Source organism: Chaetodon trifascialis, chromosome 4 (genome assembly GCF_039877785.1).
Source record: "Chaetodon trifascialis isolate fChaTrf1 chromosome 4, fChaTrf1.hap1, whole genome shotgun sequence".
Taxonomy (NCBI): domain Eukaryota; kingdom Metazoa; phylum Chordata; class Actinopteri; order Chaetodontiformes; family Chaetodontidae; genus Chaetodon; species Chaetodon trifascialis.
Genome location: NC_092059.1, coordinates 8,598,622 through 8,806,146, shown reverse-complemented (window position 1 = coordinate 8,806,146; position 207,525 = coordinate 8,598,622). Strand labels below are relative to the sequence as shown.

Genomic DNA, 207,525 nt, shown 5'->3' with positions numbered 1-207,525 from the left:
ATAAAATCTTATTCCAAAAAGTTCTAATATTTTCTAATATTTCTTAAACGACTTTTGGTATTTGAGCGCAGTTACTTTTAAGACTCCACACTGAAGCCTTTTATGAGGCCCAGAGCATTTTGTTTTTTATCTTTAAGCACTGCTGTCGTTTGCTGATCAGCTAATCAATGCTGAACCCGCAGCTTCGCTCGATCCATTTCTGAAGGGTCGATGGGGCCAAAAATGCATTCTGTGCTGTTATGTGTGTGACCTGTCTCAACAGGCAGTTTCATTACAGGAAATGACCGCACAGCACTCAGCTGAGAAGTTTGAGCTGAGCTTTTCATTTGGCTGAGTGCTGCACACATTACACCCAATCCCCTGTATTTTAACAATATTCTAAATTATTATTCTAAATTACTATTATTATTAGTGGAAAATGTGTGTATTTTTTCAGGCAATAATATAAATATCTTATTTTACGCACGGGCATATTTTTACGCAGCAGGCGCCCACAGTCAGACTTTCTCTCCTCTTCAAACTTCCTCTTTATTTCAGTGTATTTATAGGAAACAGCGTGTCAGTGAGAGGTGTTTCCATGGGCCAACTCTCCCGCACGGGCTTGTCTATTTTCCCAGGAATCACTCGATAGAGACAGACTAATCTTTTCATGACTTCTTGAATGACTCCGTGGCTGATGCATCACGCTTAATGTATTCTAAAGTATATTTACTTGAATCTGGCTATTGGCAAAAGTTAAGTAGCAGTGTTTAGTAATGTCGCATTGATCAGGCCTGTGAGCAAGTCAGCGGGACGGGGCGGCGCTGCTGCTCTCATCCCGACACACACACACACACACACACACACGCACACACACACACACACACACACACACACACACACACACACACACACACACACACACACACGCACACACACTGGTATGGCCTTGTTGGGGGAAAAACCCTCAACATCTGCCTTGTTTGCCTATGGCTTTACTTTAAGTAACCGTGTGTGTGTGTGTGTGTGTGTGTGTGTGTGTGTGTGTGTGTGTGTGTGTGTGTGTGCGTGTGTGTGTGTGTGTGTGTGAGGACGAGAGATAATTACTATTATTCTTAACATCCCAGCTGTCCAATCAGCTGCAGAATATGTTCATAACTCTCATAGAAATTGCAACTAACACTTGAATTATTTTGCTCTGCAGGGAGCTTCACGTGCTGTTTTTGGTGAGTTAAATATTTTATTCTCTATTTTTTCCTAACTGTGATTTCACCTTTAACTCATCGCTTTGTCTTCAAACATTTTTTATAAAGTTTTTCACAGGCCACAGGCCAAATCAATGTCACCCTGCATTTTGAATGTTACCTGTTTGTCCTGTTAAATCTTTAAACGGCAGCCCACTGTTAAAGCTGCCTGTTTCACAGTCAGAGCTCTGCGGCCACATTTAAAAGGCCTAAATGTTCAAAAAAGAAAAAGGAAAAAAAATCAAAAAGAATCACTTGCTCATTGAATCGCTGTGTTTGTTAAGCGTTTGCCTGCAGTTTGTTAAGGAATTAGTGTGTTGCCACAGATTATTATTTAGGTACATTTGCATTTGAAAGCGCCCGGCAATAGAGGACTGTAGTGATCAATAGCCCTGGTGCCATATCGATCTATCCGCAGTCTGATCGATTGGCAGAAAGAATTGGGCGCACATCTCTTCTCTGCTCTTGGTTTCACTCAAAATAAAAGTCAACTTATGTAGAAATAGACGCTGTTTAATGCAGAAGGCCTCTAAAAATATTTAGGACAACAGGTGCCAAACACGCCTGAAATGCCCTCCAAGAACAGCATCCTAATCAATAATCAACACGGTAAGATGTTTCTTCATGTATTTCTGTCACACATAATTATTTGATACACTTGGACATATATTACAAAGGATACAGTTTAGGGGAGCAGAGGGAGTGTTTTTAAAAGAAAAAGACGTTGAGTGCCAGCTTTTATTTTCTTATTTTACACTTATTTCCTGGAGCTTTTGCTCCACTATTATTAATAAAAAATGTGTCCAAATAAAGTGTGTCATCTAATTAACGGAAAAGAAACGCAGTTTGAAACAACAACAATTAGAAAATACATCCGCTGTGTGTATTATTTTATTTATCTCGTCATAAAGACTCCACATTTATTTAGATTGTGACAAGCTGTTAGCGAAATAACCATCACTCAGGTGTGTTCACATGATGTCACTGCAATCAATAGAGCTACTAATCACAAACACATTCAATAGGCTATCGATCCGATTGGGCTGGATTACTAAATGTTATGCGGATTATCTCACTTTCTTTTGGACACCTCCAACTTCAGCTGGCCGGGCCTCAAAGCGCTAATGAGGCGTTTGGATATTTATTGTGTTGACAGCCAAAAAAAAAAAAAAAAAAAAAAAAAAAAAGATAAATAAGACTTATCACGGCCTGGAAAGATGGAGGTTCTGTAGCCCTCCTGAAATAAAATACACAAGATAAAATAAGAACCACCTATTATTGTGTGTTATTTTATTCTATTTATTAGTTTTTATTAAGAAGCATTTAAACACTTTTTTTAACTTGCAAAAAATAAGAGAGAAGAGGAATAAAAAAAATGAAACACTATTAATCTACCAGCAGAGAAAATAGGTTGAGATGACTTTAAATTACAATTGTGTGTGTGTGTGTGTGTGTGTGTGTGTGTGTGTGTGTGTGTGTGTGTGTGTGTGTGTGTGTGTGTGTTTTATGTGACTCTGGACTGTAAGGTGTGTTATAGCGTGGTGTGTATTATTCCCAATTTTAAACCATAGTTACTGTAGAGCTGTTTGCAGTACAGATTCAGGTACACTGTATGTAGAGAGTTGTTTTAAAATCCCTTCAAACTGTATGTTTCAATAAGATGGATGGATGGATGGATGGATGGATGGATGGATGGATGGATGGATGGATGGATGGATGGATAATGCACATCTTTGACAGAACATCTCTTTTTAAATTGACCGGAAAGCCAATCGACACAGGCTGAAACACTGAACAGATGTAAATGAACCAAACAGCTCCGGACTCATTTTTAATGTTTTATCTCGTGTTTACAATCCATCAACTCGCCGTTTGACTGACGATGTCAATGCAGGATAACTGTGGTGAGCTAAAGGCGTTCAGGTAAAGGATGTGTGTGTGCGTGTGTGAGTGAGTGTGTGTCTGCAGGGTTGTGTGTGTGAGTGCATTTAAGTTGTTCAAACATGAAAATAAGTCACAGCACATGTGGGGCCAGAGTGTAATGACATCTTGTAAATTTTGGATTTCACACACACACACACACACACACACACACACACACACACACACACACACACACACACACACACACACACACGCACACACACGCACACGCACACACACGCACACACACACACACACACACTGTTCTTCTGTGCGTTTACACCCTGGATTAGTGATCATAGATTGCAATGTGGACGTATATGATTCCGGCTCTGAGCCGAGGCCCTCATATCTATACATTTATTCTGCTTCATAGATTGTAGATTAGAATGATCATAGATTGTAATGTGTGTGAATTATCTCACAAGCTAGGTAAGAGCATTATTCATTGTTCTTCTCCCCCTGCCCTCCTGCTTTTAAACCACACAGCTTTTTCCCTTCTTAAGCACTGCTAACGCTGGATTTATTAGGCTTAAAGAATAGCCTACACATCTTCCTCAAAGGGGATCAGACATTAAGTGTAGATCAAAAGGATAAGGTCTTAAAAACAGAACAATGCCTCTTGCACAACGCTTATTCTTATTCCCCTATGCATGTTAATCCGGGGATTGTGCATAGACCACATTAAACAGCTTTTTGCTGCACATTATATCCATGCATTAGTGCACATGGGTTTTTTTTACAGTCCCTCACATTTTACTGTATTCATTCTGCACCAAAATAACAGTTAATTTGGTGTGACACAAAAAAAGTGTTTATTATAATTCTGCATCTTTTCAAACTTGTAATTAGCAGTTGTGGATTATCAAAAAAAATAGTGCAAATACTGAGTTTATGAGCCAAAGTTTTTTTTCTCTCTCCCTCCTGTTTCTCACTGTCCATGTTGAGGAGACAGAAAAAAGGAGGCGTAGATAAATTTAAAGTGCAGGCTCACAGCGCTTTTATACTCTCACAGAGACGGCTCGCTGTATGAAACAGTGACACAGCTTCAGGGAGAGTGATGGACCGCTCAGCCGCATTTGTAACATCCAGATGCACCAAACAGAACCAGTGACCTACTACTAGTCATCCTGGCTCCGATATCAAACATTTTTCAACGTGCTACAACTGCTGCACATGCTTCTCTCTTTTTTTTTAGATGGAATAAACTGAAAAATCCCTCTGCCAGGATCGTTTTGTTATCCTGTAAATCTTTTTATATTCATCAGCCAGGCAGTAAAACCTCACACACTCAGTATGAAAGGGAAACATGTATCAGTCAGAATAAATGTGGAATCAAGTACAATTGGCTTTTGCTTAACCCCCCCACCACCCACACACCCGTACACCCCCCCCCCCAGCCTACCCCTCTTCCTCCCACCCACCCACCCCTCCCCTATGAAACTCCCACCCTCCACACCCGATAGAGCACCCGTTGCTAAGCGACAGAGGGAGAGATGGATTGAGGAGACATAGTCGATCAATTCTACAGAGAGAGAGAGAGGAAGGGAGGCAAGGGGGGAGAGCGGGAGGGAGAGGGTAAAATAAAGAGGGAGAGAAGAAGAAGAGGAGAAAGCGAGAGGAGAGGAGAGGAGGGGAGGACAGAATGCAGAGTGATTGCAGTCGTATTGAGGCTCCGGTTCGGACTGAAGACATTCTTTTGAAACATCTATCTTTGTTAACTGTATCGTGCCTCCGAAAATAAATCCATCTCTGCGGCTGTCCACCCTTCCATCTTTGTCCAAGTGCTCTGCTTTAATACTTTTATCGCTACAAATTACAGTCTGCACAAGCAGCCTGTGTTTAATATTCCTTCACTCAAAAGAGAGTTAATTGTATATTGCATGCACCCTTTCTCTCCGGGCTCCCTCTCTTTCTCCATTAGTCACTGCTGCACACACACACACTCACACACACACACACACACACATACACACAAACATGCAGATGCCCGGCAATACTACATGCCCCTCCGTGTGTGTGTGTGTGTGTGTGTGTGTGTGTGTGTGTGTGCAGAGCTGGGTGTTGAGCGCATCGACTGAGTATCGATCCCACCACTCACCTCCCTGCAGTCAGCTCTTGTCCTACATAGCATGCCCTGTCTGATTTCTCCCTTAATGGCTTTTATCCAGCTCCAATCTTTATTTAAACTGAAAAGTAGGAATTAGCACCCACTTCTATCCAAGTCTCTCCTACCTTTTCTTTTTGCCGTCATCTCGGAGCGAGTATCGGCAAATATCGGTCCATTCACCCTTCTCCCTTCCTCTCCTGGCTGTGATTGCTTTCCCACTCAAATGTGCAGTACAGTGCTGTATGTTGCTTGCATTCCTCGCCGCTTCTTTATGCGCGTCATGTGTTTAAGATGCCGTTCTGTTTTGGAGGAATCCTTCAAACACACTGCTGATTAATCGATGAAGAGTTTGGTCCGTAAAATGTGAGAAAATCGTCAAGAATGGCGATCACGAGCACGAGGTGACATCTTAAAATGTCTTGTTTTGTCCCACCAATAGTCCAAAACTCAGTGATTTTCAATTGACAGTTATCTGAGACAAAGAAAAGCAGGAAACCTTCATTTTTGAACGGCTGGGAGCTGCCACTTTGGGCGTCTTTGCTTGAAAAGTGATTAAATTGTTGCAGCAATCAATTGTAGGATAGGTTCACCTTCTTCAAACTTATCTTCAAACAATAATCACATGCCTGTATGTATGCCGAGAGAGTTGACATCCCTTCCTAATGAAGTTGTAATGTATGTGATGAGGGGAAAAAATCTACAGCCCTCATTTTGTGCAGAAATGCATCCTCAAGTTTAGCCAAAGCTGACATGAGGCTTCAGCTCTCTGAGTTATCTCTGACACAACACGCACACTGAGTCCTGTCATACGGGCGTGCGAGTACATAAGAAACACTTGAACCTATCTATTCGTTGCAGCTCTGGCTGTATGCGCACTGTGTGTCTGTGTTATCCAAATTAAATGCCATCGATCAACTGTAAATGGGATCATGAGACAACTCGAGTTATGTTTATATCCTCACCCTGGATTGTCCTGGCAACAGGGCAGACATCTCGGCCCACAAATGAGCGGCATTTATTCTGCGCAGGCTACTTTTCATATTGATGGCGTTTCCTTATTGTGATCAGCCAGCCACAGCCTTGGGAGGGACCCTCTGCGTGCCGTCATCCCTTTCGATTTGATTTGATTTGTTGCTCATAGAGGGAAGTGATGGGAGAGACTCTTATCTTGGCCGAGCAGAAACAAGCCATACCAAATAAGACACATCGGACTATCTGTGCTGGCACACACAATGGGGATTAATTGATCCCCTAATACCACAGATAAATCAATTCCTTCCTTCCCCCCCGAGCTCTCCGGCCAATTGCACGGCCCCGCCATTTGATCAACAGCGCATCTCTAGCCAATAGGAGGAGGGTTGGAGGTTGACTGACAGCGGCGCAGAGGTGAGCCCGAAGAGAGGTTAGAGAGAGGGAGTCCATCAGAAAGCCATTGGCAGCAGGAGAGAAAGTGAAGGCTGTGGTGTAGTCAGACTACACGGCAATGAAACATGCACAGAGGTGGAGCAAAGCTGCATAAGAAGGTATTAATAGCATCGCTGTGTTGTTGCGCAGGAAGTGTGATTTAGTGCTCGTTTGCAGACGTGCGAAGCAGACAAAGACCGATAAACCTCGTAAATTAAACGTTGGACATCAAAGCGGGAGTTTAGACAACACAAATCTGCTCATGACTTTACACCTCAAACATCCTCATCATCAGCACGTCTTCTTCTTCCACAGAGCTCCATCCCTGGTCAAGACATCAGCCATTTTCTCACAGTTACCCCATCTTATCTCCACCTTAGTTTGATCCATCTCCATTAGACTCTCCCTTACACAGCCCACCAGCATCATTCTCACTCCTTCACTTCTTTTGTATCTCTCCCACCCAATCTCTCTGTTATCGCCACCTTGGCATTTCTGTCTTTCCCACAAACACTGTTTTCCTCATACAGCTCATATAATAACAGACTAAAAATATGCCTTCTTTTTTTCTTTCCAGTATTGATTTTGCCCGTAGCATTGTCTATGGAGAGAGAGAGAGAGAGAGAGAGAGAGAGAGAGAGAGAGAGAGAGGGAGAGAGAGAGGAGAAAGAGAGAGGGCGGGGGAGAGAAATGAAGTAGAAACAACTGGAAAAAGAATGACTTTCTACGTATGTGGTAATGCTCTCACCTTTCCTATTTTACTTAAGTGGAGAACCATACTCTACTTCTCTGCAATACCTTTCAATTAAAAGGTAACTGCATTTACGGAGGCCCTTTCTCAGCCGCTCTCACCACTCAGCCTCGCAGAGCACTCGCACGCTGCACTCATTTAATAATAACCCGCTGAAATTAGAGAAACCTTACCATTGCAAATATGTTCCAGATCAGCTTTTCAGGGAAAATGGTTGGCTCTTTTGGCACTGGTGTGTAATGGGAATGGAGAGAGTTGATCAATAGGCTATTGATCGTAGCTGGCCAGAGTCTAGGGAATTGAGAGTGAGAATAGAGGGGAGTTAGGGTGGGGGTTGGCTCCAGGTTGAATTTTTAAAATGCTCTATTTCAGAGATGACAAATAGTCTATTTGAAAAGAGATAGACAAAGACAGAGGGAGAGAGAGAGGGCGTCACAAAGAGACGGAGGAAGAGTCTCTGCTTGTTGTGCTCTCTGAGCAGAGAGCTGAGACCTCCCTGTTTCCCAGAAGTTACAGTATTTTGGACGAGAGCTGCTGAACTACAAAGACAAAGGGAGCAGGGACTTCTCAGGCTACAGTAGCTCGTGTGTATTCTGGCTGGAAGAGGAGGAGGGGGGCTTATTATAAAAAAATCCTTCAGATCCAGAAGACAGTGCTTTAAAAGCAGCGCGGAGACAAATAATTTACACCATGGAATCCTGCAACTGACATTACATTTAACCTCATCAAATCTACGCTCGAGCTACATTCAGACACATCATATATTCTGAATTTTACAACGAAGGTCCTCAGTTCTGAATTCTTGCCAATATCTGATTTCTCTGGCCAGGTCTTTGCACTAATTTTAAAAAGCGAGACACATCCAAATGAGTTTACACTCACAGTCACCCACATAAACCTCAGACGTAAAACTAGGCTGCAGGCACAGCCAAATCATCATCTGAGCATAAATGAGATATAATAAACCTGGAACACGAATAAACCCTCAAGCTGGCTGGTCAGCTGCACAGTGGCAGGGCCACGCAACCCACAACAGGGCACTTCCAGCGCTTTATCACTATTTAGACACACACGAGGGTAAAAAGAGTGCAATGTACTGGACCTTTTCTGCTCATGCGTTCATAAACACGTGTTATTTAAGTTACGTGTGATTTAAAATGCAGAGTTCGTAGACATATCAGAGCTCCACACAGGCATCCATCCTTTGCATTTCCACGAGTTAAGCAGCAGCCTGGATATGGCCTGGGAAAGGAGTTTGTGTGGATATTATGAGGTTGATTGTTGACTCTGCTGGAAAGTCTCTTGAATCTATTAGTTTAAAGAGACCAGAATCGTGTGGCAGGTCAGTTCAGTTTTAAGCTTGTGTGTAAAACAAGAGTCCTTTCAGTACATGTATCTGGAAAACAACAACAACAAAAAAGCACAGATCATCTGTCTTTTGCCCTATTTTCCACATCTCATGAGAACGTCCGACAGCACTATTTAAATGTCTCCCAGCTTCATGTTAAACACACATATACGGGCTCGTAAAGAGGAGGAAACAAGCTGGAAGCATGACTACTTCTGAAGGTTGCTCAACTCAACTGCAGGCAATGGAAAGCAGTTAGAGCACTAGTCTGTAAACACCCCTGAGAGGAACCTATACCTCAGTAAAAATTCAGCTGTAAATAATGTATTGAATGCAAACTTCAGGTCCACGGGGAGATATGGATAGGCTCATTACTCTTTTAGTTTGCTGGCCTTTTACGTAGTCCGCACTGCTCTCACCAGTCAACTCCAGATGCTCCCTCTCTCTGTTTTGATTTAAAGATGCTTTTACCTGCGGATATTGTTATGGATATAGGTATTGTTTTTTATTTTCTGCACACTGCCCTGAGGTTTGAAGGCTGTTAACTCGTGCACCCACCCACATGCTCTGTGCCCTGTTAAGGTTGGTGTGTGTGTGTGTGTGTGTGTTATCTGTGCCGGTAGTCGAGGTGTACATGCGGCCTGCGTCTGTGTGTCCTGTCCGGGACGCATTGATCTCGAAGCAGGATGTCAAACATTTTAACGCTGATCTTGTCCTTGTTATTGCCCCGCGCTGCCGGGTTGTTAATGCATTAAAAATCGTTTGTCCCTATCTTTCCAAACTTATCTCACCCTACTGCCCTGAGCAACACAAGAATACCCCTCCGTTGTAACATACACACCACTCCTGCCCCTCCTCCCTCCACTCTCTGTTTCTAACCACGTCCCTCCATCCTCCGTCTCAATCAATCTTTACGACACCCGGTTGCATCTCTCTAATGTTTCCGGACTTGACCGTATCCCCGTTCAAAAATTCTTAATTAAGCCCGTTCTGTATGTTTACCATTGGGCGAATTACAATCTGACAGGGCTAATAAAACAACATTGGCGAGAGAAGGCCAAGAGGAGCATGTGCTATGACCCTAACCTCTGTCACCTGCCTCTATCTCCACCTGAGCTTATCTCCCCCCATCCCCACCTATTCATATCTGCCCATTTTCTACCTCACAGGTTTTGAGGAGGAAAGGGAGGGGATGGGAGGGAGAGGTGGTGGTTTGGCACCAGTTGGTCAGGGTCTTATATCCATCGCTGTCAGCGTGAATATTTGTATTAAATGCTCACATGTCATTACGCTGACATATCTTGGTAATACCATTCAACCTACTTGCTTCTCATCTCTGATTATTAAGATTCATGAACCGACCTGCCTGCATGTCAACTCTTACAGATATGAGTCATATATCTATGTTCACATCAGCATCTTTCTTCATTTAGGTATTGACTCATGCAGTGTTCTCACATTCTGCAATCCATAGCCCACACAGTGTGTGTATTATATCTCTATTTCTGTACAGTTTTGTCTGGGCACTTGAGAACTGCCATTTGTTTTATGCTAAAGCATGATGGAGAGGGGAGGCCATGTCACAAGGATCTCTTCAGCTGCTTGGCTTAATGTTGAACACTGAGAAGCAGAAAAAGGACTGAGCCCACCTGCAGCAAAGAGAAATGACCTCAGTCTTTGTAACAAGCACAGACAGGATGCAGAACCACAGGAGTGATGCGAGGAAATCAAACCTCTGTGTCCCAAAGCCACACTTCTCACTATTTCTACACAGGTTATGAGTATGTGGTGTGTTAACACTGGAAAAGTGGACGAGAACGTACAGTAAGCTGAAACTAGACAGTGTGCATGTTAAACAGTATGTTGATTTTTGTTTGTTGAAGAAAGGATGATGTTTTCCCACAATGAAATGCACAAAAAAAAAAAGCTGCTCTCACCTGGAAAGTTGCAGTTGAATTTACATATTGCATAATTTCCTGTTTAAAATAGTAAAATATGTAGATTTTTTTAGTATGCTAAATGCAGAAACTGTATACTATGACACTTAGTGTGTAGTGCAAAGTGTATAGAGTTAGTGTAGTCAGGATTTGAAATGCATTTCGCCTAAATAATTAAACACCACCAAACTCACCTTACAAAGTCAAACCAAGTAAAGCCAAAAGCAACTGAACTCAACAGTGATTCACTTAAAAACTGTACATGATGCACATTCAGTGTAGTACACGAAAAGGCCTGTAAGGCTTTCATATACAATGAGAAATGTAAATAAATGTTATTCCATATATTTTGTCTATTGGTAGAATATTGTGCTACAAGCTATTAAAGTACAAAACAGCATGTTTTCTCACTAAACTTTGGCGGTACTGTTTGTGTATCGATGATCTGTAGATGCCGTTCAAAGAGCCGCACATGCAAAACCAAGAATTATCTGCCATTAATTTAAGGTTTGGTGGTTTTTGTCCCAGCTCCTCGGAGGCACATCTCAAAGCATCTAAAAATGTCCATGAGCAACAGATTTCTCCCCAAATGTGAGTCGCTTTGGATAAAAGAGGCTGCCAAATGAATATAATGAAACATTGATTTTTTCATCTAGATTTTTCTAAATTGTAATTTTCCAGTGCTGTGAGCATCGCAGTCTTAATTCCATCCACCTTCATTGTACTGGGGTGACAGCTGAAATCTCAAAAGCAGATATTTTAAAACCTAAACAAATAAAGCCGAAGCCGCTTCACACGGCTTCATGCAGGTGGAGCTGAGTGGGAAATTGCTTTTTTGAATATGGGTGAAGCAACCCTAAACCAACTGAACGCACCTACAAAACCAAACCAAGTCAAATAAAGTCCCCAAAAAACAAACTCAACAACAGCTCACATTCCTTAACCTGAATTAAATCAAGTTTTCTGCAGAGAAAAGTAAACTGCAGCACACCAAGCTGTATATGTGTCACAGAGCCAGTGAGAAAATACATATTTTGAACCAGTGGAGTCCATGTGTCCATCTTCTGTTGCTGTATGACAGAACTACAGAGAACAGATCTGCCTTTGACGATTACATTCATTACAATGTGTGCTTCCTGTCCTCTCAGGCCCAGAGTCAATGAAAAAGATATTAAGGGGGTCCAGGGCAGGGAAGCGGGGGTGACGAGACGAGGGCCTGGAGACGGCGACCGTGGACAGAGCGGATGGGACTGCGGGGAAACAGGAGACAAGGTTAGACAAGAGAAAAACAGACAACAGCAACAGGGGCAGCAGGTTAGAGAGACACTCGCCGTGTCCCATTACCCGTATTAACATACTATTTAGTGTGCCAGAAAAAGATTTAGTATGTCCCATTGCACAGTGTGTTAAACGCCAAAAACATCAGGTTGCAACCCAGCGTGCTTCTGTGGCTCATTCTGACCCACAATCCTTTGCTGGGTGGACGATTGATCACATCAGACAGATGACAGGAGCTGCAGTGACAGATGACGGCGCATTCAAGTGTGAGTATTACATATTTTTTTTTGCAACTTGTGTGTATTATTAATACATTAATATACTACTGCTGCACAAAGCTTGATGGATGTATGAGCAAGAGGGTTCAATGTTCTGAGCAAGCAGCATGTCCCAAATACATGCAGTACTTTGTAAGGGCAGATGCAGTATGTGCTAATAGTAAAAATGTTAAAGTATACAATTTGGAATACTGGATAATGATGTGTGCCGCTCTAACAAAGAACACAACTAGCAATTAGAAGAAATGGCAAAACCGTTCACAATATATACATTAGCAGTGTGTCCAGGCTGATGGTCACACAGACAGAGAACGCCTCACCCAAGCAGTGTTTTAGTGTGTGTGCATGTGAGTGACATTGTACGTCGGTGTGTGTTCTGCCGTTTGTATGTTGCACTACACCACCTGACAGGTGCAAAGCCCAGTGGGATGACACTGTTGTATCTTACACTTGGCTGAACATATACAGCACATCAGAGGTGTAACAAATCCATTCCTGGCTGCCAGAACCTTTCAGAGAGTTTCTGTGCCTGTGAACAACACATCTTCAGGTTTCCACACCTCAGAGCTGATGTGTGTCTGACACACGGACACACACAGATGAAATGCAGCCGCACACAGAAGAGTGTGTGACTTGGAGGGAGAGAGAGAGCGGGATTCGTAAAGACTGTGCAGACGAATCAGCGCAGCGTGTGTGTGTGTGTGTGTGTCTGCATTTATGTTTCTGTGTGAAGCATCCGTGTCTCAGTGGCGTCTTTAGAGTGGTTAATCAGAGGAGAGGTTGAGGAGAGTGTCAGAGTGTCAGGCTGGCTCCGGTGAAGAGTCCTCGAGCCCTCTCTCTTTCTGTGTTGACACCTCTTAACCTCAGTCTATCATCTCTCACACTCACACACTCCACTTCTATTGACACTCGCTACCCCGCAGCTCTCCAAAGACCCGAGGAGAATCCACTACAGTGATTGTCCGCGTGAGGGGAGCCTCGCAGCCTGCAGAGAAGAAAGGATTATATAATGCGCCGACATACAGAACAAGATAGATCTGAGCGGATTTAGTCGTTGTTTGGATTCCTTCCCTGACGTTTCTGGATGGATGAAAGCGTGAAAAAAATACAGAGAGAATGATAGATCAACAAACTGAATAAATCTGTCAGCGCCTGACAGGAAATGCTGAATCCTCACATGCATCAGTTTGTAAATGAATCTCTCCCTCTTTGTCTTCTCACGCCAGGAGGTGTATGGGATCCGTGTCCACCACTGTCACTGGCTAGTGTAAGTGGGGTCAGGAGCTGTGGGTCAACTGAGAAGAGGTCAAAGGTCATAGAGCAGTGGGTCTTGTTAAAATACCTTTTAGCCTCCTTCAGGGATATTATGTAATGGCTCTGGGAATAGGTTAGGCTCCAGGTTGACTGTTTTGTGGTGGAGACCGGATGATATATGTGCTGTGCTTTATGTATATTCATTACCCTTTTTAAAAAATCAGGATGCAAAGGAAGTGCTGGGAGGTCAAGAGGGGTCACATGTAAGAGGTCACATATGTGTGTTTTTCTGGAGTATCTTTGTTTTGGGAGATGCATCTTCCAGGAAATGATCATTTTATATAACGCCTCTGACCATTCTTGCTCGCACGCTAAGACAAAAGTGTCTTTCGTTGTGTTGCTAAATAAAATTGTCAGAAGCTCCGCTTGTAAAACATGTTTTCTCCTCATGGATTGTCGCAGAGGCTCACCCCGAAGAAAAACTGGGCTGTGCTGGTCAATATATTGGAGACATTTGAATATCAATGCAACGGGTGTGCTGTCTTCAATCTTAATTTTTAATATGGTGATAATAAGTGTATTAATTTTCATAACTTTCTTTCAATAGCCTTGGAATATGAGCGATGGTGGCCCATTTTTGCACGGCGAATATGCATCTCTCTCCTCTGTGTTGCCATTGATCATTCCTGCGCCGTTTTTCCCCCTCGCTTTGTCCTCCAGTCTCTCCCTCTTTCCTCCCCTCACACCACTGCACTGTAAAATTCATCCTTATTCCCCATTTCAGCAGGCTAACTGTGCGCACTACCTTTTATCAGTCCAGAACTGTTGAATTAATAAATTGATATTGACGAGCTATCAGCCGGGGGGATAAATTATTTGGGAGCAGAAGGCTAGGGTCACATGACTTTTAGTACCCACGATTCTGTAATTATTCCCCATGAGAAGAATCACGATGTGGTGCATTGCCCCCCCAAGAAATGAACAAACATGCACACACACATACTTAACATGAAGAACTATAAATATCCTCACATACAGTGGATTGCAGGGGCCATGGGAATACTGATGATCATTACTGCTATCATAACCATCATGATACAGGATGTTGGTCAGCTGGAGATTGCATTTTATCATCACCAAACTGAAGCAGCATTGCATGTAAATGATGAAATATTGAGCCTTGCATCGCTGTGAGCATGGCTACCTGCTGAGGTGCGATGCAAAACAGCGGGACGAGTCTCCTGCAGCTGATGGTCTTCGCTCAAATGCAAATGAGAGGTGCAAACTGGGAGGGAGGTGAGCGCTGCAGATGAAGGGGGCAGCGAGCACGTCCGAGTGCCAATCATGAAAGTGCTCTTGTTGCCCTCCGGCCATTGCTGACCTTTTGACCCTGGCCGTGGCCTAAATGTCAGAGGTCACAAACCAGGGTCAGTGCGGATCACTGCAAGACCCTGGCCAGGGATGCATTGCCATGGCAACGCTCTGCTCACTATAGGAGGAGAGATGGGGGTGTTTTGCATTCTGTATGCTGAAATCATGCCCACAGAAACACACACGCACACACCGGGTTGAGCATCACAACTGTGTTCTTCTTTTCCACTGGGATTCAGGCTACCCCCAACTGGTTTCCAGTGAGCTAACACACATCTGGGCAAAATGCACAGAAGCCTGGCATGAACGCGGGTTTGCCACATCCACATGAATTATTTGGCCTGCCACAGAGGCCATATTTCATCTGCAAAGATGGCTGCACAACCCCGCCATTCTGCTCCATTATAGGGGTCAAAGTGTCACCAGAGAGGGGAAAAAGAATAATACTTTCTTCTAAAGTCTTCGTGTTAATGAAGAATAATTCTGGGGAACATGGTCATTTCAAATGTAGACTAACCCACATTAAGGATAAATAATGCAGTGCTTAATTAGCGCGCTGCAATGTGCTACACGTCTTATTTTCAAAAGGAATAGCTGAAAATGAGGATGTGTTGAATAAAAAAAGGGGAGAAAAAACCTTTGGCACATCCACTTATGTTAGATGGTCGAAACAGTGCTGGAAATATTCGCTTGCACCTTGCGTCATCTAGTGGTCAGACCGGACCTCTTCCTCGGCGCTGCTGCTCGGCTCCTCGGCTCCTCGGCTCCTCGGCGCGGTGAAAGAGGGGGGAAAAAAACCCCACTAGTCTGCTTTTGTCTCCGGGGAGCTGCGGTCGATGCCTCGTCCCACCATATGTCTGATCGCAGCTGCCAATCAACAGGTCAACGCGACCCCGGGGAGGCAGGCACTGGTGGGGAGAGATCAAACAGTGGACCTCGGGGATGACAGATGCAGATGAAAAAAAAAAAAAAAAAAAAAGGCAATAAAACATTGCTTCAAAGATGGCAACGGTGCACTAGGAGGCAAATTATTGTTAACAGTAATCTGCAGAATAGCGCCTCGCATTCTGATCGATTGACTATTATGGAGCCTTTGAAGCCGAGGTAACGCCGGGCTATTGTTCATGGTGGGACACAACCAGAAAATAGCAGCTGGTTTTGGTTCAACTATAGCGCTTCCTAAGCCTTAAATACTACTTACTTCTATGCAATCACGCTTTCTAATAGACTTGCAATTTCGACTCCTCCAGGCTTTGGGCCTATTGAGAGTTATTCTATTCATGCGTTCAGTTGTGGCACCATGATGAGCATTTCTGTGGAAAAAAGGGCAAATAATTCAGTGAAAGAAGTCAAGTGAACAGGAGGTGTTTTATTCAAATATTAAGATTTTTAAGCATTAATTACATTTGACTGCTAATTTTAGGATGTTCTTTTTTATTCATCTGGATCCATATGTTTTTTTTATTATTATTATTATCAAGCTTGTTGTTATTTTTTAATAATAGCTTACAGACAGGACGTAATGCTTTTCTTCCTCTTTTTTACAACCTATTGCTAAAATATAGTGCAGCATCAAACTAAATAAAAATTAAAGAACAGAATACACACAAATTCGTGCTGCGCCACAAACCAAAAATCAATCAGGGTTTGAGCTGAAGACTTGAATTGTTGCAGTTTCTACGTCTAAAAACAGTCGAACAGCAGTAAGACCCTAAAAACTGACAATACTCAAAGATCGTTTATTAGTTTAGAGTTTAAAGTGTGTTTGGAGACATGTCTTCTTAATATTAGACCATGCAAAAAAAAAATCCATATATCAAATCTGACATGGTTGGCTAATTTTAGGGAATAAAAGCTGCAATTTAAACTTTATTTTATTTGGCCTTCATCAAGAGATTTGTGTAACAAGCTGTACCCAGAGTGATTGAATGAATGAATGAATGAATGAATGTCTTATGAATCTAATGAAAGTCTTGAAGACAACAATTACTGTAAACTATTCACTTAATTCAATTAAAGAAAAAAAAAACCTGTGGGTTAAATTTGTTCAAGCTTCATCCTACATTGTGTGAACTGTGTGTGTTGAGTCTCCAGTCTAATCAATCAACGGGATACATGTCAGCTCAGGGGATCCAGCTTTGGAATGCTGCTGTATTAAAGCACGGCCATAATGTTTCATCGCCATCTCGGCGGGACTGATCTTCTTACCTCACTCTCTGCTAATCAGGAACAAATCTTTGTGCTTTAATCTACGGCCCCCCCGCACCCCTCCGCCCATCTCATTAGATTAACAAAATGCACATATGAACACACACACACACACACACACACACACACACAGCTCATGACCTCAATCTCATTATCCTAGAAAGGTAGTTAATTATAATTTTGTTTCTTGGACATTAGTGATATTTTTTACAGTTTTTGCTTATGTCTGACATGAAAAACATGATTAAAAATCGCTCAATTTCAGGATCCAATGTATTTATTTCAGATTTATAGAAAAAAGCAACAAGCTTCACACTAATTTTGTTATTTGAACAATTACGTGAATAGAAACAATGTGTTTCTGCAAGTGTTTTAGGAGCTGAATGTGTGTGAAATGTAAACTCTTGCACGTCGGTGTGTTTGTCTGCCTCTGTGTGTGTGGGTGTGTGTGTGTGTGTGTGTGTGTGTGTGTGTGTACAGCAAACATATGCAACCAAATTAAAGCCTTAAAGCTGGTGAATTGAAGAGGATTTGATGCAGAGAGCAATTCATGGGAATTAAGCAAATTAGGTCTCCAATTAGCTGCTGACATTGAATAGGAAGATTTGGTGAACAAAAATTAATTAGATGGATTTGTCATTGTTCTAATGAGCATCATCAGAAAATAACCGCTGTGAATAACATGCGCGCTCTCTCTCAAGCTTTATCCCTCTGACATATTATAGTCTGTTCAGAATCTAATTTCATGTCAAATATTGCCTCATTCAAATATTCAATAATTTGCAAATAAGAAGCCCACATGAGCTGAGACAAACAAACTTCAGAAAAGTCAATGTATGACCTAATCCTCTTAGGCTGGAGCACTGTGGATGTAAATGCCAACCTTTGCAAGTCAGAGAGGAATTTCACTATTGATGCGAGAGCCGGACAGGTGAAAATTGACTTGATCCTTATTATGGCAATATTTTGGAGTCATCTCATCACCGAAGTGTTCCTGCTTTAGAGATCATTTTTAGGGAGTCCCTTCATGTTGTGTGGCTTTTGATATTTGGAAAACAATCACACACACTGACAATAAGATATGGACTGTGCTCAAAGTAAACTTCTGTTTCTTTCATTATTTCAGCTGCTGTGTGTTTCTGCCCTGACCGATGCTTCAGAGTCCCTAAAAAAGCCCACCCACCTCTCCAATAAATCAGCGCTCCCTCCCTCCCTCCCTCCCTCCCTCCCTCCCTCTCTCCCCTCCCTCTCTCCCTGCCTCCTTCCCTTTCCTCTGCCTCCTTCATCCCTGACCTCCCGTGGTCCCTCTCTTTCTGCAGCAGCGGTTACGGATTACACTGTGTGATAAGCTTCCCATTTCTTGAAACTATTTGGGATTGCTCAGATTATCCGGCCTCATATCCTTGGGAGTCGGCTTTGGAAAGCCCGATTTTAGTCTCTTAAGGCAGAAGATTTTGCATCCCGACTGCTTTGACTAATTAGCATCTAACACCGGGTGGTATTTTAGCATTGGGCTCACTTTTAGTACAATGCACGCACAGACAAGTGCGCACACACACACACACACACACACACACACACACACACACACACACACACACACACACACACACACAACTGAGGCAGCTGATTACAAACATCACAAGGTGTCGAATTCATAATGATTTAATGAGATTACAACAAAGCATTATGTTTTTGGTTTTCTAAAAACATTCAGAACACAGATGAAAGAAGTGCAGCTTCATATGATTCATACATTTCATTTGATCATTGAACAACCCTAAAATCACGTCGCCTTCAGTTTGCAGAGTACAATGTAAGAATGTCCGCTTCCATTTTAAAATCACCTAATGACGTATTCATTAATAAATAAGACGGAATACTTCAAAAATACAAATGATTCGCTCTCAGGGTGCAGAGGCACGCAGGCCCGGGTGGAACCCCACCTGAGGCTGCACACTGGACCAGGGCCAGTAGAGTCTTGGTGCCAAGGCAGGCAGAGGGAGCGTTTGGACTTGAGGACAGCACCAACAGGTCGTCCTGTGGGGCCGGGCGAAGGCAGGGTGGTAGGGGGAGCTCAGGGAGGAAAGGGGGAGCTGTCCTGCCACCCTGCGTACCCTGCGGCGCGCCCTGCGGCAGTGGTAGTCCCCGTTAGAAAAGTCCTGGTAGTTTGAGGGGTGAATCGCCCAGAAGTGGCCTTTACCGTTGTCGCTGCGGCCTGCTTTGATGAAGCAATCGTTCAGGGACAAGTTGTGACGCACGCTGTTCCGCCAGTTTTTATCCTGTTGGAACAAGTCAAGAAATGTGGTCAAAACCTGGAAACTTAAGCAGGAGTTAAACAATGGTCCCTGATTGAAAATGAACATAGGTGGCTGCTAAGTATCACTGATCCTCCTCAGGATGTCACCTTGTCCTGTTGTTGGCAGGATGCGCGATAGCGTGTCAAGACTTTATATGATCGCTGTAAGACACAACACCCTGAGTTACCTTTCTAGCACGTCAAACCAGTGATCAACTTTAATCCACTAGCCTACGTCCAATCTGTTGTTGCACCTGGTAAAGGCAGAGGCGGTTTGCAACCTAGCAACAGGATTACTTTATTTGTGAATTCGCCAACAAGAAGATCATCTAGTGTCCCCGCGAGCACCTAATTGCCTAACCACTCAGACAGATTACCTGAGCCAAGTAGGTCGCCTCACTCGTAAAAATGGCTACCACATTATTTTTCAGCGACTGAGCGAAACACGGCGAAGATCGTCTCGTGATCGTCTCACCAGTAGCTGTGACGAGTTCACAAAGTAATACAGCACGATTCACTTGGAAGTAGTCCCACAGAGTGAGATCCTCCGCATGGGAGCTTTTACTTCACATCATATGACGTTCCTCCATAACTACAGCTACTGCCTTCCTACAATGCCACGTGTGATGCTGCCAGGCAAATAGAATAACACCAGGAACCCAACGTGAACGTACCTTGCTCTTGAAGTAGGGGTAGTGGTCCATGATCCACTGGTAGATGTCACATAGCAGCAGCTTCTTCTGCTCTGACGCCAGGATTGCCTTGGAGATGAGCGCGATGTACGACTGGTTGGGTTTTTCCGCAGACTTCCCTGGACTGCTGCTGGTAGACGTGGTGGTGGTCACTTCCTCCTCCCCCTCCTCTTGTTGCTCTGCATCCCCCTCCTCTTCTTTGACTTTCCTTTCTTCAGTCTCTGCCTCTGACCTCTGTAGCCGCGTCTCCTGTATCTCAGAGCGAATCCCCACCTCTTGGGGGGAAGGATTCTGATGATTTAGCATGTTGTTCGCTGTCTGCTCTGCTGTACGACTTCCTGTCGCTTCTTCTTTAGAACCTTTGACTCCTTTATTGAACAGAAGGTAGTCAATAGTGAAGCTGAGTCCAAGCCTTTCTCTGCTGCCGGTGCGACTGCTTCTGTCGTCCATTGTCATCTCTGAGTTCAGATATCTCAGACTCATTACAGAAGTTTAATTGGTTCCAAACTGGAGGTTGAATAAGTACAAGGTGATAAATAAAAAGTGTCTCTTCCAAGAGTCTTCTCAGAGTTGTGTGTCTGAATTTCACAGCATGGCTATTTTCTGCAGGACCCTTCATAAACTGAACGCCTTCCTTCTTTCGCCGAAGTCTTACTGTTGACAAGATCAGAGGCAAAGATGAGCCTCTCAACTGTCGTTAACCTTGATGCGCTCACGAGCGACACAATCTCAACCTGTGGAAATGACGTCAGTCGTTAAGACTAAATACGGCTCCTTTGTTTAACAGCTAATTGTAATTAAATGTTTCTGCCTGTCTGATAAACCTGACAAAACAAGGTACTTTCTCAGTATCCAACAGCCTTTTGCTCCTGAATCGAAGGGTTGTGCTTCAGGTTTGTGAAGGTGACTCTATTTATGTGACTGTGAATTTATCCCTCACAGAAAGGGGCAAAGAAGGCACAGGGGAGGTCCAGGTAGGGGGTCTCAATTGAGGCGGATTATTTTTATTAACCTCAGCAAATCTTTGTAATTACGGGAGATTAAACACTCAAGATTTAGTCGGACGTGGTGTTCAGAGGATGGATGCTGTAGAATCAAAGGCCTTTCAGAAGCCAGTGTTATCCTGTTGTCCATGCTAAGAATTACTTCAGTTACCAAAGAGCAGTAATTAATAGATCAAATTCAGTGTTTTGAAGTCAAAACACATTCAGCGGAGTCTCTTTTTTCAGAAATGTACTGTGTAGACATTGATAATCTCAAGGTAGCCACACAGTGAAGCACATGACTGAAAAATTCAAAGGAATTCACTGCCTGTTGTCGACATGAGCTGTGAAATTCTTCACAACTATTATAACAAAAGCACTTATTTGTTATTAGCCATTGGAAATGCTTAAATATTTTCCATATATAAAACCCTATACTAATACAAGGGTTGCAGTTTTTCCAGCTTGTGAGTCCAGCAATTGTTTAAGATCCGTCTCAGAGATTAAATCTGAAATACTTCTGCTCTGCTACGCTGTACTGCATTATATTGTTCTTTTTAAGTGTGTAATGAACATTTTGCTGGCTAATTTATTTATTTATTTTAACAAATTTCCCTCCATTTCGGCAAATGGTTATTGTATAGTGCTCTCCTCTAATACTGAGTCTGTCTGTGTGTTTAATTAAACTGTACTAGATTTTATAATTCATGCTTTTATTGTGATGATGTTTTAGTGTCAACAATAATTTGATGTTGCAGATATATTTCTATGGTTTTAGCTAAAAAACAGAGGACTTGTTTATGTTATACACAGGTCAAATATCTACACATCACACTCTTGTGAATTTCACTTCTGAATATTGACATGAATTGTGGATTTTATCTTTGAATTTCAATAATTAAGATTTGTACTGTGAACTGAGTTTTTACATTGAAAACAAAGCTAAGGTTGTTCAGTGTTTTATTTTTTTCTTTTTGCCAATTTTGAGGTTTACTGAAGCACTCCATCTTTAAAAACTAAAGGTTATTTAATGACTCAAATTCCCATGTGCCAAACATTTGCAGATCAAAGTCACATAAAACATTTGCACACCACATTGCACATGTGTTCTGTATCTGCTCCTTCCTGCGCTTCAGTGAATCTGTCACACTTTCAGAGTGAAAAGTATTTAAATCCAAGATGCCATTTACACGGTTGCAGTGATACAGCAAATGGAAAATGATCACTATCCATCATTTCCATGTTTCTAACCTTAAAATATCTGAAACAAATAAAGATCTAGTTTAAACAGTGTCTGTGTGCATGAGTTTATGCCGATGAACATGCCCCGCTCCCACCATATGAGATAAATATTGGCCTATGCCATTTTACCTCAGCCGTCATCACATTAGTCCAGTAACAGTGTGGTATCTGGGGCAATCTGCTTTGTTCTGTCAGTTTTAGTGAGGGGGTGAATTAAATGAGAGTCAGGTCAAATCATGGACCATGTTGCCCTCTTCTGTTTAAATAATAGAACATGTCATGCATACACAAGAGAGCACTATACTGCATTTTATAGCAGCAAGCTTTTGTATTGTCACTAGCTATACTGAATTTATATGCAGGCTGTTGTTCTATTAAATAAAACAATATTAGAACTGCAAAAACAGTGGGCTGAACTGCATTGTAGAACACATAGATGCTATATTTTGGTTCTGCATTTGTCAACTACAGTTAGACAAATGCATGAAAATATCTGAATCATATGTTTCCCATGTATTTTATTATTAGATTAGAATCACAGACATCATTTTAAATTGAGCAGCATAGTGGCAAAGCCAGCTGCCCCTTTCAATGCACAGCATTGTTTTATTGACGTTTTACATCCAAGTGAAGCCAAAACAAAATACACCATGTTATTACATGATACTGTTATTCCTTCATTGATTTTTGTGTTTCCATGAGGCTCTCTTCTTTGCCACATATGAGGAGCTTTTGGAAAAGCAGGGCTGGATCACCACAGGGAGTGGAAATGTGTCCTTTGCATACTTATTTCCAATTTGCTACGATAAATGAGACACAACGTGGTATTTGTGTTTTGGACAGTGTCTCAGTGATACTTTGACGTGTACGCGTATTTCGTTAATTAGTCATTTTAATTGAATTATGAGCATACCTCAGACAAAGCATTAACTCCACATCTCACGGTTGGACGCAGAACCTGACACGGATTATTTTGCTCGGACGGGAAAAGAACGGACCATGCGACCCGGTCCAATTGACACCCCATGCTTTACGTCCACGTTGAATTTAAACCATTTCTAAGACACACGTTCACAATATCTCAATACTATAAAACCGAAACATCATGGGTATCAAAATACTTTCACACGTGGCATCATTTGTGGATACTGAGGCCTATTTTGGAAATGCGACCTGTGTCTTAGTGTTTTTAAAAAGTTGCACTGTAACTTTAAATCAAGGTGGTCTCGCCTATTTCACAAGTAGCGCTTTGGGCTTTGGTTAAAAGTGGGCTGTGATTGGCTGCGGGTAAACGTCTATCAAAGCAGGCTCTGTGTTTCATTGGTGAAAGACTAGCCGTCGTCTCCGACTCTCGCGGTACTGCTGCACGAAGATGGCGGCCGAACTGGTGGAAGCGATGGCAAGTAGAGCTTGGCTACCTTTGGTTTGATAGGAGATGGCCGCGGGAGTATGATTTCAAACTCAGCCCGGTCGTGGGGAAACTGGGGGCTTTGTATCAATATGTGAAGAGTTTGTACTCTTTCAAACGTGCCGTATTACATTCACGACGAAACGAACTAGCCTGTGCAGCTAACGTAGCTAGCCTGCTAGGTAATGTTAACCTAACCAGGCAAGTGCGTTGGTTTAGCTAGCATCACGCTGGCTCTAAAGGAAGACACAGAAAATGAATGATGAGACCATAAAAACACTTGAGGTTTGCTCTTAGCATGCTTCCCGGCGCTTTGCTATTTAACGTTATTTGGCTTATAAAGACCTTTGTTTGTAGTTGGCCGGTTAACGTTAGTTTATGGAGCTGTGCACCTGTCAAAATATCTAGTTGCCATGATTGAGTACCGACAGCCCAGTCTGTGGAGAAGCTAGCCAGCCGATTAGCGCAGGCTAACTTACATTTCTAACGTTGAAGTTTGGCTGAAGCAGCTGCATCGTTCTGATTTAATAGCTGCATTTTTGCACAGCACGTCCACCAGAAACCCAATGGACATTATGTGTGTTGGACACAAAACAGTTGTGCGACTGATGTCCAAACTCCACCATGTCAGACAAAGCTAAAGCATGCTAGTCGGTACAGGTTTTTCCAACATTATTTCGTGCTTTCCCCCACAGTCAAACTCGCATAACCTTACTCTCTATGTTGCTGCGGCATGTTAAGTAAACATCCTCATGCAGGGAGTATGTTTTGTCTTATGTCTTATGTCGTGCGAGGACCGATTCCAGCGACAGTATTTTTCTTGTGTTGTGTACAAGATTACTCCAGCTAATCGGAAAGTGGACTTATTATGTAGTACGTTTGACCCATGGACATTAAATACTAACTTAGCATTCGATTGCACTGACCACAGTTGAATTCAGTGTATTCAAAGAGTAAACAAATGTGGTTGTTATGGTTTGTCTTCCGCTCAGAATTTGAATGTCAATATCAATAAAGAGTGAAATCTCGGGAGCTGATTTATGGACGTGCTGCCCATCGGTAAAGGGACATTTAGGTGTTTTTAACCTCATGGGACTCTAAACAGACCTTGGTATACATATAAACACGACACAAGGCAACTATACCGGACACTTTTTGAATAAAGATTCAAAATTGTACTGTAGCTTTTACCACATATTAGTTTAGTTTTGTGTTAAAAAAAGAAAAGAAAAGAAAAGAAAAGAAAAAAGAAAAAAAATCATTAAATCAAACAAACAACACTCTGACAGCTTGGACTGTGTTTAGTTTGTGTACCTTACATGGCCCTGTAGTGTGCACATAACAAATTAGGTTTGTAAAGTTTGTTTAATGGTACCACAGTTTGTTTAAAAATGGAATGAGGAAAACGATTAGATCAGAATGCAAGCGGTCAGAATGAAGAGCAGTTTGACTTCTCACCATACCCGGCTAATTACGAGGCAGGTTCACGCCTCTGTGGGATTAAAGTGACTGAGGATAGAAGCTAATTTTAGCAGGAATCAAACAGTTTAAGGCACTGCAATCTGCAATGTCATGTTAAATGCTGCATGTAAATTGTAGATAATTGAGTGTATCCTGTTACAGGCAAACTTAGGAGGTGTGTTTAGACAAGGAACTGAATTGTTGGATTCATTTAGGCAGTTTTTGTTTTTTCTTTCCAAACAGCTTTTTTAGGATTTAAACGTATACTGGAATGTGTTTTCCTCCTTGGGTCACACGGGTGTTTTTCCTCACAGTCGGTGATGCCTTAGAAAATCAGAATGTGAATACTTTTCTTTAAAAAAAGCTTCAACGGTTGAGGAATGAATGAAATATTCTAAATTCTGAAATAAATCCAAAGCCATTGGCACTGTGGTAGTCAATGGCTTTGCATTTCAATCAAGTATCAATACGCCTTGGATTGGGACTTGGCCCTTCGACACGCAAACCTCCCCTGTTTAAAGACTCCATCGTCCCTGTGTTGTGTTTTAATTTTTTTGTCTTGTCGTCCCTCTAGAACATGGTCAAAAGTTTCCGGGTCTCAGACCTGCAAACGCTGCTGGCCTCAATGGGTCGCAGCAAAAGTGGGCTGAAACAGGACCTGGTGGGGCGTGCGTTGAGGCTAGTGCAGACTGAATACAGCCCAGAGCTTCTGAAGAACGTCAGACAGCTCTATGAATCGCGCTTCCCCAAAACATCTGGCTGGCTTGCGGCACGGCGTCCAGAGGGCATCTCAGTTGCCTACTCATCCCTCAGCTCCTCCCCCACTGCCACCTCTCAGGGCGCAGACTACCTCAACGGCATTTCCAAACCAATCCCCACACCTGCACCAGAGGTCAAGCTGGTGCCTCTGCCCTTCTACCAAACTTTGGAGACACTGTTGCCACCAACAGAGCTAAGTGAGTGCTTATAGTTTAAGGTTTCTGTATCCCATTTAAATCATTTGTTTCATAGAAAGTTTTTGTCCTGATCTAACAATTCAACTGCATCCTGTGCTGTTTTTGTGATGGGTTTTATCTACAGTTGCCCACAACAATGAGAAACTGCAGGACAGTCAATGCATATTTGAGTTAACACCGAACCAAGCAGATCAGATCAGAAATGCAAGGTAATGAAATCCCAAATTTCCCCTCAGATCTGTACAGTTAACATTAGTATGATTTATACTCTCTGTATCTAATGTACATTTTAATTGTGACCTTTTACTTTTTTAGTGAGCTTCGTCCAGGAATGAGATCAATCCAGGTGGTTCTTAGGTAAGTTTCCTCTAATACCTGTTGAAATTTCATACATATGTCACAGTCTTTTTCCACTGCTGTTGATTTTGAAGGGAAAATGGGAAATAATTTTCCCATGCATGTGCAAATAGTATTTTAATTTCCCCCATAATCTGCTTTTAAAATGGAGTATCTGATTCATTTATCTGAACAGTCAGATCGAAGTAGACATGACAGATACACATTGAGTCATACAGATTGCTGAACTCCCCACTTTCTGTTGCAGAATCTGTTACTCAGACTCCATTGGTGTCCAGGAGGACCAGTATCCTCCCAACATTGCTGTCAAAGTCAACCAGTCCTACTGTCATGTGCCGGTGAGTTGCTTCCCTTGTTTGAGACAAGCCACACTTTCAGAATTCAAACATGCCTAAAGCTGAGCTGCTCTTCCCTTCTGGACAAATAGTTTCCTCAGTCGTATCAATTGTAAGCCCTTTGTTTTCAAGTACAATCAGTGACTTGGTGGTTTGAGTTTGGGGAGTCTTACTGACTGGTCACAGCCAAACTACTGTCGTAGTATATGTTAGTGATGGATTATCCAATCTAATGCAGGTGGGTGTTAAATGAGGCAAGACTAAATCATATCCAGGTACAGATACAGTGTTGTTAGCCAGCCTCAAGGCATCAACTCACTGGCAAGACTTCAGTAGGAAACCCTCCAGCTGGCAGTCTCTGAGTGGCTCACAAACTGATGTCGTGTCATGCGTTCATGTGCTGGTGGGAAACTTAGACATTTGGGATGTTTTCTCTGCTGCATTGTTGCATTCACGAGGTGCATAGTCACAAAGTCAAACTGGAAAGACAGCAGTCAAAAATCTGTGTTGCTAAACCAAGGTGGGAATTTGGTAGCTTTTGCTTTTGCAAAGGTTTCTGTGACGACCTGACTCAAGTCTTGGATGTTTGAGCTTCAAAACAAATGTAGTAACAGTGAGAGGCAACAAAACTGTCTGATCTTTTTCATTTATTTTTAAAAAGTTCTGCTGTTCAGACATATCACTTAGTAAAAGATAATATTGAAACACAGTGTTTTTGTAATATACCACCAAAACTGGCCAATGCCAGATGTATTAATTGGAAACTACAAAGACCACCTTAGTGGCATCACCTGGGTCCCCCCTTTTCATCAGTCAGCCAGATTATGTAATATACTGGGTAATTTCTGTAATTCTTTGCCATTTGTCTCTGTCTGTGTGTTTTACAGGGTTATTACCCCTCGAATAAACCTGGTGTTGAACCCCGTCGTCCTTGTCGTCCTGTAAACATCACTCCCTGGTTGCATCTCTCAAACGCCACCAACAGAGTCACCGTCACCTGGGGAAACTTTGGCAAGGTCAGAGTCTGATGCTGAAGCTCATATTTTGTCTCAAGGCTGTGGTGACAACAGGGCAAGCGTGGCAGCACAGATGTCTTCTACTCAAAATCTGTCCAGCTGCTCCTGGGAGATTCCAGAGTGCATCAGTGCAAGCTGGGACATGTATATCTTTGAGTGTGTCAAGGGTCCCGCTGACTTGTGCGCGGTATAACCGAAAAAGAAAGCTCCCGAGGGCCAAGAGCTGAACTGCTTCAATTAGCTTCTTTACTGTTGTCTCCACAGTTGTGATCCAGATAAGCAGCTGGAGGGCTGATGAAAACACTCTTAGTCCTGTCGCCACCCTCTTCTTTAGAGCTCTTGTGTAAACCAATTAGGTGGGAGCACCGTGAAAGGTGAAAGGAAACATGATAAGCAACAGCTTTTTGTACACAGTTTTCCAAGTGCGTTAATAGCGTTTATCCCCAAATTTTTGGGGATGTCCTGATTGCGACAGCCTACATTAAACGCAATACTGCAGTTTTAACTTAAGTATGCTGGTGTATTACACCCAATAAATGTTGCTGATTGATGAGGACCATGGGAATAAAGAATCGATTGCTCAGCATACTGAAACACGACAAGTCCAGAGCCTTGTGGTTGGCACACAAGACGAGGTTGTGGGTCTTTCAGTCCATCCAAGTCTTAAGATTTTGTTCAGCTTAGAGCATGTTTGCACTAAAGCCTAAAACTATTTTAATGTACTCTCTGCGTTCAGGGAATTATAACAAAGACTTCATTGAAATAATTAGTTTTGTTAGGATGTGTGACTTTTGTAATCGGGCCATATAACGTAAGAGGATATCTTACATGAGTTATATAATCAGGAGGGCCTTTAATTCCTCTTCTAACATACATAAGCTGAGAATTGTGGGTCCGAGTTGATTCCTCTGGCTGTAATACATCTTGTGTGTTGAACTGTGGCTTTGAGGTTCCCTTTGTGTATATGCCCTGTTTTAGATTGGTAGCCTTTTGAAATAAGTGCTCACAACCTGTGAATGTTTGTGTTTTTCAGCGGTACTCTGTTGCAGTGTATTTAGTGAGGGTTTTCACTGCAGCAGACCTCTTCAGCCAACTCAAACTCTGCTCCGTTGAGAGTGCAGAACGCTGTCGCGAACGCAGTAAGTGTTACTGATACACACTGGCAGTTTTTTGGTTTGATACACTATCACTTCAATTTTGCCTCAAGAAGTCATTGACTTAAACCTTTGGCCAATGCTGTTTTGGTAGGACTGGATTGTGTGTTTAATGACAGATATTCCAACATATTGTCTGATTAACTGTAAACATACATCGTGATGTTTTGTAGGGCAGCAGGGAATCGTTCAGAGCTCCATTCATAATGTTAACATTCAAATCCTAAATCCACATTCAATAGATGATAAGATTGTGGTGTTTTTGCAGCTCCAGTCTGCGCTTGTGTTATTCAGTAGCCTCGAGTGTTGATAGGCTAGTACTTGTGACGTGTAACCAATCAGATAGTGCTGTGGGCCGGACATAGAGCTGACTTCAGAGAGGTGACTGCAGACAGAGAGGCTGTATCAGAGCTGTAAATACATACATGCAAGTATATTTAACTATTTTTGTTGATGAAACTGATGAGAAAGAAAGTTGATTTCAATAAAGAAAAGGCTAACTCGTTTAATCTGGTTAATCACTTCAATTCAGGATTTTCTTCAAGGATTTGACTTATTTTAGGGCGATGTAATGGAATATGACGGCGCTTCATTCGAAAACCTCAGTCGAGGTTTCAAATGTTAGAAGAAAAAACAAGATATTTGCCACAGGTCTAACACTTTGTCTATATTTGATCTAGTCCAAGACAAACTACGATTTGATCCAGAGAGTGAAATTGCGACCACAGGCCTACGGGTTTCTCTCATCTGTCCAGTGAGTACGCCTTCATGATGTAATGACACGCTTCGAGGTGGAGTGGTCATTCTTTACTGACCTGCATGCTTTCTGCTTCCGTTGTTCTTTAGCAGGTCTCTTAAATGTTTTTCCCCCAGCGAAGCTCGATCACTTTAACATGCTTCTTCCTCTCCCGCTTCGCAGTTGGTGAAGATGCGGCTCGGTGTGCCATGTCGAGTTTTAACCTGCGCCCATCTTCAGTGTTTCGACGCAGTCTTCTTCCTGCAGATGAACGAGAAGAAGCCCACATGGACTTGCCCCGTCTGTGATAAGCCCGCTCCCTTTGAGCTGCTCACCATTGATGGGTAAGGAGATGCTCTGGCTCGTCCCACCTATGCAGCACCATATTCAATAAAATCAGAAAATTTACACTTTGTGCAATTATAACTGTCTGTGCGTTGAAGCCAGCTTGGGGGAAAGTATTAAAGCTGCAGTTGTCGATACTCTTGATACAAGTTGAACCATGCACCAGCCTGCTGCCTTGAATTGGTGTAGAGGTTATGTTTTGTATTTCTACACCTGCTGTCAGGTTGTATTCCAAAATGTCTGACCCTGTAAAATTGGTCTATTTTTTGGCTCTTTGTTCTGCTTGATGTAACGCAGCTATAATTTCAAGAACCATGTAATTGTCTGTAATTTTTGCAGTACTCATTGCTGCAGGTAACTCTCAAGACACCTACAGTCAGACTCTATCAGGCCAGAGGTACAAAATATGATGACGGCTGCATTTGAACACTCTTTTCTGCCTGGTATTTCATCACCAACAGAGAAGTGAATTCTTAACGTTGAAGGATAAACGCAGACCAGCCTGCAGTCCATTTTATCAAACCAATTCATGCTAAAATATTTGCATCCTCAACCATTTGGGCATGTTGTTTCCTGCACGTTCTAACAAACGCTCCCTGGTACTCCCCTTACTTTCAAAGACTGAAAGCATTGTGTTACAGTTTGGCTTTGAGGTATATTTGCATTCCTTAAATTAAGCTTGTGTGAAAGTCCCGTCTTTACCTGATGACTCAGGGTCTCAGCTTTCAACAGCCTAATTGCTAAATGTTGTCAAATTTATGGAGTGGTGTTTTGAGGCAGTGGAATAAATGCAATTTTCAGTTGATAATAAAGAAAAGCAAAGGATTCAAGCTTATTTTGTTTATGTTCTTCATGGAGCGCAACTTGAATAATCTCTTGCTCCTTAATGGAAATGCTCAATATTATAGAGATATGGTCAAAATGGTGGCAAAGTCATTAAGAAAACCCATAAAAACACATTGAGCTGCATTTCTTTTATGAGAGCTGCCATACAAATCAAGTTTATTATTATTAAAAGGACAAAACTTAAGAAATCCAACCCATGCAGACCTCTGTGAGGCTCCTGCAGTTGAGATTTAGTTGAGCTTTCTGTTCCTTTTCTTGTGTGAACTGTGTTTTGTGTGGCGACTCTAACCATCAGTGTGTATTTCAGGCTCCTCTCTGAGATTCTGAAAGAGACGAGTGAAGACATCGAGGAGATTGAGTACTTAACCGACGGCTCTTGGCGATCCATCAGAGATGATAAGGAGAGGGACAGGGAAAGGGAACGCAGCAACACACCAGAGTATCCTGTTGTTGATATATGTAAGTGTCAGTTGAAGCTCTTGTTCTCCACGTGTGGAGTCTCCTTTCCATGCATTAGTTTGCTGATGTTATCAATCAGTCAGTTTCAAAAATGGCCTTTGTGTCTGCAGGCATTCCTGAAGCAAACGGATATTCACCCGCCCACAGCAGCACCAGCCTGACGGGCAAATCTGGAAGCGGTTCCTCGGGCATGGCAGGAGTGACGGGAGGAGCTGCTGTGGCACCGGGAGGAGGCGCAGTGGTAGATCTGACTCTTGACTCCTCCTCTGAGGAGGAAGGGGGCGGGGCAGGAGGAGACAGTGAGGACACTGAGGACAGCACTGACAGTCCTGCACCGAAGAGGGGCCGATACAATTATGACAAGGACCTGGTCACTGCCTACTGACCCCACAGCTCTGTCCCCTCATAGACTGACACACACACACCGACAGGCAGGGGGCTAAAAACTCGAGGACAGGAACACAGTAATCCACTAGATGCAACAACCCTCCCTTATGGCCGAGCGACAGAGCATTTCAGCAGCTCTGGTTTATATCCAGACGAAACAAACACACACTCAAACATGCACTGTAATGAATCTTCAATCTAGGGTGATTAGGATTCCTCTTTGTACTGTACACCACTGGAAGCAACTCTAACTCTTTTTGGCCAACTGTCACCTTGCAGTGAATATCTGTACCGTCCCGCCTCTGCTAAAGAGACTGACTGGATCGAGCACCCCACCACCACCACCACCACCACCACAACAACCACCACCACCAACACCACCATCCTTCCTCCTCTCTCTCCAGATTATTCCCTCCCTTCCACCGCATCTCTCTTTGTATTTGACTTGGAATTACAGGCTCTTTTAGCCGTGGGCGTTCAATGTTTGCGTCTCAGATTTTTTTGTGACGAACAGGCGAGTTGAAAATCCTCAGTAGTTTTTTGGTTTAAGGTCAAAAAAAAAAAAAAAAAAAGAGCGTGGATCATTCGGGGGAGGGCAAGGCAGAGATATCTGGAGTGTGATGCAAATTTAAACCTCTCTTATTGTGTTCTAATTTCTTTGTTCAGCGAATGACTTCAAAGCTTGAATGAGTTTTTTCAGGAATTTATCCTTTTATCCTTTTAATTACGAAAGGGCAGAACACAGTACTGGCCTCGATGTGTGATGCGTTCCATTTTTATTTTGTCCTTAGATAAAGAGAACCTACCTCAGTCATAAAAACTTAGCAGACTGACCAGAGACTAGCTTAGCGAGAAGCGGAGGACAGAAGGATCGAGTCTTTCTGATGCCAATTTTACACTGGAGATTTTGTTTTCCTGCATCTTTTTTTAATCCCATCGTTCCACGCAGCTCTGTTCCCTCTGCAGCAACTCTTTTTTTTGTTTTTTTGTCGAAGGGCGAGTTAGTTTGTGGGTGACCGGGCTAACTGGAGGTGGCAGCGATGCAAAAAGTTGTGGGTGGAACTGTGCCACTAAACATCACAGCAGTTATCTCGCTGTAACCGGATTTTTTTTCCCGGGGTGTTATAGCAGCATTGCATGTGGAAATAACTCAACAGAACGACTGTATGGCAGCTGTGCCAAAGCAGGTGTGTTTTATCACTGACAGGATACGATTACAAGATTTTGGTGCCTTTTACTTTTCTTTTTTTTTTTGGTTGAGTGGTGAAGATTGGAGCCTGTTGTTTTAAGGCAAGGCGAGCTGAGCTGGCCAGCAGATGAGACCCCTGTCTGAGAGAAGGTGTTTTATTTCATTTAGGACTTTTTTTTTTCTTTACCAGTAGGAGAAATGAGAAGCAGAAACAAATCTGTGGTAAAAGGACAGTTACAGAATAGAAGTCCTGTCCTATCCTTTCCCCTCACATTTTGTCTTCTTCTGGCAGTATATTTATTTAATTGCTTCACATTCTCTTAACAGTTGTTTGTAATGAGTCTCTATGATATCTGGCCGTAGTTTTGTACAGATGGGAGTTGCGGAAAGCAGGACACCTCTGCTGTGGTTTGAGCGTTGAGTTATAATTGGTCCGGGCTCGTGGCTGTGCTGTTGATGAACACTCCTTTTCTTTCCCTCTGAACGAATCCAACCTGGGTCAAAGCACCATTCGGGGTACTTTGCTGCAGTGGGTTCAACATGTCTGACACAACGAAACTTAATGAAGTGTCAATAAGTGCAACCTCACCGAGCCTTAGAGTCATTGATTGGATTACAAATGGTCCTGTCTGGAACAAGTGGAGCTGCTCCAACCAACAATCCCCCTCGGCATCCTTTCAATGTAGATAAGGTCACATCTATTTGCTGGAATAGAATTGGACTTTAATTGCTACATGCTGTAGGCTTACAACTAATATTCCTCTGCACCTGCACGAGTATTGTCAGTGTGTGATGGCTGCTCCTCAGATAAGGATCCTCAGGCTGCATTTGCAGGCTTTTAGGTTTGACTGCTGGAAGGCCGTCAGCGTTTGCTTGAAGTTGAGGAAAGGTTGTTGCTGTGTGGTTATAGCTGTTTGCACTTTCATCTGATACTTCATCCCAAGTTTGTGGCTTATTTATTTTGAAGCCGTCACGTAGTGCGTATTAATCAAGGATCCCTGACAGTCCCGTGATCCTTTCTCCTTCTTCACATGTACGGGAATCAGAAAATGTGAAACTAGGTAAGCGGCGGTCCTACTCCACTGTGAAACGCTTGGAGGGGGAGAAAAAGTAGTGACTCAGATTAGTTCTGCATTGTGTGTTTCCCTCTCTCACCATCCCTTTGTTGCAGTTTGATCAGCAGAGAATCCAGTTCGCTCAAGTGCACAGAGAAATGACATTTACTCATTGATCCGGGGACTCGCTGTTGCAAGCGTATCCTGATAAGGTTGATGATTGGAAAAAGCAGGTCGAGTCAAATCTGGTCTTCCATTTTTTTTCTCCTTTTGACACTTTTGACGTAACAAAATCGATATACTGATGAAAAATCTCTGATAATGCACACAAAATTGATTGATGGCAGTTTGCCTGTAATACATCAGAGCGTGTCCCTGAAACGGATCCTCTGTGTGAGGTGTTCTGAAGCAAAACAATGTAAAGAACTCTAATACCTGTCTTGAAATAGGCAATTTGTATTTGTATGTAACTGCTATACATATAAAAATGACTTTGTTCATTTGTCGATAGGTACAGAAGGTCATTTGAACGGATGTCGGAAACTTTTCTTTGCCTTATGGTTAAAGATGAGAGGTGGTGCAGGTTTGCGTCTGTGGAACTGAGCCAGATGAGTTTGCAGGTTGTTTGGGGGCTGGAGAGAGCTGAGGGTCTGGTCTTTTTGTAGTGGCATCTCTTCTTCTTATAATCATGCATAAGGTAGCATGGGCAGAGGCTTACAATCCATGATGTAAATGTTTTGTTTGTTGTGTTTTTTATATGTTCATATTAAAAGACAATAAAATTTAAATAATATTTTATTAAGCCTTGAATCGCCTCCAGTTGTTCCTATAGGCAAACAGACAATAAGAAGCTGTTGAGGGCAGCAGCACCGGAAACTGATGCCACAGAGGACTGGGAGGACTGGTTAAGGTGGAGATTGTTATGTCCTGTACCAAATTCAGATCTGGGGACACATTTGATGCCTGTTGAGGATAAAACTGTAAAATTTAAAATGATCATATTCTAACAGCTGTTATTGACGTGTGGAATTAATTAAAATCGGTTCTTAAAAACATGTCTGCCATCGTTTTCTTTTGAAAACTGAATGTATTCAGCCGGACGGACACTGTCAATGACACCAACCACAGGGACGATTGCATCACATCTTATTTTCAGCATTGATGTCTGCAGGTGCTCCTTAAAACATTATGATCGAGCTCAGGTGAAGCGAGCATGTGTGTAGAACTTAAGTCTTCTGTGAAATTGAGTCACTCAAGAGCCTTCTTGGGATACTTATATTTCAGTGGTTTTGGGGGATTTTTGCTGTTATCAGAGAGGAGACATGGACAGGTGCCGAAATGAGGGGAGAGACAGATGAGTGACATGCAAGAAAGATCCCTGACTACTCAATCCAGGGACACTGTGACTGCTACTTCATCAGCACCTTGGAAATAAAAATGTCTCGAATCAAAAGTGAATCTTGTTTTTTTAATGGGTAGTTAAACACAAAGATAGTTGTGCTGTCAGCCTGGATGGTGACTGCCCAAAGCTGCGTGCAGTTGATCCTCAGTGTTCATTCAAATATCTTGAATGGCGCCAACCCTTATTTTGAGTTTTGCCTGTAGACCTAAAGCATAAAGTAGTTTGAACTGGTGCAGGAGATTGTGACTTCAGGAAAGGTTTTTGCTTTCAAAACGTCTGAAATGTCCCAGAGTGTGCTCAGTTAAGGTGCTGTGCACCACAGATCCATGGATGTTCTGTGGGGCTGTGTGGTTTAAATTTGAAAATACAAGCGTTTGCAGCTGTTCTGGAGCTAGAAATTTTGGAAATGGATTAGCTTTGATTAATTTGCTGCCCTGTTGCACTGTAGGGTGAACAACACTCCCATCGACCTAACTCATCTCCAAAAAGACATAATAAAAAACCAAATCCATGACTTTTATGAGACACTAAATCAAAGCTAACACAAGACACAAAGTCAAAACACAACACAAAACCTCAGGCCGAGAGGCATCCAGACCTACAGTGCCCACTCCAGAAGCCTCTTGTGATGCTGGCACAGGAGCTTTGAAGCGTGCATCCCCAGGTCAGGTGCACCTCCTTCAGCCATCAGATGGAGCACACCTGGGCAGAGAGAGAGAGGAGGGGAGAGGAACAGGGACACACAGAACAGGGAACTCACACGCACACACACAGCCATAACATTGCACATTCACACGCTTGACAGAATTATCAAGGAGTACACAGCACGTTATGAAAAAATAACCATCTCTTGAGGCTGAAAAGCATTATTGGAGACTTTGATCATAACAAGCTCATTATTTTAGAAGGAAAACAGACCTACGACATCAAACAAGAGTTAAATAAATCCTGAAGTAGCATCCTTTTGTATGTCGCTACTACTCTGAAAATGTACTGGGATTTTTTATATATATATATGTATATATATATAATGTTAAATAATCAACTATAGTCAATAGTAACCCTTTAGTTCCCTCTTCTTACCACTGGGTGGCACTAATGTACTTCGCAGCTTGTTCGCTAACCGCCATTAAACACATAAGAAAGCAGATAGGCGTGCAATAAGATATGGTTAAACTGGACTTTCATCCCATTAAAATCAGTATACCGGGGCTGTTATTACAAACTGCAGATGCCTCGCATCTCCCATGAGATTTTTGCACCTCTCGTATGAACTTTGACAGGCGGCCTTCAGTCTCGCGCTATTTATGAGGGGCTCTCCCTGTGGGTGTCACACAGGTCTGATGCTGCAGCTGCTGCTTCCTGTATTGAGGCACCAGCAGCCGGAGCCAAAGCCCTTTTCGCTTCAGAGCCCCACACCCCGAACTGAAACGCGGAGGAATTTGTTCCTCGGACGCGACCGTCCTGCGGAGGGAAGAAGTCGGTCTGTAGCTGCCGGTAAAACTGTGGCGGCCCGTTATCTTGTGAAAGCTAAGAAGCGAGAGGCAGCACAGTCGGACTGAGAGACGCAGGGCACGATTTTTCCAGGCGCTGGTGCTAGCTAGGAGCAGCTAGGCGGCTAGTGGCTAGAAGCAGCAAGTAGATAGCCCAGAAGAAGCAGAAAAATAGAAATGTGTTCACTCCAAAAGCTATAAATGCACTGGAAAGCGACCTGAGTTTTAAAGAGCACCTCGGCATGAAACTATTTACCGAAATAGCTGACTGACATGCTACCGAAAGTGTACTAACTTTGCTAACGCTAGCTAGCCAAGTTACTAGCCATCTAGAGCTGATCCTGTTGCTTTTTCAGAGTGACTTTCGAGTAAGTTAAAGGCTAGATTAGCAGCTTCCCAGCTCACTGTAGGTTCGTGAATTATTTGAGAGAGTCGTTTAGGCTAGTTAATGAAATGGCTCCCAAAAGAAGACCCGTTCCCTTGAACATAACGCCCATTGGGGAAGGACAGACCATCTCCAACACCATTGATGCTGCATCTGAGTGAGTAGCCCCAGTATGAGTTCACATTGAATGCACCCGTGTTAATGAGTGAATGTCAATAGGTGATCTGGCTAAGTTGTCCTCATTTGCAAGCACTGTATAATAAAGTCATTTCCACTTATATGTAATTGTTAAATATTATTGTCTAATCATCTGTGTGTGTCTGTATTAATCCCTGCTGAACCACCTGTGTCCTCCTCGCAGAGCCAACCTCGAGGCCTTACAGAAGAAGCTGGGTGAGCTGGACCTGGACGAACAACAGAAGAAACGACTGGAAGCCTTTCTTACCCAGAAAGCTCAGGTTGGGGAGCTGAAGGATGAGGATTTTGACCCCATATGTGAGCTGGGTGCTGGAAACGGAGGAGTGGTCAACAAGGTCCGCCACAAACCCTCGGGTTTGGTCATGGCGCGGAAGGTGAAAATCAACATTTGAAGAATATTATTGTTGTTGTTGTTGCTGCAGGTGCAATTTGATGATTTTTAGGAACTCGAGTGAGTCTAGATTTAATCATCACACCGCAGCACTGTTTTGGTTGGTTTGGTTTTGTGCACCCTCCTCTGCTTGGAGCCACGCTGACTTGCTGTGTGTAGATAAGCACACTGGGGCATGCACCATGATTTGCATGCAACAATAACAAACACATCATTACTCAGAAGAAGTATTTGTAAATATACAAAGGCAGCTATCCTTAACATAAATAAGAAGTTTGAAGCACAGCCTTTAAGCTGGGATATATCTCATCTATATTTGGACACGAGTATGTCCTCATTATGGACCGGTGGCAGCAGCGTACAGTGTGTTGAGTTGAGTTAAGACCCTCAAATGTAAACTACATCGTGTTTGGTGAGTCTGACACCGAATGGAAAAAGAAAAACCTTTGTCATCAAGTAAGAATAAACTGTGATGAAGTATTGCCAAAGATATGGTCAAAGAGAGCACTGACAAGTTTATGTTTACACTGTTAAATGTCAAGACATATCTGGGTCAAGAACAGAATGGGTCCTTATTGCAAGTAATTCCCGTTTTTTTGCATTTATTAAAAAAAAAAAAAAATCATCAATATATTGTTTTTTGTAGAAAGTCTCAAATGTAAATATTGGGTTGACACTTGAAGATGGTTGGCCTGTTTTCTTACTATTTTGACCATAACGCAGGGTGGACAGTTGGTGAGACAGAAAGTTATCGGGACTCCACACAGACACTGCAGCAACAACCCAAACAAGCACAAGCTTGTAGGCTGTCAAGCTCCTAAGTGTGTGATTACCCGCCAGTTGAATTTCCCCTGGAAATTCTCTCTCATGACCAGAAACCGTTTGGAAATCTTTGTTACTGTCGTTATCACTATTTTAAAAAGCAGGTGAGGATTCTTAAACATTCTGCGTGTGTGTAGACTCACCTGGTTGGTGTCTGTGATGGAAACCATTGTAAATGTGAATCCTAAATGGCATGTGCTAAAATTGCTGACAGAACACAGACAGACAAAACTGGCAAGTATTATAGTTAGGCCAACCACCACCTCTGAAATGTGTTATCTTGAGATGTAAGGAGGTCAGTGTATGCTGTAACTACGTCTGTTGTTTGTCAGAACAGCAGTTTATGGTCTCATTCTTTCCCCCCTCAGTTGATCCACCTGGAAATCAAGCCTGCCATCAGAAACCAGATTATCAGAGAGCTGCAGGTGCTGCATGAATGCAACTCCCCCTACATTGTGGGCTTCTATGGGGCCTTTTACAGCGATGGGGAGATCAGCATCTGTATGGAGCACATGGTGAGAGACAAAGACTGCTGGCAGGGTGTTACTACCAATGAACACAGGATTGATGTGTTTTGATACCAGTAACTTGTTTTGAACAGTCGGGGAAATACGTTTTTAACACATCAGCATTTTTTTAATCAAACATATTTCCATTGCAGCGATTCACATGAAACTGAGACATTGATATTAAGTCAGTAGAACCACACAGATACAGAAATCATATCATTTATATCTATAAAAATGATGTAGACAAAGAGCTTTCCCAAGGCCTTCACAACAACTCAGGTAAGCAAATTAACAATGGTGCTGGTTACCAATGGATTTCTCAACTCCTGAATAGTCCTACAAGCACCACTGGGGGCATTACCTGCAAGTGGAAGGAACACGGCTCCTCGCAAGTTTTCCAACAGGGCAGTCTGAAAACTTGAGTAGCCCAATAGCTGAAGACCACTTGAAAGACCTTGAAGCAGCAGGTACAGTCATCATGAAGAACAACAGGCAATGCAGACTCATTCTAGAAGACTCCATTAGTGAAGAAAATCTGTTGCGATCCACCAGGACGATGAGGATGAGACGCCGGTGGACGGTCCAGCAGGACAACGATCCAAAACATGCTGCAAAGGAGGCTGTCTGCTGGTTCCAGAGAAAGGAAATAAAAGTGTTGCTGCAGTCAATCACCAGACTCAAACCCAAAAGAACATTTGTGGAAGGAACTGAAGGTCACGCTGGACGAGCAGGCCCCGCTGGAACCTTCTAGATTTAAAGAAAAATCCCCCCTGAACACTGTGACTTGAGTTTCTTCATACAGGAAACGTCTTGAAACTGTTAGTGCAGCAACAAAGGCTTCTCCACCAAGTATTAAATGAGCTTATGCAATATTTTTTTTTCCTTTCCACTTTATTGCACATAACTTTTTTTATGGACAAGAATGTTACGATTTCTTTATCTGTGTTGTTTTGTGGAGTTAATACCGATGTCTGGTCTCAATCCCGTGCGCACAGCTGCGTCGGAAATACCTTTAATGGGAAAAATGTTGACGTGTTGAATGCTTACTTCCCCCGCTGTGTTTTTAAAAATGAAATGCCAGATTTTAATAGTGCAACTTGTCTCTGCAGGATGGTGGATCCTTGGACCAGGTCCTGAAGGAAGCCAGAAGAATCCCAGAAGAAATCCTGGGGAAAGTTAGCATAGCTGTATGTAGTTCACCATTTCTGCTCCATTTACAAAAGTGGTTTTCTGCCTTTTTTCAGACCGGAGAAGACAGACAGCAGCTCGTCCGGTTTTAAAATTGGTTGCAGTTTGAGTCTGGCAGTGGTGTGAAGATTCTTAGAGCTTGTAACCAGAAATGTATTTGCATATGCACTGCTGATGGTGGGTGTGTGTCTCTTGTGGTGTTGCTTAATAAGGTGTCATGCATGAGTCACAAACAATAGGGCCTACTGCTTTTTTCTTTTTCTTTTTTTCTAACTTGACTTGAACTCTTGCATCAAGTCCAAATAACCAAGTTTAATAATGGAATCACCAAAATAACATGCTTATTTTTTTTTATAGATTCTACACAGGGAAAGCTTATTTTTATATGTGTCTATAGAGACTCGGCCTGTTGCATATTTGCTGTTAAATGTTTTCCTCTCTTGTTTACAGGTATTGAGGGGATTAGCGTACCTGCGGGAGAAGCACCAGATCATGCACAGAGGTAAGGGTGTTGTCTATTTGCAATAAATTGCTCTCAAAATCCCTTCTGCAACGTTTTCAAATCACCGCAGTACAAGAGATACTGTGTAGTTTACAAAATCAGATGGTTGGTGATTGACTAACAGAATTATTGGACTTATGATGATGATCAGGGTGTATGTTTGCAGAAAGGTGGAGTGTGGTGTCGTAGTAGCACTGCTAATTAATGTGCACATCATCCAATGCAGTGTTTATTACATGGTTACTTTCTGGTTATTTCCTATAAATTGCTTTCAGAATGTGTGACACAACACCAGAGTGCTGCCTTAAACCTGCACAGCAGGTATCGCATGATGAGCAAGATGAGTTCAGGAATTTTCATAGCTATACTTTGAAGTACAGATTTTCACTACAGGCTCACGATTGTTTGTAATTTTAATCAGTCCAATTCTCAAAGATGGGACTTTCCTTGCTAAAAAGTAAGCACATCAACTTCTTATAACCTTGCTGCAAAAGTTAAGCAGTACAGTACTAAGGGGCGTGAGACTAAAGCATATCTGGTAATGGCCATAATATGTATACAAATACCAAACGAGTAACACATTAGAGCAATGTGTGTCATGTTCCAGATTACAGCACAGTCATCCTCATTTAGAAATAATACAGTGTAGATGTTTTTAAATGGACGTCTGTTGTGGGTAATATAATGATTCCCATCCCTTCAGTATTAGTGGTGGCTAAATTTTGCTGATGCTTTTGAGGCAGTGAAGATTCAGAGCATGCACATGTTACAGTCTAAACATCACATAAAAAAAAACAAAGCAGGATTATCCTTGAATTTTCCACTGACATTATCCTTTCTGCTCTGAAACACTAACAGAAAGCATTTAGGTATGATTGCTATTTCCAAATGCCTATGAACTTTTTTGACAGTGAAGCCACTTTAAAGGGGTCCACATTAACAAGATCGGCTCCAGTACAAATTCAAATTGTTTATTAATTGTCTTCATGCTTTTTCCTCCATATGCACTGTATTAACATCTTAAGCCCTTAGCATGCTCACCACAAGGCAAGCTGTTATTTGGGAACATCACGAGTTCCTGATCATCAAAGTTTGTTGCATGGTGGGATGAAATTCTCAGTAAAAGCCATTATCTTTGCATTTAAACAAAATCACAACACTGTAACAGAGTTTTTCTGCAGCACACCAGTGAGGAACCATAGGCACGTTGTCGTGAAAGCTGGTGAAGGCAGCAGTCAGACCCGTACGGTGCAGTTAGGTCTCGCAGCGCTGCAGGGTCGGTGGTACTCGAGGACAGTTGTCTGAGAGCTCAGGCGGTAATTACAGCCTCTCAGATGTGATTATACAGCAGCCGCGCCTTGTTGACCCCTCCCTCTGTGTCTCCTTCCATCTTTCTCCCGCTCTTTCATGCAGCCTCTTTCTCAGTCACTCCTCGCGTGTCCTTGGTTGGTGGGAGGGGGTCACACACCACAGAGGACAGATTGCAGGGCTCAGCCATACCCCATTATTTTTGCAGGATGTTGTTCAGTGATGAGCGGGAAATGTGGAGGACTGGGATTGTTTATAACCGGGGCTCATCTTGAGCTGTAGCTATTTTCTCCCTTGCTTGATGAATGCAGCACCACACAGAAACCTGGGGGGGGGGTCTGTTAGAAAATAATTTTCACAGGCCATGGGTCGTGGACGATTTCAAGGTCCAGGACAAATGGGAGAAGTTCCAGTCAAATATTATATGTTTTATTCAGCTTAATAACAGTTGATAGGCAGGCAATTTAAAAATGACATCATGGTTTCAGAAAATGCTTAAGATTTGCTTGTTTGGCCACGTCTGATCTCTCTCTTGCTCGCCGCTGTTTGCCGTTATGGTGGTGAGGCAGACTTCGGCATTCAATCCGAGCACGCCCTTCATCAGAGTGAAACAACAGTGAAGCAAATGTCATGTTTCGTTCATCGCAGAGGCTAACCTGTAGCCTGCACAGTCGTAAGAACAAATGAAGAAGCTTTTTTAAGAGAAGGATGTGAGGAAATGAAATTTAGCTTATTTTTGTACAATTCAAAATGTTTTTAGAGGGAATTATATATTATAATTATATATACATAATATACATATAGAATTATATAGTGGTCTTATTTGCTATTTGTTTAGCCAGGATTCCCTAGCAGTCCCCTCACATCCTCATGTCTACAAAATTGTATAGCTCAATTTATGAACAGTAAGGTATTGAGTAAGAAGACGAGTTGCATTGAAGCATTGTGTATTTGTTTCTCCGTGTTGCCTCTAACACGTAGATGTCAAGCCCTCCAACATCTTGGTCAACTCTCGTGGGGAGATCAAGCTGTGCGACTTCGGTGTGAGCGGCCAGCTCATAGATTCCATGGCCAACTCCTTCGTTGGAACGCGCTCCTACATGTCGGTGAGTCAGCTCTGCACGCCTGCGCCCCCACCCCTTTTCCTCTGGCCCTATCCCCACTTTCCTTCTCCTCTTTTCTCACATTGCTCTTGTTCACTGGCCCCGCCCTCGGCCTTCCCTTCCCCTGGCCCTCCCTCACTCCCCTGCCAAGAACCGAGGGCTGTGCCCAGGAAAGGGCTCTTTGGCAAAGAGCGATGCAAATGTGCTCGCTCTCTCTCGTCCTTCTTTCCCCTCACTCTTAGACACCTGGTGAGTGCACTACTGAAATCTGCTTGTCTGTCCCCTCCTATTCCTATCCCTTACCCACAAAGCACTGGTGGTGTAAAGACACTTACCCTTTTATCATACTTCCCAACACAAACACACGCACCTGTCCTTGCTCGCCCTTCTAACTAAAACAGTCCAAAGCTGCTCTTCACCTCCTGCCAAACCCTCCCACCCATCCTCTGTCCTCTTGCCTGCACCACACCCCAACTCTCTTTGCCATAACACCCCCCTCCTCCTCTTCCTCTGCCATTATCCTCTTCTCCGCTTCCTGTGCCTTCCCCACCCAGCCCTCTGCCCAACCCTCTCTCCTGCCTGGCGTCTTGGCTCTACCTGCTCCCTCTGACGTAGATCGTGTATTTCTCAACAGCCGGAGAGACTGCAGGGCACTCACTACTCTGTTCAGTCTGACGTGTGGAGCATGGGTCTGTCCCTGGTGGAGCTGGCGATTGGCCGCTACCCCATCCCCCCACCAGATGCCAAAGAGCTGGAAGGCATCTTCGGACGGGCCGTTATGGACGGGGCCGAGGGAGAGCCTCACACCAACATGCAAAGGCCCAGACCACCGGGCAGGCCTGTGAGCGGTAAGAAACGTGAAAACATTTAAAAACACAGGCATGTATATGATTTAAATTCATTTGCTCTGGGGAAATAACCTTCAAAATGTGTCCGTGTCTCCACAGGACATGGGATGGACAGTAGACCCGCCATGGCCATCTTTGAACTTTTGGACTACATTGTGAACGAGGTCTGAGAAAGCGCAGATTTGCACAACACAAACACACTTCTGTCCCTCGACACACAAGCACACAGTGTATGTTCGTGTTAATTATTCTCCTTTTGACCTTTGATTTTTTTTTTTTTTGTTCCTCCTCAGCCGCCCCCTAAACTGCCACTCGGGGTCTTCACCAGTGACTTCCAAGACTTTGTGACAAAATGGTGAGCAGCATTTTTACAGCGATCTACCAATCTGCTTTTATGCAAAAACAGATCGTGAGAAGTAGATGATGTGGAATACAGAGCTTAAATTTCTACACTTGTTGTGCATTTAATGTCATGTGACGTGAAAACAGCGGTTGGGATTGACTGAAAGGCATACGTTGAGATATGTTTGAGGTGGTTGCAGGAACTTGTCTAGCAAGATCTGAGATTGTTTGGAAAAACCCAACGTAATCCTTCACTGACAGAAGCAGTTCGACAGATTCTCATTTCAGTAATCTTTCTGGTGTCATTTGTGTGTGCAGTTTGATCAAAAACCCAGCTGAGAGAGCAGACCTGAAGATGCTGATGGTAGGAACCGGAACCTGATGGTTTGATTACCGGGTGATTTATTTTTGTGTCAGTGATGCTAGCAGCACCAACAATGCTTTTCCCTTTGGTTTCCTTTCAGAGTCACACGTTCATCAAACGATCAGAAGTGGAGGAAGTGGACTTTGCCGGCTGGTTGTGCAAAACCATGGGCCTTAACCAGCCCAGTACCCCCACCCGCGGCACTGAGTGAACAGGCCCCTACTGCCCTGACACACCTGTGGGTCTTGCTTGCATACACATAAATTTACTGCACACACACACACACACACACACACACACACACACACACACACACACGTACACAAGCCATCACACACATTGGCACTTTTTTCATCCTGCTCTTGGGTAAAAAAAACGTTTTGGCCTCCCCCGTCATTTATTTCTTCACCAGCAGCAGGGCCCGTTGAGTCATTGTACTGTAAGGCCACAGCTTCACCATGCCAGTGTCAAGAGTAGCCACAGCTCACATTTCCACAGGTCTACAGAGGATGTAAAGCACTGAAGGGCTGCCAGTGTGTCAGCTGAATTTGCATTTATTGACAAACTTCTTTTGTATTGTTAAATATTCTCTGTTAATCTTTTCTATGGCAACGGTTAAAAGCTTGTGGTACTGTATTTTAATAATTTACCTGCTGTCTAGATTTTGACACTGAGAGAAATCCAAACCTATTATCCACTTGCAGATTCTAAATTGCTTTTATTGAAGGTGAATGCAGGTATTTTGATTTAAAATCCCCTCTTCAAACTTACCCAAACATTAACTGCAAAGACCTTGCAATTACCTCCAATATAATATTCAGATTTGTGAGTAGAGAGCGCAGGACAAATGGGCGTATATGGAGTCATTTTCACTTTTTGGTAAATGAGCGATCACTCTAAAGATCACTTTGTGAACAATGTCACAAACCAAAGAGGGTACTCATGACTAAGGTTTTTCAATGCCTAATCTTTTTTTTTTGTTTTGTTTTGTATGCACATTCAGTATATCAGTGTACTTTGAATGTTTTGATTTCTTTCATTCAGTGATCTACACTCCGATTGTATTGACGTTGTTTCCTCATCATACATCACTTTACATCCCACACGGTCTCCCTCACATGGGAGGAGGCATATGCTGTGGAGACCTGATATATGCCAGAATGTCTTTATGGACATTGAGAAAACAATGATCTAAATGTATTCATGGGATGATATAGCATGGTTTATTATCTTTCTAATACTGTATGTGTATTTTATTTCCCAAGATCATGATGGGGTTGATTAGCTGGTGTTTTTATCAGAAGCCTGAATCTCTGAAATGTCTATGAAATCTCAATCACGTTGACGAATTTGACCTTTATTTTTCTCTCTGTTGTTGGTCTGTACTTTCCCCTGAAGTGTATTTGGTTATGTTTTCACTTTACTGTTATGTGTGGCGCTCCAAGCTTTCTCTTGGGACACAACCAGCCTAGAGGTGTGCTTTTGGAAAATATTTGGGTTGAAATACAATTGAACAATTTTCCCTTTGATTTTACCCAAGTAGTTGTGGTAAAAGTACTTAGTACAAAGGGTTTGACTGAACATTTTAACCCAGGTCAGTGTTGGTCACATGGTATTACTTGGACTCGTTACATGGTGGTGTTACTTGCTAGCCTGCCGTCTTGCTAGAGCTCTTGTATTCTCTCTGCTTATGGCTGCCCTTTCTTGCACCAAGAATGTGCATTTGTCCAGAGCAAAATGAATGCATTGTCACTTGTATGTGTACAAAGCTATATACAAAAATTACAGGAGTACTATTTTGCAGTCTTAATATACAAATTTTTGATTTATGTAAAAGACAAGGGAGAAGAGTCATTTTATTATAATATAAAAAATGTGTTGGATATGGTTATAATGTATAAAAAGATTAAAATAAAACTTATTTGTGAATGTACTGTGAGTTCTTCATTTTTGACAGCCATTGATATCCACTATGTCAGTACAATGCACGTTACCAAATCTGGGAAAACACATTTACCAGTAATTGTACAACACTAGTAAATTTATGTATCACATTTTAACAAAGCAATATTAACCATACAAATAACATTTCCTCCTTTAAAAAAAAAACAAAAAACAACCTAATTCATTATGATATATTGATCTGGTTGTTGTCAGGGCCTTCGCTACCACTGAGTACATGTCCTTGGTATTTTTCCAGGGAATTTTGTTTTTTTTAGCAGCACAGTGGAGAGTACCTGGTGGGTATTTTACACAGTGATTCCAGTGATTTTTGAGTAATTTAAATTGGGTTACTTTTGTACCAATGTAATAAGAGCATTTTTCCCAACCAAAACTTTATTCTTGGGGGAAGCTTTAACAGCATTTAGACTATGTAGGCAAATCAATTTACAAAGATTGGATTTCATGGGTGACAAACTATAGTTGAAGAGGAAACAGAACAGATGAATTATGAACAGTCTAAGTAATTAGAACTTTTTGTGGACTTCGCTTTTACTTGCTCAGCATTTATCAAATCCTTGCTCCAGCCTCGCTACTAATGTGTATTTATTGTCTTGTCCGGACATTTCAATCTTGAAACTTCCTTTTATACGGCACAACCTGGACGACTTCGATTTCTTCCAACTGGCCTTCTCAACCTTTTTCCATAGGCGAGGAGATACTCGTTTCTGATTGGCTGTTAAACTCTTAACCGCTGCAGGCGTCAGTGCGAAAGTGCGGGTATGCCTCACCATAGCAACAGAACCTGTGGTTAAATTTAGCCACTAGTCAAGCTAACGTTAGCTAGCGCTAATTTTCAATGAACTGACAACGCAAAGGTTGAGAGGTGGATGACGACCTGAATGCAGACTATTTCTAACTTTAAAGTGGTAAGTTGTCTCTTTAATACTAATTTTCATCTCACGTTTAAAAAAATTATCGTTTTTTTACTTCATCTCAGTTCGGCATTGAGCAGCAATACTGGTAACTTTAGCTTTCTTGTTGTCGGTTAATGAGGAAAAAGTCTTAAAGTTAAAAAATATATATTTAACCAAAACTTGTAAGAGCACTGCAGACACCTCACCTATAAAACAAGTCAAACTTCCAGGTAACTCTGAGCTTTAAAGTCGACTTATGAAGTGAGTATTAGCTAAACTTTCTGACCTGACCCCAGTGCTTAAGTTTGGCCAGCAGCTTCAGGCACGTACATGTACAAACTTGAACTGTTGCGGCTCCTGTTGGTCCGCCAAGTGGCGATTTGTTTCCGGGGATTTTTGTGAACTCCCTCCTTTTTTGGCTAGATTTAATCAAAACCATCATTCAGACGGTAATGGCAAACACAGATCTGATGTGGGGTGTCTGGAGTTGGAGAAGACCAGTTTATATTGGACTGAAAGGCGACATAGCCATAAAAGTGCCTGACATCATCTCAGACTGCCATGGGTTGAGAACAACTAATTTTGACTGTGGATAATCAGGGCAAAACTGAATAGTAGGCAACTTGTGTAAATATTATGTATTTATATAAAAGTGTATATCCTGCTGTTTTAATTTCACTTAGGCTGCAACTTATCCACCTGCATCCTCTTCACTTAGCATTGCAAATTATAGCAAGTGATGGTACCAAACATCCAAATACTGCAATTCATGTGTGTTTCTGAAGTTGGAAAACTGTGACTCCCCTGTGCTTATGCAGAGACAGTGCTGAACAGTGCCCTCTAGACAGAGGGTGTGTCACTACCTCTCCCTCCCAAATAGCCCCTTGATTCCCCTGCATGGTTATCTGTGCAGTGCCAAGCCTGTGACAAGCCCTGCTGCACTGTGGGACACGACTCCTGTAAGACTGGAGCCAAAGGCCAACTGTTTACAGGCGGCAGCTCTGTGAAAAGTATGTCCTGTCAAGTGTGTGTATGAAATCTATGACTTAATAGTGCTTTCAGAGGTGTGTTGGGATGGTTTATGGTGCAACAGAATCATCGAATACATCTTGTGCTCCATCCCACTCCGTGGCACAATGGCTGGCTTGCAGTCACTGAGGGGGCGTGCGGGTGGGTGGTTGGAAGTGGCGCAACATCAAGTGCAATAGCTGTAAATTTACACATGGGAACTTGCCATTCCTCGCAGTGGATAAGACACTTTTTGACTTAGTAATGCCTTCTCTGATGCCTCACCTGTTAGAGCTTGGCAGGTATTATGTAGAGAGCCAGAAAGTGTATCAAGGGGGTTGCTGGCAGCCCCTACTGCATGTGCTGGAATGTGCCAAGGCTTGCTTTTGGGGTGGGACACCATGACCTCAGGCAATAGGATGGGTGGGTGCGACTCAGCTCACATAGAAAAGGAAAGCAGTATTAAGAGATGAGGCGGGTGAGAATTGACAAGAGTTACAATTCATTTACCCTTAAACCAAATATTTGAATGTCCATAGAGGGCCACGTTGGCTGACATTCAGTGCGCAACCACGGAGTGGGAAGGCATGGGTTAATGATTTGTGTCATCTCTGATTGAGTTTATGACTCTGACAACTGTCCACTTTTGAGCGCAAAGAAATTTCCACTTTACTTTTGCTTCACGGAGGGAGGAGGGCGAGGAGACGGCGGGGGAATGCTGTTTCTTTAAGAGAGAGGGAGAGAGAGTGAGTGAGAGAGAGAGAGAGAGAAAGGGAGGGACCTCTTTGCCCTCCAGAAACCAGGAAGGGAATTGAGTTGATCTGCTGCTGCTTGGTTAGCGCATACGGGGCTTTAAGCTGCACAACAGTGAGAGGGAGAGGAGGAGAGGAGAGGGCTGAGCTAACCCACAACAAGCTTCACCACGGCCATCGCAGGTGAGCTAAAGGCACCCTGCCATCCTCCCGCTTTCTGCCCTGGGCCTGTCGACCAGAGGGGAGCAGGGCAGAGGAGGAGAGGAGAGAGGGAGGAATGAGGGAGGGGGACAGAAAGGAGAGCAGGGTGGGGGGGTTGGCCGGAGAGGAGAGGTGGGTCGCAGCAGTAGTCCCTAGTCAAGGTTCCTCTTTTTTTAATCCTCCTAAAGTACTTCCTCTGTACTGCTATTTACCTCTGGGGAATCTTGAGATAAAGTTTATAGGATGTGTTCAAGGCATTAACTTTTCAGGCAGGTGGAAGCACTTAGAGAAGGAGGAGGGGGAGGGGGATGGGGGCTCTCGAGAGAGGGTGGGGGGTACTGAACGAGGGGAAGGAGGAACCAAAAATAATTCTATTGGACTAGGTATAAGCAATAGCAACAACTTTTCGGGACAGTCGCGATTGAAACGCTCAGTGTGGGGCAAGTTGGTTGCTGTGTGCGCAGGGCATGTTGTAGTGGCAGTAGACTGTTTGGAATAGGAATAAGTCATAATTTAGGTCAGGAGTTTTAAGTGTGTCTGAAATGTCACTCGAGTGTGAGCTGATGAAAGAATCCACCGCCGATGTTTGGTTACTGCTCTGACAGTTGGGGCTGAAATGATTTTTTTTTTTTTTTCATACGAAGCTCGGCCCTGTTTGATGGCTGGTCTGTACTTTAATACCTGGCAGCCTGCTAGCAACATACTGTAGTGTATAATTCAGCCCTGAGTGCTTACGTTAGAGCAGGCTTGGAGATAGTGGGGGTGGTGAGGGCAGAGGGAGCTGGGCCTCGTAGTCCACAGCAGGGGCTGTAAAGCAGGTCGAATGGGGTTTCAGAACTCTACATCCCAGAGTGCCTTGCCCTTGGCCATCCAGGAAAGGGAACAGCCGCCAGCCTATCCCGACAAGGAGGTGTGGTGAGTGAGCAGCTGTCAAGCCAATGAGAGCAGGGGATGCGGAGCCGAGTTGTGGGCTGAAAACAGAGGGGGGTGGGGTGGTGGTGGTGGTTGGGGGGGGGTAGGTGTCTGTTTGTGTGGGATCAGGCAAGGGCTTGCCTGTATGACTAGGGCCACTCGCAAGTTTCCTGTCTGGTAAAGCTCTAGCCCTGCCCAGAGACGGAGGCAGCAGAGCTGGCCAGCAGGCAGGGGAGGCAGATAGGGCCCGGGAAACATTTTCTGCCTATTTGGTAAGCACTCCAAAGACAAACGCACACTCACACACACACACACACACACACACACACACACACACACGCTGTGTCTTTAGACTGTGACTGAGAGGAGAAGAGAGGCGTGCAGAGGAAATAAATACCATAGCGTGTTGTGTGTGAAGGAGAGTGAGAGAGATGGGGCTTGATAGAGTTCAGAGTTCTTGACCCACTTGCAGATAAAGAAAGGAATGGCAAATAGGTCAGTGCTGAGTGTAAGGTGCTGCACAGAGCACTGCTGAGCGAAATCGTTTTTTCCTAAAGTTTTCATTCACATCAGGCTAACTTTTTTGCCTGCGTGCAAGCTCACTGTGCAGCAGTGTTGTTTTCATCTTGTTATGGCATAATATTCTTTAATGTTTTCATCTGCTGCTGTGATTAAATAGCACTGCTGCTATTCTTAGTAGAGTGAAAAGATGAAGTCAGTCGCGCATCCTGCACTGCTGCTTCTTTAGGTGTGTTAAAGTATTTCCACTGCATCAAATGTTTGCTAGACTGTGGCAGAGCAACCATGTTGATAGCTGACTGAGCACAGGTGGGGTGTTGAGTAATAGTTTGTGTGAGAAACCTCAGAAAGTGACATCCATTTTTGCTGAAGGGGAGAATATGTGACACATCTTGTGACAACTTGATTTTTGTGGTAGGGTAAGCTGTGTTAATGCAGTATTAAAGTAAAACCTGCAAACTTTGTGCACTGTGCTGAAAAACTTGTGTACTGTCTGATTGATTTCAGTTTCTCTCAGCTACTCACACCATGGTCAATGTCATGACATTTTTTTCTCCCAGTCCACTCACCCCCCCTTCCTCACCAGCATCTTGTTAAGAGCAGATTCTAATCTGGCTTGTCATGTCCTGCTTGCTTGTGGCTCTTGGTTTGAAGACTTCACAGGAACCCTGACTGCCGTTCTCGATACCCAGATGCATATTTTTTGGCTTTGCATACTTGTTGAACCCGTTTTTTAAATGTGTGGGCACGAGAGGGTACGAGACACACAGTAAATGAAGACGCCCAAATGCTGGGAAAGTGTTTGGAATGCTTCTAAGAAGGCGGCAGCAAGCAAGGTTGACGACATTTTTTATTTCATTCAATGCCACAGAAAAATAGTTCAAGTAAATATTGTACTGATGCAATACCTTCTATACCACTTCCTGGGTGCTACTACAGAAGAAAGGTATAGTTAGTTCAAATAAATTCCAGCAAGAGGTTAAACTAGGACGCCATATGTGTTTGTGTGTGTGCTTGTGTGCATGCGTGTGTCTGTGTTACCAACAATAGACTCCAGGGGAATTGCAGGGGACTTCAGTGGCTGTGGGCAGGTCCAAGACACCACCCATCAATTTGGCGGTGAGGCTGAATACAGTTTGATATTCCTGTATGTTTGTGCCTACACCACTATGGCCTGAAACTAGCAGGTTCAGACAGACTGAGAAGACAGGTTGCGTGATGTCGCCGTGGCAGTTTGAGGCTTTATTTTAGAGTGAAATGTTGGCTGTATACAGTGCACTACATGTAACAGTCATTATGTTTGTTAAAAGTTTTGTACATGTGGTCGAATGATGGATCATGGCCCATATGGTGGAATCAAAATCCGATTGTTATTTTGTTTGTTTCTGTGCTGCTTTTCTGTCTCTATGTATGTTTGTTTGCATTAGTTGAAACATTTGTCTACGGTTCGAATACTTTCATCTGCCTCTTCTTTTGGTCAATACAGCTTCACTTCCCCCTAATGTTTGGTTCCCCTGGTCAGCTGCTCAGTATACCACAGCTTCCAGCCTGGCTAGGCAGATAGACAGACCCCTCTCTGTTGTTTTTCTGTTGTTGTGCTGAAGTCTAGGGGGAGTAAAGGGGCTTCTTCTGTTCTCTTCTGGGACATTTATTATGGAGAGGCCAACACAACCTGATCAAATTAGAGCGGGAGAGGAAGAGGCTGGGATGTTTTTCAGGGTGGGGGTAAAGCAAGTCTTGAATTTTCACACTTTTGGAGTTAGATGATGTCCTTTGATGATATGTTAATTACAGGTTTTTACATTTTCACTAGACTGTAAAAAAAGACAGTACCAGTACAGATGCAGGAGAACCTCCTTTTAATTAAGCAGAAAGGCCAACTGATCAGGAAGGGGATATGGGACCAATCTGACACTGTCTGCATGTCGATTTAGTGAATTGGTTTGGGATGAAACAGGAGAGAAGATGGGTGGGTTGCATTTAAGGACAGTGAGATACAAGAGGGTGGGTGGGTCTGCACTGCTTTGCCTCCTCAGCAGTGGAAAGGGGAAGTGGGTGATGCGGTGGGTACTGTGCAGTGCAGAGTCTGAGACGAAGATGGAGCAATGATGAGATGAGGGCGACAGATGAGAGGAAGAGAGAGAGAGGGTCAGACAGTAGGGACAGAGAGAGCGAGCAAGCAGAGAGCTGGTCATCTGATAACAGAGCGGGTTCTGTTACACGCCTGCCACAGACTCACAGGAAGTCCTCTTTGCCTGTTGGGCTGCGCATGCACAAAGTGGCGCAGCCAGGGCACGTTGGGCCTGTGGACTGACCAACTGGCCAGCTGAGTTCAGCTGGACAACGCCGTGTTGGGGTGTAGTGTGCTTTCTGAAGCCATGTGTTAGATTTTGTTACACTTCCTGGTTGGCAGCATGGCAGTGGCAATGTTACTCAGCCTGAAAGGAACTCAGACTGTGGATGTGGTTTTATTACAATGCAGCATCTGAAAGGCAACTGTCCCAAGACATGTGTTGTGGGATCCATGGCTTCAAAATGAAAGGTCAAAATATCAAATGAAATATTAATTGGCATGAAAGTAAAGAGTGGGTTAGTTTATAGTGAATATTCATACAATAATCTTAACAAAAACAAAAAATTATTAAAAGCATGATTGAATTCGTTTGATAATGTCACCACAAAAATCGAGACGCTTGCGCAATGCTATGTAAAAACCACGCGTGACAAACTACCTCATTTTGCTGAGAATACCACTGAAGTTGTTTGTATTTTTGTCTCGGCTCTGTTGAAGCTTCTGATGCTATTCTTTTTGGTGAAGTGGCATTGAACTGAATTTTATTTTATTTTTTTTTATTCTAATTCTAATGTTTGTATTATTTTGTCTTCTTCACTCACATGTGGAGGAGCAAGCATGAGAAAGTTTCACTGTGTAATACAATCTAACACCACAAACTACAGATTCAAAAAATACCTTAGAATTTAATCACCAGCCTTCTGTTACTGTATCAAAACAATTTAAAAAATGGAAGTTTTGCAAAAGTAGTAATTCACAGCTGTCATACACGGTTGAATTACAATGTGTTTTTTTTATTCTTTTGTTGGCATTCTTTGTATTTGCTAGCCTGTGGCTATACAGTGGGTCTGATACAAACAAGCAAGAAAACAAAATATAGACAAATTTAGAACAGTGTGAGAGATTATACAAGTAGTAAGACAAAGCAGATTTTACTTTTTCAGGTCCTGGTAGCACAAACATAGACCTTTACAAGGTTATCAAAATCCCCTGCTAGATTCCTCACATTAAACTTTGCCCAACTTGTGGGTGGTTACCTTTCCTCTTGATGAAGCAGGTTACACCAGGTGACTGAAAGAGCTCTGAGTTTATCATTGACATCTGAGCCGGATTCCTAGGCCACCATACACTCAGGAGTTATGAGTGAGCTTGTGAGTTTTAACGCCCTGCCTCGCCCACTACCTTTTCACTGGCTTTGTGTCAGTGTTTTGGCAGCGCTTCCTGGTTAGTTTCTAGCAAACGCTGCCAGGCCTAGACCAGCCCTCGCAATTTCAGTTTTATCAGTCACTTGCCCTCTTCCTGCTTCGCTCCCAATATGGCCAATCAGGTTTCCTTCCACCACTGGCAGCATTGAGTCACTTGGCTGTGGCATTTGCTTAAATTCCCTTTTCCGAGGAACTGCAACCCCCTCCCCATTCCTATTATCTTGCATTATCTTGGTCCAACCTTGAATCTTCTTGACCTGAGTGAAGTGATTCCTCTGCAGCGGGGCTGGCTAGGCAGGGTTGTTGCTATAGCAGGCAGTTGAGATAGGTGAAATGAGGACAGGGGAGGAAAGAGAAATGATAAAGAAATGGTCAGGGAAGCGTAGACAAGGGCAAATGGCCAACCAAGTTCTTTTTTACAGTTGTTTTCAGTCTTGGCTGCTGTATTTCTGTTACAAAGTACATGAATTACTCTGGTAGCAAGTGAGCTATGAATGTATGAAGTCTTTACTGGAGTAAACTGGGGGTAACCTGATAGAATTGTTTTCTTGTAAAAGCAATAAGCTAATAACACTTCACAAGGTGTTTGTTATAAAATTAACAACTGCTCTGTATTTCAGTACTAAAAGGTGGCCCATCTGTGCTCCATTAACATTTATGGTTTGAGGGATCAATGATTCAGTGTTTGCTCTGATTGCTCCCTCCTAAAGTTGAGTTGCTAAGTAGTTTTCAATTGTGCATTATTTTTATGAGCCAATTGCTTTTTGCAAGTTTAAGAAACTACTAACTAAAAGTTTTGATTAAAAAAACCCCCAATTTGCTTTGATATTCAAAGTCAAACCAAAAGGTTAACTAAAATGGAAATATTAAGTTCATTGCCCACTGTAATGTGTGTAATGTGTTACTATTTGGATAGCCTGGTGCTAACTGTCTTCACAATATCCTTTTCTCGAGTTCAGTAAAACCTTAAAAATGTTGTGTATTGTTTTCAAAAAGTACCGGTGAGCTACTTTTTTCCTTGTCCATCTAAGAAACATCTGAGGTTGCACAGGGTTAACAGTTTGTTCTTTTGTATTTAGGAATGACTGGTATGTGTCAGGCAAAGACAGAGATACTTTGAGAGTGGAAATTCTGCAGTCCTTCCATAGATGATGCATATCAGGCAAAATAAAGCCACTTTTACTAACTGCAACCACAGCCTGATGTCAACGTGTTTGTCAGAGTATGACAAGCAAATTGGGTGTGACTGCTTGGCATAGATATTACACACACACACACACACACACACACACACACACACACACACACACACACACACACACACACACACACACCCAGACAAACGGCACAGTCAACTGAAGTAAAGCAAAGTGAAAACTGAGACCGTAGTTGGTTGTTTCATCCTTGAAGCGTAAGTTTGCTATCTGTCCTGGCTGTGAGTAGATATACGGGAAGCAGTGGAGAGACGTTACAGATGCGATGGAGGTGATGAGGGCGGGACGGGATGGGTGGGTCCTCTGTTAAAGCGGTTGTTTGACTTGCAAAGCAGGCCTGGATGCTCACTAACCGGGCATTGAGAGAAGGCCCTTCCCTGGAAGTGGAACACCAGGGACACGGACAATTGCTGCACTGCTTTGTGCTGGGTTGCAGGCCTTGTCACCCACAGGCATGAATTAGTGATAAGGAATGTTTCAAGCCATGAGGAGGTGTCAGGATCAGGTTTGTTGCACTGTGTTTCCTCTTTCGTAGTGCTTCTTACAGGTTATTCAGGGACAGGTGGCTCCTGCATTCAGAGTAGTCCCTCCCTCCTGTGATACTGAATTGAGTGAGCGTGTGTGTGCGTGCGTGCATGTGTGTTTGTGTGTGTGTTTTTTTATCTCCTCTCAGCTCAGCGTCTTTACCCCACAAAGCCGTGACCCAGGGTCAGCTGTGTATGTACAGGGGATAACGCGCTACGCAAGCCTGCAGCAAAGCCAGGTCCAGTGCAGGTGCTGTGTGTCTGTGAGAGAAAGGGAGGTTGTCTGGGGTCTGGATGGGCTCACAGAGATCACTTTCCACCTGTGAAGGACGTGACCGGTAGCCATGTGGTTGCCCTTTCTCTTCTTCTTTCTTCCATCTCCATCTCTCACTCTTCCTTCCTCCCTCCCTCCTGTGCCTTGTCTCTTTGTCTTCGCCCTCAGCGCCCTCCCCTCACTCAGCACATTCAGATGAGGGGTTAGATAATAAAATTTGTAGAGCTGTAACAAATGTTTTTTTTTTTTTTTAATATTCGGATCTTCTATTGCTTCCAATGCCCGAATGTCATATTTTAAAACGTCATGACCCTAAAAAAAAAAATTTTAGTCTGTTTTGTTAGTAAATTTTTTTTTAATGAATACAACTTTTTGTTATTAGTTTCATCAACATAAATACATATAAGTATACTTGTCTGTATGTATTTAGAGCTCTGACACTGCCGCTTCTCCGTCTGTAGTCCCCACTCTGTACTCTCGCTCAGTATCCCTGATTTGTTATATGTTCTGAGAAACAGCCTATCAACACTGAACGCTACAGTGCCACAGAATGCATGCACAGACTGGAGCTGCTGCTGGAGTGAGCTGAGCTGTGTTTTCAAGGCAAGGCAGCAGATACAGCTGAAGTAGCAAAAACACCACAATCTTCGACTGTTGATTTAGAATTTCAATGTCAATGTTGTGAATGGCACTTCGAAGCTTCAAACTATTGGGTACAGTCCTAAAAATTTACTCAGACCATATCTGGCGGTCCATTTTCAACAGAACTTTGCAAAAGGAATCGGCAGTGTTTGCAGAGGCTTTGTGGTCAGCTGCCTATCAAAACTGATTTGAGTTAAGTAAGGAGTGTATAGTAAGGAGCAAGAAATGATGGAACGATTAGACAATTGAATTAATCAAACAACTGATACTCTGATATATGACCTGTGTTATATGAATGTACAAACTTTTATATGAATGTTCTCTTTATCACAATGTTTTGCCGAAATGAAAACAATTATTGACCCATTTAGAGGATTGTGATAAGTCTGAGCAAACATGTGCTCTCCTCCCCGTGCCTCTCCAGGGAGGTCTTTTTTAAAGGCTTCACCTAGTTCTGACCTGTGGGCAGACTGACATGTTGCCATATCTGAAGGTGTGGAAGCAGATAGAGGTTGCTTTTTACAGGGGAGAACAGCACCTATATTGACAGTGGAGAGAAAAGGAGAGGCGAACACAGGTAGGAAAGAGGAGAGGCAGCCAGGTTAGGCAGGTTTGGTAGTGGGGTGTAGTGTACAAACATAACATGAAGGTTGATCTGAAGGAATGTCATTTGAATGCCTCACTTCTGTAGAGAGCAACACACTCAACGCATCCTCCAACCCCCCACCCCCCCCACCCCCCGGCCAAACCCCCTGCTGGGTCTCCCTGGCAGATGGAGAAGGGGGGGGGGGGTTGGAGAGGGTTGATGCCCTATATGTGTGTTTATGTGCGTGTGTGTTTTGTGCGTTATCGATGTCTCTGTGATGTTCCGGTATTTGCTTGTGTGTATGTGTGAGTGTGTTAATAGAGAAATCGAGGATGGCTTGTTCTGCTGAAACCCCCCTCCCACCACGCAGGCTTCAGTCGATCATTTTAATCTCCCCCCACACGTGAGCGAGGGGACAGCCTTTCCTGAAACTTGGCACACAGTACAGGGTGGGGTAACCAGCTCAGACCGGATTGACAACCTCCCTTTTTAATACTGTTCCCTCGCAGCTTGTTGCGTGTCCTCTTCCTCCTCCTGTGGAGTTTTTCCACAGGGTCTGCTCTGGCAGCCCCCCTCCCTCCCCCCTTTTCCTCCTCCACCTCTAGCACTCCTCCCCAGCTCTCAACTGACACAGAGTGCACGAGCTGCACAGCCCAGCTCCCAGCATGCACTCTGATCCCCACTGCCCTCTGCCTATCTGTCCTCCATGACCTCTTACGTGTGGTTTCTTGTACAAGTACGTGTACACACACCCATAGATGGAGTCATGTGTACAAGGAAACGGGCACACAACCACCTACACACACATACATAGTATATAAACATCTTCAGTTAGTCATTGTTGCACTGGTAGTGCTTTCACAGGCACAAGGCATTCAAAATGGTTGTGAGCCTCTTTTTATTCAGTACCATCGGAAACTCATTTATTGCACATTGCCACGTTGTGGTTTTTGTATTGAAGCTGTAAATACACCTGTTGTGCCAGTAGCTTTGTTTTAAAAATACCACAGTGCCACACATCATTGTGGTGTTCCTTTAGGGTCACTTTCCAGTTACTTGAGTTCAGTGAAAAGGACTTAAATATTTGGATTGGCTTGTTGCTGTATTTTTGGAGCTCTTTATATGACCTGAGAAAGAAGATTAAGTACAGCATTCAGCATATGTTGTAAACGTAAAGCATTCACAGTGAAGTTCATTTTCAGCACTCATAGAGCACTTCTAGACTTTAGTCATTTTTGGATATATTAAACATTATTGTGAAGGGTTTTTACATGGATGACTTGGGTATAAAAGCGTGCATTTACATGGAACTGTTGGTGTGTTGGTGTGAAGAATCATTGCATTGCCAAGATATTAATGAATAAAAATGAAATAGTTAACACACAGTTTGTTTAAATGAGTATCTGACAGAAAAATAATATTAATCTTTCAATTGTTGTAAGTTGGTTCATATTTGGGGCTGCACGGTGGCGCAGCAGGTAGTGCGCGTGCCTCACAGCAAGAAGGTTGCCGGTTCAATCCCCGGGTCAGGCGGGGCCTTTCTGTGTGAAGTTTGCATGTTCTTCCCGTGCATGCGTGGGTTCTCTCCGGGTACTCCGGCTTCCTCCCACAGACCAAAAACATGCTCATTAGGTTAATTGGTGACTCTAAATTGTCCGTAGGTGTGAGTGCGAGTGTGAATGTTTGTTTGTCCTTGTATGTGGCCCTGCAATCGGCTGGCGACCGGTTCAGGGTGTACCCTGCCTCTCGCCCATTGTAGCTGGGATAGGCTCCAGTCCCCCGCAACCCCGAAAGGGATAGGCGGTATAGATAATGGATGGATGGATGGTTCATATTTGGTTGCAGGCCAGTGATCAATTCCCAGTTATCATTATCAACCACCTATGTATTGTGTACAGTTCCACAGCAGTTTCCCATCTGTGTTGCAGTTTGTCTGCGTTTGCTGGATGATTTTTGAGACATGAAATCATTTTGCAGTTGTCAGAGTTGTCACCTCTTTCTTTCAAAGCTCATAAATCAAAATGGTGGTTACCAAACCTGTTTTATTGGTAGTAACAGTGCTAATTGGCACACAATCTGATATGACCCAACTGTAGATTTTGCTAAGATGCCTCCAAGTCTGTATATGTGTATTTTGACTACCCCTGTGCGTTGTGAACTGTGTACTGCTCTCTTGTATTTAAGATTTAAAATGATAAAACTGTGACCTCCAGTAACAGTTTGTGTGTACTAGTTTATATTCAGAAGCATTCTGGTGTATATTTCTTACTGTGGTGAATCAGTTGATCAATATTCCTTTCTCTTTATCCACATAATGAATGTCATGAACTGATCAATTATTTTTCTCTTTGTGATTCCCCTCCATCCCATCCTTCTATCTATTCAACCCTCAGACAGGCAGACGGACAGACGGCAGGACGGATACACGGGTGGGGGCTGTGCTAGGCGGCTCGGCGGCAGGCTGGTGGAAGATGTCGTCAGGAGCCGGTGGGAGGGGAGGAAGGCGGCTCAGGGGGACAGTGAGCAGCGGTGGTGGAGGAGGGAGAGGAGGGGCAGGAGAGGCAGAAGAAGGCCCCGTGGGGATCCCTTTCCCTGAGCACAGCGCAGACATCCTTGGCAGCCTGAACAAGCAGCGGCTCAGCGGCCTGCTGTGTGATGTGCTCCTGGTTACCCAGGACCGGGAGTTCCCAGCTCACCGCTCCGTCCTGGCGTCCTGCAGCTCCTACTTCCACAAGCTCTTCACTTCAGGGGCCGCCGCTGACCAACAGAACGTCTACAACATCGACTTTGTGGCGGCGGAGGCTCTGGGAGCATTGCTGGACTTTGCTTACACAGCCACGTTGACAGTCAGTCACAGCAGCGTGGCTGACATCCTTGCCGCTGCACGCCTCCTGGAAATCCCACCTGTCCAGGACGTCTGTACACACCTGCTGGACACCAAAGTGCTCTCCCCGCCGGTACAAGACCATTATAGAACTAGAAGTGACACGTGTTAAAGTCAAATTTAAACTTTGAAATGAGATTTGATCTGCTCTGCCTTAATGAGTTAGTAACGCCACAAGCAACCCATTGTAAGTGTTAACTGAATTTATAGCAAAGTAAAGACCACCTAAGACACAGTTCAGCTCATGCTGGGTAGATGTGTTGGGGAACTGAAATAACTCATTTAAAATCTAGTTCTCTTTGGGAATGTGATGTCCGGTCATCATTCCGTCCCCTTCAATAAATAGTCAGCATAGTCAAGCTTACATCATGGCCTTTATCAGTCTCTCTCACTATGCCAAACACACACCCACAGCCTTGGGGTTAGTTCAACACTTACTCACTCTGAGCCAATAGCGTGTGTGGAAGGACAGCATGCTCTTTCGCAGACTACAGACACAGCATATCACAGCTACACTTCAACACAATGAAGTGTAGCTGTGATATGCTGTGTCTGAATACATGATGCTCTGCATCATGTGATAATCGCAGCTACACTCCACTGTGATTACCACATCATGCGGGGCATGTCAAAGATGGGCTCCTAGGTGTTTCATTTCAAAGGGCCCTAACCTGCAACATTGCAGTTTGTAGAAAATATGAAATAAAATTTTTTTTTCTCTTTACAACCCACAAAATCCCACAACACTGACACTTTCTCAGAAATTCTGAATATACCAAAATATGTAAAATGTTTACTTTTTTTACTCACTCTCTTTGTTCGCTGTTATGTTTTACTAGGCGGGCAGTGAGCGAAGAGATGAAGATGAAGATGAGGAGGGGAAGGGCAGAGGAGGCAGGGAGCAGGGGAACCGGATGCGGGCCCGGGAGTACCTGGAGTATTTCCAGAGAGGGGCGCATTGGAGCAGCAGCTGCAGCACGCCAGAGCTCAGGGACCTGCCCACACACCTGCACTTTAACCACGGTAATGGCGGGGCCCCCAGCAATGGGGCTCCTGCTGGCCCCGGTGAGTACTACTCCCCCCTGGCCCTCGCCTTGGCCCAGGCCCCCACACAGGAGCCAGAGGAAGAGGATGATGATGAAGAGGAAGATGAGGATGGGGAGGCGGTGCAGGGGAATGGAGCAAGCCTAGGGTTGTCTTACTACCCTCCATCCCAAAATGGCCACTTCTACCCCCCCCCTGAGTCTAGGCTGGGGCAGGAGACAGAGGCGGAGGATGGAGGTAGGGAGGTGATGGCGAGGGAGAGGGGTTCTGCGAGTGCCCTCCTGCAGCAGATGATGGACTCCATCGAGAGGCAGAAGGAGCGTGCAACAACCGGTGAGGAACAGGGAGACGGGGATGACCCCGACATGGAATTTTACTTGAATTATTTTAACAGCTCGCAGCCTGAGGATACAGCTTCTGCTGCTGTGACACAGGGAGTGCCGCCGCTCTGGCTATCACGGGGCAGAACAGGCCAAGAGAGAGTAGGAGGAGGAGGAGAGAGGGGGCTTGGAGAGAGAGGCAGCGGGGGTGGAGGCGGAGGAGGTGGAGGGGAGAGGAAGATGCGCTCTAAGGCCTTTCAGAAATGCCCCATATGCTCCAAGGTCATTCAAGGAGCAGGCAAGCTACCCCGCCACATCCGAACACACACGGGAGAGAAACCCTATGAATGCGCCATCTGCAAAGTGCGCTTTACCAGGTAAGCCCAATTAATGAAGTGACTACCCCATGTCACATGTACTAATAGTCTTGGACTTGGCACTGTAGACAAACTGCCCAGCAGTGGGAAACACCACAAAGCCAAGAGCCAGAAGCATTAGCACTAACCAACTTAGCTTTGCATTAAGGAGGCAGCTCAGTTTGTGAATCTAAATGTTTACCTTGATCATGGACTGACTGAGTATCCCTAACCAGGTTTTTTTTCCAATGTCACATTGTAGCCAAATCGTAATCAAAATGGCATGTGGAGTATGTCAGCTCTGAGAGGGGGGTTCAGACGGTTGTAAAGGTCTGTTTTATTGTGACAGCCTTCATGGCAAAGTCCTGGAATTTTAACATAGGGGTCCTATAAAAGAAGGCTGCGCCATGGTCGTGTTATCTAGCAGAGGCCTGCTATAAAGTGCTGTGTTCTGATACAGAGGGGGATTACAGGCCCTGGATGGTGCTCTATGTGCTCCAATGCAGTAATTTGAACTTTTGATCTCTGGTTATGTTGATTATTGCCCACGGCAGAGTAGTTACACCACCCCCCTCCTCTCCCTGTCACTCCTTTACCTCTCTAATGAAATCTGCCATGTGCCGCTCAGATAAATGTAGCCAGTCAACAGCAAGGGACTCGAGTGCACATGGTTTCCCTGTATTTAGGAGTCCTGCCTTTTCCTTGAAATCATTCCTTTAATTAATTAATCAGTGGACTTGTGCTGGAAATAGATGCAGTAGGCTAGAAATACCCAGAACCTCTGCTGGCATGGCAGGTAGGGAAGACCAATCTGAATTTGCCTTCTAGCTAAATTCGACTGGCAGTGGGAAGGGGGTATTGTAATCTTAATCCTGTTTGATCAGGGTTAAGAGTGTGCCTCGCACGGTAATAAATCACTCTGTCCTTTAAATAATTCACCTCTGTCAGTGTGCCACTTTGTTCTAAGGCTTCGGCCTGTGTGCACGGGTGTGTGCGCATGTGTGTGTTTCTCTACACCTATGTACATGCTTCTTTACTAATTTGTATTATGTCATGTTACCGTTCATTTTTCTGTTTGGGGAAAAGTTTGTACAGACTTCTAACAGTTGCAGTGGGTTTATTTGTTTGCTCGTATGACAGCTAATCCACTTACATGCCATGTGTGTGCGTGTGTGTACGTGTTCAAATAGAGTTGTCTTAACTACGCTTGTTTGTTTAGGAGCCCTCTGCCCTCGATGCAGAAGGGTTAGACGATTAAAGAGCTCTGGAGCTGGGGAGATAGTAAGGGCCAAAGGGGGGAGGGAGGGACAAGAGTCAGATGAAGGCCAAGGCAGCCTGATAAAGTTAAGTTGGCGGTGCATTATCGCAGAGTAAAAACTGTTCCAGGATGTATTGAGATGACTTAAAAAAAGTTAAGTCATAGTTTGGTCTTGCTTTGACCGGCATCTAATTGTTTTCGCAACGGGATGAGATTAGAGATGAGTAGTGTCTCAGAAAATGTCATGGTACACAGCACTACATTATTATTATTATTATTATTATTATTATTATTATTATTATTATTATTATTATGCATTACAATGATCCTTACAGGAATGAAAACAAGGTTTTTTTTGTGGAAAAGCTTTATTATAATTTCACAAAATATTATGTTCTATATTGTTTTTTATAACACTAACATTGTATAATTAAATATTTTGTATTTAATAAGACTAATAGGATAAAATTCAGCTCTGTACATAAGCAAATGTACATGATATGGTATGATAACCATCCATTTACATGCCACGAATTACGATGAAACCGGTATGCTGCTGCAACCTTAGTCACTCTTCAATATCAGATATTTGATTTGCTTAGAAGTGACAAAACAAAATTCAATCAAATTACAGCTTGCGGGGACAGAAGTAGTCTTCAAAATAATGGTGTTTTACAGACTCATCTATAATTCACTACCATCCAACCATAAATGTCAAGTTTTCAAAAATGATTTTGGAATTGTTCAGCTGCAGGGGACGTCGAAATCTTCATTTTCTATTCATATCTCAAATCTGACTATTGTTATGGTGTCATCCTCAAATGAAAGTTTACAGTAATTGTAAAAATGCCGACTGACACAGCTGAACATTGAGCTTTCCCATCAGTCCGCAGTTGTGCTCTTGTGTGTAAGTGCACGGATAAAGATGTAAGGTTTATGGTTTCTCCTCAGTTGACCCAACTCCCCTCACAGAATAATCGCATTGGAAGACATCCAAAAGATGGCTGTTTAATAGGAAATAAAACCATCCAAAGCATATTAAGCTGACCACTGTATATGTGAGAATGAATCATATGTTCATTATGTTTCTGTACATTATACTGCATAGCCTGATTAGTAGCTGAGGCTAAAAAGAAGACCTTAAGCTAGTTGTGTGCACTTCAAATGGTTGTCAGCAGATCCTCTTGCACATTCAAACTGTTCGCCTGCGTGTTCTGATGTGATCTTGTTCATTCTTCTCCCTCACAGGCAGGACAAGCTCAAGGTTCATATGCGGAAGCATACAGGAGAGAAGCCTTACCTGTGTACACAATGTGGAGCTGCCTTTGCTCACAACTACGACCTGAAGAACCACATGCGCGTACACACCGGCCTGCGCCCCTATCAGTGCTCAAGCTGCTTTAAGACTTTTGTGCGCTCGGATCACCTGCACCGCCACCTCAAGAAGGATGGCTGCAACGGCATCCCCTCTCGTCGAGGCCGAAAGCCCCGGGTGCGAGAGCCAGGGCTCCTTGATGCCCCCCTGGGCCTGCTGAGCCCCGGCGCCGACACGGGCCCTGGGCCTCGTACCATCAGGGGACGGCGGCGCTCGGAGGCATCCTCAGCGGCAGAGGTGGATGGGGCTGTTGGAGCCCACGCACACAGTCCTCAGCTGCAGGAGTTGGCAGGGGAGGCAGGGCCCTGAGACTGCAGGGGCGACAAGGACACTGCTGGACACCATAGTCACTCTGCACCGCCTGTGAGACAGGCCAGTGAACAGAGAGGAGAAAAAACATGCAAAGGCAAACTTTAAAAAAACAAAACAACTAACTATTCCTCTATAAACCAAATCAGGGTGTCACAAAAATCTAATCTTTATATTTCTTTCTCCTTTTACTTTAGGAAATGGAGTAGACTTGCAAGCACTTGAGTCAATTTATCTGTTAAAGAGCAAAGAACGCTTCAAATCACGCACCCATGACGTCCACTTTCTGGGCCATTTCTTTCTTTATAATATTAGGGGTTTTATACATTGGCATATGTGCTTAGGCAAATGTATGATAGAAAGAAACTCTGAGCAACTATGCAGTTGATTTAGATTTTTATTGGTTTTGTCCTCACAGCCTTCAAGCTCTAAGCAAGGTGTCTGTCAAGCACCTTCTGGCTGCTGTACGGGTGAAGCGAGGACAAATCCTCCCAGTAAAAACAAGTCTTTTTCTATTCTTTTGCAGGTCTGAAATGTACAGTTACCATAGAAACAACATTGCCACAATATGGCATATGCAAGGAAAAGTCACCACAATTTTGATGCAACAGTTTTTTTTTCTCTCTAAATGTTCCAGAAAGAATCAGATAAGGGTTTGATTGAAGTGTTGCTTTCTCTATAAAATGCATTTTTAGAATTTATGGTTTGTCTTATTGAAAAACCAACTGAGGTTGAGTCAAATCCACTCTAATGGGGGCTCGTCAATTGCAGGACTAGGGAAAATGAGGGGTGGAGGGTCTGTGTTTTTAAAGCACTACCATCATCAATGTCTCTGTTGGCTTGACTACGTTGCCTCTTATCCCTCATAACCCTGCAATTTCAGCATTTCTGTTTTCCCTTTTGATTTTGTCTTAAATTTTTTTTTGTCGTTCCTTTTTGTTGACTGCTTCGGGTACTTGACACTTTATAATTGTATACATGTATATACAGCAGGTGGTGATATGACATTGGTCCCCTCTTAATGCTGAGGTGTACTTATCGGGTTTTTCCTCTTAGGCTTGATGTCATATTTCTCACAGAGTGAAGCTTGTGGGTGAACGAAACAAACTGTATGAATGTTTGACGAAAAAGAAAAAAATACATTGAGTCACCCATTTGTCCTAAACTTAACACTTGACATGTATAGTTCCTGCCCAAAGGATGCGGAGGTCGAATGAATGAATGTGCTTAACTTTGTGCAGTTTTTCGGAATCTGTCCTTGTGCGACAAGGCGCGGGTAGTATTTAACCAACCGCAGGTTAAAGGAATGGCAGGGAGCCCAAGTGAGAGAGTGACAAAGAGTACGAAGAAGAGATAGATGAGCACCTTTTTTTTCTATGTTTGCACAGCTTTACTAAAGATATCCAACAGAGTGAGAGAGAGGTGTATTTAAAGGAAGTGGGCTGGTGTTTGGAGGGGAGCGAGGGAAGGTTTATGTATCATGCTTATTCCAATCTTTTTGCCCGAGGGACCACACAACCGTGAGGCAACCTGTATGATGAAGAGAGCAATAAATACCTGTCCAAGTTGGGAGGCCAAATAGGAGTGCAGCTGCAGCTGGTTGGTGGGGGAGGGGAACAAGGGAAGGGGAGGGGGATCTCACAATGTCTGTTGCATTCCAAAAAATAATCTCCCCCAGCTCAGCCACGTTTCCAGGCAGGAGGGGATCAAATCAGGCCTTTTCTCTCCCTCTCTCTCCCTCTGTAGTCCTCTAATTCCCCTGAACCAGCCTGGAGGGGATATTATTATATTAGAGCCTGGTGTTACTGTGGGTAGGACGCTTGGTGCTGGCAGTTTAGTGTGTGAGTGTGTTTACATGTACGTGTGTTTGTGTACATGTGTGTGCGTGGCAGCCAGGGTCGCTGTGGCCACATCATCACTGTGTGAGTCAGCCACAGCCTGTTCAAACATGCACCCTGAGCTGCCAGCCCCAATGCACTTTCTCTGTCACAGACACACACACACACACAGTCTCACACACTCACTGGGTCCAGGTATCCTGAAGGGGAAAACACCAGAGCCGACATATCTGTTTGAATATTGTCAATGACTCCGTACATCTGGATTTGTTAGTCTTACAATATCCAAGTTCTGCTATTGTAGCGCAAATCCAATGTTATTTTCCAAACTAGCACATTGAGCCTTTGAGTCAAGAACAGAACATGTGTCTGATTTAGAGCCCCCCCCACTCCCCATCCCATAATTTCTGCAGTAATGCTGTAGTTCGCTATCAGTCCTTTGCACCTTAATTGGAAAGAGGCAGTTTATGAATGCACTTTGTTACTGAGGAGGGCACTTTTGTCAACGAAACGGGTACTTTGAAACAAACCAGTTGCAAATGAGATCATTCCTTTTTGTCTGTCCACGGTGGTGAAGTTGAGCTCCTTCACTGGTTTTGTTCAGGTTTTGACGACAAGCTGCCAAAAAAAAAAAAAAAAAAGAAGAAACGTGAGTTCAGATCTCTAAAAGAGATGCCGGGTGGGTTCAGATACCAACGTGTTGGGTTTTGTGACCTTAAAAAAAAGACTAAATTAATCCATGTAACTGATTGCACTTGAAGTTAGTTGTTAAAAGAAATCTAGTGAGTTGTCTTTATGTCTTAATGTAAAGGAAGGGGATAGAAGGAGGTGGCAGACGAAGAAGAAAGGGCACTGTGTGTGTATGTGTGTGTGTGTGTGAGTGCGTGTGCGTACATATTTTTGTCACGCATGTGCACAAACATGTTTTGCTGGCTGGCAGACTGGAGGGTCTCAGGACAAGCTCGGATAAATAAACTTTGCGTGTACCCCATCTGCTCACCAGCTACTCTCACTGCACGTGTTCTCTGAGGAACCACAGTCATAATCGGTCCACGGTACCACAGAAGCAAAAATACCATATTGTAAAACAACTCATTGGACAGTTGCTTGTTTACTTCACGGCTCTCTTGGTGCACATTTGCATAACTCTTCGTTTACCCTTGTTGGTCATTGTCAGGGGTTGGCTAGGTCTTGAGAGTTTTCGTTTCTATTTTTGCTTCTCTGTTATGGTAAAGATGGGATTTATCAATGCACAGATTGACTCCCACGGCAGACCAACAGAAGCTTGGTATGTCTACCTGGTTTTGATCTTTATGCAGTGGTACTTGGTACGGACTGCCTAAACCCTGTTTGTCTCCATGTGGCAGAAGTGAGCCGTCTTAAACATATGTTTCTTTGGACCTTAATATTTCCCCAAAAGTCTTATGTTGTTTGTTGATTAACCAAAGCTTTTTGCCCTCAATCGTAGTCTTCTGTAGACTAGAGATGTTCAAAGTATGTCTATAATTTATCCAGACCGGGCCTCCCTGACTAAGCCACACACAGACGCCCTCCTCTTGAATACATATGCAGAATCATACAGATATTTACTTGAGTTCTCTTTCTCTCGCTCTTTGTATTGTCGTGGACAGTAGAATCAGAGGTTTAAGGATGTTTTGTTTTTTGCTGTCCGTCTACACTCGTTTTTCTTAAAATAACGTTTTGTGCTACAGCTATTTTTTTCTAACAATTTTACATGGCTGTGCATGTGTGTGTGTATGTGTGTGTGTGTATGTGGGTTGGGGTCATGGTTTTGGGTGGCTGTGCCAGGAGGGTGGGGTAAATAGGTGCTTGGGTGGGGTTATGGATATAAAGCCTGATAGCACTGGAAATGGTGCTTTAGCTGAGAGAGCAAAAGTTTGCACTAATGTTAAATGTCCTTGTCCTGCTTATGGGAGAAGGGCAGGAGACCTCAGAAAGGCCTGCGAGTTTCCATGAGCACAGAGCAGTGTGGTTAATACTCAATGGTCTCATAAAGAGTCCATCCAACCCCTCCATAGAAATAATCATGTACAGTGTATTAAGAAATATACAGACATCCAACAACAACAAATACCAAAGGAGAAAAAATGGCTTGCATTCAGGCCGTTGGACATTTTAAGCTACCAATCTAACGTTGGATTCATAGAGGTTTATGGTTAAATCTGAAGGCTCTTGAAAAGAGATTCTGGATGTAACTGGGGGGAAACTACAAGTGGTGTGATACCAGCAAATCAAATTTGCTCTTTACATTAAGAAATATTCCAAATGCACGACATTTAGGCACTCAGTAAGCAGCAAAGACTCCGAAATCATTCGAAACGTATGAGTTTGTCCCGATCCGATGGCTGAGATGTGCTGCAGGTGCCAGAGATACTGAACCCACTTCTTAAATTTCAGAGATGGGATTTTATCAACATCTGTCTCGTGTTCGGTCAGCTGATGACATAATCAAATGATAATGGAAAACGTTTGTCGCTGATTTGCTAAATTGGATGATTTCAGTTTACTTCGTTGAATTGAATTGAAATGTTGTTATTTGAAGCAGACTGGGACTTTGTGGCCTTGTCTGAGCAGCACTAAGCTTGTTGTTTTGTTTTGTTTTTTGTAATGTTTGCAGACAGTCGTATTGTGCGGTGTGGGGCTGAGGCTCACCTCCACCAAGTGGACATTGCAAACATAAAGGGCCACAGTGTGCCTTATGTGGGCCGGGACCGACAGAACTCACAACTTCTCTCTTTCTTTTTAACCATAAACACTTTTCTTCCCACGTTTTAAAACCGAGCTGTAAAAGCTGATTGGCGTGCTGCTGAAATTGATCATTTAGTTGTTTAAGGTTTACTTGAATGAATTTATAAGACACTTCTTCAGAGCTGTCTCAGCCTCTATGGATCCATAACTGGTGTCCCGGCCTCAGCCCCAGACCAAGGTTACTCTGACACAGGCTACACTGAGACCGTCTCAGAACACTTCCAAGTGTTTTTCCAAATTGACCTTGATATGTTTTCTTGTTTCCTGTGCTGTTATCAAAGATTTTTTTTGGTGAATCTATCTGAGAAGGCCATAAAGCAAAGACGACCAACAACTCTGATAACAGTTAGAACTGTAAATAATGAAACGAAGCAGGATGGGGTGACTGTTAATACTGAGATCGTGGAGATTCGAAGGGGGGCTGTTTGCTTTGCTTCGTCATTTTCCTGCACACCTGATTTTTTTTTTTCGTGTTTTCCATCAGGCTCTTGATGCACAGCAAGCTGAGCGCAGCATATGCAGTACGGCACTATGCGCAGCGTGGCTCTGGCACTTACACAGACAGCCCTGGGTCCTTCAGAGAGGCAGGCTGCTGTCTGTTGGCTGCTCTCAGCCAAGTGGGGACAGTTTGCACTTGGAGTCTTTCTCAGTCTCTGGGGATACAAAGGTTGGCATACGGGGAGGAGGATTAAATACGGGTGGTAGGGGAAGGCTGGATGCTGTTTTCAGGGATGAGGTTAGAAATAAAGTGACAGACTTATTTGCTGAGCAATGGTTCAGTGTTGGTCCTCGAAGCTGGTAGGAACTGCATGGTCACAATATGAAATGAATCGTAACACAAAGGAGGTCACCACAGATTTCACATTGGGGAACTGCAACAAGCAGAATGTTGCCGATCTCTTTTGTCTCTATGTAAGTACTACTCAGGTGGAAAATACACTGCTATGCATCGGGTTTCCGTGTCTGCTAAGTTTATGGTATGTCTAATCACCCTCCAAGTTACTTCTCTGTCATTGCCGTTCTTGTTCACACCAAGATTTAAACATACTAGCTCCCAGACAGATAAAAGCAGGAACAGCTCCCCCATTGTAAAGTGGCTGTGACCAGCTTATTTCTCCATTTAATATTGATCCAGTGAATTGTTTGTTGGAGGGAAGGAAGCCACTGGAGATTCAGTCTCAGTAGTCAGACTGTAACATTTCTGAAAGGAGATGGGGTTGGAAAAGCATTGGGTGGGTGTATGTTCTCTGACTTTGTTCTGCCATCGCTCTCCCTCTCTCTGGACTCAGAGTCTACATCTTTGCTGCCGACTGGCCTTTGATCAAAGATCACACATCCTCAGCAGGGGAATCGACAGGAGAGAAAGGAGGGAGAGGGGATGGGCTGAGGTGTGGAGGAAGAGACAGTTTTCAGCCACCTAAACCAATTTAGGATACATTCCATAACTTCATACTGTGATTCCCACTTTAAAGTTTTTGGCAGGTGTAAAGGGTGTGAGCTGGAGACGGCTGGAGGAAGTGGTCAACGTTTTTCAGCTGGCTCTTTCAATCAGTCCGTCTAGGCTCACCATCCCTCTACTGTGTGACAGACAGACAGTTCAAAAGGCCCCCGGCGTACCGCTATCCAACTGCCTTTTTTCAGCTTCTGCGATTGTAACAAAAGCACTTTGCGAAAGGCCATCCTGAATTTTGTGTGCTTTTATTTTATGGTTATCACTATTGTTATTATTTTGTTGTTCCTGTTGATGTTTTTTTTTTTTTTTTTTGGTTTTCTCAGTGCAGATGATTATTTAAATGCAAAAAAAAAAAAACGATATGATGAAAATGGAAAAAAAAAAAGAAAAAAACTTGAATATTTGGTATCTGGATTGAAGGTGGTTGGAGCCGCCGCCTCGTCTGGACATAAACAAACACATCTCTGTTATACTACCACCATACCTGTTATATGCAGCTTATTGCATAGTCACACAAAGGTAGGAGGGGGTCATGGGACAGATCTCCCCCTACCCGCTCTCTGCTTACTGTCTCAGATCTTGTTGGGAGAAACGTCATTTGATCTCATTTTGGGAGACTCTTTTTCTTGAAAAAGAAACCTGTATAACAGTTGCAAAGCTTTCTGAGAAGGCTAGCTGTGCTGAATGTTAAACATGCAGTGTTGTATCCACTGCAGAATCTCTTTGTCTGCAATAACGCCCTGGCTGTGTAGTTAAAGGCTGGATCTGGTATCCATATAGAGCGTAAATGATTATGAGTGACAGATGAAAAGGCCAAATGACCATCACGCACTTTTGCAAATCAGTACAGGAAAATTTGTTGGCCTTAACATCTATGTCAAATCAAGACTATTGCAGTAGAGTGAAAAGAATAATATTGATCATAATAAGCATTCAATAAATCCATAGTTCAGTAAATGGTTTAACTTGGGGGAGAAAGAAATAGGCTACTATTTATAATAGATTGATTTGTAACTGTGATGATAATCCTTTACAGAGGTTTTTTTTTTTTTTCTGATGTACATTTAAAAAGGCAGAATATGTCCCTATTTTCAAACCTGGACATCAACACGCTGAGTCACACGAGGCAGAAAACTGTTGCTCCACTTCTCTCGACGCGTTTGAACTTTCATCCCTGTCGCACGTCCGACCACGCTCCACTCTGTTCATCACAACGAGCGCGTCCCACAGGCAGAATACCTGCGGGGACGTCGCTCTCTGAATGGAGCGCGGCCGGACGTCGTCAAACGTTTTTGAACCCGCACGGTGCAGCTGCCGTTTTCTTCTCCTGCGCAATTCAGTGTGGATTTACTTTTCAAAAAAACAAAAACCCTTTCTCTTCACAGAGGGTTTTTTTTTTTCTTAGCGTAGCAGTCTGTCTGTCCATATCTGTTGGAAGCTGCAGGGGAGGGGGGCGGGGGGGGGATAGGTGATTTTTTTGGAGAATTTGCACTTTTTGGCGATGAAAAGAAATTGTATTGTACATGAGACCACTAAATCCACACAGTCTAAACCATATAATTCCATTTTGTGTCATTTTTTTTTGTTCTGTTCCTCTTTTTTTTTTTTTAATATATCCAAAAATGTCTGGCATCTGGTTGTCTGGTTTAAAGAATATAAAATCTTTCTATTAAAAACAATGGTTGCAAAGTTTTGCGTGGATAATTTTGTCTCTTATTCCAATTTATCAACCATGATACATTAGCTTATTACAGTAATAAAAACATTAGACAGGTTTCTCTTGACAGCGTTATCTGTAATTAGAGATTTATGGTAATTACACAGTACTTTAGCGTGTTACTTTATCCTGTCAAATAACTTAATTTCTAGAGTACAGTGGTGGACAAAATAACACACTTGACATTACAGTTAAATTAGTATCTGTCTGATCGCTTCACAGAGGAATGTTGTCCTTTACGTCTAATAATAGCAGGGATTTGTGTGGGATACATTGTATTGACATGTTTATGTTTACATTGCTTACATTGTGTGTTGTGCTTCATGCAACCACTGAGGACAAGGCAGTTCTCCACATCAACCACAAGGTGGCAGTAAAATCACTGATTATCACTTGAGGATGCAGTGATCCTCACAGTGCAGCCTCACATCACTGCTGTCTCTCTCTCTCTCTCTCTCTCTCTCTCTCTCTTTCTCTCGCATTCATTCTCTTGCTCGCTCCCTCACACTCATTACTGACCACGACAGCACGGATCAAGTTAGTATCTACATTTCGTCCGATGCATAAACATGGACATGCATGCATCCAGCTTTGCTCAGATTACATCAAAGCGTCACCGTACGTAGTGCGTAGACGGTGGGTTTTGCCCTGACATGCATCAGGAGTACTGTACTTAACTAGTTCCAAAGGCTATTTGCTAATAGAGGCTACGGTGTTGTTTGAGGATATATCTGTCGAGGTCAGGCAACCTATAGTGATTTTAAGTCTGATTCGTCCCAGAAGTCCAACGGCAGACTGCAACCATGGGCTTGTTGTCACCATGTCTTCCTGTTTGTCTCGGTCTGTCTCCCTGAGGCGATCCTGTGGGGTGACAGAGGTCATAGAACAGCTCATTAACCCCACCCCAACAGCCCACACATTGCTGCAGTCCTCCAGCCCTGGCTAACACACATACACACACACACACACACATTTTATAATGCTCCACTAACAGCAGTTAAGTCGACTTAAGCCCACTCCGTAAGCAGTAGTTTTCAGGGATGCACTATGAGACGTGCATGTGTCTTGCATGTTGTATGTAGTATCAGTGCATCTAAATATGTTCCTGCAAGACCCCATAAATGTGGCATACTCACTTCTCCCTTATTTATATGACAAACTGCAATGCATTTTTCTTAAATTAAAACCCCTTTTCAACATTTACTGTAGTATAAATCTACACCAGTTAGCGTATGAGGGTATGCCATGTTTTATTCAGTCATGTTGAACCTGTTGGCCAGATGTCTCGAGGCTCCAAGTCATTAATTGTTATGTTTGTAAGGTATCTAAAAACACAGTGGGATATGTTGTTATTTTCCATGTTCAGACATCATTGTTGCAGTCAAAACATATTGGATAAGAGGAACAGCCGCACTTCAGGGGCTAGGAGATGCCTGGGAGCTGTTGTCTGGCGTCTCTAGTCATATTATTCCCTCACTCCATGCATATGAGCGTGCATGCATGTGCGTACGCGTGTGCCTGCAACATTTCTGTTGACATGTTTGTCTGTATGCTTATGCGCAAAGGTGTGGTTTTATAATCTTCCTTGCTTGTGTGCATGTGCACGCACACCACCGTCATTAAGGCTCACAGTAAATGAGCCTCTTACTGGCCTCACAATGAACACTTGGAGACAGGCTGTAATGTAAAGGAAAACAGCAACACACACACACACACACACACACACACACACACTAGCCTCATTTTCACCAGTGCACACCTTTCTCCAGGGATAGAAAATGCCCCTGCCTCTGCACACTGTGGGACATGAGTTTCATCCAAACTAGCTGCTGTCCTCAATAAAGCCCACGTGAGCAATCTCTGCAGTATAGATTTCCAGTTTCTCTAAGGGTATATTTTGTTCAGATCAGGTGTTTAAAAGGCTCAATATGACAATAATTAGGCAGCACTGAAGACATGTGTTCTTTCTTATGTTGATAAGGGACATTGACCTTTAACCTGTGCACCCCTGTAGCCCCCCCACCACTACCCCAACCCACCCATCCCATATGCCCCCAGCCAACCCCCCCCCCCCCCCTTCTTGGTCTGTCCAGCTCCCATCAGGAAGGATAGAGGGGGGATTGGACAGGCTTGGAGCCTTGCCTCTGGCCATCTCTCCTCCTCCCCGGAGAACAGAGGACTGAGGTGCCTTTAAACCACTGCGGCAAAAACCCTACCAAAACCCTGCAGTCATTAATATGCAAAAATGCAAATGAGTAGGTAATTAAGAGCTGGAGCTCTCTGGAGGCTCTTTGATTGCTAATGAATTCTAATCTGCAAAGAAAGGGGGGAGGGGAGGAGAAAAAGAGATGAAAGAAATAGAGAAAACAACGAAAGAGAGAAGCCTCAACCCGAAAATTTGTCATATCCATAAGTTTTCATATCGGATTTGTTTCCACCTTGAAGCTGTGATGTAAATTCTTTGCTTAGTTATTGGAGACAATTACTTGATGATATGTATACAGGGCGGGAGTGTTTGGGGGAATATAAATGTATAATGAACAGCCTTCAAAACACATTCATCTCAAATGAGGAGATGGGTTTGTTGTATTTTTACTCGTGAAAATAAGACGTCACGTATTCCGGAGCAGATCACGTTAATGACGGGTCTCAGTGGGCAGCAGTCTGTTTGTAGCGGACACAGGGTGGTCATTGTGCAGATATAGCTTATTAGAGGGGAACATGACAGGCGAGCACACACTTCTGACCAGCGGCCACCGAAGAAAATAGAAGGTCAGATATCTTAGCGCCGTGCTCTCTGCCGCAATGGCAGCTGTGTGCTGAAGTAAAGGAGATGTCATTTCATCACTTTTGTGAACCATAACACATCCCCACTTCCACTCTAACTCATTCACTATGTCACTCACACACACACACACACACGCACACACTGCTGTTATTGTTGTTGCAGTGCTCCCACGACACCAACAATCTCTGCTTCCCTCCCCCACACGGGCTCACATCTATCTCCCTTTCACTCCCTCTCTTCCCCCTCCTGTCCTGGGCAGCCCTGACATGCCTACTTCAACTGATTTAGAGTCAATTCAGCTTCTGATCTGATTGTTATCATGCGACTTTTCGCACACCTCCCCCTCGATATATGACTACTGTATTATTTTCAGATTGGGGTAGGGATTTATTTATTTATTTTTTAGCTCAGGTAGGAACACTTTCTCTGTCTGCTTGCTCTGTTTCTCTGTTTCCTCTCACCTTCCCATTCTTCATCTCTCTCAGAAAAAAAAAAACAAAACCCTGAAATTTAACCACCGCAGCCTCCTATCTGCCCTTTTCCTCATCTGTACAGTCTGGCGGTGGGTCTCTCAATTGCCCGGCTTTGTAAACAGGAAGCTGGTGTTCTGTTCACTGTACCTGAAGCGTGGGTGGCAGAACAGGGGCACCCATACAACTGCACAATAATGAGAATCCAAGATGGCAGGGAGGGGTCCCATAAAATCACCAGAGAGAACAGAGGCAGGCGGCATCCAGGAAAGTCATTGTCAAATGAGAGCAGAGAGAAGTCAAAGGGATTGTTGATTTAGCTTTCCCTTTCGTAAATAGGTTGTTGATTTGCTTTGTGTCTGTCTGTCCGCGCTGGATCTAGAACTGTAGTGTTTGGGAGGATTAATGTCATGGACAATCCCTCAAACTCATTTTCTTTCTCAATGTAGAGCTCTGTGGGAATTACAGTTTCAGGATGAGGGAGAGGCACATTTGACGATGGTCCCGTTTGTGATGAACTGGGTTCATTGTGTCCTTTTCCAGTTTGAACGCTGAATTCGAGAAGATACGCCGTCCTCGCTCCGCTCCGCTTATGTTTTCCAACTATTGCTGAAAGGGGATAGCATAACCTTGGAGATTATTGCCCTGTTTAAATCACTCACTCAGCTCTGCCCACATTTTATTGTTGTTTAACATGTTGGAAGTCGGTGCGAGTTTGGGTGTTTTCTGCCAGGCGAGCTGTAATAGGGGGAAGAAGCTTGACGGGAGTCAGTTTATCATGAGCACAGAGAGCACAACAGATAGATTCCCCCTGTCTCCTCCCCTTCAGCACAGATAGACTCAGAGCATGGGCACTCAGCCAACACTATCAATCTATCCACTCCTACCCCCAGCCTCTAACTCTTATTGGAGGACAGCTTCCAAAGGGGCAAGGAAGCATGAATCATAGCCCGGCTATGAGAAGCTGTTATGCCTCTAAATACACGTGTTGTGGCTCAAAATCACTCCGTCGCTTCAACCGTCATTGACAATCTCGCAAGTGATTGTCACACTGCTGTAACAAAGTTGTAGCATTCGGGAGGCTGTTCGGGGAGAGGGATTGTTGGTCTTGGCCTAGTTTTCTTGTCTGATCAGAAACCTGTGCACCTCTGCCCTTCCCCCACCCAAACCTAAGCCTCTACTATTACAGGCTGTGAGGGGCTCAGTATGGAACGAGGTGAGCAGCTTGCCTCACCGCCGAGCTCTGTGTGCGTTATGTGTGCTGCCTATGTTTACGGGCTTATCGTTGTGTGTGATATAACCCGGTGATGTGGCTTGGCTTGCATGACTGGTTTCCTATGAGCAGAGCAGGGTGGCAATGAGGGCTAAAGGTGTATATCGTGAGAGCGCCGAGGCAGGTAGCCAACATTAAACCCAGCTCTGAGCCTGTGGTAACAAAACAATGCCTTTTGATTGGAGGTTAAAGCAGCTAGAATCAAAGGTGGCATATGTGAGGCGTCTGTGCTGTGATGCAGGATTGCCCTCTTTATTTGCTCTCTACGAAGCCTTATTGATTTAAAAAAAAAAAAAGAAATCCATCACAAAATAATTGTTAAGCTCAATTATTTTGTGATGTGTCTTATTTTTTTTTCCTCTGAAGATCCGTGGTATTAAACGCACTGCTTCTGTCTCATCATCTTTCTGAACTGAGACGCTATCGTCATTAATTTGTGAGAGGATTAAGTGACTAGCAGACATTATTACACGCTGTTATTTCTTGTGTGAATTTATGTAATGCAAAATATGTGTTCATAGATAGATATGTCATTAATATGCACAAATATATGAACGATTAGCACCGATGTGCCAAACATATGCTAATTTTCCATGTGCATTTGTTGTTAATTACAGATATGAAGCTGGGAATGGCTCGAAGGAATCAGCGAGGGCATGCGTGACAGCATCCCTCCCCGCTCTGCCTATAACTGTCCATACCATGAATGTATTTTGAGATTATAGATGAAATGTTTGTGTTTTTGTTTGGTCCTCCAGTATAATGACGCTGTAAGCTTTTAGGTTACCATGTGGTAGATTACCCATAGTTACTGTGGATAATCAAACATAATTGTAGCATAAAAAATGAGCTTTTAGAGGTCAGCTTGTGTTATTTTATGCCTGTGTTAATTAGGAAACAAACAAAATAGTGGACAGCAGCATTACAATGTTACGTATTCCAGGCTGCGCTAATTGTTTTGTAACAGCTGAATGTAAAATTGAATTGCTCAGAATCAGGAATAACTCATTAAAGCAGCCATTGCCTTTGGCTCCAATGAGACAGTGGTGCCATTGTAATTCACTTGTAAAAATATATATAGGTATGATGGCAGTATAGTCTAAGAGAGGATAACGCTTCGGCTTCCTGTTATACAACCAATTCCTATTTAACCACATGTCACCGTTAGACGCACTCTGTGTTCATTAAGGTGAAGATCCTCACTATATATGTTTTTTTTATTCTTTTTCATCCACCCCCTCCCTCTCTTCAGCCTAGCTGCCCTTGTACATGCTCTCCATGTCAGACCCAGCTGTTACTACAAACTACTTGGAGGGCTTACAAGCCTCATTGCTAATACAGACAACAGCACTATTCTTACTCAAGGCCTAACGTCTACTGGAAAAAGCGAGAATATGAGAGATTTTCTCTGCCTCCACTAGAAATTCATTTCCCCAAACAGATGTTTCCATCTGTTCAAATCTAATCTTTTGATTAATACATTCCTCAATGAAAGGATTCCAAATAGGTGTTAGATAAATAACTCAAGATGCCCTTTCTTTGATAGCTGCGATTATTTTCTGACGCCACGGCTGTCTTGTCTTTTTTTTTTCTTTTTCTTATTTTTGTGAATGTGTGTGTGTGGATGTCTGCGTGTGTGCACGTGTGACCAAATGTGGATGTGTGCATGGTATGTTTGTGAAGGTATTTATGGCCCATATGTGCGTTTCTTCCGAGCAGTAACCCCATTACATTCCTAAGACGGTCCATGAGACTAATTAATGTTCTGTGCCGAGGCTTTTCCTTTACCCGGGGGACACCCGATGGATTATTTACCTATATGTCCTATTGACAGCAAATCCCCCTTCCCATTGGTAACCTCTGAGCAAACAGACAGTTTGAGGCATTAGGGTGCATAATAACACTAAGCAGCTATGTAGAATTTGCATTTGCCATATGTTAATCTTGTTATACATCTCACATCCAAGACATTTGCATCCCGGCCACTTAGAGACTTAAGTGACACTTAAGTCAGTGTGGCCTTTGTCGATAGTGATATCAGTGCGCTTACATGTTGATGCAATCTTTCTCTATTTGAAGGTTTCTGTGGTTTTCCGTCTTTCTTAAATGTTATATGTCTGGAATCTATGTCTGCATAAATAGCAGTTTTGGAGGTTGTAGACTGGAAACAAAGAGGGGATATCTTAACTTCCCTGTTCTTTGACAAGGTTTGCCCTCGGGGTAAAAACAACAGCTGTCCAACACCTACGTACACTTTTCAAAAGGGTGGTTATTGTGTGTGTGTTTTTTCGTGGCAGGGATGTTTTGTGCATATTGGATAAAGGCAGGAAACACATTTGCTACATATCAGGGTCATCTAATCTTATTCCATTGAAAGTAGTTCCTCCTCATCAGGGGGAGCAAATATCCATCGGCCTTGTTCTCTTGTAAAAGCAGCATTTTAACGTCAATTTTAACATTTGAACACGTTTGCGGTGATCATCCGGTTTGCCCTCCCTGCTTGAACTGTTTTCTCTGAACTATCCCCCCCCTCCCCACTACTCTGTGATCCTATACTCTCTGCTCTCCCTCCTCTCCCCTCTGCTCTGGAGCAGGCAGTTACTAGGGCTGTGTTGATCTTATGTTTAACAGCCCATTCACAAAAAGTCTGGATGTATAAAAAGTAGAGCAAAAACAATTGCCTGATTAATCTATTAGTGGATATACAGAAAATTCAGCAGTTTTTAAGAAAAAATGGCAAACATTTGATGGCTCCAGCTCCTTTATCATGAGGGTGCGAAGCTTTTTTGTCTCATATTTGATAGTAAACTGGATATTTTTTGGGTATGGTGGTTGGATAAAATGAGCGATTCTAATATATTTCCTTGGGCTCTGATAAGTTATTATGTCCCTTTTTTTTTTGGTCATTTAATTTTTTGGTCAACTAATTGCTTAATTGAAGAAATAAGCAGCAGATTTAAAAAAAAAAAAATGAAAATAAGTGTTAGTTGCAGCTTTAGTGGAAATAACATTTCATAATTACATTTTAAGACTTGTCAGTTGGACAAAATAATATTTTGGAACCAGACAATGTTTGGAAACATGTTAATGTTAACATCACATCCTGTATTCAGCAAATGGCATGCAGTTGTATTGATACAGGAAATAAAATGGTAGAAAGTGCTAGTAATCAAGCTAGGTTTACATGTAGCATCATTTAAATGAGACAGAATTTTACGGTAAAACCTGAAATTCTAATTTAGTTTACAGATGTTGTTGTTGTTGTTGTTGTTGTTGTTGCAATGAAAAAAAAAAAATTTAATGTCGTGTGTTAAATGGATTGTTTTTGTTTTTTTTAAAAAAGGAAAGGGGGGCACACCAACCAAAGTATTAAAATGATGTCAGCGGGCATGTTGGAGCCCCCCTCAGCCAGCCTCCCTGAGCACACAGGGAAAGTGAGCGTCAGGAAAAAGGCGGGCATAAATTGGATTTCCAGCCGTTCGCTTGCTGCTGTTGCTGCCAATCAAGCGTACGCGCTTTCCTATTGGCTGAGCTCTTTCGCATTTATCGTGCCATCTCGTCAAGCTGCTGCTGTGTAATCGCAGGTAACTTTCTTACGATAGCCTTCCGCTGGACGACCTAGTGCTCGCAGCGCTCCCGCATTTTGAGGATTACAGATACAGTACACAAAACTGAGCTGCGCCATTAGACATTTCCATCGTTTTGGCCATCGGAAGACGTTGAATCTGCATTTTTTCCTCCGTAAAAATACCCCGTCTCTCAAAGGCGTTTGAAATCGGACACCGCTGGCATTGAGGCCCTCACTTTTGTGCGGAGGGATACGGTGTTGCGTCTGACAATGTGGACGGAGGTGGTGAAGATGTCTACGAGAAGAATGAAATCATCTCAGTTGTAACAACAAAAAAGGAAGACGCCAGATTAGTTACTATAATAGATTTGTTTGCACACAGACTTGTAACATTGAAGCAAACACGTGGGCGCAGTGTGAAAAACAGGCTTACCGGGACAAAAGGAAGACATCTGCGGTGCTCCAATGCGTTTCATGCACTGAGGTCGAAATTCTCTTGAAGTTTTATGTTTTTCCCCTTGCGAGTCTCCGCTTTTCTTTTTACTGTTGGATATCAGACACTTGGAGAGGAGAGGTAAAAACACCTTCTTTCACTTCATGTTTCGGGGGAAGTTGCATGAATTCGATTGGTTTCACTGACACGTATTTTGACGCCTGCGATTTTCGAAAAGTTTTCGGGAATGTGTGGTTAAAGCGGGGGATGTAAGTTTTTGTCTGGTTTGAGGTGGCGAGCCAAGTGTGTGATGGTCTCCGCATCGACCACGGAGAGGAGGAAATTACTCCTTTGTTCTGCAAAAAGACTCGACTATCGTTAAATGTTAGTCCAGCCGAACGAGCCTCGTTTTGTTTTTCAGCCTTCGTCTCGGCCACCAGCTCGAGCCACTGTGCGAAAATACGAAATCTTTACGTCGTGTAACGTTGCGGAGCATTTTAGCTAACTTTGTTGGTGGGCCTGCGTGTATTTTCCACACAAGCCAGAAACAAACTTTCCATAAAACCCCCTTTGCTAGCCCTTTAAACGTCCCTTTATGGAAGTGTCTGGCCACCAGCTAGACTTTTATTTTATTGCACATTTGGCAGGAAATTCCACATGCTCCCACCCCCACCGTCTCCTCCACTGAACTCCCTCATAATGCACGACTTGAACCCTGATATGTGGAAGAAAGAGCTCCGTTATTTGTTGCATGAAGTTTGGGGCTTTGCTCGTATTCTCCAAGATTGCGGTCGCTGCACTTGGCTTTGCACATCGTTTGTTTTCCCCACGAAGGCACAGCTGAAGAGGATGGTGAGGATGGTGGGAACATAGTTCAAAATACACGGTGAATGGGTTAGTTGTCAGCAGTGGCTCGTTCCCTGGATGTGGCCTAGCGGAGATGATCAAATAATGTGCAGCCTACATCCTGTGGAGCCCGACATGTTTACTGTCATTGTTAGAAACTACTTGAGCCGAAGTGGATATTATTTAGAAAAACGTGTTTATGTCTTAAGACGTTTACATCCGTCTCTTTCGGACAGAATCAACAGTTGAATTCGCTTTTCTGCCCAGTTCGGCGGCCCTTGTTGTTCCCGTAGTGATCGCATTGACGTGAACGCATCTTCTGGTCACTTTTTTATTTTAACATTTGACAGCAAGAATAGAGGCAAAAACCTGCACGTGCCATGGGCGGAATTGTGCTTTTAAATTGCACATTTTTTTAAAAAAATGTCAACAACAGTTAAAGGAAAGTAATGACATGTTTGTTTGTGAGACAGGAGGAACTTAATTTGGCCTTTTTTATTATGATTGAAAGCCGTGGTTTGCTGTGATAGATCTCATATTAAAGAGAAGTTTTTGCTGCTTGTTTCACTGGACGTGCAGCCTCCTTTGTGGAGAATGACCTGCCTCCTCTGCCTTGTGTGGGGTGACAAAGACCCCTAATCTGCTTGCTTCAAATATTGATCCAGCAGTAGCTGAAGATGCCATTTTGTTACATTAAGCCCCTCCATGTGCTCTCCTCCATTTATCTCAGTGGTTAAATGACATTTGTGCATGTGAAGTTGATTTTTAGTGGTGCGTGTGAGCTGTTTTGTCCTTGATCGGCCACCTTATCCAAAAGTTTGGGAAAGCAATGACAGCCATGTTCCTAGCCTGTTTCCACTTGGGGCGATGTGTTGTGTGTGTGCCTTCACTTCCTTTCCTCGTCTCAAGGTTACATCAGTTCTGCTCGCCTGAGTTAACCAGACTTGGACTGCACTGTTTGTCACCCATGAAGTGACTTGTGTTATTTCCATCCACGTTGAAAATGATTTATCACATTTAATGCTTTTGTTTTGCTCTCAAGTGGTTCCTGATTTCTATTTTCCTTTTGTCATGAATTTTTCTGTTCAATGTTCCCCTTGTTTACATTTTACAACGTGCATTTCTTCTAAAACATCAATCCATTTTTATTTTTTTTTTGATTGCATCAATTTATGCTAGTGCTGTATTACAAAAGAGGCTGTAAAAGCACACCACCTGTTGGTGTCCAAGTGCCTCTATTCCTCCACTCGCTCCCCCTTACCAACTAGTTCCCTGTGAAGCTCGCAGAACCACCGCTCAGCATCAGAGAGCGGCCTCGGGCTTGCGTTGGAATGCAAAACACAGGGTAAATCCAGTGTTCATGCTCACTGTGTCATTTGACAAGGTTCTTTCTGAGTTGACATATGGTAATTTGGTAATGACGTGTTTGCATACAGTCATTAGCTCTGCCTTTCACCCCTATTTCCTTGGGCTAACAATAGTCCCAATTATGTCTGCAATTGTAAATGTATTACATTCTCTTTTATGTAGCAATGATCGACATATGGTTGTGGTGTTTGCCAGGGTTGCGTAAAATGAAAGACACTTTTTTTTTAAAGTCATTACTTGGTAGTAATTTGACTAAAGGCAGAGTATTCATCATTGCATGGCAGCGCAGTTTGGATGGGAAGGCGGCGTCTAGCTGAAATTAGCATTTTTAAGTAGACCCGGCTAAAGTGTTTAGTGTTAAGTAGCCTAATGTTGTCTGTTTCCCCCTCATCGCTCCGCGTTTCAGGCAGGCGGTAATTCGAGCTGTATGTTTGGGCCAGCTGAGACTCCATAGACAATCATTGATTTTTATACGCAACTTCTCAGATGCACCAGATTTTAACCTCTCGCCTGGACACGCATTTTAATCTGACATTGAAAAATTACATACACAAATTGGACAGGTTGACAATGAGAAAGTTGTTGGTTCCTTTTTATTTATTTATTTAATTTTTAAGGAGAAATGCTGACTTAGCCCTGCATTGGCATCTTATGGGGGACCAACAACTTGCCAATATGAACCATCTGTAGGGTTGTGATATAGCAAAGGTAGAGTAGTTTGAACCATTCATTACCATTATCCTCTTTATTTTTTAAGAGCTACATGTAACTTCTTTGTGCTTGCTAGTGCCATTAAAATCCTGTATCTGCAAATTTCTCTCATAGGGTTTATTAGAGACTGAAGGGTATGAACGAACAGCAGCAAAGAATGGCTGCAGTGGGAACTGACAAGGAACTCAGCGACCTCCTGGATTTCAGTGCGGTAAGAGAGTGGGAGAGCAGTCTGGGTGGTTCTGGGTGGCATTGGGAGGAAGAGCTAAAGAGAGTGCGATACAGGTCTGGGTGTGGGCAAAGGAGAGCTGGAGGTCTGAATGAGAGGAGTGGGCAAGGGGGCGAGGGAAGAAAACAAGTGGGAAGATCTGCAGCAGAAATTTTGCCATCTTTTTTTAACAATAGGTCACGCCAGCTCGAGATATTTTCATCCCTCATTCTTGGCATGCAGATTTAGCGATGATTACATCAAAGTAAAACACAGCTATACCTCAGGGTGACTGGTGAAAATGAGTTCAGGTCTTAAATATAGGTTATTCAATTATGTAGGTGATGCAGAGACGCAGCAATAAGGACGTGGATCCTCACTCCAGTGAACTGGTATCCACCTGAATCAGGACCGACTGCAGGAAACTAGAAATAATTTCACCCCCGTTCGTCTTGTTAACAGAATCTGAGGGGGAAATGTCGTTATATATGAGCTGCGTCGAGCCGACGGCTTCTGCATTTCTTTTTGTCAGAGATGCTTTCAGAGCTATCCTCCAGACATTGTCTACAAAGTAGATAAAGGTGTTCTGCTCAGCTTTTATTTACCTGTGTTTCATTTTGTTGTGAAGCCTTTGTTGAGCTTCACGCTAGCATGAGCATCTCATAGGCCCAATGGAGATGTGTTACTTTTTTCCTCCTGAATAGAGCGAATAGCTGGTATGGCTAAATTTGCCAGCCCTGGATATATGGGGCACAACAGGTAATTCCAAACTGTGACTCCTAATGAATATTTGTCAGCAGACTTAATGTCCCGTGAGATTTCATTTGACAAAGTACAGCTGATTAATACTGAAGTGTTTATACGATTGCAAGAGTTGTTGACGTTTTATGATGTGTAACACTGGGGAACAGCAGGACTAGCTTTATCTTTTAGTGATTTTTTTTTTTTATTTTAAGCATTGTTGTGTATGAATATTGTTGACGGAGCTCCGTTATAATGACTTGCAATTCAGTCAGCTGCTTTGTTATTGTAGTCCTATCCTCTGCCACACCATCGGTATTCAAAGGAAACCCTACCTCGTGGAAGAAAAACACTCCTTGTTGTGAAGGGGGTTTGTGGGAGGTTCTCATTAGACAGTTGGGTTTGTGTTAGAAAAGCTCAGATCGATCAGCTGCCAGTTTGTGTCGGCAGATGTTCCGTCTAAATTTGACATTGATAATTGGGTGAGAAACTGCAGAAAAATGCATGAAACAAAAATTCCTCGTCCTTGTTCATTTGCTGGCTAGTCAGAGAAATGCATCGGGCGCGCGGAGCAAAGCAAAGCTAAACATGTTTGCAATGTCTGCGAGCAAACGCAGCGACGGCGCCCGCGTCTGCTGCCGCAGTGTGTAGACTCACCCCGTTAAAAACAGAGCGATCGTACGTGGTGGTGGCAGATTGTGTTTCGGTGTCCTAGTTTCAAAAAGGTTTGGTTTGTGTAGTAGAGTTTGGCCACATAGCAGATATTGAGAGCCCACCGCAGCCTCACGGTAAAGCCCACAGCGGCCCGATGACGAAACCCTCGGCCTCATCAGAGAGCTCTGAAAGTTAAAGTTGAAAGTGAGAAGTCCCATTTCAAACTGTTGTATATCTGTTTTGATAAAACAGGATTGGATTTTTTTTTTGTATAAAATAGAGATAACTTGTTTTTTAAATGTGTTGTTTTGCCAGTAAAGACCGCAGGAGTGTTTGTCTTCATTTTTTTGTTTTACTGTTACGCTGGAAATCTGTGTTTTTAAGTAGTTTACTGTAGAGTGATCCAAACTGAAATGTCTGTAAGGAAAAAAAAAACACACAACCATTGAACGGCATGTACATGTGATGTCATTTATTAGTGGAAATAGGATGTGTGAAGTGTGCCTTCCTTTGCTTTGTTAGTTACGGTATCTTTCCTCTTTTGTAGATGTTCGCGCCTCCAGTAGCCAATGGGAAGAACAGGACAATGACACTCGCCAGCAGTCAGTTTGGTGGATCAGGTAAGCTTTTAAGCTTGATCTGGAAGCCTAAACTAAGTTCCTGCTTTGTGTGTGCTGCATGTTTTTGTGTCGTTTTGTTGATTTAAGCATACGTGTTTCCACGTGTGCTTTTTGCATGTGTTCTGGCAAAGCAGCAATGAACTCCCGTGACGTTAAATCTATCACTGTAAACGCAAACATGGAGCACAAATCAACATGTCTTCACAACCTGGAGCGTCAGAAGTCAGCTCACCCGAATCTCAACGTAGCTCTTGTGGTTTCTAGCACGCAGGCAGTTTAAGCCTGAGATCTCTGCCAAACGCCTCAGTAGGTACAATAGAAGTGAATTTTTATTTGTGGCTTTACAAAATTGCATTTTGAAAAACTCAGCCGCACAAATTTCCAGAACGGTTAATCCACAGACTTTGCTGATAACAGATTTCATTGGAATAATTTTCTACCAATGAAAACGTGTTGTGCCTGTGTTTGTTTATGCTAGCATTTCTAATAGATTGAGTAGTGTGAGTGGTTTTATTAAAAATTCTCGTTTAGTGATGTGCTGCAGCTTGCTTTGTGCTTGTTTATGAGGTTGTCCTTTATATGTTTAGGACAATTATTCATTTGGACGTGAACCCCGGCCCTTTAACTGGCTTAAATGTGGCTTTGACGCTGGTTTGAGAAAGAGAAACAACACCCACCCGTAGCCTAAATGTTAGCAGGCCTGGGATATTCTTTGTATGAAGAATTGAAACTGTGCATGTTTATTAATATGTCTGCATGAGTTTTATTTGAACAGCTGCCTTATCACTTTTCTCATTTCTTCAGATAGTCTTTAACTGTTTTGAAGTATCTGCAGTTTACCCCCTCAAGCACCTGAAGCCTTAGAGAGAGCTTCTCTCTCTTCCTGAATGTTATTAGTACGTCGTGTTACTCTGTCACCCTGCCAACCTGGCGTGTGAAATCAAGTCACACTCCCCAGTGTTCCCCAGAGTGAGAACTTGGCCACTGAGGAACAAAGGCAAAAAAAGGGGCTTATGGACTTGAAACGACTCCCCCACCCTGAAGTGTAAAACACTCCTCCCCCAACACGGCACAGGGCTCTTACCCCCACTGATCTGCAGGAAATGGCTTGAGTCCGAGACAATGTCCCTCACCCCCAGCTCGCAGCCTCTTAAACTGGCCCAGCATGCAGCGAGTGGCCAGAGTGGAAGAGGGAGCTTGTTGAATAGAGGGATCAGCCCGTGGAAGGCAGGATTCTGTTTGTTTCTATTACAGCAGGCAATTACTAAGCAGCGAGGAGTTAATTCCTTCCCCCCTCCTCACGTCCTAAAGTGTGGCCCTCGGTCATTGACACCCATTTTAATGCCATACTTCAAGCTGTCCCATTTAACTTTGGGAGGGCTGCAGGTACCCTCTGATAGCACTTGGGAGTCCAAATGCGAACATCTGTGAGTTCCAGCAGTCTGTGTGATGTTAAAACACACGTGGTTCAGAGAGTGTGTGTGCGTGTGGGGAAGAAAATGGGAAGCTTATGATGTACATTTTTATTTTATTGTATTTTTTTTTTAAATCTAATGGCTGCGTTACACGATCATCTTTTGAAACTCAGCCCAAAAAGGCTGCTTAATATTCCAAAACACAATATGGCTGCGGGCCAGGAAACCTATTTATTACAGAAATGATGACCATTAAAGAGCAATGTCCATCTATGACGTCACTTAGGCGGCTTGTGTATTCAGGGACCCAGCAGCGCGGGAACGGCAGCGAGCAGCCTAGTGGCCCACCAGACCACCTCTATTCATCAACACAAAAGTGCTCAGAGGGGTGCTAATTGCATTAGGCGTCCTTCTCCCTTCCTCAGTGGCCAGAGTGTGTGTGTGTGTGTGTGGGGTAGGGTGTGTCGGGGAGAGGAAAGAGGAGAGGATTGGCAAGAAGTGAGGGATGTTTGAGAAGTAGGGGAGGCAGAGTGTGACGGTGTGTGGTGGGAGCTGGCCAAGCCCACAAGCCTTCAGGCAGGCGTCCCCTCTGTCACCTCTGCAGCTGCTGGCAACGTCTCCAACCCCCTTCACACACACAAACACACGAGAAGCGAAAGGCTCGCTTCCCTTAGGTCACGTTGAACAACATTGTGAATTTACACATGTGGTCTCTCTCTGCGGCTAGCTTACTAGCTACGTGTTTGTCTTCAGCGCTCCCGGTCGTGTACCTGCACGCGCCTGCAGTGTTGTGTCACGTATTTCGCCGTGCACGGGCGGGTTGTAGTTGGAAAATCTAAGCCCTCAGAAAGAGGAAATCTCAAAGGAGAGTGGCTTCCCTCTTCAAATAAATTAGATGTTTTCAGAGCCTGCAGCCGTGAGAAGGCTTTGTGGCTCAGAAAATAAATATTTTTCTGGGTTCTGGTTGTGAGTCAGTATTTGTCTTGCCATGTGACTTTCACTGGAAGTACATTCACGCTAGCCATGCCAGAATCTGGAAGGATGTGATATACGTCCAGAGAACCTGTTGTTTTTGTGCCAACGTGGTACCTTTTCACATTTCCTGTGTGTTTGCTTAATGAGCGGATAATTCAGGGTATTTTCAATCTTAATCTCTTTTCCCAGTTTGATCGTCGTGTCAGTTGACTGTTCAAATGTTCATGACTTGCCTCACTTTGAGCTTTATATAGCTCCAGTCTGGCATAGATTTTGGTATTGGATTTGTTAGTTAGCATGAGCTACAGTGCTTAAGCCTGCTATGCTGTCTTCAAATTATCTTTGATGTCCTGTAAGTATGAGCTTCATACAGAAAGGGCACGTTGACATTAAGCATCTAAATTTTGCTTAGCATCCTTTTTTTTTTTTCCACAGTTGGCTTACAAAATATGAAAAAAAGTTCATCAGTATTTGTAATCCAACTTATCTGAATGGTAGGTTTCATTACACTGTATTACCAATATGGTACAATAGCCCATTTATGTTGTAGCCATTTTCTTCTATCAGTGTGTTGTAAATAGAGAAAACGCTGTAAGCTGTCAAAGCACATAAGGAGGTGTTTAGGCGCTGATGTTTAAGCACAACAGTGACTCTTATATATGCCATGATAATCAATTGCAGCTATTTTAAAGGCATCAACAGTTGCTGCAGTGAGAGAGAGAGAGAGAGCGCTTTGTTTTTTATTTATTTCTCTGAACGTGTTGGACAGCAGCACTACTAGGCAACCAGAGAAGCTCAAGAGTGAAAGAAGTGATGAAACGAGGATGAAATAAAGCCACGATTGGGCCGATCTGCGTCTGCCCTTTTTCTAATTTTCACCGAGAATGCAGACTCCTGAAGCGCTTACAGGAAATTTTTTAGGTCACAGGCAAAGAGTTGGTTTAAAACGAAGTACTAAAAATATTTTTGTTGGCCAAAAGAATTGATGTAGGGGTACATCGCTGACCTACTTTGAATGGGACATATCTTGTTTTTACAATTAGTCTTTAAAACTTGCTTACTTGTGCAAGAGCAACACAGCATCTAGATATTATCATCTCAAATGTAGTGGGTTGGTTACTGTTTTGACAGCGCGGGTGAAGCCTGCTGGGTCATTTTAAGAACTTTATTCTGCAGTGTTTTATCGTTGTGCTTGTCTCAATATTGCACATGACAAGAGATTAACAACAATAGAAAGGTCTCTCTTCTGGCGTCGTCGGGCTCTCCTAGGCTGGCTGAGCGTCAGTGTCACCTCAGCAGCTCTCCACCTTGTTTTAATTGCCTCCGAGTTAATTACTCCAGTAAGTGTGAAACAATGTTGTCAGACTTCTCCTGCGCAGCCGTGCTTTCACTCTATTCTCTGCACCCCCGCTGGCCAAATGGAGGCTTCATAGGCGGATGAGTGGTGTATTGAAAATAGCTGTGAAGATTATGAAGTTACTCTCTTAACTCTGCTTGTTGGCCTGGTCGGCCTGTTCAGTGCAGGTTGCTGTCGTCGTCGGCACCGGTGTGTAATTTTGTGGTTTACCTGTTACAGTTTTTAAGCGTGTCGTGCATGTGAAAATACTTTGTGGTCTACCAGCAATTTGGATGGCGCACGAGTGTCTTGAAGTGGGGAAGGCGTTTGAGTTAAAACACATCTCTTCACTGCAGGCCGGATGGAGATGAGCTCATTGTTAGCGTCTCTCCTGTGAAGTGCATTTTCATGTCGCTAATTTAATATCACTTTTCATGGCACCGGGCTTCAGCTGAAGCGTCTTCATACAGACTCTGTCGTCTGTATTTAGCAGCAGCAGCGTCCTCCGCCGTTGGACGTGGTTGACGGTGGTGGACAGTGCTTCATTAGCGCTGTGGCCTTTCAGTAGGGCTGATCTGACAGCGAGCGAGGCTGATCTTTTGAGTTCTCCTCTTCCTCCCCTCTCGCCTGATTCTCCATGCCACTGGCATCAGCTCCATAGATCACGGCTGTCGCAGCGTGTGTAGGTGCTTGCACCGCTCTGTTAGTCTCATCACTCATTCTCACTCATCAGCCAGGCTGCTGATCTCGCCCAGACCCCTCTCACTCTGCCTTCCCTCTTGTTCCTCCCTCTCTCCCTCCCTCCCTCCCTCTCCCTCTCGTCCCCTTGCTTTCTCCTTCCACCCGCTCGCTCTCTCTTTTGCTTTCTCACACACATTTTTTTAATTAGGCAAAAATCAAAGACGAAATATGAATATTCATAAGGAAACTGCATTAATATGCACAATTATGCAAATCAGCATGCAATTAAGGCTTGTGTCTCCAGAGAGCCTGGATAGCATTAGTGCATAAGACAGGGAGAAGGGGATGATGGGGGTATTTTGGAGTTTTCTGCTCCACCAGTCTTTTGGCTGTGTTTTCCCTTTGTGCCACACATCGGTTCTTTCTTTACCTAAAACATTGCGGTTCATGTTTGGGCTTTTTGCATATTGTTTAGTGTTATTTTATGTGTCAGAGTGACTGAGTGGAATTTAAATGTGGCTTGGATGACATTTCATCCTCTTAGATTACATTAGGGATGTGAACGGTTAATTTTCTGCTATTCAGTGACCGTAATAAACACTAATGGGGACACTGAGCAGCTTTTCCTATGCTTTTTTTTTTCCTCCTTTCCCTCCAGAACATTACATTGCATCTTGAATGCAGCAGCGGTGTCTTTGATCAATAGTGGCGCGCTCTCCTGCCTCGTGTCAGCCCATTGTGGCCACTTAAGTACACTGAATGTTTAGACTAGGACACGGTGACAGGCTCTCTTCATATGACTCGTATACGTGCGTGCTCTCATTTGGGGATTGCTAACATCGCGCACAGCTTTAGTCCAACCTGCTTTTTGTTTCTTTCATCTCCACTTCAGACAAACTTGCTGGTTTCCCTACCTGTAAATATTAACAATATGTCTTTTCACAGCAATAGACGAGCGCAGCAGCTCTGGGTCTTGGGGCTCGGCAGAACAGAACAGCCCCTCTTTCAGCCAAGGACGGGTAAGATCTAAATACACACACACTCGCGCTCTTAAGTCGCACACGATTTTAAGTTTGGGGATCTGAGCATTAACACCAGATGCCATGATATTGTCACACAGTCACACATGTTCAGTTAATCACTCTGCCATAGATGAACACACACACAGACACACCCGCTCCCCCAACCACCACAACAGCTTAGTAGTTTTTCATGCCGTGTGCCATGTTTGATTTGAAGTGGTAGTTTTACTTTCTACCTAATAACCTTGGCTCAGGATCCTGCCTTGGCAAGCTCTCTGGTAGCCCAGAACTTCTGTGGAAGCCCACCGGTAATTGCAGCTTCACATCCACTGTAACTGTCTTGGCACAACTCTGTGTAAATACAAGGAACAGGGGGTGAAATAAATGCAGCAGGCTTTGATTACCACAAGTTGATAATTAAGAAAGTCAGTTTGAATCCCCCGAGCTGATGCAGATTTGTTTGGCATGGATCCTGTTAGTTAGACAGAAAAGCAGAGGGAGGGTAACCGCTAAGCCATATAGGTGTGCTAACAAGATGATCATTTAGGCCCATGTGTGTCTGTCCATGCATGTTTTTATTTACATTTTTCTGAGCTTTTTTTCCAGGGGTACTCATCATGTTTTGTACTCCATTGTTCCAGCAGGGCTATGCCGAAGGATCCCACTACAGTGAGCATGAAGGCCTGTCCTCTCCGTTCATCAGCTCAGGCGTCGCAGGTATGCTCTTCTCGAAATCATTTTGAATCATGTGACACCAAGAACAAACGCACAGGAAGAAACAACCAGAGAGAGAAAACAGTGGTGGCAACACAAAAGAGGAAAAGGTGCATACAAGTATAATTAATCACATGAGTTACAAGTACACTGTTAACCAGATACTTTTCAGATACCTTCGCTCTACCTGGCTCAACCACCCCAAATAGCACAGTTAGAGGGGCAGGGGGAACTCCATATTAAGAGCCTTGGCAAAAAAAAAATCCATCAAATGACCCGAAAAGTTAGAGCAAGAGCCGATGAACCAGAGGTTTTTGATCTTTTGAATATTTCACACACGTGGGTGAAGCATCTTTGAGTATTTTCTGTAAACTTGTGGGAGAGAAGTGCAGTCGATTTGAATTGCATCAAAGTGAGCATTTATAGAACTGCTGTGAATATTTTCAGTACAGGTTTCCTGTAATTTCAGTACCCAATTCTTTCTGCCAACAAGTGACTCTTGTATGTAAAAAACAGCTTTGATGACATTTTTTTTTGCACTTTAGTGGAACGAGTGTATAAATTAACTGCTCGGTGCCAGAGGAGATGCTGCCTTGTCACACTCCAGTTTTAAAATAATCATGTTGATAATGGCCGATTCGACTGTTGTGCATACTGTACGGCCGATTGTTTTCTGGGTGGTGAAATGTGTATGTGTCTACATGCATGCATGTGTGTGTCTGTGTGTGTGTTTGTGTGTGTGCGCCTGTGTTCATTCGTTGAGTGTTGGGGATGTTAGGGCACTGAAGCGGAAACCTTCCCTAGGGTTTTGTCTGGCAGGCGGCTTTATGCAGCTGAGCGTACTGAAAAAGGGGAGGGCATCTCTGGACTTTTTGTACTTTAGAAAACCTACTTTTCATTTGTTTTAGCACATGCCATTGCCTCTTAAAGTGTGTGTAAATCGCATGCTTTAACTCTCATTTACGTTGAATCTTTCACTTTGTGCTTACAGGTAAAAATGAGAGGCCACCGTACCCTCCGTTTGGAGGCCAGGTATGTTACCGCTCAGCTTATTCCTTACATCTTTGCCACAAGGGTGTACGTGTGTGAGCGCTGGTGTCATGTAATGTATAAAGGAAGTCCTGTTTTCTCACTTCTCTTTTCGTGTTTAATGCTTACATTGACTGTTGGCTTTCCTAGAAGACGAGCAGTTTTATGCTATGCCCTCACACGCCCCTTTAAGTGTTATTAGCCATTATTAACCATCTTTTTCTTCTCCCCTCCCAGCCTGGGTTTCTTCCGAGCGACATAGCGATGCCCAGCCCAGATGCCATGTCCCCCTCTGGTCTAAAATCTGGCTCCCAGTTTTACCCGTCATACCCCAACAACCCCAGGAGAAGGCCGCCTGATGGAGGTATAGGTAAGATAACGTGATGGGATATCGGCCGTTTCTTCCCCCTTTTTTTGTGCTAGGACTGCAAATAATGATTGTTTTCATTTTCAGTTAATCTGCTTATTACTTTCTTGATAATTGTTTGGTCTTAAATATGTTAGAAAATACTGAATAAGAATCAAGTATTTTCATTTTTATGCCCAAGAAAAACAAAATATAGACATTTGTGAGACTGGATGGACTAAATCTGGTATTTTTGCACAAGAATTGGCTTAAATGATTGTCATAAATGTCCATTTTTAGCAGTCAGCTGACAGAATAATCACCTGTTTCAGCTATACTGTACAAATGAAATGGAAAATTAGCTTTTCTTATTTTTCTATAAACCTTTTTGAACAATTGTGCATCTCTTGGTTTGCGTCTTCGTCCACCTCAACGTGTCTTTTCGACGCACAGATGAATGCACGGCAGCGTTCACTCTCACTGACAGACATGCACACACACGCCAGCCGACACGTGCTGTGGTGTGTTCAGTGTTTTCTGTTTTCCCCGCTGCAGTTGGAATTAGAGCACACGAAGAAACTGCACCTGAACTGAAGTAACACTGGCGAATGTGTGTGTTTTTTACGCTCAGTCTTTATTTGTGTTTTTGTCTCTCACCTTTTCTCTGCGTGTCCGCCCGCCTCGATGCAGACACCCAGCCAAAGAAGATTCGGAAACCCCCTGGCCTGCCGTCCTCGGTGAGAGCTTATTTCTGCTCGCCTTCACAGCTCAGAGCCAGTCCTTGCTCGCTCGCTCGCTCTCTCTCTCTCACACACTACACACACTTGCCACACATAGACACACACACTTGGACACTTCTTTCCCCACTCTGCTTGAGCAGCTCTGTGACAGACAGGGGTAAAGACCCTCTGCTCTGTCAGACTCTGTGAGCTGACAGTCAGGCAGCTCAGGCCCCAATAAACATCATCACTGTGGTTGTCTGTACACTACACTCAAGTGGTTTCAAGTGGTGTTCAGGGTCTGGTTGTCATGTAGACAAGCAAATTTAGAAGATTTCGAGGTACTTTGTCAAGTCTAGTAACCTGCCTTCTTCAGTGGCCCGATTTGAATTATAGGTTTTATAAGACCGCAGAGGTCCTGGATTTGGGGAATGAAGGCGCACATGATTCAGGGAGTGACTGCAAGCAGGCTGGATTCTGGTGTTTGGTTCCAGTTCAAAGCTGGCGACGAGAGGATTTTTAAGCCCAGTTTTCTCATGTTTTTCAACAGCAGAGGACAATGTGGAAACCATTCAGGAAGCTGTTTGGCTAAATAGCAAATATTTAATCTGTCCAGTCAAAGTTTCACTTCTTAGAATATCAATCTTAGGCTTTTAGTTCCTGAATATGAGCTTATGTGTAACTTCTGTTCCTTAAAAATTGCTAAAAGGTAAATTGGACTTCAGCTCGTCAAGCGGATTTGATACTGAGGTGCCATCGAGCCCCAGTCCTGGATCCAAGCAGCGTGAAGTCTCATACAGTGCTTTGATTCACTGTACCAAGTGTCGCATTTTGTCAGTGGGCCCAGAATTCCCAGCAGCTGATGTGTGTGGATGATTGCAACCACACATAGCTGGAAACACAAGTCACTGTTGCATGTTGGAATATACAAGGAATGAATCTCACTGCTGCTTTAAAGACAAAGAATCGAATCACTCCGCAGTTGCCCACATCGTTCCCATTTATAGATCATCTCTATTGGCTAAATTTGAGTCCTGTGTGTTGATCGCAAGCCAGTCCTTCCATTCAGTTGCAGCTACCGTAGATCAGATGATTCAGAGGCCATTCGCTCAATTTGAATATAGCATAGTATTTTCAACACTAACTGCTATTAATATTTTCCTCTGCACATACATGGATGTTAGTCATGGCCCTGAACCAGCAGATGCATGGCTTTGCTGGATAGCAAACATGATATTTGAAGTCAGAAGGACCCTGCTGGGTAGTTGACCATGTGTTGCTGTTGTTATTAGAGCCTGGTCTTACTGCTTGAGCTGCCACTGGACCATCAATATGAAATACTGCCATTACTCAAACATTTTCTGCAACCCAGTCCTCACGCTACTGTAGTTCTCAGATGACAAGAGTGACCTAAAAGAGACTGGGTATGAAGTGTTTGCATCTCCTCGCAAATGGCATCTGTATTTCAGCACGGAGCCTTGAAGCGGTACACCGGCGACTCAGGAGAGGGTAGAAAGATTGAGACTAGTTATTTACCAGTTTTTGTAAATATTGGGCGTGCTTGTGCTTTTATGTTGTGAAAGTTAAAGAAATCCTAAGGTTTCCTGGGTCACATGCCTGCACATACGCCCCCTCATTGCCCCCTGATTTCATCATCTGCACAAATTTTGTTGACAAACGTCAAATGAAGATTGACTCATGACGGAGCTGATGTGTTTTTAAGGCACGGATGAAGTAAATACAGAGGATTTATATGGCTGAATAGGCCCAGATCACGGAGCCGTGGATGCGTAATCTGGCAGGGAATGAAGTCGAGCGTTTGTCGTGCTGTGTTCTGTCTCTGAGTTTGAGATAAAGTTGCAACAGATGCAGCCGCTGTGGACGCTGCATTGAGTGGGTGGGTCAGAGGCGAACCTGGTGAACTTCATGTCTTAATCCCTCGTTCATTAAAGAAACAAAGGAATCTGCGTGTGTCTTAAAAAGGACATCGGCGCTGTCCTCCACCTGTGGGTTTCGTCGTGTTGAAGCGGCTGCTGAAACCTCTGCGTGTAGACACACATCGCCGCGGTGGCTACATCACAGAGATTGAGTGTGAACGCTCTGTCTGGCCGAGGCCCCCTCTCTCTCACTGTCTGAACCTCAGTCATTCCCCGCAGTGTGAACGATGGCCGCGTGGTTTTAATGCGAATGATGTGTGTGTGTGAACCCCCCTCCCCCACTTCACCCAGCCCTCCGCCTACGCTTCACCACATGATGGCCTGGGTGGGCCTCCCCCTGTGAGTGACCCAGTTGTGAGGCGCGGTGCTTGCGAGGCCTCTTAGCCCCGTGTCTGAGCCCAGATTAATGACTGCCGATGATGATCCTGTGGTCTTTCCTCCCTCCTACACTCCCTCCCTTCCTGCTTCTCTTCACCACCCCTTCAACATACTCTTCTTATTTTCCTTCATCTACTTTTGTTACTTAAATCACGTTGCTCTAAATCAGCAAGTGGACAAACGATAGGCCGTGTCTCATTTCTCTCAAGCTCCCTGACTTATGTGACCCTCTGGTACCTGTACACAAGATCCTTGCCCTCGCCCCATGAACCCTTACCCGCCCTCACCTGTAACAATCAAGTCAAACTCTTCCGCCCCCTAGTTGTCCAGTGGACTCATCACAAAGCCCTCGTGGTTGAATAAAGCGGTTTGAGGTTAGTTTGATGTTAATCTTCATCTACTCCCCACCCCTTGCGACAACCCATGTTTTTTCCAGTGTAGAGACCTTTACACGGTCATAACCTGAATTACATTAAACCCCTATTAGTTGAGGATTTTACCCTAGAAATCCCCTTTCTTCATGAGAATACAATTATCCAGCAGCACCAGTCATTGTGTAGTTCTCTGTTCCCATCTAGAGCAGCAGGATTCACTCGACATTGTTCCCCGTGAAAGAACAACTCAAAGCCTATTGTTAAATGAAGCCATCTCCGTCATGTTTTCCCCTGAATTAACCGTGATCATTTTAAATCCCCTGTTTCCTTCACACTCCCCTGGCCATATCAAGCTTTGTTTAAGTCATTTAGATTACCTTCTCCTGTCCCCCCTCAACACCCCTTATCTCTCTACCCATTTCATAAATCATCAGGGCCTTCATTTTTTTCCCCTCAGTCCTCCCCCCTTGCCCCTTTACCACCCCCCTACCCACTGCAATCTCTCTCTCTTCCTCTCTCTTTCCCTCTCTCTCTGACTGGATCCCAGCCCCCATCTCTCTCCCTCTCTTCGCTCCCTCTCCTCAGCCCAGCTGCCTGTGGAGTTGGATGTGGTCCAGGAACAGGCAGATGGCTCTGTAATTAGAAGTGCATCTCTCCATTCCCTTTCCACTTCTCCCTGTTAAATCAAATTACAGAAAAAATCCCTTCTCTGGATTAGCATTCTTTGCAGCATAGCCTCCATTCTCTTTCTCTCTTCCTCTCTCTGCCATGTACTACAGAGTAGGAGTGGAAAAGACTGACTGAGTGGCGGCCGATGGTGTCGGGAAAACTGAGGGCTTCTCATGTCCGTCTTCAGTCTGTGGCTTTGGAGAGCAGAGATGTGTCACTGAAGGCCCGGCATCCATTTTTTGTCAGCAATATGTAGAAAGGATGTGTGATTGGACTCTTTAAGGTGCTAATGTAAAATGTTGAATGTCGTCAGCGCTGTCCACTTCCATGTTTTCTGTAATCCAATCCTCTGTTGATGCCATATAGAATGTGATAATGCTAGTTTGAGGGCATTGCTGGTGGAGTGTTCATGGGTGTGTGTTGGCTCACTGAATGCATGGTATGTGTGCGAGTGGATACTGAGTGTGTTACAGGGAGGGGCTGCAGGCCAGGCAGTGCGATGTCACTGGGGTCCTGGGAGCTAGAGGAAGCGCTCACTGTGCACTGGGATTCAAGCCGTCGCTGTGCCCAGCATGGCATGGCCGCTGTGTTCTCCTCCACAGGCGAGGAGCCGGCCTGCCTCCACAGCCTCCCCCTTGCCATCTTGTGGCCACTTGAAGCTAGTGTAATTAAATGGTTTTCAAAAAGCAAGGGCAGAGTGGTTTGACACTGCACTACTTTGTCTCTCATGATGCTCAGGGCTGCGCAGAACACCTTTTTAAATCCAGAATCATAAAATCTGCATATTTAAGTGCGTAATAGTTGTTCAAGAAGTCAAACTGCTCACTGTCTGCGTGTTTGTTTAGGTGTATGCCTCCACATCTGGTGATGAGTATTCCAGAGACAATGGTGGATATCCCGGCGCTAAGCCTGGAGCCGTCTACCCCGGCTCTTTCTATATGCAAGGTATCCTTCATCGTAACATCGCTGGAGTGAATTTCTTCTGTAATTTGTGGGGGTATTTTCACATTTGCAAACGTGTCTCCGCTTTTCTCAGAAGACCCCTGGTCGTCTTCTGGCTACTCTGCCATGCTGGGTAACTCTCCTCACATCGGACAGCCGGGCTCCTTCTCTGCAATTAACCCACAGGACAGGATGGTGGGTAGAAATGGCCTTAATCCTATTCTATCCATCTCTGTTTCATTTTCTTTTTGCTTTCTTTGTAATGGTTCATAGCTTCTAAATGATGTGGTGAACTTAAAGATGCCTGAGTTAAATAATGTGTTAGCATTTTAAGTACGACAAAAGGTTGAATGATTAAACCTTAAGCTTCCTCCATGAAGCTAAATGCATTTCTAAAAATGGAAAAGTCGAGTATGCACATGAGTTAAGGCTCTCATCAACATTTACGTGGTGGCATAGGAGAACATTTTATAGGAGAATGTGTGCAGACTCTATTTTTCCATTTTTTCACATTCACTCCTGTCCAGCATCTTGCGTTTATCATATTACAGTGTTGGTGCTTTTCTAATGTTTTTGCTAAATGCATTTATCACATTGTTGTATTTTCCTGTGAGGGGTATTTGTGCCTTATGGAGATACTTATATCTCTTCTCCAGAAGCGTCAACCCCTGCCTCTGTCCCCACAGAACTATCCTCTGCATGGCAGCGAAGTCAACGGCTTCCACTCAGCCCCCACCAACTACAACCACACACCCGCCATCAACGGAGAAGGCATCATGGGTAAGGAAATTTTCAGATGAACTTGTCAAATAAGTGTGTTGGTAGATTCAACTCCCGTGGTCATTTGATTGTCTTTTCCCCTCTCAAAAACAAATTTATGGGTCATCTCACTCACATTATTTGTTTTGTCTCTGCAGCCAACCGAGGCACCACAGCTGGCAGTTCAGGAGATGAAATTGGGAAGGCTCTTGCCTCGGTGGGTTTGTTGTTGGTTTTTTTTTTAAATTTAGTGTGAGGCAATAAAACAATTACAGTCATTTTCCCCAGAGTTTTATTTCCTCTGGCACAATGAAAATCTTTCGTGTTGGATGATTCATGTGAAGAAAGAATCAAGGAGAGCAAATTTGACTAAAAGTGCTGATGCTGATGAAAATGTCCAGTCAGTGGTTCAAAGTCTGATCCAAAACCTGAGTGATGAGTGTAAAATACACAGAAGAAACATCCTAATAATGAGAAAACGGTTTAATTTGAAGGACCTCATAGCTGTCGTATCCTGAAATGTCACATATTGTGTTTCATATATCTGTCAATACTTAATTTTAAGCTGCACAAACAATTCTTAAGTTGATGTTTTGGCCAAAAATAAACCCAGGTCAGACAGAAAACATGGCATTTGTCCATTAAGGTTTAATCGTCCTATTGATTAATAATTACCTGCTGCAACTCTTTTCATTCTGCTCGTGAAAGTTTTATGACATGTTATCTGACTGAACCAACATGAATATTGTGTCATGTAGAAAACATTGTAGCATGTAGAAAAATATATCGCAGTCGGGTTTGGCAGTTAAATTAAACTTAAGTTTCAAACATGATTTTGGCTTCCAACAATTATAGAAAAAAGATGATTATTGCCATTTACTAAATTTTTGCACTGATGCTCTCGTTTTGTCGTGTGCAATAAATCCAGCGCACCCCTTTCCTTTAGGGCGGTGCACTTCTGCCTAAAAGCCGTGTTACAGTACCGGTGCTTGGAGCGGTCAAAAAAGGACGAGTCTCATTTCAGCTGTCGTTTCTGACATTTTATATACCGAATAAAAACGGCATTTTAATACACATCACATGTTAAACAAGTCTTCATATTATTGTTTTTATTAGTAGTAGTAGTATTTGTTTTTCTGTTGAATTAAAGTTTAAGGAAATCCACTGATAAAATTTTTTTCAAGGTTAATTAGTCAGTAAACGAGTTATAATGTTAAACAATCATGATCGCAATATTCACCAAAATAAAAGTGATTCATATATTTGCCATAATTGAACAGCCCTGTATTGCAGAGTTTGAACCATACTGACAGAAATGTCCTGAAAGTCACTGCTGTGTGTTCTCATGTTGTGCCATCATGTTTGTGTTTTGATCATTTCTTTCAGATTTACCCGTCGGACCACAACAGTAATAACTTCTCCTCAGCTCCGTCTACTCCTGGATCTCCTCAGGCTATTGCAGGTACAGTTCAGTTCTCACGTACAGAAAATAAAAGCACCCAGTTGTCACTACTCTACATGAAAAGTCAAAATGTTATGTACGGGCAATTAAAGGCAGCAAAAGGCAATAATCTCCAATCAGCCAGTAATGTGTTACCTTAAACATCAATATGAAGAAATCTGCATGTTCATAAACACGTTATTCTTTAGAGACGTCTTTATTTTCCTCGCACCGTTTGGCACTACCTTGCTTTGATGTCAGATTCATTATCCTGTGCTTTATCCTCACTCATGCAACCTCAAATTTGGATAATATTTCAATTTCAGCCACAGAATGCCGACATCACTCCAATTTATTTAACTTGTTCAGTTTGATTGCGACCTTTTTTTTTTTTTTGGCACACAGAAAAGAATCAGTTGAAATTGTCGGAGCAAAAATGATCCTCTGCATGTTTAATGTTCTTCGGCACAGAAACGTGTCTGCAGCTCCATCTGCTGTGAAGTCAAGAATTACCACTATACACTCTTCCAATATTTCTCTCTGCAGGAGCTCAGTCTCAGTGGCAAAGACCAACCACACCCAACTATGAAGGGCAGCCACACGCACTGGTATGTTGAGACATTTCTCTGCTGCATCAAAGCTGATTCCAACCAAGATGTCATGAATTACTCCTTATATCAGTTTAAATCATTATAATTGTATCTCAAAAGCATGCAATGTGTTCATCAGCTGTTTCTTGACTTTGTCATACTGAGATCTAAGTGCATGCGTCTTTTTTTTTTTCTATAGCAGAGTAAAATGGAGGACCGTTTGGAGGAGGCCATCCACGTACTGCGTAGCCATGCTGTGGGCCAGGGCCCTGGCTTAGAGGGCGCCCACTCAGACATGCACAGCCTGCTGTCCTCAGTACACAACGGGGGCCTCGGAGGCCTCTCTCCAGCTTTCCCCAATGCTAGCCTTGCCCTCAGCAACAGACATCCTGCTATGGTGAGTCACCCACTCTGCTCAAATTGAGTTTCGTCTGCGTGTGTGCGAAAGAGCCTTGAACTTTTGGTGGTGTGTGACAGCAGCATGAAGCGAACAAATCTTCATCATATCGATCAAAACCTTCTCTGTAAGGAGTTCATCGCATCAGCCATTGTTTTAAGTTTCAAGGTTAATAAACGGCCCAGTTGTTTCTGACAAGGCTGAAAAGAACCACAACACGAAGAATACACTTCGATTCATGGAGTGTGTGATAACTTACAGCTGTCTGAATATGTGGAATTTATATTGTATTTATATGTTGCGCAATAAATGAAAAGTTAGCTTTCTGTTCTATTTAACAAGAAGTACTGAGGAGGAAAGAACAATTTGAAATTGCACTCCCTATGTTTACCCCCACGAGGAACAAAACATGTCAATCATGGCATCATGTGTGCCATCTGCTGGCCAAAAGTGAAACTGCAATCAATTAGGAGTAAATTTTATGTTTATGCATCATGTTCAGAGTTAGATAACATCAATTACACAAAAGATATTAGCAAACAACATGCGTAACATTTTAATTAGCCACAATATGAAGTAGAATATTTGTTCTCATACGGTTGCGGTCATGCAGCTCCTGTCATGTGTCTGTCCTTGTGAGATTCACATCATGGTTCTCCACCTTCACCAGCAGGGAGGGAAACACGAGGAGCCGACAGGCCTTCCTCCCAGCAGCACTCTTCTGCACGGTCATCACGCGTCCGGACCCACACCGTCAGTTGGCCAACCGGAAGGCTTCACCAGTAAGTCCGACCAACTGTAATAAGTGGCGTAAAAGCTCAGCTTGTGCTTTGTGGAATCATGGTTTAGTATCTGGGTATTGAAATCAAACATTTGTTCTTTGTTTTTTTTCTAAACTTTATTTTTATTTAATTATTTGTTTTACAATAAAACAGAACATTTAAATACCAAAAAATGCACAGATGATCAAGCAGAAACGAGCAAGGGATACATGAGTCACAATTATAGCATTACTGTCTGTAGGGACAGGAGGTAGATCCAGGGTTTTTCAGTCATTCTAGTTCCAATTGTCCATGTTTTTCTTCTCCACATCAAAACCGAGCAGAAAGCTTTTCATACAGCTGTACATTAAACAGCTAGTACAAAGGTATTTATTAATTATCTCCTTTTACAGCGCAGGGTCATCTATTCAAAATGAGCTATCCATTTCCTCCAGTATTTGGTAAATCTGTCCATACACAGGTTCAAAGAAAAAGTTAGCTTCTCCATGTCATATATTTCTTTTACAACACCAATCCACTGCTCTTTTGATGGGGATTCTTTAGTTAGCCACCGTCTTGTGACAGCTTTTTACTGGCTGCTAGCATTATTTTATACAAACATATGTCCGGAGCATTCATCATAGAAAAGATTTTACCAACATAAACTGTACAAGAATCACGTTCAAATTCGAAACCCATCATTAATTTTATTTTATCTACTACATCCCGCCAGTAAGCTTTTATAATTGGGCAATCCCAGAAAACATGGAAGTGGTCTGCCGGGGAGTTTCCACACTCTCGCCAGCATGTTCCATAACTTGTTTGGCCTGTCTGAGACTGTTTAATTTTAGGAGTGATAAAAAATCTTATCATGTTTTTCCCATGTAAATTCCCTCCAATAACCCGAACTCAAACATTTGGTTTTGCAGCAATGAAAGTGGACGTTTACACTGATATGCATTTGAGCACCTTCCATCTTTATTAGCTCTCCACCTTCATCGATGCTATTCTGTCCTTGGGGAGGTTTCAGTGCTTTGCTTGTTTGTCCCCAGGTCTCCCTGGTGGCATGGCCCGCTCCACACACTCCTCCAGCAGCTCGGACATCAAAAGAGAAGACAAAGAGGATGATGAAAACTCATCTGTTGCAGACAAGTCAGATGATGAAAAGAAGGACTCCAAGGTAGCACGCAGTCGAACAAGGTAAGGTGGTCCTTACTCTGTTTTCTAGGCTTTTCACTTTAATTTAAAAGCACTGCAAAACTAGATTTATGACGTTTTTAGTTAAATCTCAAATCCGAAATTCAAATTATTTTATCCTACAAAGGATGCTGAGAATATAACAGAAGCCATTTTGACAGGTAATCATGTGTCCCACTGATTGCCCAGACCATGTTAGGTATTTAACAATGTTGAAATCCCCCCCTTCCCTTCATCTCACGTTTTCAGAAAGGAGGCGTTGACCCTCCAGATGCTCTCTGGCCTTTCAGACCAGAAAGATGAGTAAGTTTCTCCAACAGAGGATCAATTTCTTGTGCTTTTGTGGGCTCTTGCCAGAAAGCACATGTTCGTGAAGCTGGTGTCTAAAGTCTGATTTTGTTTGGCAGTAAAATTTTATGACATCCTGAACTTTGTTATCCAACGCTGACTTTCAGTATTTCTGTACTTAGGCTGCAAATGAGTTTTGAGGTTTTGAATGGAAAGGCAAAACAACAGTAAAAGCATTTACTCGCAACTAAACAATACAATTTGAAACCACACAACAAAACAAATCAGTTTTTGTTGAGCACAAAGGTGCAGACTGAAGCTACAGCTCATTATGTTTTCCCTTTTTACAGAACATGGTTTGCCTTTAAAACGTTAAACGTGGCAGGGAACGATGCACACGGCGTAGTGAGCAAATCCAACTTCTGTGGGATAAACGTTTTGATCAAATGATCATCTGAAGTGGAAGATGCTGTTTTTCCAGCATGTAGTTTTATATAGTATTGCTTTAACGTCTCACACATCTTATTTTTAGTGCACCCATTCAGTATGAAGCTCAGCTGTGGGTGTACAGTCCCCTGAAGCTAAACTTAAAGCAGCTAAATGCTAGTCATAAGGTAGCATGAACACTACAGCTGACCAAGATTGACTTGATGGTATATTTTGAAGTTTCCTCGTGCCTGTGGCTTCATCGTGTTGTCTCCATTTGCAATTAGTCCAGAGGAAGATGACGAGGACGTTCCGCCTGAGGTGAAGATGGAGCGTGAGCGGGAACGGCGAGTGGCTAACAATGCCCGCGAGCGTCTCAGAGTACGGGACATCAACGAGGCGTTTAAGGAGCTTGGGAGGATGTGCCAGCTGCACCTCAGCCATGACAAACCTCAGACCAAACTTCTCATCCTCCACCAAGCCGTCAATGTCATCCTCAATTTAGAACAACAAGTCAGAGGTCAGTCTGAAGCAGCACGTCATGGATTGGAACCACACGTATTTTTGCCTCCCTTCAAAACACAGTTCATTGGTTTATACTGAGAAGGCCTGTTTCTGTTTTTCCTCTCCTCTGTCAGAGCGTAACCTTAACCCCAAGGCAGCATGTTTAAAACGCCGTGAGGAGGAAAAGGTGTCTGGGGTGGTGGGTGAAGCACCCATGCAGCTCTCAGGAGGCCATCCTAGTATGGGAGGAGATGGCCACAACCCAGTTGGCCACATGTAACACCAGGTAAGTAGAATTAGGCACTTAAAATAATGCAAAAAAGGGATAAAGACGAGAAGTGATAATATTACATATAAGGCACGTTGGAAATGTTTTGATGAACGTCACCTTTCCCATGACCCCTTCACATTAAAGGCCGCTCTGTTGCCGTCTCAGTTGAATGCTTTTAATGTGAAAGGTCCAGTGTGTAGGTTGCAGGTGATCATACACTAATGAAAACATAATAAATATTGTACTCCATTTCTGCCAATAGATCATCCTAAACCCTACATACTGGACCTTTTAAGCAGCGGTTGCACAGCATGTTTGGTTTGCAAGAGCCGTAATTTCCTCTGAATCCTTCATGCGAGTGAGCGCAGCTTGAATCCAGCACGCAACCACAAACAATGTAAAGTGCTGTATAGAAACAGGTCAAAGGGGACATGCTATTACTGGAAATTGGGGTTTGATTCCATGAAAATCTTGAGGATTATAAGTTGAAGTAAGGAATGTGTTAGTGTGTAGGAGTCAGCGTTGTCCTCAGTATGTTGTCAATGGCTTTGTTATATAGGAATAATATAACATAGTGTTTGTGGTCTTCCCTTTTCACAGATCTGATGGTGTTTCCTTGGCTGTCAGAGGATGTGGCCTTAACAGATTTCTTCCACCCATTATTCTCAGTGTGTGTGTGTGTGTGTGTGTATATGTGGACACGTCTGTGTATTGTCCGTTAAAGTTTCAAGATGCACATTCACACACTCGTACACACATGCATACTGCCAAAACTGACACAGCCTGTTTGTCGCACTCCCAACCATGACTACAAGCTCAAATGTGAAGAACTTTTTTTAGTTTTGCTTTGTTTTATACATGTAAGATTTTTTTTTTTTTTTTTTCTTCATGGTTTCCACAAGATGATGGAACACCGGAGTACTTTTTGTCCTGCCACAAATTGGGACTTCACACACTGCCGAGAGGTCCTCTTGTGAAAGAAAGGAGACCTAAACAAACACAAATTGAATCAAGGATTTGTGCCTAATTGTTACATGTTTTCTATTTGACATTCAAGCAAATTGCTTTACATGTGAGGAACATTTATTGTGAGGGATTGCTTATGTGTATGAGCAATTATTTTTAATGTATGTCATTCCCAGCGTGATGGTACAGTCTTACATATGTTATGTAACCAAGCCCATAGTTGAATTGTCTAAATTCAGTGACCTTTCCTCGATCTGATCAGCAAATGTTTGGGGAAGGTGACGGAGGGGTCGCAAGGGAAAGGTCAAAGTTTTGACAGTCGAGAAGCAGCTTATGAAAGATGGGAACTCTGACCCAGAGGCGAGCCCGGTCTCGTCCCACAAGGCGTCTGGACACTTGGAATAGAAGACTCCTTCCTTGAAGGTTATGAATTATCCAAGTGGTAAAATCTGTTAACTACAAAAACTGTTCTTCCTATTTGTTGACCACGAATTCTAGAGTTACTCCAGTAATCCCTTGACATAGGTTCAGGTTTTTGTACTGCTTTATGAACTAAAGCATTCGTAGACAAGACGAAGCACAGTTGTATAGGTTTAGGCTGGAAGTTAAGCGTCGACCGACCTGTTGTGCATTTCAGTCCCGGGAAGTCTTGCATAAAAAGCCATTTGAGACACTTGCTAAGTGATCAGCACCACTTAGTGCTCTTACTTACTTTAAATGGTTTACTGACAATGCCAGCAGACTTAACAGCTCAATTTTTTTGCCCCCCCAACTTTAATTGATTTTCTGTAAAAGACAAAAAAAAATCTCTTTTTCATGGAGGGATCTCAGCAGTCCGCAGTTGTTTGAAGCAGACAAGCCTTTGTGTGACGGAGGCTTTCTTTTCCTAAACGAGCATTCCCACTGAATTACAGCCCCTCACCTTCCTCCTGAGTAAGTCTGTCGTCACATTTCGTACTGAGAGAAGAGTGACGTGTAAATTCACTTCATACATTACTCTGATATGTTTCATTTTTCAAAATTAAATATATATAAAAATATATATTTTTTGTTAGTCTATACATTGTAGATTTTTTACATAAATGGCAATATTAGTTTGAAGTTTAGAGTGTATTGTAGATGAGCTGAATAAGGGGATATTTGTCATTTAAATGAAATCGTTCAAAAAAAAAAAAAAGTTAATTCAAAATTGAACCGGGATGGCAGAGGACAAGGGTCGACAGATGGAAAGAGTTGAAAGCGTTTGGTGTATCCTTTATTCCAGTTTTAGTTGTGAGGCTTATCATCAGCTACAATATTTTTTTTTCTTCTTTCCATTTTGGGGGTATGTGGACAGCGTTTGTGCCACAGTCCTGTTGAAGTGTTTTTACTTAAACAGCGAGGCACTGAGGAAAATGTGGGAAGGAATTTTTGTCTCTAACAGTAATTATGCAACTGGTTTTTGAATGTAGCTACCATACAAATGTGGATCACCTTCATTTTCAAAGTTGTGTTTCTGGGTTTTTTTTTTCATTACAGTACAGTAGTTTTTCATTTCACCTTTTTTCTAATATCTGCCCTCAACCAAGTGGCTCTCAGTGTGCAGCTCACTTTTCAGTAGCCTGCATATGAATTTTGGAGGCAGACGTCGGTATTTGGGTGTAAGGTAATGGATAATACGGAGAACAAAACAGTGTTATTGTGATGTTATTCCCATGTCATGTCATGTTGTGAATGGTTTTTACCAACATGTAATCACAAATGGGAGGTAGAACATTTTGTGTGTTTAATTTCTACAAAAAGAGATGAAGAAAAAGACCTATACAAATCAATAGTGTGGCCTTTTCATTCTCAAGACTTAAGATGACATGATGGGAGAGTGATACCTTATCAGTGCCTGAACTTGTATTTTCATTTAAGACAGTTTTATTTTGTGAACCATATCATTTCATTTATCGTGGAGATTAAAGAGGTACTTGTTCATTCCCCCACCCTCCCTTCTCCTAATGCTTTTTTCAATTTTCAGGAAGAAGTTTAAATGGTATAAAGAGATTTTCTTTCAGTGTATCTAGTTAAATAAATAAATGTTACGTAGATCTTGTTTAGTTTTTATTCCTTTTTTCCCTAATTATTCAACTGGATTATATTGTCCAAACTGCTGTTTTAGTTAAGGTCATGGGTCCAGGTCATAGGTTTTCTTTCTATCTGCCCTATATTGCTAAACCAATTGACATGACAGAGGTCAAGAGATGCTGCTTTTGGCTCTGACTGTCTGCTTTTGATGCACATTAACATGTTTCAGTGTATGTGTTGCTTCAAATTCAATGTAGGGAGTGAGTTTTATTTTCCGTAGTAGCTGGAGCTTCTAATGACTTGGAGCATTTTAAATTTCTGTATATCAGAGTGCAAGCCCTTTGCTGCAGTGACTTTCAGTATGTTTAGTCTCCAGTGACACATTTCACCTCTGACCTTTTACTCTTGCAGCTCTTTGATGGTGTTGACGGTGACTTTTTGTGAGAAGTTCTGATCACTTCTTTCAAAGAGTTGTATTTGAAGTTTTGCTTTTTATGATTACAAGATTATTAAGTGTACTGAATATTGCTGATTTGTTCTAAGGGAAAATCTGACTTGATGTCATTTAGTATTCTGTGAACATCCCATTAGCCTACAAGCTACATACTCAGACTATTTCTTTGGGGGGGAACCTTATTTCTTAACACGAGTCTTGACATCGACACAGTTTGAAATCTGCAGAAAAGCAACCCGACCGCTGCAGGAGCACATTAAGGTCAACAGAAAATTACAATATTAGGATGGAAAATGTTCAGTTGATGGGCTTGAATTTGTTTTGGTATGAGAAAGCAGTAATAAAACACTTGCTTTCAACAATTTTGTCATATCTTTGTTGAACTATAAAGGGGGGAGCCTCAGCAGGTACAGAGCCTGACATCATGGAGGGAGGACACTGTTGACTCCTGCGGGGTCCTCTGAGTGCCTCACTCAATCTCTCTTTCTCTCTCCCTCTCTTTTGCTCTCTCTCTTTTTATAAATATATATAAATATATATAGTTGAGAACTGTCCTGTATATAACAGTAATGTAGCAATAAATGTGCCATTTTTAATAACAGATTATACCTTTTCCAATGTCTGGCTTTTGAATATTGTATACACAAAAAAGGAAAATAAAGGAAAACATTGTAATAAAGGGTTTATTGTAGTTCGGAAAATGAATTTGTTCATAATTTCTATTGCCCATAGACGGTTAGGCAACAAATGCGTTTGTGACTTTTTTTTTTTTTTTTAATAATTGTACAACAAAGGCACCACATTTAATTCAATACATGACAGCAGTTACTGCTATTGATTTCATAAGGTCAACACAAACAGGTCAAAGTTATATTTGGGTGGTTGCCAAAGACAGATTATTTTTGCAGGCAGCTCTGTGGTAAACAGAGACTTTTGAAATGGTGGCCTGAAACGACCCAGAGCGGTCACTGTTTGTTATTTTTAACAGGCATCAGAAGAGGCAGCCCGGGGTCCTTCACAGCTATAAGCAAACCTACAGTGTATGAAGCGGAGAACTACAACTGAGAGAAGGTCAGAATGGTCCAGAAAATACTGAATAAAGTCGTCGGCGCCAAGTATATTTCTCTTCTAAGGGCGTGGTAAGTTAAATCAATAACCAAGGTGGATGACGGTAACGGGAATTGTTTTTGAGGTTTTTTGTCAAAATTATGCTATGTCCTCTGTCCTGCGTGACCCGTTTGCCTTACAAGCTAACATTAGCTTAGCCTGCTTGTTTATTTCTTACTGATTTAGCTAGCTGGGCTAGTTAGCTTGCTACCTAGATAACGGAGTAGCTAAGCTAGGGGCGAGTTACAGTGATTATGTTGACTGTAAAGATAAGTATTCGTGAGTATTGCCCTATTTGCTAGTTTACAATATCGACATTAGTAAAAAAAAAAAAAAAAAAAAAAAGACTTAACTGCCTTCACTATGTAAGCTCAAACTGCTCGTTTGCTAGCATATAGTTAGTGGAGTATAGCTCATTTGACCAGCTTATTAGTCTGATAAGTCTGATTATACAAAATCACGATTAATAATAGTGGGTGGCTCAGTCACAACGTTGCTATTATTACAGTAATTCAATACGCGCGTTAATGGCATGAAGATAAATGTTTTTGTTCCCTCCTTCAAATGTAATGATTTTACTTGTAGTGAAAAATGCGGTTAAGTTTAAGTCAATTTTTCTTGACGGCTGTTTGTTTTTGTGTAAACATTTTGAGTACACAGAGCTATAACTGGATTTTGGAAAGTGCATTCTGAAACTTGAAAATATTATCCTGACTAAAGCATCTCTTGCAAGATCATCATGCCAGCTGAATTAAGGCATATTATTATCCAAGTTGCTCTTGATGTGTGTGTTGCAGTTGATGGTGTGGTTAAATTACTGTTTCATTTATGAATCTCATTGGTTTCTTCCATCTAGGGTGCCAAATATGGCCGCCTGGGGAACAGTTGGCGGAGTGGCGCTCGTCCACTTCACAGACTGGCGATTAATTCTAGACTATGTGCCATACATTAAAGGGAAGTTCAAGAAGGACGAGTAAAGTCCCACACAGCTAAATTGTGAGTGTATTGTTATCACACACTTTAGTTTGCAATGATCAGCTGGGTTGCTCATTGACTTTAGCCCCACCCCGTGTACTCCTGATAAGGTGCAGACAGGTGCAGGCAATGCCAAGTGCTGGAACTGAATGTTCAAATAAACACAAAGTTTGTGTCACCTTTGCAGACTGTCTGAACTCTCATGCATCTGCACAGGCGACCCCACACTGGGGTTACTCTCAGACATCGGCAGCGCTCACTAACCAACGCCTACTGCAGGCTGTAGGAATAATGGCCACAGAGATCAAGCTGCTCTTGTGAGCTTGTTAGATGACAACTGCAGGCATAAAGGCGTTATGCTTCTGTCTAATCTAAAGCTTTGCAAAGGGGTAAGAGTAGTTTAAAAATAGAAACTGGGTCAGTTTATGACTAAATGTTTAGAAAAACAGGTTTCAGATTAATTTGAATTTCATCTCTTCAAATGTGTTTTTGCTAAACTATTTTGAGCTGAACAGTTTGGATATTTTTGCCCCTTTTCATAATTATCACAATATGATGTATTTTTGGTACCAAGCATTTGTGTTTTTATTGCAGTGATCAAGTATAATATCAGTATTTTAACACTTACATTGCAGCCTAAATCCCAGATAATATCCACGATATCCAGTCTGACATCACACTAGGGACATTATATTGATATTTTCAAATCCTATTAAAGGTCACACCCACCCCTTTCACCCCTCTGCCACTCCCACCATCTCCCCCTGAACCCCCTGTCAAAATCGTGACTCAGAGACAGGAAGAATGTGGTTTTCACACATTCAAACATATGTGTCTACGTACATTTTGCTAATGAATAGGATCTGTGTCTGCCTACAGGACCAGAGATTGGGAATGGGCTCATGGGTGGATTTCTTACACATCGCAAGCTTAAGGGGGATGCGCCGGCTCAACAATCAGTCACTGTGGGCTTGTTAGGAGTTTGGACAACAGGATGCACTCTGTATAAATGCTGCTCGTCTGCTCTGTATAAAAGCGCAGGGTCATCTATTCAAAATGAGCTATCCATTTCCTCCAGTATTTGGTAAATCTGTCCATACACAGGTTCAAAGAAAAAGTTAGCTTCTCCATGTCATATATTTCTTTTACAACACCAATCCACTGCTCTTTTGATGGGGATTCTTTAGTTAGCCACCGTCTTGTGACAGCTTTTTACTGGCTGCTAGCATTATTTTATACAAACATATGTCCGGAGCATTCATCATAGAAAAGATTTTACCAACATAAACTGTACAAGAATCACGTTCAAATTCGAAACCCATCATTAATTTTATTTTATCTACTACATCCCGCCAGTAAGCTTTTATAATTGGGCAATCCCAGAAAACATGGAAGTGGTCTGCCGGGGAGTTTCCACACTCTCGCCAGCATGTTCCATAACTTGTTTGGCCTGTCTGAGACTGTTTAATTTTAGGAGTGATAAAAAATCTTATCATGTTTTTCCCATGTAAATTCCCTCCAATAACCCGAACTCAAACATTTGGTTTTGCAGCAATGAAAGTGGACGTTTACACTGATATGCATTTGAGCACCTTCCATCTTTATTAGCTCTCCACCTTCATCGATGCTATTCTGTCCTTGGGGAGGTTTCAGTGCTTTGCTTGTTTGTCCCCAGGTCTCCCTGGTGGCATGGCCCGCTCCACACACTCCTCCAGCAGCTCGGACATCAAAAGAGAAGACAAAGAGGATGATGAAAACTCATCTGTTGCAGACAAGTCAGATGATGAAAAGAAGGACTCCAAGGTAGCACGCAGTCGAACAAGGTAAGGTGGTCCTTACTCTGTTTTCTAGGCTTTTCACTTTAATTTAAAAGCACTGCAAAACTAGATTTATGACGTTTTTAGTTAAATCTCAAATCCGAAATTCAAATTATTTTATCCTACAAAGGATGCTGAGAATATAACAGAAGCCATTTTGACAGGTAATCATGTGTCCCACTGATTGCCCAGACCATGTTAGGTATTTAACAATGTTGAAATCCCCCCCTTCCCTTCATCTCACGTTTTCAGAAAGGAGGCGTTGACCCTCCAGATGCTCTCTGGCCTTTCAGACCAGAAAGATGAGTAAGTTTCTCCAACAGAGGATCAATTTCTTGTGCTTTTGTGGGCTCTTGCCAGAAAGCACATGTTCGTGAAGCTGGTGTCTAAAGTCTGATTTTGTTTGGCAGTAAAATTTTATGACATCCTGAACTTTGTTATCCAACGCTGACTTTCAGTATTTCTGTACTTAGGCTGCAAATGAGTTTTGAGGTTTTGAATGGAAAGGCAAAACAACAGTAAAAGCATTTACTCGCAACTAAACAATACAATTTGAAACCACACAACAAAACAAATCAGTTTTTGTTGAGCACAAAGGTGCAGACTGAAGCTACAGCTCATTATGTTTTCCCTTTTTACAGAACATGGTTTGCCTTTAAAACGTTAAACGTGGCAGGGAACGATGCACACGGCGTAGTGAGCAAATCCAACTTCTGTGGGATAAACGTTTTGATCAAATGATCATCTGAAGTGGAAGATGCTGTTTTTCCAGCATGTAGTTTTATATAGTATTGCTTTAACGTCTCACACATCTTATTTTTAGTGCACCCATTCAGTATGAAGCTCAGCTGTGGGTGTACAGTCCCCTGAAGCTAAACTTAAAGCAGCTAAATGCTAGTCATAAGGTAGCATGAACACTACAGCTGACCAAGATTGACTTGATGGTATATTTTGAAGTTTCCTCGTGCCTGTGGCTTCATCGTGTTGTCTCCATTTGCAATTAGTCCAGAGGAAGATGACGAGGACGTTCCGCCTGAGGTGAAGATGGAGCGTGAGCGGGAACGGCGAGTGGCTAACAATGCCCGCGAGCGTCTCAGAGTACGGGACATCAACGAGGCGTTTAAGGAGCTTGGGAGGATGTGCCAGCTGCACCTCAGCCATGACAAACCTCAGACCAAACTTCTCATCCTCCACCAAGCCGTCAATGTCATCCTCAATTTAGAACAACAAGTCAGAGGTCAGTCTGAAGCAGCACGTCATGGATTGGAACCACACGTATTTTTGCCTCCCTTCAAAACACAGTTCATTGGTTTATACTGAGAAGGCCTGTTTCTGTTTTTCCTCTCCTCTGTCAGAGCGTAACCTTAACCCCAAGGCAGCATGTTTAAAACGCCGTGAGGAGGAAAAGGTGTCTGGGGTGGTGGGTGAAGCACCCATGCAGCTCTCAGGAGGCCATCCTAGTATGGGAGGAGATGGCCACAACCCAGTTGGCCACATGTAACACCAGGTAAGTAGAATTAGGCACTTAAAATAATGCAAAAAAGGGATAAAGACGAGAAGTGATAATATTACATATAAGGCACGTTGGAAATGTTTTGATGAACGTCACCTTTCCCATGACCCCTTCACATTAAAGGCCGCTCTGTTGCCGTCTCAGTTGAATGCTTTTAATGTGAAAGGTCCAGTGTGTAGGTTGCAGGTGATCATACACTAATGAAAACATAATAAATATTGTACTCCATTTCTGCCAATAGATCATCCTAAACCCTACATACTGGACCTTTTAAGCAGCGGTTGCACAGCATGTTTGGTTTGCAAGAGCCGTAATTTCCTCTGAATCCTTCATGCGAGTGAGCGCAGCTTGAATCCAGCACGCAACCACAAACAATGTAAAGTGCTGTATAGAAACAGGTCAAAGGGGACATGCTATTACTGGAAATTGGGGTTTGATTCCATGAAAATCTTGAGGATTATAAGTTGAAGTAAGGAATGTGTTAGTGTGTAGGAGTCAGCGTTGTCCTCAGTATGTTGTCAATGGCTTTGTTATATAGGAATAATATAACATAGTGTTTGTGGTCTTCCCTTTTCACAGATCTGATGGTGTTTCCTTGGCTGTCAGAGGATGTGGCCTTAACAGATTTCTTCCACCCATTATTCTCAGTGTGTGTGTGTGTGTGTGTGTATATGTGGACACGTCTGTGTATTGTCCGTTAAAGTTTCAAGATGCACATTCACACACTCGTACACACATGCATACTGCCAAAACTGACACAGCCTGTTTGTCGCACTCCCAACCATGACTACAAGCTCAAATGTGAAGAACTTTTTTTAGTTTTGCTTTGTTTTATACATGTAAGATTTTTTTTTTTTTTTTTTCTTCATGGTTTCCACAAGATGATGGAACACCGGAGTACTTTTTGTCCTGCCACAAATTGGGACTTCACACACTGCCGAGAGGTCCTCTTGTGAAAGAAAGGAGACCTAAACAAACACAAATTGAATCAAGGATTTGTGCCTAATTGTTACATGTTTTCTATTTGACATTCAAGCAAATTGCTTTACATGTGAGGAACATTTATTGTGAGGGATTGCTTATGTGTATGAGCAATTATTTTTAATGTATGTCATTCCCAGCGTGATGGTACAGTCTTACATATGTTATGTAACCAAGCCCATAGTTGAATTGTCTAAATTCAGTGACCTTTCCTCGATCTGATCAGCAAATGTTTGGGGAAGGTGACGGAGGGGTCGCAAGGGAAAGGTCAAAGTTTTGACAGTCGAGAAGCAGCTTATGAAAGATGGGAACTCTGACCCAGAGGCGAGCCCGGTCTCGTCCCACAAGGCGTCTGGACACTTGGAATAGAAGACTCCTTCCTTGAAGGTTATGAATTATCCAAGTGGTAAAATCTGTTAACTACAAAAACTGTTCTTCCTATTTGTTGACCACGAATTCTAGAGTTACTCCAGTAATCCCTTGACATAGGTTCAGGTTTTTGTACTGCTTTATGAACTAAAGCATTCGTAGACAAGACGAAGCACAGTTGTATAGGTTTAGGCTGGAAGTTAAGCGTCGACCGACCTGTTGTGCATTTCAGTCCCGGGAAGTCTTGCATAAAAAGCCATTTGAGACACTTGCTAAGTGATCAGCACCACTTAGTGCTCTTACTTACTTTAAATGGTTTACTGACAATGCCAGCAGACTTAACAGCTCAATTTTTTTGCCCCCCCAACTTTAATTGATTTTCTGTAAAAGACAAAAAAAAATCTCTTTTTCATGGAGGGATCTCAGCAGTCCGCAGTTGTTTGAAGCAGACAAGCCTTTGTGTGACGGAGGCTTTCTTTTCCTAAACGAGCATTCCCACTGAATTACAGCCCCTCACCTTCCTCCTGAGTAAGTCTGTCGTCACATTTCGTACTGAGAGAAGAGTGACGTGTAAATTCACTTCATACATTACTCTGATATGTTTCATTTTTCAAAATTAAATATATATAAAAATATATATTTTTTGTTAGTCTATACATTGTAGATTTTTTACATAAATGGCAATATTAGTTTGAAGTTTAGAGTGTATTGTAGATGAGCTGAATAAGGGGATATTTGTCATTTAAATGAAATCGTTCAAAAAAAAAAAAAAGTTAATTCAAAATTGAACCGGGATGGCAGAGGACAAGGGTCGACAGATGGAAAGAGTTGAAAGCGTTTGGTGTATCCTTTATTCCAGTTTTAGTTGTGAGGCTTATCATCAGCTACAATATTTTTTTTTCTTCTTTCCATTTTGGGGGTATGTGGACAGCGTTTGTGCCACAGTCCTGTTGAAGTGTTTTTACTTAAACAGCGAGGCACTGAGGAAAATGTGGGAAGGAATTTTTGTCTCTAACAGTAATTATGCAACTGGTTTTTGAATGTAGCTACCATACAAATGTGGATCACCTTCATTTTCAAAGTTGTGTTTCTGGGTTTTTTTTTTCATTACAGTACAGTAGTTTTTCATTTCACCTTTTTTCTAATATCTGCCCTCAACCAAGTGGCTCTCAGTGTGCAGCTCACTTTTCAGTAGCCTGCATATGAATTTTGGAGGCAGACGTCGGTATTTGGGTGTAAGGTAATGGATAATACGGAGAACAAAACAGTGTTATTGTGATGTTATTCCCATGTCATGTCATGTTGTGAATGGTTTTTACCAACATGTAATCACAAATGGGAGGTAGAACATTTTGTGTGTTTAATTTCTACAAAAAGAGATGAAGAAAAAGACCTATACAAATCAATAGTGTGGCCTTTTCATTCTCAAGACTTAAGATGACATGATGGGAGAGTGATACCTTATCAGTGCCTGAACTTGTATTTTCATTTAAGACAGTTTTATTTTGTGAACCATATCATTTCATTTATCGTGGAGATTAAAGAGGTACTTGTTCATTCCCCCACCCTCCCTTCTCCTAATGCTTTTTTCAATTTTCAGGAAGAAGTTTAAATGGTATAAAGAGATTTTCTTTCAGTGTATCTAGTTAAATAAATAAATGTTACGTAGATCTTGTTTAGTTTTTATTCCTTTTTTCCCTAATTATTCAACTGGATTATATTGTCCAAACTGCTGTTTTAGTTAAGGTCATGGGTCCAGGTCATAGGTTTTCTTTCTATCTGCCCTATATTGCTAAACCAATTGACATGACAGAGGTCAAGAGATGCTGCTTTTGGCTCTGACTGTCTGCTTTTGATGCACATTAACATGTTTCAGTGTATGTGTTGCTTCAAATTCAATGTAGGGAGTGAGTTTTATTTTCCGTAGTAGCTGGAGCTTCTAATGACTTGGAGCATTTTAAATTTCTGTATATCAGAGTGCAAGCCCTTTGCTGCAGTGACTTTCAGTATGTTTAGTCTCCAGTGACACATTTCACCTCTGACCTTTTACTCTTGCAGCTCTTTGATGGTGTTGACGGTGACTTTTTGTGAGAAGTTCTGATCACTTCTTTCAAAGAGTTGTATTTGAAGTTTTGCTTTTTATGATTACAAGATTATTAAGTGTACTGAATATTGCTGATTTGTTCTAAGGGAAAATCTGACTTGATGTCATTTAGTATTCTGTGAACATCCCATTAGCCTACAAGCTACATACTCAGACTATTTCTTTGGGGGGGAACCTTATTTCTTAACACGAGTCTTGACATCGACACAGTTTGAAATCTGCAGAAAAGCAACCCGACCGCTGCAGGAGCACATTAAGGTCAACAGAAAATTACAATATTAGGATGGAAAATGTTCAGTTGATGGGCTTGAATTTGTTTTGGTATGAGAAAGCAGTAATAAAACACTTGCTTTCAACAATTTTGTCATATCTTTGTTGAACTATAAAGGGGGGAGCCTCAGCAGGTACAGAGCCTGACATCATGGAGGGAGGACACTGTTGACTCCTGCGGGGTCCTCTGAGTGCCTCACTCAATCTCTCTTTCTCTCTCCCTCTCTTTTGCTCTCTCTCTTTTTATAAATATATATAAATATATATAGTTGAGAACTGTCCTGTATATAACAGTAATGTAGCAATAAATGTGCCATTTTTAATAACAGATTATACCTTTTCCAATGTCTGGCTTTTGAATATTGTATACACAAAAAAGGAAAATAAAGGAAAACATTGTAATAAAGGGTTTATTGTAGTTCGGAAAATGAATTTGTTCATAATTTCTATTGCCCATAGACGGTTAGGCAACAAATGCGTTTGTGACTTTTTTTTTTTTTTTTAATAATTGTACAACAAAGGCACCACATTTAATTCAATACATGACAGCAGTTACTGCTATTGATTTCATAAGGTCAACACAAACAGGTCAAAGTTATATTTGGGTGGTTGCCAAAGACAGATTATTTTTGCAGGCAGCTCTGTGGTAAACAGAGACTTTTGAAATGGTGGCCTGAAACGACCCAGAGCGGTCACTGTTTGTTATTTTTAACAGGCATCAGAAGAGGCAGCCCGGGGTCCTTCACAGCTATAAGCAAACCTACAGTGTATGAAGCGGAGAACTACAACTGAGAGAAGGTCAGAATGGTCCAGAAAATACTGAATAAAGTCGTCGGCGCCAAGTATATTTCTCTTCTAAGGGCGTGGTAAGTTAAATCAATAACCAAGGTGGATGACGGTAACGGGAATTGTTTTTGAGGTTTTTTGTCAAAATTATGCTATGTCCTCTGTCCTGCGTGACCCGTTTGCCTTACAAGCTAACATTAGCTTAGCCTGCTTGTTTATTTCTTACTGATTTAGCTAGCTGGGCTAGTTAGCTTGCTACCTAGATAACGGAGTAGCTAAGCTAGGGGCGAGTTACAGTGATTATGTTGACTGTAAAGATAAGTATTCGTGAGTATTGCCCTATTTGCTAGTTTACAATATCGACATTAGTAAAAAAAAAAAAAAAAAAAAAAAGACTTAACTGCCTTCACTATGTAAGCTCAAACTGCTCGTTTGCTAGCATATAGTTAGTGGAGTATAGCTCATTTGACCAGCTTATTAGTCTGATAAGTCTGATTATACAAAATCACGATTAATAATAGTGGGTGGCTCAGTCACAACGTTGCTATTATTACAGTAATTCAATACGCGCGTTAATGGCATGAAGATAAATGTTTTTGTTCCCTCCTTCAAATGTAATGATTTTACTTGTAGTGAAAAATGCGGTTAAGTTTAAGTCAATTTTTCTTGACGGCTGTTTGTTTTTGTGTAAACATTTTGAGTACACAGAGCTATAACTGGATTTTGGAAAGTGCATTCTGAAACTTGAAAATATTATCCTGACTAAAGCATCTCTTGCAAGATCATCATGCCAGCTGAATTAAGGCATATTATTATCCAAGTTGCTCTTGATGTGTGTGTTGCAGTTGATGGTGTGGTTAAATTACTGTTTCATTTATGAATCTCATTGGTTTCTTCCATCTAGGGTGCCAAATATGGCCGCCTGGGGAACAGTTGGCGGAGTGGCGCTCGTCCACTTCACAGACTGGCGATTAATTCTAGACTATGTGCCATACATTAAAGGGAAGTTCAAGAAGGACGAGTAAAGTCCCACACAGCTAAATTGTGAGTGTATTGTTATCACACACTTTAGTTTGCAATGATCAGCTGGGTTGCTCATTGACTTTAGCCCCACCCCGTGTACTCCTGATAAGGTGCAGACAGGTGCAGGCAATGCCAAGTGCTGGAACTGAATGTTCAAATAAACACAAAGTTTGTGTCACCTTTGCAGACTGTCTGAACTCTCATGCATCTGCACAGGCGACCCCACACTGGGGTTACTCTCAGACATCGGCAGCGCTCACTAACCAACGCCTACTGCAGGCTGTAGGAATAATGGCCACAGAGATCAAGCTGCTCTTGTGAGCTTGTTAGATGACAACTGCAGGCATAAAGGCGTTATGCTTCTGTCTAATCTAAAGCTTTGCAAAGGGGTAAGAGTAGTTTAAAAATAGAAACTGGGTCAGTTTATGACTAAATGTTTAGAAAAACAGGTTTCAGATTAATTTGAATTTCATCTCTTCAAATGTGTTTTTGCTAAACTATTTTGAGCTGAACAGTTTGGATATTTTTGCCCCTTTTCATAATTATCACAATATGATGTATTTTTGGTACCAAGCATTTGTGTTTTTATTGCAGTGATCAAGTATAATATCAGTATTTTAACACTTACATTGCAGCCTAAATCCCAGATAATATCCACGATATCCAGTCTGACATCACACTAGGGACATTATATTGATATTTTCAAATCCTATTAAAGGTCACACCCACCCCTTTCACCCCTCTGCCACTCCCACCATCTCCCCCTGAACCCCCTGTCAAAATCGTGACTCAGAGACAGGAAGAATGTGGTTTTCACACATTCAAACATATGTGTCTACGTACATTTTGCTAATGAATAGGATCTGTGTCTGCCTACAGGACCAGAGATTGGGAATGGGCTCATGGGTGGATTTCTTACACATCGCAAGCTTAAGGGGGATGCGCCGGCTCAACAATCAGTCACTGTGGGCTTGTTAGGAGTTTGGACAACAGGATGCACTCTGTATAAATGCTGCTCGTCGTGGAGTCTTATTTAATGTGAATAAATCTATAATTTTCCCCAAATGTGTCTATTTATTCTGCAAATTTCCAGCCACCCAGATGTTTAAAGTGCCTGCTGAGAGGTTTTAAATCTAATATGTGTTCAGTGCTTCACATGCAAGTCCAGTGTGTTTTGGGTAAAATTTCTCCACAGCTGCATTTACTTATCTAAAACTGATGTTCTTTTGCATGGAGCAGGTTTAAAAGCATGGCTTTGCAGATGTGACCGACTGGTCGTGACTATTTGTACTGTAAAAAGTAGTGTGAAATAAATGTTTTTATTGAACAGAGCACGTATGTAAAGTGTCTGATAATATAATTATTAATGCATGCAGAATCACACATGTTGAAGGTGTTACGGGCCTGGTTGCACGCTGACAATACGCCAGGTTCGGCCAGACATTATCCTCATTTTATCAGGCAGACTGCGAAATTTGCGTGGATAATGTCTTTCATTTCTCCCATCGAAGGGGGAGGGGACTGAAAGAGGAGAGGGGAGAAGGGATTTAACATAGCGAGAGGGAGAAAACGAAATAGTGTCTTCAAGATGGATAAAAACGAGTAAGTACATCATTTGGAGGGCAGTAAAACAGTCGAGATGGGCTTTAATTGCAAATGTAGCGTTGAATGCGCGATGTGTCGTTGTCATAATATAATCGGAAAGTGTTTATCATCGATTAGACAGATGCAGTCGGTGGGCTCGCGTTTGCAAATAGCGATGCTGTGCTCCTCAGCTAGGATGTCGGTCTTTTTCCTCGCACTATTGTAACACGGTTTAATCCTGCTGGTATGTGCAGCTAATGTTGAATTAAGCGTGGATTCGGTGTCACGTACTGCGTCGACACTGCGATGTCGACATAGATTTTAATCTCACAAAGCAGATCATATTTTGAATGCATCGTCGTTGGATACACAAAGCCTCCACAAATGCATGCCGTGCATTTAAAATGGTGTCTCTGTTTCAATCGATAAGATCTACTTTGTTCATTCAGAAACGCCGGCGCTCCAAGTCTGAATGACAACGGTGGGCATTGTCGTGGAGAAACGGCTCTCCAATTTCACGTAGCTAGCTTACATGAAACTTTCGTATTACTGTGCAAGCTACAAGTGAAGGGCGCTATTTTACGCCATCTTGTAGATTTAATTATCCTGCAGCGTCCATGATTGTTGTCACTACCGCTGCGTGATTACTATTTACGGTCTATTTGCAGCAGTAGCCTAATTTATGTTTGCCATAGGTTAACGTTGATGTAGTGCTGGTGACCAGCGTCAAGTGTGACAGAATAGAAATATAAGACTTCCGGTAAAACATTTCAAAACAAAAGGTTGGCGTTTGGCCCTAAATTTTAGTGTTTCACAACGGGTATTATTTTCGCGTGACCTCTCTTTGTTATTCAACGGGGTATTATGTTAAGTAACCGAAAGTTTAAAAAAAAAAAAAAAGAAAGAAAGAAAGAAAAAAAGGCCATTCAATGAATTCTTAAAATATTTGGATTCAAGATGGAGACCGCTGAAAACTCAGTGAAAAGCTAGTAAGTGAAGCTTGAATAATAGTGAGTTAATGTTATTTTGTTAAGCCACTTTTTCACATGGTCGAGAATGAACCTTCCTGTTCACATAGATTTGAAGCGTTAACGCAGAACGTCATTGGTTTCTTTTTTCCAGTATCTTCAATTTCAATCCATCCAACTAGTGTGTTTAAATGTAGTTATAAATACACATCTGCTGTCATCATTTAAAAATATCTCTAGTTGATGGCTTTATTTATTGTATAGATACAATTTCACTGAAAATTTGCTTGAAAATGAATTTTTAACCTTGAATTTCTCCTATTTATTGTACAATAGTGACATTACTTGAAGAATTTTATAAAATACACAGTTTTATACATAAGATAAGATAAGATATACCTTTATTAGTCCCACAGTGGGGAAATTTCAGGTATTACAGCAGCAAAAGTGGATAGCAAACATAACGGGCATCAGTAAAAGGACATTAAATATTAAATATCAACCAAACAATATAAACAATGAGTAATGAAATATGAGCAAACAATACTGATATTGCACATTGATATGAATATGAACCATAAGTACTGACATTTCACATTGAAATACATTAAATAGTTGCTTACCATAGAATAGTGAAATCATTTCATTATGACTTTTTTTTTTTTTTTAATTCATTTCTGAAATTTGAGCGTGCTCAATTTTAACGGGTGGGCCTAGCTGAAGCCTCTGAGACTTCAAATTGCGTAACGTGATATTACATGTTTGGAAACATTTAGCGGCTGTGAAATGTGTGCTTTTATTCTGACGTAAAAACCCTTTAAACTTCCTGTCTGGCCCGCGCTTCCTCGCGGTGCATGGACGCCGCCGCGCTGTCCTATGTTATCCTTGCGGATGTAGCCCTCGTGCCCCGGCAGGCCAGGCAGGTAGTGATGTGGCTGAGGTCCGCGGCGGAACGATCTGCGCGACGACAAAGAAACGAGATGTTGTTAGCAGGGAGATCCCATTACTGAGGACGCATGTTGTAATATGGTCGAAACAAAAGCGTAAGAAGCGATAGGCCTGCCGTCCAAAATATCGACACATTTCCTCAAATCCATTCTGATTATTAACTTTTAGTGGATTTTTAGGCAACTCGCGTGGGAAATGGAGAAGAAAAGGTGGGATTGCACAGCTCTCCCCAAGGGCTGGAAAATGGAAGAAGTGACCAGAAAGTCGGGTTTGTCAGCTGGAAAAAGCGATGTCTATTATTTTAGGTACTAAACGAACGAAGGCTTTCACAACCTCATAGGTGCACGAAACAGCGAGTTTGCGGACGGAAACGGGCAGGAGTATGACAAGGGGGACGGTGGTCGGTATAAAGTTTGGGGTGGGAAGGGAAGGGAGGGGAGGAGGGGGGGTGTTTGTACGTTAGCAGGCCAGCTCCTCTCACAAGTGAGCGGATAAGGAGACTGTCCGACCGTGCAGGATAGCACTAGCGTCAGCAGCAGCGGCAGCTGATGAATAAAACTCAGTGTCTTCTTCAGATAATACTCTTTATTCCCCATTGAAGTGAATCAACAACGCCAGATTTGTTTTCATTTAGCAGAGGAGACGAACAAGATGAGGAACAGAGGCAAGAGAGGGGGGAGGCGGGTCGGTTGTATAGTCTGTGGTAGGCTAACTGTACACTCATACCGGTGTGAACTGTGCTGTGTGATGTAAGAGACATTTGCATGAGTTTAGTGGCACGTTTCCACCCACAGGTGCTCCTTCTGTTGGTCATTGCTCAGGCTAAAGTGGAGTCACAATGTTTCCATCCAGAAACATGTTAGTGCTGCCATGTTTACGTTGTGCTCACTGGTCCTCAGAGGTCAGTGTGAGGGCTGTGTACACCATGATGTCTGTGTAGTTATGACACTAAAGTGTGTGCGGCTTGTAATGGATGACAGGGCTCAGGTTGAGGATTCATCAAAGATTGCCTCCATCTCACAAAGTGATGTGATTTCAGTGTCATCGCTCACTTGAATGTGCTCTGCTTCTGTTCTGCTGTTGACTTGTTGCATGTTGTGGTCCTCCTCTGTGTCACCTGTCCGCCGTGTCACCTGTCCGGCCTTCGTCTCCGTTCGCCTCTCAGTCTTGATGTCGTTTGTTCTGTTGTTGTTGTTGTTGTTGTTGTTGTTGTTGTTGTTGTGTGATACGAGATGATGTCAGTCTAATGGTCTCTGGTGTCTCTGCCTCCCCGTCAGTCCATCTGGGAAGAAGTTTCGGAGCAAGCCTCAGCTGGCCCGTTACCTTGGTAACCAGATGGACCTCAGCTCCTTTGATTTCCGCACAGGGAAGATGCTGATGAGCAAGCTGAACAAGAACCGCCAGAGACTGCGCTACGATAACAACAACCAGAACAAGGTGAGGCAGATGGGCTCGCGATGAGCAGCCGCTGACCGCCAAACACCACCGGTGGCGGCCTGGACGCCATGTTTTACAGGGGAACGCTCACTGATGTGGTGAAGCCACACAGTGACAGTAATTGCAGTCTAGAATCACTTGTTCAGCTTCACTGTAGGTGGGTGCATTCTCAACAAAAAAGTGTTGTAGTCTAATATCACCATGAAGTCAGCGCACAAGACTTTCAGTAACATCGCTGCTTATCCGTAAAGTATAGCTATGATGGTATACTAATATGGATGCGTGCATCTTAGGTAGAAAAGACAAAAATACTGCTCAACTTATTTAACTTTCCATGAGTTTGTAGGAGCAGGTTTATCTGTTATGATAACCGTTAGCATTAAGCTGTGTTTTTGGACCTGTGCAGTCTCAGATGAGTCCGCTCCAAAAGGTTTTGAATGAATGCTTGTATGTAACGGCTGATTGTGTTGAACTTGGGTTTATTTCATCAGCGCACCAGATGGCAGCGCGTTGATAAAAGGCGTATCTCTCCCGTCAGACTTGATTTCATTCGCTGGATCATTTCTGTCCGACTCGAGCCTCTGAAAGCTGAACGAATGACACGTCCCTGTGCGTGGTCTCATGCTCCCTCTGTGTTCGGTATCTTTCAGGGCAAACCCGACTTGAACACGTCGCTCCCAGTCAGACAGACGGCCTCCATCTTTAAGCAGCCTGTTACAAAGGTCACCAACCACCCAAACAACAAAGTGAAGACGGATCCCCAGAAAGCCGTCGATCAGCCCAGACAGGTGAGCGGCCTGCTACTGTTCGCCTTGATACACCTGAAACAGCTGTTATCCGACACTGTTTCTTCTCTGGAACTGGATGAACCAGACTTGAGTTCAGACACGTTGATGCTTCGCAGTCACTGTCACCTTTCTGGTTGAATGCGATATCTCAGGAATGCCGTGAGGGAAAATACAAGAATTCTTACGCTAATCATGATAAAATTTCGCACACATGTCTCATAGGGTGAAATGAGGGATGCCTTATCCAAAAGGTCAAAGGTCAGCTTCACTGTGATATCGTAATGTTCTGCAAAAACACCTTTCAAGCCATTATTCAATGCCATAACTCAGAACAGAAGGAGGAATTTTGACTGTATTTAACATTTGCTCAGATGAATTCATGCAAGCGTCCATGTTTTACAGTATGTAGCTACTTTGCAGCAACATCCATATTTGAGTCATTGTACTCCACCAGAAGCTGATTGGCTCTGCTGATGTTGAGCTTCAGGTGATCGTCGCTGCGCCATGCGATGAAGCTCTCCGTCAGTCCTCTTTGAACATAGTCTCTAAGTGAAGGCAGCATGTTTATCACAGGAATAATACACGTCAGTATAGTGAGAACCTCAATTTAGCCAAAATTACACTCCTAAAACCTTTGATTAAATTCCTCCTCATACATTATGAGTCTGGACAGACATGGATGTGACCTGCGACTTGATTGGATGGCCGAGGCAAACAGCCGCGAGGCGGTGCTTCTAGCTCGCTCGTTTGCTCATTTTGGGGCTTTCTTTCTGTCAGAACTGCCTGCAGCTAACATTTCTCTTAATTTGTGTCTGCAGCTCTTTTGGGAGAAGAAACTCAGTGGTCTTAATGCTTACGACATCGCGGAGGAGCTGGTGAAAACGATGGAGCTGCCTAAAGGTCTGCAAGGTAATAAACACAAGATAAAGACGCGTTCTTTAGACCAAATGAACAGGAAATACTCTGCAGTGGCGTTTTTTATCATGTGAGAACAGAACTTGTTAACTTATGCGTCGTGCTTTGCCTTTCTCCCTTTTTACTGATGCTTCTGTCCGCTTTGCTGCTGTAAACACTGCCGATGTCCCCGCTGTGGCATTAATAAAGGATTATCTTATCTTAGTGTTATCAGGGGACCTCATGTGATTTCTTAACCCCCCCCCATCATCACCACTTTTGTGTTTTGTGTGGCGCCTTCACACAGAACAAGCAAAGTCTGTATTTTACTCGAATTAAGTGGCAAGGCTCTGTGTAACATCCACCAAGAGCAACAGGCCTCCTGAAATTTCACATCAAAATGGTGTCAAACCTTTTACTGGAAGTGCTGATAGAGCCTCTGTAATTCTTGACTGGAAAAGAGGCAGAGAAAAGGCAAAAGGAAAACAAAAATTCAAATTAGAGATGCCGATTTGCACAGGATTGATCACATTAAATGTGGTCGGTTGCTTTACGATTTGCAGACATGTCAGAGGACTGAGATCAGATGATCGCTGCAGTTATTAGAATTTCCCACCATTCCTCAGGTGATATCCGTCCTCTGCGAATAGGCCTTAAGATGTAACAGTGCAGGTACAGCTTGGATGTCTCTTCAGATTGTCCTCTAACCGCCTGGTCTGTCCCTCAGGTGTCGGTCCAGGCTGCACAGATAAGACTCTCTTGTCGGCTATTGCGAGCGCTCTGCACACCAGCGCCGCTCCCATCACCGGCCAGCTGTCGGCGGCCGTGGAGAAGAACCCGGGAGTGTGGCTCAACACGGCTCAGCCGCTGTGCAAGGCCTTCATCGTCACCGATGAGGACATCAGGTGAGCAGTCACAGAGCACGGCACGCGTGGATCACCTGTTTGTTGTCGCTGTGTTGGATCCTGATTCGTCACCGGAGCCAGAATCCAGAATGCTGCTCCTCGTTTGACCCTGCCGCCCTTTTGGCTTTAAGCAAAATGCATCAGAATATGAGCCTGTGACACAGTTGCGTCAAATCTTTCTCAGATCTTCAACAGGAAATAACAACTTGGGGAGTGTAAATGGTGTCAGTTGTTATCTGTTCTAGTAGTTCACGAGCTGTTGCTGTCCATTTTATATACTAAAGCATGATAATGGCTATAAAAGGGCTGAGCGGCAAAGAAATAATGAAGAAATCTTCCAAATTAGAAACGACCTCGAAGATTTTGTCGTCGCTTTTTGTTGCCCTCGATTCACCCAGAGATAAGCGAGTGGAGCCTGCTCAGAAGTCCCACAGTCCATCAGATGTGACCCTGTAAAAACAGACCATCTGTTGTGTGCTGATTCAGTGGCTGTTCTGGGCAGCTGCAACTGCCAACTGTAACAGCTTCCTGTTGTGTTCATGTGTAGGAAGCAGGAGGAGCTGGTGTACAGCGTGAGGAAAAGGCTGGAGGAGGCGCTGATGGCTGATATGTTGGCCCACGTCGAGGAGGCTGCCAACGAAGGAGAGGCTCTGAAGGAGGAGGGCAACGGCAGTGAGGACATGGAGAGCGTATAGCACAGGTTGGTTCAGGGACAATTCAGACTGATGAGCACATTTAAGACCGTGTCATTCTGTCCTGCCTTAAAGCACATCATGAGTGGAAGATGCACTGTAGCAATCCTCAAAAAACTAGAGAATATGCTTCTTCTAACTGCACATCTCCTCCTCTCGTAGGGTTTGTGACGTCCGGACGGGTTTGTTCAACACCTGCACAGACACACACGACCATGAACAGTAGGAGCCCTGCAGCAGTCCAGCCCTGATGAACTGTCCCCTCGTATCTGCATCCAAACCTCAACCTCAACCTGACTTTAACCGCCCCCCCCCGCGTCCCGCTCGGGACCACTCTGGAGTCTCAAATGCGTCTGTTCATCTTAAACTCCACTGGATGGGACTCCTCGACCTCGACACCAATCGAATCACTCGACGTATTTCTGAGCTCAGTTGATTTTTCACTCGGACGTTTTAAAATATAAAAAAAAAAAAATGACATGAAATGAACTTGCAAATATTGAGAATAACTTATCTACAGTTTGTCAAATTCAGTGTTCAATGATAAGCGTATTTTTTACTGAAAGGTTTTGAATGGGTTTGTATTCTTTGTGACAATCATGTCAAATCCAAACATTTTACATCAGCGAAAGATGGATATGGGTGCTTTAGTTTGGGGCCGATTGGAGATGAATGTTTTGTACTTTTGACGTGTCTCTCTCTTGAATTTTACGATGCACTCCATGAGTAGTCTGACGTGAAACACACAGACCGGCTTTTCCGACGGAGCCGGAGCGGAGCTGACTTCCATCAGCCTGCAGGCGGCTGCTGCTCCCGATGCAGACGGCGTAGTTTGAGTCCTGTGGAGGGGGAAAGGAGGAGGAAAGTAATATTATCTATCGTGTCAGGTGTGTTACCTGTGAGCCAGTGTTGACCAAAGAGGAGACATGTCATTTTGAAGAGGGCGGAGGTGTAACTGAAAGTCTGTTTTGTGTTTAAACGATTTAACCGGCTCTGCTGAAAGTCGAAGGTACACCTGACGGGGCCGAGCACTACGGAGCAGAAATGACTTGAAACCTCTTTCTATTGTTACTGTTTTTAACTCATCATCATCATCATCATAATCATAGGTGCTTACTGACATGAAACATTGCTGTTTAGTGCCAAGGCTTTGTCACGGCTTCGGTCCACTTCTGTTTTATTATTATTTTTTTTTGTATGTGTCAATGTTACCACACACATGCTGCCTCCTCGTATACCCACGCACAAAATTGGTGACACAGCAAATTACACTTAAGATTTAGCTTTCATGTCTTTTCATTTATTATTGTTTCTTTTTTTTTTTGGTCAAGGTTTGATGGTGAATAATGTATCCAGCCCAAATCATGAAATTCCCTTCTTGATATCAGCAGGCTGATTGCTGAAATGAATTTGATTGTATTACTTATTAAAATGAGTCGGTATGTCATTAACTGCTGCTGCTGCTGCTGCGTCTCTTTCATTTGTTTTACATGTCCTGAAAACACTCCTTTGTAACTGTGGTTAAACCTGTATTTGGATGCATTTGACCCCCCTAAAAACAGGCTTTCTACAGGGCCGCCGTGCTCGGCAGTAACGCCTCAAACTCTCCATCCGATCAGCGCGTCCTCCCAATGATTAACAGTTAACTTGACAGTCCTGATGCGTCCGTGTGCGCCTGGACAAAGTGCACCAGACTGTCAGCAGAGCACGAAGTGGCTCTCATGCAGAAGTGTGGAGGATACAGACTGTTCCTGTACATGTTTGATTTGTTTTAAATGATGTTTTCCTGCTTCCTTTAACGTGGTTAAGATGACTTCACTGGAGCTGTACAGCAAGGTAAGACTGACTTTAATTTCTCCTTTCATTTTTTGGAAGTTATGGGCTATTTATCATTGTCTGCTGCTGTGGAGTGTAACGTTCATGAGTCCTTTAAAGAAGAGTAATGATTTCAAAATGAAAAAATATTGCTGGGGCTTTGACGTATCTGGTATGTGCTTGTCAGCCTCTTCCACTCGTTTAAATTTTCATAAAATCTGCATCTCCTGATTGTTGTGTGTTCTTGACTAGGCTACAGTCAATGTAAGGTGTGCTAAAATCTGCAAAAGACTGGCATTTCTTATCCTTATTTCTGTAAATTTATTAAATAATGTATAGAATTATCATAGTATGGATGAAAACTTACTTTGTAAAATGCACAAATTAATAAGCAAATTGGACATGTTAGAAGTATATAATGGCTAATCTGTGCAGGTGATTTAGAGTAGGATGACCAGTGTTAATTTTTAACACTGTTTAGGAGCCTTTTTATGCTGATGGGTGACAAATATCTTGTCTGGGTGAGGCCGGGCAGTGTTACAACTACCTGAAGGGACAGAAAATGCAGCGTTATGTAATGAAAATCTCCTGCATGGTGTCCAAGTGGGTGTAGATCATGCAGAGTCTGTTCAATCTGCAGTATCACTTTCCCTTTTTATCATTCAGTCAGGATTTTTGCAGTTTCACAGTCCGTTCTGTTCTTTTATCAGGGAGCGAGCGTATGGATTCCCGACCCAGATGCAGTTTGGGTGTCAGCCCTGCTCCTCCAGGACTACAGTCCTGGAGAGAAACATCTACAGCTACAGCTCTGTAATGGAAAGGTGAGACATGCAGTGTCTTGGCCCTGGTGAAACAGCGTCATGCTGAGCTCCAGTGTGCTCTCGCTATCATTTTAAATTTCCCACAAGAACTCCTAACTTCCCTCTCCTTTGTCAGGAGGTCCGCTACCCCGTGGTGACCCCCTCTGATCTCCCACCGCTGGGAAACCCCGACATCCTGGAGGGGGAAAATGATCTCACAGCTCTCAGCTTCCTCCACGAGCCCGCTGTCTTACACAACCTGCGGGTTCGATTCCTGGACTACAGCAGCATCTACACATACTGTGGTGAGCGCTGAATGGGGGACAGGGATGATGAAAGTGGGACAACACGAGTGACAGAAGGTCTTTGAGATGTGTGCCAGCAACAGACCGCTCCCGTGTGCTTCTGTCTGCATGATTACAGCTCGTAATGTCGACTATGTTACAGTAGGTCAAAGGTTGAGACAGGCAGGCAGGCAGCTCCCTCACTGCTGTGGGTTTTACGGTGTAATTACATATTTGATAAAGATGTTTTTTATTTCTTTTAATTTGTGTGGTTATGTCATTAAAATGTAGATTTATTCGTCTTAAAACCCTGTAAAATGTGATAAGTCGTGTGTTTATATTCACAAGAATTATGAGTGACATGTACTTGACTTTGCAGACATATTGGACGTTAAAAAAATTGGGTTTCTCTTTAGATTTCCACTGTGATATTTACGAAAAAGGATGTTATTAAAGATCAAAATGATGTGACGCTGTGACTTTCTTCTCCGGCCCCTCCAGGTATTGTGTTAGTAGCCATCAACCCCTACGACCAGCTCCCCATATACGGCGAGGAGGTGATCGATGCCTACAGTGGTCAGGACATGGACGACATGGAGCCTCACATCTTTTCTGTGGCCGAGGAAGCCTACCGCACCATGACCAGGTCAGAGGTCAAAGGCGAGAGGTCGTGTTGTGACAAACGTCAGTCTGTAGGATTTGATAGTCATCACTGTCTGTGTGTACAGGGAGGAGAAAAACCAGTCTATCATCATCAGCGGAGAGTCTGGCTCGGGGAAAACGGTCTCAGCCAAGTTCACCATGCGATACTTCGCCGTGGTTGGAGGAGCAGCACAGCAGACCAGCGTCGAGGAGAGGGTTCTGGCCTCCAACCCAATAATGGAGGTGATGGATGGTAGAACGTAGGGATAAGGATTTCCCTGTCAGTTATGGTTTTCCAAAGATACAAACAGCCCACGCTTTTGTCCGCAGTCTATCGGGAATGCTAAAACCACTCGAAATGACAACAGCAGTCGTTTTGGGAAGTACATCGAGATCGGCTTTGGCAGGAAAGGGGACATCATTGCGGCTAACATGAGGACGTATCTGCTGGAGAAGTCGAGGGTCGTCTTCCAAGTAAAGTCTTTAGCCACAGTGCTGTGTTTTTTTGCACATGAAATCTTTCATTAGTGAACAGGTGAAATGTTTCTCCCTCAAATGTTCTTTAATATCGTCTCTGTATGTTCATGTGTGTCAGGCAGCAGCAGAGAGGAACTATCATATCTTCTACCAGCTGTGTGCCTCCAGAGAGCTGCCTGAAATGAGATCCTTCAAGCTGGGTGAGACTTAACTCTCAGAATGTCACTATGGCTGCACCTCTGTTCCCTTCACTCAGTCCATAACACAGTCTGTGTTCATGTCCTCCAGATGCTCCTGAACGTTTCCACTACACCAGCCATGGAGGAGAGATGCTGATTCCTGGTACTGATGATTTGTCTGACCTGGAGCGCACTCGCAGTGCTTTCACCATTCTGGGTAGAGCTGCATTCACACACATACTCATGCACGCACGCAGATTCAACACTTCATATTGACATGAATTAATTTTCTATTGACTTATGCTGAAGTTTTCACCCTAGATTTAATGATTTATATTATGGGGACCCATCCCCATAAGGATGGCGTGTCCCCACAATATAACAATGCAGACAGATTTATGTCCCCACAATACGAGTAATACACGTTCACACACACAAAATGTTAATCAGTTGTTTTAGGATGCGCCTGTTCCGACTCAGGTAGGATTTTTATGTGACTGAATCGTGTCCTCGATTATGAGGATGAAACAAACTTGTCTGTTTGCAGGTGTGCAGCCTGACCAACAGATGGAGCTCTTCAGGATCCTGGCAGCTGTTCTGCATCTGGGAAATGTCAACATCCAAGCCAGTGGGAGAAGTTCTGACCGGGGTTACGTTGATGTAAGACATTTATTTCTACTATATGTCTCCTCTTCCCTGGAGCTCTTCTTCAGCTGTCATCCCGTTTCCTCTGTCAGCGCACATCCTGCAGCAGGTCCTTTGTTTTTTGTCTCAGGCAGACGACCGCTCTCTGGCCGTCTTCTCCAAACTGCTGGGAGTGGAGGGACCTCAGATGGCCCATTGGCTGTGCCATCGCAGACTGGCTGTAGGCGGAGAGATGCTGGTCAAACCCATGTCCGCTCAGCAGGCTGTAGACGCCAGAGACGCACTGGCCAAACACATCTATGGCCAGATGTTTACATGGACGGTCCAGAGGCTCAACTCTGCTCTGTGCAGCCGGAGGGGACAGACCAAATCCTTTATAGGGGTGCTAGACATCTATGGGTGAGCGATGAGCTTTTGTGCTAAAGTTTGTTTAATCTCACCAGAAATATAATTTCAAGTGTGTGATTAGAAAGTCTGACAAGTCTTCTCTCTCGGAGCAGGTTTGAGACCTTTGACCGGAACAGTTTTGAGCAGTTCTGTATAAACTATGCAAATGAAAAACTGCAACAGCAATTTAACAGGGTAAGTCATGTAACCCGTAGACATGTCTGTCTGTGTTTTGGTGTCATTGCATCTAATTATTTTTAGTCTTATCAACACTGCAGTGCATCATAGTGTCCAGCCTGTTCTCAGATTTGCAAGTTCATTTGCAAGTTAATGCACATTTAATGCATTGTGACATATAAAGGTTTGTCTTCCTCATAGTTATAAAATATAGGAGGACGGGTTGCTCGGTCCTGGCGCCTCTGCTGTGAGGGAAGCGAGCACAGGCTGTCCTCCCAGTGGGACAATCTGTAGCCAAGCTGCCCTCGCTGCGTTGGACTTGCCGAGCAGTTTTTATCCCGGCTCGTCCGCCTCTTCGAACCCTCTGTTTCGAGTCAGTTGCTTTCACTTGATCTCAGTCTCGAGGTTTTCTATTTGTATTTTGTGCTCGCCTGCAGCACGTGTTCCACTTGGAGCAGGAGGAGTACGTCCGGGAGGAGCTGGCCTGGAGCAGGATTGAGTTCAGTGACAATCAGCAGTGCATCAGTCTCATAGAGGGACAGCTGGGCCTGTTTGATCTTTTAGATGAGGAGTGCAGAGTGAGTCATGCTGGCCCTGTCCTCTTTATGCAATGCATGTGGCTTTTTTTTAACTCACTGGCTTTAATGATTGTGTTTTAAGCTCTTGTCTCTGTGATCATCAGATGCCCAAAGGTTCAGATGAGAGCTGGGTGAGGAAGCTGTACGACCAGCACCTGACCAGCAAGCCCCACCCTCACTTCCGGAAACCTCGCATGTCCAACAGCGCCTTCATCGTCCTGCACTTCGCTGACATGGCGAGTGATGAGCTGAGTGAACAATCATTCCACATTATGATCATTTGTATTAACAGCTTTTCTTTTTCTGTCAGGTGCAATATGAAGGTGATGGCTTCTTAGACAAGAATCGAGATACGGTCTTTGAGGAGCTCATTAACATCCTCAGAGCCAGTCAGGTCAGACGCGTGTTACATATTTCATAAGTTCATTTATTGTCTTAGTGACCAGAGGATGGCTGACTTGTGTCTGTGTGTGTTCATGTGTGTGTCAGTCCGAGCTGGTGGCTGAGTTGTTCCAGCAGCAGGGAGACGTGTCCTCTGTGGCCAATGGAAGCGTTCGCTCAGGGAAAAGAGCCACCAGAGAACACAGACTGACCGTCGGCTTCCAGGTGAGCTCTCATACCTGCGTCCTTGTGCTTTGTGAATAGAGAATTTGCCTTTAACACTTTTTGCCTTGTGTTCATTGTGTGCCTGGCAGTTCCGTCAGTCCTTACAGATGCTCATGGACACCCTTAACAGCACCACTCCTCACTACGTCCGCTGTATTAAACCCAACGACCTCAAAGAACCCTTTCTGTATGTCTTTGTTTGGCTCGTCTTCGCAAAATTAAAGGTTTATGTGTTTGATTTTTGTGTTTTCTCTGATGCCGGTGTACGCTCTGAGGAAAGCTAACAGCCTTGCTTTGTTAGGTTTGACCCCAGCAGGACAGTCCAGCAGCTGAGAGCCTGCGGGGTGCTGGAGACTATTCGCATCAGTGCTGCAGGATATCCATCCAGGTACTGAGTACTTCCTGGACAGCCATCTAACTCTCTGCAAAGCCGTCATGTAGTGTGAAAACGTGCAGTGTAAAGAAAGTCTCATATGTCCGAGTTTCCTTGAATGCACCGCCATAATCAAAACAATCTCTGATGAGTAACACAACAGTGTCACCAAATGATGAAAACATAAATATTTATTTACTTTATCTCCAGATGGACGTACGAGGAGTTCTTCAGCAGGTACCGCATCCTGCTCCGTGGTCCTCACAGCCAGGACCAGGCCCAGGCCTCGTGCAGACAGGCCCTGCCTCAGCTCATCCCAGGCCCAGACCAGTACTGCTTTGGGAAGACCAAAGTGTTTTTCCGGGCCGGTCAGGTGGCTGTTCTGGAGAAGCTGAGAGCTGAGAGGCTGCGTGTTGCGGCTGTGATCATCCAGACCAGAGTCAGAGGATGGCTGGTGCGGATTAGATACATCAGGATCTACTGGGCAATTGTCACCATTCAGAGATACTGCAGAGGAGCTCTGGCCAGACGGTGAGAGTAGAGTAGGTTCATGTTTGGGACAGTGTGAGCTACAATATATGTAACACTGCACAGCAATCTGTGGAAACTAGAAAAATGATGCCTGGCGTGATCACCCAAAACGTTAAATTAAATTCCCTGCACTTGAATTTCCTCTTTGTTGTTCTGGCTGCAGACTGGCTCTCATGCTGCGCCACTCCAAGGCTGCATTAGTGATCCAGAAGACCTACCGCATGGTGGTGGTCAGACAGTTGTTCCTCATGATCCGACAGGCCACCATCACCATCCAGGCGTTCACCAGGGGCACACTGGAGCGCCGCAGATACAGACTGGTCAGCATTTAATCACGGCCTTAATCACCTCGTTTCATGCTTGAGTTTTTTTTGTCATTTTTTCTTTATAATTGCAGTTCTGAAGTCAATTCTGCCTATTCTCCCTCCTCAGATGGTCGCAGAGCGTGCTGCCATGTTGCTTCAGGCCAGAGTGCGTGGGTGGTTGGCGAGGCAGGCGTACAGGCGAGTGCGAGCGGCGGTGGTGTTCATACAGTGCTGCGTGCGCCGCAGGGCTGCGAGGAGGGAGCTGCTGAAACTAAAGAAAGAGGCCCGCTCTGTGGAGAAGTACAGGGAGCTCAACAAGGGCATGGAAGTCAAACTGATGCAGCTGCAGCTGAGAGCAGACCAGGAGGTGGGTGGTGGGAGTGTGGCCCTGTGATGTGATGTGATCCTTGTAAGCTCTAAAATGTTTGTCAAGAGGTGATTTTGTTCTTTACCCTCATGATAAAGTTGTGCTTGTACGTGTTCAGGCCAGGGAGGGCGCAGCTTTGAGAGAGACCCTGCGAGCAGAGCGAGAGGCCACCAGCGTCGAGCTGGAGGCTTTGAGGGCGACGATACGGAAGCTGGAGAGCCTGAAAAAGGAGAAGCCTCAGCCCTGCTCGGTCATCAGCGAGAAGGAGGAGGAGGAAAGGAGGAGAGCTGAGGAGAAGGCCGCCCAGGAGATCCTTCAACTCACACAAGTAGGTCCAGCGACCCAAGAATAACTTGACACATTTCAAACTGTGCTGGGGATGATGTTATCAGGAGTGAGGAATATTAGTTGCCGCATGATAAACATTTTCTTTTCCTTCTGTTGGAAGCTGAGCTCATTTTGATATTTAATTGCTCACCCTCTCTCATTTTTTAAGGAGCTGCAAGCCCTGCAGAGAGAAAAGGACAGTTTTTGCAAAGAGAGAGAAGATCTGTCTGCCCGCTTGCTCGAACAAGAGAAAGCACAAGAAGGTAGCATCACACAGGCTGAATTAGCCTGGCTGAAGTCTTCAATCTGTGAGTGTTTTATTGTTCTCTGTGTGTGTGCAGAGTGTGTGCGTCAGGCTGTGTCTCAGGCGAGTGCAGCTCTGAGGGCAGAGCTGGATGAGGAGAGGAGAAAGTATCAGGGCCTCCTGAGAGAGTTCACCAGACTGGAGCAGAGATACGACAACCTCAAAGAGATGAGCCTGCTCACTGAGGTTCATTACCACACCTACAGACGCACAAAAGCACTGACAAAATGTCAGTTTGGTCTAAACCGCCATCTTGGTTTCTCCTCATAACAGCGCACCAAGGCCCACAGAAGGACGGACTCCACGCAGAGTCTGAGCTTGGAGCCCCTCTCCCCGACTCTGCTGTCACCTCAGTCCCTCACCCCACTCTCCCTGTCACCCTTCCAATCTGCCTTCCCCTCCCCGGAGGAGGTCCGCAGGGTCAGCGTGACGTCTCCCTCCTGCGAGAGGAGGGCGCCGGTGTGGAGCTTCGAAACGGCAATGGTGAGAGAGCGCAGGAGCAGGAAAAACAAAACTCAAAGAGGAACGTCACAAAGCTTCCCTCAAGCTTTCTCCTCCTGATGATTGCTGATGCTCAGTGTGTCATAGGTCAAAAAGTGTTTTCCTGTTCGCATTGACAGGACCAGCTGATGGAGATGATGGATGTGGCCAAAGACCCGGCAGTGAAGATGAAAGGAGAGGACTTGGCACATGCTTACGATGCCGTACGAGTGGCCAACAAGTCAGTCTGCTCACTCCTTCATGCCTGCTAGTGTATTAACTTGCTTCCCTTTCAGTTGTATGTTAATTTATGTCTGATGGGTGAATCACCTGTTGTCTGTGTCAGGTTTCTGGAGAGCCAGGTCCGTGGCCAGCACAGTCAGCGTGAGGAGGAGCTGGAGGCTCTGAGGAGGCAGCTCAGCCAGGCCATCTCCAGTTCTTCCTCTGCTGCACAGCAACAGGTATCGACTCATGGAGGGAGTCATCTGTGGTGCATGAAGGTTGTTTTATTGAGAGTCCAAAGTCCAAAATTCATCATGTGAGTGTGTGTGTGTGTGTGTGTGTGTGTGTGTGTGTGTGTGTGTGTGTGTGTGTGTGTGTGTGTAAATGAACTGCAGGAGCTGCTGGAGGCCAGAGAGCAGGAGTGTGTCAGACTGAGGAGAGAGCTGAAGGAGCTTAGAAGCACAGTGTCGCTCAGACGACTCCTGACACAAGGTAAGATCTCATCAGGTCGCCTTCAGCACACAGCCACTGCTGCTGTCGTGGGAAAGTCCTCTAACTCATTATTTTGGTCATTTTAACCTGAAGCTTCAATTCAGGGCTTTGGGTTTGCTGCTCTCGCTGTTTTACTTCATCCCCGAAAAGACTAGTTTTCACTTGACATGACAGCATGTAGTTATATTTGGACCACTGACTTATATTGCTCCTAAAAATGATGATTTTTGAATGTGCTTGAGAACAGACATAGTAAACATTAGAGAAATGTTACCATGAGATCAAAAGCTAGTTTCTAAATTTGAGCGTCAAATCAGCCTTTGAGTTATATGTTCTCTCATGTCTCTGTAGTTTTCTGCTGACGCAGCTGTGTCAGTCGTGTTTCTGTGCGTCTTTTCCAGTTCTCCCATCAGCTTTCGCCCCAGAGACGACTTCCTGTCCGTCCCGACCGAAGCCAGCAGCAGTCAGTGGTTTGCTGGAATGTAGGAAGAGAGATGAAACCAAGCTCATCAAGAACCTCATCACAGGTGAGATCAAGTTTAGGTACATCGAAGCATTTCAGCTTTTCTACAGAAAACCCACAGACATCGTTTGCAGCACGGCCACAGAGGAAACTGAGATACTTATAATTCTGCGTCATTATTAAAGTTGGGACTGCATTATTGTGACTCTTTAAACTTCCTGTCTTCGCTGGAATGACACATTGGCCTCCTTCAACAGTTTAATTTGATTCATTAAACGCTTCAGAGACCACAGCTTTGTGCTGTTGCCTCTGGGTACCAAAGAACAAACTTTTGCTTCCACTAACTCGTCCATACCTGACGAATCTGACCCGGCCATGTTCTCTCTGCCACTGCTGCTCTCTCAGACATCCGTGCTGACAGCGCCCTGGCTCTGCCTCCTGGTCTGCCCGCCAGCGTGCTCTTCCTGTGCGCCCGTCAGGCCGACTGCAGCGGAGACCAGACTCACGCCCGCTCGCTCTTTACGGCTGCTGTCACGGCTATGAAGGCAGCTCTGAAGGTAACCCGAGTTCTGAATCTGCTCGGTGCACCATATGGTTGAGGTTTCATGCGTGAGGGCAGATCACCTCGCGTCGGGTAGGCTGTCACTCGCAGAGAAGCATCGACGGCTGACTTTGAAACACTCTTTAATGTGATTGTTTTGTCCTGCGTGTGTGTCCAACCCCAACAACCTGGCGCCTGAGGAGAAAGTAGAGCACAACGAAGCCGGTGTACCTCTCTCTCTCTCACACACACACACATACAACATGCACACACACGTTTCACTTCATCACATCAGTGCTAATATTTTCATGTGATCTGTCCCTGCAGAAACACAGTAACGATGTGGATATGACGGCTCTGTGGCTGAAAAACGCCTGTCTGTTGCACGACCTGTTGACCCAGCACTCCCCAGCACAGGTAGGCTGAACATGCCGTTATCATTATTTACATCTGGCAGACTGAGAGCATCTTTGTCGCTAAAAAACAGTGAAAACTCAGAGTGCTATGAGTCACCTCCTCAAGATTTTTCCCCATCTTGCACACAGTCTAGTCCCTGAGTTTAGAATTGATAAAATCTTTGTAGTAGTTCATTGATTTCTGAAAGGATCTCAACACATTTCACTGAAGAAGGTATGACTGGATTGATTTCTTTTCAGACCCTCGACTCAGACAATCTGGTTCCACTGACCACTGATGTGAGCGACTTGATCCGTGCCCTGAGCGACCTCTGCATCCAGGCCTACCAGCAGCTCCTCTCCATCACCGAAAAACGTCTACAAAACATCATAGGTACCGCTACAACGACGGCTAATATGAATGCTCTCGCCTGTGCTGCTCCTCCTATCTGACCTCCTGCCCCCTCTCTCCCTCAGTCCCTGCTCTGTTGGAGAGCGAGACCATCCCAGGTCTGACCAGCTCTGCTGTGAAGTCCAGAAAGCGAGCAAACTCAGACCCCAGGAGAGTAGGAGGCGATGCTCCCACCATGGCACTGGTGCTGAGGGAGCTGGGAGCCCTCCACGCGGCTCTGTCCCGTCAGGATCTGCCCCCGGCACACTTCAGCCAGGCCTTCCACCAGCTCACCTACCTCATCTCTGCCTCCGCTCTCAACAGCCTGCTGCTGAGGAAAGACATGTGCTGCTGGAGTCGTGGCATGCAAATACGGTAGAGATTTACACACATAAATGTCCATGCATGCAACATTTTTTCACATCAGAATCTGAATCAGCTTTATTGGCCAAGTATGTCTGAACATACAAGGAATTTGACTCCAGTTTATACACTGCACTAAATGTTCTTGCATAGGGAACAAGTTAAGTAATGCAAGAAATAAAATAAATAATATATACGAAGAATGGTGAGGCAATAAACAATATATACAGTGAATTTTATAATGTGTGTTGACAGTCACAGCATGTTGTGACATGATCTGGCCCAGGGTTGGCCAATATGAAGCTAAACACCATGAGATGATCTGATCAGTCATGATTTTGATCAATAATTGACTTAAACTGTTAAATAGATTTAATGTAGTTAGATTTCATTTATTTGAGTTTATATTAATTCAGTTTATTTGAGAGAATTCAACTGAATTGATTTATTGTACTTGAATTTATTTTGAGTTAATCAGATTTTTGGTATTCTTTAACTTAATTGTTATTGTAATGTACTATAATTTGATTTTTATGTCATTTTTAATTGTACGTCATTTAAAAGGAATTAATTTAATCATCTATTTGTTTCAGCTCCACTTATTTTACATCAGGAGGAGAAAATATTAGATCCTGACTGCATAAACATACCATAATACCACCAATACCTCCCTGAAACTGCGTCAGCATTGATTAATTGTACATATGAAGTGATATTTTATTGCATAGCTGTGTGCCTGTGATGTCTTTGTCCTGTCATACAGCTACAACGTGAGCCTGCTGGAGGAGTGGCTGCGGAGCCGAGGTCTGCAGGCAGGGGGCGCTGTGGCCACACTGGAGCCCCTCATCCAGGCAGTTCAGCTGCTGCAGGCGGGGAAAAAGACCGAGGCGGACGCACAGGCCCTCGTTCAGACCTGCACTGCCCTGTCCAGCCAGCAGGTGTCTGTCTGTCTGTCTGTCTGTCTGTCTGTCTGTCTGTCTGTCTGTCTGTCTGTCTGTCTGTCTGTCTGTCTGTCTGTCTCCAGCTGGCTTGAAGAGAGAAAAAAAATGTTGTGTCTGTATCTGACCTCCTGCCGGTGTCTGCTTTGTTTAACAGATCGTGAAGATTCTGACCCTCTACACCCCCAACAGTGATGCTGATGAAAGAGTCACACTGAATTTCATCCGCACCGTCCAGGTACCGTCTCCACCTGCAGGCTTTTATTCATCACTTTTAAGTGGTGTGTCTCACGTCTTGTCTTCGCTCCTCCAGGGGCTTCTCAAAGGCCGTTCTGACGGTCAGCCTCCACAGCTCCTGATGGATGTGAGGCGAGTGTTTCCTGTCACATTTCTCTACTCGCCTCCCCCCGTCCTCCACGCAGAGCAGTTAGTCATCCCGGATTCCCTCAAGATCTCCTTTCTACGCAGAGTCTGAAAAACAGCTCCTCTTTTGAGCAAATAGAAGAGTGTTTTGGCTAATTTAACTGCCCTTTGAAATTTAACAAGCTTAATTCCTCATCTCTTGTTTAATTAAGCAGCTAGAAACATAAATCAGGCAGTTATGCAGTCAGACGCAGTGATGGTGCAGCTATATCTCAGCACAGTTTGACAAAGAAGGAATGAAATTATACTTTTTTTCCATATTTTATTGGAAGCAGAAACACAATGAGACTGCAGTCCCAGTAACCCCCAATAAGAACAACCAGAATAAAAAAACCCAAAAATTAGAAACATCTCGTGTATAAAAAAATTCTCATGCGAGTACTTTGTACCACTACACATCAGTAATACATATTTATATATTCACAAACATTTGAAAAATAGAAAACAAGAATGAAATATCAAAATAAAGGAGACGACAACTGGCATCAAACATCAAATAATTATGCGTGCTGGCACAATACGTTTTTTTTCTTTTTGTTTTATTGTTCCTATCATGCACCATTTCTGGAAGTACAGGACCGGCGCCGCTGTGCAGCTGTCTGTCTGTCTGTCTGTGAGGCCTGGTCGGCTGGACAGAGCAGATCATGCATGTCTGCCCGCTTTGTGTCTGTGTGCTTTTCGTTGTGCTTCTAACGTTCATCCTCATCCTGAACTCCCGTGTGCGATTCTGTTCCTCACACCAGTGCAAAACCCCGACGCGCAAACTGAGCCTCTGAAGGAGGAGAGTATCATTGTCAACAGCAATAAATAAAGATTTATTTCGTGGCATTTCCAGCTATGTGCCAGTTGTGTACCTGTTATTTAAACTTATTAAAAGACTGTGCAGATGTCCCCTTAAATGAAAGACCTTGTACACACCAGAGAGTGACACAACATGTTTTAGTTTAGATAAATAGGTAGTTTTGTGTATATGATGACGTATGATGCCAGTGTGAGAGTCAGACGCCAGCTGTGTCTTTGTTCGGCTCTTAATCAAGCTCACTAAATACAACGCTGATTCCAAAAACGTTAGGACGCTGTGTAAGACACAATGTGATCATGTTTCATCTCATCAGTGTCACTGATTTTTGTAAATATCTGCTTATTCTAGATATTCTGGAACTTGTTTGAAAGAGCAAACAAAGTTGGGACAGGAGCAACTAAAGACTGGGAAAGATGCCGAATGCTCCATCATTCCACAGGTGAACAGGTTGAGTGGTAACAGGTGAGAGGATCATGACTGGGTATGAAAGCATCCTGGAAAGGCTCAGTCGTTCACAAGCGAGGATGGAGCGAGGAATTAAATACTTAGCAAACAAAGTGAGCTCACCATAGACAGCGTTCCTCAGTCCATGTAGTAATAACCCTTATGACATCATGTGTTCACTAAGCGGTGAACCTTGCTCCATCCTCGCTTGTGAACGACTGAGCCTTTCCAGGGCTACATTTACACATAGCAGGGTATTTTGGAAAACGGATATTTTAGCCCCTCCGTTTTCAAAAATAACCTCGTGCACACAACATCGTTTTCAAAAATGTTGTCGTTTACATGAACCTGGATAAATAAACCGTCGAGTGCCACCATAACTATGCCAAACCTATGGGCGGCAGTGTAGGGAGAAAGATAAAGCGATGCAAGCCAATCAGAATCCTCAGAATCGACAGCAACAACAACGAATAAGACGCGCGACTTCCTGTTACTGTTACAGTAAACTTGCTGCCCTCCGTGCACTCCTTCGCCTCTGCTCCCCGACATAGTAAACCAGTTTTCTTTTCAAACGCAAACATATAACATATAAATGAGTATCACCTTAGCAGCATCCATGATCGGTAGCCAAACAAAGTGTAAACACAGGTCACTCACATGACGTTAAGTATAACCGCCGTTTTCAGAAATCTCCACTTTGGCCGGAGTTTTTTAAAATGATCGTTTTCCGTGAAAAAAACTCACTTTGTGTGTAAACGAAGGGCACAAACGAGGGGAAATGTCTCCGTTTTTCAAATAAATGTGTACGTGTAAACGGGTCCCAGGATGCCCCTTTCATACCCAATCATGATCCTCTCACCTGTTACCACTGAACCTGTTTTACCTGTGGATGATTCAAACAGGTGTTTTTGGAGCATTCAGTATCTTTCCCAGTCTTTAGTTGCTCCTGAACCAACTTGTTTGAAACATGCTGCTGGAATTAAATCTAGAATAAGCAGATATTTAGTAAAATCAGTGACGTTGATGAGATGAAACATTAAATACATTGTCTTTGTACTGTTTTCAAATGAGTGTATGTCAAAAAGGATTAGCAAGTTAGCTCATTCTGTTTATTGTTTTACGCTGCGTCCCGCCTTTTTTTGGAATCGGGGTCATAATCAGATTTGTGCAAACTGATCGTAATTCATCTCCAGTGTGTACAGGGCCTTCCTCTATCTGTCAATAAGAGCTACATATCCAGATTGGGCACCCACACACACATAACTCCCTAATACCCGGTCACCCAGAGCGAAATTCAAGTCTACAAAAGAGCAGCAAACTTCACTTCACATCGTCTGACATGTGTTTGTTACATCCGAGCTATTTACAGTGCCAATCAACAACAGTTGTTCCAGATTATTTTCCTCTGCGCAGAGAAGCTGTACAAACAAATTTCAGTCTCTAATCAGCTCTACTACAGCTGTGATATTTGGCCCATTACAATAAAGACAGCATGTACAACATATCAGACAAACACTTGTGCTGATATAATAAGAATAATCCACAATGTAAACATTATAAGACTGTTTCGAAAAAATGACTCGTCTACATAGAGTTTTCTGGATTGGATGCATAGAGTTCAGTTCATACACCTTGTTCAAAAGAGGGGGTCTGTTAAATTATTCATTTACGGTCAAGTGCCTTGTGGGTAGAGGCCCTCGCCGGTGGCAACTTAAAACACCCTGTCTTTATTCAGCTCGTTAATGAGTCTGAGGGCCGCATCGTTTCCTCACCTGGATGCTTTTTTTTTTTTTGCTCACAACAAACCTCTAATAGATAAATAAATCAATAAATCTTTAAAAAAACAAAGGGCATTCATGAAAATAGAAGTCGAAATAAGAGTCGTGCTGAAAAAGTCTATTCAATTTCACGTGAAACTGACTCTCAGAGACAAGAATCGAACTGTAGGGATGAGCTGAAGCCTTGACGTGTACTCCTGTAAACAACTACTGAAAAACAAACAAATAAAAAGATTAGAAATGAGTTATTACGGGTGCATTAAAGACGCCTGTGCTTCTAAATGTTCTTCTAAACTGTAGGCCCTCTATTGAATGTCAGCGCCAGACCTGGAGTGGTCTGGATCTGCAGCCCTTTAGCAGAGGTCTGACTTCTCGAGGATCAGGGATCAGGGTTACAGCTGGATCATTAGGGATCATGAGGGGCTTGTGCTGTCCCTCAGGTGCAGGGGGTTTTTATTTTCTTTAAGAAAAGCATGTTTTTCTTCTTCTGTGGTGCACCTCTGACACTCAGCACAGGGCCGTGGAATGTTTACAGTAACAATAAAATTTGGAAATAAGCATCATAGGATAATAAGACGCATCCTCCTCAAAGTAAGAGACACTTAGAAAATCTAATCTGAACACGAACACCCCCCCTCTGTGTGATGTTCTCTGCTTGTGATGGCTTCCTGTGATTACATTAGCAGGTAACAGGCAACACGGGCGGCTACATGAGGTCAACAATTTGAACGTCTCACAAACGCACTCACGCATCACGCGCTCGGACGCCGATTATACATTCGCACTTGGACGCGATCGTCCTCACACGCGTTGCTCTCTCCACACAGTCGCTATAGAGGACGCAGACATACCGCACGAGGGTCAACGAGACAGAAGGCATTGAGGGTGTCAGGCAGTGTGCTGTTACAGGGTAGACGGACAGAAAGACGGACAAGGACAATCTTTCAAGTACCACACGTCCATCGAAAAATCCTGTATATATCTTTACATATGTCCTTCATATATTATATATTATGATATATATTTAAATAGAAATATAATTTGGAAGAAAGCAGTAAATAAATATTAAAAATTACCATAACTAAATAGTGCTTTTTTCCCAGTATGTGTTCCCCACCCAATATCTGGAATGTTTGAGGCCTTGCAGCCGTTTTGTAGTTGCTAATCAGTTGGACAGTTGGTCCTGTTGTGCTTAGGGCTGGTCTTGGCAGATTTCAGCGATTATCTGTTGGCACTTGCGGCCGCTTCTCTGAGCGGGCCAGAGAAGGGACGGGAGGAACCGGAAAGTGGACGGGGAAAAGTAAAAGAAGGCAGAGAGCAGTGAGAGAGAAAGCCAATGTGTTGAAGGCTACGAGATATTTCTCACCCGAACCTGTCAAACCGCGTGTGTGTGTGTGTAGGCATGGCATGACTCACCTCGACGGACAGAGGAGAGTAGATATACGCTCTATGATTAAACTCTATGTATTGTTCATCAAAAGGATGGCTGATAATATCTGCAACAATAAAGACACTGGTGCTGTCTGAGGAAAACGAGTGATGTGTTTAGCACTGTGTCATTTCTTCTGAAATGAATGTATTTACAGCACTGGATGTGTGTCTTATCTGTGCTTTTACAACTCTGGACCGTCAGGGCAGTGGATAGCAGTGGCTCAGGGAGAGCTCCGGGGCAGTAGATGGCGACGTCTGATTGACGGCGCGGGTTTTTAACCGTGTCGTGTCTCTTAGCTGCGGCCCTCCTCTGCGGAGCGCTGGTCGGACTTGAGCTTGACGAACTCCTTGGCCACGTCGTCGTTGTTGCGCTGGGAGAGGATGCGCAGGACGGTGAGGCCCGTCTCGTCCATGTGGATGCGTTTGCCCAGCGGCAGCCAGCAGGCGACGCTGCCTTTGGAGGCCACGTCCTTCAGCTGGAGGACGGCCATGCCCACGGTGCGGTCCTCTCGTGCGAAGCAGTAGTCCTTCACACACACCTGCAGCTCGTAGCACTCGGGGCCCACCTCGTTACTCAGGGTGCTGCAGCGGAGAGGAGAGTTAGTTTTCTGCAACCTCAGAATAAAACAACCAATCAGCATCAGCATCCACTCACAAGGTGAAGGTTTCATTGTATTTGGGAGCCCAGCTGTTGTTCTTGGACTTGGTGGCGTACTTCCTCTTCTTGTCGCTGAGGTGAGGCCCGATGATGTAGACCTCCACAAATGGCCGGAATATTCCCTGCGTCTGCCACCTCAGGTCATTGGCAGCCACCACTGAGGCGGAGAGGGAGAGAGAGGGGAGGTGTGGGTGAGAAAAACGAGAGAGGGAGACATTCGTGTGGAGAAAATGTGTGGAAAGTGAGAGGAAAGTGTGGGTGAAGAGAAAATTCAGAACAAGAGAATGCTGGCTCTCCCTCAGGTCGCACATTCAGCTCCTTGTTCAGAAAGTGAAGGAGTCATGTTTTTCTTTGGCAGCTGAAAAGCAGTCAGGCGTTGGCTTTTATGCTTACATGTGCATCCATATGACTTTCCACACACATAAGTCTGTACCTCTGACGCTGGAAAAATGACATTTATGGCCAACTTCAAAGCTTGCATTCATTTCACTTAGTTTTTTTCCTGTTAGACCATCCCAGGTCTCCTTGGTGATCATTTATACCCCATATACTGCATACTACACCCAACTGAACTCTATTTTATGTGACTTCTAAAACCAATTGGCTATTCCAGTGATGGGCTGAATACTCCTGCACACATGTACAGAAAGCTGTCTTTTTTTGTCTTTAATTAAATTTTAAAAAACCTTAGATTTATTTTAGAATAAGAATAAGTGAATGTGCCTTCATCTGCTTTCTCCATAAAACTATTCATAAAATGATTTAAAGCTGGTGACTTTAGCTGTTATTAAAGGCTCTTGGCTCACTACAGCATTGTATTTGCTCTGTTAAAATTAGATTTAAACTGACTCATGCATGCTGGCTCGATGCTGGAATACTACTGAAAAAACGTCTGGCCAATTTGACTTTGGTTGTTTATATTTTTGCATGAAGCTTAAGAGCTGTTTTGGTTTGCCTCAGTTCTACTTTTTCGGCCAATAGTACATTTAAAATAGCCATGAAGAGCCTTATTTATGTTATTTCACATATGTAAACAGGTGGTTTGTCGCATTTGAAAATACTGAAATGGACCCTTTCCCCTTACCTTTCACTGTGACCTTGTGCTCTCCGGTGTTGGGGTGAGTGAAAATCTCCACGTGGATGGACACCTCTCCCACGGCGTCGTCCACCCCGGAGCCTGACGGGACAGACAGAGAGCGAGGGGCTCGTTAATGCCTTTGAATATGGAAACATGGACTCCTATCGCAGACCAAACACTGACCCAAACCACTGTGTCCTCTATTTCTAATTCTCCCGCTCATTTTGAAAGGTTAAAGACCGACTCCACTGGATTTGGTTATAACCTTCTGGACATCACATTTCTTTATACCAAACTAATCACTGTGTGACAGGAGGACTTGAAATAAGGCACAGTGATCTGCTTGTGCATATGTTGTGGTCTGAAAGTGGACAATCAGACAAAGCTGCTATGAGTGGGTATAAGGGCTTTAATATAGGTAGTACTGCCATTCGCTGTAATGCAGTATACTACATTTACTAGTGACCTGATGGAGCCCCTTGGAGCGGCGAAACATCTCTCAACAACTCTACAACTACAGTCCAGAGGATGCTTTCGCACTGACCTGAAATAACTGTATTAATTCCTTCAGTAAGGCATTGTGCATTATAATTAGACTCTGACTGAACAGCCTTTGTTCAGATTCAGCGAATTGAGAGGTAATAATTTGGGAGGACAGTAATTTGTGCCCACTCATAGACGCAAGGTGTCTGTCAGGATGCAGGGTGGTTAGTAAGAGGCAGAGAGGAAGAAGAAGAGACAGCAGAGGAGCTGGAGAAGGTCAACTGACAGTGTGGTTCCCCCCGACATGGATCAGGTCAGGACATGCTCAGATGGATGGACAGGTGGACACACCCATTCCTTGGTAAACACTTTTACCCAAGCATGGAGGGACGAGAGGGGGAAGGAGCTTACGGAGAGAGAAGCGGTTCAGCCTCTCAGAGCTGCCGGTGAAGGATGGCAAGACTGATACGCAAACGATTCAACTTACAGATCCACATTTTTCAAGCATTTTTCACTCTATTTATTTTATCTTTATGTTTCTCCACAGTGTGTTATTACGGCTGTTTCTAGCTACGCTTTACATAGAACATTACTGCATGTCTGTGCATCCTATATCTCTCCTCTGTTGCTCTCCTGACTTCTTTCTTCCCTGTTAAAGGGCTTTTGTCTGAGGATACAGAGTGTTGTACGCTGCAGAGGCTGTAAAGGCAAAATGGTGATTTCAAATAATGCTAATTAACCTACCTAAGATTGCAAACAGTTGATGTCAGAGGTTTTTTCGTTTGCATTTTAACTCCAAATACCAAATAGACTTGAGTTGGTCCACCCCAACACCCATGATGACTCAACTCTGGACCTGGGCTCAAGCTCAGGTCCGGGAGGTTTGCTCCATACTCTGTTTTAGGGTAAAGAAGACAGTGATGGCCCCGCTCAGGCTACAACTCTTTTGTCTGGGAGGGAGATGGTGGACAAATCTTTCCTCGGTGTCTGTATGTGGTTTTGTGCTGCATGTGAACAAGTGGTTGAGATCCACATACAACTCCAGAAGGATACGGTGACAGATGGACATTAATTTTCAATGTTTTAATTAGTGTCTTCACTCTGTCAACGGTATCCTTGTGGCGACGACCAGCAGCCTGCGTGTGTGTTTTCAACCAGCCGCCCACTAAACAAGGTGTCTGTGGGAGTTAGACGGCAGAGTGTTCCTGGCATGCAGCGCTCTGCATCTCTCCAGGGAGCATTATGGGATTGTTGGTCTCGCTGCCAACAGGACCAAAGAGAGCAGCAGTCATCCATCTGGCCTTGTCTACTCTGTGGAGGACGTCCATAAAAGATGAGAAAGAAACTTCGCTGGCAGGGAGGCAGGGAGATGTTGCCAAGAAAACGGAGGCTTTTCTTCCTCAATAAACAGCAATCAGAGGTGCAAATTTAGTACCATATTGCCAATCTTCACCAGAACAGACATTAAATCTCAAACTTGTACTGTGATTGCAGCAAAGCGTCACCCGACCTCACCGCATATTGGCAAAATGGTTATTTCGGTTGCAAATAATGCAGCTTGTAGCCTGCGGTGAGTAAGAATGACAGTCATCACTGATCAGCAGCAGTCGAGTTCATAAGAACGAATTCCACTGATCTTCGATCAGTCATCCTGCTGTAATCATCGACTCTAATACGGCAGGAAAAACCACCCAGTGAAATCTGCTTGGCAGGAAGTTCATTTGCATCCTTGTTACAGTGGAGGACATCCAGCAGCTGGCAGGAAGGCTAACGACACACTGCTTTGTTTTCTATATATATATATATCTCCACTGTGGAAGCAAAGACAGACCAGGATAATTTAAATTTCACAAGCAACAGAATATCTAACCGTGAAATTTAACCACGACTGAAAACTTCATGTTGGAATTTGAATGCGACTGTTTGGAAAACGATTAAATCTTCGAGTTTGAAAGCCATCTGCGTGGTCTGAATTCTCCTGTTTGAAACTTCCAGATGGCAGTTTGAAGTTTTCCATTTTCAAAAAACTTGATTTCCAAATTACTTCTGGTGTCATAAAGAATGAATGGATGAAGAATGGAAAATATACATATGTATTTAAGTTGATTAAATTCTGAGTTTTCTGGGCGAGCCAAAGACAAAGTAGCCTCCCTGGAATTCATCATACTTCAGTCCAATCAGGCTGAAATTAGAAAACTTGAAAAGACCTTCTGCAAATTTCAGAGAGCACACAAATAGAAAAAAAAAAAAAAAGTTTTCAGCAGTGGTTAAATTTCCCAAATAGACATTCGGCTGCTGCTAAAATTCAAATTATAATGGTCTTTCTTTGCTTCCACTTTCTGTCGATAAACTTGGTATGCAGTTCAGAAGTCTCTCACTGTCGTCCATCTGAGAGGACTGTCAGTGAGCTGCGCCATCAAATGAAGCGAGACAGTCAACGCACAAAGACTGAATTATGTGAACGCACTCAGCTCCTGCATCATCCGGCGTGAGTGTTTGTGAGCAGGAGTCAAATCCTTTGATACTAATCTAAAGTGACAGAAATCAGACCACCTGACCCGAGGGACTGTTTCTGATTGGCTCCGTCTGCGGGTGGGGGGGGGGCACCCTCTCTCATCACTGCTGCAGGGAGGGCCGCGCTGCACGTGGGAGCTAGCCGCGTGTGTGTGTTTGTATGTGTCCGTCTCTGCGTTCGTGTGCAGCGATGGAGCAGGCAAGGACAGCGAGCCCTCCCAGACAAACCAGAACCAACAGCCATCATCATCTTCAGAAAAATCTTACTTCTCCTCATCAACGTCTTTCTGCTCAAACAGAGTGGGAGGGGGCGGCAACGCTGGGGAAGAGGGTTTCCTCCCTGTTTTCCTGACTGGAGACAGACAATACACTGATACGCCACGCTTCTGCTTCAACAACCTTTAGGACAGTCTCACTCAGTCACATTAGCTCTGCTCAGCCTCTCACCCACGTGCACGCACGCGCACACACACACACGCTCAGCCCTCGGGCCTCTGTCGGTGACATCATGCTGGATCAGGATTCCTCCACACTTTAATGCATTTCTATTCTTTTCGTCTGATGTCAGCACATCATGCTTCAGTGTCTGCTCATACATACAGTCCATGGCGTATGTATTCAGCGCAGTTCCGTACATACAGACATCAGTGTGTACTTTACATGCATGAATGCATAAAGTCTATGTTCGTGTTGTTGTGGTTGGCATGTACAGTAGAGAGGAAAAGAGAGGAAGTATGTGCAGTCTGTGCATTGCATTTGTCTTTTGGGATGAGTTTGAGCAGGCAGGGGAGTTTCAGGATGCACATGGGGGGGAGGGTGGAGGGAGCTGGGCTTTGGTCTGGAGGCTTTCTGGTAGTCCTGGATGTCTCAGGCCCTGAGCCTGAGTGCCACATACCCTTGTCTGGGTAAACATCCTCACTAGTGGTGAACCTCACCCCCTTTCCGCCGAACACTGGCCCACAGACGGGGCAGACGGAGGGAGTAGACAGAGAAAGGAGAAACATGTAGAAATATGAGGTTTGCAGAGGTTGAATTTAAGAATTACAGAGTAGACAGTAAACAGGCCAACATTTATACGTCTTTTACCTAAAAGATGTGAGAGATCCTGATAGATACATTTATCTGCTGTGCAATCCTGCAACATGCAAAGCCCAAAATGATCTACTGTTCTAAAATGTACTAAAAGTATGCTCCAAAAACTGCATGGCATTTCGCTAATTAAATTTTAAACCGCCATCCACTCAAATGGCATTTCTACCAGCGGTGCTCAGGGACAGTGTGTCAGCATCAGCGCTTCCACAAAGATGATGGCTGTTATGTAGCCATCTGACGGTAGGATGGAGGCTGAGCAATAGAATCAAAGGAGCGAGAGCAAAGAGGGGGCGGGTATTTATTTTTTCAGTGCAAATAGCTGTCAGATCATGTAAAGAATAGTCTCTGTGTTTCTGGAGGCAGGCTACCAGGAGACTCAGCATTTCAGAGCAGAGAGAAAATATTGTGCAGCTAACAGCCCCGACTTCATGCTCTGCAAAGCATGAGAGATATTTTCAGGATGTAGTGCTCAGCGTTTGGGAAACCCTAACATCAACAGAGGAGTGGGAGACACCGAGTAGAGAGCATAGCACAAACGGGGAGACAATGATCTCAATCAGAGAATTACGTAACATTAGAAGTTAACTTCGGGCTTGGCAGATGAAGATTCTGGAAATAAAGAGAATCAAAAAGTCTCCCAAAGACGGAGTAAGGGACGCGCGTCACACAGAGTAGAGCCCATGAGGTTACCTTGTGCGTTCTGGGACTGGACAAAGGTCTTAATGAGTTTGTCCGTCGCCTGCGTGTAGAGGGACAGAGCGTAGTGGAGAGACTGGAGGTCAGGACTCTTCTCCAGGAAAGTCTTCTTCAGACCCACACCACCAGCATGGAAGTATTGCTAACATACACAAAGGCAGACGGACAGAGCAGAAGACAGCTGTTAACTTACCGTTAACCTTTATTCTCAAGAGACAAAAGAGGGCAATCCAGACGTGCAACGACTGGTCGATTAGTTGATGGCTCTATTAGTCAACAAAGCTAAACATTAATTGTTGTAAGTTGTGAAATGTGAGAATGAGCTGCTTTTCCTGGTTCTACATTATATTGAATTGAATATCTATCAGGCTTTGGGTTGTTTTTGACAGACATTTCATGGACTCTAAATTGTGACAGGCATTTGTTCCACTGTCTTGTCATGTTTTATACACAAAGCAATTATTCAATTGATCTAATTTTCTAATGGAAAATAATTGTTAGTTGCAGCCCTGCATTAATCCAGCTCACAAACTGACTGTCATGATGGATTTTGTCTCTGTAGTAGGAGCTGCTGGTGATTCTGGACCCACTGAGAACAGATCAATCAAGGCATGTCCAGCTCTAAACCTCCTGAGCTAATTACTTCTGCTCTGTAGATGCTCACGTTATCTTGAATAAGTTCTTTTTCATATAAATGTCCATTTTAAATTTCTCTTATTTTCTCTTTCTTCACACATTTTCAAGGAGCAAGAAGCTCAGAATCATGATTTTGTAGGCTTAAAGGTGTTAATTATGTATATCGTCCTGCCATCTGCTCTCAGGAATAGCATGAGTTACTGTTAATTGCTCCTATGCTCTTTCTTCTCCTACCTCCTTCCTTCTACTTGGTACATTTCTTTCCTAAAAAGGTCCAAATAGGGAACATGCCCTCACCTGGAAGTCTTCCCATCAGGTGAAAAAACATACTTTTGTGATATTTTTGTTTCCTTAAACTTTATTTAAGTGTACTCAAGTAGTCCTTGAATGCTGCTTGAGTAATATTTAGTGTAAATATTTGCTAAATTGGCAGAACTTTTTCCAAACTTTAACTGTCCTGAAGTACACCAGTGAAAATCCTGATTCATGAGCATTCAAAACACATTTGCAGTACAATTTTTATATCACCAATGTGTTGGAAATATATTCAAATGTACTTAAACTGAAACTGAAACTAAAGTACACTTTAATTAAGCATGCTAATAGTTTATAATGAAGGACTTTAAAATAAGTAGACTTCTCATAAGCACACTTTTCAAAGTACACTTAAGTACAATTTTTAAAACATCACTTTAAGTAATGAACTAAAGTAGAACTTAATGACATCTATTTAGAAGTACACAATTTTAAATTAAATGTCAAACATACATTAAAATAAGCACAAAAAGTGAAAGTGCACGTGTAAAGTTTGTACCTTGATGGTGTCCAGGGCGAGCTCGATCACAGCGCACTGCTTGGGTGTGAGCGCTTTGGCCTCCTCACGAACCATGTGCTCCTGAAGACGACAGCAATGGAAGCAAAGACCGAAATGATCAATCTGTCCATCTCATATTTTCTAAGCAATTACAGCCCTGATTTGAAGCACTGATGCCAGGTCCAGAGCGTAATGGCGTAAAAAGATATTGTACCTTCAGCTTGGACAGCTGTCCCAGCTCCTTGGCAGCATTAAAGATGAGCTGAGTGCCCTGGAAGAGACACAAAGACAGAGAGAGAGAAAGACAGATAGAGGGGAGGTAGAGAGAAGGAGAGTATTGTTATTATCATGACAATGCAGGGCAGCAGTAAACGGCTTAGTGTCACACAGAGGACAGCGACGTCTCTGACACACACATTCATAAACAGTCACTCTAAGCCGCTTTACAGATGTCAAGGTACTTTTTTCCTTCAAGTGCTGTTATCACACTTATCTGTGTTTCATTCATTCCAAAACATTACACTCCGCTGCACACACGCACGCACGCACGCGCACGCACGCACACACACACACACACACACACACACACACACACACACACACACACACACACACACACACACACACACACACACACACACAGTTAGACATTTCAGTATGAAGAGAAGGGAAAGTGGCTCAGCTCGTAGTGAGGGCAAGAAAGTACTCGTGCACTCATGAACACACACGTGCAGGCACACACACACACACACACACACACGCACGCACACGCACACACACACATACACTTAGCAGCTATGCCGTTGCACTGTGCTGTAGGCAGGTATTTACCAGAAGTCCAGCCTAATGCAATTCTCTAGTAAGAGAATATATCGCTAAGTGCTGCACTTTCACATCCCATCTTTGATTACAGCCTGGCTTTAGATTAAGTCATGTGAACGTAATCCAGCCACCCTCCACTGCTTCACTATGTGAAACTGACAGAAGATAAGGTAGACAGCTGTGGCTTTTGTTGCAGCGGCTGCTGTGATGAAAATAACTACTTCATGTCAAATATTCTGACCCTGCCAGCAGACTTTTGCAGCGAAAATGTGCCACAAACTGCAAGTCACAGTGCCAGCCGTCACTCGCTTGCAAGCTTTGCTTCGTGAAGCTCAGCCGCTTTGACTTGCATGGGTACTCGCAGCTGAACCACGCCCTATTTTTTTCTTTCCCGTGTTGCATTGCAGCAACGTAGATAGCCATTATGGAACAAAACAGTGTTGTTCTTAAAATGCAATTAAGATTAAGTGACGATTAAACTCCTTGAATCCTTGTTTGTGGCGCATTTGAGCTGCAAATGTCTGCATGTAGATTAGAGTGTGTGACCTGTGGTGAGGCTGGGAGTGTGGGCGGCTACTGCTACAGCATTTCACAGCATATAAACAGCACTACAGAGGAATGTTGTGTGAAAACAAAAGTGAAAAATCAATATTTCCACTGCTTTGTTTGACTGGCGAGCTGAGGGAAAGAGACGGAGACACGGAGAGAAGACATAGAGGAGAGAGACAAGACACATTGATCTTAAGGGGTTTAGTCCTTACATCACTGTGAGAAGCACTCTTCAGCCTCCCCTGGAAAGAGAGCATGTGGTTAATACTTCAAGCAGTGGCCAGTCCCTGCAGTCTGACTTCACTCTCACTGGCTACATGAGAATATGCAATCAAACGTGCATATGCTGCTTTGCAAAATGTAAGAAATAGAAATAAATAAGAATTTGAGGATACTTCACTGCCAGGGATGTCACCTCCTTTCATTTCGCTCAATAGCTTGCCCTCAAAAGCAACGACAACAGATTTTGTGCTTTACAGCAAAACAAATAAATATATATATACAGTTGGAAGAGGAAGAACAGCACACTAGCTGACAAAATGTGCTTAAAAACTGCAGTGACATTTGCTTTCACTGCATAGCTTTCAAACCCATTTTGACAATTTCACATTACTGTGCTATTTTATGGGAGGCTGCACTTAAAGGACCTCACTGTGGGGTCTGATGCGGTGGCCAGGCCACTTATAATTTACAGCAAAAAACAAAGGGAGTAAAAATCAACACATGATGACATCAAATGTCACTGTGAAAAAAATCAAAAAATCAAAAATCGATGACATAAAATAAACTCCATAAATGTATAATAAGGAAGTAGTTACATCATTTTGAGATTTCAATACTACTCTGATATCTGTGTGTTCAGTACAGAGCTAGAGCAGAAAGATGATTAGCTTAGCTTAGCATACAGATTGGAAACAGCTAGCCTGGCTTTACCCACAGGTACAAAAATCCATCTACGAGCACCTCTAAAGCCCTCTAACTGACACATTATATGGTTTTTGTTTGGAACAGGAAAAGAAACACAGGCTGTGATTCACAGGGAGCTACGTCATAGAACGATGTCAAAATGCTAACGAGCCGCTACATGTTGGCGGCTGGTCGGCAAGAAACAGAGCGTAATACATCTTGTGACTCCCAGAAAATCCACAGTTTAACAATTTAACATATTTGTGTATGGATTAAATATGACATGGTAATTCCTGAGCTTCAGAGGTGCTGTTGGGTGGATTTTTGAACTTTGGAGTGAGCCAAGCTAGCTGTTTTCCCTCACTTCCAGTCTTTCAGCTAAGCTAAGCTAAGCTAAGCTAAGCTAATGAACACCTGCCTCTTGGTCCATACTTAAGGCACAGATAAGACAGTGGAATCAATCTTCTAACTGAACTCTCAATCAGAAAGCAAATAAGTCTATTTCCTAAAATGTCAAATTATTAAAAGAAAATAAGATTAAAATCGACATCATAGAATTCAATAAATTAAAGTTCTGTGTGATAGCCTGGTGTAGCAATGGCACCTTGTAGAGAAAATCAGAGGAGATAACTGTTGTACTCAGAGGTGGAATGTAACTAAATACATTTACTCAATTACTGTAGTTAAGTAGAATTTTAAGGTACTGTAACAATCGGGTCCTGAATTTTGCTGTGGTGTATAGATATTGCAGAGATTTTACTGCCTAACAGTATATAAGGTATTTAAAGTTAGCAATGCTATGCTATTGAAACAAAAACGCATCAGAAAAATAACTAAAAAATATAATATAAAACTATAATATAAACACTCACAAGCACCATTCTTCTTCTATTACTTCCACTTTTGATACGTTAAGTACATTTTACTGATAACACTTAAGTACTTTTTTTGACTTTCAGGACAGTAAATTTACTCGTACTGGATTATTTTAATAGTGTGGTATTGCTTCTTTTAATTAAGTAAAGGAACTGAATACTGAATAAACATGCAGATCACGAGACACAGACATTAATTTTGTTAAAAACACATCATTTTCTGTGTGGCACTATGGTTTTTTTTGCCTGTGTAGTACAAAGTACACTATAGATCAGAAGAGACTATTCTAAAAGGTCTTATGTTGAGGAAGATGCTTCATCATATCCTGTAGGAGTCAGTTAAAAAATAAAGGTTCATAGTTCACCATGTAAACTTCATGTAAACATTTTTTTACAGAGTACATTGAATGCACCCTTTGCGACTGACATCAAACCAGTAATGTCTTGTAAGAAAAAGCCATTCTTTGCATCAGGACCAGTGACATAATACCACCATTACAATCATCATAGTAACAACAGAACATGAAATCAAACCAGGACAGACCAACATGACAGGTCTGCAGAGACATACAGTACAGTGTTGTACAGTATACTGAGAGAAGACTGCACTGTTGAAATAGATCAGATGCAAGCAACAAACCCACAGTGGGCGGTGGGAGGGAGGGGCAGGACACAGTTCAAACAGGTGGGAAAGGTGGGGACAGTGGGGGGGAGGGCAGAGGTTAAGAAGGAGGGACAGGGGGTGGGGCAGGACACCAGATACCAAGCCACCGAGAGATCAGAGTCACCCCACCAAAGTCTCAGAAAAGGACACAATGCATGAGAAGAAACAAGGCAACACCAGGCGCAAGAGAGGAGTACCACTTCCTGTTTGAGGAGAGTGTTCAGGAAGATGAGACAGCAGAGGAGGGGGGCATTGATTGGTGGAGACTGTTGAGGGGGAGTGGGACCTATCAGAACCGGTCAGGAATGCACCATGCGTCTGTCTTCTCTACCGAGAGACAGTGTTGGAGAGGAGAAGAGAAGAAAACAGAGGAAGAGGAGAAGAAGAAGAAGAAGAGAACAGCAGTAAAGAGAAGAAGAAATGACAGAGGGATGGGACAGATCTGAGAGGTGAGGCTGTGAGACGGGAGAGGGTGTGATGTGGGGTAAAAAACAGGGGAAGATCGCAGCCACATATAGCAGAGAACCAACCACCGTGGACGGACAGACAGACACACACGCAGGAGTGCTGTACTTACAATCATCTGTGGAGGGAGAGCGGTGGGAGCGGGATGTAATAGTAATCACAACAACAACAACAACCAGAGAGAAGGGTCAGTCAAGCTGCAAAGAGCCCCACATCAATCAAAAAACACAAGTCTGGGCCCCAGGGCTGGAGTGACGTGGACCAATTGACACCTGTCTAAAGCCTGGACTAAGTACAGGTAGAGAGGGGCCAGCAAATAAGTGACTTCACTGTAGAATATCTTAAAATATAGCGAATAAGTGTTTTAGCTTTTAACAGCATTTAGTTCTGGTGATGATTTTGTGGCATTTGCGCACCCTCAGAGTTCACTATGACAATCTAACTGGATGAGCTCAATTGGACAGGTGCTAGTTGCAGATCTGTGGTGGCGACTGACGCTCACCCAGCAGTGTTGATACTGGCTAGCACCGTACAGGGTAACCAGAGATGAATCACCACTGTCTTAACAGTGATATGAGGCTCTTTAGTTAATAATCAAACACAAATAAGAACACATATATCCAAAACAAAAGAAAACAAGAGGCTGCTTTCCAAAATGTATGATTCTGTTTGGAAGTGGGCCAGATCATCTGGGCAACAACAACAAAAAAAAAAAGAAATTCTGCCACTCGGTTGTGAGTTACTCATAAATCAGGAATCTCTCCAAATAATTGTTGGCTGACATGCTGGAGAGCAGCCGTGAGCTGGTGTTAGGATGATATGGTGCACTCCTTTATCCCCCCTATTTTTTTCCCATCTTGATTGTTCGGATGAATGAAGGCACTGGGGGCGATGTTAAATTTAAAGTGTGCGGGGGTTAAGAGGTGGATAGGGTGCCGTGTACACGTGATGCGAAAGCAGTTTGATCTTTTGTTTATAAGAGGGCCATCTTGAATCGCAACACACACACAAAATGTCTGTCTTTGTGTTCCCTTTCCCTATTCTCCACCTCCTCCGCCTCCTTTTTTTTTCTCTTTTGATGCTGCATTGGCAGTTGGAGGTGTGTGTATTTGTGCATGTGTGGGTGTTCATGTGTGTACAGCATTTGTCTGCATTCTACCTTACTGCTGTGGTTAACATCAGAGCATATCAAATAGAGTATTTCTATCTCTTTGTAGCAACATTCACACTTAAAATAATCAGTGAGCCTTCTGGAAAACAGACCTTTTGTGATGTGCATGTGTCTGTGTGTATATATCTGTTTATCCACACTACAAATAAGCATCACTCCTTGCATGTACAGCAGACTCAGTCAGCAGTGAATGCCAAAGTAACGCGTGCAGCTTAGCACTATTACTGTGCGTATTTGCATGGTTGCATATGAGTTTGCAGGTCTGAGTGCTCTCACCGTTTGGTCTGTGAGCGGCGGCAGAACGATGGTCTTCTCCATGGTGTTCATCACCAGCTTCCACAGCTCCTTCAGCACACGTTTCAGCACAGTCTTCTCACAGATCTTAGCAAACAGCGTCAGGCTGGCAGGAGGAGGAGACAGAAGGAAGGACGGGGGGATGAATAATAAGCAGCAGAAGGAGGAAAAGTGGTTTCCTGAAGAAAAGAACTGATGAGACAGAGAAGAGGGAAAAGGGAGGTGGCTGCCTGAAATCCCAGCTTGCCTCATGGATGCCTTTCTTAGTATTAATATGAGCTCCATACATGACTGGAATCAAGTAGAAATTCCTCTCAAATGTAGGGAAAATCCATTAAAATGTGTGGATTTCTGGTCTAACTCCTCCTCCTGCAGCTTAACCTCACAGACATGAACACGTTGACTTAAAATTCAACACACCCTCACACTGCAAAAACAGACATGACTTTGTCTAATGCAGGGTAAGCAGCAAGTAAAAAGCAGGTAAAAATGGCAGACTGCCTCACTTGCTGTCCAGGAACTCCATGATGGGCTGCAGGACGTTGTCAGCATCCTGGGCCACGCTGCTGGCATTTCCCACATTTGAGGTTCCCTTCACCTGAGCCAAGATGTCTCCCATTTGCTTCACGTTCTCCTCTATGTGAGGCTGGAAGCTGCGGAGGAAAAGGAGGATTTTAATGAAGTGAGCCGTCCTGAACGTTCATCACAGGTATGTCAGAGTGTGTTTGTACCTGACAGAAAAGACCCTGCTGAGATCATCCATGACATTGTTGAGCTTAACCTGCAGGTCTTTCAGGATATCGCTGGCCTCCACACACAGCTATAAAAGATAAATGAGTGTTTGGACAGAAATAATGACACCAAAGGACACATGTCCATGTTGAGCTAGTGAACAATACCAGCTGGGAGAATACAAAAAAAGAGAGAATCGCTCACATCTTTTCCACCCATGGCTTCAAACATCTTCTCCAGCTGAACTCTGAGCTGTTGGATGTTGTTGATGAGGATGCAGGGCTGAGGGCAGAGAGATGACGCACGTCTGTCAGAGCTCAGGAAAACACTTAACGACTGGATCAGCCTTCTTGTCGGTACAGGATTCAAAGACTCTTATAACAACCACGACTATACTGAACAGCTTTATGTTTAAAAATAACAGTGAAATAAGTCATCGACCACTCACCACTTTCTCCATGGTGACATAGTTGGCAAACAACTTGGAGATGATATCAGCGTAGGACAGAAGCACATTGCTGATGGTCTGCAGAGAAACACATGAAAGAGCATTTAAAAATGATGCTACCTGTACAAAAAAAACCCCTTTTGCAAATCACAATTTGCCTGAATCTACCTTGGCGAATCGCTTCATGTAGTGTCCTACGATCTGCGGATCCGGACACTCTAGTTTCCTGATGATCTCAAAGCTCTGGTTGAGCTGGGAAAACACGTCCACCACCGAACAGGAGAACAAAGCATGTTCTGATGTGACCTGGAACTGTAGCGCAGAAAATTACGCGAGAAGATTAAAAACCCGGGATGGAATAACGGGGGAAAAGGCATATGTTATTCAGGATCAGTAGAAGTTTGCAGGTGAGAAGCTGGAATTCAAGGGATGCTAGCAAGACGTGACCTCTGGGCACCAAAGACCAGAAAGACGGATCAAACTACATCAAACTGGACCTTTGATATCTTTCCCCACAGCCTCAGACCCCCTTGAGCTAACCCTACAGCCAGTTAGACAGCCATCTGGTGACAGGTGACAGATCCTGTCTGTCTCCTTGTAATTGGCTGCTGGTTAGCACCGGTCCCTAATTGGCTAGAGGTGAGTGTGTAGGTGCTCCTGTGGGGAGTCTGGGTAATGAGGTGAAGACAGCTTTCCTGCAGTCAAAGCTCTGGAATAAGGCCATTAATTCACAATATCCTGCTGTCACAGAGCTATCTCCCTCCTCGAGTACATGCATGTCTCAGCCGCGCGCCTTTAAACTTCCAAAGAGTCCCTTTATACGACGAAGCACTTTGACTGAACATCCTCTTATCCCGAGCACACTTTCTGCTTTGAGTCTCCGTCTGTGCCGCTGTGTCCACGCTTCTATTGTTGGCTTTGAAGAGTGCAGGAGAGGCAGGGGGAAGTGTGGGAGGCAGAGCGGGAGGGAGGGTGAAACTTTGGCTGATAACTTTGAGTGTGACAGAGGAAGTACAAAGGATGGATTACAGTAATTCTGCCTGAACAACAACAGCGACTCAGCGTTTCCAGAGGAGTGAAAGGGAGATAAGGGGAGGAAGAGCTGGAAATTCTTACCCCATCTTTTTTGTCTCTCTCCAAAGCACCGTGCAGAAAGTCCCGAGACACTTCCTCGTTTTCATCCAGCCACTGAATGACAAATGGCTCAAACCACCTACGAAGAGCAGAAAATATGTACGGATTTATACTTAACGAGGAGCCCAAGATCACACAAAATGAGGATTTTTATTGCTTTTTTATCTTTGTTTTCCGGATAAGTGTGTGCAGTGGGCGAGTTGCAACTCACGCAGGGTATTCAGGCACTCTGCTCTTGAAGAAGGGCAGGTCTTTGCAGTACTCGTTGTACAGCCACTTGACCTTGAAGTGCAGGTTCATGTAATCTGCACTCTTGCACAAGCGATTTTTTTCATGTTCTGAGAGAAAGAATAAATGCAAATGCATGTTGGGTCAACAGCAGATTTCTCTCCTTGCATTTAAGTTACTTCTACCTGCCATTAGCACAGATCTATTGTGCATACAGAGGCGCTGACCCACAGGCAAACACACACACCCTCATGGACTCGCTGAATGTAATCGATGGTTTAATTACACAAATGAAAGACACCTCAAGACCATAATAAAAAGATGACCGATAACCTCAGTTTTATTAAAGAAATCAATTATTAATCAAACCTCAAAATTGAGTATGACCTTTCAGGCTTTGCACAGTTTGGGAAAAAGTTTTTAAATTGGATGGAAATCATTGATCTCTGCCAGCTGAGAGTTTAACAGTACAATACTGCACTCGCTGTGTTTGTTCAGCAGACGACAATGACCATCGTGTTTCATCAGCCATCGTCAGTACATGGCTGAATGGATGAGGGGCTCCTGCATCTCTGAAATCGTTTGAGCGATTGTCATGAAATTTGACATGCCTCATAATAAAACTCTTCCAATACCTTCGACTAGTGCGATTTACCTCATGTTGTTATCATTTGAAACGACCATCTTCCTACCAAGTTTCATGCAAACTGATGAAAGGGCAGTCAAATGGTAATCAAAGCAACCTAGTTCTCATACTGCATTTTCAACTAGACCAATGAAAACAGCAGAAAATTGATCCAACTCTCTACATATCAGATAAACTGTCATACAGGTTTGTGTGTCTGCAAGTATTTAGTCATTATCATTAATCTCGCCGATGACGAGGCTCAGTCAGTTCAAAGGCTCATTATATCACTGACTTGCACTCACCCTCCATTGCATACTTCATATCCTGAGCAAACAGGTTCCACATCACTTCAGCACTGATTTTACCAACGTTGAGCTCCTGGGGAAATCTTGATAGAGGAGAGAAGGAGGAAAGGCTTACCGTATATGCACTCAGACAGAGAAAGTATATGAAACCGAGCAAGCAGATAAGAGGCTGAAAGTGTACTTTTAGAGGTACTAAGAGAGACTGCGGAGAAGAGATAGGGCAAAATTGAAATGTCATTAAACGGGAACATGAGTAAAATTAACATAGGAGGGGTAGAGAGACATACTGGTTGAGGCAGGGAGTGTAGGAGTTCTTGTCCTCCTCGATAATGGAGACGATAAGCGTGATGAGCTTGGACCAAAAATCCAGATTCTTGATGCTGGGACCCTGCTCCTCCGGAGGCACGGCACCCTGTTTGGCCTGGAAAGGCAGAGTCACCATAAAAAACAGACTTTTCAGGGGAGTTTAGGGTCATACGGATAATTCTTCTCAGTCACCAAAACAATCTCCTCTTCAACGTGAATTTTAGGCCACACTACACAAACCAAATGGTTCATTATTATTATTGAATGGTGTGACCATTTAGTCATCTTCATTTAAATTTTACTACTGGTATTTTTTATTGTCTGAGACAGAGAGATTTTTTTGGGAGGGAAATCTCCACTGTGTTGTTAATTCAACACCTCATACATATTCAACATTTGCCGCTCAAACAGCTTTAAACAGGATCAGAATGTCAACAGTCTGGATGACTTCTTTGAAATAACTGAAGATGCGCTGGAAGAAAAAAATAAACTAAGCCGAGCACCGCAGGGGTTGAAGAGTGTAGAATGATCTTGCAGAGACTTGAACAAAATATAGCAACGTCCCTCAGGATGAAATGTTTTATTCAAAGGGGGAGAAAAAAAATGCTTATTTGAGATTCACGAGGGAGTCTGAATGGGGCTGACGCTTTAATGAGGACTCAGAGCAAGTTCTAGAAATCCCTGTTGAAATCCAATGCAGGAGTGATGGATGGCAGAGCCGGGCCGACCCAGACCGGGAGGACGACGCACTCAGAAGTGTCACAGTGCCTTTTACATGCCGCAGAGGATGACGCAGAAATCGAGCGAAGAAGGTACGCGAATAATTCAAAAATCATTTTGCACCAGCGATCTGATTAGTCAAGGACACCTCTCTTTGTAATGGATGATTTATGAAGAAAACTGCAGGCCAGGCTTTAAATGATTAGTGACTCAGCTCTTTCAGAGAGCTAGGCAGTGATTTATCCTGCTTGTTCCTTCTGAGAGAGTGAAATCAAATTACAGCCAAAGAAAAGGGAAGGTACATCAATAACTGGACATCTGTGATAAAAAATTAAACGCTTTTTTGTGCTAAACAGACGGAACAGAGTGGCAGATTATCAGGGCACTGTGAGCAATTTGTTTTTCTTTTACCATAGCGTACTATTTCTTACACTGCTAGTACACTCACATGGCCTTTGGCAATACTGCACTTAATTATGGTCATGCCAATAAAGCAAAATGAATATTTGAAATTTTAAGACAGGAGCAGAGAGTGAGGGAGAGAGCGAGGGAGAGAGAGAGACAGAGAGACAGAGAGAGAGAGAGAGAGAGAGAGAGAGAGAGAGAGAGAGAGAGAGACACTGACACACACCTACGCAGATATTCAATAAAAACTGCTTCTTACCGGGTCTGTCTGATACTCGCGGCTGTACAGCTCATGACAGTTATTAAAGATGTACTCGTAGGTGGAGTTGAGACAGGCTTTGACGCAGTCCTTCACCACCTGACTGGCTCTGGGTGGAGACTGAAGCTCTTGGACCTGAACACACACAAAGAGGGAGACAGTTAAACCAGGTGAGTGGACGTCCTCATCCTCATCATCAACCGCTTATCTGGGGTTGGGTCGCAGGGGCAACAGCTTCAGCAGGGGACCCCAAACTTCCCTTTCCCAGGCCACATTAACCAGCTCTGACTGGGGGATCCCGAGGCGTTCCCAGGCCAGTGTGGAGATATAATCTCTCCACCTAGTCCAGGGTCTTCCCTGTGGTCTCCTCCCAGCTGGACGTCCCCAGGGGGCATCCTTACCAGATGCCCGAACCACCTCAACTGGCTCCTTTCAATGCAAAGTAGCAGCGGCTCTACTCCGAGTCCCTCACAGATGACTGAGCTTCTCACCCTATCTCTAAGGGAGATGCCAGCCACCCTCCTGAGGAAACCCATTTCAGCCACTTTTACCCGCGATCTAGTTCATTCGGTCATGATCCAACCCTCATGACCATAGGTGAGAGTCGGAACGAAGATTGAGATCGAGAGCTTTGCCTTCTGGCTCAGCTCTCTTTTCGTCATAACGGTGCAGTAGAGCAAACGCAATACCGCCCCCGCTGCTCCGATTCTCCAACCAATCTCATGTTCCATTGTCCCCTCACTGGTGAACAAGACCCCGAGGCACTTGACTCCTTCACTTGGGGCAAGGACTCATTCCCTACCCGGAGTAGGCAATCCATCGGTTTCCTGCTGAGAGCAATGGCCTCAGATTTAGAGGTGCTGATCCTCATCCCAGCTGCTTCACACTCGGCTGTGAACCGATCCAGTGAGTGCCGGAGGTCACAGACTGATGATGCCAACAGGACCACATCATCTGCAAAAAGCAGTGATGAGACCCTCAGCACACCGAACTGCAGACCCTCCTCCCCCCGACTACGCCTTGATATCCTGTTCATGAATATCACGAACAGGATTGGTGACAAGGCACAGCCCTGACGGAGGCCAACCCCCACTGGGAACAAGTCCGACTTACTGCCGAGTACCTAAACACAGCTCTTGCTTTGGGCATATAAAGATTGGATGGCCCTGAGAAACGGACGTTAATTCACCAAATTATGGCATGTGGGTGAAGTTCATCCTATTTATGCTTTGACAGATGAAGATGAAGGACGGGATGGTACCTTCATTCTGAAGAAGGTGATACTGGTGAGGAGGTCCACTGTGGACTTGAGGTCCTGCAGCCTCTCAGGACTGCTGGCAGGGAAGTTGTTCTGCAGAAAAAAAAGAAGCAGTGAGCCACAACACATGACATCACATCCATCTTTGTCCAGAGTGTGTTTTGTGTGTGTCTGGGCTCAGTCCAGCATGGCGGAACAATTTCAAACACTTGTTACAGTGTGGGTGTGCAGTGTTTCCTGAATGTGTCTGTGCATGTTTCAGAGGAACTGTCACTCTAATTAACACATCGGCCTGCTTTGTTTTCACCGTTTCTCACCAAGAGAAAAACGAGGAGAGAGAAAAGTGCAGAAAGAAAGAAGAAAGGGAGGTGGGTCGATGTTCTACCAGGCGGTTTGACCTTCCAGCTGTTGTCATATATGAGAAACTTTTCAATATATGAGTGTAGACAGTAAGACTCTTACTCTGTACATGGACAGGTCAATCCTCAGGGAGTTGTGAAGCTGATCTAGAAGCTTGACAAATCGCTCTTTCTGTGGGCATGACAACACACACGGAAACAGATTTTAACATTACCCAACATACGGCAGACAAACCACACTGCTTAATACACGAAGGCTCAGCCACTCAGCACCAACACAACAAATGAGCACACTTCAACTTTGTTCTTTATATGTATAACTGTGGCACCTGTTATTGATTCTGCTGAATGTTTCTGCAGCGACTCACCCCAAAGTTAGAGGCAGCAAAGCGGTCGGAGGCAGACACGTTGTTGGTTGCCTGGGTGGTGTGAGCGTAATAGGCATTGATGTTAGCCAGTAGGGTACTCATCACAGCAGGCACACCCGGGCACATGTACTTAGAAGACAGGCAGGCAAAGTGACTGCAAAAGAGGGACATACGTGTGAGCAGCTACAGGTTGCACAGAGCTTCCACACAAACAAAATAATTTCTCAAAGTAATCATGTTCTGAAGTCAGACGGTAACATACGTCATGGCCTGGTAGATGGACTCCACTCCATAACGCATGGCAAACTCATCTACAATCTCCTGGGGAGTCTCCTCAAAGTAGACCTTCCATGCATCATCCCCTTTGGCATCGGGGATCTTCACCACGCCGTTGTTCTGGATATCTGTCACGTAGTGGAAGAGGTTCTGCAGAAAGGAAAGTGAGGAAAGAGATAGAAATAGAATATAGGAAAGAGCATTGAAGGAGATGCAATAGAAGAGTGAGAGGAAATACAGAAGGGAGGGTCACGGTAAATGGCCATTAAGAGCTTTGTCATGTTAAGGGATATCGATGTGTTTACAAGAGTAGTCATGACATGCAGATAAGGTGTGTGTGACCATGGTTGTTTGAGTGTGTCTCTACTAGCCAGCGTGTTCAAATGATTGTTCCTTGATTCTGTCATTGTAAAGCTGGACTGATCATTCACATCTCTCCGCTGTAATCAAAGTTTCTGTATGTTTTATTGTACAAAAACAGAGCAGATTACAGCCTACGGCGTGATTATCTTTAAATGGCCGTGCCGCATGAATAACCATTAAAGTGCATTATGAGGCCGACAAAAGGTGCTGTCTCGACTACTCAACCATAAAGCGATACGGTGCTGTAAAACATTCTGAGTTGGCTACGTGGTTTATGGCCACTTATGCGAAGCAATAACAGCGCTCATTTGTCTGTTAAGGTTCAGCTAATATGCTTTGTTGAGTAATGGGCCGAGTAATGACTCCATACAAGGCTGTGATTGGTCCACAATCAATCAGCGGAGCTTTCCACACAGAGCCAGAAATGTGTCTGATGTCTGGAAGTGGTCTTTATCTTATGAGAGCAAAGCAAACTTCACGGAGTATTAACTTAAGTTTAACTTGGAATGGATCCATTATGGAACTGAACATCAGTCAAGTAAATTAACCTGTTTGGCATGGCTCATTAGGACGTCTCTGCACGGAGATGAACACAGATGCACGGACATTCACACAGCGTTTGGAAAAAGTGTTACACTCCTGAAGTAAAAGTGGCAATGCATCAGTCGCTTCCCGTATGTAATGCACAATTTGACATTAGCGTGAAGCGTTCACATCCACATACAATAAAGACTGTCGAGGCTCAAGTGCATAATGGTCTGCATGCTGTTTTGCAGACCAACAATGAAGTGACTGATCAATATTAAAGTATTAATGCAGCAGCCTGGTTAAATGCTGTGCTGTTTTGAGGGGCCTGGATGTATTTGTTTTGTATTTGTTCTTGCATTTGTCTGGTAATAAAATGTTTTATACATTATTCTGAAGATGTAGTAGCAGTGGAGTAAAGGCATAAAGTCTCACAAAATGCACAGTGAAACACAATCAAAGCACAGCTCTAGAATAGACATATTTTATTGCCTGTTCAAACACACCAGCACACACACACACACACACACACACACACACACACACACACACACACACACACACACACACACACACACACACACTGAGCTTACTTCATGCAAACAGGTGTACTGAACGTGATAGGGGGCGACCGTCTCCTCTCCTTTGATCTCCACATTGATGTGCATGCGGATAGCTCCAGACACAGCTGATTTGTCTGTACGCTTGTCTGTGAACAGCAGAAGACACACAGTTAACATGTAAATCATGTTGATGATGGCAGAAGAAGCTGTGGCATCGATACAGCGTAAGTGACGCGCTAAATCACACGACAGCGATTGAACTGACCGAGATTGTACCAGACGTCCATCTCTCCGCTCAGGGTGCGGACCTCGATGATAGTTTGACCGAGGAAGTCATCCGACTCGCGCTTGAACTTCTGCTTCACGCGAGACTTGATGTCGTCGTCCTCGTCCCAGACTCGCACCTTGATGCGGTCCGAGGAGTTGTGGCATTCGCTGAACAAACAGAGCCAGATTGTCACCCACAGCTACCGAATATAGCACTTACACTGACGGCTGGCCAAGACGACCAGCTGAATTACTACCATGACTCATTAGATATCAAAGGTGTAAACGAAGATATTTAGAAATCTAAATATATTTTATTTCATCAGGAAGCAGAGAGAAACGTGTAACTGCATCACTGCCACAACTAGAGCTGGAAAGTCTAACTGACTCTCAGAAAATAAATCAACAATATTGATAATTAATTGCAATTTGCTAGCTATAAATCACATATATTTGGGTTTATGCCTTTTATTTGGCCAAAACAAGCTATTTGGAGATATCATCTTGGGCTCTGATAAGCATCTTCTTCTAATATGACATTTCACTGGCATATCAACGAATATTAACTGGTAATGAAAAAAATCGTTATTTTCAGCCCTAATTGTTACAAGTTTCACATATGTCTGACTCACAAATTAAACGTCTCCTCCCAGACAGGGTTGAGGTTGCCGTAGATGGTCTTGGTCCTCTTTTTGGTCTTTCCCACCTGGACGGTGACGTAAGGATCACTGGAACCGGTTTTATCCTTGGCTTGTAGACCCTGGGCACACAACACTAGGAAGAAGGAAAAGCTGTTGGTCAGCCACTCTGCGTGTGTGTCTGTGTGTGTGTGTGGATGCAAACAGATGCCTCTAAAATCATCTGACCTTCTGCTCTACTGCCCCACAAACGCCACCTGTGCTCTCTTCATACACACGCCAGCTTGTCTCTTTTTATAGACACAAACACCTGACACAAGCCGTCTCCTCTGACTTTGATGTTGACGGTGCTGGCCAGCTCGGCTCAAAGCTACTGTACCGCACCAATTCTGACCCAACTGCTCACCTGTGATGCTGATCTTGGCCGACCATTTAGAGGTGCCATCGAGCACGCTCTGCTTGATCTGCTTCATGTGGGTGACGTGGGTGGCCTTCACGATGGCGAACACCTCCTGGATGAGCTCGAAGATCTCAGGTTTGTTCCTCTCGCGGATTTTCATGCGGTCTTTCAGAACCATGATGATGTTCTGGGTTCGGTCCTCCGCGCCATGTTTGGAGCTCTTCTCTGCTGCTCCTGGTTAGCATAAATAAAGTAAAATAGATGTTGTGCTATAAACAAATAAGATGGAAAGGAAGGAAAGGACAGAAAACAAAAACTGCAGGGAGAACGTGTTTCCACAAGTTACAGGAAAACTTGAAAGTGAGATTTCAATTTGAAATACAAGCTACAAGAAGAAGCCGGTGATGAAAAACTTGGCCATATTTCATGAATGAGAGGCGGACATATTTGCAGAGCTATAAAATGCTGAGTAAAAGAGAGGTGGATGACAACAAAAGACAAATGGCTTGCAATATCCTCTCAAGAAAACAAAGCAAAAAACAATAAGAGAGTAGGAGTGAGAGAAGGAGGGGGAGGACTCTGTGCTTGGCATTGATGAATAGCGATAAGAGGAAATAGATGGACTCCATAGTTTACTATTATTAATTAAAAAAAAAAAAACGCACTGATACAAGAAGTGTAAAACATAGAGTCAGAAAATGGTTGTTCAGCTCCTGTAAATATACAATGTGGCAAAAGGCATTATGGGAAATAGGCTTATTCACTTTATTGCCAAGAATTAAGATGAGAAGATCGGCAGTGCTCTCATGTACATAAAGCATATATTTTCTAGCTTTGGATGGAGCCAGGCTAGCTGTTCCCCCTTGCTTCCAATCTTAATGCTAAGCTAAGCTAACCGGCTCCTGGCTATGTATTAATGTGCAAACATGAGAGTGGTGTCAAGTGGTGCTAAACTGAATTAAAATCATCCTTATTTTTTTAAATCACTTTCTTTCCGACGCTTCACTTACTTTGCAGACAGTCAGCGTTGAGCAGATCTTGGCACTTCTCGTGGCATTTGACTCCACACTCGGTGCAGCGCATGCCCTGGCGAGCAATACCCCACAGCAGTCCCTCGCACTCGTAGCAGTATGTGGGCGTGGTGGCTGTCCACACCTCAAAATTGTGTGGCGTGGTGCAGGAGATGGGATATATGAGGGCCTGGAGGGTCTTCTTGTAGACATGACTCTTCTACAAGGGGACAGAGGAGAGAAGAGCGCGGTGAGCGTGCTAGAGTGACTTCTTGGTGAGAATTAACACTGTGAATGAGCACTGACCAGTTCTTCGTTGTGCAGGGTGCTGGATGTCAGAGCCGAGGTGATGCCTGCCTTCCTGGAATTCTGGACCAAGGACTGAGAGGCAGGAGAAAGGAGGGGTCAGTTTCTCTCAGCTCCCACCTTAATATCATTCTTTATCAAGACAAATCTCAGTGCAGCCTATGAGGCCATGTGTATTATTACTGTCTGTCTGGCAATGTTCCCCTGAATAGTTTCAGCTCAAACTGGAGGTGACAGCTGCAGAATTTAAAGTGCTTCCTTTCATAAGAGCGATCAATTTGCCGTTAGGACGAGGAAACTAGTAAAAATCATAAGCTACGTCTTTTGATAGCGAATGGTGTTACTCACCATAGCCTGTGGCAGTGCGGGGAAGGTGGAACAAGGGAGAGATTTAATATTAGAAAGAGAAGAGAGGGGGTTTCCATGGAAAATAAACAATGCAGAAGAGATGCTGAGAAAAGGTGCATTCATTGCGCATATACTGTAGTTACTGTGATAAACAAGAATGAACATCCACAATGAAAACATAGGAGGATTCAAACAAGGGGAATCAACAGCCAGATGTGGAGACTTTAAGAGCGAGGAGTATGTGATATGTGAATGAAAAAGCCTGTGATCACTGCTCGTTCATCCAAGACTCCAACCTGTCTGATCAATTACCTGAGACACTCTGACAAGTCGCGAGTGAGTGTGTGTGCGTGTGTGTGTATTTGTGAAGGCGAGGAAAGACAACCGTCGGTGCACCTGTCTGTGACTGTCTGTCTCTGCTTCCAGACTGTTTATTAATGAAGACAGTCATCTGAGCTAATTACTTGCGTGCGGTAAAGCTTGGATCTGGCGTGTTAGGGAAAATGGTACACTGAGCTCTGCCTGACAGTTAATGAAAAGAGCCAAAAAGAAAGTTGTTTCTCCTGCTTTCCTGACTTGTGGTTGCTCAATTAATCCTCTCTTCTTATTCTCAACAAGAAAGCTAACAAGGATATTTAGCTAAATAGCAAATTATTCCATAAAGGTTTTCTTTCACTTGTCTTCCTGAAAAGCTGAAACATGATATTAATGTGAGCTTAATGTGTATCTATACCTAAGATTTGGGCGTCCTGTCATTTTAACAGAGATAGAAGTGATGATTCTGTCCAGGCTGTGGTTTAGCACAAGATACTCTTCTATGACTTGCATGAATGAGTTACAGCTTTCTGCAGAGGATTTATATTCCCCACAGTCTCATCTCTAATGAGGCAGTGTCAGAGAGGCATGGGGATGATGGCAGCGTGGGGTAATGAAAGGTCTGTTATATGACAACACATCAGTGTCTGTCAGAGGAAACCTCCGGCCTTGCCTGTGGCCCCTTAGCCCTGCAGCTCGCCCTGTCAGGCTGTAATAGCAGGGAAATGTATTGTCTCTTAGCAGAGTGGATGTAGTGCAGAGGGCTAAAAGGAGAAATCATTAAAGAAAAGAACAATAGGGTAGAGAGAATAAGACTGGAAAGGACCGCAGAGAATCAGATGGAAAACATGAGTAGGTTTAGATGAGAGCTGCTGAGCAGAGTGATAGATGGACTGGGGAGATGTGAGACACTTATCCAGGGGAATATAAAGAGATTAGTGCAGAAACTCACCAGATCTCTGACCAGAGGCATAGCTTTCCTCTTCCTGAGGTCTGGCATGCTATCAATGCTATACAGAGCGCCACCCATCCTGGAGACAAAACACACACCAGCTACTATTTTACAGTTGTTAACTAGAAACTGGACACGCCAAATCAATTAGACAGTAAATGCATGTAGACATTAAGGCCATGGGCTTGCCTTTCGGTGGGTAAGTTAAAGATTTTCAATGACTGTACTAGTAACAGTGTCATGGTCACTTACCCTGCTGATAAAAGCAGAGAGGCGATGCCAACACTTTCTCCTCGGGCCTGAGGAGAAAGAGACGGGAGATGAGAAAGTGAGGCGAGCAGGGTGCCATGAGAGCTGTGGCTGCTATATAGTACTTTCATATTATTCTTTAGACTAATAACAACAGAATCCAGAGATATTGCATGGTGTTCCTCAGCAAAAAGCAATATTTCATGGTGAGTTTCACTAGTAGCTGCAGCCACAATGACTGCAAGTGTTCCCAGAACTCACAAATGAATAATGCAACAGTGCAAGAGGGAGAAAGAAAGAAAAAAGGGGGCGATTAGGAGAGTGGTAGAGCTGAGTTGTGTCTGTCTGTGTGAGTGTGGTGATTATTGACATCAGCGATGGCTTCTCTGTGTTTGAGAATCATAGCAAAAGCAGATTACAGCCAGATGGCCATCCATGTAATCATTCTTCTAATTCTATCTGCTCTTTTATTGAAAGACATGTTCTTTGTCTGCCTGCCTGTTCAAAGAATGACACACAGCATTGATACTCACGTCACACTGCCGCACAGAAATAGCCGTGATTGGTATAAACGCCAGGCTTTGAAAATGACACTTAGCAGGCTCACGGCAGCTCCCTGTGTGTTGCCTGGCTCCCCAGAAATATACGACCCGCACATGATACAAACAACATAAACTAGACTGATTAACACACTACTGGCCGCACCCACCTGAGCGTCTGCTCCAGCCATAGGTAATCAGAATGGACTACATGCAAATCGCTACGAGGATGGCAAACAACTGAAAAGAAAATAATGAAATGGCAAAACAGTACAAGGGGTAAACAGAAACTATCAAATAAACACAAGACAATATAATCCACAGCAATAACCAGCTAATAACTGGGAAACATGGTGGACCAGTCAACAGAAGCTGGAAAAAAAAAAAAAAACACAGTAACAGTCGGACATGCAGGGACTGATGCAACAAGTCAGTGAGCTCAAACAGTAGAGTTATTAAAGCAGAGCAAGGACAGAGACGACATTTTACCCACTCTTCACAGCACAGGCATTCACCTGGCATGAATGCAGGCTGCACGAGCACACATCTATGTGCACAAAGACACACTAAGACACACACACACACACACACAAAGGCTGTACCTCTTGCAGCTGTAGTCGTACTCTGCTGAAAAGTCGAAGCCAGTTGGCTTTGGCTCTGGCAGGACCGGGTTCCATGATTTCCCTCTTTGGGAAGCTAAAAGAGTGATTGAAGAAGGAACATGGCTAGTCAAATACGTGCTGGTGTGTGTTATATTAGCTTATGTAGTGAATGTACATGAACTCATAGTAGTAAACCCGTTACAGGTGCACTCCACTGATTTTACACACTGGGTTTAGTTTACTTGTCGCGAGGAGTACGACAGCATGTGAAACTGGTTTTCTAAAGTATGAGAAAATGACCCTGATGGCATCACCAGTCATTGTGTTGCTTTGGAGGAAATGTTGGCTTCAGCCTCCTTCGAAACTTCGGCCATACTGACGACTAAAAGTCAGGACATCTCAACCTCTGCTGCTTCAGTTTTGATCATTCTTCTTTTAAGGCATCTCTCACAAATTCTCCGACTTTGTGGAGGTACTAATATTAAATCAGTGGAGTAGCCCATTAATTGGAAGGTTAACTGTGAAGCGAGTCTCAAAGAAAAGCAGTCTGTGCAACCTGTTTACAAATCCCAGCCCCTTCCCCAGGGTCTGTTTCCTGTGTTCCTCTTTTGGATAATTGGCTTTATGGTCCCCATTGGTTGGTGTCTGTACATGTACTGTATGTACTTACTTGAATGAACTGCCAGATCTGTGTACCAAAACATAGCTAATGCAGCTAAACGTAGTGCTGACAGTGTGTGAAAGCTTATTTTTGCTCTGTGAAGCTGAGAGTGTATGAACAGTGCTCACCTTGGAGCAGGTGGCTCCTCTGTTTTCTCTTCAGGAGCAGGAGGGACGCTCTCTGCCGCTGGAGGCTGCTCGGGGGGTTGAGGTTCCTCCGGCAGCACCTCAGCCTTGAGCTCAGGCTCCAGGGGTTCGGTATCTGGAGCTGGGACCTGTGATGTAGTCGTGGGGGTGGATGTAGTGGTGGTAGACAGAGCTGGCTGGGTGGGTGCAAATGCAGGCTTGATGGGTTCTGCAGTGAAAGGGGGCAAATGGTCGTCCTGTGTGGCTGGAGGTAGACCAGGAGCTGCGCTGGGGGGCTGGAGCTGATCATGGGTTGGCCGCTGCTGATGCAAGGATGCCTGCTTCTCCAGCGGTGGCCTGGTGGAGGACAGACCATCAGAGGGGGGCATCAAGGTGGGGGCAGTGCTTGTGGGTGTGGGGGTGTAGGGTGGCTCCTGGTCTTCGCTGAGCGTCCCATCAAGTGGATACATGTCTTCATCTTCCTCATAAGGCATCTCCTCCTCATCTTCATAGTTGTACTCTGCCTCCTCCCCGTACATGTCACCCTCCTCTTCTGCATACAGCGCCCCCTCTTCCCCTCCATCTTTGAGGTAGCCTCCCTCGTCGCTATAGACGCCTTGGGGGTCCTCGCCGTCCCAGCCCGGGGAATCCTCTTTGCCGTAGCTGACGGAGGAGTGGCAGGAGTGGTAGGAGTCGTTCTCGTCGTAGAACTCCGAACCTCGCAAGCTCTCGCCGTCCTCAGCAACAAACTCCTCGCTGAGCTGAGAGCTGCCTCGACTCAACTCGCCTGATGAGGCGTAACGACTGTCTGTGGGACTGAGGGGGGAGACACAGACACCCGTTACAGAAACACACCCACACGGGTTTAAAGGTAAACTAGGGGAGTTCCCACACTTACACAATGAGGAGTTTGGCTGTCACACTTAAGGAACTTGTGTTGGGGCCAGGGAGGGAGACAGCTAACCAATAGGAAAAGAGGAGTGACTTTGAACCAACCAAATAAGAAAACTCAGAGCAGGGGAGGTTTAGGGTGTGATGCATCTATGTAACTGCAAAGGGAATCATTGGTATGGATACTGGTTCACACGCAAATTAAGACAGAAACACACAGCATACAAAAAGATACAAATAGACCTATTCAGATGACAGAGGGTGAACCTGGAGAGGTTGAAGATCATTTGTTAGCCTGGCAGAACAAAGACAGTTCCTTTCTGCAGATAAATAAGTGAATAATATTTATTCACAATGATGAATGAGGCTATTAGACATCGAGACAGACCAGAGAGATCTGAGACACATGCAAAAACAACTTCTACACACACACGCGCGAGGACACGCACTCACACTTTATTGTTTCGTCTCCATTGATTACAGTCATGTTGGTTCAATAATGCACGGTGCAGCAGCAGTAAAAGGGAGAACTGTGTTATGGCTCCAGGCTGTGAGCCAGAGGGAATAAGTACGGGTGAACACATAAACACTCCATCACGACACCCCTGTTCTTTTCTATTCATCATCTATCTCACAATCTCTCATCCAACACAAAGACTGACACGGTGACAAATGCTTGCATAATGCGTGAGTCTAAATAAATGTCTGCCCTCTTTCTTAGCAAAGAATAATAAAAAAAAACATGGTGAAACTAAGATGAAAATGAAAGTAATCTGCCTTGGCCTCTCTGCTAGGGCCCTGTTATTGGGCTGAAGACCTCCTGCTGTCTCACAAGTGGAAATGACATGTGTGTAATTACAAAGTACGGGACACCGAGGAGAAGACAGGGCTCTTCTTAAAGTCTCACATACGGGATGAGGCCGTAATAACAGGCTGTCGCGACAACAGATTCGCGTGCAGATTCACACAGGCTCTTCCACAAACTCCAACCAACAATTAACCTCTCTGCCTCTGACTGTCACGAAACAACACACACGTACACGCACCTTGTCAATCAGTCGCCCACACACATAGACACAGAACTGCGCAGAACTCACAAGAGTTGAACAATGGGGAAGATGAGTATGATACATCGTTTGTGATACTGATTCGTGATTCTTCACCAGGAACACAGTAAATATAGATGCAGGACCAGTAGTTTTCTATAAAAAAGTATAGAATATACATATACAGAGATAGGGTAAGAGCGCATGCATGCAAGCACAGTGAGCGAGGAGGACGGGACAAGTCCACCACTGACGTCACAGCGAGACGGAGTCACAGGCCGGAGCAGGAGAAGGAAGAGGAGGAGGAGTTGGAGAGGAGGTACAGAGACCCACCTATCGGACAGTGAATGCCTACTGTCTAGAGAATACTGACGACTGGTGCGCCGGCTCGACCCTGAGCCTGAGTCGATATCGCTGCGCCCGTTGGTGGCCGAGTCTAAACTATCATAGCGTCTGGTAAGAGGAGCAGGGAGGAAGGAGGAGGAGGAGGAGGAAGGGAGAGGTGGGAGAGGAGCATCAGTAGAGCTCAGTGCAAACCTTTCAAAGAAAGCTCTAACCAAACTGAGCCTCTGCACTGCACGCTTAAAGGATAGGATCGCAGTTTTTCAAGCCCGTCAGAGAACAACAGCAACCTCTCTCCAAGTACATATGAACATCTGACTATTGTTTAAGGACAGACTTGAAGAAATGTGACTTTATCCTCTAAGGTTCTACTCAAAGACCTCTCACTGAGGTTGAGCACTTGAAGGTTGATGTCACCCATCTAAATCTAACCAAATCAAAAAGGTCAAACTTCCTGTTGCAGCTTTTCTGAGCAATGCATGAGTTCGAATCATCTGCCGCCTTTGAAAACATGTCCAACAATGTTCAGAAATACTGTCATGTCCAGCAGTTCATTTAATTTTCTGCACAAGTTAGCGCAGGAAGAGATCACATGGGGTTTCTGATGCTCACACACGCAACATGCACACAAAGATGCAGGCGCGCGCACACGCATTCACACATGCACACACGCACACAGACAAGATAACCACAAGGGCCCACTTCATACATGACCTGTATACAAGAACTGTGCGCCCCAGCATGCTTGTATACACTGAGGCCAGGGTTATTCTCTAGAGGAGGAGAGCACAGTGGGACAACATGTTACCATGTACAATACAGAGAACAAAACAAGGCCGCAGGGGCTGAGCTGTCTCAGGGCTAAAGGCTAGAAGTTAATCACTTAAGGAATATTTGTTAAAGATGGGAAGCGTGACATTACATTTTCAGCATGAAACAGTTTTGTTCTTTTGGTGTTTTTCTCTTCATGTCTCACCAAAATAAAGCCTCTCTCCCTGTTGCTGATACATTCTGGCAGCCTGCCATAGGAATCTCATGAAAAGATAACCACTCTGTCTCAGTTGTGGCTGCAGGGTGGCTGTGGGGTGCTTGTTACCTCATGCCTCTGTGGTCGTAGTCCAGCTCATGTATTTCGTCGTTGTAGGAGTGTCTGTAGTGCGGGTGCCTCATGGGATACTGGTGCATGGAAGCGTTGGGCTGGGAGGTGGTGTAGTAGGGAGGCGGGATGCTGTTACTGGTCTCACTGCGGTAGTCACTGTCCCTGTCGTCCACGGCGCTGTCTGGGTCCTCGTCTGTTCACGCAAACACAGCGGGAGACGGGACAAAGTGAGGGGGAGAGACGAGAAGAGGGTGACGGTTCACACAGTGTCTGCATAGTGAATAATGCAGGGATATAGATTTGGTTTAAATTAACTGAGCAAATTTAAAATAAGTTGTGTTTTCCATAATAATAATTCAAAGACTTAAAATGCTATGTAAACCTGTGTTGTAACCCTATTTCAATTTTAGTTTCCTTTATAAATATCAAACACTTTCTGATCCTGCTTTTGACTACTGTTCATTTCCAGCATCATTTTAGGCGAATATTAACTATAAGTGAAAATATAGATTATTATATTAGTGCACAGATCCTTTTTTCAGCCCTAAGTAGTGTCTGCAGGTATTCATTTCAGGCTGCGTACTGCCCCAGCTACTTACAGGAATTAGGTAAGACAGCCTGTATGTAGTCTGAGTGGCACGTTCGCATCAGTCACTGCAGCTCGTTAAGATTGCTGCTTAGTGCACAGTAATAACTGAAGGTGACTCAGATGAGTGTATCACCTTGGATCTTCTGTGATCTGGACTGTGGTGGCGGGACAGCATAAGAGCAATGTCCACAGAGACTTGAATGAAAAAATCAAGCACCACTAAGTTTATTTTACTGTAACAACACTCGGTTTAATTCCAACTCTTTAAATCCAACAGGAGACTATAGAAACGAGCTGAAAGGAAGCTCCGACAGGATGTGTGGAGAAAATATATATTTTCCTGGCAGCTAATGGTCTCTGAGGAAAACTACACAAGGAGATCATTGCATTAAGTGAGACATGGGCAATAAATACAGAATTACTCCAAGTCATTAGCAGAAGCGCATGAAAGAAACTTACTTTGTTGATCTCCCCACAGACTCCAATTACCTGCAAGGAGAAAAAGGGTTGGGGGAAAAACCAAATTAGGTTTGGGCCACAATTAAACACATTGGCAGTCTAAAGCCAGGTAAACAAACATGTAGAGATTTGCAGCCCTGAGAGCTAATTACTTTAAGGTGTAAATATGTGTGCAGAAGGTCGATAAGTGAGGTAAATCGCTGTGTGTGTACATGTGTGCGAGTAAAGAAAAGCACAAGGTCTTTCGAGAAGGTTGAATCAAAATCAGCTTTTGTGCAAATGCTGCCGGCCTTGGTGCTGCTAAGTAACACAGAACAGGACACACACGCGTGCTGTTATCATCTCTGCACACACGAGCACCATGCCACCGCCCAACCTCCCTGCCCACAGATTTATACGATACACACTTACCCACCTGCACCCTGTGTCATCATCACTACACGGACAGACAGTCAGACAGGGTGGTGTGTGTCTGACAGCCCCGCGTCTGTCGGTTCACATTCATCACACATCTAGCACCTATAAGTCATTCTAGTTTTGCTTGCATGCATGATTCGTCACATCAGCTTCCCTCCCTCCTTCCACGCTTTGCTTCGTCTATCAGCCTCATTTCTACGTCCTGTCTAGTCAGCACGAGATTAGCAGAGGGAGCGAGGAGAGGAAAAAAGAGGAGGCATCAAAAGGGACACGGCTGAGGACGGAACAGGAGGAGGTGGACGCGGGAGTGGCGTTTGACACTCACAGCACTGTGTGGATGGCGCATGGAGTGGCCGCTCCTGTTCTTCTTGATAGGCATACTGTGGAGGAAAAAAAACAACGACGGCACATCTTAGAAAATAACATCCAGCACTTCTTCTGAGGAAAATTGCTGGTAAGAATTATTGACTCTGGCAAGTCATCCGTTATTGGCAGCCATAGAGTGTAATTAGAGAGAGTGTGGAAGACAAAGAAAGAGGTGGAGAGGAAACACAGTAAGACATGGGTTATGAAAGAAAATATTCTAAAGAGGAAGGAATGAATGAGGAGATATAGATGACAGATGGTGCAGAGTGAGTGATGGGGATCTTACATCTTGATCTCTCATGGCATTTAGTTGTTCGAGTTTTTTGGCCCAGTATCGAGCCTCTTCCTCTGGAATGTCTGCAGCACAAAACACAAAGGTGTTTCTCAGCACATCAAAGACTGTACCTCGTGGTGAGATCGTTTGCCAACTGCTGTTTCCGAGGTCAAGAATGAGCTTTCAATCTGATGTACCAGCTCTGGAGGCAGTGTTAGTGCTGGAGCAGCAGCAGAAACAGCATTAGTAGTAAATGTAGTAGTGTTAAGACAGTACGGTACTAGATGTGGTCCCAAAAATAACATTGATAGTGGTCCAGACAGTTGTTGTGTGTTAGTGTTAAATACTAGCTTTGGTATAAAATGCATTTTCCTGTTTCCTTGCCTGATTGTCCATGTATCTAAACTTCAATTCATATAATCGAAACAAAGTGCAGAATAAAGCAGCAGGCAGGATAAACATGACGATGATGAAAGGCCAAACCTAGTGGCAGTTCAAAGCGGGTGTCGAGCAGCAGTCGGTGAAAGGTCGGGTCTTTGGTTCCACAGATCTCATTCTCAGCCATGATCGCATTGGAGTCCAGGGTCAGCCACTGGCCCGGACCCTCCTGGAAGAGGGGCAGAGAAATGTGACTGCAGCAGTCCTTACTCCGTGACAAATAAGCCTGGAAGTCTGTCGTTCCTCTGAATATCTCTCTATGTCCTTACCCATATGTGAATTAGATTATTTTAATAATTGCAGCCAATCATCACCCTGACTGGTGTACATGTACAGGAAGTGCAGCCAGTAAAACCTAACGCTGGGAGACAGAGAGCGAGAGGGAGTGTACCTCGTTGGACTGCCGTATGCTGCGCAGGGGGATCCATAAGGTGCCCACCATGGTGTCCCAGATCAGCCCTTTATTCCACACCTCCACTGTCAGGCCCAGATCCAAGCGGTTTATTTCGCTGCTCGGCAGAAAGAGGAAGAGGCGGATTAAGAAAGAGATAAATGAAACAGAGGAAAGAGAGCAAAATAACAGAGAGAGAGCTGAGGGGAGACAGAGAGGTTTCAATGGAAATACAGTGTACGGCATCAGGAGCTGCACCTAAATCTGGTGATGGATATGCACTGTGATTCAATCTGCTGAGGGAAATGAATCATTCAGCAGGAAGATGGAAAGAGCAGGTGATTGTCAACGAGGCTGTCAGCAGGATGTAAGAGGGAGCACGACTGGACAGCAGCGGAGGCTATCTATATTTCTGTACGGCAAACAAAACAAACTCATTTTTCCATCAAGCAACACTGATATACCGTCCATGCAGCCAAGGTCTGGACTGGCTAGGGTTTTGTAAAGTGATTACAAATCTGACTGGCAGATTATTAGCTCAATAAGCATCTCGTATTGTCCAACAGAGCCTCTTCTCAAGCCCACTGGCTGTCTTAAGTGAATCAAAACCTAATAATAGCCCAAGCTTTGATATGAAAATGCATCTTTCTGTTTCCTTGGGAGTCGAGGAAGTAAATCTGGAAAATGGCTGAATGGTGTGTTGCATCACAAAAGAGAAAGAAAAGGAGAGGGGGAAGAAGGAACATGCTGTTTTTTTAGTTAGGTTTAAAGATATGACTGATTAGCGGGATGACAACACAAGTCATTTTTATCTGTTGTATATGGCGGCGTTTTTTCTATTCAGTCCACTTGCTGGAGTTATGAGGTGTAATGAAGCCTGGAGAAAGCCTCTGCTCTGGGTGTGTGAACTCTGCTGGAGCAGCTCAAACATCACAGGTGTCATGTCACATGCACTCTCAGTGTGTAAAACGGCTTCTCCTTCAAGTCAACTGACGCTTCCTTTTGATTCATTTGATGGCTCCGGTTGTTTGCCTGTGAGCATTTTTCTGCCTCCTGCCTGACTTCAGTGGAACATATGAAAGAGAAAGCAACGCTCTGCCAACGTAGAAACTCTGAAAAAGCCCTCTATCCATAAAACTGCAACCACAACTTCGTGGGTCATACGGATGCAGGGAGAAGGCTCATCATTACACTACAGGTGCTATTGAAAGGAGAACAAAGTGAGAGAAGAGGAAGAAATCGTGAGTGCAGCAAAGACTGTCCTCCAATTAATCAACATTGCCCAGTCAGAGGAAGAAAAGAGGGGAGGACATGATGGGATAAAAGGGGGCAGTAGACAGAAGTACTCACAACATGAAATCCTGCTCCCAGCATGGCTGACTGCCGCGCACAGCGATGGTTGTGCTCTTAACATTCTGCACCTTCAGGGTCACGTATGTGTTAAATTTCTCTGCAAACGATAAAATACAATTACTCATGCTACAGTGTGTGTTCATTTGAAACAACCTAATTCAGTAAGAATGAGTAACAAATGGATGATATCGACTGCTCAAAGGTCCAAACTCACCTTGGGGTCCATCGAGCTTGGCTTTCTTCACTGCAAAATATAGAAAACAAACAAGAAATTAGTCTAACTATGGAAAAATAATGCTAATGTGACTGTTTTCACATTTTTATGCTGCACATATAACATTCAGTGACTCTCAAAGGCTTCTCTTCTCCTCTGCCAGTGCTGTAGCTCATATGCATGAAAGTAAGCTGGTTGGCTGGTGATTGACAGGAGCCTGGCATTTCAGAGAGTGGGGGGATCCTGCTCTTCTCAGCCAGGAACTCCTCTGTCCTCTTTGGCCAGAATGCCATGATCTCAATATGAAAGACGACATCCGTTCAGCAGGAGGTGTCAGGATCTCTGAGTCACAGGGCCAGAAGGACAGTTTGTGCAGGTGAGAGTAAGAGCTGATGCCAGGAAGGAGAGCGGCCACATGCCCCGTCATCTCTGAATGACGTATGTGTATGTATTCCTGCATGGCCGACAACAGGGGGTGGAGGACAAAAGGAGGAACAGTGCTGCTTTTTGTCTAACACAATGGATGAGGCTCCGCTGAGGTGCCACTGCCAGCTCCTCCACGCAGGGACCTCTGGAGGTACCAGACTGACTTTTAAAACCAGTGACGTCAAAGGCCCATTCATTATTCATTCAATCCGGCACCCTGCCGATGCCCAGCATCCCCATGTTCAGCACTGAGGTATTAATATTCCAAGCTCTGGTTTTTTAATCCCTGCTGATTGCTTCTTTTCACTGATGTTACGTTTCAGGAAAGAAACACAGGGAATGATTTAAAATCAATCTAATTGGACTCAACAACAAACTCCCTGGTGATGTGTACTTGGCTGCAAGAAAAATGACTTTATAATATATGACCTATGGTCCAACTCGCGGTAATGGAAAAAAACTAAATAAATAAATACTCTCTGTTATTCAGTCAAGCATTATTAGGGTAGCAGAAGTGATTCTGACAGAGAAACACATTCTGAGTCATTTTTCATGGTCGGTGACAGCAGAGCAAGCGTGATTATCATTGTGGACAAATTGGCTTCTAAAAATAGCGTCACCCCAGAAAACCCTTGAGATGTTGCTTATCGCTCAAATATTGGTCTGATTCATGAGGCAGGTGCTGGAGTAAGGGCTGTGATGGAGCATGTGCTGCTTAGCCAACTTCAAAGTCAAATCCCCTTCCCGATAGTCTAGCTGCTGACAAGGCAGTCACGCCTAAGGGGAGAGGAGGGTTCTTTTCCGTGGAAGCATTTGACAAAGAGGCGTTGAAATGAGTTGTTTCTTTGCTTTAAATAGATAGCAAATGACAGATGCACCTTGGCTGCACCCTTGCCAACACTCCCTCTCATACACTGTCTTCTCTACACCACCAGCCAGTCATGGGTCCTCTCTCTCCCTCTCACTCAATCACTCGCTCCTACAAGCTCCCCCTGCCATGTGGTGAGTATGCACGTGTGCTCCCTTTCTATCTCTTTCTCTCGTGCTCTATTAATCTCTCTGTGCAGCCGGATGCGGGCAGAGTGAGCTGCATCCCCAACACTAAAAATAACCACTTCAGTGTGACAGGAGTGGGGGGGTGCTGGAAAGGGGTGTGTGAGTGTGAGGATGGGGGTGGGGGTGGGTGGGGGTACTTACAGCTCACAGGCATAAGACTAAGCCACCATTGCTGCAGTTACAGCACAGGGGAAGGAGCGCAGGGGAGTAGGTGGGAAAGAAAGAGCGATATAAATTTTCTGCAAACCCTCAACAGAAAATGTTGAGTACCTGCCGCAGCAATTACAGAATCTCAATTTATCTTTCTTTGCCAGGGAAAATTGGACAAATTCTCTCATGCCCTGGTGTGGAGGAGCTAAAAGGTCTTTTTATTTCCTCAGGTTTTCCGATCAAACGCTTTAAAAGAGCCCACACTTCAGAGCAATTACGGATGCTCTGGAACAACAACACAAACCTGCAGGCAAGGGATGCAGCGAAGAAAAATCTAAAGATTATGAGGGGAAAAGAGAGAAGTGCGCAATTAAGTGAAGAACAGTTATGACTGAGAGGTCATTACGGCATGTCCCTGTGTGCTCGCTCACTCGAGGCCACATCAGATTCAGTCACACACCTGCAGCACACCTTTGGGAATATGCCACTAATGGTGATTAGAGAATGACACAATGGCTGTCACTGACGATTGAATGCTCCATTCATAGAAACTAATTAAAACATTTGAGAAACAGTGTGCAAACTATAAAGACTTACAGTGTACATACAGTGCTGTATGGATTCCATAGCTCAATATAATAGTAGCCTCAGAATCATGTATATCATGAATATTAATGCTTCATTACATCTACTCAAACACAATTGATCTTTGCTCCTAACTGTTTCCAGACTCCCAGTAAGCAGTAATTATCACAGTAATGCAGCAGCATGTTTGAAATGGTAATAAGATGCAGAACTTGCCAAGGACGGTTTGGTGCTAAATCATATTCATTCCTAAAGTTGGACTTTCTGACTTCTTCTGCAAAACAACGTTGCTAATGATCTGAATACATATGTAAATAGACTTAAACAGATGTTTGGAATGTGTCTTACTGGAAGAAGGTGACACTAATGAGGATGCCTCACTCTTTTTAAGTCATAATGCATGAATTGGCATCTCACTACAGGGGGTGACAGTAAGAGGATGGCTGCCAGATCTAAATTCGCTTATTCAGCTTCTGTGGCGCAGGCTATCATTTCAAAGGCTACATCTAACATCACGAGACATGGAAGCAGAGCGTACACACATCTCTGCCCGGGCAATGCCTCGTCACTGCTACTGCCATGCTGATCGGCCCGACTCGCGTTATCATGCAGCTCAAGGTAAACAGCCATGCACATCATCCTCTGTATTCCCTCATTCTTCTCACAGCCACCTTGCAAAAAATATAATATCAATAGAAACCTCGCTGCGGGCCCGTAACAGAGTGTGTAGAAACTAATGAGAAAATGCCAGCAGAGACCTAAAATACCATTGGGGTTGCTATGCCAACAATGCTTCAGGACATAAAGAGACCACCAACAGGCCTGAATCTCAATCCTGACATCAGTGCAATCAGCTCTAGCACTGGTGTCAACAGTATAGCAGCCTCTTCATGAACACTACAGGCCTGCTCCAGCCTCCCAGTGATCTGCAGAAGAAGCTGGAGGGATCTTTCCTCCACTGCTCCCCGATAAATCATGCACCATGTTTATCAAGCGTCTCATGGCGGGAATGGAGCCCAAACTGACGAAGAAGTCTCAGAGTGTTGCATTGTGCAAATTTGTTTTTTAAACTGCCACAGCTCACACCAATCCACTGAGGATTTATTGAAACCTTTAAGAGTAAGATATATTTTTTTTCTGTGTCAAAACTTTAAGCATGATTCAAAGGACGGGAATAAATGGTTTTAAGTGTTGGTTGCCACAGTGGGATGTGGGGATGACCAGATGTTGATGAGAAGGTTACAGGGGATACCCAGGATAACAGTATTTCACTGCCAGGACGTTTGCACAGTCCACCCAACCAGTTTCCTCTTGGACAGTTATGCAACTAAATTTAAACCACATCTGACAGTAAGGGCTCAGCTTTAGTTAATTAGAAGAAATGAAGTCTTAATAAATGGAGATCTTCAGCCTTTCCTCCAACTTTACATCTTTGATACAACCACATATAGTCTGCCAATAGATGTTCAATTATTACAGTGACTGAATGACTTTTACGGGCTTATTGTGGCTTATTTGCACTTCAATGTGAAACAGATTAGATCTCTTCTGGGTCCACTTTTACCTTGTTTCACGGGAGAAACACATCACGGACAACAACATGGGCTTGACTGAATAAAAAACAAACCACCATGAATGGCTGAAGGGAGATATTGCCACAATAAGGGAACAGTGTGATGAGTCGGAGCCTGTTTATACAGCAGAAAACCAATTTGGGCACCACTGTGGAATCTTGAATTATGCAAAGGCAGAACAGGTTGTGGTTGTCATTAGAGAGCTCAATCAATGGGAGAAATATAAATTACAAAATGCTGCAAGCAATCACGTGTCTTAAAGAAATATCCTTCCGTAAGGAAACCCGACAGGCTGCTGCACACGCCTTTTTTCCCCTTTTTTGCTCCGCGCAATTACGCATGAAAAGTGAGATGATATGTCAGCGCTGGAGAGGATCTGTAGTCAAAATGCGATCTGATTTTTGACGCGAAACCTAAACACCCCATGCTTCTGTTACACGGGGACGAACTGAGAGTGGATTACATCTTGTTTTACTATGTTTGACAGCGGCTGCCAGAAAGCACACACCTACTCCATAGATCGATCCGGCTGTAGCAATGCCAGGTTTTGACAAATGAACCCAGGCTGGCAGCCAAGACAGTGAGAGTGAAATACCTCAGGATAGATTACAGTCAAAAAGGAAAATTAGGAATATGCAAAATCGCTAAAGGTGATGTGAAGTATTCGCCTTATTAACGGGATTTGAAATAATCCGCTTTTAATAATAACAACAATCCTGCGCCAAATGCAAGACGCAAAACATTGATGCACGTATGATTATCCTCACAGGTAAATCCCCAAAAAGCTGCAAAAATGAGACTTGGAGCTATTTAAACCGCTCGCACGAGAGCAGGTCGCGGAAATAGGCAGCAAGTCAGAGCCGAGACATGCATTGTTAGTTTTTCTTCTCTTACCTCCAACACACAGCAATGACATTTCTTATATGCGCCTTTGGTACAGGGTCCAGCTTCTTCAGCAGCCTCCGTGATTGAGCTAATCTGTGCAGAGGAAAGCCTGGGAGTGAGTCGCTGGGGCTGGGGATGGAGAAGCCTGCCGTCGCCAGCAGAGACGGGGCCTGGCAGCGGCTCGTTGCGCTTGACAGAAATTCAAATCTTCACGCTTGGAGAGTGAACGCCAGCTTCGCTATCCTCTCTGTCTGTTTTATGGCGTGTCTGTCTGAATTTGAGACTCTTTTCGCGACCCCCGGCTTCTCTCTCAGCTCTCCGCTCCCCAACACACAGCCATCTTGTTCAGCTTCAGCACCACCGCTGCTGTGGACAGCTCCTCTCAGTGACGTCAGAGCGGCGGTGGGGGTGTGTATGGGTTGTGGGGGGTGGAGAGGCTGAAACACCTGATCATTAGCCTCTCCCCCCATATTTTCAACAGACTTGTCAGATATCTTAGAGAAACCTTAATTGGTATCCTCAGACAGCATGGAGAATACTGTGAGAACTGGTTTTGTCAGCATTACCCAGCCCTACTTTTTAGAGGAAACACTAGACCTCCAGAGGAGTTCTGGGTAATAATTACTTTGAGGCGAGTCAGATAAAGGATGTTCATCGTCACATACAGACAGCAGGAGCCCCTGACGTTGTCTCTTCAGCAGAACTTAAAGTGGAAAGAAAGGAAAATAATTTTTAAATCAAATCTTAGTCCTCAAGACTAGCAGCCCAAGAGTTTAAGATTTCACAATTTCAGGGAGATGCAGGGGCTTTCCTGTAAGAAGGTAATATTGGTGCACATGAATGATGCAGGAGTTGAGTGGTTCTTGACTGGAAGCAAATGAAATGCTGCTTCCTAAATTCACAGTAAAAGCTAAATAGATTCATTTCACTTTCATCATTCCAGTCAAATAAAAATCTACACATTCAGACTGATGTAACTTTAAATGCTGCCCCAAGATTCAAGACTTTCTCCAGTGTGGGCCTACAGCTCCCCCTGCTGGACCACAACACCGCCTACATTTCCACGTTGTCTCTTTTAGGCTCAGCTCACCAAAAATCACACCAAAGCGTATTTGTCCAGTTACTTCCAGTTGTATCTGGCCTTGCATATTTGAGAGGGGGAAACAAGCAGTTTCATGATTTAAGGAAAAGCTGAGATGGAGCATTTTAAATAATGAGATGTGTCTCAAAACAATTCTTTAAAAAGCAAAATTGCACACATGTATCTTTTGTTGGAAACATTTTCAGTATGGTTTAATGAACATTTCAGAAAATACAAATATACTTCACAAATATATATAATATTCCGACATGTGAAACTGCTTCTCCGTTCAACAACCTGCTATTATCAATGTAAATTCATTGCATGTATGCAGTACCCCAACATTTTTCATCTTTTCCAGTTTTTTTTTTTTTCATGCATTCTAAATAACACTACGTTCACATTCCCCAACCACCAAATGCCAAATGGCATTTACTGTAAACTAATAATTAGGCTTGTCTTATTGGACAGGTCATGGGGCCTGTAGTAACCGCTGATAGTACACAACCAGGTTACGGCCAAACCAAATGAACTGAATTGGCAGTCGAGGAGATAAAAATACATTACATTTGATGAAATTCCTGAACTGTCAAAGCCCTCAACACTGCCACACAGATTTACATTCACAAAAATGCATGTGTATGAATACACATATTCTACAGAATACACATATTCATAGAGAAGAGGCATGTAGACGTGGATTATGTGTGCGGTCTTTTGAAGTGTTTGTACCCTTGCCTTTGCTATCCTCGAGAAATCCCCATGCTCTGTTGAATGGCACTGACTTGACCAGCACCACCAAGCCTGCCATGCACCACCTCTGCTGCTGGAATGAAAGGGTCTACAGCGGGAGCCTCCTCATATCTTCTCACTGACAATGAATTAAAGCAAAAAAAATCGATTGAGAACTCTCAACACAGTAAACAGAAAGTCATGTTGAGTTGAGGTCCAATAATAATGTGATGATGAAGAATGTTTTTAAAAACAACTTGCTCTTTGTCAGGCACCTAGTTCACCCAGTTCACTGTAGGCTGTAATATTCACTTGTCTAATATCTGCATGGCTGTCATGCCACCTGACTGCCTCTCATGTTAGTCATAGACCTGTTTGCTTTAAAAAGACATATTTCAGCATCCAGCCTCATGGTAAACCATCCCCTCTTAGGGGGTTAGGATTAGAAAAGGTGCATAGCTGAATAATGGCGGATTCATCAGAGGAAGAACCAGGCTGCATGTGGTTGATATGAATTACCTGTCCAGATGAGAGAGGACTTCACAAAGCTGGATGAGCAGGGCACGATGCTTGTGAGGGTTTCCCTCCAGCACTCCACTGAGACGACTCAAGTACGAGTCCAGGTTCCCAAGAGACGCTGTCTCACCTGTACCTGTTCAGGAAAGACACAGAACTGGACAATGACTTGACAATGACAATGTCTTTTGACTATGCTAGCACTATCAAGGCATTTATACTACAGGACTAAACAAAATCAACCTAACATGAAAATATAACCTGATAGCAATAGATTTATCTAATATCTATCCAAAGTGCCTTTCTCCTCTGACTACATATAGCCAACTGGCTGCTGACCTGGCAGAGGGACTGCTGAAAGGCTATTGACCAGAGTGTGTTTAATAGCCAGCAAGTGCTGGTGAAGAGCCTGGGTTCGCTTCTCGTCCAGCCCCAGTTCAGCCTCCAGGCGCTCTTTAGCTTTGTACATGTCCTGAATGTGCCGCTGAAGCACCGCATTCTGCTCCTCAAACTCAATGTTGGCCTTACGAAGCCGTCGCAACTCAGCCTCTCGAGCTGAAACCCCAAAGAGAGAAACAGAGATTATGTCTTACGTGATCTGTTTATTGTCAAAAGGAACTTAAACCTCAGTTTTGTCTACGCTTTATTACTGAGCCATGTTAAAGTGGTTCTGTTACCCTTGTTCTGATCGAGGAACTCCTCTGTGAAGATAGGGATGTCGAATCTGCTTGGGAGCTCAGAAGCCTAAAAGACATCATCAGACAACTTAACTGTTTGAAGTCTATGTTGAAAATGACTTTGCAGAATACAGAGTGACAACATGCAGATGTGTCATGTACCTTTGATAAAGATGACTCTGAACTAGTGCTGATGATGACAGATGGAGTGTCTTCTGAAAAATACATGTGCATGTTACAGCTTGCACAGCACAGAGTAATGAAGCAGCAAATTAACGGTATCCTGCTATGTGCCCTGGTGATGCAGTGGTTATTCTAAAAATATAGACACATGAGCAGTAACCAACATGACATATATTACATAAGCAGAGCTCAGTTCACCTTTCTTGATCCTCTTGTCTTGTATCTTAGCAGTGGTGATCTGATAGGCCTCCGTCTGCTGATACTCCTTCAGTTCCTGAGCATACTGCATTTTCTCCCGTTCGGCCTCGTCCAGGTAGCGCTGTCAGTGCACAAATAAGGTTGTGCTGCTTTTCTCAAGGATAATTCTGTCTTGCTAACCGATGGTTTCTTGATTATTTGAAACATTTTATTACAAGCATGTTTTTTGGTCAGGATTTGATGATTGCATTGTCTTTATGAAAGTAAACAAGACAGATAATGGTGCTCCTTGCAGCAAGTCAGAGATAACACCTGCAATTCTGCTCTTGACTGTGGTCTCTGTGTCTGTGTCTCTGTCTCTGAGGAAACCAGCTCAACTGGCCCAGTTGCATTACATACCCAGTTCTCACAGTAATGTGGGCTACTGAATACACTATGTTGACCACTACATGTAACACGCATACCTGCAAAACTTAAATAAGTACCTGTTTATCATTCTGGGCTAATCGTGTCCACTCTGCTCCAAGTCTCTTGGTGATTTCTGGGAAAGGTAAGTCAGGGTATTGGGCCCGCATATGTTCTCGCCGTTCGTTGAGGAAGCGGACATATCCCGTTACTGGTGCCTTGGGACCATTTGGCAGTACCTTCTTCCTTTTCTTTCCCTTAGGCCAGCCTCTCTTCTTGGGCTGCAGAGACGGGGAACAACACTGTCATGGCGGCAGGGGCTGCTTACTAATCTGTGCCACTGCTCCTTGTTCAGAAGAAAACTACCATTGTTGACTGATTGTTCCAGCTCTGCTACATACACAACAACCCTGTAATGAGTCCTACCAACGTCATGACGGTTATACTGTTGGAAATACGTTCAAACAGTTACAGGAAGCTATAGTTAGTAGTAATGTTGAATTGAAGTACATTTATGGTCAGTTTCCAGTTTTCTATATTGATACTATCTGTCCGTGCTAGTTTGTTTCTACTATTCGGCTCAACTGTATGTGCTAAGCCAACCTACCTTGAATAACTTAACAGCTAAAATACACTTCTGATTTGTTTTCAAAACTTCACAGGCTCATTCCTCTAACTAAGGAGGGAAAATTAAAGCAATTTACAAATCATGCTGCTCCTGGTCAGATGTAGCTGTACCCACCTCATCTTGTGGATGATCTGCTGAATGTGAAGACTTCGGCTGCTGCGAAGCATCACTCTGCTCTTGTTTGATCCCTCCCATGATCTTCTTCCGTGCAACGGAGTGTAAAAATGATCTTACTCCGTTAAGGTTACACCGTGGGAAGACGTCTATGTAGAATAACAGGGGATTTGTAAGATTTGTTTCAGCCTTATTTTCTCTACTGGGCAGCCGCTTGTTAAGCTAACCTGACTGCTAGCATTGCTGTGCGGCTAACTGGTCGCACTGAGCAGTACAAACACAACGGACAACATCCACTCAAAAAGGCTAGCCAAACTGCTAACTGTTCACAGAAAAAAATGAAATACAAGAATTTATATTTTCGCGTATGCAATAATGTTTATTCGCTTCGGACAATGGCAGTTTTATAGAACTATTTCTACTTTCTTTCTTTTTTCTTTTTTTTGATAAACGTCTTTTAACTTACCGGATAACGACTCCCTCGACCAAACAGGAAGAGAACCATGTCTGAAAGCTGATTGGTCGGTACGGAGAGTCATGATTGGTCAGCTGGATGTAAAGAGACTGCATTGTCGTGGAGTGTAAAGTGACATAATAGAGAATTAACGGCCCATTAAGTTAAAATAACACCACGAAAACGCTTATATTAGGCTTATATTAAGAGATTTTCTTTATTATTACTCACAATATTTGAGTCATCTGTATTATACTTTCCTTTCATTTTACAGCAATCCCATGTTTCTGCATACTTGTTATTGAAAGGTGTTGTTATGCTTTTGTAATATAGATGTTGGATGACTCTGTCATTGGTTTAGTATGAAACTGATACATTTTAATTAATAGGTACGATGTATGCCTCTATTCAACGTGCCGAAGTCACGTGCCCACAGTGAACCGACCTAATCAGTCGCACAGGGCGTTTCTGCCGTTTATTTTGAAAGTCTTCATCAGATGTGGTCGTTTGTGCTTTGACTTGAATATGCCATGGCCTGATGATATACACACAAGCTGTTTGATTTGTTTGATTGTAATTACTCTTTCTTGGCTCTAATGAACATTTCATCCAGGGCTGACATTGCTGGATACTGAACCACAGGCCAAAAGGAAATGAACTTTATAAATCATAAAATGCATATAAAATGATGTCCAGGGATATAAAAATGGCAATCAGTAGCGCTCAAAGTCTGAGCCACAACAGCCATGTCATGAGACCGAGTGACTCCAAACCAATGCAGGATATAGTTTTATTACTCAGGACAAATAAGACTCAACCCATCATGGTATATTTTAGTGGCTATCATATTTTATTGGAATACTTTTATCTTATTTGTCCAGTGCAATAATCTGATATAAATTTTGAGTCACTTGGTCACATGACATGGAAGCTATTGAAAAACAACTTCACCTCAGTATAACTTTTGACATTTTTCTTCCATTGCAGCATTTTTCAAAGGTACAACAGTGGACAAAATGGCAGACAGAAAATCTAGTGCACTATAGAGCAATAAGGGAGTCATTTCAGACGTTTCCTCACTGGTCACAGCGAGGAACTACAACTAAACTTAAGCTTGGATAAAGCCAGTCAATGCAGGGATGAGTTCACACCTGATCAATACTTTAAGAATACAGGGCGCAGTCCACTATCATGACATAATACTTAAACTTTTCATTTTCAACATCTAAAAACAAAGTGCAGAGGTTAAGTTGGACCTGAACCAAAGAAGACATGTTGTCAAACAGAACTCTTGGTTGTCCTGATAAGTATACAGCTCTGCAACTCCAACTTAGTGTGGTTCATAGTATCTGTAACAAAGGCAACCCAGAGTATCTGAAGCAGCACCACCACCTCCTTCGCCACATTACTCTAAATATTGACTCGCTTAAGACATGAACTGAAGCTTTTTGCAATGTATGATTAAAATATGCAGTTATACAGCACATCATTGCATCCATCCTAAACTTAACTCCATATTTAACACATTTAAGGGAACAAATCAGAGGCATTGAAATATGAAAAAAAAAAAAAAAACAGAAAAACATTACTTTTACTGAGATCTTCACCCCTTTATTCTCTTTGAAATGTAGCCACCATACATGAAGCTCGATCATCCTGATAAACAGGTGGAAAAAAAGAGCCTGAACCATTCAAGTTTTTATTTTCCTTTATTTACCGTTTACAATTTTTGTAGTTTATTCATTATTGTCAATCTTTGTTTTTTTGGCAAACATTAGTGCTCACTGTTCTGTACAGTCCGGTCCCACAGCGTAGACTTGCAATGTGTTGGGGAGGGAGGAATGAGGCAAAAGCCATGTGGGGTCCCTGGCTTTTACAATTTGTCCAGGTAGTTGTCCAAGGCTGGGATACCTTCTTTGAGACCCTTACGTTTGCGTGTATCCGTCACAACTATACCAGGCTTGGATGCAGGGTCCTTTGGATCACCAGGAAGGACCTGCCAATGGTCGAACACGCACTGTGGGAAGGCCTGGCCGCCAGTGTTGGAACGAAGGTCAGCTGTAAAACCTGGGAATGGACAGAGCAAAGAACATCTCAATACCTTCCATGCAAAGCTGATATTATATTATGGGTAAAAGGGTTACAAGGAGTGAGCGCAGCAGTCACAACTGTGAAGGTTAATGTTTGTTTTCCCCTCGGGTCAACAGCGAGGGGCTTTGATGTCACATGGTAGCTAAAATTACCCTGTCGATTTGCAGGACACTAAAAAGATGTGGACATAAAAATAAATGTAAAATGGTTGGCCCGAGTTAAACAAAAACATGCACTACAAACCCCAATTGGCCTATTACTCATACCACTCCAGTGTAATGACCTAAATTTCCCTTCTACTATGACCACCATTCATTTATCATTTGTTGACTGCTTTTAGTCTTCAAACTTAAGTAAAATTGCATGAAAAAAAAAATTACACTCGGCACCTCATCTTTGTCCCCCACAATGACATGTTTGTTAATGAAAGACAGTAATGGAAAAATAAACCAATTGGTTTATAAATACAAGTAATTTTATATTTAACTACCTGCAGAATGACACTTATTGGTGATAAAATAATTCTCTTCTGCTGCCAAAAATATACCCCTGCTCAGTTTAGGTAGATCGGTACTTGCTGCACTACAAATACCCATCTTTGATTTTAGTAACGTCTCTTGAATGTCTGCTAAGTGAACTCTGGCTTCTCTGCCACATCTGCTCAGATCACAATTTCCTGTTCAAAAAGGACTTACCAAAGGACTCCATGACAGGCAGGTAGGCCTTGGTGAGACGCATGGGTGTTCCCTGGACACTGATTTCCTCAAACACGTGTCCACGCCTTCTGGTCAACACACCGTAGATTCCACCTACTGCACTTGCAGGACACTACAAAGTAGACGGGTAATACTGAGTCATACAGACAACACTCCAATTTGGGAAAAGACAGACAAGTCAATAATGGGACAAAAAAAACTATTCTGCTAAATTCCAATCAATGTGTGACAAATCAAAATGTTTCTAAAGTTAACCACTGTGCCTTGCCAACCCCGAAAAGGTGTGACAAACTTGAGCAAGTTTGAAAAGTAAAGGATTTTTCATAGGGCTGAATTGATATATTGCCTAACTAGAATAAACAAAATGCAGACTGCATCTCCAGTAACACTTACCTGGATCTCCACCAGGTACACAGGCTCCATCAATTTAGGTTCGGCTGTGAGTGCGCATGCGTAAAGAGCTCTGCGAGCCGTGGGAATAATCTGACCACCACCACGGTGAATGGCATCCGTATGCAAGGTCACATCGTGGATGTCGAAGCGAATGGCACGCATGTTCTCTTCACAGAGGACACCCTAAAAATAACATTGAGAAATCAACTGTAGATGAAGTATATTCACTGATGACTGGGTAGAAGAACACAGAATCTTATGGAGTTAAGTTACTGTATCAGAATCTGAATACTTTAGCCCCCTCACCTCCTTGACTGCCCACTGGAAGCCAGCCACAACACTATCCTTGATCTCATTTAGGTACTGCACTCCCTTGGTAGCGTCCACCAACAGGTTGGGACCGGTTCCATCAGGTCCAAAGCACCAAATCTTTCTGGCCTCAGCGACGTCCCACTCATACTTGTCAGCAAGGTAGCGGGCACGGGCCTTGAGCTCCTGACGACTGGAAACGTCACCCTTGTCGATGTCTTCTGCTAGGCCATCTTCAAAGGGACGGGCCTTCATGAACAGACGGTTGTGCTTGTTGGGTGACTTTGACAGACACATTATTGTTGACTCCGTAGTGACGGTCTCTCTGTAGGACACCACTGGATCAGATTTCTAAAAAGAGAAGAAGTTTCAATACAGACGTGTTCACTTTCTGGGATAATATCAAAAATCGTTTCACTGTTACCAATTTGATTTTTATGTCCCTTAAGATTGCTGGTGCAAATTCATTTTATTCAATTTTGCTTTTAATCACCTTGAGTGGAATGCCAGCATGATCCTCCTCCAGATCCTTCAGACAAATCTCCAGATGCAGCTCTCCAGCACCAGCAACGATATGTTCTCCAGACTCCTCAATGATACACTGCACCATAGGATCAGACTTGGACAGACGCTTCAAACCCTCCACCAGCTTGGGCAGGTCAGCAGGGTTTTTGGCCTCAACAGCAACTCTCACCACAGGGCTGACGCTGAACTTCATCACTCTCATGTTGTGTGCATGCTCAAAGGTGGTGATTGTTCCAGTCTTGACAAGGTACTGGTCCACTCCAACCAGACCCACAATGTTGCCACATGGCACATCTTCAATGGGCTCAATATAACGGCCCATCATCAAAATGGTCCTGGCAAAGAGCAATGTGCAAAGTTAGATATCACCAATATCTGACAAATTGACTTCACATAACTGATACTAATCAAAACATATCACCTAACTCAACAGGCCAAATGTTGAAACTAACCTCTGAATTGGCTTCAAGTAGAGGTCTTCCTTCTTTCCAGGGACGTAGTTTGGTCCCATGATGCGTACTTTCACGCCAGCGGCGACAACCCCAGAGAACACACGACCAAATGCGTAGAAGCGACCCTTGTCACTAGTGGGGACCATCTTTGATATGTATACCATCAAGGGAGCCTTGGGGTCACAGTTCTTGATACCTGATGAAAAGAAAAATGGTCTGACAATCAGTTCAAGTCCCAGAACAATTATAGCAAATCCAAGTCTTGCTGCCCTGGCCAGGTCTTATCACAAGCAACTGAAACTATGGATTTACCTTGTAAACTTTTTATTCCTGTTCATTCACGCAAAACTAAAATAAGTTTCATACCCATGGCAGCATCATCATCTCCAGGTCCTTCATAGAGGAGCTCACAGCGGTACTTCTGGGCAGTGACAGGGGAAGGCAGGTGGATGGTGATCATTTGCAGAAGAGCTTCTCCAGCAGGCAGCCAGCGGCGCATCACAGCCTTCAGCAGAGGCTTACCCTCTTTATCCTTGTCTTCAGTATCCAACTTGATTTCCAGCTTCTGGATCAGTTTGGCTGTTTCCTCCTTCTTGAAGTTCATGATGGCATCAAACACCTATAGGAAATTAATTTCAATTAGTGGACTGCAATTTAACATAGCTAAAGACGTTAAAATTAAAGCTCTGTTTCTGTGCCCCGCTCAGACTGAAGGATATCATCACTGGTCACTCAGGTCAAAGTGAAGAATGTTTAAGTCATCACTTACAGGTACACAGCAAAATTTGAGCAAAATAAAGCAGATTTAACATGAGACAGAATCACCCAATACAAAATGTACTTTGAACCATACTACCTTGTTTTCTAGATGTGCTGTACCGCAACAATATTTAAAGAAAACAAGTGTCTTATTACCTTAAAGATGGGGTCCAGGATGAGCGCAACAAAGGTGCGGGGGTACTTGGTGCCATCAGCTCCAGTAGCAGTTTTTGCAAACTTTCCAGCACCCATGTCAAAGTACCTAGAGTAATGCATAAGGTGTGAGATTTACCAACAGACAAAGAAACCACAACATCAGTAACAAGAGGGAAAAAATTCTGTGCAAGACTCAAAAAATCCCCAAACAAACAAAAAAAGATTTATTGCTCTCTATAACGAAACACCAATCTCCATTATAGAGGCTCACCTATCACCCCACAGCTTCTTCATCATGTCTTCCACCTTCTTGCAGTGTTCAGCTGGGGTCATCTGGGCGTTGCCCTTGGCAGCGAATTTGGCTGCATACATCTCAGCAAACTGCTTCAGGGTGAAAGCCCATCCATGGAGTCCAGAACCAAAGCCAACGGTACCAATGACTGGATCGACCTTAGAGAGTTAATGACACCACCTCAGGACATGAGTGCATTTATAAAAACTTTTTCAATAAATACTTATTTACACTGACAAGCGCTAACTTTATTTTGGACACAGACAAGTTTAAAGAGACAAAATGCTCCAAAATGTTCTGACAGCCACTCACCATAAGGTTGCCCATCGGTCCACTTTCATCTTCTCCGTAGGTGGAGATGATCACGTTGACTGATTCAACAATACGCTGGAAAGTCTGGTAGAGATCTTCAGCTTCAAGCTGCAACTCCAACAAGGCACGGTCCATCTTGTTCATCATCAGGACTGGCCTGATGCGCTCACCAATAGCCTGACGGAGCACTGTCTCAGTTTGCACACAAACACCTGGCAGGGAAACACAGAATTTAGTGCACAAGAATGCAGATTAAGCATTAAGCAAAAACAAACAAACAAAAACAACAAAAAAAACTTGTTAATCAGCATGTCACGTTTTCCTGAAGCTTGTGCACATTCTAAATGCAAAGTTATTGTGAAGGGGGAAAAAAAACAAAACAAAAAGTGCACTTAAGATTCTTTTGAGGACAATTATTAGCAACACCCCGTGGGCCAAGATGAGCACATACTTTTGTATTAGTTTCAGAGTATGCACATCTGACACAAAAACAAAGTAAATGTTAAAACAAATTGCCTAACTTTTACATTATTGTGAATTGGATTAAATAGTTTCAACTATGAAATGCATCTAATATAAAGCTGCTACTGACACTGATGTTGCCCAGGATTATTCAGCCATGTCCTTACCAGAGACGCAGTCCACGACAACCAGGGCTCCATCAGTGACACGGAGTGCAGCAGTCACTTCTGAGGAGAAGTCAACGTGTCCTGGTGAGTCAATCAGGTTGATCAAGAAGCCGTTACCATCCTTGGACTGCTTGATGAAAGCCATGTCATTTTCACTGAGCTCGTAGAACAGGGAGATGGCGCTGCAAGTCAGAAGAACTTATTAGACAAAGTCACATACTAAATGCTGTGATAACTTTTTTCGCATTCAAATACCACTTGAAAAAACATGATGTCAATACACTTAAAATGAATGTGAAACAAAAATAAATTACTACAATGTCAACTGTCTCACAATATAGCACAAACAAAATGTAATGCAGATTTGAAAAACTTAATAAATAAAAGTTTTACAGGTCTGATATTGGTGTTTAGACCATTAAGACAGAAAATTATTCTGTCACAACAAACCGCATGGTTTGCAAAATGGTTACCTATGACACAACTGTATGTGTGACTTGGGGCAAAAGCAAAACAACTTTGCAGATGTTCACTAATCAAATGAAAAAGCAAGGACATCCTCCTGCATAATCCAACTTTTTTTTTGGCAAAGCAAGTTTTGACTGGTTGAAAGGACTGAAACAATATGAGGTCACAAAAGGGTTAATGCAACCAGCATTGTCTTATACACAGAAATAATCACAACAGCCAAAACAAACAGTGTGATAGTTGACCACAGCTGTCAAGCTTGCTATAAAAACAACAACAAAAAAGACACTGGAGCTGCTCTATGAATTTGCTATGTACCGACACTTTTTTGGACATATGACTGAGCAGGTGCTGCATAGCAAAGAGGCAATGCAAGAGGACAGCTGGAAATATAACAAGATACTTACGTAGACTTGATGGTGATGCAACGTTCCTGTTCATCTTTCCGTGTGTCTGTGAAACGGGTCTCCCCAGCACGAGCTGAAGCAATGATGCCAGCCTTAGACACAAGCGAGTCTGTCAGGGTTGACTTTCCATGGTCTACGTGCGCAATCACAGACATATTACGGATGTTGGCCTTCTTGTCCATGATGGCACGGATCTGGTCGACCGTAAAGTTCACCTGAGGGGTGAGAACGTCAGATTAGAACTTTGATAAAAAAAAGAGGAAAGAAGCGCAAAAGTGCGATCGTTTAAATACAATACGTACCTATCTGTTGATGATCATGATACTATTAAAGTCAGTGTCAGTCTATATACATCTGCGACTCCTTGACGTAACGCTAACTACACACCCATTAAATCGCAAACTGGTTGTGACGCACAGAGAACTGTTTGGCACTTCCACACGGGGCGTCGGGTATCCGCCATCAGCTGTGGCGTTGTCATTATCTATATTTCGCCGATTTTTCCCTCCAACCCCATGTCGAGTTTTAACAATACCAGTAAATACCAATGACTGACTAAGTTAACAACATAACCAGTCAATGGCTGGTGAATTTAGGTTGAAGCAAGCAACAACCGGCATAATATGTAGGCAAGAACAGGCCACGTGTACAGACTTTGACACTGTGCTAAATGCTAACATTGGCTTGATTGCTAAGCTAGCCGGCAGGGCCGGAAAAAACGCAAAGCCGGCAAATTATTCCCCTAACCCGTTACGACAGCAGAAACATGTTGCTGACACCACAGACAGCACTTCAATGTGAAGTTGTTCAAACACAGCGTCATTAGTACCGACATTTGCAAAAATGTTCCTGAGACAACTGATATCGTTGGAGCGAAAAGCCTCCTCAGTAAAAGTTAGCTAACAACGCCACACCGTAGCGTCACCCACCGTTAGCCATTTCAACCGTCACAAAATAGCCAACCGGCATACTAACACTGAAAACTATCCATTGTTTTAACTTGGGTTAGCAAACAAATTATTAACACAATTCAGGACTGGTTTTCCACAGTCTCGGCAGAACTAACGGCACAGATGACAGACTGGCTGCCATTTTGATCAAAGCACAATCCACAAAACTGACATGAAAGTAGCCTAGCATCTGTAAAAATGTCCGTGCGAAAATCTTAATATTGACACTGATAACATCGTCTGTGCCCGCTTACTCATGAATTAGATGGAGAATAACGTCAAACTCACCATTTTGACGGATGGTTTTGGATTCGCTTAGTGGCGAAAAGAGACAGGAAATTTTACACTGCCCACCTCACGAGGGCATAGGCAGGGAAGAGGCCGCTGACGTCAGGAAACAGGACTTTATAAGACGTGCGTAATGACTGTGCGTCTTTACGTACCAATGTTACGCTTACGCTGCTTCCTGGCACAAATATACAAAGGAGCTTCATCGTTATTCCTCACAGTCAGCGGTCATTATTATTATTCCTCATGCCAACCATTAATTACAAAGCAGCAATAAACCTATTTATGTGAATTCTTCTTTATACTGAAGTACAATTCTGCGAAGCAAGCTTTAAAATAGGCATTTTTAACTGAATATCAATAAATATAATACAGATTGATTAATTACAGATTTTTGATATGATTAATTTATTGATATATCCATTGCACCAATAAGAAAGAAGGAATGGCTTGCTTCATAGCTAAACTAAATTCTTCTCAGTTCACAGCAGACTTTGATTATTCAGACAGAGTAAGACTTTTTCTTATTTCTGAGTCTAAGTTGGCTTTTAGCACATTCTCTTATGCCAGAATTCATTAACTTGCCTAATCTTCAGTTCAGTTTCAATGGTGAAAGGTAAGCCAGTACATTTACTCAAGTAATGTTCTTAAGTACAGTTTTGAGGTACCTGTACTTTACTTCAGTATTTCCACTTCATGCCACTTCATTCTTCTGCTCCACTACATTTGAGAGCAAAATAATGCACCTTTTACTCCACTACAACTTTACAACAGCTGTCATTATCATTACTTTGCAGATTCACATTGTTTGCTCAAAATATAATCAACAAACAAATCCTGATGTGTTATCATAGATCAAGAAACGCAGCAGTACATGTGGCAGTTAAATTATCTCCACTTTTACCAGCTTCAACATTAAAGTGATGCTTCCACATTACTCAAGAATTATAATCCAATAATAAATACTCTGTTTTTCTTGTATGAGAAATTCCACATAATGAGTGTTTGTGAATGTTTTACTTTTGGAACTTTAAGTATATTTTGATGCTTATGCTGTTCTTTTGCTTAAGGTTCTGAATAACGCTTCCACCACTGCAAAATGTCATTTGATTGCAGCATTTGAAGATTAAGCAGAAAAGCTGATTTGTTCTTTTAGTTTTTCATTTGGTTTGGATCATAATGCACCATTCTAGTATATAAAATCAAACATGTCAGGGATTACATGCTTGTATCAGGCAGTGTTTTCATTTTGATCACTGCCTGCACCTGCTCTGTAGTTAATCCCTGTATATTGACTTCTCTGGGGAAATGGCAAACAAAAATAAAATTCTCTGTAACTACTTCCAATTTCACATAATTATCAGCATAAAATAATTATTATGGAATATTAATACTGCAGCATTAAATGAAATTTCTGCCCCAAATCTGTCACGTCTTGTCATAGAAGGAAATTGGCAGTGAATCAAATACAGAAACGTGGTTGAACAGATCATTTCATTACAATCACCCAGCATGCTGATGGTAAAAAAATGAAGACCTGCACATTTTCAGTTATTAACAGACTGTGGACTTCTTAGTCAGACTATTCATGTCTTGTTGGCTTATTCTATTTGTCCAGCAGATGGTGCTCCAGTTTCACTTTTGGGCCAGCTTTTAACCTTCCAGTCCCATAAAACACAGGTAATACTCCAGTTATGGAGAACATTTCACCCTGTGCTGTGGGACATCGTGATTATGTTACTCTCACAGGGATGCCTCACAGCCCATAAGACAAGGTTAACACTACTTTTCTTCATGGGCACTATCAACATCAATATAAAAACCTGATTGTTGTCTTGATCATGCTGGAATTAATGCACCCTTAATCTCCAATTAAAACAATCTTATGGAAAGATACTTTTGGTGTACCTTACGTTTGTAACCAAGGCTTTCTCTTTCTGTGTGGCTTTGAAGAACGTATGCAGAGACACAGAGTGGAGGGAGAAACAGCAATATAAGCTGTGTGCCAGCTAACAGGTTGTTGCGGAGGGCTGCCGTTCTGTTCACCTTCAAAGGACATGTTTGTTTTAAACTGCCAGTGGCAAATGAACAAAGAGGACGCGAGTGATGAAGTATGGCTCAATGTCAGAAATGATGCATCCAAAAATCATTCGCACAGTCTTCAGGTGGATGGGTTTCTAGCACCTCATGTCATAACACTGGAAGTGTAGCTCTCTCTATTTAAGTATAACCCCCATAACACATTGAGGAAGACAGAGGTTATTTACTGAAGTAGATATTTTAAAAGCACATTCTCTTCACGGGCTTATACATCTCAGCTGTGCTGTTTGAGCGAAGGGTTTATTGATGGGCTGGAAACCGCAACATATGGAGTCCATATCAGCAGCTCTTGCGCTTACAAACAGTCAAGGTTACATTCAATGGCAATTTGCACTGCATAGAAAATACTGTATAAATGCACAATACCCAAGGATTCCTGCATGAGGAAGGTCCTTGACTGAGATGCTGTCTATGAGACCTTAACAATAAAGTTCTTTTAAAAGTTTAAACAGGATGTACAGGAGTTTTTCTGTATTGTGTGGGTTCTCATCATGCACTGCTTTTAATTAAAACAGCATAAGATTGCTCAGATTTGACCCAAAAATCATGCTTTCATTATTGACAGAAAGCACGGATCGCTTTTTGCCACACTGAATAATCTTCTGTGTGACATTTCTTTGGATCTGCATGGTTTTCTATTTGAATTTTGAAAGTCAGCTCTGTCATCATGAACTCTGTGTTCCTGCGGGAAAGACGGGGAGTGTGGTGGAGCTTTGGCAAGCCGACAGCTAATTTTGAGCGGAAAGAAGAGTTTTTACACAGAATATGTGTATTGTTGGGAAAAAAAATGACATTATATGCCAACAGTCAGCTTGTGATTATGTGTACGAGGCAAAAAATAATACAAATTCAGTCGGGAGGTCCTCGTTATCAAAGTCGTGTTTGTGCCTTTAAGCTTAATGTATCCATAGATTCGTCATATTATAAAACAAAATGGAATTTTAGTTATTTAATGGTTTTGGAGGCACAGACAAATGATGTCGTCCTGCTGTCCGATCAGAAAACATGTCAGTGTGTCATTCCAGTGGGGCATAGACAAACAACATATTTGACAGGCTATAAGACACATTAATGTTGCTTCTCTTAACCTGATTGATGTCTTCTTCGATAATGCTCAAATAGTTTGCCTCCAATTAAACCATCCATCCATCCATTTTCTCTACCGCCTATCCCTTTCGGGGTTGCGGGGGGGGGGCTGGAGCCTATCCCAGCTGTCAACAGGTGAGAGGCGGGGTACAACCTGGACCGGTCGCCAGTCGATTGCAGGGCTCCAATTAAACCAACATATCAAATAGATGGATTTGGTGCCCTGAAGTTTTGTGATTTAACTGAATCCTATTAGCTTTATAACCAAGGCTTTCTCCAGCCGTGTGGCTTTGAAGTACACATCCAGGGACACAAAGAAGTGGAGGGAGAAAGAGCAAAATAAAGCTGTGTGACAGCTAACAAGTTATAGCAGAGGCTGCTGCTCTGTTCACCTTCAAAGGACACGTTTGCTTTAAACTTTCAGTGGCAAATGAACAAAGAGGACGTGAGTGATTAAGTATTCCTCTTTGTCAAAAATCATCCGGCAAACTTCTTTTTTATTTGGACAGTCTTCAGGTGGATGGGTTTCCAGTACCCCATGTCATAACACTGCATGTGTGCTCCTTCTATTTACGTATAACCTCTGTGATACAATGAGGAAAACATATGCTATTTATTTTACCAGATATTTTAAAAGTATATTCTGTTCACAGGTTTTTACACCTCAGCTGTGCTATTTGAGTAAAGGATTTATTGTCTAAAGGGTTTATTGACTGGCTGGAGGCTGCAACATGGAGCCCATAAGAGCATCTCTTGCTGTTGCCAACAGTCGTTGTTACATTCAATGACAGTTCTCATTACCACTATATACTGTACTGCATATATGCATAATACCCAAGGATTCCTGTATCAATGCAGAGACACAAAGAAGGGGAGGGAGAAACAACAAAATAGGATGTGTGAGAGCTAACACTCTGGTGTACGGGGATTTTTTTGTACATTTTATCTAACCTTTGTTTAACCTGCTGTGAAGTCTCATTGAGATGAAAACATTTCTTCTTCAAGAGTGTTCCGGCAAAGACAGGCAGCAGCATAGCTGCACAGTTGCAGACATGAAACAAACATATAACAAGCTCAAATGAAAACAATGAACAAATTACAGAAAAAAAACACAGAACATTTAAAGCCAAATTTGCTTGCTTCCAAGTCATGTAGAATGACTTTGAATGCATCTGGTGAGACCAGTTCCCAGTTTCATTGAGTGCTGTCATTCTGTCTTCCTTCAAAGGGCACATTTGTTGAAGCTCTCAGTACTATGAGCGGGATAATGCCCTTCAAAGCGTCTGTAATCAGGAATTAATGAACTCCACAGAGGCAACCGTTCTTGCCTCCCTGTCATCCATTAATTCCTGATAATGAACACCTTCACAGACATTATCCCTTACATAACCTCCATCATACACCCAACAGGACAGGTTAATTGTATTACCACATATGCTTTGATTCAGATTTTCATTACCATAGATAATACTGTACTGTATTTTTGTAGGTTGTTGAAATTCTCTTATGAATCTGTTGCCATGCGGGACCACCTCACTTTTTACTTAAAGTGTTAAGGCTGAATAGCCGAAAAGTATTTGGACCCAGAGATGCAGAACCAGAGACAGGTATTGTGGAAAATCAAGACGAATTTATTAATAAAAAGGGAAACAGAAAACGTGCTCAACGAGCGGACGATAAACAAAAGACGCACTCAAACGGAGTGGATGAACAGAAGGAGCACCGACGAAGCGGGTATGACACGAGGCACACGTGGAAGCGGCAGGCAGACACTGAAACAAAGAAAATCACAGCACACTTAGTGGCTGGAAAACAATGGACAAAAATGACGATTCTCTGAGCAAGAGAGGGAGACAAAAAGACTTGTACTTACGAACCAAACGACCGGACACCGACATGGAGTATGAGGAATAATCCGGCAAAGGAGAGGAGCAGGTTCATGCCTTAAATACTCTCCCTGATCAGGGAGAGTGAGTGCAGGTGAGTCGCCGTGGGAGGAGCTGGCAGCAGGTGAGGGGCTGCCCAGCCACGGATCCAGGGGTAGACAGACAGACACACACACAGGGAAAAGGGAGAGGAGACACACAGGGAGAGACAGGAAGCCAGGATCTTAACAAAAAGAGGTTCACATTCCTCATCTGTAATCCTAAAATCATTCTTCACTTACAATTTTCAGTATCGAGTTGTCACACGAAAATTTCTTTGCATGTGTGATGCAGTTTTCTATTTGAATTTTGACAGTCAGCTCCGTCATCATGGCACCGATGAATAGACAGAGGGGTTAGGAAAACAATGCGCTACAGAGGAAACTGGTGATTGCAGACACAACGTTATTGTGTGTGTATGTGAAGACATGCACCGCATTCATCTCCATTCCCACTGACTGAACAGACTGAACACAATGTGATGAATTGTATGGACATGCTCG

General features: G+C 43.4%; 13 protein-coding genes and 1 non-coding gene across 35 annotated transcripts; 9 read left to right on the top strand and 5 right to left on the bottom strand.

Annotated features, from left to right (window-relative positions):
• Nucleotides 1-18,818: 18,818 nt before the first annotated feature.
• foxq2 (forkhead box Q2) lies at nt 18,819-20,585 on the bottom strand. Its single transcript, XM_070961688.1, has 2 exons — nt 20,059-20,585; nt 18,819-19,367 (listed from the first exon to the last, which is right to left on the bottom strand). Exons 1-2 carry the CDS (start codon nt 20,557-20,559, stop codon nt 18,993-18,995), a joined length of 876 nt encoding a protein of 291 aa, XP_070817789.1. The 5' UTR covers nt 20,560-20,585; the 3' UTR covers nt 18,819-18,992.
• A 3,068-nt stretch (nt 20,586-23,653) lies between these two features.
• pias4a (protein inhibitor of activated STAT, 4a) lies at nt 23,654-35,058 on the top strand. Of its 2 annotated transcripts, none has more exons than XM_070960894.1 (11): nt 23,654-23,700; nt 25,745-26,126; nt 26,251-26,335; nt 26,442-26,483; nt 26,731-26,821; nt 27,706-27,834; nt 28,868-28,973; nt 29,669-29,742; nt 29,908-30,068; nt 31,223-31,374; nt 31,485-35,058. In XM_070960894.1, exons 1-11 carry the CDS (start codon nt 23,674-23,676, stop codon nt 31,757-31,759), a joined length of 1,524 nt encoding a protein of 507 aa, XP_070816995.1. In that variant the 5' UTR covers nt 23,654-23,673; the 3' UTR covers nt 31,760-35,058. The 2 variants fall into 2 exon arrangements, with proteins under 2 accessions (XP_070816995.1, XP_070816994.1); XM_070960893.1 differs by lacking the exon at nt 23,654-23,700 and adding an exon at nt 23,888-23,994 and having other exon boundaries at nt 31,485-32,314.
• Nucleotides 35,059-36,521: 1,463 nt separating this feature from the next.
• map2k2a (mitogen-activated protein kinase kinase 2a) lies at nt 36,522-46,793 on the top strand. Of its 2 annotated transcripts, XR_011602113.1 has the most exons (12): nt 36,522-37,442; nt 37,647-37,857; nt 39,065-39,211; nt 40,315-40,392; nt 40,844-40,895; nt 43,185-43,309; nt 43,941-44,154; nt 44,254-44,318; nt 44,448-44,509; nt 44,815-44,860; nt 44,961-45,128; nt 45,167-45,309. XR_011602113.1 is itself a non-coding variant. In XM_070960552.1 (11 exons), exons 1-11 carry the CDS (start codon nt 37,354-37,356, stop codon nt 45,069-45,071), a joined length of 1,200 nt encoding a protein of 399 aa, XP_070816653.1. In that variant the 5' UTR covers nt 36,522-37,353; the 3' UTR covers nt 45,072-46,793. The 2 variants fall into 2 exon arrangements, 1 of the variants encoding a protein (XP_070816653.1); XM_070960552.1 differs by having other exon boundaries at nt 44,961-46,793.
• Nucleotides 46,794-49,520: 2,727 nt separating this feature from the next.
• Nucleotides 49,521-67,855, top strand: zbtb7a (zinc finger and BTB domain containing 7a). Of its 2 annotated transcripts, none has more exons than XM_070960318.1 (4): nt 49,521-49,661; nt 60,242-60,805; nt 61,572-62,473; nt 64,959-67,855. In XM_070960318.1, the coding sequence occupies exons 2-4, from the start codon at nt 60,320-60,322 to the stop codon at nt 65,392-65,394; spliced, it is 1,824 nt and encodes a 607-aa protein (XP_070816419.1). In that variant the 5' UTR covers nt 49,521-49,661; nt 60,242-60,319; the 3' UTR covers nt 65,395-67,855. The 2 variants fall into 2 exon arrangements, with proteins under 2 accessions (XP_070816419.1, XP_070816420.1); XM_070960319.1 differs by lacking the exon at nt 49,521-49,661 and adding an exon at nt 50,795-50,863.
• Nucleotides 67,856-81,302: 13,447 nt separating this feature from the next.
• tcf3b (transcription factor 3b) lies at nt 81,303-110,183 on the top strand. Of its 14 annotated transcripts, none has more exons than XM_070961900.1 (21): nt 81,303-81,844; nt 84,743-84,839; nt 86,779-86,851; nt 92,204-92,277; nt 92,925-92,997; nt 93,986-94,026; nt 94,261-94,393; nt 95,060-95,106; nt 99,292-99,391; nt 99,483-99,583; nt 100,075-100,168; nt 100,306-100,364; nt 101,534-101,609; nt 102,135-102,196; nt 102,378-102,575; nt 103,246-103,357; nt 104,389-104,536; nt 104,783-104,836; nt 105,535-105,767; nt 105,886-106,037; nt 106,623-110,183. In XM_070961900.1, exons 2-20 carry the CDS (start codon nt 84,765-84,767, stop codon nt 106,029-106,031), a joined length of 1,899 nt encoding a protein of 632 aa, XP_070818001.1. In that variant the 5' UTR covers nt 81,303-81,844; nt 84,743-84,764; the 3' UTR covers nt 106,032-106,037; nt 106,623-110,183. The 14 variants fall into 14 exon arrangements, with proteins under 14 accessions (XP_070818001.1, XP_070818000.1, XP_070817998.1 ...); XM_070961899.1 differs by having other exon boundaries at nt 81,505-81,844; nt 92,922-92,997; nt 103,249-103,357; XM_070961897.1 differs by having other exon boundaries at nt 81,505-81,844; nt 92,922-92,997; nt 100,045-100,168; nt 103,249-103,357.
• A 302-nt stretch (nt 110,184-110,485) lies between these two features.
• Nucleotides 110,486-112,582, top strand: LOC139330779 (cytochrome b-c1 complex subunit 10-like). Its single transcript, XM_070961912.1, has 3 exons — nt 110,486-110,633; nt 111,458-111,597; nt 112,456-112,582. The coding sequence occupies exons 1-2, from the start codon at nt 110,572-110,574 to the stop codon at nt 111,576-111,578; spliced, it is 183 nt and encodes a 60-aa protein (XP_070818013.1). The 5' UTR covers nt 110,486-110,571; the 3' UTR covers nt 111,579-111,597; nt 112,456-112,582.
• A 663-nt stretch (nt 112,583-113,245) lies between these two features.
• Nucleotides 113,246-119,046, top strand: LOC139330777 (transcription factor XE1.1). Its single transcript, XM_070961909.1, has 5 exons — nt 113,246-113,399; nt 113,646-113,699; nt 114,398-114,630; nt 114,749-114,900; nt 115,486-119,046. The coding sequence occupies exons 1-4, from the start codon at nt 113,266-113,268 to the stop codon at nt 114,892-114,894; spliced, it is 567 nt and encodes a 188-aa protein (XP_070818010.1). The 5' UTR covers nt 113,246-113,265; the 3' UTR covers nt 114,895-114,900; nt 115,486-119,046.
• Nucleotides 119,047-119,311: 265 nt separating this feature from the next.
• Nucleotides 119,312-121,770, top strand: LOC139330778 (cytochrome b-c1 complex subunit 10-like). 2 transcript variants are annotated; one of them, XM_070961911.1, is made up of 3 exons: nt 119,312-119,496; nt 120,321-120,460; nt 120,550-120,621. In XM_070961911.1, the coding sequence occupies exons 1-2, from the start codon at nt 119,435-119,437 to the stop codon at nt 120,439-120,441; spliced, it is 183 nt and encodes a 60-aa protein (XP_070818012.1). In that variant the 5' UTR covers nt 119,312-119,434; the 3' UTR covers nt 120,442-120,460; nt 120,550-120,621. The 2 variants fall into 2 exon arrangements, with proteins under 2 accessions (XP_070818012.1, XP_070818011.1); XM_070961910.1 differs by lacking the exon at nt 120,550-120,621 and adding an exon at nt 121,319-121,770 and having other exon boundaries at nt 119,358-119,496.
• A 34-nt stretch (nt 121,771-121,804) lies between these two features.
• mbd3b (methyl-CpG binding domain protein 3b) lies at nt 121,805-130,106 on the top strand. Of its 4 annotated transcripts, none has more exons than XM_070961889.1 (8): nt 121,820-122,041; nt 124,574-124,642; nt 125,217-125,376; nt 126,027-126,164; nt 126,983-127,073; nt 127,786-127,963; nt 128,511-128,663; nt 128,818-130,106. In XM_070961889.1, exons 1-7 carry the CDS (start codon nt 122,028-122,030, stop codon nt 128,656-128,658), a joined length of 798 nt encoding a protein of 265 aa, XP_070817990.1. In that variant the 5' UTR covers nt 121,820-122,027; the 3' UTR covers nt 128,659-128,663; nt 128,818-130,106. The 4 variants fall into 4 exon arrangements, with proteins under 4 accessions (XP_070817992.1, XP_070817990.1, XP_070817991.1 ...); XM_070961890.1 differs by having other exon boundaries at nt 121,831-122,041; nt 124,577-124,642; XM_070961888.1 differs by lacking the exons at nt 121,820-122,041; nt 124,574-124,642 and adding exons at nt 123,736-124,034; nt 124,119-124,244.
• Nucleotides 130,107-130,254: 148 nt separating this feature from the next.
• LOC139330772 (unconventional myosin-Va) lies at nt 130,255-146,493 on the top strand. Its single transcript, XM_070961887.1, has 35 exons — nt 130,255-130,491; nt 131,181-131,291; nt 131,407-131,575; nt 132,056-132,200; nt 132,283-132,439; nt 132,527-132,670; nt 132,792-132,873; nt 132,962-133,069; nt 133,400-133,512; nt 133,628-133,896; nt 133,998-134,079; nt 134,499-134,639; nt 134,744-134,875; nt 134,950-135,033; nt 135,129-135,245; nt 135,335-135,432; nt 135,547-135,633; nt 135,829-136,149; nt 136,313-136,469; nt 136,582-136,821; nt 136,940-137,149; nt 137,318-137,411; nt 137,490-137,638; nt 137,726-137,935; nt 138,073-138,173; nt 138,279-138,393; nt 138,550-138,646; nt 139,048-139,173; nt 139,515-139,666; nt 139,978-140,067; nt 140,307-140,439; nt 140,523-140,811; nt 141,563-141,737; nt 141,895-141,975; nt 142,051-146,493. Exons 1-35 carry the CDS (start codon nt 130,465-130,467, stop codon nt 142,210-142,212), a joined length of 4,968 nt encoding a protein of 1,655 aa, XP_070817988.1. The 5' UTR covers nt 130,255-130,464; the 3' UTR covers nt 142,213-146,493.
• A 318-nt stretch (nt 146,494-146,811) lies between these two features.
• On the bottom strand, nt 146,812-188,541 carry unc13a (unc-13 homolog A (C. elegans)). Its single transcript, XM_070961892.1, has 42 exons — nt 188,186-188,541; nt 183,501-183,530; nt 183,284-183,383; nt 181,934-182,051; nt 181,588-181,711; nt 181,117-181,187; nt 180,790-180,844; nt 180,048-180,077; nt 178,997-179,192; nt 175,625-176,437; nt 174,836-174,929; nt 173,698-173,744; nt 173,446-173,524; nt 172,179-172,184; nt 171,831-171,905; nt 171,525-171,744; nt 170,521-170,748; nt 170,109-170,250; nt 169,475-169,644; nt 169,240-169,355; nt 167,745-167,908; nt 167,483-167,636; nt 167,218-167,286; nt 166,759-166,848; nt 165,498-165,632; nt 164,095-164,228; nt 163,805-163,890; nt 162,858-162,984; nt 162,629-162,725; nt 161,681-161,824; nt 161,513-161,590; nt 161,269-161,346; nt 161,064-161,152; nt 160,839-160,985; nt 160,315-160,438; nt 154,801-154,857; nt 154,587-154,667; nt 153,131-153,278; nt 152,244-152,300; nt 148,358-148,450; nt 147,271-147,430; nt 146,812-147,197 (listed from the first exon to the last, which is right to left on the bottom strand). The coding sequence occupies exons 1-42, from the start codon at nt 188,205-188,207 to the stop codon at nt 146,909-146,911; spliced, it is 5,337 nt and encodes a 1,778-aa protein (XP_070817993.1). The 5' UTR covers nt 188,208-188,541; the 3' UTR covers nt 146,812-146,908.
• A 901-nt stretch (nt 188,542-189,442) lies between these two features.
• On the bottom strand, nt 189,443-193,249 carry hmg20b (high mobility group 20B). 2 transcript variants are annotated; one of them, XM_070960684.1, is made up of 9 exons: nt 193,177-193,249; nt 192,711-192,859; nt 192,049-192,249; nt 191,564-191,684; nt 191,345-191,397; nt 191,183-191,249; nt 190,845-191,060; nt 190,509-190,641; nt 189,443-190,128 (listed from the first exon to the last, which is right to left on the bottom strand). In XM_070960684.1, exons 1-9 carry the CDS (start codon nt 193,247-193,249, stop codon nt 190,116-190,118), a joined length of 1,026 nt encoding a protein of 341 aa, XP_070816785.1. In that variant the 3' UTR covers nt 189,443-190,115. The 2 variants fall into 2 exon arrangements, with proteins under 2 accessions (XP_070816785.1, XP_070816786.1); XM_070960685.1 differs by having other exon boundaries at nt 191,345-191,394.
• Nucleotides 193,250-194,854: 1,605 nt separating this feature from the next.
• LOC139329827 (elongation factor 2b-like) lies at nt 194,855-202,011 on the bottom strand. Its single transcript, XM_070960358.1, has 13 exons — nt 201,912-202,011; nt 200,674-200,888; nt 199,799-199,980; nt 199,170-199,381; nt 198,837-199,015; nt 198,566-198,671; nt 198,017-198,269; nt 197,651-197,846; nt 197,167-197,533; nt 196,671-197,024; nt 196,365-196,547; nt 195,951-196,083; nt 194,855-195,231 (listed from the first exon to the last, which is right to left on the bottom strand). The coding sequence occupies exons 1-13, from the start codon at nt 201,912-201,914 to the stop codon at nt 195,038-195,040; spliced, it is 2,577 nt and encodes an 858-aa protein (XP_070816459.1). The 5' UTR covers nt 201,915-202,011; the 3' UTR covers nt 194,855-195,037.
• LOC139330791 (small nucleolar RNA SNORD37) lies at nt 198,352-198,419 on the bottom strand. The gene has a single exon (XR_011602156.1). It is a non-coding gene; the product is annotated as a small nucleolar RNA SNORD37 (small nucleolar RNA).
• Nucleotides 202,012-207,525: the final 5,514 nt, after the last annotated feature.

Bases quoted from the DNA above. Each gene is read 5' to 3' on its own strand.
- foxq2 (XM_070961688.1), bottom strand. From the start codon at position 20,559: ATGAGTCTGAGATATCTGAACTCAGAGATGACAATGGACGACAGAAGC. The intron at 19,368-20,058 runs GTACGTTCACGT...TTGTTCCAACAG, and splicing joins ACCCCTACTTCAAGAGCAAG to GATAAAAACTGGCGGAACAG.
- pias4a (XM_070960893.1), top strand. From the start codon at position 23,965: ATGAATGATGAGACCATAAAAACACTTGAG. The intron at 27,835-28,867 runs GTCAGAGTCTGA...TGTGTTTTTCAG, and splicing joins CCTGGGGAAACTTTGGCAAG to CGGTACTCTGTTGCAGTGTA. The intron at 29,743-29,907 runs GTGAGTACGCCT...CCCGCTTCGCAG, and splicing joins GGGTTTCTCTCATCTGTCCA to TTGGTGAAGATGCGGCTCGG.
- map2k2a (XM_070960552.1), top strand. From the start codon at position 37,354: ATGGCTCCCAAAAGAAGACCCGTTCCCTTGAACATAACGCCCATTGGG. The intron at 39,212-40,314 runs GTGAGAGACAAA...TTGTCTCTGCAG, and splicing joins GCATCTGTATGGAGCACATG to GATGGTGGATCCTTGGACCA. The intron at 40,393-40,843 runs GTATGTAGTTCA...TCTTGTTTACAG, and splicing joins TGGGGAAAGTTAGCATAGCT to GTATTGAGGGGATTAGCGTA.
- zbtb7a (XM_070960318.1), top strand. From the start codon at position 60,320: ATGTCGTCAGGAGCCGGTGGGAGGGGAGGAAGGCGGCTCAGGGGGACA. The intron at 60,806-61,571 runs GTACAAGACCAT...ATGTTTTACTAG, and splicing joins CCAAAGTGCTCTCCCCGCCG to GCGGGCAGTGAGCGAAGAGA. The intron at 62,474-64,958 runs GTAAGCCCAATT...TCTCCCTCACAG, and splicing joins TGCAAAGTGCGCTTTACCAG to GCAGGACAAGCTCAAGGTTC.
- tcf3b (XM_070961896.1), top strand. From the start codon at position 84,765: ATGAACGAACAGCAGCAAAGAATGGCTGCAGTGGGAACTGACAAGGAA. The intron at 84,840-86,778 runs GTAAGAGAGTGG...CCTCTTTTGTAG, and splicing joins ACCTCCTGGATTTCAGTGCG to ATGTTCGCGCCTCCAGTAGC. The intron at 99,584-100,044 runs GTGGGTAGAAAT...TCTCTTCTCCAG, and splicing joins TTAACCCACAGGACAGGATG to AAGCGTCAACCCCTGCCTCT.
- LOC139330779 (XM_070961912.1), top strand. From the start codon at position 110,572: ATGGTCCAGAAAATACTGAATAAAGTCGTCGGCGCCAAGTATATTTCT. The intron at 110,634-111,457 runs GTAAGTTAAATC...TCTTCCATCTAG, and splicing joins ATTTCTCTTCTAAGGGCGTG to GGTGCCAAATATGGCCGCCT.
- LOC139330777 (XM_070961909.1), top strand. From the start codon at position 113,266: ATGGCCCGCTCCACACACTCCTCCAGCAGCTCGGACATCAAAAGAGAA. The intron at 113,400-113,645 runs GTAAGGTGGTCC...TCACGTTTTCAG, and splicing joins GTAGCACGCAGTCGAACAAG to AAAGGAGGCGTTGACCCTCC. The intron at 114,631-114,748 runs GTCAGTCTGAAG...CTCCTCTGTCAG, and splicing joins TTTAGAACAACAAGTCAGAG to AGCGTAACCTTAACCCCAAG.
- LOC139330778 (XM_070961910.1), top strand. From the start codon at position 119,435: ATGGTCCAGAAAATACTGAATAAAGTCGTCGGCGCCAAGTATATTTCT. The intron at 119,497-120,320 runs GTAAGTTAAATC...TCTTCCATCTAG, and splicing joins ATTTCTCTTCTAAGGGCGTG to GGTGCCAAATATGGCCGCCT.
- mbd3b (XM_070961888.1), top strand. The intron at 124,245-125,216 runs GTACTAAACGAA...CCTCCCCGTCAG, and splicing joins AGCGATGTCTATTATTTTAG to TCCATCTGGGAAGAAGTTTC. The intron at 126,165-126,982 runs GTGAGCGGCCTG...TTGTGTCTGCAG, and splicing joins CCGTCGATCAGCCCAGACAG to CTCTTTTGGGAGAAGAAACT.
- LOC139330772 (XM_070961887.1), top strand. From the start codon at position 130,465: ATGACTTCACTGGAGCTGTACAGCAAG. The intron at 131,292-131,406 runs GTGAGACATGCA...CTCCTTTGTCAG, and splicing joins TACAGCTCTGTAATGGAAAG to GAGGTCCGCTACCCCGTGGT. The intron at 138,394-138,549 runs GTATCGACTCAT...AATGAACTGCAG, and splicing joins CCTCTGCTGCACAGCAACAG to GAGCTGCTGGAGGCCAGAGA.
- unc13a (XM_070961892.1), bottom strand. From the start codon at position 188,207: ATGTCATTGCTGTGTGTTGGAG. The intron at 170,749-171,524 runs GTAAGTGAAGCG...TATGCTAACCAG, and splicing joins CAACGCTGACTGTCTGCAAA to GAGCAGCAGAGAAGAGCTCC. The intron at 147,431-148,357 runs GTAAGGGGAAAG...TCTCCGCCTCAG, and splicing joins GCACAAGGTCACAGTGAAAG to TGGTGGCTGCCAATGACCTG.
- hmg20b (XM_070960684.1), bottom strand. From the start codon at position 193,249: ATGACTCTCCGTACCGACCAATCAGCTTTCAGACATGGTTCTCTTCCT. The intron at 192,860-193,176 runs GTAAGTTAAAAG...TATTCTACATAG, and splicing joins GTCGAGGGAGTCGTTATCCG to ACGTCTTCCCACGGTGTAAC. The intron at 192,250-192,710 runs GTGGGTACAGCT...CCGTCTCTGCAG, and splicing joins CAGATCATCCACAAGATGAG to CCCAAGAAGAGAGGCTGGCC.
- LOC139329827 (XM_070960358.1), bottom strand. The intron at 198,270-198,565 runs GTAATAAGACAC...AATTTCCTATAG, and splicing joins TCCTGGACCCCATCTTTAAG to GTGTTTGATGCCATCATGAA. The intron at 197,534-197,650 runs GTTAGTTTCAAC...GCTCTTTGCCAG, and splicing joins TACTTGAAGCCAATTCAGAG to GACCATTTTGATGATGGGCC.